The following is a 244,814-nucleotide window of genomic DNA, read 5'->3' as shown; positions in this document are numbered from 1 at the left end:
TCGTCGTCGGCAGCCGTCCGTCTCGAGAGACGATGGTGTAGCTTCTTAAGAGTCTATCTGCCCCGCCGAGAATGGCTGTGCAGTCCGACTCGGGAGTGACACGGTATCTGTCTCCTCCCGTGTTGAATCGACATCTTGCGATGACGCTGAAGTGTCTTCTCCAGTGAAGCTGAAGCTACAGAGCCTGGGCAGGGTGATATGGAGGGTCTGCTGTTGCCCATGCAGCAGACCCCCCCCCTCTTCGCAGCTGAAGGATCCAAGGGAAAGACGGAGTCAATACAGCTTGGCTTCAGGTGCGCCGCAGGAGTTGCCGGTGATGACTACAACGTCAAACCGCCTTAGGGACTCCGGCTCCGGATTTTCTGTCGGGGTTTACTCCCTTAGCCTTTCCCCTGAAGAGGTATGCCGCAAGGCAGCGGAGGTTTTTTGGAGTCAGAGTTTTCCTTCTCTGACATGTATAAAATACATATGTGAATTATAACTATGTAAACTATATAGAAGGTCTGTCCAGAAAAAATCCAGCCATTGTTAATACAATGAGAATGGTTTGCGCAACATCGATGTAACCTGGCAGCCAAGGAGAGTGGGCTGGAATACGCATGTGTAAATAATGACGACTTCACTGTATTAGTCATTGGGGGCAGTAGGCACTGTTGAGTGAGCATGTGTACTGTGTGGCCATCACATTTAAAATGGCTGAGCCAGTAGAGCAACAATTTTGCATCAGATTTTGCATTAACCTTGAACATTCCTCCAAAGAAGCTTTAGAATGATTCAGAAGGCCCAGCTATGGGCAACTGGTGATTTTCAGCTTCATCATGACAGTGCACCTGTTTATGCATCATGTCTCATCACAACAGTGCACCTGTTTATGTTTGACGTCTCGTGCAGTTTTTTTACGAAACCAAATCACCCAGGTGACTCAGCTCCCCTACAGCCCAGATTTGGTGTCCTGTGACTTCCAGCTTTGAAAGGGAAGAGATTTCAGACCATCGATGAATTTCAGGAAAATACAATGGGGCAGCTGATGGCGATTGGGAGAACTGTCTGAGGTCCCAAGGTGCCTACTTTGAAGGGGACTTAGGCGTCATTGTCCTACGTACAATGTTTCCTGTATCTTCAATAAATGTCTCTATTTTTCATACTACGTGGTTGGATACTTTCTGAACAGAACTCATATATAATTTGAGAAAGAACCACAGACAAATTCTAGGACAAAAATAGAGTAACTAAAATTAGGAAGTTGATGGATAGGTTTACTGCAGATTAGACATAGCTAGAAAAAATGACTTGGGAGCTAGGTCAGAAGAAATTATCCAGAATAAAGCATAGAAAGTAAAAAATATTAAATTACAGAAGAAAGTATGAGACAAGATACTATAACGAGAAAGTTTGTAAATGTAATCCTGGCAGGAGTTAGAAATCTAATGGTGCAGAAGCAATTTTGAAGATTTTATACCAAGTAACTTTATAAAGTTGATGAGAAATCAAGCCACAGATTGCAAAAGCTCTGTGTGCCCTAAATAGATCAATGAAAATGCATGCTGACGTACATTATAGTAAAAGTGCTAAAAACTAAAGACAAAATCTTAAAAGCAGCCAGAGGGGAAGAAAGACCACTTTTAAATGAGCAACAACTTGACAGTTAATTTCTCAACAAAAACAATTGAAGACAATGGAATGGAAATTTCAAAGGACTGAAAGAAATTTACAGACCTAGAATTCCATACCCAGCATTAATCTACAGAAATGGTAGGGAAATAACATTTATAGTTTTAACTATACAGAGAATTAAAGTACACAATACGATGACATATAAGTCAGAGTTTTTAGTTAAAACATCTTAAGGTCTCTACATATTTAAAACAATAGACCGGTATATTAAAGATGTGCATTGAAACTTAAGGATAACCACTAAAAGAATAGTAAGAGTTTCAAGCTGAGACAGAAAGAATAGAATAACAAAAGATGAAAGTAAGCAGGAAGGAGAAGAATCTAATAGGACAAAGAAAATGCACATAGTAAGATGTAGAGTTAACCTCAGATATATTAATAATTACATTAAATATAAATAGACTACATGCTCTGATAAAAAAGAGCAAAGTTCATCAAATCAAAAGCCAACTACTATTAATAAGTCACATCTAAAAGATATGAATATATTACAAATAAAAGGATGGGAAAAATAAGCAAACACTAAAAGCTGGTATAGTTGTATTAATTTTTGACAGTATAACTTAAGGCAAAAATCACTATAGATAAAGAGAGGGCACTTCAAAATAGTAAAAGATGCAATTCATGAGAAAGATAGTTCTAAAAGTTAATGCACCTAATAATATAGCCTCAAAGTACATTGAAACAACAGCAACAGATGAACAGGCACTTCAAAAAGGAGGGTGGATATTCAGCACCATTAAATATTAGGGAAATAAAAATTTATAGAGATACCACTACACACCCATCAGAAGGGCTAAAAATAAATGATAGGTGTTGAGAATATGGTACAACTAAAACTCATAATTACTGGAAGGAGTGAACCAAAGCTAAACATGCCTATCTTAGAACCTATCAAATCCCACTAATTAATATATGCCCAAGAGAAATGAGTTCATAAGCACACCAAAAGTCATGTTTACAAGGATGCTTATAGCAAATTTTCCACAACAGCTCCCAAACTGAACATAATTCAACTGCTGTCAATAGAATGGATAAATTGAACTATACTTTTACAATGCAATTTTAAATAGCAGTCAAAAGAATGAACTGCTCTGTGTAAGAATGTGAATAGACATAATGTAAACCAAAGAAGCCAGACACAAAGGAGTATATATATATACTGTGTGATTGCGTTTACATGCTTTTCAGGAACAGGCTATCAACCTTCGGATAGTGGTAATGGAAAGAGAGGTGGCATATTGACTCAGAAGGACATGAGGAAGCCCAAGGAGCTGGAAATGTTCTATACCTTGATTTGGATTATGTGGGTACACATACGTAAAAATGCAGTGGACTGTATATGTAAGATTTACGTACTTTATTAATGTTATACCTTAATAAAATAACATGGAGCAAAAATGGATAGAACCTCTTACAAGGAGAAATACACAAATCCACAATTATAACAAGGTATTTTAACTCAGTAAACTGATAGAACAAGTAATCAGTAAGGATAGAGAGTAGATCATTTGAATGACATGATCAGCGAACTTGACCTAAATGGACACACGTGGATCACTGCCCCTAACAACTAAAGAACATGTGTTCTCTTCAATTCTCATTGCACATTTACAAATCTGGTTGTGTGTTGGTCCATAGAGTAAGTCTCAACAAATTTCAAAGGATTAAAATCATTTAGAGCATGTTTGTAAGGCAATTAAGGTAAAGGTCAGTTAAAAGTGATAATTAGAACATTGTGTATGTTTGGAAATTAAGAAATACATTTAAGATTAACCACAGGTCAAAGAAGAAATCACATAGATGGGAATTAGAAAAATGTTTTTAAAGGAGTGATGATAAAAATATACGCATGGAAATGTGAGATATAGCTAATGCCAAGCTTAGAGGGAAATTTATACCCTTAAATGCATATATTAGAAAAGAAAAAAGGTGAACATCAGTGAGCTGAATAATATCACAAGAAGATAGAAAGTGAATTTAATTACTTTAATCTTTATCACTTCTGTACCTTTTCAATGCACATGTCTTAGTGTATTATAATAACCAGTTTACTTGCCCTCGCTGGAAACAGTCATCTGTGAGTTCTTTGGCTTCTGGGATCATGTTTATTTCTTTATAGTCCTAGTGCCTATTAAAGTACCTTGCACATGGTTGATACCTGTTTGCACTGAATTCAGTTTAGTGCCTTAAGGTTGTTAGAAACTCAGGGTCTCAAACTCCAGTGTTTACAAAAGCCAGGCAGGTGATATGAGTGAGGCCAACCTCCGTCCAGGGAACATGGCAAACTGGAGAAGGCACATCTCTCTCTAAAGGGACGACTGTGTGGCTGCTTGTTCCCAGTTGATTTTTGTTATGGGACAATGCTTGCCTGGTTTGTCTAGATCTCCCCATTTGTTTATAAGAAGGCAGAAATTCGTATTTTGATATGAAATCTCCCTTTTTAAACTGTTGGAAACTAATTAATTTTTAAAAATACAGTGAGTGCCAAACCAAACTACATGGTTCTATGGCTGCCAGTTCACAACCTCTGTTTTATTTCACACCTTTAAGAGGTGGGAATGTGTTTCATGTCTAAACATCCCAGCCAGCAGACTCTTGAGCAGCCTCTTCCATGGAGCATATTTCTGCCTGAAGAAAAGGGTCGTGACTGCTTCCTAATTGGATTTCTGGGTCATATCTGTAAGAGGTTTGCAGGGTTTTTAAAAGCCTTCTTTGTAGTTGGCTGTTTACCCCAGCTGAATTAGACATGTGTTCCCAAAGATTTTTTCCCCCTCCTTTTGTTTTAATATTCTTAATGATGCATTCTGACTTTTTCACTCTGTTTTCTACACATTTGTCACCACTTCTGCTTTTGGATCTTCATGCTGGAAAATCTGAGGCTTACATGGAAGATTGATTTTTAATGCCCCTTGTGTTGTTTTTCAGCTGTAACATTTGCATGCAATTATGACATTTTAAAAATAGGAGACTACAGGGTTTGAAAAAAACAAAGAATCTTCTGGGCGGATGAGCAAATGGAAAGGCCAGGCTTTAATTTTGTTAACATCCCAATTACATCGTGGTAACCCTTGTGACGATTTCTGTCCCTTGTAATGCAACACCTGGTTTTTGTTCCAGGGACAGGAACCAAGCCTGGCTGACTCAACTCAACCCTTGCTTAATCATGAAAACGTTGGTTGGAAAACTCATGTTTTCCATGGGCCAGCAGAGGTCACTATTTCAAAGTTGTTAGAGGAGAATTTGTCTCCAGTCCACACCTCTTTTGTTTGGGGGCGGTTTTATTCATAGTACTGGTGGGAAACTTTTTTTTTGATTCGTACTTTTGGTATCTTCAGACGGTCTTTAAAAATTTATTGTTTTTATATAGTACGTTTACAAGTACTGATGGCTTGAGTGGGCTTCTGCAGATCGTTGCTTATGGGAGTGATAACAGCGACCATTTATTTATTGGGCACCTACTGGGTGCTAGACTTTGTGCTCCACACTCTACACACACTATTTTTAATAGCCACTTATCTTCCAGGGTTGTGGTGAGGATTACCTAAGTTTTCCAGAAGAGGAAACTGAGGGAGGAAAAGTGGGATGATTTGCCCAAGGACAAGGCTAGTGGAGATGGGATTCAGGTGCAGGGGAGATGTAGCTTCAAAGCCAGGCTCTTAATTTTCTTGGGAGCTCTGCTTTTTTTCCTCCCAAAGAAGAAATAGTTTAGCAGCATGAAACAATAGTCACCAAGAATGTATAAGAGGAATATATATTTTTAAAGCAAAATCTTAGAAATAGCATGCTGTTTTTCCTTTGCAAATTTCAGCCTGTTATTTTCTCTTTTTTAAAAATTTTACTGTTGTTCTATTACAGTTGTCCCAATTCCCCCCACACCCCCTCGCTCTCCCACTGTCAGTCTCCACCCTGCTGTTATACCTGTTCCTTGACAAGTCCCTTCCCCCTTTTCCCCCCATTATCCCCTTTTCCCCACCCCTCTGGTCACTGTCAGTCTGTTCTTTATTTCCATGCCTCTGGTTCTATTTTGCTTGTTTGTTTGTTTGGTTCATTAGGTTCCACTTATAGGTGAGATCATATCGTATTTCTCTTTTGCCGCCTGGCTTATTTTACTAAGCATAAAACTCTCCAGTTCCATCCACACTGTTGCAAAAGGTAGGAGTTTCTTCTTTCTTTTTGCTGTTTAGTATTCCATTGTGTAAATGGACCACAGTTTTTGATCCACTCATCTACAGATGGGCACTTAGGCTGTTTCCAGTTCTTGGCTATTATAAATAGCACTGCTATGAACATGGGGGTGCATAGGTTCTTTTGAATTGGTGTTTCAGGATTCTTCCAGTATAATCCCAGCAGTGGGATCACTGGATCAAAAGGCAGTTCCATTTTTAGTTTTCTGAGGAAATTCCATACTGTTTTCCATAGGGGCTGCACCAGTCTGCATTCCCACCCGCAGTGCACTAGGGCTCCCTTTTCTTCACATCCTTGCCACCACTTGTTGTTTGTTGATTTGTTGATGATGGCCATTCTGACTGGTGTGCGGTGGTATCTCATTGTGATTTTTATTTGCATTTCTCTGATGGCTAATGATGTTGAGCATCCTTTCATATGTCTATGGGCCATCAGTATGTCCTCCTTGAAGAAGTGTCTGTTCAGGTCCTTTGCCCATTTTTTAATAGGATTGTTTGTGTTCCCTGTGTTGAGTCATATGAGTTCTTTATATATTTTGGAGATCAAACCCTTGTCCGAGGTATCATTGCCAAATATGTTTTTCCATACTCTTGGTTCCCTTTTCATTTTGCTGATGTTTTCTTTAGCCATGTAGAAGCTTTTTAACTTGATGTAGTCGCCATTTGCTTATTCTTTCCTTTATATCCCTTGCCCTAAGGACGCATATTGGTGAAACTATTGCTGTGTGGGATATCTGAAATTTTACTGCCTATGTTTTCCTCTAGGACTTTTATGGTGTCACAACTTACATTTTAGTCTTTTATTTATCTTGAGTTTATTCTGGTGTATGGTGTAAGTTGGTGGTCTAGTTTCATTTTTTTTGCATGTACCATTCCAGATCTCCCAACACCATTTCTTGAATAGGCTATTTTTACTCCATTTTATGTTCTTGCCCCCTTTGTCAAATATTAATTGACCATAGAGACTTGGGTTTATTTCTGGACTTTCAGTTCTGTTCCATTGACCTATGTGTCTGTTCTTATGTAAGTACCAGACTGTTTTGATTACGGTGGCCTTGTAGTATAGTCTGATACCAGGTATTGTGATCCTTCCTGCTCTGTTTTTCTTTCTCAAAGTTGCTGAGGCTATTTGAGGTTGTTTATGGGTCTATATAAATTTTTGAAATATTTGTTCTGTATCTGTGAAATATGTCATTGGTATTTTAATTGGGATTGCATTGAATCTATAGATTGCTTTGGGTAGTATGGACATTTTAATGATGTTCATTCTTCCAATCCATGAACATGGTATGTGCTACCATTTATTTGTGTCTTCTGTAATTTCTTTCTTCAGTGTTCTGTAGTTTTTTGAGTACAGGTCTTTTACCCCCTTGGTTAAGTTTATTTCCAGGTACTTTATTTTTCTTGTTGCTATAGTAAATGGGATTTTTCCCCCTTGTTTCTATTTCTGATATTTCATTGTCAGCCTGTTATTTTCTTGAAGAAGCTAGACTTCTTAGTCTTCTTTGAAAAATGATGTTCTGTCAGGCTTTGCTCCTTCTCCACATGAAAACAAATATTAGTCATATATTGTCTCTAAAAATATCTCAAGCTGAAGACCTATTTAGGAGTAAAGTTTACTACAAAGATTTCTTTTTTTATTTTACAAGTTTAATAGAAAAAACTCCTAACTTTGAAAGAAATAGATTGTGAATGAAAAGATAAATCTGTTTTAGTGGGCTTTTATTTATTCATGTTTTAAAACATGAATAAATCACCAGAATTTTCCATAAAAGCTGGAGAGTTCTGAGAGGACAGCTGTGCTCATCACCAGATAATGAGTGGTCAATTTGACCCCCGTGTTCTCACTGAAGAGGTCATGTGAGAACAGCAAGAAAAGGCTTTGTATCTTTTGGGCAGCTATAAAAGGACATATGGTTCTGGAGGCAGTCTTGCGAATGGCCTGATGTACTGCTGTCTATTAATCTTATTTCTAATTTTTTAATGTTTTGTGGTTGCTATTAACTGTGGTTATTATTACTAGAACAGAAAACCATATTACTCTTTTAGATCTTCTTAGTTAATAAGACGGAGTTGGCATTTTTGTTGTTGTTGTTGTCAGCAAATATTTAACAAGCTTTTGCAGGGACAGCAGAGGAGCTCAGAGTAACAAAACTAGTGGGGGAGGTAGACAATGAATATAAACAAATGTGCTGTGGTGGTGAGTACTCTGAAGGACGTGTAGATAGTAGGATGGGATTCTATTTTAGATACGATGATAAAGCGATGTTTGGCCAGAGGCCTGAGTGAGATAAGAAAGCATAAGTAGATATCTGGGGGCAGAGTTCCCAAAAGCAGAAGGATTCCGAGACCAGAGTGTGCCTGACAAGTTCAAGGAACAGCAGTGAGGACAGGGTGGCTGGGCACAGTGGGTGAGGGGGAGCGTGTAGGAGGGGTCGGAGACATAGGAGGGGGCCAGATCGCGTCAGGCCTGGTAGGCTACAATAAGGACTTTGGTCTTACTCTGAGTCAGAGGCAGCCATTGGAACATTCTGAGCAAAGGAGTAACATGGGCCCACTTATGTTTTTTCTTTTTTTTAATTGAATTTATTGGTTACATTGGTTAATAAAATTACATAGGTTTAACGTGTACGATTCTATAGTATATCACCTGGCACACCTATGTTTTAAAAAATTAAGTCTGGCTCTTCTGTGGAAAATAGACTGGGGAGAGAAGGTGGCAGGTAGGAATGAAAGCAGGGAGACCAGTTAGGAGGCCACTGCTGTGCACAGGCGAGAGAGGGTAGTGACAGGGAGCAGAGTGATAGCAGTGAAAGCGATGAGAAGCAGACAGGTTTAGGTCTATCACAAAGAAAGTGGATGAGACAACCTATTTCTGGGTCTTCTTTTATGTGAAAAATAAATGTCTAATGTTATTTAAGCCGCTGTTACTTTGAGCTTTTCAGTTATATTCAGTCAAACTTAACTACCCCGTCTTCCTTACCCCTGGTAGACCCATTCCTCTCCTATCTCAGTAAATGGCTTTTCATTCTACGAGCTGTGCAGGCCAAAAACCTTGGAGTCAGTATTAATGACATGTTCTCTTTCACATTACACAACCATTCCACCAGCAATTCTCAGGAAGTTATCAGGGATCCAGGCTCATTCTATAGAAACTCTCTGTGTACCTGCCCCCAAGGCATGGTCCTCATTCTTATGGTCCCACCTTTCTGCCAGAACGAGTCATCATATCTGCATTCCAGGCAACAAGAAGAAAGAAGAGAAGGGAGAATGGTGGACCCCCTCCCTTTTTAAGTGACTTCCTCAAAGTTCGTATGCTTATCCTTGTATCTCATTGGCTGATGTGTACTCATATGGCTACATCTGTCTGCATAGGAGTCTAGTAAATGTGTTTTAGAGGTTGTGTGTGACCCCTAAGTAAAGTTGGAGTATTGTTACTGGGCCTCTGAATCAATATTAAGATAGGCTGCCAGTGTAGTGTCTACTTCAGAGTTTAGGGTTTGATTTTGGAAGAAATTAGTTTTAGTCTTGTCTCTGGCACTATTTAGCTGTATGACTTTGAACTAAGATTCCATCACTAAACCTCTAACTCAACTGCAAAATAAAAGAATTGGACTGAATGATTTTTAAGTTCCGTTCTAACTGTAACATTGCATGAGTCTTTGGATTTGTCATATAATAAGGTAAGTATAGTTTTTATAAAAGACAGTCTTGGAGAAAAGTCCATGCAAGAAGATGTCTGTTAAATGTCTTAAAACTGATATCTGTAATTGAAAGATTCATTTCAAACTTATTCATGAGTACAATATGATTCTTCTATCTTTCAGAATACTTTCTGTATATAGGTGAAGATGATTTTAACATATACTTGAAAAGAAACATGAATTATATAATACTAGTGTGTACTCAATAAACTTGATATTTTATAATAAAATTTTTAAATAAAAATTTGAATAAGCAACTATCCCATTTCTTTCTTTCTTTCTTTTCTTTTTTTTTAGAGATTTTATTTCTTTTTAGAGCGAGGGGAAAGGAGGGAGAAAGAAAAGGAAAGAATCATTGGTGTGCGAGAGAAACATCAAATGGTTGCCTCTCTATCGTACCCCACCTGGGGACCCAATCCACAACCTGCCTTGTCCTGGCTGCGTATCGAATTGGTGGCCTTTTACTTTGCAGAATGATGCCTAATCAACTGAGCCACACCGGTCAGCACAATTATCCTATTTCTTACTCCATATATACACTTGTTGTAGTATCATTTCTCAATTTGTGACCTGTTTTAAAAAATTAGTACGTGTATTCAAATATACACACCAGTGCTTATCTCCCATACACATTAAAGTCTGTGCCTTCATGGGGTCTGCAGTTTTTATTGGGAGTACAATAATACATATATAGGTATATAATAAGGCAGAAAATAAGTGCCTTGAGAGAGGCCTTGTGTGTTTGGTGTTTGGTTGGGAGGAGAAGCAGACTACATGGAAAAGAGGGCATCTGAGGTGAGCTTTGGAGACTTGGATGGTCCAAGTGGGAGTGGTCAGGCACAAAGGCATTCTAGATGAAAGAAAAGGAGAATCAGGTGACAGACACTGTTCCATGTTCCAGTTCAGTTGTAAATGAGGCATGGTGGCCCAAATGGAAAGATCACGGTATTTAGAGTCTAGTAGATCTATAACTGAACCCTGAATCTGCCACTTGCTAGCTGAGACCTTGGGTAAGTCACTTAACCGATCTTGGTCTCATTTTCCTCATCTGTCTTCTCATAGGAAGCAATACTACCCCCTTCATAGGGTTGTTGTCTATTGAATGTATCTATGTCGTGCCATCTGCAGTAATTTATATCAAAGAAACTGCCAGAGGACATGGTTCTCTGTGCTTCCATAAATAAAAGGACCCCTTCTCCTATTTGGATAACTGATAGGGTCCCTCATAACTTTTCAAGCTGTTAAATCTCGTCCTCATTGGCAGCATATGATGTGCATTTTATATAGTCTGATTCTTGTTTTCCCACAAATATAGTGATGTGCTGAAAACCAACTAACATTTTTATGGAAAAGCAGTTGCATAGTAATGAGATTGAGGAAGGGGTATAACTTCGTAGCCTGAAAATTGTGGCATTTATTTTGCTTCCAGAAACCACTATTAAGGATGAGGAATGCTTTGGGTTACACAGTGGAAGTGCCAGACTCGAAAATTGCTGTTATTCCAGACTCCCAATATCTTTTTTTCTCTTTATTTCCCTTCATTCCCATCACCCAAGCTTGTCAAGTTTACTTCCAAAATAAAGCTGTATTGCAGCCATTTCTCCCCATCTCCACCAAGCCCCGGCCCCCGTGTCCAGGATCCTCAGCACCTTTCCGTGAGAGTATTTTCAGAATGGATCTGATCATGTCAGTCTCCAACCTACAGTCTGTCATTGATTTTGGATCTAGCCCTTTGGCTTCCTGGTCTCATTGGGTGCCTTCTCTCCCCTTGCTGTGTGGCTCCAGTCCCCCCACCCTCCTTTTGCTGCCTGTAGGGGATCTTAGTTCCTCTTGTTTCAGGACTTTGGCGTGTGGTGCTGCTGCACTTGCTGGAATGCACTTCCTCAACTCTACAACCCCATCACTTCTTATCCTCTGTGATCTTAATCTTCACATCCTCCATCAAGCCTCTGACCCTCCTCCCCCTTCACCTCCTCTCATAGCATGGAACATTTCTCCTTCAGGGCCTTTAATTTGTAAGTATATGCTCATTGGTATGAATACTAAGTGTCCACCCCCAGATGAAAGAACCTTGAATCACTGGCACCTAAGACAGTGCCTGGGACATGGTAGGCCCTCAGTCAGCATTATTGAACCAGGATGAAAGCTGCTCTGGGATACAGACCTTGGTGCTTCCTCTTGTCGTTCTGATTTCTCTGAATGAGTTTCTGGAGGGCCTGCACACCTTTTAACAACTCCTTCACCCACTTTACTAATGTATGCATTTATCCAACCACCTTTTCACTTTGTGTGCACTGACGCCACTGTGCTTGGTAACAGGGCTACAGTGGCAAATAAAACGTAATACGCGCCCCCAAAGAGCCAGGGGCACTCAGAAGGCTTTAAACTAGAAGAGCAGCATGGTTGGATCAGTGATTTAGAACGATCACTCTAGCTGTAGAGAGGAGCATCAATTGGAGGGCTCAGGCTGGAGGAAGGGAGACCCAGGTGAAAAGCTGGTCCGGTGATTCAGACAAGAAATGATGAGGCCTGATGAGGGCCGCAGCTGTGGAGGTAGCGAGAAGGAGTACTTACAGAAGGATACATAGGCAGGAAGCTCAGGCCTGGGAGTCTGAATGTGGGTGAAGGGAGAGAAAGGGGACTAGGATAACCCCTAGGATTGCAGCTTGGTGGTGTCATCATTCATGCAAGAGAATGCACAGGATGAAGAGGGGAGAAAGGAAGGAGAGGCAGGGTGAGTTTAATAAACTTGGTTTCCCAAGTCATATAACAGTTTCTATTTCTAGAGTGATTAACCTGAAGCTTCATTCAGAAGAGACTCTAATGTTAAAAATAATCAACTTGACTCTCTTGTTTGTTACATTTACATACAGTAAAATCCACCGTGTGCAAATCTCTGACTTTTGAAAAATGCATAGAATCAAGATACAGAACAGTTTGGTCATGGCCCCTTCCTCCCCACTATTCCCTCAATTCCTTTGTAGTCAGTTCTTTTCTAATCCTTAACTTCTGGCAAACATTGATCTGTTCTCTGTTATAATTTTGCCTTTTCCAGAATATTGCATCAATAGAATTACACAGTTTGTAGTTTTTTGAGTCTGGCTTTTTTTATTTGCCATAATGTATTTGATTCACCCATGTTATTATGTATATTAATAGTTAAATTGATATTCTTGCTGAGTAGTATTCAGTTCGGTGGATTTACCACAGATTATCCATTCTGCACTTGAGGGACATTTGGTTTCCCATTTTTGAGGATTACAAATAAAGTTCTTTATGTATAGGTTTTTGTATAAACATAGATTTTCATTTCACTAGGGTAAGTACTGGGAGTGGGATTGCCAGTTTGTATGGGTTATATGCTAAGTATTATGTTTAACTTTATAAGAAAATATCAAACTGTTTTTCCAAAGTGGTTGTACCTTTTTGCATTTCTACCAGCAATGTCTGAGAGTTACAGTTGCTCCACATTCTTGCCAGCATTTGATAGTTTTTTATTTTTAAATTTTAACCACTCTAATAGGTGTGTAGTGGTATCTCAACGTGCTTTAAGTTTGCATTCCCTAGTGACTAATGCTGCTGCAAATTTTTTCATGCACTTATTTTTTATTTTCATGTTTTTTTGTAAAGTTTCTGTCCAAATATCTTGCCCATTTAAAAACTTTGGTTTTTTAAAAAAATTAAGTTGTAAAAATTCTTTATATAGTCTGAATACAAGTCACTTGTTGGATATATGATTTGCAATTGTTTTCTCTCAGTTTTTTCATTCCCTTAACAGTCAGTGTCCTTTAAAAATAAATTTATGTATTTATTTATTCTTAGGGAGAGGGGGAGGAAGGGAGAAAGAGAGGGAGAGAAACACTGATGTGTGAGAGAAACATCTATCAGTTGCCTCTTGCAACCCAGTCATGTGCTGTAACTGGGAATCAAACTGGCGACCTTTGGCTTTGTGGGATGTTGCCTAATCAGCTGAGCCACACTGGTCAGGGCAATAGTCAGCATCTTTTGCAGAGCAATAATTTTAAATTTTGATGAAGTCCAATTTAACAATTTTTTATAGATTGTGCTTTTGGTATCATATCTAATTTCTCCTCAACTGACCCAAAGTCACAAAGATGTTCTTTTAGGCTTTTTTCTAGAAGGTTTAGCTTTGCATTTTCAGCCATTTTGAGTTAATTTTTGTATAGCATGTGAATATAGGTCAAAGTTCTCTTTTTTCGCATATGTATATGCAGCTGTTCTAGTACCATTTGCTGATAGATGTAACTTAGACAAATGTGGGTTTCCATATATTATGGAACATTCTGTTCCATGATCTATGTTTATAGACTTTCATCATCATCACACTGTCTAGATTACTGTAGCTTTACAGTAAATTTTATTTTTATTTTATTTTTTTACCCTCACCCTAGGGCTTTTTTTTTTTTTTTTTTAATTGCTTTTAGAGAGGAAAGATGGGAGAGAGGGAAGGAGAGAGAGAAATATGGATTAGTTGCCTCTCATAAGTGCTCGGACCAGGAATTGTACACACCCTTATTGGGGATTGAACCCACAACCTTTTGGTCAAGGAACAACGTTCCAACCAACTGAGCCACACTGGCCAGAGTGCTTTATAGTGAGTTTTAAAATCAAGTAGTGAGTCCTTCAACTTTTTCTTTTTCAAAATTGTTTTTGCATGTTCTAGTTCCTTTGTCTTTCCAAATAAACATGAGAATCAGCTTCTTGGTCTCTATTGAAAAATCTGCTGGGATTTGATTGAAGTTGTGTTGCATTTATAGATTAATTTGGGAAGAGCTGACATCTTAATAATTTTCAACCTTTCAAACGACGAACATGATACTCTTCTTCATTTATTTAGGTCTTCTTTGATTTCTTTCATCAGAGCGTTGTTATTTTCAGCATATAGGTTCTGCACATATTTTTTAGATTAATATCTGTATGATTTTTAAATGCTGTTATAAATGGTAGTTAAAATTTAAATTTTTTTTTTGTGTGTGTGTGTGTGGTTGCCTCTCACGCGCCCCCAACTGCGGACCTGATGTGCAACCTATTAATGTGCCCTGACTGGGAATCGAACCAGCGACACTTGGCTCGCAGGCCGATGCTCAATCCACTGAGCCACAGCAGCCAGGGCAAAATTTAAAATTTTAATTGTTTATTCCTAGTGTATATAAGTGCAATGGGTTTTTAAGTATTAACCTTGTATCCTGCAATCTTGATAAATTCATTGATTAATTCTAGGAGCTTTTGGGTGGAAAGAATAGATCCCATGGGATTTTCCACATAAATAATCATGTTGCCTGTCAATATAGAGTTTTATTTCTTCCTTACCAACCTATATGTCTTTATTTTTCTGGATTTACTGCACATGCTAGGACTTCTGGTGTGATGTTAAAAAAGAATGTGAAAGCAGGTATCCTTACCTCATTCTTGATCTTAGGGGAAAAGCATACCATTTTCACCACTAAGTGTTGTTAGCTGGTTTTTGTTTTTGTAGATGCTCTTTATCTAGTTAAGAAAGTTCCTTTCTATTCCTAGTTTAAGTTGGTTCTTATTCTGTAATCATTTATGAAATTTTATCTCAAACTTCTTTACTGGCTTTTTGTGACTGTGTTTCCTGTTGGAATTCTTTGGGTTCTTGTTTATTTTGTTTTGTTTTTAAAAAGTGCATCTTTGAGGACTTCTGGCCAAGATGGAGGCGTAGACAGACATGCTGCATCTCCCTCCACAACTAAGAAGGAATACAACTACCTCAAAACTAGAAACAACCAAAAGTTCCAGAAAATCAAAGTGCATGGAAATCCAGCAAACAAAGATATAAAGAAGAAATACTCATCTAGACAGGTAGGAGGGGCGGAGCCAGGGCAGAGAGGACATGGTGTGGCAGCAGTGGCAACAGCAGCAGGCCAGCAGAAAGTGCAGTTACATGTTTTAAAGAGTCAGGAGGGACACCTGTAGAGCATTCCTAGCTCCTCACCAGACTGTGCAGCCCACTGTCCCAGCACTGGGGAAAATCAGGCCTCATTGCTTTTGACTGTGCAAACCGGTGGGGGTTGGGACGGAGGCAGAAACTGCCAGTCTCTCAGCAGAGTCCACTTGTTTAAAGGGCCCCTATGGACCAAGAACATCTGCAGACCCACCCACTCTGGGAACCACCGCCAGGGCAGCAGCTACAGGGGCACCAGTCCCTGGTGCAGAAGTGCCTGGAAAAGGGGCGACTGCTGGGCAAGTGGCATTGTTCCTTTTTGGACCCCTCCCCCACATACAGCACCACAACGTGGTGAAACAGGTCGCCCGTTACTGATGAATCCCTAAGGCTCCGCCCCTTACAACGTAGTAGGAGCAATAGCTCTGCCTGGAACATGGAAGCATACATAGGAGACTTCCGGCCAAGATGGAGGCCTAGACTGACATGCTCTGTCTCCCTCCACAACTAAGAAGGACTACAACTACCACAAAACCAGAAATAACCAGAAGTATCAGAAAATAAATGGAAGTCCAATGTATGAAGTTATAAAGAAGTGATGCTTATCTGGACAGGTAGAAGGGGTAAAGCTGGGGAAGACAGGTCAAGCTGTGCTGTCTGCTGCAGCAGCAGCGACAGAGGCAGGAGAGCAGTAAGAACAGACACCCGTATTTAAGGGGAGGCAAGAAGCTCCTGGGGAGCACCCCCAGCTGCAGACCAGACCCATCAGCTTGTGATTCCAAAGCCGGGGAAGGTGGACCCCCATTGCCTTGGACTGTGAGGGCTGGAGGGGGTGGGGATGGAGGAGGAAACTCCCGGTCTCTCAGCGGAGAGTGAATGGCAGGAATCCATCTTGGACCCCCACCCCCCACAGAAAACGCCACAGCATGGTGAGAAGGGTCACCCGGTTGTGACGAGTGCACAGGGCTCTGCCCCCTATAGCATAGGAGGTGTGACAGCCCTGTCCAGGAAGCAAAGGTAAACACAAAATGGTCAGGATGGGACAGATCATGATAGAGATCCCGGTGACGCAGCTGATTAGAGAGCAAATATCTAATCTAATGAAGTAGCAGATAGGAAATCTTTCTGAGGCTCAATTCAGAGCTTTGGTTATAAAAATGCTTACAGACCTAACAGCAGATCTTAAACAAGGCTGGGAAGGAATGAAGGCTAGTCCTGCTGAAATGAACAAAAACACATATGAAACTAATGGTGAGGGAAAGAAAACCAGGGATCAAATCAACAACTCGGAACATAGGGAAGGAACAAACAGTCAACCAGTGCAGAAAGAGGAAATGAGAAGTGAGGAAAATGAGAAAGGGCTCAGAAACTTATTGGACAGCTATGAGTGAGCCAACATCCGAATCATAGGGCTGCCAGAAGGTGAAGAAGAAGAACTAGAAATTGAAAAATTATGTGAAAAATAATGAAGCAGAACCTCTCTAACTTGGGGAAGGAAATAGACTTACAGGTCCAGGAAACACAGAGAGTTCCAAAACAACTGGACCCAGGGAGAACCACACCAAGACACATTATAATCAAAATGTCAAAAATTAAGGATAAAGAGATAATCTTAAAAGTAGCAAGAGAGAAGAAGAGAATTACATATAAAGGGTCCAAATAAGACTATCAGCTGATTTCTCAAAAGAAACTCTGCAGGCAAGAAGAGAGTGGCAAGAAATATTCAAAGTAATGAAAAGCAAAAACCTACAACCACGATTACTCTATCCAGCGAAGCTCTCATTCAGAATTGAAGGTCAGAGAAAGTACTTCCAGGACAAAGTAAAACTGAAGGAGTTTATCAGATCCAAACCACTGTTATGTGAAATGTTAAAGGGACTTGTTTAGGAGAAAGGGGATCAAAACTATGAACATTAAAATGAAAACTGTATCACAACAACCAACAACAGAAGCTAGGAAATTGAAACAAAGGCAGACTAAGTAGGCAATGAGAATTGGAAAAGAATTATAGGTATGGAGAACATTATGGGGGGAGGTAAGCAGGGCAGGGGAAGAGGAGAAAGAGGGGGAGATGGTACAGGAATTAAGAAGCATAGTAGGAGGGAGTGGAGTAGATAGGAAGATGTTGAGAAGAACTATATGCACAACCAATGGGCATGGACTAAGGGGAGGGGGGGTCACTGGGTGGAGGGGAACAAAGGGAAAAGTAATTGGGACAAGTGTAATAGCATAAACAATAAAGCATATTTAAAAAAGTGTATCTTTGAGTTATAAACTCTAGAAATGGTGGGAGAAGTTGGGTATTTCATTAGTCATCATCATCACCTCTTATTTTCTGGTTGATTTTTCCACCTTTTAATTGAGTCTCCACAAGTCTTGGTAGGTCAAGCACTATCATTTTTATTTGGCGGGTGAAGTACTGAGGAACCAGAGATGGTGACTTTTTTCTGTCCCTCAGCTTGATAATATCAAAGTCACAACCATTATAAAAGTCATTCTATGGACTTCCTTCACTGAAAGCCCTGATGTTCAGTGAATGAATCCCAGGCTTTGGATGCAGGTAGGCACTTTTTTTAAGTTTAATTAAATTAAAAAAAATTTAAGTATATTTTATTCATTATGTTATTACAGTAGTCCCATTTTTTTCCCTTTGAAAACTTTTTTTTATTGCAGTGAAATTCACATAACATAAAATTAACCATTTAAAAGTAAATGGCAATTCAGTGGCATTTAGTATACACAAAATGTTGTGCAACCACCATCTCTATCTAACTCCCCCCAAATTTACATTTTCTATAGGAAATCTATACCCATTAAATGGATACTCCCCATTGGTCCTTCCCCTAGTCTTTGGCAACCACCAGTCTGCTTTCTGTCTCTATTCCTTTACCTATTAATGAAAGTCCGTATAAGTGGAATCATACAATATGTGAGCTTTTGTGCCTAGCTTCTTTCACTTAGCATAATGTTTCTGAGGGTCATCCATGTTATAGCATGTATCAGAACTTCATTCCTTTTTATGACTGAAAAATACTCCATTGGATAATATATATATACCACAATCTGTTTATCCATTCATTCATTGGTGAACATGTGGACTGTTTCCATAGTAATGGAGAATTGCTGGGTCATGTGGTAATTCTAGGTTAATTTTTTGAGAAACCATCAAACTTTTCCACAGTGGCTGAACCTGTAACATATGAGGCTTCTAGTTTTTTTCACATTCTTGCCAACACTTGTTATTTTCTGTTTTTTTGTTTTTGTTTTTTCTTTTTAATTATAGCCATCCCAGTGGGTGTGAAGTTGTAGTTTTGGTTTACAGTTCCCTACTGAATAATAATGTTGAGCATCTTTTCATGTACTTGTGGCCATTTGTATATCTTCTTTGGAGAAGTGTCTATTTAAGCCCCTTGCTCATTTTTTTTTACTGGGTTGTCTTTTTGTTGTTGAGTTGTAGGAGTTCTATATACTCTGGATACCAGACCCTTATATGACCTGAACGATTCATAGGAAGGAGTATGAAGATAGATAAGACCCACTCATTTAAGTTCCATAGCATAAGAAACATCATATACAAAGCTATGAAGTATATTAGCCAGCATTGGAACTTTAGAAGTGGGGGGGGGGGTGGAAAACCTGGTGACATGTTGAAGGGGTTGGTAAGCTACTCTTGCTTCTTTCTACCCCTTCCCCTCCTGCCATAAAAGTAGGAACAATCCCTGGACAGAGGCAAGATCTTTCAGATGCCCTATGCAGGCAGGCCTTGGCACTTGGCTTTTGTATAATGGGTGGGGTTGGTTGATACCTTATACCTATTAGAGACATTGTGGCTGGTATAAGAGGAAGAGCACTGGACTGGGAGTCTGGAGGACTGGATTCCAGTGCCGACTGCCACACATACCGTACTTCTGGGCACCAGTCACATCCTCTATCCTATGCATGTGGGCTAGGTCTAACTCAATCTCCAAGGTCCTTCCAACCATTATTGCTCTCTAATGTAAGATTCTATATTTAATCAATTATAGGAAATCAGATTTTAGGATTCTGTGATTCTAAAATCCTGTTTTTTGAAGATTCTGGGGGTGCTGCTTAAAGTATATTACTCTGTGCAGAGTCCTATGTTGTGAGACCTGTCCATATACATTTTTCAATTTGAGACCAAGGCCAAACAAACCAGACCCCTCCCTTCAAAAAATGTGAAGCCATCGGGACACTTGGAGCCCTCCCAAGTCACCAGCAAAAAGTGCAGAGGAGGCATGCCAAGATGAAGTGCCGGGACCATCTCAGAGGCCTCGCTCCATCTGCCAGTAGCCTTGGCAGATATGCTGGGCCTGGGTGAACAATGCTTTTTTTGCACAGGAGGAAAGAGACTCAGAGAAGGGAACTGAGCCACTGCTTCCAGTTGCCCTGAAGTCTTGTTCTTTGTCCAGTGCTCTTTCTACAAATTGGGTAGGGCTCCCTGAGACACCGCTGTCTGTGAGGGGAACTCATAATGCAGGGGATCCAGGTTTCAGGCTCTGCAGGAATTTAAATGAGTGGGTCTCAATCTCCAGTGCTGTAAAGCTCTCCTAGGAGCTCGCTGAAATTCTAGGCACTGCGGCCCCACCCTGAGATAGATTCACAGACTCAGTTGGAATATTTTCTAGTTGGGATGCCGGATTCTGTTTTTGCTTGTTTGCCCTTTTTCCTTGGGGCTTGAGACCCTCTAGCCAGGGCTTTTTTTTCCCAGTGAGAAACACCCAAAACAAACAAATCAGAAACTTAAGACGTGATTTGAGAGCCCTGGGTTCAGATCCCAATTTTGCTTCTAATTCGCTGTGAAATCCGCGCGAGCTCTCAAGTGAGTGGGCTGAGTTCTTCAAGAGAACTTCTAAAGAGCTTTTACATCTATTAACCTCCCCCTTAGGTTTCACCCTTCCCATTTGAGAAGAAAACTGACCAGGGACAGGGGAAGGGTCCTGCCCCAGCCACTAGGAGAGACGGAGGCAGAGCCGGGTTGAGCCGGTTCTCCTGACGCCCAATTCTTTCCGCCGCCCAGGCCGGGCCAGTCCCAACGACAGAGCCTAGACTCTATCACCCGTGGCGCCGCCCCACGGGCCTGGCCCACTCTGGCGCAGGGCGGCGGGCAGGGCTGGGCTTTGGTTGCTACGGCCTGTCAAACGCTCAGCGGAGCCCCGCCCTGACCCCCCAGGCGAGGAGGCCCCGCCCTCGTGCCATGATTGGGCTCCACGAGGCAGCCTCAGAGAGTCAGTGGCTAGAATGGCTGTCAGGCAGACTTTGGCCCCGCCCTTATTCCCACCCCCGGGTGCCGCCAGGCAGGACGCAGCGCGGTTGCAGCGGCGGCTGCGGGGGTTGTGGCGCCAGTAGAGGCGCGGCCAGCCGTGATCCCCTCAAGCTGCTGCGGCCGGTGCTAGGTGAGAGGAGGCGCGGCCCTTGGCGCTCGGAGGGAGCAAGCGCATGGGTCAGATATCTGGGGCTGCTGTCCCAGCGATGCTCAAATCTAAAGAGCTTTGGGGTGGCACGGGTAGCACCAAGTGGGAAAGGAGAGTTTGGGGGTCTCCGGGCCCTCGGTCCAGGAGGCTCTGTGGAGGAGGACCCAGCGCACGTGTGTGTGGAGTGTGAGACAGTGCGGCTGCTAGTGTTGCTCAGTGTCTGAGAGGATGAATGAGAGAGTAGTTTGCGGGGTACGTTGTGTCCCCGAAAGGGCAGTTGTGAGGATGTGTGGTGTGCGTGGGAGTGTGCGTGCATGGGCGCTACTGACTGCGGGTTTGTGAGTGCGATGGGTTCAGTTTCTCGGCTGCGCGTAGAAGTGTGCGAGTCTTGGTGTACCTGTGATGGGTTTGCCTCGCGGGAGTAAGCGCCCATCTTCGGACACCCATTTAGACTCCCAATTTTGCGGCTTAGGTGGTGGTGGGTGAATCTTGGAGGGTCTGCGCCTGGGGCCCCTGGGTGCGCGATCCCTACGCACTGCCTGGTCCCGGAAGGTCCCGAGGCCAGAGCCCTGCCCCAGGAATCCTCCTTGCCGCCCACTCCCTGTCTCATCCAGTGCCGCACAGGCGCTCTCCCTTCTCCAGGCCTCAGTTTCCCTATTTGTCTAAGGAGGGCTGCTCTCAGTGGGGATGTATTTGGGTGTGAGGTGCGGGGGATTCGGGGAATAGGCTGTGGCGGCCGCCGGCTGGGACCCTCTACTCGCCAGGGAAGGAAGTGCGAGCCGCTCCTGTGTAGGATCAGGTGGGTTTGTCAGGTTGGGCTCAAGTGTGGTGGCGCTAGCCCATTTTACAAGGAGGAATAAACCGGGGGGTGGTGACCTGCCCAAACCTCAGCCCCAGGACGAGAAGGGAGGCCGCTCTCCTCATTCTAACGCTTTTGTACTGTCTCCTCTCCCCAGGAGCCCGGCGTGACCCCCATCCGTGCGCCCCGCTCCGGCGCCATGCACTGCGAGGTGGCCGAAGCGCACTCAGACAAGAGGCCGAAGGAGGCACCCGGTGCTCCCGGTCCCGGACGTGGGCCCGCAGGCCTCAGCGCGCACATGGCCTTCAGGGTCACCGTGAGCGGTGGTGACTGCGGGGACGGGGACCCTCGTGACCTGCTGCCCCGACCGACGGCACCGCCGCCCAGCGCCCACGACCTCCTCAGGCCCCGGAGCCCCCGAGACTATGGCCGGTCCAAGGCTGCCGCCGGGAAGGGTAAGTCTAGCCTTGCCAACGTGCGGGCCGCGAGTGTGAAGCTATTTGGGCTGCCTGGCGTCGCCACCGCACCCCTTTGTAGGAATCCACCCGGAAACTTGGTGGACCTTCCTCCGAGGTCATCAGTTTCTCTCCATTCGTTTGCTACTAGTTTGTCATTCTAAAGTGATGCCTGTTTAGGAAGCATCCAGTTTAAATTCAGTATGCCTATTTTGGGAAAATGTGTCTAGAAAGGTCAGATTACATAATTTTGCTTATGTATGTTTCTGATAAAAGTTGTGTGAAATTTGTCAAAATCTTATTATTGGGGTGAATAGCCACTGGAGTGTCTCTCTTTTTGAGCTGACTAAAGGCATATTTTGAAGTATTCCCATCTCCCTAAATAACAAAAACCAGAGGCCTTCAGCAAGACCCCTCCCCTCTTGGGATGTAAGTTTCCCTATCTGTCCAGAAAGGAATTAATTATACCCGATGATTTCTGAATTGCTGATGGAAAATTTTATGAATCTATGATATAGCTTGAGTCAAGTTCTGAGTTGAAAAATGGCTTTTCTGTACTTGATGCTTCAGAAGCATAGTCTTTGGTAAAAAGTTACTTTGCAATATTCTTCCTCTATTCAGTGAGGCTAGTGGGTTTAAGGTATAGGCCCCAGTGCGGTTTATGGGCTCAAAGTCAGTGATGATGCCAGGGTTCTCATGAACCTGTTCTCATCACAGTTAATTATTATTGAGCCATTATTTATAAGTTTCATGCTGACAGATAATTAACCAGAAATTCGGGAAATTGTTAAGGTATTGTGTTCTTACTTCTCTCCCACCCTTTTCTACCCCTTGGAGAAAAAAAAACCAAGGCTTTGGGCTTTCATTATTTTGGCGTTAGGGACCTCTTGGTTCTATTTCCAGATGCTTCTTAAGGAAGACAAAAAGTTTCTTTTATCACGTCTTTAGCATCAGCCCAGCAATTTAGAAAAGGCAGGGCAGCTTACTTTTAGAGATGAGAGCTCTTTCTGGGTGAAAAATACCCAACTTCCCAATTCGGGGACTGGCAAGATGAAATAAGTGTAAACAGTTTTTTTTCCCCCCTTTTAATAAAAACACCTGACTTTGTAGGAGGGAGCTATTTCTTATCGTTTTAAATGTCAGTCTTTTCCAAGAGACAGAGATCATATTTTAGAGGAAAGATACAGAAAAACCACCTTTAGAGTATTATTGCTGGATTACACATAACGAGGTTCTTTTGTACTAGAGAGAGAAAGACGTGCTAGGCAGCAAGATGTGAGTAATGTTTGCTGCCCTGAACTCCCTGGCTTGCCCCTCCATACACAATTCCCCCTTAAAAAGATATGCTCTTGCAATGTTTTGGATTTTAAAAAATCGTAGTTGTCATCTGAAGATGGAGTCTCCATAGACCTAGTGAATGTCTGTCAAACATAGCTTTTTTTCCAAGCTGTAGTTAGAGACCTTTCATCTAGATGCTTTGTGTATGATCTCTCACTTCCATTCCTCCAAGCCCCAATTATTTTTATCCATACACCTTCCCCCCAGTGTCTAAAATATATCTTCAAGTTAAGATTGTATTTGGAAAGGACAGAAGAGAATAAAGAGTTGGGAGGAAGAGCTACTTTCTTTGAACCGTAAGAGTAACTTTCTGGTAACGCTTTTTGTAGAGGCTTCTAAACTGTTTTCTTTACAGCCTCCTGCCAGGCTGGTGGGTAGGATTTATCACATCCATTTGAAAGATGAAGAAACTGAGGCCTGAGGGTGGGGAAGTGTCTCCTGTGTAAAAGGCTACCCAGCAGGTCTGGGTCGTGTTTTCTGGCCAACCAATTACTCATGGACCTGGGCTTGAAGAGGTTTCTAGAGGTTTCTTACCCGGCGTCTGTCCTGTCTATGTGAGCAATTTCTTCCTCACAAGTGGCCTGAGAGAAAACCAGAGCTTTGGTTCGAATGCCATAAGGAAGCAGCACCTTGTTATTGTCCTTATTCCCATCAAAATATTCCCTAGACCATGTAACCCTTTGAATGTTTGGCATTTAGCTTCAAGTCTGAGGCTTATTGGAAACAGACAGATAGAAATACCAATTGAAAAATATTTATTGACTATGCTGGAAATTGTTAGACCCTGGCATGGATGATCTGTGGGACCTTGGGGGAAGTTATTTCACTCTCTGAGCCTTAGTTTCCTCATTTATAAATCTACCGGGAGACTTACTCTGAAAGACTGAGAAGAGCATTAGTGTTACAATGTGAAAGGGCTGCCTCAGTGCCTGATTATTTGGGGGATTTACTCTTATAATGTATTAAATGTTCTCAACTTCTTAAAAAAAATTTTTTTTTTTACTTGTTGAATTTAGAGAGAGAGAAACATTGATTTGTTGTTTCACTTATTGATGTATTCATTGCTTGATTCTTATATGTGCCCTGACCGGGGATCAAACCCACAACCTGGGTGCGTTGGGTCAACTTTTGGTTTTTTATTTGCATTAGAGGTAATAATGCTTACCTCCCAGGGTAAATGAAACAATGCTTGTAAGAATGTTTTATGAAAAATGTAGAAGTATTTAAAAAAATTAATTCATGCTAAATTAATTAATACCATGCTAGAGTCAGTGACAGTTGAGATAAAGGGAATGGTGCAAAGAGAGAGAAAGGTTTGATTTTTAAAATGTTGAATGTGAAGAACACTAACTGGTGTGCTAGCCAGGGGAAGCTGAGAAGAGCCAAGCTTCAGGTCTTTTGTGGCCACTGCTGCCCAGTGACTAGAGAGAAGACCGTATTGCTTGCTCTGGAATCAGGTTTCAGATGATCTGTCTTCTGCCGTGGGCAGACCCTAAGCCGAGGCAGGGAGCGAGCTCTTGAATCCGGCAGCTTGTCCGTGAATGTTGAGGTCCTCTGTGTTTCCAGATCTGGAGTCAGGAGGCACTGGGGATGGTACCACGTCATGGACTAGCATTATCATCATTTACAATAAGAATCACGATCTGTTTATGGCAGAGTCCCGTTTATCCAGTTTCCAAACAGCTGGAAAGGCCAAATTACCAGATGCTGTGTTTTTCTTTTTTACTATTAAACACCCGACACTCTGCTTTTGGAAGTCTTGACAAGGAAAGAAGGTAAACATCTGGGCTTTATGGAGGCGGTCAGCTTCGTGGTGATGGCCTGATGACTCTTGTTTCCCGTGCACAGAGCTTTACAGTTTTCAGTGTGTGTTCCCACACACTGTCTCATCTGCCCTCATGTCAGCTGTGCTTTGCCTATCTTGTGGGCTCTTCCGGGAGAGCAGATTTGGAAGCGCTTCTTAGGCTGTAAGGTGCTGGGCAGACACTAGCTCTTATTACTACGATTCCTGTTTTATAGATGAAGACATTAAGGTTCAAGGATGTACTCAAAGCTACAGACAGCAAGTGGCAGTTTTCAAGGCTGCCTGTTCCAAATATTTGTTTCTGGTTCTACAACTTGTACCTTCTACATGTGTGTCTTGTCGGCCGAGAGCTGGTGTTTACCACGGCCTCCCAATTGTTCTCAGAGAATTTAAAATATTCTTGCTTTTGGTATTTTTTCTGTATTGAATCTTTGCAGATTGGTAGGTAGTATCTATGCCATCATTAGAAAATATCTTAGTTTACCAGATGATTCTGTTTGTCAGAGTTGCTGTTACAGACCGAACCAGAGAGTAAGTGCATTTTTTAATTCACAGAGACTCACTGGGCCCTTTTCACCATACATTGAGACAGGACACATCCTAGCAATGAAAAGGGACCTGATGATCATGACAAATGTGGACTCTGCCATTATTAAACAGCTGTCATTACATGGCTGTAAATACCAAAAAGGAGTCACCCTTGTAACTAAAAAAGAAAAAAAGCTAGAACACACACGCACACCTACGTTTTTGAAGAAAAACACAAAGGGAAAGCAATTGTAGGTTGTATACATAGACATTAGGGACTGCTGGTGGCGAGTAAACGTGATGGTTTGGTGACATTACCTGGTAGAACTTCTTCACCTCAATCAGAAGCCACTGTGATGTTCTGGGGAAGCTTTGGAGGGGCTAGCACATCCATAACAGAAAAGTATGAGTTATTTTGAAAGCATTTACCCCCTCTGGCTCTGGTGGGCAATTTGCTTGCATTTCATCCATTTTAAAGTGCTGGTCCTATGATCCGGAAATAATCAGATCCAAATTTTTTCGGTGCTTGAGATTTCAAATAAGGGGGAGAAAAACCTGCTGGCCAAATGTCAGGCTCAGTGAGACAAAGAGACACATGTATGTGTGTGTACACATATGAGATAGCAACATGTTGGGTCTACAGTCGTAAGAGTTACATCTCCCACAAATTTTTATAGGCATATAGTGGAAATATAATTCCCAAAGATTCCCTAAGAATCTTGTTTCGCTACAATTTCTCTCCTTGTTTTGTCTCCCCAGCTCTCTAGAAGCTAAGACTTGGCGGGCAAAATGGAAAAGGGACCATCATATGAGATTGTAATTTAATTTAGGCTTAATTGTTTCTGAGGCCTCAGGACCCTCTTAGCTGTGGAATCATATTGATAAGCTGTGTTGCTCTGTCTGTGATTAAAACACATACATTTCTTTATACTTTGTGGTTTTCCCTCGCACTTCTCCTGAAAAAAGCCCAAACCCACCCCATCTTTGAGTTATTCATCTCCCTGTGTTACATTTGTGTAAGAAGCTAAGTGAGCCAGCGTACTTATTTTTACAGTGTGTTAAAATCCAATTACAGGCATAAGTGCACAGCGAATCATTAAAAACAAAATAATATTCTTATGTTCTTCTGAATGTTGCATAATTATCATCATTTTCTTTGGTTTTATTTTGTGGAGTTTGTCCAGCATCAGAGAAAAGGGGAGAAACTAAAGTTTGAAATAGGGTTTGCCATCCCCTTTTGGGTAGGGTTAGGGAAAAAAACAACGAGCAAATAAATACCAACTTTATTTGTAAGTTGACCAGTGACTCTGGCTAACTGTGGCTTTTGTACAGAGAGGGTAATTCCCTTCTTTCTCTCCATTTTCTTGGAAGAGAATTCCTTGTATTGATGCCAATATGGTGGTATTTCAACCATCTCACCTTATATCTATCATTATATTCGAAGTTAAATTATAGTGTGTGGTTTGCTAATTATTTTTCATGGTCCAGATTTTATTTACCATTAGTTTGGACCTAAAGAGTTGTGTTGGTTCTTTTGGTGGGGGGTAGTTTATTTTTGCATTTAAAGAAACAAAGAAACTTAGTGCAAGGAGAAGAATAAATGAAACAAACTCTGCCATGGGCTTTGAAAAATTCAACTGCCTAATGCAGAGAGCACAGCTGTAGTACCAGGGCCAGGAAAACGAGCACACTCTGAAATATTTGTGCAGCTCGCCTTCACTGTGCTAATGATTCTAGCAGTTTAAAAACAGACTTCTTGTTTATCAACAGCGGCTGCCCAAATTAATAGTTTACAATGAGGGGGGAAAAACAAAAACAAAAACAAAAACACCATGCTTTCAACATTAGAAGCAAAGTCCGGGACTGATAACTGAGTTACTGAGTAAGAAAAGCAAAAGCAAAAAACAAAAACAAAAACAAAAAACCACCAAAAAAAACTCCTCCCCAACCCTCCCCCCTAAAAAAAACAAACAAACAAAAAAACAAACAAAAAAATGGGGTGGGGGGGATATTTTGTGATTTCATTGGTCTCCCAAAGCCTTATTTATAAGAAACTGAAAGAAAACAGAGGCTTGGGATGGGGTGAGGGTGGAGAAAATACAACCCTAACCCAATGGTCTTACAGTTTAAAGTCACTTAAAGCATCTGTTTTTTCTCCCTCTCCCTCCCACCTCCCCCTAAACTCCAAAGGGTTATTCCTTCAGAAGGTTTCTGGTGGGTCGAGGTGGATTGTGTTAGCATTATGAGCTATGTTTTTAAAGTCAGCGTTTGAGTCAGATGCACTGAGAGGAGACCTTCAGCCTGCTAACTGAATAATGCATTTCCTGTATGGCCTGAATTTATTTGGTGGTTATGGTTGAGTCTGGCTGGAGTGAACAAATTCACCATTGTATAGCCTCAGTGCATGTGGCCCATGCCCTTTGCTTTGAGCCTCGGTTTCTGCATCTGCAAAATGGGAAGCAGTTCAATGGGATGATCCAGAGTCCCCTCCTGCTCTGATATTCCAGGATTCCACAGGAACTGGGCTGGGAAAATCTGTAAGGACCTACGGCATGGACAGAGGCTACCTTTGTCTCAAGTCTTTGACCTCTCCTTGGAACTCTTGACTCCTGAAGCTGACCACAGAAGGAACAGAAAGAGAGAAGTCAACTAATCTTTATTGAGTACCTACTCTGTGCCAGTCCAGGTACTTTATAATTGTGACTACACTTAATAATAACAACCCCATGAGGACAGAAGGCCTTATTGTAATTTTACAAATGGGGGAACTGAGGCTTGGAAAGGTTAAATGATTTGCCCTAAAAATGAGCTACTATTTAACCCCTTGAATGCCAATGTCTCTGTGAGCAACACTGACAAATTTTCCCAAAAGTGCCAGTGTCACTGCCAGAAACTCTTTTTTTGATGGCTATATGTAAATAACAATGGAATAATTCATATTTTATGTTTTTTCTCTTTTTTTTTGTACCTCAGGTTATATATTGATACAATTTTTTCTCATGTTGATCCAAATTCCAAATTATGCATGGCACTCAAAGGGTTAATTCAGAGTGACTCACTATGCAAGCAGTAAATAGTAGAGCCTGGAATTTGAACCCAGCTCTCTCTGACAGCCAAGCCGGTACTTCTCCTTACAGCACAGTGCTGTTAAGGATAGCCTTTAAAATCCAAGCATTGGCAAGAAGTCCCTGTGACTGTAGAGTGTGCCCTGAATTGGGGGGAAAGGCAGCAGAAGGCCACAGGCTGGACCAAACGACCATTTCCTGGAGTAGCACTTCCTGAGTTTCAGCTAACAGGCTAAGACATGACTTCAGGGAGACGCTCTACTTCCATTAGGGCTCTTGCCACTGCCCTACTGCAGAAATGGGGAAAGGACAGTGGTCCCAGTTCTGACTTGGGGCTCTCAGGCAAGTACTCTCTGAGGCTATGGAGGGGCCCCCTAGAAGCATCCCTTTTCAGAAGCAGTGGCACCCCCCCCCCCCATCAGTTAAGGCGGGTTCTAGTCCCTATTTGAGTCTTTCATGCAGTTTGGAGAGGTTCCTGTCCCAGGCCCTGATTGCAGCCTTCCTTCCACTATTTCTGAGGACATCTGTTTGGAGAGAATTTCTCATGATCCCCAGCACACCTGGCGTGTAGAATGCATGCTTCGCTGGGCATGGTTGTTTGAAATCTATTAAATAATAATTTCATGTTAAACCCTTGTGGGATGAAGAAGGGCTTGGGAGGGAGAATAGGCCAGAGATCAGAGTGAACTTGAGAGTTTGTAGGAAATGGGTGTTTTGTGTCAAATGACGAACCAAGGACCTCCTTTGGAAGCAAAAGGCTTTCCTGCTGGTTTGTGTTTATGGCCTTGCATGAGGGCAAGTGCATAGGCGCGTATGTGTGGACATTCCCAAGGAATCACAAGTATTCTGAAAGTGAAATTGCAGGAGTCTTTATTGCCCCAGGCTTCTCTGCCTTTGGATGTGGAGGCTGGGTCTGAAAAAGAGAGTAGGAAGAAGTATCAGGGTGTCCCTGGTTGCCATGTGGCCCAGCCTCTTCCTATTTGTGTCTTTTTAGGAACAAAATTACTCTTTCAGATATTGTTACTTTTGTTTTTAAATAACAGGTTTGATGGAAAATAAGGCTTTAGCAAGAAACCAGGGAGTATTATAAACCTGACTTAAAAAAAAATACAGATCCCATTTGCTGTTTTAAGCTCTCCGGAGGGCTGGAGATTGGGTTTATTTTGGAACGTTGCTGGACTATATGAATTACTTCTCTGAGGCTTGGGTATTTAATACCTAGTAGACGTTTGTGTAAGAGCTGATGATGTATTTTGCCGACTTTCCAACCCTGTAAATAAATTACACGTGCCGGCAGAGGCTGCCAGGTTCCACTGTGTCAAATGAAGCTTAATTTTTATCCCAAACCACTTAATACTTTTGTCCTAGCGAGTCGAGTAGGGAATGTTACAGGGTTCTGCCCGGCAGCGGGCCTGTTCCAAGATGCAGACGGCTTCACACGCCCGTGAACAGGCCTCTGTGGATTCATCGATCTTGACACAGTTTTCAGTGGTTAAGTAGCTTCAGCGCTCTCAAGTCGAACCCTCCAGGCAGAGAATGATAATATAATTTTAAGTATATCGTAAAGATGAAACTCAATCGCTTCCACTCCCCAAACCTGTTTCACTCCCTTTCTCTCTGGAGATATCGGCCGTAATGGTGTTTTTAATCTCCAGATCGCCCGTGCATTTTATCTTATTTGCGTGCAAAGCCCAGGTAATAACATTGGCATTTCCAGTGTGAAACAAAATAGGGTTTCTAATTTGGAGAACACTATTAAATATTTCATGCTTCAACCAAACTCAATTCTTTTTTTTTTTTTCTATAATAAGTTTAAATATTAATTCTCTGGAATGTCAGATGCCTAAAGCTAGGCATTTAGTGATCTGTAGTTTCAAGTATCTCGAACGTTTATGAAACAGGATATTTCTCTGGGAGGGATGAGTAGTATGTTTCAGAGATATCTGAATTCAAGGCAGTGTCTTCTGATTTACTTTTTAAAGGGAAAAGGTCATAAAATAAGTTGCTTTATGTGCTGAAGGATTAAGTGGCTTAGGCTGAAATAACAGCAGAGACTTTACTATTTTCCCCTGTTATATTTTAACAATGCTTTTTGAGGGAGGGAGTGGGTCATTTTCCCGCCTGCTTGTCTCCTCCCCCATCACTCCCACCCACCCCTCAAGCCAGATGGCTTTAATTCTAACCAAATCCCACACTGAGGCCAAATGATTGATCAAACAGTCATTTGTACTTACGTAGCGCTCTTTGTGAGAATATCTCTGCATTGGAGCTTCTTGCTGGGGCAGGCTCATCTTTGGGCCTTCAGGTGGTTGATTTCCAGCAGATCCAGGGGCTTGGAGAGGGTGGGTGGAGAACAAATATCCCAGACCTTGAATCCTAGTAACTCCTTGCTTAAAACCTTTCTGTTACTTCCCATCCCTGACAGTAGGGGTATACAGGTTTTCTAAATGCAAGGACAAAAATATTCCCTTGTCCACATGATAGCAGTTACGTTTTTAGCATAATAAGGTTACTAGTTTAAGAGCTCTTTTAAATAGATTTACATTTTATCAACTGCTCACATTTGTAGAGACATGGGTTTGTTCTACAGACAGTTTTGGTGCATGCTTTAACGCTCTCCCCTGAACTACAACTTGGCTCATGGACTGGCAACCAGTTGGTCAATGGGAAAAATCTGAGCCTTTTTATCTGGCAGTCAAGGCTTTCCTGCTGGTCCAGCTAATGCCTGCTTGGCTTGTTCTCAAGCAGTATCAGACTTTTCCTTATGCAGCTCCAGACCTGGAATTTTCTCTTTACGTGTCTTTCTATCCTTATATTCTGTGACCCTTTTTAAAGTTATCTTTGTGCCTCCTTACGTCATTTTTAGAACAAGTTGGAAAATAGTGAATATTCATACATTCATGTTTGTACACTGGTTTCCAGTATCAGGTCTGGCACAAAGTACACACGTGAGAAGTATATAGGGTGTTTATTGAGGCTGTGGGTATGGAACCAAGCCACTAGTTTCAAATTCTGGCTCCAGGTAGTAACTTGGGAATCTTGGGCAAGTTATTGAGCTCTTTGGGTTTGATTATCCCTATCTGTAAAATGGGGGCTATATAATAGTAATGATCTCAAAAGGCTGTTATGAGGATGAAATGAGTTAACACATGTACATATAAGTGCTTAAATACAGACTTTGGCACATGATAAAATGCTCAATTAATGTCGGGGTTATTATTATTGTTATTGCTACCCTTTAAATGTTTGGTAAACAAAACCCTTGTAAGAGTCTTCTTTGCCTTCCTTTCCACCAGACTCCTACTTATTCTTTAAGACCCAGCTCAAGTGCCACCTCTTCCCAGAAGCCTTCCCTTTCTTCCTAGGCCAGGTTATGCCAGAGCTCTGGCACCCACAACCCATAGCCTTTCTTTTGCTATAGCAATGGTCACTCTGTGGTGATTTTCTGTTTACTTAAGTGTCCTTGAGGATAGGGGCAGGGTCTCATTCTCCCTGCGCTCCATGTGCCCAGTACAAGGCCTGGCTCAGAGTGGATGTCTGGGAAGGTTGGGAACCTGGTTCCTGCCCTTAAAGAACGTGTAGTCTGCAAAGGAGGAGCTGAGTTTTATGTTCTTTTTAAAACAAGGTTGAACACACAGTAAGTTCTCAGCACACATGAGACTCCAATAAATGTGCAGTGAGTTCTCACATGCAGACACAGTCATATTCTCTTTCTAGCATCATCTTGGGGCTCTTCATAAATGAGGTCTGAAGCTTGCTTGTGAGGTGACCTTGGACAAGCCTTCTCACCCATCTGGGCCTCCTTTCCCTTCCCTTCCTTCCCCCTCACTTCTGGGAAGAGTTGGCTTCAGTGATTATAGACCCTTCTTGGTTGCAAACCTTCGGAGCTGCCAGGCCAGGCCAGGTGGAGCTAGGGGCCTGATGGCTGTCCCAGTGTGATTGCACACCTGCCCTCCCTTCTAGGCAATGTCCCAGGCACTGTAAAATGTGTCTTGTCTTGTGGTTTAAAGAGCATATATTGGTGGTTGTAACACATCTGACCCAGATTTCTCTAAGATGAAGAACCTTGGGTCAAGTATTGGAACTGAGAGCCAGGACCAGCTCTCAGCAGCCCTCCTGGGGTGGAGATTGAGGTATACAAATCTGGATCCCCACTCCAGGACTGGCTTAGGCAGAGCCCCCAGGGAGATTGTGTTGGCTTCCTGGCTCCTCTCCAGGCACTGTTGTGGTTTGAGCTTTGTAAACTGAAAGCTCCACCCAAATCTTTATTGTTCATCCAATTTCCCTTTTAACAGATGGGAAGACTAAGGTTCAGAGAGGCCATGGTACTTGTGCAAAGGTGGCCACATAGCTTTTGGAGTCAGAATTGATTTCAGATCCCAGCTACACCACTTGTTAGACCTTGGGCAAGTTCTTTGAACTCTGATCCTCGTTTTCCTCATTGGAGGATATTCATAAAATGGAGATATTCCTGTCTCATAGAGTTGATCTGGGGAGCTCAGGGTCAAGCACGTAGTGGGTATGTAACAATGCTGAACTGTTATTATTGGTCTTACTGGATGCAGAGCTGGGACTAGGTCTCTAGCCCTGACTTCATCTGATGCTATTTCTCCTTTCCACTGCAGTACCCTATTCTCTTACTCTGATTCACCCCCCCCCCTTTTTTTTGGTATAATGAAAAGAATAAGTACTTTGGGGTCAGAGAGACTGAGGTTCTAATCCCAGTGCTGGAGGACACATCTGACTGGCTGGCATTTTGGCTTAGGGCCAGGGGAAGGTTAAGAGCGGTATCCTTTGCCGAGGTGGGTGTGGACTGCTTAGCACAGCTCTCTGACAGGTCCTGGCTGGAGTTCGTCCAAGGCACTCAGTTAGCCTGTGGTGGCTCTGGTGCCCAGTGGGAGGGGTTGTTTGTGGTACAGGCCTCCCCTCCATCTCTCGTTTATTGGGTTGGGAGTTGCCTTCCGACTTTACTATCCAGCTGAATTACCTTGATTGTCGTCGTAGTCGGCAGCCGTCCATCTCGAGAGACGATGGTGTAGCTTCTTAAGAGTCTATCTGCACCGCCGAGAATGGCTGTGCAGTCCGACTCGGGAGTGACACGGTATCTGTCTCCTCCCGTGTTGAATCGACATCTTGCGATGACGCTGGAGTGTCCTCTCCAGTGAAGCTGAAGCTACAGAGCCTGGGCAGGGTGATATGGAGGGTCTGCTGTTGCCCATGCAGCAGACCCCCCCCTCTCTTCGCAGCTGAAGGATCCAAGGGAAAGACGGAGTCAATACAGCTTGGCTTCAGGTGCGCCGCAGGAGTTGCCGGTGTTGACTACAACGTCAAACCGCCTTAGGGACTCCGGCTCCGGATTTTCTGTCGGGGTTTACTCCCTTAGCCTTTCCCCTGAAGAGGTATGCCGCAAGGCAGCGGAGGTTTTTTGGAGTCAGAGTTTTCCTTCTCTGATGTGCCCTGACTGGAAGATCGAACCAGCGACACTTAGCTCGCAGGCCGACGCTCAATCCACTGAGCCAAACCAGCCAGGGTTACCTTGATTGTACCTCCCAAGTATATCTTGGTGTTTCTGTTCAGCTTCCCACTTTCCCATGCTGGCGGCCTGCTGTAGTACCACAGTGACTTCCATTTGTTGAACCATGCTGTGAGTAGATACCTCGTCAAGCCATTTAATTCTTCCTATATTTACTCTCTCTGTGTGTAGGGATAAAGTACCATCAGCCTCATTTTGCAGATGAGAAAAACTGAAGCCTAGAGAAGCTAAATAACTTGCTCAAGGTTCTAGAGCTGATAGGTGGGAGCTGCTGGCCTGTCTGACTCCAGGATCCTACCCTTTCTCACCTCCTCTGTGGGCCTTCTCTCAGGTCCTCTGCACCTCTGCTGCATTGGGTCCAATCTTATCCATTCATCATAGTTGAGAAATTGCCTCCTCTGGCTAGAATTACCATTTCCCGCCTTCATCTTCTCACTGTTCTTTGTCACTTTTCTCTCATGGAACAGTCAGGTATTAGAGATGCTTGGCTCCATGTTTTTCTCCCCAACGAGACTGTGGGCTCTTTGGAGCAGGATTTATGATGAACAGAGATCTCTGACTGGCAGAGGGAGTGTGGACCAGAGAACAGAATGAATGCAGAGCCCCAGTCGAATCAGTCTGTCCCTCTCCAGTCAAGGTGCGCTTCCTGGGTAGTCCCCTAAGCAGATTTTCAGGACAGCAACCAAGAGTGGCTCTGTACTTCAGAGCCTCAGTTTCCCGTTTATAAAGTGGTGAGGATGATCCCTGCTCAGCCAACTGTCAGGAGCATATGGGATGAAGTGTGGGAAAATATCCCGAAAACAGCAATGGCTGCTCCTGTGTGGTTGTTGCTTGGCTCATTCATCAATATGTATGGAATGGCTGCTGTGTCTCAGGTATTGGGTTGGGCCCTGGGACACTGAGATGGGTTGACAGACAGTCCTGGTCTGCACAGAGTCTGGAGGGCAGGTGGATACTGGGAGAATGTTCCCAACCTGGTGGGTCCTCAGCCCTCCTCTGTGCAGCTTCACCACCTTATCTCCGGGCTCACTGTCCTAGCAGGCTCCTCGGCTCCAGCCAGTCGAAGCCTCGTGACCTCGGGCAATCTCACTGAACCTTGGTTTGCCGGCTTATAAAATGGAAATATTTGCTAGCTAGCTTCCCTTGCAAGGCTAGTGAGAGAACCAGTGTTGTCGGGGTGGGAAAGGGCTGACTGCTGGGCCTCTGGGGACAGTGTGCAGGGCAGCCCCCTCGGGACACTGGCCGTGGAGCCGCATGGGTTAGTCAGTTCTTTTTTTGCATGTGTTGCCAGCCAGTTCCTGCGTGCTTAAGTTTCCTCTTGGAGGGCATGCCCTCTCCCTCTTGTCTGTGGCAGTACAGGGCAAGAGCTTGCCTTTGGCAGAATCTTCCGAGTCTCTCCTGTTCCAGCCTCATGCTCCTCCCTTTCCTCTTTTTTCAAACTTTCATTCTCTCAATTACTCTGGCTGCTTATGCGCTCAGAATACCGCACAGCTATTTGCTAGGGATTCAGGAGACAAGTAAGTTTCCATTGTGTGATGCTGGCCTCCTCCTCTTCCTTCCCCGCCCACTCATTTTAGTGTCCTGCAGTAATCATCTATTGAGGCCTGCAAGACACTGGATTATTTCTTTTTTAAAAATTGATCATCTCTGTAATCCTATAACCACCCTGTGATCTGTGTGTTCTTATGGAAGAATTTATAGTTATTTAAATTTAAATTAATTACAGTTAATTAATTCACAATACAATTAATTAATTAAACATTCAGTCCCTCAGTCATACTAGCTTGTCACCCAGTGGCTACCATATTGGACAGAGAAAAATATAGAACATTTTCTTTACCACAGAAAGTTTGGTTGGACAGTACTAGTCTAGAATATCATTCCTTAATTTACTAATTTGTTCATTTCCTGGAGCCCTATCATATGCTAGGTTCTATGTATGCTAGTCTCTGGAGAAGTAAGTGTAACCCGGCCTGCCTTCTGCCTTGGGGAGCATCCAGTCGAGAGGACAGGCAGATGGACATACCAACTTGGAGTTGAGGCCAGCATGCTGGTTACCAGGCCTGGCTCCAGGGTCTATCCTGCTCTCAGACAGCTCACATTCCCGCAGTGATGAGAGAGAGCAGAGCGGGCTTCCTTGAGAGGTGACATTTGAGTGGCCTGGCCCTGGTGGGTGGATTCTGCTGGTTCCCGAGGGCAGCAGCCCAGGGAAGGCAGATGGTTCATGCAAGTACATCTCTGCAACTGGCATCGGGATCTGGGCTCCTGACGGCACCCTGCACAGCTGCTGAGACGGGATGGGTTCCTGACTTCCAACAAAGTTCTTGGTCTTACTCCTAATCCTTCTTTGCAAGGTGGCTGATCCTTTAAAGATAGTTTGATTTAATAATCTTTCTTTTTTCCACTTATGTGTTACATATTCTTTTAGAAAATTTGGGAACTATAGAAGCCTATAAAGATGGAAATAGTATTTGCTCATCATTTCACCCCCCAGTAATGACCACCATTTACATTTTGGTACATTTCATTTCAGTCTTTTTTTCTGTGCTTATCTGTACTATTTAATATATTTTTTATATCATTGAGATCATTCTGAATATAAAGTCTTGTGTACTTATTTTTAAACTTACATAATAAGCTTTTCAAAGTTATAAAAGTTATTTGTAACCATTCAAAAATATATTACGTTAATAAATTTGTTAAATTACTTTGAATAGGTGATACATTAAAATGGCTCAAAATTGAGAAGACCCTAAAAGTCTTCCTCTTCTCTTTTTCCCCCTGTCTCCGGTCCCATTGCTGGAGGCAACCACTAATGCTTGTGTTTTTGTCTGGCCTCTTAGAGACTGTTTATGCTCACACAAACAAATATATACATATAACCTGTATGTGCGTAATACTTAGGACTTTTCAGCTTTCCCCCTAGTATAGATAATGCGGCAGTGACTATCTTTATACAGTCATCTTTATTTGCACCTTTGATTATTCCTTAGGATAGATTCCCAGAAATGATAATTACTGGGCAAAAAGGTAGTAACATTTGACACATTACCAAATAGCTCTTTAGAAGGTTGTACAGATTTTCACAACTGCAGGTGGTCTTGGAGAATTTCCTTTCTGGCATCTTCACCAGTTTTTCCAAAATAATTTCCTAAACTGAAGGTGGAAATGATATCTGGTTATCATGCCATTTTACATTTATTTATTAGTGTAGTTGGATGTACACGAGCCCAGTGTTGTGTGTTGATTCAGAGTTCATAGCTTCTCTTTTGCAAGTTGCTGTTCATGTTGGGGTCTGAATAATTTACTTATAAAATTAAAAACTTACTGCTTTTAAAGTGCTCCTTTAAATAAAGAATATTAATGCTTTGTTCTTCATATTTGTTGCTAATATTTTTATGAGTCTACTGTTTAAACAAGTTTAATGATGATTTTGAAACAAAACTAAAAATTTTTTATACAGTCATTTTTCCAAGATTTTCCTTTGTCATTTCCTTTATTGCTTTCCTTTTGTTATTCACCAAGTTCTGTTTTTTTCCCTGTTAGTACTATTTCACGGAGCTTGTTTTATTAACATTCTAAAAGTAAATTTTTATTTTTAGCAAAATAATGCTAAACATAATTGTTAAGTCACTTATGCTATAATACTTTAAAGAGACTGGCTCCTTCATTGTCACACTGAAGGCAGCTACCTTCAACCAGGGAGGTCCAGCTCTGGGGGCGCAGCTGTGCACCCCCCTGTGCTGGACTTGTGCTGCAAGGGGCCCTGCCTTCACACCACTTAGTTGTCTTCTGTTGGTATCATTTTCCGTCTGTCTCAGTTACAAAACTAAAAACAGTAATGGCTAAACGTGGTGTTTACCATGGTCCAGTCATGCTCTAAGCACGTTATAAACGTAATTTCTTTAATCCTCCCAACTACTTTATGAATGAATTATTGTTATTCCTGATTTGCAGATGAAGAAACAGACCAGAGGAGGAAAGTGACTTGCTGGTGAGTGGTGAAGCCTTAACCACTAGGCTACATGGCCTCGTAGTAAGGCTTATAGTGCTGTTTCTGGACCAGTTTTACTGACTGTGTTCTGGCTTCGTGTTAGGATAGACTCCCCAAGCACCCCAGTTCTTATCTCACTGGCACTGCTCCTCCCCTCCTTCCTGCTCTGGTTGCTGCACAGGCCTTTGCTTAGGCCAGTGCACAGGCCAGACTGTGTAACAGGATGCCACTGTGGGGATTTGCTCTCTTGGCTGAGCCCCAAGACAATAGGTATTGACAGTAGGCTTTGGATGCTACCTTCTAAAGTGGGACCTCAGGTGCCTAAACTAAACTCCGGTTTTGAGATCTTTACCCAGCATACGCTTTGAGAGTGTAAGAGTGTTGAGGTGGAAGAGACCAAAGAAAGGACTGTGAGAAAGCTGGGGGTTCCCCGCACCAGCACTGCCTTCTCTTCACTCAGGTGAGAAAGGCTCTAAGAGGCCCACTCAGAGAGCTGGGCACAGCCCCTGACGCTGCAGGAGTGGCTGAAGGAGTCAGAGTGGAGAGCTGTGGCCGGAGCCCCTGCCCCATGGCAGAATGAAGAGAGGCAGCTGCACTGTTGCACTGTGATGGGGCAGAGAGTTGTGTCTGGCAGTTGTTTTCAGAGCTACCCACCCTGCCCAAGAGGACTTTATGCCAGGCAGAGGTGAGAGAGACTGGAGTTGTCCCATGGGATGCAGTGGGGTGGGGGGTGCCTGACAATGGGGTGATCTCTCCTGGGAACCCAGAGAAGTGGGTTCAACATCTGAGGCCTGAGAGCTGCCATGGTACCTGGCAAGTGAGCTTCTTCCTGCTACTCCAGGAGACAGAGTAAGGAGACTGGAGACATTGTCCTTCCACCCCGCCCAGAGTCCCCACCCTGACGTGGGCTGGAGCTGGGGGATGGGAAAGACTTGACTGCAAATGACGTTTGGAGTTGAGATTATTAATCTGGATGGGACATCTTAATTATTAAACTGAGACTGTTCTCGGGACTACAACTGTCTGGAAGATGTTTTATGATCTAAGAGTGAGCCAAAGAGTTAAAGGGACTGCCATAGACTTCACAGGGGAGCAAGTCTGCAGACTGGGCTTTAAAAGGGACAGAGGGGGTGGGATGGAACTGGGGTAATGATAAATTGTTTCTATAGCACCCTCTAGAGTCCGCTTTTTCAGCATAGTGATTACGTCTGGAACAAGATGTTGAATCAAGTCATGCACTGTGGGAACTTTAGAGGTACAACCTTTTGTTTTCCTGGGATTAAATATGACCCCTTTTAAAATTTGCATAATTTTATATTTATGTAGCTACTACCATTTTCTCCTAAATATTCTATCAGTTTGTCAAATGCCTGTCTTCATAATTTTCTAAATGCTCAGCTGCATCAGGTTATCTTAGTTCTGTGTCTCCTGCATCCCAAACAAGGAGGAGACGTTTCTACTGCACAGCCAAGCTCCAGAGATTTCTTTTTGATGCTGTGCTATGTAGGATTCCCCATTTCCTGGCTCATATGTGTATCACTTACTCTGGCTGATTTAAGCGGAAAAGAGATTTTATTACAAGGGTGTTGAATGGCTCTCAGAATTTCCTACTAAGAGAACCAGGATTGAAAGCCTAGAACTTCACCTCCAATCCTGCCACAGGGCTGTGCAGTGAAAATGCGCAGTGAACATGGTGCCAGACATTGGCAGCAGAGCCACCATCCCTGGTCACTGCCTGTCGTGGACTTCCCTGTTTTCACCTGTGCAGCTGGATTTGAACCCTTCCCCTAGAGTTATGTTCTGGGGTGGATGCTTCTGATAGGCAGAGCCAAGGCCATGTGCTTATGCCATGGTTGCTAGAGAAGCTGGAAAGCATATATTTTCTTTATTCAACAACTTTTTATTGAGCACCTGCTGTGAGCGAGGCGCCCTTCCAGAGGCTGAGAAAACATGCAAATAGGCAAAAATTTTTGTACTCACGAAGCTTATGTTCTAGAGGAGGAAGACACAGTTATCAAACAAATAAGTTAGTTTCCAAATGATGGTACATACTATGGAGAAAAGGCAGTGTTGGGGGAGTGCTGTTTTATAATGTGATCATGATAGGGTGATAAGAAGCAAAGACAAAAGTGTGAGGGATCTGACATATTTTCATTTTGGTGTGTATTTTCAGTGTGTGTGTGTGTGTGTGTGTGTGTGTGTGTGTGCGTTGGGATGGAAGGGGGTATATTGCCTTATAAGGTGAATACATTTTCCTATTTGAAAGAAGGTGTTCAGGTGCTGGGTGCTCGGAAAGAAAGGCACATGTCCTTTGCATTGTGTTTTCCTTTTTCTTGGTTTAACCCTATGATTTGCTGGAGCACATCCTCCAATGACTTTGTGAGAAAGTTAACTAGGGATGTTTATCTAAAAATTGTCTAACTCCTGATTAATAATTTGGCTGGGGAATTTTAATAACTAGAACTAATCTTTTAAGTGCTCATTACCACAGGTCAGACATCGTTCTAAGTGCTTCACATGGATTCCTGCCTCCTCACAACAATGCATTGCAATAGGTGGTAGAGACTATTACCACATCCATTTTGCAGATGAGTAAACTGAGACCCAGCGAGGTTAAGTAACTTGGCCAAGGTCACACAGCTAGTAATTGGCAGGGCAGGATTTGAACTCAGGTTGTCTGGCTTTGGAGCTGATCTTGTTAATAATTTTAAGAATAGTGTTCCATTGTCTTTGAGCTTCCCTCATTGCTCTTGAGAAGTTCAATACATGCTGATTCCTGATATTTTGCACAGATTCTTGGCCCACTTCCCTCTGTTTCCTAGAATAATCTGGATACTCTCTCCTTCCATGGTTTTCTGAAAATTCCCAGTGATGGGCCTAATGTGGATTTTTTCCCCCCATTAATTGGACTGGCTGCTTGGTGGCCCCTTTGTTTCTGGAGATTCATGATCTTCAGTTCTAGACAGTTTTGTGTATTAGTCCTTGGAAAAAATTTTTTTCCATACCATTTCTCTATTGTCTGTTTCTGGAAACTCCACTAGTTGCATGTTTTACTTCCTGTATTGATCTTCCAGTTTTCTTATTGTCTGTGTCTTTTGGTCTGTTATCTGAGAATTTCCTTGACTTAATCTCCTATTTTGTTTATTTATCAACTTCTTAAGTTATTTTTAGTTTGTAAAAGCACCTTCTTGGTCTCTAATGGCTCCTTTTCATGTGTTCTATCTCTTTACGGGTGCAAAACCTTATCGTACCTCTCTGAGGAGATTTTGGCTTTGGAACCATCTTTTGTCCTGTTTCCCATGTTCCTGTTTTCCACTTGCTGATTGTTGGATCTTGTTCTTTCAGGTTGAGGGCTTTCCTCACATGCCGGTAACGGTGATCTGTCCTTACAAAGGACATCACACCTACAAATCCTGCTGATTTTTGCTGCCCATCGCTGCTCATGTCCTCCCTGCTTTTCTTACCCAGCTTAGAGTCCATCATCATGATCACGCCTTTCCATACAGCCGCTCTTCTTCCTGCCAGGCCCCAGCCGTGATGAAGACCCACGCGCCCGTGCCTGCCTGGTGATGGTGCTGAAGGAGACACAGCTTGCTGAACAGGCCAGGTCTGATCGCTCAGCTCAGAGCTCCGGAGGGCCTCCCCTGCTCACTGTGCTCCCAGTGCCCTGCCTTCCTCAAAGGCCAAACCATCCTTATTATCCTGCTCTCTTCCCTTGTTTTCAAAGACCTTACCTCTGCCCTTACCAATCTCCGCCTCTCTAGGAGACATTCCCAGCAGCATCCATGTATGCCCCAGAACCTACGAGTCAGCATCTCCTCCTTGAGCTCACATTCCCTCCTGGCCCTGCTCCATTTCTCTGCTTCTGCTGAGGGTGACACTTCTTTAAGGAGTTGCCTCAGTTTCAGTCTGTGTCCTCCCCTGTCCATAGACTGCCCTTGTCAAGGTTGCCTTGGCCTCTGTGTGGCCAGATCTCGCCATCATGTCCGTCTTCCTGTCAGTGTCCCCACAGTGGTGTTTGGCACAGTGACTGCTCCTGGCCTGCCGGGGCTGCCTGTCTGTGGTGGCTGACGTGATGTTGGTCCTCAGCCTCTACATCCCTCTCTGTCTCCCTTACTGTGCTTTGGCCATGCTGACCTTTGTGTCCTGTGAGCATGATAAGATTGTCCTCTCGTTAGGACCTCTGTGTGGCCCGGTGGGCTTTTCCAGCTCACCTTTGCATCCTTTGCATAGCAGACCCAGGTGGCTGCTCAAGTGTCACCTCTCTGCGAGGCATTCCCTGACCACCCAACTCATCCGTGTCATTTTACTCCATTGAATTTTCATCTGAGCACTTGTAATTACGTAGCTTTTTATGTTCACAGTCATCCTTCCCTCTTAAGAATGAAAACTCCATGAGAAGCAGGGATCTCGCCAGGGCCTAGAACAGTGCGTACAAAGAGTAGGCCCTGACGCCAGGAGGGTGGAGTGCCCTCCCACTGGTCCTGTCCAGCTCAGCAGTGGTCATGCTGAGTTTTCTCTCCCCCCAGGGAAGCTTCATCCAACTCAGTGCCCATCTCTGCACAGAGCCCGGCACAGTGTGAGTAGAGGCTCGGTTACTTCTTCTAGGAACAACATGCATTTCTTGTTAATCTTGTGCGGACCTTAGTTTTGGTGCTGCCTGCAGCTAGTGTGGTAGAAAGAGTGGGAGTGGGCAAGGTGGACCTGATTATCTATACTGTCTTGAACATTGTGCTGCCACCTAAAATCTCTGTTTTCTCTTCTGTGAAATGAGGTGACAACTATACCCAGGTTCCTGTAAGGCTGTGGGGACATAATGGGTAGGAAAGGACTCTAAAAAAAACTAATAAAGATGTATTTGTGTCACCCATCGGGCAGTTCAAATGCAGTGACCCTTTATGAAGCACCCACTGTGTGCTGGAACAGGGTGCTGTTCTCATGATTACATAACTCATTTAATCTTTTCAACACTCTTGGGAGGCTCCTGGTGGTTTTGCACCCAAGGGAGCTGAGACTTGGAGGAGATGAACGGCTTGCTGGTAATCTGTGGCGCTCGGGATGCCTGTGTTCTTAAGCTCAGCTCCTTGTCTTTAGACCATGCCCTGCCCCCAGCCAATCCATATTGATGTTTCCAGTTTCTTTGTTACCTTGCTTCATTTAGTAACTTTATGGGGGAGGGAGAGGGAAGTCGGGAAATGGGTTTAGGACTTGCTGTCCAGCTGCATACCTTGAAACAGGGGTGGAAATGGCAGGCATAGCATGAAGAGGCTGAGGCTCCGAGGACCAGGGGGACATTTTGTGGGGAGGCTGTCATCCACCCTGTGGATGGATGCCTTTCAGGATGTGTTAGCTGCTATCTGGGGCTGTCCTGTCCCCCTTTTTCCTCTCCCATCGGCTCTTTCCTTCTCCCTCACCCTCTAGCATGTGCTCTGTCTCTCTCTCTATACCTGCTCACTCCTTTCTGTTGCTGTCTCTTTCTTTCCCTCCCTTTGGTGTCTCTTGTTCTGTTGTCTGTTTCTCGTTTTCTCTCTTTTTCCTTCTGGAACTTTCCATGTCTTTCTATCTCAGCTTCTCTCTGCCTCATTTTCCCCCTTTGTGTTTTTTGTCTTTCTTCTCTCTGTTTCTGCCTTTCTAGGTCCATATTCACCTTTAGGCCTCTGCTACCCACTATTTCTGGCAAGTGCCACTTTTGAGGTTGTGTTGAAGAAAAATCTGTGTGGTAGCCCATGGCCCTGGTGGCTCTTTCCTGCCCCTGAACTGTCTACAAGCAGAGCCTTGGTAGAACCAGATGAAGCCTTGTGTGGCCAAGTTCTGGGGGCAAAGCGGGGAGGAAGGCGGGCTTCTGTGGGCCATCCTGGCTGCCGGTCTCTGGGGACAAGTCTGAGAACGATCCCAGAACCTGTGACCTTATTCAGTTAGGGGACGCTCACTGCCCCTCACTCTGTGCAGGTTCTGTGCCTCAGGGGCTCTCGCCAGGGACATGGACTTGGAAACTGCTTGTTGTGAGCAGCGCTGGGCAGGAGGGTTTCCAGTTGCACATGCAGGAGACCTGCAGGGGCTTTATGAACCCTGCTGCAGTGCTGACTTCTCAGCAGAGGGCTTGGCTGAGCCAGACTTTGAAGGATGAGGTCCTTACTACTGAACAGGGAGAAGGCATTCTAGGCCCTCAGTATTCAAAGTGTGGACATCTCCCGGGGGCCTGTTAGATGCACAAAATCTCAGCCCCACCCAGACCTATTGTGTCAGACTCTGCTTTTTAACAAGATTGCCAGGTGATTCATGTGCACACCACAGCCAGAGAAGCACTGATTTAGACAAAGACAAAACCAGACTGTGGGGAGGAATTTGGTGTTGCAGGAGCAGTGATGTGGCTGAAAGTGGCTGGAATAAGGCTCGAAAGGAAGATGGAACACAAACTGTGGGGGACCTTGAATGATCCACTAAGGACAAGAATGGAGCTGGGGCCCTGCCTGCTTCTTCCTGGTACCTGCCAGACACACAGGCCCACAAGCCGCCTCGTCAGCAAAGACCTTTTGGGGTCATCCAGCCTTGTCTTTTCATGAGCTGAATGGGGAAACTGAAGCCCAGAGACCCTAAGTGACTTGCTTACAGTCACACAACAAATAGGAGAGATGAGACTAAAAACATGGCTCTCTGACTCTACAGCTGGTGCCCTTTGGAAATGTGTTTGTTCGTGATAAGGGTGATTGCTACTTACTAAGCTCTCACTACAGGCCATGCACGACACCAAGCACTTTCCACTGGGCTGATGAAATAGATAATTTCCCTGTTGCGGTGTGCATTTACCGGACAGAAAACTAAGGCTGAGAGGTAATGTCACTTGCCCAAGGACAGGTGACTTGAGAACAGAGTTGGGCTCAGAACATATGTATGGCTCACTCTAGGGCTGCTGTGCTCTGCCCACCTGGAGGACAGGCAGAGAAATGCCAGCTTTATGCTAGAGGCTCCTGTGGCTTTCAAGCAGGGGAAGGACCTGGTCATACCCTAGTGTTTAGACAGTTACCCTGTTGCAGTGATCACTAAGCTCTTTGAGTGGCCTTGGGTGAGCAGGTTCCTTTTTAGTTTTCTCACCTGCTGGGTTTCCATGGCAGCTCTAGTAGAGGGTCTTGGTCCATCCTCAGTCTAGCTTTGTGTATGTCATGCTGTGATGGCAGAGCTGCTGTTGGGTGGTGTGGCCCTGGCCCCCCCACAAGTATTTTCCTATTGGACTGAAAGAAGACATGGGTAGTTTCAGTCTTGAGTGGGAGGTAGGGGGTGTGTGGTCAGAGAAACATCGCTTAAAGAAGGCAGAAGGGGTGGCAGTTGTTTGGGGGAGGAGACTGACCAGCCCCCTCTAGCCCGGCCACCATGGCTGACTCCATCCCACATGTGATTCTGATTAGGGGGCCTGTGTCAAAGTTACCTAAACACGACTCTAATTACTCTGTTTAGGAACATTCCCATGCGTGGGAGGGTGCCTGGCACTGGCTTCCCACATGTGCTGGGGGTCTGCGGGAGGCAACACGTTTGCACGAGCGTGACCAGCCCCATGTTGGAGCTCCACAGCTCCCCAGGGACAGAGGGTCCTGCGGGACAGGGTCAGGGAGTTCTCCTCACAGGCCCGGCAGGCAGATGGGTGTAGGCACTTGCTTGTCAAGGGGAGCTGGTTGAGAACCTCTCACCCTCCCTGTGAAGTAGGTGGTCTTGTCCCCATGAGGAATGATGCCGAGCCTCGAAGAAAGGTGCCAGTAACAGAGCAGTGGTTTGGAGTCAGCTGAACTGGTCCTCTCACTCTGTGAACTTGGACAAGTGCTCTCACCTCTCTGAGCTCTCAGGCTTGTTATGAAGATCAAACAAGAAAGCACCGTATGCGAGGCCTCAAGGGTTGTGTGACGGGGGCTGCCGTGTGCACAGCTCCACTCGCAGCGTCAGTGCACAGGCGCTGCAGCTGCACACAGCTCCTGCGTGTGAAATGTAAAAGGCTGTGGGCTGTTTATTTCATGGACAGTCTAGCCCTTGGGCTCTGGAGATGGAGAGGGATGGCATTTGGGAGGCTTGGCTGAGCACAGCGCAGCTTCCAGGACTCTGGAGCTTCAGGAAGGAGCCCTAGTCTGAGCTGGCTGGGCAGACCCAACGGGGACTTGTAACTCATGGGCTGTCGGTGTCTCCCCACTCCATTAGGCTTAGATGAAGGGGTAGGTATGCCATCCTTAGGAAAACTATGATGTAGATAAATTTCTCTTGTGCCTCATGCTTCCCCGCCCAGCCCTCCTGTTCTTCTGTCCAAGGACTTCCCTCCCATTCTCTGTATCTCTGTGGGTACTCTTGTGTACCTCTGTGTCTGGCCACACCCTGTCCCCCCCACAATGACAAAGCTTTCACCCATCCAGATGTACACTCTCCTTTAGCCCATCCAGCCCACACCCATCTTCATGCCTGTTTGAATGAACACCCATCAGTGTTTTTATCCATCCACCCAGTCACCCATCAGCCAACACTTGCCAGGCCCCCTGATGCTGCCTGCTCTTGCTCAGCACTCGATGACATTGGGATGAGTCAGAGCTGCCTGTGTGTGTGGGGTCATTGGAGGTGGGTGTGGCATTCTGTCTTTAACATCAAAGAGGATCATAAATGCTGACTTTCTTTAAAGATGAATCAGATCAGAGAGTAAATCTGAATTAGTCTTTCCTTTCCCTTCTATTTACTTGTAAGTCTACCCATTCACCCATTTATCCATTCATTTGTCTGTCCATCTAACTGTCTATCCACCCATCGACCTACCTACCCACCCATCCATATAACGAACCATGAAGCCATATGACTACCAAGAACCACCCAACTATCTATTTGGCTATGCAACTACTCATAAGCTTATTCACCTTCACACCATCAACAAATACTGTATATCACAATATGTATGTGGCATGTATTAGATTCCAGAATACTAGCAGTTGAGTTACTGGAACTTGATTTTAAAGCTTGGATATTCTGTAAAACGCAGAAACATAAGACAGGGATTCTACTCTCATTTCAACACTTTTCTAAACACTTGGGATACTGTGATGAACAAAACAGATAATCCTTGACCTTATGGAGTTTACATTCTGGTGGGGGAGACAGAAAGTAACTAGTGAACAAATAGAGATTATAGTATGTCTCTGTGAGCCAGATGTTGGCTAGGCTCCCTCAGGGAGTTTCCAGTCTAGTTGGAGGTGAGACAGGCAAAGATAACACTCCTAGGCTCTCTCTGTATGTGGTGTGTTCCAAACTGGAGTGCACTTACGCAGCAAGGACTACAGGTGGTCAGAGGGTAGCTGCAGATTGCTTACCGGGGAAGGGAAGCTGGAGTTCAGCCTAGGAGGTCACAGTCCAGGCAACATGCTGAAACATGCAAAGTGCCTCCTGACCCCAAGTGCCATCCCAATGCTTGGGATCCAGTGTTGGCCTTGCTCCCAACTTGCTGGGTGAAGCCAGTCCCTTGCACACCCTGAGCCCCTGTCCCAGAACCACAAAATAGAGGAGTTGGATTAGGTGAGCTGTAAAGTCTCCTGGATCATGAGTCTAAGATCTATAAATTTAATGAAAAGGGGAGACATATTTATATCATATTTTATAGTGGTATTCTTGAATATACCATTTTGAGTAACAGCTCTGAGAGGGAGGAGGTGCTACCCCCATTTTGCAGATGAGAAAACTGAGTCTTCCCATTCTATAAAGCTGCTTGAATTAAGTCTTTGTTTTCTTCCCAAAGATCCAGGGAAAGCTTCTCTGGAGGTGGATGGAGCCCTGAGCAGAGTACAGATTAAGGGTATAAGAATCCCCATCTTTGTCTACCTAAGATGACAAATATTTATTTTTATTTCTTTTTGAGGAGAAAACTCAAAAAAGAATAAATAGTTTTCATGTATCTAATAGCAGGAACACTGGAACAGAACATATTGTACTTAACTGTTCTCCCTTTGAATGAGGGTCAGACAAGACCCTGGAAGCAACCACCTGGTCCTAAACAGCAGAGCTGGGACTTGAACCCAAGGCTCTCTGACTCCTCAGACATCCTTATCCTCTTTCCCTGCCTCTGTTTCAGGGCTCTCTAAACAGCCTGGGAGAGTATCAGGGAAGAAGGGGACTTAAAGGGAAGCGGGAAGGCTTTTATCATACATTCTTCTCCTGCATCCTCCATATAAGGAAAATGGGGGGAAATGCTTCCTCTTTTAAAAAATTAAGCTTCTTGGGCTTGCTGAGTCTTTTTTGCTGTGGAAAGAGCCCATTTTTGGTCCCGTTAGGCATGCTTTGTGATTTAACAGGTGCTGCAGAGGCAGACTCCTTTGTTGAAGGGCTCTGCATGCACTTGCATTATGCAAACAGGACCAGCTCCAGCCTCCCTATTAATTATGAACATTTAGAAATGTTCCTGACTCTACCCAGCGTTCCCGCTTGTGAAACTCCCCAGGTCAGAGGCCACACATGTTTTGATTTTCTTATTTGAGGTATTATGTGTTCAAGGTAGATTTATGCTACAACCTTTGTTTATTGACTTGTACTTTTCCCTGTGAACCTAATGGAACATGACAGACGATATTTACAAGGCACGTGTTTCCGATTAAATCATGTGAGACATTAAAGCTCGATAAATGAAAGGCCCTTTGAAAGGCCAGGTTCAGAGAGAAGGAGGCAATCCCTGGTGGGGCCTCGACGGTGGAGTAGCCCCTAGCTGGCTGCAGGAAATGCGGAAGGTGGCAGGCCATTCCTTTGGTTGCATGGGGCCTGTTGGTCACTGGACCTAGGCTGCATAGAAGTCTGAAAAAATGGACATGAAGAACCCTTCTCACTCCCAACTGCCTCGGAAAGAGGGAACGGGAAGAACACTCCTTTTTAGAGCACCTACTGTATGCCAGGCTCTGTCATATAAGTGCTTTCCTACAGAAACAATCTGAGGTTGTTACCTTCTTGAAGGGGAGTCAGAGCGGTATAGGGTTAGAAACGTTGACTTAATCTTAATCCACAGGAAGACTTTCAGGTCCTGGTTGGCTCTGCCACTCACTGTCTGTGACTCTGGGCAAGTTACTTAACCTCACTAAGTCTTGGTCCCTTCACCTGTAAAATGGGGATAATAATTATATTTATTAGTGTCTGTGCTCCATAGTGCATTAGCCAACGTTATTATCATTATGAAATGGAGGCACAAAAGGGCCGGGTAACTTGCTAAGGTCACTGCCTGTGGTGGGTTACAACCAGAACTCAGGGCTTCAGCTTCCAAATCCTTTCCTGATGCTCTCAGGCTGCTCCCGTGTGGCAGTGCTGGGCAGCAGATGGCCAGTGCGGGCGGCCTGCTGACTCCTGCACCAGGACGAGGGGTATTCCCTAGGCCTTCCTCAGACTTCCCAGGAGCATTAATGGGAAAGCTCGGTGGGCAGGATTAGCTTAATCGGGAGTCTTTCCATGGAGGTCAATTAAAGGATTTGGGTAAATATAAAAAGTGGAAACAGCTTGAGATGGAAGGCTTCCCCCTCCCCTCCCCTCTACCCCACCCCTACTTTTGCCCCCTGTTGTCTCAGAAGGCATCTGGGGGTACTGTTGACCCATGGGACTGAGCATAACCAGAAGACCCACCGTTTTTCCTTTTTTTTTGGACACCTGGTGGCAGAGGACCTGAGAACTAATGAGAACAAATTGAATTTTTTTTATGTTTAAAGTTTCTCTTTAGGAATTCTAACTAGCTTAGCAGCATTATAGGAGCAGAGGCTGACAAAGAAGGGGAGAGATGCCCCCCCCCCCTCCCTTGAATGGAAAAGCTTGCTTTTGGAAACATTGACTTCCTCTGTGTGTAAAAGCCTTTATTGACCATCATCGGCCATTTCCCTGGAGAGGAGATATCTGATTTTCATCGGGTGGCAGGGGTAAGGCATAATTCTGTGGGGTTGTGGGGAAGCTGGCTTAGGAGTCAGCCAGCCTGGACTCACTCCCTGGCTCTACCACTTGCCAGTTGGGTACCTTGGGCAGGTCGCTGTCCCTTTGGGCCTCAGTGTCCTCATATGATAAAGCGTTGCTGTGGGAGACAGATGCTGTAGTAGATGTGAAAGTTCTGGACTAGGGTCTACACGAGCTAGAATCTGCCAGATTTTCCCAGGAGGCCGCACAGGGCCTAGGAAAAGCCGTAAGGACCAAAAGGCCTCCTTCATTCCTTGCCTGGTGTCCTGTCAGGTGCATGTTGGAAGTGGGTGTGAGTTCTCCCTGCCTTTTTCCCCTTTCCCTGGCTTTCCTTTAACTCATCTGTAAGATGGGGAAGAGACTCCCTTTTCTGCCTCCCGTGAGGTAATGCATGTGAAAGCACCCAGGACACTGCAGACCATGCAGGTCACGGAATTAGAGCAATAATCATGCTTCACGTGGAAAGTTACAAAGAGCATTGCCGCCTTTAACCTCACAGCACTCCTCTGGGGTGGCTGTCATCTTTCTTACTCTGAGGCAGTGCTGAGTGGGGAGGTGACCTGCTCCAGATTTGGGGGCTACCCGGTCCCACAGAGCCAGGGTTTAAACTGAGGTCTTTCCCACTGCAGGTCAGGCCTGCTCCATCTCTGCCCTGGTGCACTACCCTCTGAGAGACCCTTGACACCTGGAGTCAGACGGCTTATGAAGCAGGAGGCTCGACTAGCTCTCTCTGTCTTCAGTGAATGCTCTCCCTGCCTCTTCCCTCTTCACCCTTCCTTCCCCCCACCCCCTTCTTCACTACAGTTTAACTACTCGCTGGGGCTTCAGGTGCTCTGGATGAGTGGTGCAAGATGGAGAGTTCACTGAGTTAAAACCTCTGTGAATGAACAAGTGAGTGACCCTGCCACTAACTCTGTGTCTTTGGGCAAGTTACTTTCCCTCTCTGTGCCTGATTTCTCCAACAATAAGACAGGATTGATGATACTTGCTTTATCCCTGCCACAAATTTGTTACAAGGGATTAAAAGTAGTTTTGACAGTTAGCAGCTGGGACTCACTTGAAAGTGCTGCCAGGCAAGGTGCTATTATGAGTGTGTGGTTCTGGGAGAAGGCCTCGTGTTCTGCAGCCTCAGCTGTGAGCAAACGTTTCTTCTAAGCGGGGAGAGAATTATTTCTAAAGGCCACATATAGTCTTAAAAGCACAAGTGGGACTGAGGGAGAGGGTTTTGTTTCTTTAGTAGGTAATGCTGATTCTCAGAACAAGCTAAACAAACCCCCCCCCCCTTATTGAAGAATGTTGCTTGGGGCTAGGCTTGATTAAAATCGGAAAATCTAAGAGGCTTAAATGTGTGCGGTTAGGGCTGTGGGGGGATCTGGAGCGCTTTGCTCTGCCCTCCATCTCCCGGGCCGTGGTTATAGAATTGTGAGGCCGCAGAGGCTCTGTGGCAGCGACTGGCCCATCCAGCACCTCGTTTTACCAGTGTAGAGCCGGAAAGCCTTCCCGCCCTGGGCAGGCAGAGTCCAGAGCACCTCCCCTGGCTCCAACAGCCTCGGGTTGGGAGGTTTGTGTTAAGGGCTGCGTGGGGATCAGTTCGTTCCTGGGATTCTTTGGGGCAAAGTCTGTCCTGTTACTCTTAGAGCCGCTAAGCCCTGCTCCCATCTACTCAGGGGATGGGGGACTCATGCTTTTCGGCATTTGTGGGTGCCAGAGGCTGGGCCAGGCACCCTGCATAGATGTCTCCTCTATACCTCTTTGTCCTGTTCCCTCCTCTGTAACATGGGGATGATGGCAGTGCCTGCTTCCCAGGGCAGTGATGACAGGAAAGTGGGAGAAGTACACACACAGCAAGAACCTAGGACAGGGCCAGGCACAGGGTGGTGCTCAGTAAATGTCACCCCCATGAGGACCCTGCCAGGAAGGGGTGGAATTACTTTTCACAGTGAACATGACTGAGGCTTACAGGTAAAGTCACTTGTGAGTGGCAGACCAGGGTTTCAAGTCTGGGTCCAGCTGAGTTTAAAGCCAGAGAAGGTCTGTTAAAAGATCAGAGCCTCGATGCCACAGTACCCTTCAGGCAGCAGGCGCACCCCCTCAAGGGGACAAGCCGTAGCGGTCTCCAAGGCCCCTCTCTGCCATCAGCCTTGTGGACAAGCTGGGCTTCTGAGCTCAGGATCCTGAGGCCTGTGGTGGGTTTAGCAGACTGGCCTGGGGTGGCTCTCGCATTAGGATCGTATGGCCATGCCGAGAACCTGGCCAGAATCTTCTGTGGCTGAAGTCGCTTGCTGGCACAGTTGTTTCTTGTTAATTGGTCTGTGTTGAGTATCGGGGCAGACTGCCTAGTGGTAGTCACCCCTGCCCCCGAGAGCAGGCCTCACTCCTGAACCCCTGCCCACTGGGGTTGCCGGCATGGGTGCCCTGGACCTGGACTGTGAGTGGGACTCGGGAGGGTGAGAAGAAAGCTCCGGCCCGCAGCTGGGTGGCTCAGAGTCAGCCGTCTCTCTCCCTTGTTCCTGCCACCGCCAGGAAGCCCTGCTGCCCCATGCCACAGATCTGTGCTTCCCCATGTTTTGGCCAAGGGGAAGGCTCCTTATGGGAGCTGATGTTTACTCTACACTTATCCTGCACCTGGCACTCCTCTAAGCGCTTCCTTTCTAGTAACTCGCTTAATCTTCACCTTAACCCTGTGAAGTGGGTACTATTATTATCCCCATTTTACAGCTGAGGAAAGAGCTTCAGCCCCAGCCCCACTGGGACCCTGTAGTGCCCAGCTGCCCTTGATGGAATGGGGTAGAAAGGGATTTGAGGTAGAAGTCACCTAAGTGAGCAAATGCAGGGAGAGAGAAATATGTGAAGCCTGCCTGCCTCCTGTAAACACTCATTAAATACTTACTGTTTGCTGGGCTTTGTGCCAGGGGGTGGGGCACTCGGCTGATGGGGGAGGAAGCTGGGATTGCTGGCAGCAGTAATAGCTAATGGTGGTGCAGTCCTTTAGTTTTCAGACAAAGTGTGTTCCCATGATTATCTTTTTCGACTTAGGAAACAGAAGATTCTCGTGGCTAAGAGCCAGGATCTGGAAGAAGACTCCACGGTTTGAACCCTGATTTCACCACTTACCAGCGTGGGGGAAGTCACTTCTTTCTGTGCCTCAGTTTCTGCACTCATAAAATGGGGATAATAATAGGGCTCAGAGCAGCACCTACTATATGACGAGTACCCTCGGTCAGTGTTCCTTTTGACGGGAGAGGAGGGTGTGGGACAGGAGGGACAGGAGGTGGGACCCACTGTAGACTATAGGCTCTGAATCCCAAAGTTCTTGTTTATGAGAGAAGAAGGATATCGCTGAGTAGGGAGATCAAAATGTAGTTTATCAGTACAGTGGATTATTATTCAGCCATAAAAGGAGTAGAATATTAATATATGTTATAACATGGATGAACCTTAAAGAAGTTATGTTAAGTGAAAGAAGCCCAACACAAAAGGCCACATATTACATGAATTCCATTTAAATGAAATGCTCAGAATAGCCAACTCTATAGAGACAGACAGAAAGTAGGTTAGTGGTTTCCAGGGCCTGGTGGGGAGGGGGAAATAGTGCTAATACGTATGAAGTTTATTTTGAGGCTGATGAAAATGTTCTGTAATTAGGTAGCGGTGATGGGTTTAAAGCTCTGTGAATATACTAAAAATCACTAAATAGTACACTTTAAAAGAGCGAGTCTTTTTGTATTGGAATTATATCTCAGTTTAAAGAATTAAGAGCCCTGGCCGGGCGGCTCAGGTGGTTGGAGCATTGTCCCATACACCAAAGGGTTGTGGGTTCGATCCCTAGTCAGGGCACACACCTAGGTTGGGGGTTGTGTGTATGGGAGGCAACTGATCAATGTGTCTCTCCCACATCAATGTTTTACTCTTTCTCACTCTCCCTTCCTCTTTCTCTAAAATGAATAAAAAATATATTCTTGGATAAGGATTAAAAAAAATTTAAGAAAGACAAAAGCCCTGCCTGCTCTGACCCCTCCACTGCCTCTAGGGATGTGCACCCCCCTCTGTGCTTCAGGTGGTGACACCAGGTGCAGCCAAGCCTCTGCTCATGTGCTTCTCTATCCTGTTCTTCCCAGGCAGCTGTCTGGGGCCAAGAATCCACACTTTGTAGGTGATATCTCAGGAAGAAACCTGGAGCTCTGCAGCCACTGAGCCCTGCATTCTTCCATTCTGCTCCTTCCTCTGAGTTTCAGTTTTTATTCCTGAAAACATGGTGTAGGACTGTTGTGAGGGCAAATGAGGGCAGGCAAGGGCCTGGGATGGGTATTAAGAGCAGAAGCATCCAATTTCTCTAGGCTGAGTGCCTTTCACACTATAGGTGTTCAAGATGTTTGGGGTAGTGGGGCACAGGACTGGTTGAACATGTAGCTGGGCTCTGCCATTACCTGGTAGAGGTACCCCAGTTCAGAGTCCTGGCTATGAGTTGGGGGGGCCTCGATTTGAACCCCAGCTTTTCTCCTTCTAGCTTAGTCACCTCTGCAGATCACTCAACCTCTCTGCTTCAAAGTCATATTTAGTAGGCACAGGTTGTGGTAGGCATGCTATGGACTGAATTGTGGCCCTCCATTCATATGTTGAAGCCCTGCTCTCAGTGTGATGGCATTTAGTTGGCAATGGGGCCTTTGGGACCTAATTAGGTTTAGATGAGGTCATAAGTGTGGGACCCTCATGATGAGATTAGTGCCCTTACTAGAAGAGACACCAGAAAGCTTTCTCTCTGCCATATGGGGACACATTGAGAAAGTGGCCATCTATAAGTCAGGAAGGAAGCCCTTGCCAGAAACTGACCATATGTCACCTGATCTCAGATGTCCAGCCTCCAGAATTGAGAAATAAATGTCTGCTGTTTAAGCCCCTCAGTCTACAGCAGCTTATTGTAGCAGTCCACGCTAAGACAAGGCATTAAAAACAATAATGGATGTCAAGCTCAGAGCACAGTACTTGACATGTGATAAACACACCTAATATTACAGTACTATCAGGTGGCTCCTTTTATGACTGTGATGGTCATTAGGAGTAGTGGGACCTTGGGTGAATCACTTTGCCCTCTGAGCTGCTGCGTCCTCTGTAGAATGAGGTCAAGATGCTGCCCACATGGGACTGTACCAAGGGTCAGATGAGATAATCTAGGTCGAGGGGCTTGTAAACTGACATGGCGTGCCTGTGGAAGGGGCTGGTGTTTATGGAGTGGTAGTGATGGGTTGCCCTGCAGAGAAACATGGATGAAGTGTAAGCAGCACTGTGGTGATGACAGCAGGTTTGGAGGACACTCCTGGCTGGGAAGTTCTCCATGTGGCCCTTTCAAGAAGTTAGTGACAGCAGCACCTGTTCACCTGTATCCAGGTGGCAGTGGATGAACACAGGTCCCTGGGCTTGACCCCATGGGTTGGTGTTCAAGGCTTGCAAGTGTCTCATCACTGAGTGGAGAGCCAGGCAGAGAGGAACAGGAAGCAGGGCCAGTGCCCACAGGCAGCCGAGTGCGCCCAGACGTGGGAGGGGGAGGACAACCTGCAGACAGCTCCTGACCTTGCCTTTCAGCGATGGAGGACCCTAAGTGAGGGAGAACGTTTGGTAGCAGAGAAACCTCACTGGCTCTGGCCAATAGCTGCCCCTGGGGAAATGAGGAGACCTAGAAGCATGAGCCCAGTCAGCTCCTATTCCTGCTCCGTGACGTCAGGGACTCGGAAGTGTCCGATGGAAAATCACCGTCTGGAACTCTTTTGCATCATTCTCTGGTGTGTGTCCTGAAGGGCTGTTGCCTGTTGCATTTGTCTTCAGAGCTGTGGGCTGAGGCTGTCCTCACCCAGCTCAGACATCTTGCTCTGGAGTAGAGGGAGGGGCATGTTCCGGGAGAGTTTATGGGATTTTCTGGTTGGTTCTTTAATTGTGTTGTGTTTGTTTCTGTCTGGTCTGGGGTGGTGGGGTGAGGAGTCCTCAGAATGTTGGCCTAAGCAGCACAGAAGGCCTCTCTGGGGCAGAGGAGGGCAGACGTCAGAAAATGGACATGGAGACAGAGAGGTTTTCAAATGTAAAGAGTACGGGATTTGGTTGTTGGAATAACTGTGGTCTAACCCCACCCCATAGGCCTGTGTGTTTCAGAGAGGTGTGTTGGCTGTTGTGGTTAGAACCACTGGATCTGAGCCCAGTTCCACTTCTGATGGGCTCTGTGACCTTAGTCAGTTTCTTAACCTCTCTGTGTTTCCATTACCTCATCTGTGAGATAATAATAATAGCACCTACCTCACAGGTTAGGGTTAGGATGAAGTGAGGTGATAACATGAGAAAACAATTAGAACAGTGTCCAGCACAGAATAAGTGCTAAATAAATGTTAGCAAGAGGCACAGAGGACAGGTAGGGCCTTGCAGCAGAGCTGTTTCTCTTCTAGCTCCACTGACGCTCGCTGAGCCCTTTGTATAGGCAGGCCCTCTGCCTGGAATGGGCCCAGTTGTCCGAGCCTATCCCAGGAGTGCTCACAGCCCGGGCAAGGGAGTTCTCAAGAACAGACAGTGGCCGTCTAGGGGTGGGAGGTGGGGGACAAAAAGGCAAAAAGGCAGCACTGGACTGTGTTTTGAAGGATAAATAGGAGTTCCTTAGGTGGAGTGGTCGGGAGCAATTGCATGTGTAAGGCAACTAGAGTGGGAAGTGGAGAATGGGGTAACAAGACTGATGGCCAGCTCACAAAGGGCCTTGAATGCGAAGCTAAGGGAGTCCAAACTGCCCAGTAAACAGGGGGAGCAATTGAAATATTTCAGGTGTTGCCCCGCCCCCCGCCCTGTTTTCTTACAGAACCTGTCATTACATCATTCTCAGGGTTGTATGAAATGTGACTATCTTCCCCACTACCTGGTTAATGTCCAGGAGGTTTGCATTCTGCTTCCCTTTCCCAGTCTTGAGGGAAGCAGGCCCAGGAGTTCTTGAGTTCATTTACGAGTTTACCTAACAATCTGGATGCACCCTCTATAAAACCCTGGGTACCATGAGAGGTATAGCGGAGGAGTGTACAAAGAAGAGTTGTGTGGCAATACCATGTGGGAAGTATTGTTTCTAGTCTAAGGTGGCCCTCCCAAGGGGCTATCACCCAAGGTTGGAAGGCTGTCACTCATGAGACTGTTCTGTGAGTGGGCAACCTGTTTCAGTAGGGGAGCCAGGCCAGGCCAGTGGAGGAGGTGGGCCTGGAGCATGGGTGGGAAGGGGGTTCCAGGCAGCACCGTCAATGTGGGCAAAGGCCCAGAGGTGGGAAAGCAGAGGGCACGTGTGAGGAGCAGCACTGTGTTCTGCTTGGCAGGAGCAGAGGGTGGGCGGAGGCAATGGAGAGAGAAGGCAGGAGGGTCTTGAGAGCCAGGCCAGGACGGGCAGGGGCAGGGAGGTTCTGTTTGTTTCCCTGTCTGCTTTCGCTGTGTTGTTGGTGCCCTTGATTTTTACACACTGTGGTTCTTTGGAGAAGGGGCACAGAGTGAATTTATCAGTCTTTAAGATGGGGGTGGGTCATGGATCTTGTGTTTGCAGAAAGGTAACTTATTATGAAGCCATTATAAGAATCCTCAGAGATTTCTGCCTTAATGAAGGAGGCAATTTTTCTCCTGTAGATTCTTTAAAACTTGGGTTTCAAGCGGGGAATAGCAACATAATTTATTTCTCCTGGTGCTTGATCTGAGATCCCTTGGGAAAGAACAGGAAAGAATTAGTGAGCTCTATATTACAATTTAATTGCTTGAAGGAAAAATATTATTTTTTATTGTTAGCCATTAGCTGCTTCTAGTTTTATTAAACTCAACCTTCTGCCGAGCACAGCATTAGCCACTCGGAGCTCGCCAGCAACCCGAGGGGAGGAAAATCCTCAGAATACTCCCACCTTGTAAAGCATGGTTACAAGGTGGAATCTGAGTGGCCCTTGGGGATACTTGCATTTCAGACATCCTTATACTTGATGGTGGGTTCAGCTCCCATTCTATCCCCCCGACCCTGAGGGAAGGACACTGTACCTGGGTCAAGCCTGAGTCTTCTAAGGTGGGTGAGCTTGGCTGCATTGTTTAATCTCCTGTTCTACAGATTGGGAGTTTTCATTTCTAAGGGTAGTTGCTAGGGCTAAATGAGACACTGCATGTAAACTGAATACCAGGGTGCTTGATAAATGACAATTAATGGGTCCTGGTATCCGCCTTTGTTCTGGGTCCAGGCTCCAAACTCTTGCCTATTAGGACCCTGCTCAAAGGGCCAGCCCCACCCCACTCTCGGTGCCCCCGGCCAGAGAGGAGAGGCCCCACTCAGCCTGACCCTTCTACAGTGCTGGGCTCTTCTTGTCTCTGGTTCTGTGTCTTCTATGTGTTGGCACTGAAAGCCTTGTGCCTTAGGCCCCTGCCCTCGGGGAGCTCCCAGAGAGATGGATGAAGACAGATAAGTGAACTGCGATGGTGAGGAGCAGCTGGGATGGGCATCTTGTCCACCTGGGGGACTGGGGAAGGCTGCTGATGCGGGTGCTGGGGGCAGTTCTGAGGGATTAGGAGGAATGAGCTCACTAGGGAAAACTGCCTGTGTTCACTCTTGCTGGCTGGAAGGTCTCAGCTCCCCCAGCCCTGCAGTGATTCTTCTGGACCTTCACTTCCTCCCTCACTCCACTCCTTCCCCTTCACCTCCAGCTTGTGTTTTACATATATGTTAACCAGGACCTTGGAGGCTTATCACCTTCTCTTATAGGTGGGACGTCACCTAGCTGGGGATCTGGGCTAATGTCCAGCAGAGAGCAGCAGACCCTGCTGCTGCAGACCACAGGGAGAGCATCTTAAACAGATGGGGGCCTACTGTGGTTATCACATTTTCATTGGCTCGCCTTTGACTTTTTAGGAGCCACTTGCTGCCTCGTCCTGGTCCCTTGAGTGATCAGGGGAGGTAGTGAGCCAGCCTTTTTTTTTTTCCAGAATGGCCCTGAGCAGCCTTGTGCTGAGGCTGCCCTCTCCCACTCCCCACCCTGATGACTTTGGCCACCCTCTGCACCAGCACTGTTGCCTGTACAACATGTCACGCTTATTGAATGACCCTGTGACCAGGATTTTTGGAGATAGCTTCAATTTACTATGATAGCAAGAACTTAGCGCCCGCTGTTGACCACTTAACGGTATGTGCAGGTCTGTGCCGAGTGCCTTGTGTACCTTGTCTATAGTAACTTCTTTTATCTCAAGTCCAGGCTCAGCCCTGGAGCAACTGCCCAACGTCACACAGAGGTGACATTAAGAGGTGGAACCGTAGGCAACATCTGTCCAGCCTGGGCTTTTTTCCTGGGTGGCACTCCTGCCTCATGGATTTCCCCTCAATCCGCCCCTGGTTTGGAGCCCAGACGATCAGGTCAGCGGGCCTCTCCTGGAACTCTGGGTCCAGCCCATGGCGAAGAGAAGGCAGAAAGGGTCCAGACTAGGGTCAGCCCGCTTGCAGAAAGGGAGCATGGGGTCGTAAGCTCAGACCTGAGTCTGTGGGGGTGTGTGGGGTTGGGAAGAGAACGACCACGTTCTGTGCACCTGCTGTATGCCACGTGCTACGTCTTCTCTCCCCGTTACCCCTTCCCCAGCACCCAGCTACACTTAGCCATGTAAGGACCACCTACCACCTGTGCCCACTCTTCCCTATGCCCTTGCACCCGTCTTTATTTGGCTAACTTCTATTGATCTTTTAGGACTCATTTTGAGGCCAGCCCTGGAAGGCCCGCCCTGTCTCCTTCCCTCTGCACTGCACTGACCACGCACCTGTGTGGTGATCTCCTGCTCTCTGTTCATCTCTCCCACCAGGCAGTAGATCATGGGGGCCAGGGCTGTGTTTTTATTCCTCTGTGTTCCCAGTGCCTCCCATCAGGCCTGACATTCTCAGGGAAAGCTTTCCCAATTTGATTAGTAATGATAGAGGCTCCTTATGTTTGAACCATATTGTCTGTTTCCCAAAGCATGTTTACATCCATTGTCATTCCAAGCTGCATGATAGTTGGAGAGTTAGGGAAGGCAGCAGTGGTAAGGTGAGGAAACTGAGGCTCAGGAAGCTGCCCAGCATGATGGCGGTAGAGCCTGGCCTTCAAGTCCAAGGCTTACCATGCTATCTGCCCCTACTGCCTGTGTGATGCTGCAGATGGTGCCTGCTTATGGTGCCCACACCCTTGGTGACCCTGAGGCCAGGACTGCTTGTAATCAGATGGCCTTCCTCCCCATTGAGCTCATGCTGCTGAGGGAATGGAAATTTGGATCAGTGGGCGGGGGTGAGAAGCTGGGTTCGGGAGGCAGCTCAGGTGGGGATGCTGGAGGACCCGAATTGGGTGGCGGGGTTGGGCAAACATATTAGAACCATACTTAGTGATTTTGGGCTCTGGCCCTGGGGGCTGCCAAAACCATCCGGAGTGGTTGACCAGACACCTGACCCACGCATCTGGGTTTTCAGAAGGTTGTGAGTTGTCAACAGCAGCAAGGAAGATGGATCTGACTACTCTGGTCTATTGAGGTTAAATTGGCCATGGTGGTGGCTCCAGAGACTGACTTCCCCCAGGGAGACCTGGGTTCAAATCCTGCCTGGTCACTAATGCCACTGATTTGACATGGGGCCATGCAAGTCACATCTTTGTGCCTCAGTTTTCTCATCTGTAAAAGAAGGATAATAATAGCCTCCAAGGGGAGTTAGGGAGGATTAAATCATTCAATAGTGCCTGTAGCAGAGCAACACCACAATTATTTCTGTCTCTGTGCAGTGGGGTGGTACCCTACCATGCTCATCTCCTTGGGTTTATGGTAGGTCTAGATGCAGTAGTCTGCATATTGTCAAGTGTTGTGTACCTCTCTTTTCTCTGAAAGAAGGGAGGTGGATGTAGAGGATAAAGCTTGACTCTTGAGCTGCTTCCTGGGGAGGATAAGCCCCCAGAAGCCAACCCAGGTCCAGGCTGACAAATGGGCTGGTCCAGGTAGTGAAGCCTGAGCATCTCTAACTAGAGCAGGTGAGTAGTTGGAGGAGCCCAGAAAGACCTGTGGGGTTTTCTGAGGGTGATTGTGCTGGTCCAGAGAATCAGGCCTGCACGGGGCCCAGGCCAACGTGTGGTTCCAGACCAGCAGGGAGAAAGAAGGCCGAAGGTCGGGGGGTAGGGGGGGGATGCTGAAGTTCTCTAACTTCTCAGCTCTGTACCTCACCACAGCCCCAGGGACAGTCATAGTACCCAACTGGCAGGTTGTGATGAGAGTTAATATAACCCTGTGTGATAATGTAAGTAATATGTAAAAATACATAATAAGTGCTTAATCATTGTTAGATGGTTTTTTATTGTTATTGTTATGTTCTTCACATTATTACTACATTCTTTCCCCATACTTCTCAAGTCCATTGGATACCCCTTGCTGTTTTATGGTTGTGCTGAACACTTTTATCCTTCAGGCAATGGGGAGCCATGGAGGGCTTTTGAGTAAGGGCATGGCATAGAGCTGGGCTCTGGGATGATTAATCTGGCAATAGGTTCCAGCCTCATTAGGAGGTATGGTTAGCTCAGAAAGAGATTTATTATTTATGGGATTTAAAAAAATGAATTTTCAGTTCTTTTCCTCCTTAGTTGGAGGGAAAAGACGGGTTGGATGACAAGGAAGAGAAAGCTTATGATAAGAAAGAAGGAGGCATTTGGAGGAGTAAGGTATTAACAGAGATAGGAAGAACTGCTGAGTAGGCTGCAGACCAGATCTGGGGTTACCAGTGTCCCTAGGTCAGGTTGAGGGTGTGGAAATACCCTCACCGCATCACCGCCACCATGTCAGATTTGAGAATAATCATGCTATTGATTATCTCTGTGCCTTCAGAGAGGCCGACCTCCAGGGTGGGGCTGGTTTGAATGTGGAACCTGGTAATGCTGATGGGTGTGACTTTGGATTGGGGTCAGGGGTGGGGAGGGGAGAAGTGAGGTTGGGATTGACCATAAGAGGACAGACGCCATTTAGAGAAATTGGAAGTTCGATAAGGTGGAGCTGTGTGGAGATGAAGAACTCTTTTTTAGCAAATCCGGAGTTCAGCCAGTATATGATTTGATGCTGGCTGAGCAGCTCCAGGGAGTGGCCACTGGAAAAGCTAGAGGGGAGGCTGGGAGGTGAGGGGTGGGGTAGAGGAAGTGGGGAGGGAGGAGAAGCTGGGGAAGGAGGCAAGTTCAGGGAGCTGGGGTGTATGGATGAGTAGGGCACTCAGCTTCTCTGAATGTATGTGCATTTGGGATCCTGGGCCCAGGGGTCTTCCCAGGCTTTATCCCCGGTGATTCTGACTCAAGGAGTCCAGGGTGAACCCAGAAATCTGCATTTTAATTCATAAGAGTCCATGGATGGAAGGCAAAGAAGCAGGCTCTGAGAACACTGATTTAGGTCCACCTCCAGCTGCCACGGTGGGTAGAAGGGATGATGCAATAGGCAGCAGGTGGTAAGAGGGCTGGGCCTAGCATGGGGGGATGCAGCTGGCGGAGGAAGAAGGAGAGGAGGTGGGTTCTAGCCTAGGCAGAGGTCGGGGAGCCTGGCCTGGCCAGAGGTGGAAGTGAGTTTTTGGAGAGCCTTGTTTAGGAAGAAGCTGGTCCTGATTGATGGTAACATTGAGGGCATGTGGGGATCCACGAGCTGAGTGGGGACTGGACAGGGTGTCAGTCCTGGAAATCAGACTGAGGGGTCAGAAGTTGGGGTCCACAGCTAGGGAGACAAAGGAGGGCCAGAGCAAGTCTGTGGATGGTGTGGATGGTGAGGGTACAGTGGATCCTGCCCAGAGAGATAGGGCTGAGGTCAGCGCAGGACCAGTAGCCTCCCCGAGAGCCTTACTTTGGGTTCATTGAAACCCTCGCAGATCTTCCAGCTGGCAACCGGTGAGGCCCCAGAGCCTGGCTGGGGATGAGCACGCTGTGCTGTGAAGGGGTGAGTGGTCCCAGCACTGGGGAGGGCTGCAGACCAGGGAGCTAGTATTACAGGTGGGGAGAGATGCCCAGACTCTCCATTCATTCATCCCCTGTTTGCTCATCAAATATGAATTAAGGACCAGGCGCTGAATAGGCAGCTTTCACTCCCTTCCTTTTTGAGAGGTAGTGTTGCCTGGTGGGTAAGAAAGAATGGGGCCCCAGAGCCTGGATTTGCATCTCCCTGGTCCTTCACCTGCTTGCTGGGCAGCCTTGGGAAAGGTACTTAATCTTTGTGTTTCATCTGTGGAAAGGGGGGAATAATTGCACCCACCTCAAGGGGTTGTCATGACGATTAAATGTCTAAATACAGGCAAAGTGGTTAGAGTGGCACCTGGAGTTTATTATCCTCACTCCACACCCTTGAACGGTCCATGCCACACACTGTCACCAGCGTTTGTTCCTCCTGACGTCGTTTCCTCTGTCGGAATGCCCTTTCTTCCCATCTTTGCCTGTTAAGTCCCAATTCAGGCCTGCTGCCTTCTGACTCTCATTTTCTGAGCTGTGAAAGAGGTTAATCATTTCTGCCCTGCCTGCCTCACTGAGTGACAAAAGGAAAAAGAGACAGTATTGGCATCCTGAACAACAGTGTACATTGTAAGCTTCTCTGCATGCAGTCTTGTTTTTTGTTGCATCCATTTCAAGATGTAGAGGTTGAAGCTGAGAGGTACTTCCTGTGTTAAAGAGTCTTTCCTCTATCCAGGGTCTAGCCAGTTAGTTCAGGCAGAGGCCACCTGATGTTTGGCTCTGGGAGGAGACTCTGCCATGTCCCTCGTGAGATTGGTTGCAGCTATCCCAGCTGTCTTGCATCACAGGCCTTCACAGGGTCTTGGTGATCAGCTCCCTCCCCATCATGGGGGCTGGAGCAGGGGTGTGTTTATGGGAAGTGACAGATAGCTCATCTCTGCCTGTGGCCCTGAAGATGTTCCACCGTAGTATTGAGTGGGTGCTGAGGGGTGAGGCTCACCTACCTGATGCCTTCATTATAGCACATGGTTCAGGCTTGGGCTGGACCAGCTGCTGTTTGATTCCTGTTTTCTGCTCCTTTTGGCCAGGGCTGGATGTGGGAACACAGAGATAAAACAGGTCCAGGCCTGTCTCCAGGAGCTCACAGCTGAGGGGTCAGGCAGCTGGGTATGAGATAGTGACCACATAGAATGACTCAGGGTTGGGGAGCCCAGAGTGAGCTTTATTCCCGAAGAGGTGTGCTGCCTGGACAGCCAGCAACCCTCCTTCTGCCCTCCCCACCTGCCCACATCTGCCTGGTCTGCCTCTGCAGGATGCACCCCCCCCCCCCCCCGTCCCCTTATGGCAAGGACTGGGCCTGTCATACAGCGCCACTGCCCTCTGCCATGTCTGTCTCGCTTCCTTAACTCCAGCCACACCGAATCATGAGCTCTTTCCTCCCAGCACTGTGCTTCACCTTTGCTATTCCCTCTGCCTTGGCTGCCCCTCTTTATGTTTGTGTGTATTTCCTACTGGCTTTTGAAAATTCAGTTCAGATGTCACTTCCGTGAAGCCTTCCCTGGGTCCGCCTTCCCTGTGGCTGCTCTGTGCTCCCAGCACCGCCTCTCCTTTCTCTGTGTCTGTATTTCCATTTCACCCTGTTGAGTGAATGATTAAATCAATGGACAGACAGCAACTTTGAGCTGGTCTGTTAACCTCCACCATCTCACAAGGGTGGTGTCTGTGGAGATAATCAAATAATCTGAGAGAAAGTGCTTGGTTATCTACAAAGGGCAATTACAAGTGAAGGCAGTGCTACCATTTCTAAAATTACCATCGCTGTGTTTTATCCACCCCCCATTCCCAGTCAATGCCTAGCATAGAGTCAGCCTCTGACCTGGCGGGATGTGGCTGGTGCCAGATCTGTCCAACTCCTGAGCCTTGGAAGACTCTACCAGCAGGTGCCCCTCTAGAGTTCTCAAAAGGCTCACTCAATGAATTCTCCACCATTCAGTAAAACTCGAAAATTGTCAAAGTGAGAACTTTTATTTACTGACTTACTCATTTAGCAGATTTTTCTTTAGCACCTACTATGGTACATGACACTTTATGGGTACTATGGGCCTGCTCTTGGGGAGCTTATGGTTTAGTGGGGAAAGCAAGTGTTACACAAGGGAGGAAGCAAACCAGGAAATACGTCCTGGAGGAGGGGGCCTTTGCCCTGGACATTAAAGAATGGGAAGGGTTTTAGAGGTGGAGATGGGAGGGAGAGCAGAGAGGGTGGTGGGAAAGGCAGGCACAAAGGTGTGGAGGAGGACTACTGCCTGCTCACTTGCTTCAGCAGGAGCTTGCACATCTGCCCCAGGAAGGAAAGAGATCCTTCTCCCCTCCAACCCTCCTGCCCTCCCATTTCCCCACCTCTTTCACCCTCCCCACCTTTCTTTTGCTCATTTCTCAGAGCACATGTTGTAGGGAGTAGTTGAAATATAGACACAGATGGACCTATCCCCTGTGAGCCCATGGCCACATTCCTGAGCACACAGGGGTGTGGCCCTTGGAGATGTTCACAGAGAAAACAGAGCCTAATGAGAGTCTAATGAGGTGCTTGCCATGAACCAGGGGCTGAGCAGGCCTCACCTGCCGCACACATGGGTGCAGGAAACACTGCTTATCCAGTGGGGTGGACCCCAGGTCCTCAGCCTCAACAATGGTCCTGATGGCATGAGGAAGGGTGGGGGTTCCACACACTTGTGGGTGGTGGGGCTGTGTGGCTGCTAGTGGCGTAGTTTACCTTTGTTACTGTTCTGTGACCTGCAACAGACGGATGCCACTTGCCTTCTGAGCTGGAGTGAGAGGTAGATACAGGGAGGTAATCAGCTGGCCCAGAGCCTGCTCCTGGGAACCTTCACATATGGGGGCAGTTGTCCCTATCACTTGGTGACATGGGGCTGCCATTAGGGCCTGAGGCTGATAATCCCAGTTAACTGGAACCCCTGTAATCCAGAATTCCTGCCTCATTGTCCTCCTAGTGCAGAGGAGATGGCCTGATGCTATAGGAAAGGCTCCTGGAATGGGTAACAGGAGGCAGAACTTTGGTCTAGTACTGTTACTTCCTAGCTGGGTGGACCCATCACTTGTTGAGCAAATCTTACAAACTGAGGAATAAAATAAACAAATACAGTCTCCAGCTGGGTGACCTTTAGGAAGGAAAGGGTAACAGGATATAGTAGTATCTCCCATGAGGCATCGTTGTGAGGATTAAATTATACAAGGCCTGGCACAGGAGCTTCGTGCTTTGAATTTTGGTAAAAGCAGGGCTGGATGGTTGGACCAGGTGGTCAAAGTTGCCTCATGGTCTTGAAATTCCTGGGAATAAATGAGTAGTAAAGAACTCCATAGGAATCCCTCAGGAAACCTTTACTTTCTGTGTTCCTGCCTGCTATCCCTCACCCAAGAGAGTATCTGAGGGCCACAGGCAGGTGGCAGCTTGAAGGATGAAAAAGGTGTTGTGAGCTGGGACCCACTTACCTCCCATGATTGCAGAAGAGGCGAGTGGCCCCCTACCAAGTCCATCTTTCCTGCCTGGCTCTGGTTCTGGCTCCCACTACCTTTTGCTCATCTGTCTCCTCCCTGTGAAAATCTTCTCTTAACTCAAGAAATGCTGGGCTCCAGCCCAGGCTCTGCTTCTCAGAGGCTGTGTGATCTCGGTGAAATCACTTGGCCACTCTGAGTCTGTATGCTCCCAGGAAAAACCCTGGCATTGGAATAGCTCTCTGGAGCCTCCTACAGACGGCGCTGGAATCCTTTGCATATCAAAGCCAGAGGAAATGCTCAAACTGTCAGGAAGTTCAGTTAAGTGACAGACACAGTGATCCTGTAGGACCTGGTCTGACCTCCCTAGCAAGTGGACAAGGTTCTTTATGATCTGGCCCCAGCAAACCTATGGCTTCTCTCCTGCTTCCATTTTGGCCACCCTGACCTTTATTCATCCTCTGAACACATATGTGCTCTTATGCTTCTGTGCCTTTATACAGTCACTCTTTTTTTTTTTTTTTTTTTTTTTTGACTGGAGAGCTCCTACTGATCTCTCACAACATGGCTCAGACGTTCCTTCTCTGAATCCTTCCCATCTCTTTCAAGTCGAGTCAGTTACCCTGAGTGGTACCGGCATTCTTACCCTGTGCTCTAGATTATCTCCTCCCCACTCTGAGCTTCCCAGGGCTTCATCTGTCCCTCAGTGCCCAGCTCAGGGTCTGGCACAGACCAAGCCTGGGTCATTTTCTGTGCTTGAATTTTGCTCCATTTCCCACCTTCTCTTCTTTTCCACGTTGGAGGGAAAAGACAGTACTGTGGGTGAGAATAAAGCAGTGTCCTCTGCTGGAGAGGCCAAGGAGCTGGTGGAAGGTGGAATGGGTCTGAGCCAGGGGAGACCTGACCCTGTAGTGTGCTGCCTCCAAAATGGGCTGCAAGGGAATTTTTGTTTTTTTCGTCTGTGTGTCCATCCATTCTTTGTATAGTGAGAACCCAGATTCACATCAAATATTGCTCTAGTCCTCAAGCAAACAGTGGAGAATAAGAGTGAGACCCTGCCTGAAAGGGCTTGCGGTCCGGTGGGAGAGAGAGAGGAAACTGACAGTGGGTGGAGTGACTAAGGTGATGGAGGGAAGCCCCAGGGCCCAAGAGCTGCGGGGTCTGAATGCCCAGCAGCGTGGTGGGAATGAGTCTGAGGAGTGGGCATGTTTCTGACAGAACCTGTAGATGAGAGTTGGCATGTCTGTGGTGGGGTGAGGGGTCATAGGTCAGGCTGGAGGGGTCAGCAGTCCCCTGGCCAGATGGTTGGGGACAGCTTTTGCTCTGATCAGATCTGGCTGCGGTGTGGCAGCATGGAGAGGAGGGGTGGATCAGGGCCTGCTATGTGAGACTTGGCGACTGACTGGATGTGAAAGATGAGGGTCAGGGAAACAGTCACGGACAAGTGGGGAAGTGACAGTTGTCTCAGGAAATAACTCGTTGGAAGGGAGGAGAAAAACACAAAGAACTCAGCAGGGATCTCTGCAACTCAGGGTAATTTTGGCTTTGGAGAGCCAGCCCTGCTAATCAGATTGTAAAAATCAGGTACTGGGGTTTTTGCAGAAAATGAAGCAGATCAAAGACAGGGTCGATTAGGCTCTGATTAAACATTGCCGAGGAGGGTCAGACTCATTACCCAGGAATGTACACAGGCCGGCAGCACTGACGGGGGATAATAACAGATCGCACCCGGCAGCGCAGACACTACGGCGCTCTGGGGACGCGGTGCTCTGCAGCAGGGCAGCCACAAGGAATGGTATGTCCACGGGCTTTGATGGGAATCAAGGTGGCAGGGGGCGTGTGTAGAAGTCTAGTCCCCTCTTTGTGGACTCTGTTTCCTTCTCCAGAACCCCCCTTGGACAGGACTGCTCCGGAGAGCTGGCATTGGCTGAGGTCACTGTTTTCCACCTTTGTATGCTTGCTCATGCCCTTCCTACTGTGTTTAATGCCTCCCTCACCCTCTTCTATCTTGTTTCCCTCCAGGACACTGCTTACACCTCCTCCAGAAAGCCTTCCCTGACCCCCAGGCTGGGTCAGGTAGGTGTATCTTCTAAGTCCCCGTAGGGGCTGTCATGGTCTATTTTGGTGTGTGTCCCCTGACCCCCTCCTGACTATGTGTCTCTTGCTGGCAGTGTGCCTCTCCATGTCCTATGTGTCCAGCTCAGGTCCAGTCACAGAGCAGATGTCACTGATCTGGGCAGAGCCAAGGCCCTGAAGCCACAAGGCTGAAAAGAGCAAAGCAGGGTTGGGCTCTGCTTGCCTGCCCTGGGAACAACCCCAGGACTTCAACTGAGAGGAGCTGCTGGGTTAGGGTGCAGGTGGGGTGCTGGTAGTCTGCCAGCCAGGGTAAGGAGTCTCTGGGTATCTCACCTTCTGCCCAGCTGGGGAGAGGCAGTTGGCTTCACCAGGCTGGAGTGCCTGGAGGAGATTTGTTGAAAGGGAAGATAGGAATGAGTACCAAGCTGAAGAGTATAGACTTGACCCTCTGGGCACTGGGGAGCCACTGAAGGTTCTTGATTTGGGGGCACTGTGAGAATAGCATCTCTCTGGATAACCAGCTGCCCTGGTGGATCTGACCTGGATTAGCTGCTTCACCTATAGTGGTCCCCAGAGGGCCCAGGCTGGTCCTCACCTTGGAGGGGCCACATCAGCCCAGTAGTGAGAGGGAGCAGGGTTGGGCTAGTCTGAAATCAGGCTGCGCTTGGTTTACATACTCCACAAACATACACCTACTGTGTGCCAGCTCTGTGCTGAGCCCTGGTTATGCTCTGGGGTTCTGGCAGCCTGGCTTTCACTGGAGACAGGAGGAGGAGCTGGGCTACAGAGGTCTGGGAGGGGAGGGCGCCCATCGAGGGAGACATGGATGCCTCCAGGCTGGCTGGGAACATTTGGGGTTTAGAGGGAAGGAACACAAAAGCCCTTAACCTCCCAGCTGGAATGTGGACACTTCATCCAGCCTACTCTCTGACCCTCCTCCAGCCCCATAAATGTCCAGTTTGGGAAAGGATTCAGCTTTAAGCTCTAGCAGAATAAGGTTGATTAAGAAACTGAGCTCCATAAAATTGTCTGCACTCTGGCAAGCTGGTGGGTTGGGAAAGTCACTTAACTTTAGGCCTGGAAAGGACTATACAAAGCCCTCATCCTTCTAATCCAAGCCCTCCCTTCTGCAGCATCTCCAGCAAGTGACCACCTTGTGCATGCTTGAGTATCTCCGGGGCACGTGCTCACTGCCTCTCCCATGTACCCACATCAGGGCTGTAATACTCATTGCCTGATGTGCATTTACTGGGCACCTGGGTTGTTTCTTCATTCCACATACCTGCTGTCTGCCAGGTCTTCCACCAGTGCTGGAAACATGGGTTTGCTAAGGCAAGTACTGGCTTCCATCTTTTGTGCTCACTGCCAGCCAGGGGCTGACTCATTTGTACCATCTGATTGCACTTAATTTATGCAGAGACTCTTCATGGTAGGTGGTACCATCATATTCCTGTTTCACAGATGGGGCCCACGGAGGTAGAACAACTCACCCAGGGTCACGCAGGAAATAAGAAGCAGAGCTGGGACTTGAACCCAGGACTCCTACCCATAGTCTCTGCTCTCAGTAACTGTGTTCCATGGCTTATTGGGAAGGGGCTTTTGGAGAGGCACTCAGGCTCTGGAGACTGCCTGCTTGGGTTTATAGTCACACCCATGGGATGTGAGGACTGTCATAACAGAGTTAATGGCTGTAAGTGCTCAGAGGAGCATTTGATAAATGCTCAGGGATTGTTAGCAGTGTATACTAGCAGTGGAGGTGGGGGAGTGAGGAAATGGGACCGCAGACTCCACATGCCAGGACTGAGCCTCACCTGGTGTCCCAGGCTTAGGGAAGGATGCCCTCGGAATTATTCTTGATGGCAGCTCTGACTTCCTACTTGCAGTCGCTCTGCAAGCCTTGTCATTTTGACCTTCTGGATCTCACTTGAGTGTGTGCACTTCTTTCCATCCACTGTCACCACCCCAGTCCAAGCCAGGCCAACTGCACTGACCTCCCAGTTTTCTCTCTAGGCTGTTTCCTACACCGTAGTTAGGGTGACCTTTTTATAACACCGATCTGATCCTGTCACATCCCCTTACCCTGCTTAGGACTCTACTAGTTTGCTGCTGTTTTCAAAATGGCACTCACATTTTATACCTTGGCCCACTTTCTGCATGATCTGGCCCCTGACTCCCCTTTGGCTGTCCATTCTCTGTACTCTAGTGACACCAGCTTTCTTTCCTTCCCCTCCAAAGCAATTACCTCTGTCTTGGGGCCTTTGCACAGGGTGTTTCCTTGATCTGGAATGCTCTTCCTTCCTCTGCTCACTTAATATTTACTCATAATTCATGTCTCAGTTTAAATGCCTCTTCTGCAGGGAAGCCTTCCCCGACTTCTCTCCTCTGTTCTCATAGCTCCCTCTACACTTCCCTCATGCCACTAACAGAGTTTATTATGCATTTACTTAGCACCCTCACTAGGTGCTAAGCTCAAGGCAGGGACATCTGTTTAGCTCATATTATGCCCACAGTGCCCAGCACATAGTAGGCCCACAACAAATCCTTGTTGAATGAAAGTTCAAAGGAAAGAAAGGCAAGGTACTTGGGGGCTTTGGGAGGAGAGGAAGAGACTTAAGTAGACCTGGCCTGGGTGTCAAGGTGGTCAGCATTTCCAGGGACCCTCCCTGCAAAGATGCCTCTTCATTGTGACACTTGGCTGGGAAGCTCACCAATTATGGATTTCTTTGGCTTGGCTGACATCCTCCTTCAACCTCTAGGACATCTCTCTGAGAGGCAAGGGCAATCTGGACTAAGAAAGCCAGTCTTTCTGCTGGATACCACACCTGGCTTCCTATCCAGGTCTTGTTCCTGCCTCTCTGTGAGGCCTGGGGCCGTCCCTTTTCTTCTCTGTATCCCCATCTGTAAAAGGGCAGAGTTGTCTGAGGAGATCTTGAGGTCCCTTTCCACTCTCTGATCATGTGATTTAATGTATTACGGTGGCCCTGTTTTTTTGTTGTTAAAAGACAGGTCCTCGTAGACTGACTGATGGTAAAAGGACCTCTCCTAATTCTTTTCCTCCTTGCCTGCCCTCTCTGGCTCTGAAATTATTGCTCACAAAGAATCATTTTGGACAGGAGTGTGGGTGGATGCCAAATCCACGCTTGTGAAAACGTACCAGCCTTTTGCACCAATACTTAGGTCCCCAGCCAGGGTCCTTGGCATTTGTTTGTGCCCCTGCATTCTTATGGGGACCTGTGTTGAAAGGTAACCTACAGAGGAAAGCCCCGTTTTGATTACATTCATTTTATGTCAGTTACATCTCCAGGGTGAGAGGTAAATGCTCCTTGGTCTCACCAGCCTGTGAGTTCCTTGCTCAGGGACACAGGGACTGTGCCTGATTGACCTCCCATCCTCCGACCTAACCCAGGGCCTGCCGCCAGGTGTCAGCTCAGTCGGTGACTGCTGAACCGCTGAGGGAGGGAATGAATGGTTGCGGAGTGAGTCCCAGGCTAGGGGTTGTTGAAGGGGCTGTGGAGAGGGAGAGAGGCTCCTCACCTTTACAACAGGAAGCATCTGTGCAGGGCTGGTGCTGAATCCGCTCGGAATGGCCTGGCCGGCCAGATGCCAAGAGTTTATTGCATGCAGCACAGCAATTTCAAATTTCCTTTATTCTCCAAGAACCGATGAATTAGTTGAAAGATTAAGAACATTTGCAAAGTAGCTGACAAAGTGGTTTAAGTTAGTGTAGTATAAACTCAGCACAGGAGTGTGAGTGGGGGAGCGGGGGGAGCAAGGAGGGTCCCTGAGAGGAGGAACACATAGCTCACCAGGTGCTGTGGCTCCACAGAAGGAGCTGAAGGGAGACCTGAAAACGGGCTTGAGCCCCGGCTCCCCCACCTGCCAGCCGTGGGGCCCATAGCACATTGTTTAGCCTCTGAGCCATTTGGGAGATGGTGAGTTGTTCATTGTAAGCTCCCTGAGGCCAGGGGATGTGGCTAGGTTCTCTCTGTGTCCCGGGCACCCATGGTGTATGTGGGATGGGCGGTCCCTGGTGGGCTCAGGCCCTTTCACCTGCCCCTCCGTGGTAGCCCTTGAGTAGCCGGCACCATCCTGGAGCTGTAGAGGTTTCAGGAAGTCTAATCCTTGGCTTTGTCAGCACAGAGAGAATGTAAATGTTCTCCTCCGGGGCCACTTTTGGTTAGACACGCTTGCCCAGCCTGTCAGTGTCCATTTCTCTCATTTTGCTCACTGTTTTATATGAAGTTTCCCAAGTCTTTCTGCTGCATCCAGGCCCCTCTCCTGCCTCTGACCAGTATGTTCCACCCCACTTGGCGTTGTCCTGGGAGCAGTGAGATAGCAGTCTTGACAAGAGGCTATGAGGCCCTGAAGCCCTGCCTTGATGGTCTTTGCCCACCATGGGCTGTGTTCCTGGCTCTGATGAAGAGTGTGCCAGGTGCCTACCACCCAGTCCATTTACTGAGACCTGGGTTACACATCTTCATGCAGCCACAAACTCGGGAGAGAGCCCTGCTCTTCTGGTGCAAGTGTAGATCCCAGGGCAGCCAGAAGAGTGCTTTAGTTTTTCTCTTTGACTTAATTTTGAAGACTTGGAGGCTTGTATGGGCCCAGGGCTGGGAAAGAAGGGCCTCCCTCTGACCCCAGCAGATGGTATCAGCGTAGCTAGGTGCAAGGCCCAGGAAGCATTTACCCAGCTGTGTCCAGGGCTGAGATTATCTGGCCAGTGTCTGCCGCAGAGTGGAGTGTCAGATTGTGGCAGATGCATGTGTCATCATCTTTTGGAGACGGTCTCCTTGGGTATGATAAGAAGTAAAGCTGTCTCCCATGGCCAATTCCAAGTCTTCAGATATGGCTCACCCTCCTCATTTACAGCAGTGGAATTGGATCTGCTATTTTATTCCTATTGCTTATTTATTAGGGCAAATTAGTCCTAGCATACATTCAAATGGTCTGAACAGCTTTGGTTTTGGAACGTCCTTTGTTCATTTACTCAGCATCTTACCAGGAACATGATTCACATTTGCCTATACCTAACTCCCCCCACCCCACAGTAGGATTGATCTGTTTTCTGACCATGTGAGTTTAGTTAAAACCTTCTTTGGTCATAACAGGATGATAAGCACTCATATTTCCATGTTGTTTACAATTCACAGACACGTTTTCTTACATTATTTCATTTAATGTTCATGAGGTAATGGAATTTTATCTCTGTTTTATAAGAAAAGGAAATGGAGGCTCAGAGAGGTTAAGTATCTTGCCCAAGGTGACACAGCTCTGTCAATAACAGAGGTCTGTGGCTGTCTCTTCTCCCTGCAGTGCTGAAATCTGGTACTAGTGCCATGGGTAGCAGGCCCCATACTCATAACATGGATAGCATCCACCTTCTGCCAAAGAACAGGAATTTATAGAAAGAGAAGTAAGTTTCCTTAATCTGTTTGAGTCTCATAGTATTCCTACCTATGAAATCGATGAAGTGGAAATGTCTCTCCTTGTCTTTCCTTATGAGGACATTAAGGACAACTGCTGTATTTGATATGAAGAGATTTTAATACTATTGGTAGCTGAGACATGATGGGCAGTTTGTGCCATTAGACCCTTCCTGGAGTTAGCGGAGGTCCTTCCGTCCCTCCTTCCCTGCCCTCTCCCTCCTTCGCTCAATAGATATCTGGGAGCCTCCTTCATTCTGTAGATATCTGTGTCCAGCTTTGGATTGGGCACTGTGGGCTCAGAGACTCTGACCTGGCACCTGACCTTGAGGAGTTTGCAGAACTTGGTGGTGGCCCTCTCTAGGCCAGGCTGCTCAGGGGGGCAGTTTGGGTGTCACTCTTTGCTAGAAAAGACTGACAAGCTATGGGGAGAAGCAGAGAAGTGGGTCTGGCATTGCCCTCATGGAGCCCCCCTGTGGCCAGTTCTGTGCCAGGGGCTTTCCAGACCCACTGGTCGCTCATCACAGTAGTACAGACGGCAGCTGTGTGCTTTCCTGGTTTTACTGCTAAGGAAATAGGCTCTGAGCAGCACAGTGACTTGTCCCGGCTTGCACAGCGGGCATTGCATTTTCATCTCTGTGACTTTGACTGCTTTCTGGGACACCTTGCTCCTGAGTTGCCCTCCCGAGGTTCTGGATAAATGGGGGAAGCAGACAAATGGAGGCAGAATGCAGGCCTTCTGGGCCCTGTCCCAAAGAGGCTGGTGAAGAGTGTGCCCTGTGCCCATCACCCAGTCCGCTTCCTCAGAGCTGGGTACATGTCCCATGTGGTTTGGGGCAGGGGTCTGGGTCTCTGGGTCTTCATTTCTGGACAGCCCTTCCCCCCATGCACGCCAGGGCTCCTCCTGGAGCAGCAGATGCTGCAGGTCAGATGTTCAGCCTCACATCTGGTCTCCCTCCTCCTTTCATCTGAAACCTAACTCGGATTGTCTCAGTAAACAAACAGTAAATTCAACAATACAATCTTCTTGAAATTCCTTGTAGTTATTTTAAGGCTGTTTGGGGGTTTATTTTAATTGCAGCCCCAGCTCCCACAGTCATCCAGCTGCTGCTAGGGGCATTTGTGGCTGCTGCCTCCCCGTCCCCGCTTGTGGACCCTGTCTCCCACCAGAGGCCCAGGGTGGCCAGGATTGTGAGGGAGGTAGAATGAGGTGTAAGGCCACAACCTCCCAAGTCTGGCCACTGTGTCTAGAAACCTGAGGGCTGCAGTGGCCAAGAAGCCAGCTTCAGTGGGCCTGGTGAGAGGGAGATACAGAGGTGGGGGCATCACCTCTCAGGCTGAGGAGGGGTACTAGGAAAGGAGCAGTGGGGCCTGGCTGTAGATTCATATCGGTTACCAGGACCACAGGCACACCCTATACTATATGGCTAAAATGGGCTGCAAAGTTGGACCCAAATACGTCAGATTTTCTGGCTAGGAAAATGACCTTGGGGGTCATCTTGTCCAGTGAGTTCCTTTTACAACTAAGGAGACAGGTCCAGAAAGGGAGGGGGCTCACTGCCCGTGCTCACTCTCCTAGACCCTGAGGCTTCATTCTTGCTCTGCTCCCAGCTAATCCTGGCTAATAGTTGTTTCAGAGACAACTCTGTCGTGAGGCTCTTGTTGACAGGCTCCCTGAGGAGTGTGATGTGCTGCTACATGGTACGGACCTCCAGGAAGGGGTGGCAGGGTATTTCCAGGGACTGATATGGTAGGGAGCGTGGTTGGAATGATGGGGACCCTCGCTGCCTCAGGAGTGTGGGGAGACCAAGCTCGGCGGGGCTCCAGGCCATGCACAGACTTTGTGTTCCCCTAGGAGTCCATGGTGCTGCGGCATAGTGGGGGAGTCCCACCTTTGCAGCAGGCACTATGGTCAAGACTTCAGGTATTTTTATTCTCACAACAGCTCTGGCAGGAAGACACCGTCATCCGCATTTTACACAGAGAGAGACTGAGGATCAGAGGGAAAACCTACTGGCCTGAGCCCGAGGCCTCACAGCAGGGAGGGATCTCGCTGAGACCCTGCTTCTCCCTGGCTGGGAAGGACTGGAGGAACCCCTGCAGAAGGGCAGTTCTTGAGGTGATGTCAGAGAAGGGGAGAGGAGGTGAGGAGGCACGCAGATCCCAGAGATGGCGTGAGCCAAGTGAGGGTGCCTCTCGTGGCGGCGCCCGGGGCCAGATCCGATCGGAGCAGGGCCCAGGGCCTGGGAGAGGTCTGGTCTGGGCCTGGCCAAGGCCCCTCTATTTATTTGTACATCACAAGAAGTAAACCAATTTGTTTAGCGAGAAAAAGCACATTTTTATTGCCTTCCAAATTGTTCCTCCACTGACTGTTGTGTGTTGAGCAGCCAGGCCCAGGAGCAGAACGTCGGGAACATGCTGAAGGGTTGGTACAGCAAGGCCCGACGGTTGGAGGAGAACTGGGTGCCTTGCTTGTTTCTACCTGACTTTCCTTAAGGAACATCTCTGTGACAGACTCAGTGGGTAGGTGATGTCTGACTGAGGACCTGCTGTGGCTATGGGCAGAGGGCAGGCGGAAGGATCATTGGGGAAGACCAGCACAGACTGAGGGGAAGTGGCTGGAACCCTCAGGCTTGGAGGTGCCAGGGTGTGGGGGGAGGGGTGATACTGGAGGCTGATCCAGCATAGCCAGCTCTAGGAAGAGATAGGAGCTGGGCAAGGAGGGATGCTTCTCCATTCAGGCCTGGGCCCACTGCTCTCAGAGCTCTAAGGAGAACCAGGACTCCTGACTGAATGGTCTTTTCTCGTTCCCTGTCCCTCAAAGGGAGCCACTGAGACCAGTGCCTTTGGGGCCTGCGGAATGAGGTTCCCCAATTGTTGCTTCCCACAGACTTGCCCAAAACCTCAAACCCCAAACCAGAGCAAATGGTGTTAATTTGCTGAATCCCAAACCAAACCCAAGAATTATTATTTTTTTGAACTGTGAACCAAGTCTGCAATTTCTTCCTCAAAATAAAAGGTTCTGTTGGAGAAATTTTAAATATTAATGGTACCTCTTTTTTCCCTTCTGCTTTTGCCTGGGGATTCTTGGACAAGGTCCTGGTGGCTGCTGGCTCTGGGCTGGACTCTCTGGACCAGGCAGAGAGAAGAGGTGGCGTGGAGTGGGGGTGACGAGGGCCACTGTTCCAGGTGTGGTTTTGAGAGGAGGTTTGGTGAGTGAGGTAGCAAGACAGTAAGATGGAAGGGGCCCTGGCCCAGGAGCCCAAAGACCTGTGTCCAAGTCCAGGCTTTCCTGCTGTATACCTCTGTGATAGCTACATGTCTCTATACCTCTGGTAAAATGAGGAAAACAATCCCCTTGCCAATGGGGCTGTGAGGAGACAGTCTCTGAAAGTGTCTGTGTCTTGCAGCCAGCAGTGAGCAGTGACCAGTGACCAGACAGACACCACAGTTTGCACATTTCCTTGTTGCCATATTCTTGTTAGATTTCTTCAGACAAGCCTAGGAGATACATATTTTCCCAGCTGGCTGTGGGAATCTGGGCTCACTCAGAGTGAACCTCACCTGGGAACTCATTTGGGGCTCAGCCAGACACAAACCCAACCCTCTAATTCAGGGAAGCAGCAAGGGCATGGGCAGAGAATGAGCTTCTGTGTCAGCTCACCCTATTCTGCCTCTCTTGAGCTGTGTGACCATAGACAGCCCACATAAACTCTCTGAGCCTCACCTCTAAAAGCAGAATAATACTTCTATATGAACAATTTCCTGGTCTTTGCTGGGATTAAAGCCATGTGTGCAGAGCCTGACACATAGGAGATGATCAGAGAATAATTGTCAAATGAGTAAATGAATGAGTGGGAATTTAAGAGTCAGGGTTGGGGAAAGAAGCTATTTTGAGGAATTCCAGGTTGCTGGGGTATCCAGAACCCTACCGTTAACCCCAGTCTAGCTCAAGAGAACCAACCATTGCCAGGTGAGACCTTGCACGTCAGCCCATGTGAGGCTCCTGGCCAGGAGTGAGTTGAGGGTACTGAGTTGGTCCCTACTGTGTGCAGGGAGCCTGTCCTCACTGCTCTTGGGCTGAGATGTGTGAGGTGTCCTACAGTGGGCATTCCTGCTTGAAATCTGCTTCAAATCTCCCTAGAAGCCAGTATCCCAGACTTGGCTCACCCACACTGGCTGGGAGACCTCAGACCAGGCTTGTTCCTCTGGCCTCAGTTTCCCCCTATGGAAAATGAAGTTTCCAGGTTCTTGTAGGTTTCTAGTATCTCTTATGGGGACAGCTTTAGCTCAGTTCGAAGGGCCTCTGGGTGAGCCATGCAGTTTCGCTCACCTGACCCCAGCTATACCATTGAGCACATCGTTATACCCCTCTCAGATGTAACATGCCTTTGTCCTGTGCCTGAGCTGTGTCTGCTGTGTCTGTGTCCCTCCCGGTGCCTTATGGGTGCTGGCCTCATGATGCAAGCACTTAGTCAAAACAGCATGCCTATGACTCTCCTGAGTACATCTATGTGTGTTGTCATCAGTTTGTCCAGATAGAAATAGGGGTACAGAAAACATAAGGAACTTAGACCTATGATCAAAACCAGTGTCACTCAAACTTTTCTATGCAGGAAAGTCACCAGACAGGCTTGTTAAAATTCAGATTCCTGGACCCTATACCCAGAGAATCTGTTTCAATAGATCTGGGGTAGGACCTAGGAATTTGCATTTTTGGCAAGTACCCAAGTTGTGCTGGAGCTGCTAGACTGTGGCCCATACTCTCGAAGCCTCAATCCAACCACCCTCATACAGGTATCTGCAATGTTTTCACCCCCATCTCAGCTGATCCTTGCCCAGCCCTGAGGAGCCATGCCACACAGGCTTCTGTTTATTATTACCTTCATTTGATCATTAGCGTCTACCTCACACCAGGCATTGTGCTTGGTACCTAGATGCAGACCTAATTCTTGTTCTAAAGATGAAAAATAGGCCCAGAGAGTTAAACGTTGTATTTTTTTGCTTTTATATTCATCTAACCATCTGTTCGTCCAACAAATGCCCACTGGCGCTCCTCTGTTCCAGCTCTGAGCTGGGTGTCCCTGACTGGGAAGAAATCCCAGTATAGTAAGGGATGCATGGGGAGCTCAGGCGTAGTGGTTACCCACAGATAGGGGCCAATGAGGGGAATCAGGGAAGGCTTCCAGGAGGAGGTGACCTGCCCAAGACCACATGGCTGATAAAGGTAGAATAAGGGCTTAAAGCCAGGTCTCCCCTGCACTGTGTTTCCTCTCCATGCTGGCTCACTTTCTCAACATGGTCTAACTGGAGGCATGGGTTTATTTTGTTTTTGCTGTGTATCTGGGGCTGGGTTTTTCCTGGGCAAGTGGCCCTAATGTTAATCCAGGCCCTTTTAGAGTCATTTTATCACCACTATCTCTCTAAACCACTTGAATGTTCCACTAATAAAAAAAAAAAAATTCTGTGGGGACAGTATGGACAGGAAGTTAAAGACATAACACTTATGGTTGAAAAATTGAATGTGGGCTCTGGGAGATGGAGGGGACCTCATGGGGCTGCAGACTGGAACGAGGCTTCCATGACCACTGGCGCCACTCTGGCCTTTATAGGCACGGGATTGTGGGGAACATGACGTGCTTGCCAGCTCAGGGAATAGTGCACCAGACACTGGAGTGACCTGGCTGGGCAGAGACCCGGGACAGGCTGCCTGGGCTGAGCCTGGGGGAAGGCCTGCACTTCTTCCACCTGGTGGGTGGGATAAGGAGCAGGGGAGGGCCAGACAGCTAGTCCTAGCAGAGAGTAGGATGGGACTGCGGTAGCTCCGGGGCACTCTCGCTGCTGTGGACAGATAGATTTGGGGAGGCATGGTCCCGTTAGGTGGCTAGCCCTGAGCTGGGTAGTGTGTGGCATAGGAAGGAGAGAGAAAACAGGGGCTCATGTGGAAAAGGTGGGTGACAGGGAGTGGTGGGGTGAGAGGGGCAGGTGGAAAACATGCTCTCAGAGACTGCGGGTAGACTTCACAGAGATTTGCAAGTGCAAGACCTTAAAGGCTGCACTGGTTTTGAATTGGCAGAGAGACCTTGATATCAATCTGGCTCATCAGTCTGTGCAGCACATGGCAACTGCTCCAAGGCCCATAGTCAAATAAATAGTCCGAGGATCGGGGATATTCTGAATACTAGGGAAGCACAGAGTGACTCACTCTGGGCCCAGGAATAGCAGGTGATCAGAGAAGGCTTTACAGAGTAGTTGACGTTGGGGCTTGGCCTTGAACCATGTAAAGGAATTCACAAACAGGATGGTGAGAGGGCATTGCAGGCAGAACCCCCTGCAGCCCTGAGGTGGGCCAGGAGGGTAGAATGGTTCCATTCTGCACAGAGGAAAAGCAGGGCTTGGGAAGGTGGAGTGTCTTGTCCAAGGTGATAGGGGACAGACCTTCTGATTCCTCAATGTGGGGCAGTGGGCAGTGCTCAGCCCACACTGCTTGGGATGTTCCCTGGGGTACTGTTCCATTTTATCACCTGGGCTAGTGGGAATGGCAGGGCAAGGTGGATGTCAGAGCTGCCTGAAGGCAGGGCTTGACTCCTTTAACTTTGGCCCTCCTACCCTCCAGATGGGCCTCCACCAGCTTGGCCAGGTCTGATGTTTTCTCCAGGCCACAGCTCATTGACAGAGAGGTTGAGAATTTCCTCATCCTACAGTAAGGGGAAGTCTGAATGAGGATTCAGAGTCTCTTCTTGCTAATGAATGCAATATTTAAGAAGTTAAAAGTTGGGAGTGAGGGGAAGGAACTTTGGAGCTTACAGATCTGGGTTTGAATTCCAGCTCTGCCTTGGCTGGCTTTGAAAACTTGAGCAAACCATTTCACCTTCCTAAGCCTTAGTTTACTCATCTGTGAAAATCTGTGAAGATTCAGTGAAATAACATATATTTAAAATACATTCCAATATATATAGGTGCTCAATAAATGTTTAATTTTCCATAGCATATATGAAATTTCATCTGCCTGACTCCCTAAAATATTCTTGATGGAAGGGCTCCAGTCTGTCTCTGAATATTAGTGATAGGGAGCTCTCTACTATCAAGACAGTTTTTGTACCGAACAAGTTGATAGTTGTTGGATGGGGGCGGGGTTGGGGGGCTGGGTAAAAAAGGTGAAGGGATTAAGAAGTACAGATTGAGTAAATGTACCACAACTATTTTTATCCACTCGTCTACTGATGAAAACTTCCAAATCTGGGCTATTGTGAATAACACTGCACAGAGGAAAAGCAGGGCTTGGGAAGGAGGAGTGGCTTGTCCAAGTGATAGAGGCCAGACCTTCTGAACACAGGGGTGCATATATTCTTTCAAATTAGTGTTTCACAATGGAATACTACTCGGCTATAAAAAAGAAGGAAATCTTACCTTTTGTGACAGCGTGGATGAACCTGGGGAACATTACACTAAGTGAAGTAAGCCAGTCAGAAGTACAAGTACTATATGATTTCACGCATATGTGGAATCTAATAAACAAAATAAACTAACAAACAAAACAGAAACAAGACTCATAGATAAAGAACGGACTGACCGCTTCCAGAGGGAGGGGGTTGGAGGCTGGGTGAGAAAGGTGTTGGGATTCGGCCAAAAGAAAACCTCCTAGACGCAGGCCACAGGATGGGGATTGCCAGAGGGAAAGGGGGGTGGGGGAGGTAGAAGAGGGCAGAGGGGGTAAATGTTGATGGAAGGAGACTTGATTTGAGTTGGTGAACCCACAAAATAATATAAGCTGATGTATTATAGAATTGTACACTTGAAACTGATACTATTTTATTAACCAATGTAACCCCAATTAACTTAATAAAAAAGAAGTACAGATGGGCAGTTACAAAGTAGTCACGAGGGTGTAAAGTACAGCATAGGGAATATAGTTAATGTTATTGAAATAACTATGTATGGTGCCAGGTGGGTACTAGACTTATGGGAGGATCACTTGGTAAGTTATATGAATGTCTAATCACTGTGTTGTATACCTGAAACTAATAAAATATCGTATATCGTATGTTAACTGTAATTGAAAAATACACACACACACACACACACACACACACCCCACATAAATCTTATACTGAGTGAATTCTGACCCTTGTAGCTTTTCCCATTGATCCTGGTGAGGCCTCAGGCACTAGAGGCCAGTGAACCGTCTCACATCCCTGGGATCTTCTCAGAAAGTAGGAACCCAAGCTCCTTCTAGAATTTGGTGCCAGGAGCTGAGCCTAGTGCCCCAGGTGACCCGGCTGGGCCCAGCGGAAAGGAGAGTTTTTACACCTAAACCTTTCCAGCCAGTGCAGCTTCAGGTCTCCTCAGCTGGTTGACTCAGGGCATACAAACATCCCACCCTTTAAAACCCTCTGTCCTCTACGACACCCTTTGCTCTTAAGACAAGTTTCCACCTTCCACTTTTTCTGCAAATTATTTTAAAACAATTCTTCACTGATAACACAATAGCAATAACTAATTCAAAATGAGATGCATTTTCACAAACTCACCCCCACCAAAAATCACCAGTTTCCTCCGCCCCTTGATCCTTTCTGACCTCTGTCCACACCACACGGTTTAAAAAGTTTGAATCATGGCATCAGTGATACTTCTATATTCTAATTAAAGTATTTTTTTCATGAGCTACATCTCTCAAAATAACAGCCATGTAGTGTTTCATTACCCGGACATGACCTGATATATGGAATAATTCCCTCTGGTGCTGGACATTTAGGTCATTTCCTGCTGTTCACTCACTATCGTCAATAATACAATAATAATGTGATGAACATCTTCATTTATAAAAGAACCACTAAGCTCTTCCTGTGGACCAGGTGATGTGCTGGGTGCTGGGGAGCAAACATGAACAAGGCACCTGAAGGAGCAGAAAAGGTAGATAGATGTGTGAACAGATGCAAATCTGGTTGGTTCTCTGCTGGGACTGTTCACAGAGGCTAGGTCTCTGCATGGAGGTCTCAGAGGCTCAGCACGGAGTGGTTGAACCTCATCATGGCACTTAATGTTTATCCCTTTGGGATTTCATCTGGCTGGTGTCTGAGGGGTTGGATGGGAGGTGTCTTCTGTTTAGAGAATTGCTGAGATGTGGAAACCATAAGTTTTTATTAAGCACTTCTGTGTATGAGGGCCTGGAACAGAAGAGAAATGAGTGAGACTCACCCCTGTCTTTGTAACAGTCTTATTGGTAAAACAAGGTAGTTATCTAAGATGACCCATTAAGAAGTCAGAGGCTTAGAAAAGGGAGGCATTGGATTGGGCTTGGGGAAGGAGACTTACTTTTGGGGGTATTTATGTCTAAAGCAGTGATTTTCAACCTTTCTCATCTCATGGCACACATCAACGAATTACTAAAATTCTGTGGCACACCAAAAATTATATTTTTTACCAATCTAACAAAAAAATAGGTATAATTTTGATTCATTTATACCAGACAGCTATTGTTGTGCTGGCTGTTGTCATTTTTAAATTTGATGATCTAAGGGAAAACAGGTCAGTGCTCCTGACTAAATAGTCAGGTATTGCATGTTTTAAAAGTTCTTGTGGCACACCGGTTGAAAAATCGCTGGTCTAAAGGGTTGTTGCCTCATTTGAAAAAACCTCACGTTGCCCAAGTTATTCTGTCTGTCTCTGGCCAGGGGCTATGTGAAGTGGGAAGCCATCTCCCTTTGCTGGCGATGTGGGCTTGGGCTGGGAGAGCTCTCAGTTCCTGTCAGCTGTACCCTTCTTGGCCAGAGCTGGTTGAGTATTGAATCCAGAAAGAGATCCAGTCCAGAAACAGGATTCCCACCTGAGCTGTGGCTGAGGAGCCACTTTTTGTTTTACGCTCTGGGTCACTTAGAGAAAGCAGACTTCAAGTGTCTGTTGGTCTGACAGACAGTGCTGGGCTGCTAGCTGCCCGGTTGGGAAGTCCTCTCTAAGGCACGCCGAATAGCCCTACCCCAAGCCTTGGCTGCACAGCTTGTTCCGTTCTACCAGTAAGTGGTCCACTCAGAGCCAGATCTGTGCTAGGTGCTGGGTGTTGGGACACAGGGAGGAGTTAGGTGGACCTCTGTTTTTAGGGAGCTCTCATTCTACGTGGGACAGCTGCTGTGACTGTGGTAGGAGGGGCTGGGACCAAGGAAAGCAGGGGACTGTGAAGCCCAGGCATCCTGGCAGCCTGTATGATCCACAGAGGCTGGGCTGTGTCTGGCCCATTTGCTACAGTACATCCAGCACCTAGCATGCCTCCTGGGACAGAGCAGATGCTCAGTAAGTATTTGTGAAGTGAATGACTAGGTAAGTGTCTGACCCAGCTTGGGTATGCAGGTAGAGAGGGAATCAGTTATCACCCAGTCTTGCTGGGTAGGAAAAAATCTTTCTTCCTTCCTTTTGTCTTTTCCTTTCTCCAGCCTATGTCTTCCTATGCACTTGCTGGGATCCGGGCCCCATGCTCATATCTGGTTATACAGAGCAGGGCTCATGGGCCCCAGGGAGGAGGACATGGACCTCTGTTCACACGCCACACCTTTTCTGGGGGTCCTCTATCATGGCCCCCATGACACTTCAGTGCACATCTGTGTGTCCATGCCTCTCACCTAGAGCTCCTCCAGGAAGGGAGGGGCCCTAGCTCAGGGCCAGGCACAGAGGACATGTTCAAGGACCATTGTAAACATGTAAGAGGAGGACCAGATAAACAGCTACTGAAGCACTGAGCAAAGGATCAGTGTTAACTGAAGACTGACTGAAAGAATACACCTAGTCCTGGTTCTTTCCCTGACCAGCTGTGTGACCTTGGACAGGTCACCTCCCTCATGTACAATGTGGGGTATCTCAAAGGGGTTTGGGGAGGACCAAGGGCGACAATGTGTATGGAAGCACCTTGTAAGATATAGTGTGCCTTTTGGAAGTGAGGGGTATAGAGGGACCCAGACTTGATCCTAGCTTTCATCATATGTATATGTGTGTGTGGGGGGGGAGAGCACCCATCTTCCCCATCTAGCCAGATGAGAAGATGAGAGGAATGTCTAGGCTGGGCTCGGCCCAGGGGTCCCACTCTGCACACATACACGTACACGTATGGTGAGTCTTGGTTCTGCTTACATTCTGCAATGCACAGGAAAAACTCCACAACAAAGAATTCTCTGGCCCCAAATATCAGTAGTCTGAGGCTGAGAAATCCAGATGTAACTGAGAAAAGTTTAATCGGTGGAATGGATTATTGTTTCTCTGTGCAACACCATGGAGAAGACACTGGTGAGAAGCAGGGATAGTAGGGAGGGGGTGGGGCTTGAGGGAGATGAGGCTACAGAACTTGGTGGGGCCAGAAGTGCCATGGTGATGAGTTAGATTTTTACCCAAGGGCCATAGAGAACCGCCGAAGGAGGCATGGGAGTCTGGAAAAGATGGGTAAGAAGGTGTTTTGAAGCCTCAGTCAGGGATCATGGGGCCAGAACAGCAGAACCAGGGGCCAGGCCAGAGATGTCGGGACCTGAACCACAGTAGAGCTCCCCTGCTGACTGGCTCAGAGACTCTGACGATGCAGCACCTTGATCTGGGGCCTCAGTTTCTTCAACGGCAACACGGGAGTAATGAGGCATATCTCTAGAGTTGTGGAAGTGGTATATAAACTGTAATGGCCTCAGAGAAGCGAGGGACCGACGTGGTTTGGATGGGATCCTGGCCATCAGGGAGCTTATGTTTAGGGTGCGCTGTGAGTTGATAAGTGTCATTGTGGTTGGGCAGGTCCCACTGACTCATGCGTAGGCTCAAGGTAGCATACATAGGTGCAGAGTGTTTATAGTTCCCCAAGTGCTTTTAGCCTTTTAGTCTCCTTTATCCTCATTACATTACAGTGCTAAGAAGTACACATTAGTCATCACCTTCATTTTCCCAGTGAGAAACTGGGCCCCAGACTGGACACCAAGGGAGGGGGCTTCTTGTAGGGTATGAGTGGTGGAAGCATGCAGGGGTGAGCAGCACAGTGTTCACCAGGTGCAGGAAAGGAGGTGGTGTGCTCCAAGGGCAGAGACAAAGCTAAGCCACATCGTGGGAGAGAGCTGGTCCCTGGCTCTGGCACAGGCTGAGGCTGTAGAGAGAGGCAGGATTGGTAGGATGGAGGCATCGGAGCCCCTGCCCTGGGGCTCACCAGCCTGGCCGAAGATCAGCAGCGGGGAAGTGGTTTGATAAAGTGCTGCAGTGGACGTGGAGGTGTGTGTGGTTATTCCACTGTCCAGGGGTGTGCCTGGCCTCATGCCTCTCTGTGCTGGGCTTTAAGTCTGCCAGGCAGGGGCTGGGATGCCCAGGAATGACTGGGAGGTGGGGCAGAAGATGAGGCTGGAGAGGAGGCAGGCCAGATCTCGAAGAGACCCGAGACTGAGCTGCCCATGGTGCTTGGGCTCTTTGTCAACCAGTGCGATTTGGGGGCCTCAAGTCAGGGCAGTTGGCTTTGTCCTTGCCTGGCATTGGTCCAATCCAGTGGGGCCCAAGATGCCATCTGGAAAGCTATCAATTACGGGCACAGGCACTGGAGTCAGCCTGACCTGGGTTCAAACACTGGTTCCCCCTCTTGCTAACTCTGAGTCCAGGTTTCCCATTGCAAGGTAGGGAAATAAGAAGGGACCTACAGCTGGTGGAGGGGAGATGCAATGTTGTCAGGTGGTGTTTGTGAAGAGCTAACCCTGGCATACAGCAGGGGCTCAAAAAATGGGGCTATATGTGCATAGAGTAAGGGACAGCAGAGCAGAGCGGTTGAGACTGGGAACCCTAGGGCCAGCCTGCTCTGGTTCAAAGCCAAGCTTCACCCACTTGATGGCTGAGTGGCCTTGGACCCTCTGGTTAGTCTTCTCTGTCTCTTTTGTTTTGTTGTTTTTAATTTGTAACCATGAGAAAAGTCATACTGACCTCACAGGATTGGCTTGACTATTAATACCCGCTTTCTCTTTTCCTGTTCTCCCTTAAATCTACTTCACTTAGACTGTCAGCCCATCACGGAGGTCAACCAGATCAGGGTCATCAGTGAGTGCCCTCTGAGTTGCTGGATGCAGGGGTCGGCTCCTGGGCCTCATTGTCTTTGACCTTCCAGCAGTTTCTGATGCAGTTGCTCACTCCCTCCTCCTTGAAACCCTTTCTGCATTTGCTTTGAGGACACATCCTGGTTCTTACCTCCCTGGCAGCTGCTTCTCACTGGCCTTGGCTGGTTCCTGCTCCTCCCGATGTCTAGATGTTCGTGTGCCCCAGGGTTCTAGTCTTCGTTTGCACTCACTCTCTCGGTGCTCTCCTCCACGCCCATGGCTTTGACTATCACCTGATAAGGTCCACATTTATACTTCCAGCTGGGACCTTGCCTCTGAGCTCTAGTTTTCAACTGGATGCCCAATAGCTATCTCAAACTCAGCACATCCAGAACTGAACTCCTGGTAACACCCCACGACCGTAGCCCCAGGCTCCCCCATTGTCCTCCAGGTTGTTCAGGCCTGACTTTTTGGAGTCCCATTCTCTTCCCTCTCTCCCAAGTCCTACATCGAATCCATGTCTGGATCTCGTTGGTTCTCTCTTCACTGCATAGGAGAATCTGACCCCTTTCATTCTCTCCCTGCGGCTGTCCTGGCCCACATCTCCCTCATTCTCATTTGGATGTTGGAGCTGCCTCCTATCTGGCTCCCTGCTTCCACTTGGCCTGCCTTTGGTTGGGTTCCATTCTGACATAAGCCCAATGATGTCGCTGCTCTGCTCAGAGCCCTCCAGTGGCTGCACAGCAGAGTCTCTGGTGGGGTGGGGCTCTCCCCTGGAATGGGTACTGGGCAGACCCCTTCAGGGTTATTGCAACTCTCGGGCTGGCCAGGGCTTGACAAGATGAAGAGCACATTCTGGGTTGCCCTTCTTTTCCTGAGTTGGGTTCCCTGCTCCTTTCCCAATTATTGGACAAGAGAAGGCAAACAGGCAGTAAGTGAGAAGGAAAGCCGGCCTGTGACTCACTGATAGTCACTCCTCAGGCTGCCCCCACCACCCTGCCAGGAAGGGATGGCTTGCCACACAGGACACATGAGGAAATAGGCACAGAGCAGTGAAGGGCAGTGAGGGGGACACAGAAGTCAGCCTCCTCTCTCATCTTAAATCATGCCCATCACTCACCTGTGGTCTAGAGGAGAAATCTCCTGCTGGCGGAGAGGGAGGAGCCTTGATCTGTCAAGTGGTACGATTGTACCTGGAGAGGTCCTTGTGTGAATGAAATGTGATAACGCGTGGAAAGTGCTCAGCCCAGGAGACATCCGTGAGCTGCCTGCTGTCCCCTCAACAGCCTCAGCAGCCCCCAGGCCTCCTGAGGGGTTTGGCTTGGTTCTGTGTACTCCGTGCTCAGTGATGCCTGCCTGCTTTGGGCCCAGCCCTATGCCAGAATTTAGAAGCTTAGAAAAGAGCTGGACAGGTCTAAGCACTGGTGTTACTGACTGTGGGTGTGGCAGACAGGTGGTCATATAGGCTGAGAGGAGAGGTGCTGGCGGCCTGGACTAGGGTGGTGGCAGTGGTCGTGGGCAGAGTGGAGAGATGTAAGGGATATTTATGAGGTGTAAGAGGCAATTTGTTGGCTGTAAATTGCCCAGGTTCAAACCCTGACTCTAGTATTTACCAGCTGTGTGACCTCAGTCAGGTTACTTACCCTTTCTGTGCTTCAGTTTCCTCATCTATAAAATGGGAGTGTTAACAGTATTTGTTGTTGTTGTGGGCTAGGGGAGAGAGCCATGGAAAGGGCTTAGAGCAGCCTCAGCACACATGTAGTGCTCAGTAAACATTAGTTGTCATTGTTACCATTACTGGTGACTGACCAGATGGCAGACTGGGGCAAACGGAGGTGTCTAGGATGATGACGTGGGTGTCTGGAGGTGGGAAAGGAGGAGCAGGTGCAGGGGTGGTGAGGGTGGGGGCTTGGCTGAGTTTCGGGTGCGTGTGGGACATCCCCTGGAGATGAGGAGGCCCTTCTAGGAGGCCAGAAACTGCCTCCCGGCCGCCTCCAAACCAGGGGGCTGATGGCGCCCCACAGGTGACAGGTCTGCCTTCAGGATCTACGGGTTGATTATTTTTGGCCCCTTGGGGTCCCTGAGGCAGGAGATGGGAGAACAGTGATCATCATCACCATCATCATCATCATGATAATAGCAATGATAACAACTACCATTTGTGTGAGGATTTACTTTTTACAAAGTGCTTTCTCATCCATTACCTCATTGGGAACACATGGTTCCAATAGAAGGCAAAGGATGCATTTCTCTGGGGTCCTGTGGGGCCCTCTCCTCTGAAAGTCTGTTTCAAATGATGATAATGCTGCACATTTTTATAGTGCTTTGTACTTTTCAAAGTGCCCTCATGTCCGTGCTTGCGTTCGGCCCTCACTGTGGCTCCTCAAAGGGCACATCCAGGAATGAACATCCCCTTGGACCAGAAAATCTGAGATCCCAAGAATTCCAGTGACTTGCTTGAAGTGTCCACTTGTGAGGCTGGGACTTAAGTGGTAGAATGGGGGGCTTATGGCATCTTTGTTTTCAGTTTAGTCTTCCATACAGGGCAGGCCTTGCTTCTGTAGCAGCAGCTCAGCCACTTGATTACATACCTCCAGGAATGGGAAGCTCACTACCTGCTTGAGCAGAGGTCTGTCCCCCATTGGATGGTTCTCCATCCCTCCCACTGGTCCTAGCTGTGTGGTCTGGCAATGCACAGCCTGGCTGAAACCTCAGGGCCGGAGGCTTTCTCCTGTGCTCTGCAGCACTGTGCGGAATGGCCTTCCCCTCCCCAGCTTAGTTTTCATCTTTGTGTTGTGTCTGTCCCACTGTCTCTGCTCTCTTGCCCCTCATTGGGGCACATCCCCTCACTGGGGCTTCCTCAGAGAGGGGACAGAACAAAGACCATGTGGGGAGTGGTAGGGAGAAGTAGCCTTGGGCTGGGCATCCAGGGGTCTGGACTCAGTTTGGTCCTGACAGCTCAGCACCTTCCTAGGCCTCATTGAATCAGAAGGTCTTTAAAGTCCATCAGCAGCCCTCCCAGACTCCTAGAAACTCAGTCCTGCCCTTCCCAGCTCCTTGCCTTTAAGGTCCTTCTGACTGTGTGGGCCTGTGTACAGTAGTCTAGGGGAGCTTGGAGGACTATGCATTTTGGGGGTTTTTCGATGTTGGAGGATTGTTTTTGATGAAAGCAAATTAGGGTTTCGGGGAATTTTGTTCCAGGACAAAGGCCAAATGCATAGCTGATCAAACAAGCCTTCCATGGTGGGCCTGGCCTGCCTCTTCAACCCATCCTTTGCCCCTCTGCCTCGAATGTGCTGCCCTCAGTCTCCCCACCCCCCAACCTCTTGTCCAGCTCAATACACCTTCCTCCAGAAAGCCTTCTCTGACTTTCTTGACTGGATGAAGGAGAGCCCTTTCCTGGGCTCCTACAGCCCTCAGGCATCTCTATCAACCATTTGCTTTCCTGTCTTCCCAACATGCATGGACCCCAGCCTTGTCTCTGATCCCCAAGAAGTTAGCATGCCTCACTTTGTACCTCTCCTGATTGTGTTCTATAAGCCAGACAGTGCTACAATATACACGTATGTACACATATGTATGTATCTCCTTGCTTTATCTTACAACCCTGTGCCAAGGCCGCTCAGTAGACTGTAGAGCCGCAATTCAAACATGATTCTGCCAACACACATTTCACCCAATGGGGCCGCCCCCTACCCCCCACCCTGCCCAGCTGGGAAAGCGGGCTTGCTGGTGGACTGTGCTTTGATTTGCAGTGACCCACTGCTCTCTTTGTAGTTGCTCCTCCCCACTGAGCCCTGGGGGACACATTCCTGTAAACCTGAGCTCAGCAGAGAACCCCCACCTCCCCCATCTAGCCAGATGAGAGAAATGTCTAGGCTGGGCTCGGCCCAGGGGTCCCACTCTGCACACAGCCCCTGGCCCGTGCTTTTTCTCTCTCCCTGCCCCACTCCAGAACCACCCAGCTTCTCCCCTTTTCCCCACTCCAGGCCAGAGGTCAGGGAGACTGTGCTCCAAGCTCTCTCCCTCCTCCACCCACACCCAGCTGAATGCTTCTGGAAGGCACCAGAGGGTGGAGTATGTATTTGAGCTCCACTCCCTTTTTTGCCACGTACCAGGGAGAACAGGACCAATTACTTCCCCTCTCTTAAGCTGGCTTCCTTGGGCACAAATGGGGCATGCTATCCTCAACCCTGAGTTGCCATGACAATTGGGTGAAATTACATAGGTGAAGGGCCTGGTGCCCTACCTGGCACATAGAACATGCTGAATACATATTAGCTCTCTTTACTCTGTTGATGAAACCAGCTGCTTCTTTGCTGAGAAGGGGGAATGACTGGGGGCAAGAGAGACATTGAGAGTGGAGAGGCTGTGCAGTGAGCCTTCCATCTGGAAGATAGAAATGAGGCCGCAGATCCCTGGCCTCCTAAGGAAGGCCCTAATGCCTTTCGGATGTTCAGGTGTCTGGAAAAGGGTGAGGCTTCTTACGTGCTAATTAGATGGCTCCCCAACTTGGAGAATACCTAGGAAAACCTAAAGTAGATGTGAAGGACTTTTGAGCTGCCAGGACCTTTGCAACCACTCTGGATGAGGCAAAAGGACTGAGAGTAGAAATGCCTTCCTAAGGCCACCCAGCCAGAGGGGAGTAGAGCTGCGTTCCTTCTGTTCCAGTGCTTCAAACAGTTAAAAAGAAAAAGTTAACTCACATTTATTGAGCACTTGAAACATTCTGGGCCTGTTCTGAGCACATTTCAGTTTGTTAATCCTCACATAAACCCTTTGAGGTGGGACCTGTTATTTCCATTTTACAGACAAGCAAACTGAGGCTTGAAGTAGCTGAACAACTTTCCCAGGGTGGCACAACCTTCTCAGTGCTGCAGAGCCTTGGAGTTAGGACTTGGCACCAGTGGGAGGGGGCCTGGGGGATCTGGGGATGGAGTTTCCCTAGAGGCCTGCTCGTAAATGCCATTGGCTCTGAGTCAGCTGAGGAGAGCCTGTGCTGGGTGGTGGTGTCTTGACTGGGAGTAGGGAGACCAGGGTGCAAGTCTTCTCTGTCATCAACTTACAATGTCTCCTTGAGCAAGTCCTTTTGCTTCTATGGACGTCAGTTTTACCCATGTGCAAAATGAGGAAGATTGAAAGACCCTCCAGCCCTGATGTACTTGATTTAAGAGGTTACCCAGTTGCTGAATACCTTGTGACGAGCGGATCACTACCTGTCTTGTCAGCCCATCCCATGCTGGACAGTTCTCTTCCACATGGAGCCAGGCTGAGTGCTCAAGAGTTTCTCTGTCATGTATTTTCCTGGGTCCCCTGCTCCAGTGCTCTGTCCCTGAGTGTGGCAGCCAAGCCCAGGCCTGCCTTTGGCTGCTGGTTTGGAAATGTTTTCTTCCTTTTCCTGGGCCCTTCTGGAGACCTTCTCCAGGGTCAGAGAACCAGGAGGCCTTCAGGGTCTGGGAACGTTCCTCTGAGGCCCAGACTCCTAAACGTCACCAGGCGTCAGTACTCTGTGCCAGGCACTTACCTCACTGGCTCTGCCACCATCCCTGTTCACAGGGGAGGCTGTGGGGTGGCACAGTCAGGACAGTGGAGCGATCAGTGCCCCATGGCTGCTAGGTTTATTCTTCGGGCCTCTCTGCGCTTCCTCCTGCTCATAATGCCTCCTTAACCTCCACCTCATTCATTTCGTCAGCCAGCCTCTGGGTGAGGCCCTGCGCAGATCCCTGTCTCTCAGAGGGAGGAGAGCCAGAATCTAGTTATGATGCCAAGCTGATCTCTTGTCTCTCAGCCCCTTGGCTGGGCACTGTGGATGCAGCAGTGAGTGGGGAGCAGGAAACCTGAGCAGCCCCTGTGATGCTTCCAGGCAAGCGCAGCTCATGGGAGGGTGGGCACAGCCTCAGCCCAGAGGACTCTCTTGGAGAGCTCCTGGAGGAGGAGACTTGGACACCAGCATGGCTCTCCTCCTCCAGGAAGTCCTCTCTGACAACCCAGGCCCCCCTGGCTTCTCCCTTCTCTGACCTTGGTTCTATATCACTGCGGTGCTGCTTGTTGGAATTCAACTTTTCATGTTTTTCTCTTCTATATATGGCTTGCTGCCAGGACCTGCACTGAACTTCCTACATCATGCATTTGTTATTTTATTAGCTTATTCAATGAAACTATTGGATTCCGTGCCAGGTACCATGTTAGTACTGGGCAGACAAAAACCCAAGAGCTTCTGTCCTCTCAGGGTGCTTTCCTACCTAGTGTAGAATGACAATACAGGATAGTAAGGAATAAAAAAGCCCAGAGGGAAGCACCAACAAATGCCCTGGGCACTGAAGGCTGAATAGGAGTTTGTGAAGCAGACAATAGGGACCAGGGCATTAGGCAGAGGGAACAGCCTATACAACAGCACAGGGGGCCTTTTCAGGAGTGTGCTCCATCTTGGGAATGGTGAGCATAGGGGTGGGCCAGGTGACTGGAGAGGTGGTCAAGCCCCTCCCTACAGGGCTTTGAGGTTGAGTGTGATTAGAGCCTCAGCTTAGCAAGGTTACTGGTGGCCAGGGATAGTGTGGCTAGTAGTAGACCAGATGGGAAGCTGGAACCAGGCCAGAGTGGTCCTCCAGGCTGAGGTGATGAGGCTGAGAGGGAGGGAACAGTGAGGATGGGGAGGACGGGGGCAGGAGTGGACAATCCAGATAATAACTACTCTGAAACTGAGCAGCTTAATTCACTAAATATTTCACTGTGTCTCACAATTTTGTGGGTCAGGAATTTGGAGCAGGGCTCTTCTGAGTGATCCCTCTGCTCCATGGGACATCAGCGTGGGTCACTTTGGTGATATTCAGTTGGTAGCAGGTCTGATTGGAGAGGCTAGCCCAGATTGATGTTATGCTAGTTCATGGGTAGGGTGGCTGGAAGGCGGAGCTCAGCTGAGTCCTTCTCCCTCCCGATGTCATCTCCATGGGGTGTCTCCAGCAGGGTAGTCAGACTTCCTTATTTTTTTTAAGAAGTTTTTTTAGTTTATTGATTTTTAGAGGGTAAGAGAGAGAGAGAAACATTGATTTGTGGTTCCACTTAGTCAGACTTCTTATGTGGCAGCTCAGAGCAACAGGAAACCAAGAAGGAAGCTGCTTGTCTTGAGAAAGGCAGGCTTATGAACAGGCACAGCCTCCCTTTCACCTGCTCCATTTGTCAGGGCAGCCACAACCTGCTCAGACGAGAGGGGCACAGACTCACCTTTTCATAGGAGGACTGTCAAAGAATTTGTTGCCATCTTTAATCCACGTGCAACCCTGGTCCCATCTGCCTCGGAAAGATCTGAGTCCCTCCGAGGAATGGGAGGTGGAATCTTCCAGATGGTGGGTAACAGCCATGTGCTAAAGAAACTTAGATTTGTAGCTCAGGTTTGAATCTCTGAACTGTTAGCACACACCTCAACTGCTGACCCACTACATACATCCGAGCCACTAGCTTACAGCATAATTGAGATCATTAAGAGTTTAATGCACACTGCCGGTGCTCCAGCCCCCAACATGAGGCCCTCCTGGTGCATGAGCCCAGGGCTGGCAAACAGGTTTCTGCTCTTAGCCCAGCTTTGGCTACTTACTAGTGCTGCCTGGAGAATTGTGTTGAGGAGGATTTTGAGCTTAGCAGGAAAGATTTGGTGTAATTAGTGATGTCTGTTTTGTCCAAGGTATGGGAGGAAGTGTTGTCACTCTCCCTCAGCTCACTGGTTCTGTTGTCCATTTTCCCCTTAGCACCTCCAGGACCACTGCCATTCTAAGGATCCCTCCACAGCTCTGGTCTAGCCATGTATACCCAGAGGGTCAGCAGATTTGCATATACTTATCCCTTCAGAAACCTGTCAGCGTGCCTCTGCTCCCAGCCCATGGCCACAAGCTGGACATCCAACCCAAAGGCACGTGCCTGGGTTTCAGATGCACAGCACACCCGGACCCTCCCCTGCCAGCCAGTACCTGAACCACAGACACCCAGCTCTAGGTGCTAACACCAGCCGTTATCAGCCTCACACCACATTCCTTAACTTCACCATCTCCCATCTCCCGTTAGCCCCCTCCGACCCCTTTCTCAACCACGGAAGGTTTAATTGTTGCAAATGGAATCCGTGTTCTACAGAAGTCCAATAAATCTGCAGTCTGTCTTCCTGGTAATCAATCACAGATTGCAAATCGCACGAGGAGAAGTCTATAAGATATGTTCTTCATGTCTAGTATGTTGGGTTATTTTCATGTCTTGTGGTTTGAATTTGGCCACTGTCATTTTAGAGGAATTTCCTGCCATCTGCGTTCAATTGAATTTTCTCACAGATTTGTGCTTGCTTGTAAATACTAGGGGCTGGCAGAAAGGGGAGCTTTGTTCTTGGTGACATTTCAGAAATCCGTTAATGTAGCCTTGCCGGCTGATCTGCAGCTTGGCTGGGAGGGAGGCGTGAGGTGAAGGGAAGGCAGATTCCCAAATGGCAGTGATGCTTCTCTGGCTCAGGCTTGGCTCAGCTCTGGGGTTGGGGTGGAGTAGGGTGGGTCTCTGACCCTCCTGCCTTTCCTGTGTATACCCAGGCTTTGTTTTCCTCTGTGCTTCTGCTAATTATGACATGTTGTGCATTTGCCCAGCTAGTCCTTCCTCTTCTGCTGGGGGCAGGAGAACAATCAGGCTGAGAGGCAGTCCCTGACCCTCAAGCAGCCAGATCCCAGCAGTATAACCTGCCTGCACCCTTGGTGATAGGGAGAGGCCATTAGCCATGAGACTAGGCACCCAACTTCCCTGCTGTGGGCCCCAGCTCTGCTGTAATTTGCTCTATGACCTTAGACAAATCATGTTACCTTTCAGAGCCCCAATCTCTCTGTCTGTAAAATGGAATATTGATCCCACCTCAGTGGTTGTTGCAAGGATTGACTGATGTGCGGCTCACAGTTGGGCCTCAACAAGTGGTGTTTATTTCAGCAATGTTTTTTTTGACCCCTGCTATGTGCCAGACCCTTGGCTGGGCAATGGAAATAAAGGATGAATAAGAAATACATGGTCTTTGCCTTTGAGGACCTCACTGGGTGGACCAGCAATTGCTAATATGGGGCAACAAGACCATCTATGGGATGACGAGAAATATTAGGACATGGTTTACATTTATGGCTTACCTCATTTTAGGTGTGATGGTAATGATGATGATCTTATGTGTCAGGCATTGTTCTGAGCACTGCATGTGTATTTCATTCATGTGGTCTTCACAACAACCCCATGAGGCAGGTGCTCTTATTATCTCCCATTTTATGAATGGGAAAACTGAGGCAGAGTGTTTACTTGGGCAACTTGCCCAAGGTCACATACCTAGCATGTGGTAGAGTGTTTTCTGACATTATATGCCTCTCTCTGTCTAGATAGTATCCAGCCATGTACTGTGAAAAATACATTTATTGAAGAAGATACAAAATAGAAGAAATATTGTACACAAGACAATGACACCTCTGTCCCCTTCAAAGTGGGCACCTTGGGACCTCACACAGTTCTCCCAGCATCGTTAGCAACTGCAACATGTTTTTTCTGCTTTGATAGCAGAAGGCACCAAACGAATTTTGCCATAACACATTTCATACCAAGATCTTGAATCAAAATCTCGGACAAAGTAGTTCTTGGCTGTCAGTCACCCATCTTTGTTGATTGCAGCCCATACATATTCAACATTCTCAGGTGTTTTGCTTGTTGCAGGTCTTCCAGAACGTGGATCACTTTCAACAGATTCTTGACCATCTTTGAAGCATTTGGGCCACACTTTTATTTGCTGCACTCATTGCGTCATCCCTGAAAGCTTTCTGAATCATCCAAATAGTTTTTGTGGAAGAACGTTCAAGCTTAATACAAAATTTAATGCAGATTCGTTGCTCTACTTGCTCAGTCATTTTGTATGTGATGGCCACACAGTACACATGTTCACTCAGTGGTATCTACCTCCCTCACTGAGCAGTACAGTGAAGTCTTCATTGTTCACGCATGCACACTCCAGTCCATTCTCCTTGGCTGCCAGGTTACACAAACCACTCTTGTTATATTAACAATGGCTGGACTTTTTCCGGACAGATCTTGTATATAAGAACAGTAGTTTATGTCTGTGATTTATAAATGAATATGTTTTCTCTTGAGAGGGATATAAGATAAAACAAGTTTGGAGATGACTGATTAGAGTAATGATTGTCAAACTTTAATATGCATGAGAAAAGTTTAAGGAGCAGGCTAAAATGCAGATTCCTGCTCTGCCTTAAGGGGTATAAGACGGTTTTAAGCAGGTGTTAGGTAGCAGAGGGAACTCTGGGTGACTATTCTGGAGGTGCATGTTAACGTTTTCAGACTCAGCACTCTTATGTGAAAAATGAACACAGGTCCACAGGCCCAGAAGCCTTTGTGGTGTGTGGGTGTCTAAGGAACCAGACACCAGATTCTGCTTACCTGCTCAAGGGCATGGCCCCAGCCGTCTGCCTGCTCCTGCGGCATCAGCGCTTCCTTTCTGCTGAGTCACTCCCAACCCTACATGAGCAAGCTGTTATTTCTACCACATTACAAAACAAAGCAAACCTCTCGACCCACTTCCCTCTTCAGATACCACCTCGTTCTTTCCTTCCTTTAGAGCAAAGCTCCTTGGAAGAGTGGCTGTACTTTTATGTCTTGTTTTTCTTCTGAGCCCACGCTAGGCTTTCATGTCCACAACTGCTCTGACGCTGCTCCTATAAAGGTCCAGTGTCCTCTGTGTCACCCAAGTCACCACCGTCATCTCTCAAGCCTCTGCCCACTCCCCTCCTCCCTGACAGCACACTTTCTCCATCTCCCCACCTCTTTGCTCCTCCCGCCCCTTCCTTGGGTCCACCTCATCTCACTGACCTTCTCACTCTCTCAGTGATCTCATTCTGCCTGTGGCTTTGAAGAACATCCATTTGTTGATGACTCCCAGACCTTCCCCTGGGGCTCAGATGTGTACAAGTTGCTGACTTCCTTGGACATCCCCACGTGGATGTCCAGGCGGCACCCCAGACTTAATGTGGTCAAAACCGAGCTGGGGATCCTCTGGTTCCAGACCCGCACCTTTCACAGCAATGGCAGCCCCATCATTGCCGCCCTGTATATTCTGATTATGTACATTCCTTATTGTCCACTTTCCTCACTAGAATATCAGCTCCACGTGGGCAGGGGATTTTGTCCATCTTATTTCTGTTCTGTCCCAGGACCTAGAACTGTGCCTGGCACAGGGGAATGCTCAGTAAGTATCTGTTAAATGGATGGCTGTGCTGTCAGGACCTTGGAAATTGAAAAGTGCTGGTGCTTACATGTGCATTGCTGTTGTGCTGAGGTGCTTGCCTGTCTTGGTCTCAGTCCCAAGCCAGGTGGAATTTGGTATTGTCCCACACAGAGAGAGCCCTCTGCTTCTGCCCCATGGCCAGGGCGGCAGTACTTTGGCTGGGAGTTCCTTAGGGAAAATGAAGTCTAGAGGTCCCATAGCACCTGTTCATTAGGGTCTGGTGTAGGTGGAGACCTCTCCCTTGGGTGCCCTTTTTCTTTTTCACCCACTGCTGGCACCCAGGAGGGCTGGGCCAAGGGAGATACAGGGATGGGGAGAAGGTGTGATGCACTGGTGGGGGGTACCTGGCAGGGACACCCAGACCTGGCTTACAGCTGGGCGTTGGGCCATGCCCCCTTTTAACAGGGGGATCTCTCACCCCATCTTCCCTCACTGTTTACAAACAGGGTCTCTCTGGATGCAGCATCTGCAGGCACACCTATGCCTGGGGGAAGCAAGGCTTTCACAGGGGAATTGGGAAGACAGGCAGGCAATGGGGCCAGGGGAAGGAGAAAGGAAAAGAGAGGGAAAGAAGGGCCAAAAAGAGGCAGAGACACCGGGAGACAAGGAGAAGGATACCCACCTATAGAGAAAAACACAATGAGACAGAGAAAGTCAGAGACCCAGAGAAAGAGACCAGAAGACAGAAGAGAGAGACCTCCAGGAAGAGGCAGACTGAGACAGAGAGGGAGGACAGAGACTCCAGTAGGGGTGCCTTCAGCATAATGAACGCTGTTTACAAACACACGTGTGTGTGTGTGTGTGTGTGTGTGTGTGTGTGTGTGTGTGGCACAGCATACCCCCTCATGGGAGAAGGAGGAACCAAAAACTAGGTTTGAATCTATTCTTTCATTCCTTCGTTCCCCATTGCCTGTCTATCAATCCAGTATTTACTAAGCTCCCATTCGTGCCAGGCACTGTGTGTCCTTTTCTTTCCCCTCCTCCCCTTAAGACCCTGTCACTCACCTCCAGTCGGACCTCTAGCCTGGGCTCTTCCCTGTGGGCCCAGGGCCTTGTCCTCAGTAGGTGAACCATCAAAATCTGCTGAGAGACAGAGACCGAGACAGCAGACAGGGAAATGGTGAGCAGCTCTTGTGGTTCCCTTCTGTTCTGTCATTTGATCCTCTCCGCAGCCCTGGGAGGCAGGATTGCTGTGTCATTACCCCGCTTATAGATGAGGAAGTGGAAGCTCATTGACGTCCCCTCCTCCTTTTTGGTGGCATAGCCTGTCCTCGTGTCATCCTGGCCCAGAGGTCCCCTTCCTCTGTGCCTCCCTGGATCTCAGTTTTATGAGGAGAGACGTGGGAGGCCTCTATTACACAGATATCAAGGCTTCTGCCCAGGATGACCTTCCTCCTGAACCACAGGAAACGTTTGGAAGATGTTGTCTAGGACTTACTTGTTTACCAATAACCGTCAGTGAGTTTTGGTCTGTTCCCAGACTGGCTGGGCACTGTGGACTCAGAGATGAGTCAGACACTATCCCCGCTGTCAGGCGGCTGTCAGCCACAGGGCTTGAGAGACACAGATGTATAAACTATCTGTTCCAGAATGGTGTGTGGATCCCAGAGTTCAAGGCCCTGCTACCTTGGCCTGCCCTCCTCAGCTGTTCCTGCCACCTCCTTTGCTGATCAGCACTGGTCTGAGTGGCTAGCAGCTAAGGACTCCCTGTTCAGGAGGGGCACATGTGGGTCTCACCCCTGAGCCTCAGATCCAACCTCCTCTGCCCTGAGCTCCCACTGCATGCTGCACTTCTGCTCACTGGGAGCAGAGGCCGACTCTGGTCTCTGCATCCTCAGTACAGGGCTGGCATAGAAGTGGGCAAAGGGGCCCAGCATCAGATGACCTCCTGCTATGTGCCAAGCATGTGCTGGTTTCTTAAAAGCAGGGACATATCATATTCACAGAACAGCCCCAATTTATAGATGAAGACACTGAAACTATCAAGCTACAAAGTTGGCACATCTGAGTTTTAAAGGCATGTGTATTGGACTTTCAGTCCTGCAATGCTTTCCTTTCACTAGCTGCCCCACAAACGGGTACCCTGTCAGTACTGGCTGATCATGTTTCTCAGGAAGGCGGTGGGGACTTGCCTTTGTCTCATTCACCCTGATTCTCTCTCACCCTCCACGCTCAGGTGGAGCCCAGGGCCTAGCACACCCCACGTGTCAACTGATTGTTGAACAAAGAGAGAACAACACTCCACTCACCAGCCTCTCAGCACCAGGAAGCAACTGCCTCACCCAAACCCACCAGGAGACAGTGTTCCGGCGACTTGGGTCTCAGTTTTGGTTGAATCTGCATGCTCCTCTTGGTCACGTGTTTCTGAAAAACAACACTGAGGAAACACTCTTGGAAATTATGTGGTTAATTTTGTGTTTTTGTTTAGAGAGGGCTGGGAGTGGGAGCCCTTATTAGTATCAGTTTGGAAAAAATAGTGAGGCATTCACAGCCAACTGCTTAATAGTTTTCATTGAATTAATTTAAAAATGAGAACTTTGTTTCCTTTATTTAATAGTAGAAAACGACTTCCACATTCTGCCCAGTAATAGCCTCGGCTACAGGCCCTCCACAATGTGCACATTAAAGGCATCGCTCTGTCCATATGTGGAAAGAATAATTTTGTGCAAACTATTTATTATAGCACACGATGCACTTAAACTTTTTTTAAAAAAATTTTGTTTTTTACTGTTGTGGTGACAGATCCAGCCCAGAACCGGACTGTTAAAAAAGTCTCCAGGTCTTTCAGGCTGTGAAAAAGTGGACTCACATTTGAGAAACGCCATAGGGCTGAAAGGAAATTGTTAACTCATTTGGCCCAACATTCACGGCTCCCTGGGCCAGTCAGTGTGTGATGCTGGAGAGAGGGTGGTGAAGGGGTTTTACTAGAAGCTGCACTAATTAGGCCAGTGCCAGCCAAAAAGAAATGTAAGCTTGGGGAGACGGTGATGGTGGCTGGGTGGGGTGAGACAGTGTTGAGGGGCATGTCCTGTTTCACCTATTCATTTATCCATTTTCTGTTTTTTTTCTAGTTTTATTGAGATATATGAGTGACATAAAATTTTATTTGTTTTAGGTGTACAACATAAAGATTTGATGTAAGCGTATATTATGAAATGATTACCAAATTTAGTTAACATCCAACACGTAGTTACAATTTTTTTTTCTCGTAATGAGAACTTCTAAGATCTCATTTCTTAGCAACTTTCAAATATACAATATGGTATTGTTAATTATAGTCACCATGTGTACGTTACACCCTAGGGCTCATTAATCTTATAACTGGAAATACCATCTCTTTACTCAGTAATTATTAATTGGAGATCTGCCTTGTTCTAGATGCTGAATAAAAATCAAGAAAATATTTCTTTTGTTCTCGCTTTGACAGGGCACTATATCACTTGTCTCATGGCTCTGTGAAGTGGTAGTGGTGTTCTGATTCCAATGATTTCTTCCTGGAGTATGGTCCTTTTTATGTGCTTATGTTTTTAATAATGCATAGAATTGGATTAAGCACAATTATTAGTTCGTGTTCACTGTCTTCTTTGGTCCATTATTGTGCCCACCTCTCCCTCTCCCTCCACCTTCCCTTCATTTGAACACTAGTAAGAAAATACATTTTCCTATGCACTCTCCCTTACCTGGTCTCCTGCCTCCAGTCCGGAGGTAATCACTTTACCAACTTTTATTCCTCTTATGCTATTTTAATTATGCTTTTTCATTTAAGTAAATCTTATATACAGAAAGTGCATAACATGAACATAATTGTAAGGCTGATACTTAGATTAAGAAATAGAATATTACCGTCACCCAAACAGCTCCGCTCATATCTCCTCCTAGTGTCTGCTCCCTGCCTCCTTCCCCAGGGTAACCTCAGGCCTGCCTTTGAGCACTGTAGAGTGGTTTTACTTATTTCTGAATCTTATATAGCTAGGGTCATATTATACATATTCTGTGTGTTTAGCTTCTTTTACCCAACATTATGTTTCTGAGATCTGTTCATGTCATATAGCTATGGCTAATTCATTTTCATTGATGTATAGTATTATAGTTTATGGGTCTTTTCCTCTGAAGATGAACGTTTGGGTTGTTTCCAGTTTTTGACCATTATGATTAACATTCCTATGCATACATCTCTCCCTGCACTTCTGTAGGGTGTCTGTGTGGGAATGGAATTGCTGAGCTCTACAGTATGGATCTATTCATTTGGAGGTGTAATGCCGTGTGGTTTTCCAAAGTGGCAGCGCTGTCGTAGCACTCCCACCAGCAGAGGGGCAGAGTTCTGTTGCTTATCATCCTTGCTCACACTTGATGTTGCTTGTCTTTTAGATTTTAGCCACTCTGGTGTGGTGTGGTAGGGTGATGCTACTGCTGTGGTTTTGGCTTGTGTTTTTCTGATGGATGATTATATGGCACACTATTTCATGTTTTTTGACCATTGAATAGTCTCTTTTGTGAAATGCCTCTTCACGCCCTTAAAAAATTTTTTTTTGGATTTGCCTCTTACTGTGTAGATCTTTATTCTAGATCTAAGGCCTCTGTTAGTCATGTGTGCTACAAATACCTATCCCCACTCTGTGGCTTGTCCTTTTCTTCTCTTCATGGTGCCTTCTGATGAGTAGAAGCTTTCAGTTTTGAAACAGTGTGCTTTATTAATTCTTATTTTTATGGTTAGTGCTTTTTGTATCCTATTTAAGAGATCTTTGCCTCCCTCAAATTGTGAAAATAGTCACCTGTATTTTCCTCTTGAAGCTTGCTTGTTTTACACTTTGTGTTTAGGTCTATAATCCATCTGGATTTGATTTTTGTGTATGGTGTGTGGTAAGGGTCAAGTGTCTCTCTCTTTTTTTTTTTTTAATATATAGGAATCTGATTTAGCCAGCAGCTTTTATTGAACACGCTGTCCTTTCTCCACTCTCCCTTGTCCATAAATCAGTTTGGTGAGTGGGTCTATTTCTGAATTCTCTATTCTGTTTATAGGTCTACTTATTTATCTTTGTGCCAACTTCACAGTCTTAATTATGGCAGTTTTACAATAAGTCCTGATATTTAGTAGTAAAAGCTTTTCAACTTTGTTCTTCTTCAGGATTACCCTGGTTATCCTTGGCTGTTTGGAATTTAATATACGGTAAATTTTAGAATTAGTTTGGTAGCCCTGGCTGGTGTGGCTCAGGGGATTGAGTGCTGGCCTGTGAATCAAAGGGTCTTTGGTTTGATTCCCAGTCAGGGCACATGCCTGGGTTGTGGGTCAGGTCCCCAGTTGGGGATGTTCGAGAGGCAACCATACATTGATATTTCTTTTCCTCTCTCTCTCCTGCCCTTCCCTTCTTTCTTAAAAAAATAAATAAATAAATAAAAATAGAAGAATTAGTTTGGTAAGTTCCATACACAAAAAAAGCCTGCTGGGATTTTGATTTAGATTGCTTTGAATCTCTACATACTTTTGGGAAAATAAATTTGGAATTTCCTAATTCACTTTGGAATCTTTTGACCCATGAATATGTATATCCCTTGATTCATTTAGGTCTTCATGATGTTTTGAAATTTTCTAGGTAGAGATCTTGCACATCTTATGGTAGATTTATCCTTGGGTATTTGATGTTTTTTGATATGATCATAAATATCTTAAAATTTTCCTTTTCTGTTTACTATAGATAGACTTGCAATTGATTTTTGAGTATTCACCCTATGAATACTCACCTTGTCAAATCTGCTTATCAATGTTAATTTGTTTCCAGATTCTTTTGATTTGTTTGTCACTTGTGAATAATAACAGCTTTCTGTCTTTGTTTTCAATTCTTATATGTTTTATTTCTTTCATCCTTACCTACCCATAGAGGTAATTTTATATTTGTCCTTACCTACCCATAGAGATAATTTATAAAGAAATATTCTATTTCTTTAAAGTAGTTTTTTTTAATCAAAAACAATTTTTTCACATGTGTATGTGTGCTTAAACACATATAGTTTTAGTTGATTTTTTGACTTTATATTCTGGGACTCACTTTTTAAATTCAGCATTATGTTACTGGTCATTGCAAGTGCCTCTAATCGATTCATTTTTCACTGCTGTGTAATATTCCACTTATGAATGACTATCCCATACTTATTGTTATCTGCTCCTACTGGGTATTGGTTTGGTTCCAGTTTTGTTTTTCTTTTTGCTGTTACCAGTGGTGCTGCTGTGTAGACTCTTGTACACATTTCCTGGTGCATGTATGCAAAGGTTTCTCCAGGGCAGTGGTGCTCAAGCTTTTTGGCCTGAGGACCCCTTTATACTGCTAAAAATTATTGAGGACTCTCAAAGACCCTTTGCTTATGTGGGTTATGTGCTAATAAATATTTAACAATAGACTCTCTGAGGGGGGAAAAAAAGCTGTGATTGTAGCATTTGCTGATTTCTGTGGCCTGCAGATCGCACTTCGGTAACCCTTGCTCTTAAAAGTCACCAGGCTGTGGAACCTGTGGGCTGAAGAGCATATGAATTCTTTTTTTAAAGATAATGCCCAGTGGGTTTCCAAAGTAATGGACCAGTAATATCCCCACAGCACTGCATGAGAGATCCTGTTGCCCATAGCTTCTCCTGTGATTGGTACTGTCAGACTCACTAGTTTTCGCCTATCAAGTGGGCACAAAATGGAACCTCTCTGTGGTCTTGATAGGCATATCTCTGTGGTCCTAGCTTTCTACTGCATCTCATGAGGAAAGCTGGATATGCTCTGATTCCTACCCCCTGTTTCAGACTCCTCTTAAAGGTCTCTGTCCAGACCAAACCACTTACCTCCAGGCCTTTGCACATGTTGTTCCCTCCATGAAATCCCCCTTTCCACTTCGGCCCCTGGCCCCCTTGTTCACTGCTGTATTCCTCAGGACCAAACACAGGGTCAGCCATGGCATGGCAGGTCAGAAAGCTTTGATCAACTAAGGACTGGAAGGAATCAAAGAGGCTTGAGTTCAAATTCAAAACTTGCCACTCCTAAATTCTAGCTTCTCTGTGCTTCAGGTGTTCCTCTTGAGTAAAATGGAGATGATAATACTTAGTTTATGTGACTACCATGAGATAACTTGCTGTGAAACAACTTACCACAGATAACATGGCCCTTCCTTCTGCTCTGGCCTCTCCTTCTTGGGCTGTGGTTTACAGAGGGTCTTGTTGGTCATGGAGTCCTTGACTGCCCCTGTTGCCCTGGTCTACTACCCTGCTCTCTGAGGCTTGACCAAAGAGCCAACAGGAGGAAGCGCACTCATTAATCTAGCAAGCATTTTATGGGTTCCTGCTATGTGTTACCAACTGTCCTAGATACTGGAGATTAATCAGTGAATAAAACAGAAAAAAATCTCTGTCTCTCAATAGCCCATTTTATAGTGGATGGAGACACATAATAAGAATGGAAAATATAGAATATGTCATTTGGTAACAAGTGCAACAGAGAAAAATTGAGCAGGGAAGAGAGACAGAAGTATTGGAGAGGGACATTTGATCCACTTCTCTTAAATAACACTTACAGTAAAGATCCACACTGTGGGGATACCTAGAGGAAGAGCATTCTGGGCAGCATGCACAGTAAGTGCAAAGGCCCTGAGGCCAGAGTGTGCTCAGCATGGATGAGGAATAGCCGAGGCCAGTGTGATTGAATGCATGTTTGTTTGTTTAGTTAGTCATTTCACAGAAATTTTCTGAACATCTATATGTGCCAAGCCTTGTTTTAGGTTCTGAGAAGATAAATAGTGATTGACACAGATCAGGTGCTGCCTTCATATTTTTGTGGAGCAGATAAACAATAAACCAGCAAACAAGCAAGACAGTCTGATCCTAAAACAACAATCTGAATGATCCTCTTATACTGAGTCAGATCTGCCACTCTTCTGCCATTAATACTTACCATTGTGAAATGACTCCCCAATTCACTCAGAGCAGTAGCCCGAGACCCCTCTGACCACAGCATTGTTTACTTCTCTCCTTACTTCCTGTACTCCACTGAGCACACACCCTCTTCAGGGCCCTTGCCCTGTCTGTGCCCTCTGCCTGGAATGCCCCTCTCTCACGTGTCTGCTGGACCAACTCCTGCCCTTATTATCTATGGTGCCCACCTCAACACCTTATTTTAAAATGCTGTCCCTGCCCAACCCTGGCATACCTAATCCTGTTACACTGCTCAACTTTTTCAAATAATTTTCACATTCTTCCATGCTATATATTTCATATATTTATCATGATTATTATCTATAATTTATCTCCCCTTCTGGTATGTAAGCTCCAGGAAGACAGGGTTTTTTGTCTGTGTTATCCACTATCATTTCCCAAACATCTACAGCAGTTTCTGGTATATAATAGCTGCTCAATAAATATTTGTTTAATGAAGGAAAATTTTGCTGTTGTGTCTGGTAGTGTGATATATGGTAATTTTTAAAAAAACAGGTGAGAGGCTGGAGACTGAGGGGTGGGGCGCTACTTTAGCTGCATGGGGAGGGCTTTCTGGGGTGGTGGCCCTCCGGGTGGAGTGAGGGAGGATGTGCAGGCAGCCTGGTTGCTGTGGGAGCTGCTCATTGGGGTGGGTGGACAGGGAAGAAATAGAGGCAAGCCAACTGACCCTAAATGGTGTCTTTTAGGCACATTTTCCAATATATGTGAGTGGATTCTCACCCCTATCCCTCCACTTTGCCCCCCTTCTTTTTAAAACAGGTTGGTCTAGAGCATTTTCTGTCAGGGAAGGAACACTGGGCTTGGATTGGAAGTTCAGGGTCAGGCTTCCAGCTCACTGGCGTCTCTCTAAGCCTCTCCCGCCTCATCTCTAAGGTGGATGTAGCACTGTGTACCTCCTAGATTGTCTGAAGGATGAATTTGGACAATGGATCTGGAAGGGCCTTGTCTCTACTTGCCAGTGTGTAACGGCTGAGGGTGGTGGGAGAAGACCCACAAGAGCAAAGTGGAGAAGGCTCACCATCATGTGCCAAGCGCTGCTCTTCCCCCTTCTCCAACATGAATCCCTCAGAGCGCATAGCAGCTCTGAGAGGTAGATGCCATCCTGATACAGTTCTCCACATTTGAGATGTGCAAAGTGAGGCAGCGAGAGCTTCACTAACTTGCTCAAGGCATGTAGCTAGTGAGACTCGAGTCCATAGCTGCTGGGTTATGCTGCTTCCTTGAACATAAGCCCTAGATCTGGCCTGAACACCTCCTTACCTGTGGTCATGGCAAAGATGGGGAGACTGAGGCCCAGATGGGGGAGTAGCTCATCAAAGCCACACCCATGTGCGTGTCAGAGTCCGTACTTGAACCCAAGTCTCCAGATCCCATCCATTGCACCTTGTTCAGGTGACTTGACTTACAGGGTTACCCAGAGGACAGGCGCATCCGTGAGCCCCCTTCTCCTCCCCCAGTTATCACCCCCAGTTAAATGAGCGATTTCCTGTTGCTCTGAAGGTTTGTTCCCAAGGCTTGCTGGGGCAAAGGTAAAAGTTTATAGAGCTTCTAGAAAGAAGGAACCTGAGTGTAAATCAGGTTTATGGCCTGGATAATAAAGTGACTGTTCCAACTGATACTTCATTCCTTAGTGCTCTTGATTCCTTCCATATGAAGCCCTCTGCGTTTGCATCTTGGCAGTTTTTTGTCATTTCACTTATTTAGTTACTAGAAGCTGGTTCTTCTTGTCAGTCTGAGAAGACAGAACACTGAGGACCCAGACCACAGTCTGTGGGTCTTGGATTGGCCTGCCCCATGGCTGTTTGATAGTGACTGAACACATTTCTTTAGCACACATTCTCTGAGCACCCACTGGTGCCAGGCCTGTGCTGGGCACCAGGGACAGAGAGCTTCCAGGTTTGGATGAAGCACAAACATGCAAACTGACAACTGGAGTCCAGGGACAAGTGCACGGAGTTGGGGAGGTGTGGTCAGGGCAGCGCCCAAGACAGGGAGATGGCAGATCAGGGAAGGCTTCCCAGAGGAGATGACATCTACTTTGGGATGAGAAAGGTGAGTTGGAATTAAAGCTGCAAGGGAAGGCAAAGGGGATGGCATGTGCAAAGACACGAGAAAAGATGAAGCTTAGCTTCTGTGAGGCTGGACAGACAAGCCTGATGGCAGGAAGTGGGAATGCTTTACTATGTGGGATGCTCAGAAAGCTTCCTGGAGGAATGGCATTTGAGCAGGGTGCTACAGGATGAATAAGACTTCGTTAGCCATGGAATAACTTCTGCAAAAGGCCTGGAAATGTGAAATGGCATGGCAAGTATGGGTAGCAATGAGTAGTCTCAGTGGGGTGTTACAGCGGTGGGGGCTGGAGAGATTGGAAGGTGCCCATTGGAGGCAGGCCATGCAGCAACCTGACCCTCCTAATGGAGTGCTGGGAAGTCGGTGCAGAGGACCCTAGCTCCTTCTGTCTGTGATGTCCAGAACAATCTAAATTGAGCTCCTCTGCTGCTTGCCCCCATCAAAGCAAGGCACTCCCCTTATCCCAGATTGCTGAGCTGCTGATGTTTATTATTACAGCATCCCACCATCAGAATCTTTGTTCATCAGACTTCATAAGGCTGATTTATTTGACGGGCACTGGTCCTCACTCATAATAGGGAACAGAAGTGGGCAATGTGCTGCCTGGGGATTCACCAAGGTGTGTGGGGCCTGGCTCAAGGGGCTCTTGGGCCTGCTGGGCTGCTGAGATGTCCTGACTCTGGTTAGCTGGCCCCAGGAGCAGCCTGTGAGACCCCATGCCTGACATCTTTGAGCCCAGCTTAGAGTGGCAGGCACAGAAAAGTACAAGCTCTGGGGTGAGGCCCTAGGTATGAGACTTGGGCCAAGCACTTTACTCCGTGGCTTCAGTGGCTTCCTCAGTAAAGGGAGGTATTAGGCCATCACCCCTTCATAGGGCTGGGGGATTAACTGAGGTGCTAGCTGTGGCAATGCCCAGCACAGATGGTCAGACAGACTGCCCCTTCTCGAGAAGCTTGAGAAGTGGTGAATAAGTGTCAGGAAGACAGGTTAGGACTATCACCCTCACTCCACCACCAGGATTGCCTGTCCCCCATCATCATCACTACTCCTCATTGTCATTATTTATTTAAAGTTTCATAACTTGCAAAGTATTTCCATACACTCAATCTCTTCTTGTATGTGTAACAACCCCACAGGGCAGAATTTGTTACCCACGTTTTTTCAGGTGAGGAGCCCAAGTCCTAGCGAGGAAGTGAGTTCCCCAAGGTCACACAGTTGGCAAGTTATGGAGTCAGGACTTGCACCCAGGACTCTTCCCAGAATGCTCGGCTCCTCTGGCCCTCCCTGCCTTTCTCTTTCACCAGACACTGCTGGAGCTCCTACTGTGAGCATTGGGATGTGGCAATAGGAAAGCCGTTCCTGCTCTAGAGGTGCTCGTCCATGGGCGTCAACAGATGGGCAGAGTCATTCTGCACTGTGCCACGCAGGGCACAAGAGAGGACAGCACGGGAGCACGGAAGAGGGGCCAGGGAGTACATCCTGGAGGAGGTGAGCACTGGACCAAACCTCCTCTTATGAGTTCTCCAAAGGGAAGGGCTTTCCAGGAAGAGAGAACAGCATGTGCAAAAGCCAAGAGGCTTGCCTTTGCTGAAGGATGGCAGCCCTATTCCTTTGTGGTAGCACACCTGACACTTCCAGCACACTCTGGTTTTGTTGCTCAAAGATCTCCTTTGGGTAATGGCTCAGGAAAGCAAGTGGGGCTCTGTCCAGATGGATGGGCTGGACCAGGGAAAAGCGGGTGGGGTTCACAGTCGGGTCTGGATTTAGATCCTGCTAACTCTAGGACCGGTGTGTGTCTTAGGGCAAGTCCCTTTGCCCCTCTTGACCTCTATGTGAGACATCAGTGAGGATGTTGTTAGTGGTCTGAGCTGCCATTGTGTGAGGCCCCTGGATTTTCCTAGACCTGGGTTTCTGGGATTCTTCAGCCTTTGGGTTTAAGTTTCTCCAAGTACAAAGTGGGAGTAGGGACATTTGTTTCTGATCTGCTCCAAAGAGAAGCTATTGGCCAACTGCTCCAAGTCCAGGCAAGTAGGGGCAGGGGATTATCAGGGCTTCAGTTGGGAGGCATTCCTGACTTCGTTGGGAGAAGAACAGGGAACAGAGCAGTTCCACTGGCTGAGTGGGGAGGGAGCACTGGGAATGTGTGCGTGTGTGTATGTGTGTGTGATGAAGTAAATAACTAACCCTGGAAAGATGTTCATTCTCAGAGCCTCAGGGATGTTGGATCAGGCAGTTTGCTGCTTCTCTCAGAAAACTTACCATCTAGGAGTTTTGTGTTTGAACCTGCTGTGGCTCCCTACTGCCTCAGATAAGCCACAATCACTTTCAGAGGGAGGCAGCAAAATGACAAAATGATAAGCACTGGTGTCAGATAGACCTGGATTTGACTCCTGGTCTGGCCTCTTTTCATGGAAAGAGCATTGCACGGATCTGACTCTAGGTGTTCATTTTGAGCATCCCAGTGCCCCAGTGCCTGTTTGTCTATTTGTCTGTCCAGAGCTCACACAGCCGGGCGACCCTCTGGAGCCAGGAGGCCTGGATGCCACTGGTTGTCGAGTCCCAGCTGGGCCTCTGATTGTTCAGAAGAGCTGGGGCTCTTTCAAAGGAAACTGCAGTCAATTAGTGGAGAGTGGAATTTGAAAGGCCCAAATCCCTTTTTTCCCCCAAACTTCAAATCTGGTTTTTGTCAGTGGCTTTGAAAACAAATACCAAAAGAACCCTTTTTTTTTTTTTTTATTATTTCTTTCCTTCTCCCCTTTTCTCTTCCCTCCCTTGTGCACTCTTGTTTCCTGGGCTTTTATCTCTTCTCTGAGTCAGCTCTGGCAGCCCGGCCTACCTGGCCTGGCCACGCTGTTGTGACTGAGCAGGTGGCCAGTGCGAGTCACAAGCCCACCCTTCTGGTGGTGGTGGTGGATGGGAAGCCCAATGGAATACTATTATCTGCAATTTACAGCCCATCTGAGTCCCTCTGGTTAATTTCCACGTTCCCTGTGCCCAGCCCAGAGAAGGTGTCAGTAAGGTGTTCCTAAGGAGAAGTGTAAGAAAGATGGGTGAGTAAAATGCTGTCGGGGAGTGAAGAGAGCTTCACAGTGGGGAAGGGAGCCAGGTCTTCAGGGAGGTGCATTGGCCACCTGTCCCTGCTTCATCCATCTTCTGAGTTACTGACTCATTCATGCCGTAAATGTCCACTGAACACTTGCTGTGGGCCAGACCCTATGCTGGGGACCACAAGTGAACAGACATGACATACACCCTGAAAGAGCCTGGTCTAGTGGGGGAGAGTGTGTAACAGCAGTATCACCCCAGGGTGAGCAGGACTGGGATGGAGAGAGGCCGAGAGTGGCCAGAGCCAGAAGAGGCACTGACATAGCCTGTAGCAGTCAGAAAAGGCTTCCTGGAGGAGGTGGCTGTTGAGCTTAGTTCTGAAGGATGAGTAGGAGTTTGCCAAGGAAAGGGGAAAGGAAGGATCTTCCTAGCAGAGAGGGCTTAGAGAGCAAAAGCCCAAGGTCAGCAAAGAGCCAGATCGCTGTGTAGGTGGTTGGGTGTGATGACCCCGAGAGCAGGTCATGGTGAGAGGTGGGCAGAGGTCAGACTATAGAAGGCCCTGAGGGCCAGGCTGAGACCTATGCTGTCCGCATCTTGTAATTCTCCATTGGCTGTCCTAAGGCTGGGGAGGCAGTGTCAGGTTCACCTCTGAAACCGACTCAGCTGGTGTTTAATCACTAGGACAACCCTAGGACAAACTCTGGGTGCTGTTTCAGCATAGGCATGAGTGAGTGTGTGTGTCTGTGTCTGTGTGTGTGTAGGGCGACAGGGTAGGGGTAGGGGCAGCTGAGTGGCCCAGGGGCCAGACTGCCTGGGTTTCGAATCTAGCCTTTACCTCTCTGATGACTTGGGGCCAGGTCCTTAACTTTTCTGTAAGATCTCCTCTGAGCAGTGGGCACAGTGATGGTGCTTCCTGCTTCACAGGGCTGTGGAGGGGAGTGAGCAACAGTCCGAGTAAGTGCTCAGCATGGTGCCTACACCAGTAAGTGCTCAGCAACGCTGTGGTTGCTGGATTTCACACACCCATCCGACAGGCAGGTTCATACCAGGCCACGGAGAAGGGCAGAGCGCTGGAGACCTCAGTAATCCTGCCATCCGATGAAAAACTGAAACCAAGGGAAGGGCAGGTCAGAATTTTAGCCAAAAAGAAAAAAAAAAAAGAAAAAAAATGTGTGGAGTAACTGGTCTGTTTTTAAACCAGACTCATGGCCTTTTTTATATTCTTCCTATTTGGTTACAATGAAAAGTAGTCAAATTGCTAGCTTGTTCTGGATGCAAACTCAAATATTTTTCCTTCTTTTTGGACATTCCTCATAAAGGAGGTTTGCGGGACCTTGGAAAGGTGAGTCAGTGTTTGCCCTGTCTGAAGCCTGGCTGCCCAGGGAACCAGCTGAGTGGTGCTGGGCACAGCATCTCGACTCTGACCTTGGTGTGTCACATCCCTGCTTCACGGGGCAGAGCCCAGTACACAGGCACTCCCACTGTGGTGCATTTTTCTTTTCCTCAACCTGACTGGCTGCTCTGGTGCCCTCTGTGTTGGGGGAAGGCCGGTCCATCCAGTAGACCATGGAGAAAGCTGAGAATGATCATGGACTCTGGAATCAGGTGTCTGAACTCTGACTGCGCAGTGACCTTGTCGTCGGACTAGCTGTGCCCCTTCTCTGAGCACTCATATTTTAGCACTAATGGTGGCGATTTATCAAATCTCTAAAATGTGCTGGGGTCTTGTATAAGCCATTCATGTATTTTATTTTAACTTAAACCTCCATTATGGTTTGTTAAGTATTGTATATGATCTCTGTTTACCAAACAAAAGTATAATGGAGGCTCAGTGAGGTGTCAGACCTGGGATTTGAACCTAGGACCATCATCAACAAAGCTGCAGCTTTTAACCACATGCACACTCTCCTGGTTTCCTCAGGCAGGGCTTCGGGGGTGGCTGCGAGGAAAATGGAGTCCTGTGGGAGGAGGCATTTGCAGGCTGGGAAGCCCACAGCATTGCTGGCTGTCTTTGTGACTGGCTTCCCCAAGCCCAGGGGCCTATAAATATGCACTGAGTAAACCTGGGTTTACTGTCGGCCCAGGATAGAGGGCTGGAAAAAAACCCCACCCTGTCTCCGAGGTAAGACAGGAAAGAAAATATTATCGTCACCCTCTGGTGGATCCAGGCCCAGCCCTGTCAAATTGTGAATCACCTGAGAGGGTCTGGTTTCACAGCAACCGCAGAAAAGGACCAGGGTTCCAACCCAAACAACTTGTGCATGTCTGCTTGGAATTTATTGATTGATTTATAGGGCGGTCCTGCCAGCCATGAGGAGATGGACAGGCCTCAGAGCTGTCACCCTGAGGGCCAAGGGGGGTGGGGAAAAAGAGCAGCTCTTGGGGGCCACGGAGAACGCCTCTGAATGAAGGGGGGAGCCGGCTGCAGCCTGAGAGGTTTCCCCAGCAGCCTGGCATGAGGGCAGCAGACTTGGTTCAGCTGGGAGAGGCTGCCAGGCCTGGTGGAGCCCACTGGCCACACCCTCCCCCCGGCCTCCCCAGCTTCCTCCACGTAGTGCTGGACAGTGCGGTCATCGTCATGCGGCTGCTCTGTGCCACCTGGTGAAGTTTAATCTCTAGAACAACCTTAAGGAGATGCCGTTGTTATCCACATTTTATAGATGAGGAAACTGAGGCGAAGAGACAGTACGGATTTGCATAAAGCCACACCGTTCCTAGCGAGCGGCAGGTCCTGGTTTTCATCCTTGCACGTTGAGGTTTGTCCTGTCAGTGCGAAGCTGAAAGGCCTTGGGAGCATGTAGTCCAACTCTCTCCCTCGCCTCCACTCCCTGCCCCCAATTTTTGGATGAGGAAGTTCACGCACTGAGAGGGTTCGTGACTTGTCTGAGGCCTCCCCTGGGTCAAGACAAACCTGGGACCCCAGTGGTCTTACTGTTTTCTAGCCCTCTGGTCAGGCCCACCTCTTTCAGTGGCCTCCCTGACCTCTCCTTTCCAGGGTCACTCCCAGTGTTAGGTCCATTGGCTCCTTCTGTCCTCCTCCTTTGTCCTCTGGGTGTGTGAAATTTGGGCTAAGAAAGGGGCTTATTGGCAGCTGTCTGGTCTGAGGCAGCAGCAAGGTGAGCTGTGCAGGTGGGACATGGATACAGGGCTCGGTGGCCCTTTGGGGTGGGAGGGAAGCTGGGCTGGTGAAAGGGGGAGGACAGCCCAGGTTCAGGCAGTCGGGGCCACTTCTAGACTCTGACTCTGCAGTGGCCCCTGGTTAATGCTGTGCTGGTCTAGTCCTCATCTGTCAGCTGAGGGAGTGACCTGGACTCCTGCAGCTCTGGGCCTGGGCTGACCTGGATGCAGCCCTTCCTTTGAGCCAATAGCTGTTATGTTCCGTCTTCCCTTCCTGCAGCCAACACTGGTCACAGTGGCTGAGATGGTAATGAGCCAGTGGCACCCTTGCCTTTTTACATTTTTGATGTCCAGCACCAAGGAGGCCTATGGTTATTATCTGTCAAAATGAAAATAAACATGTAAACCCCGTTTCCCCAGAGATGCCCTGCTTGGTCCCCCTCTCTCAGGTCAGGGTCCCCTTGAACAGCATGGCAGTCAACAACACGGTTATGGATATGTTTCACACCCAACCAGAGTGATCTCTCTGAACACACATTGGCCCCGGGTCTCTTCTGCTCTCTGGATAGTGTCTGTGCTCTGGGGTCTGTCGTAGGGGCCGACTTTTCCCAAACACATCCAGTGTCCTGGCATTGGACCCGGCAGCCAGGCCCCCTGAAATGCCACCAGGTTCTTTCATGCCCATCCCCTCTGCTCACGTGTTTCCTGTTTCAGGATCATCCTTCTCTCCCCTGTCTGTTTGGCACATGTCTGTCCATTGTTGTTTGGCACATGGTGAGTGTACAGCAGTTCTGGTAGTAATGGTGGGGGGCTCACAAGGAGGATGGTGACATTCCCTCCTAGTGATGGAGTCACTGAAGGCCTGTGTCAGGAGTGCTCTACATGATGCTATGAGCCAAGGCCGGCGGGACCCTTGCAGAGTAGAGGTGGGTGTATTTTTCAGCTAGGTGTCCAGCCTTTGCCCTCGGGCGTGGAAATGGTTACTTTGGATCCTAGTGAAAAATAACCAGGTGAAAGTGGACAGCAAATGAACTTCAGTTGTGCCTTTTCCCCCTAAGCCTGGAATAGTTTAATTTTGCCATTCTCAGGATATAGTCTAGAGAACCGAGGGGTCCAGTGTGGGCTTCAGGGTATGTGTTCATGCATTTTTCTGTGGTCGGGGAGGGTCCACAGTTTCACACATTATGGGAGCTCTCTCTTCTGGTCTCATTTCTCCCTGATGACTCTCACAGTGCTCTACCCTCAGGGATCCACCTTAGCTCCCCAGCCCCAGACATCCTGCCACCACCACCCTCTTTCAGACACTAACACCCACTTGTTGTCTAGAGCTCAGTTGAGAAGGCCCTCCTCCTGGAAGCCTCTCCTGATCTTACAGACTGGGTCAGGCACCTTCTTGCCCCCACTACCTTGGTTGGCCATTGTCAACCTGCCAGGGAGGGAGGGACAGGGTCTCCCTGTGCCCCTTTGTGTTCCCCGTGCACCCCAGCATAGAGCCAGTACAGAGCTGCTCAGTACAGAGGAGCAGGAGTGGTCTCTTAAGGAAGAAAGGAAGACGCTGCTAGATGGTGGTGAAGCAGGAAGGCCCTGCCTTGGAGACAGGGTCCTGCTGCCTCCATCACGCTCTGCTGACTCACTCCTCAGCCAGCAAGCGCTCGCTTCGCCCTGGTGCACCTGAGGGGCATGGCACGGGGAAGTAGCCCTTGTCCTGCCCACAGGAACTGAAGGAGCTGAGGGTGGGACAGGGCAGCTCACAGAGCAATACCAGAGTGGTCCCTACCCCAGAATGCAGTCTGTGAGGAAGGGAAGTCAGAAACATGCCACAGGTACAGTGCAGTGTGAGGCAGAGAATGTCTGGTTCCCAGAAGGCCCAGCAGGCATTTGCTGAGTGGCTGAGTGAGGGCGAGGATTGCAGGCAAGTTAAGCTTGGGTTGGAATCGGAGGTGGCAGTGCTCCCTATGGCCTAGAATCAGAGAAAACTGGGTGTGGATGTCAGCTCTATTCATACCTCCTTAATCTATTTATTGTCTTCCATGCTGGCTAGGGCCTCCAGAATATAATATACAGTATTATTGCATAGAATATAATAAAAGTGGAGGATGGAGGGCAACCGTGTCTTGCTTCTAGTATCAAAAGGAAATCATTCAATATTTTACCACTAATTGTGATATTTATTGTTGGCTTTTTGTAGATACTCTTTATCCCATTAAGGAAGTTCCTTTCTTCTTCAGATTGGCTCACAGTTTTCTTTTAAAATCATGAATGGATGTTGAATGATATCAAATGTTTTTGCTGTAATTATAAACATGTTCACATTATTTTCTCTCTAAATCTAATATGGTGATAACATTAAATGATTTTCTAATGTTAAATCAACTTTGAATTCATTGGATATATGCAACCTGGTCATGATGTATTTTTCCCATTTACATACTGTTGGATTCAAGTTGTTCATATATATATTATGTTTTTTAATAATGTTTTCTTTTTTTTAAGTATTTGTTTGTTTATTTATTTTATTTTTAGAGAGAGGAGAGAGGAGAAAGAGAGGGAGAGAAACATCACTGTGTGGTTGCCTCTCACTTGCACCCCCAACTGGGGACCTGATGTGCAACCTGTTCATGTGCCCTGACTGGGAATCGAACCAGCGACACTTGGCTCGCAGGCCGACGCTCAATCTACTGAGCCACAGCAGCCACGGCTGTTCATATATTTTTAAAGAATTTTTGCATCTGTGTTCATGAATGAAATTAACTTGTAATCTCCCTTTCTCATACTGTCCTTTTTGAAGTTTAATATTGGGGTTTTACTAGCCTTATACAACAAATTGAGGCATATTCCTGCTTCTTCTAGTCTCTGGAAGAGTGAGTGTAAGATTAGACTTACTTCTTTCAATTTTGGGTAGAAATCACTGGAAAAACCATGTGGGCTTGGAGTTTTCTTTGTAGGAATATTTTAGACCATTTATTTATATACTTTAATGCCTATAGGACTACTCTGGTTTTCTACTTCTTCTTTAATCAGATTTGGTAAATTGTGTTTTCCTTGGAATGTGTCCATTTCGACTCCATTTCAAAATTACTGACATAAAGATATTATTCATCATATTCTCTAAACATTTTTTATTGCCTATAGCACCTTATTTTTATTCCTGATTTTAGTTATTTGTTCTTCCTCCTTCCTTGTCACCTGTTCCATCAGTTTTTTGTCCATCTTATTTATCTTTCCAAATAACCAGTTTAAGACTAATTTATCAATCTTTTCTATTGTGTGTGTACTTTTTGTATTATTTATTTCTGTCCATATCTTTATAGTTTCTCTTTTTGTTTTATTTTGCTCTTCTTTTTTTAATACCTTGAACTGAATGTTTAACTCATTAAGTCTGAACACTTCTTTTCTAACAAAGGCATTGAAGACATTAAACACTACAAACTTTTCTTAAATACTGATTTAGCAACATCGCACAAGCTTTGCTATATAGAATTTTCATTATCAATCAGTACAAAATATCTTCTAAATTTCATGATGTTTTTGACTTACGGTTATGGGACATGTTTCTTAATTTCCAAACATATAAGGTTTCTAATTATCTTCTACACTGTGTTTGAAGAACATGTTCTGTTCACTTCAGTTCTTTGGAATGTATTGAGACTTGTTTTGTGGCCCAGCACATGGTCAGTTTTGTAAATAGGCCCATGGACCCTCCTCTCACTTAAACAAGGACACCACTGTTCCAGCAATCTCACTTCTCTATCCTGTATCAATTTTTGCCTCCCTCCTGGACCATTCCCATCAGCATATATACAAGCCTGCGATTATTTCTATCTTCTCAAGACAAAACAAACAAACAAACAAAAAAAAACACAAACCAAAACCCAAAACCTCTCTTGACTCCATACCTACATCCAACTTTCTTCTCATGTCTCTCCTTGCCATTTGTCTTATCCTGGGTCCCCTGAAAGCAGAGATTTTCATGCTATGCTGCAGGTAGTTTCCTTGGGAGGTGATCCCAGGGAGCGAGAGATGGGGGTTGAAACAGGGCAGGGGGAGGGAGAGCCCATCAAGGGTGTATTACTGAGCTGTTATGCCTTTTGAGAGGATGACTTTTAAAATGCATCTCAGAGCACTGCCAAAGGGGAAGCATCATTCATGGGTGCCCATACCCCTGGGTCAGGGGTGCTCCAGAAGCATTAACTCCCATCCACCTCAGGGTTGGGTGTGTGGGGTTGTGTCATGTGCTTGCTTTGTAGGAAGTGCCGTCAGGCTACCCCTGCCTGAAGCAGGGAAGCCTGCCTGCAGTGTCTGCTGCAGCAGTGACAGCAATATGAGGCCAGCCAAGAGGATAGCAGAAGAGCTCGGGAGGAGTCTGAGAACCCATTATAGTAAACAAAAGAGCTGCCATTTTTAAATGTCTCAAGTTCCTCTCCTCCCATCCCTCATGAATGAACTCCATCCTCACCCCCAGAACGTGCTGTTAAGGTTTGTAGTGACTTCCGTGTTGCCAAGTCCAGTGGATAACTCTCAGTCCTCATTTTAGTTGTCCTGTCAACAGCCTTGGACACAGTTGATTACTCTACTTGTAACACTTCCTTCTCACAGCTTCATGCCTGCTTTTCCTTCTACTTTTCTGGCCCCTCCTCTTCAACTCCTTGACCTTTAAACTGAGTCCTTGGATGGTTTTTGTCTCTGTTTATATTCCTCCCTTGGTGGTCTCATCCTAAATCATTGCATTTCAAATACCATCAATGCTATTGCTCCAAAGTTATATTTCTGGTCCTGATCTTGCCCCTCAACTGTAAGTCCAGTGGCTATTCAGCATCTCCATTTACGTGTCTAAAAAGTGTCTCACATGTACATGGCTGACCACAACTGAGCTCCTTATAGTCTCTCCAACACCTGGTAACCTGTGGTTACCATCTCAGTAAATGGCAACTCCATCCTAATAGATTCTCAGGATGAAAACCTTGCTGTCATCCTTGATTCCTTCTCTCACTCCCTAGAGCTGATTTGTCAAGAAATCTAAGAGGCCTTCACTCTCACAGCATATCTACAATCCAACCACTTCTCACCACCCTGGCTGAAGCCATGGTTATCTCTCACTGACTGACTGCAGTAGCTTCTTAGCTGGTTTCTCTGTCTCTGCCTTTGCCCCCATCACCACAGTGGCCAGAGTTATCCTGTTGAAACAGTGGTTTTCAGCTGGGGGCCATTGTGTTCCCCTTCAGAGAACATATGACAATGCCTGGAGACATTTTTAATTATTATAACTCTACATGTGTGCACACATGAACTATTGCTGCTAAACATCCCGCAATACACAAGACAAACCCCAGAACAAAGAATTATCCATTCCCAACAATGTCAGTGGTGCTGGGGTCAGACAAACCCTGTATTAAAACATAAATAATGTTGCTCTTCTGCTTAAAACTCACCAGAACTCCTCATCTCATCCAGATGTGGAGGTAAAGAAAGATCTGTACAAAGGCCTATGAGGCCCTGCATGAAACACACACACACACACACACACACACACACACACACACACACACACCTACCTCCCTTATTTTTCTCATCTTAGCTCATTTGTGCTCTCAGGCTCAGTCCACTCCAGCCACACTAGCTCTTTATTTTTTTTTAAATTCTCACCTGAGGATATTTTTTATTACTGATTTTAGAGAGAGAGAGAGAGAGAGAGAGAGAGACAGGGGTGAGAGAGAAACATTGATCAGTTGTCTCTTGTATACTTTCTGCCTAGATATCAAACTCACAACCTAGGTATGTGCCCTGACCCAATATTGAAACCACAGCTTTTTGGTGTACGGGATGACACTCCAACCAACTGAGCCACTTGGCCAGGGCCACACTGGCGTCTTGCAGCTCCTAGAATATGTTAGTTCTCCTGGTGCCTCAGGGCCTTGGAATTGGCTGTTCCCTATGGCTGGAATGTCTTCCCCTGAAAGCCCAGACATCCATGTGGTTCAATCCCTCACCTGCTTCAGGTCTTCACCCAAACATTTCTCAGTGAGACCTCCTCTGAACATCTCATGTAGATGTATTTTCTTCCCACAAATACTTCCTATCCCCCTTCGTGCTTTATTTTTTCCTTATCACTAACATTCTGTATAATTTATTTATTTATTTTGTTTATTTCACAACCCTCATTAAAAGGGGTGCCCCATGAGAGCAAAGATTATTATCTGTTTTATTCACTGCTGTATTCCTAGCAGTTAGACTAATCCCTAGTGTGCATAGCAGGGGCTCAACCGAAATGTGATGAATGAATGATGAATGAATAATGTCTTATAAAGTATAAGTACATACATGTGATACTTGTGATTATTATTACACTATGATGCTACTAAGGGAGATGGTAGAAAACCTGCCATAAGGGTCTTGAAAAAAATAACACAGATGGGGACAATTGGTTAACTATTGGGGGAAAAAATAAAGTTAAATCCTCACCTACATTATCCTGCAAAATACATTCCAGATGGATTAAGGAGTTAAGGGTGAAAAATGAAGCCACAAAAAAAAAAAAAAAAAAAAAAAAAATTAGAAGGCATAATAGGGAAATATTTATCTGGCGTCTGGTTGGAAAAGGACTAGCTTTACATAAAATCAATGGAAGTGATCTCAACTAAAGACTGTTAGATACAACTATGTGGAATTTTAGAACACTTTTACATGTAAAAATTTATAAACATTGATAAAAGGCAGTGAACAAACGGAAGTGTTTGCTACAGAGAGCGAGACTGGTATCTTTAATATATTAAAAAGCAACCCCAAAATGATAAGAAAAATGGAGAAATACAGTTGACAGAAGAGATACAGATAATCAAAAATATTTTCAAGTATGTGCCCCTATCGGTAATTAAATCCAAATAAAAATTAAGTACCAGTTCAGTCTTACCAATCTGTAAAGATGAAGGAAAGCCGATTCCTTGTTGCTGCAATGTGCAGTGAGGTTGGCCCTCTCGCCAGTCACTGGGGGGAGTGTAAATTGGGACAGTCTTTCTGGAGGGCAGACTGGCCATGTGTTCCATGATCCTGGAAAATATTCAATCCCTTTGACCCAGGAATTCCTCTTCTTGGAAGTTATCCTGAGGAAACATTTGGAGTTGCAGACAGTGATTTATGTTCAAGGGTGCTCACCACAGTGTTATTTATAATAGCAAAAAATGGGAAACAACCTAAATGTCTAACAACAGGGAATAGCTAAATAAATTATGGTGCAATCCTATGACAGAATACTATGCAGCCATTCAAAAGGGGGTTTTTGAAAAATTCTTGGTGACAAGGGAAAAATGCTGGTGATTTGATATTGAGTGTAACAAGTACTAAACAAATATTGTTATGTAGTAAGATGTCAAATATTTGTATATGTATATGTGTGTATGTACATATATACATACTGATGTAATCACACATAGGTGTAGTGAAAAAATGAACATATCAAAATCTAAGCAATCTGAGAGATGGAATTAGGGAATTAAAAACATTTCTTTTGAAGGTTTTTTTTTTTCCTAAAATTCTCTACAAGTGAACATGTATAGTCAGCCATATGCAGGGGTTGGCAAAATGGGTTTACAGTTATTCATATGGAAAAAGACATGCAGGTTATGATTATTACAATAGCTTTAACTCTGTTTTGCTTGCTCACAACTGTAAACCTACTTTTGCCTACCCCTGTATATATCTCAGAAAGGAAAACTAACTCAAGGCTCACGTATTGAATGATCTAAGATGGCTTTCTCAAGGCCTGTGTGTGTGTGCAGGAATGATCAAGTTCATCTGACTTAGCAATTAGCTATTGAGTCCAAAGAGACTACTGCCCTCATGGAGCTTATGTTCAAGTGTTGCAGACAGACCATAAATAAACAGAATGCTGTGTAGGTAATGGTAGGTGCTAAGAAGAAAAATGAAGCAGATGAGGGAATGGTGAGTGAAGAGGGCAGGGGAGGGCAGGGGAGGCCTCTCACAGGAAGTGAGATCTGAATGACCAGAAGCAGCCATCCTGATGAACTGTCCCGGGCAAAGCACATCGGGCAGAGGAAACAGCTAGTGCAGAGGCCCAGCAGGAGAAGCAAGCTCCCGGAGTGGGTCAAGGCCAGTGTGGCTGCAACGTGGTGGCGAGAGGGAAGCAAGGAGCCCAATGAGGCCTCCCCTTCCCCTCTTCATCTTTGGGTCAAGGTCTGTTTTCTGAGACCATCACATGCCTCATTTGTTTCTAGGGTACCATTCTGAGCCAGGTGCTGGGCCAGGAAGTCAGGCTAGGGGGAGGACTAGAGAGAGGCCCTGAGGAGGGACGACAGCTGGGGTTCAGTGGGGGCTTATTCCTGGGGCTGTGAAGTATAGAGGAGAACGGGGAGGTCTTCAGGGAGGAAACATTTGAGCTGGGCCTTGAAGGATAAGTAGGAATGAGTTCACCAAGTTGAAGTTGGTAGAAAGTTATTTCAGGAGAGAGAACAGCATAAAGCATGGGGGGGGAGGGTTTGCACATTCATACATATTGGACCAATGGTATATAGCTGTCCGGCCTGGACTATTGACTGTATGGTCTGTGTGTGTGTGTGTATGCATGCATGCAGCTCCAGCAGATCAGACCAGAGAAGTGTATGGTGTGTGTGTGTGTGTGTGTGTGTGTACGCATGCATGCAGCTCCAGCAGATCAGACCAGAGAAGTGTATGGTGTGTGTGTGTGTGTGTGGTGTGTGTGTGTGTATGCATGCATGCAGCTCCAGCACATCAGACCAGAGAAGTGGTGGTTTGGAACCAGGCTGTCAAGGGCATTGAATATGCCACTGCCAGGCCAAAGAGGTGATATTTCCTCTTGAAGTTTGGTGGTGGCCAAACAATATGTAGGGCTGGCACCAGGCAGGCCTCAGCAGAATACTATTGGGCACTCATAAAATTAAGCTTCCCAGCTCATCTCCCCTGAGATTCTGACTAATATATCTAGGGCAGGGTCCAGATATATTTTTCAAAATTTCCCTAGGTGATTCTGATGTGTTAGAAAGTTCAGGACCCGCTGCTGTGGACGAAGAATCATTGAGAATTTCAAACAGGACTCTGTTTTTTGCTTTGGAGCTTTGGAGCCTTCCCCGAAGGTCACCCCTTCTGGCCTCTCAGGAGATTATTTTCTGCCCCTGTATTTGAGCCTTTGGTCATTAAACCATTCTGTACCCATCCTGCATTTTGCACCACTGGCTGCCTGATGCTCTGCCACACAGTAGGTGCACCTAGACCTGCTGAGTTGGTGAGCAGGGCAGGGCTGTGATGCTGCAGGGAGGGCCTGTGGCAGAGGAGCAGCATTGCAGTGGGTGGTCTGCGTGTGTATCTCACTGGATCGTGGCCTAGTCGCTTCACCTTCTGAAACTCAGTTTCCTTGTCTGGTAGGTGGCAGTAGCTGTTCTTCCCCATAGGGTTGATAAGGTTAAATTAGTATTTTAGGAAGTGCCTGGTACTCGGGCATAAGCTCTGTGTGGGCACTATGTCTGGTTCACAGTTCTCTCTATGGTGCTGGTACAGAGTGGGCACTCAAAACACGTGAGTTGAATGAATCAGTGAGGTACTCTGTAAATATTAGCTTCCTTCCCTGACCTTTCCCCTGCCCTTGGTAGATATGATGATGCTGGTGTTCGGGGTACTGAGACAACAGAGAATTCATTTGACAGTACTGAGCATTTTCTGTGTGCCCATGGGAGGATATGGGAATGGATAAGGTCATATTTATTTGAGGCAATTTGGGGATAACGAAGACAAAAACAAACATGCTGTAATTCAGGGCACATCTTGAAGGCAGAGACCCAGGCAAGAGCATGAGCTCAGAAAATGACCACTGAAGGCACCCAGAGAGAGGGCAAGGCTAAAGGACCAGGGGTGGAGAAGTGCACAGGTGGGTGCAAGAGCTCACGCCCTCCCTGTCTGCCTGACTGTCTCTCTCAGGTCCTCTGTGCTCTCAGGTTGGGCTGCCTCTTTTCCTACATTTCTTGGTGGAAAGAGAAGAGCGTTAAAGTCCAGGAACTATATAGCCTGGAACAAATTTTCTTATAGCATCTTAGAGTCCTCATCCTTAAAATGGGGATAGTATTGTCTTCTTCACATGGTTGGCATTATGGCTTAGGCAAAACAAATTATGCCAAGCTCAGTACCTGGCACACAGCAGGAACATAACTGATGCTAGTTCTTATGTCCCTCCTCCCATCCTGTCCCAGCTCCTCTCTAGCTGATAATCAGCCTTAGGAAGTCCCCAGCGGATTTCCCAGCCAGGCGCTGTGGCCCTGCATTCTCCTATCTCTTTGAGATAATAAATACGAACAAAACTGAAATCCATTATTAGCTTCTTCTAGACTGTCTGCATGATTTATGGCTTCAAAGTGTCTCTAGTTAATCTGTCGAAAGGGATTTTAAATTTCATCCGTCTTCCTTGCTGGCAGCCTCCTCTACCTTGAATTCAGCTGTTTGACATGTCTAGTACCGGGGTCCCATTTTAAAAACATTTACAGTGGGCCGGCAGGGAAAAAAGTCAGAGATGGAGCGGCAAGCAGGAGGCTCAATTTGGCACATCTGCTTTTAATTCTACGCATCTCCAAAAGTGCAAATAACTTGAAAGTTTGCCCAGGGAAGAGGTCCACTGTGCCCACGAGAGCTGCCTTAGGTGACTTTAAAGGAGAGAGGGATAATTACTGAAAATGAATTGTCACTGAAATAGAACCCTCCCCATCGAAGGGCTGACCATCTGCTGCTCACATGTTCCGGCAGCTCTCCACAACCCCCCTCCTAGGGCTGGGGGCACTCAGCTCTGTGGTTTTTTTAACCTCTGCCTCTGGTCTGCTCAGGTAATGAATGAGTGGTTCAAGACTCACGCCAACTGTGGCTGCACAGTTCCAACGTGTGGCTGTGGTTGTGGGAATTCAGTCTAGCAGACTTGTGGTAAGGCCCTGTGACTGTCAGGCTCTGGGGAGAGAGACAGAGAGAGTGCGTGTGTGTAGCACTCTACAGTTTATGAAGCCCTTCCACATTTAATGCAGGTGGGGAAACTGAACTGCATTCATTTATTTATTCAGTGTGAAAATGTATTCAGCCCCTGTGGCAGGCCAGTGCCTGTTATGAGCTTGTTGTGGAGATGATTTAGCCATGGCCTTGCCCTCAGGCACCAGGGGGAGAGAAAGAAGAAGAGAAGGGATGGTGAGGTCTGCACCTCTGAAGGAGCAGAGCAAGGGTATTCAGGAAGGTCTCACTGAGGATGTGTCCTTTGAATGTGGCCTTAAGGATTCGTGCATGGGACAAATATTTGTTGAATTCCTATTATAAGCTAGGCAGTGTTCTTGGATCCGGGTGATGTTCAAAACAGACCAATACCATGGCCCTATTAGAGAACAGAAAATAAAGATGTGAACAAACAAACAAGATGTTTTTAAATAATGCTGAGTGCTATGAACATGTCCAGACAGGATGGCATGATGGTGAGATTCTCTGAGTGTCAGGGAAGGCCTCCCAGATGAGGCAGCATTTGCCCCAAGAATTGAATGGTGACAAGGAGCTGCGCAGACCTGGGAGAAGAGAGGCTGGAGACTAGAAGAAACAAAGCTTCTGAGGAGTGTTTGAGGTTGAGGCAGGGGTCTTAGCCTGTTCAGGCTGCTATAACACAAATACCACAAACATTCACTTCCACAGTTATGGTGGCTGGAAATCCCCAAGGTCAAGGCACCAGCAGACTCAGTGTCTGCTCCCTGGTTTATAGCCATCTTCTCACTGTGTTCTCATATTGGGCAGAGAAGGGAGAAGCAAGCTGTCATGACTCTCATAAGGATACTAATCCCATTTATGAGGGCTCTACCCTGATGACCTCATCAAAGGCCCCGCCTTCGAACGCCATCACATTGGGGGTAGTTTCGACAAATGAATTTTGGAGGGGACACAAACATTCAGTCCATAACAGTGGGTGTGGTAGAGGCAGAGCAATGCGGGGCTGATAAGGAGGCAGAGAACTCAGCTCAGTCAGTTCAGGGATCCCCTGGATGTAGGTGGGGGCCATCAGGCCTGGGGAATGGGGGCCACTAAGGAGTGTTTGGAGCAGAGATGGGGGTCCCTTGGGTGAGGTGGCACTGTGCAGAGCCTGTGGTTGCCAGGCTATGGAGGATAGACTTGGCAGGAGTTCCAAAGAGGGGTATAGGGAGACTGCCTCCTGGGGAAGTTATGGGTTGTATCTGCTGTTTGTTTATTTGACTTGCCTCTAACTGGATTAATGACCCTAGTAGTTGCAGTAATGGGAACTTTACTATTTCGCCAGGGTCTGGTTATGCCAAAGAAAGGTATAGCTTTGAAGGGGAAGGGCTGGGCCTTGGCAAGGGCCGTTCCCAAGAGCATCCCCACTCTGGGCCTGGTTCTACCAGGAGGCATGACAGAGCATCTATTGTCATGAGCCCTAGAGAAGGGAGTCAGTGAGACCAAGAACAAGGTCACTCAGCCTGGGCACCTGGGGGCCTGCCTGGACCACTGTGAGGGAAGGTGGCTCCACTTCTAATGGGAGAGACAGTCACAGGCAGGCGGGTATGAGCTCCTCAAGGGCAGCATTGTGACCACCTGTGTCCCCAACCTGCGCCCCCATGTGGGTCACAGGGCCTGGCCCACAGCCTACACTTGTGCATTGCTTCTGCAGAAATGGATGAGATCTGAACAGGGGGTCGGGAGTCAGATAGGCCTCGGCTCGAATCAGCTTCTTCTCTGAGCCTCTCATTTCTTCATCTGCAAAATGCTGAAAACATGAGGATTAAATAAGAGAATCTGTGATAGAGGATAAAGTCCAGGGTTATTAATGTGGCCCACCAGGCCTCACCTGCCCTAGCTCCTGCCCATCTTTCTGGGATTCCTGGTCCCAGGTCTGAAATACTCCAAGCTCCCAAATACTTCCTGCCATTGCATGTCTCTGGCTGGGTGCTGGTCCTTGAACTTTTGATGTTCTTTTTGCCCTGTCTTCCTGGCAAATAATCTCTCAGGATTTAGTTCATGTGTCATCTCCTCTTGGAGTTTTTTTTTTCCGACTTCTTCCTGCTCAGAAATGAGAAAAGGAGGTCCACTGAAGCCAGGTGTGTAATTGAGACCCGGAGCTGCTGGAAGCAGGACTTGTATTTTCTCTTCAGAATAGACCAGCAGGAAGACAGGCCTCCATGCCAGCAACACTCATCAGCCCTTAAGTGGGTGTTCAGTTGCTCATATCTCAGAAACTAGTGTTGCATTGTCTTCCTGATAACTAAGAGGTAGAGCGTTTTTGCATTTTCTCATGGGCATAACGGTGTGTACGTATTTTCTTTTGAGAATATCTATTCAAATCTTTTGCCCATTTTTCATTTGGGTGGTTTATCTTTTTATTATTAAGTTGTAAGGGTGCTTTATATATTCTGGATACAAGTCTTGTTAGATATATGTGAGGGTATTTTCTCTCATTCTCTGCCTTGCCTTTGCATTGTCTAAATGGTGTTTTTCAGAGAACAGAGATTTTAAATTTTGAAGCAGTCCAATTTTAACAACTTTTTCTTTGCTGTTCCCTGATTTTTTGTGTTCTAAGAAAACTTTGCCTGTCCTAAGGTGTGCTCTCTGTTAGACATTTTATGGTTTTAGCTTTAAGTTTAGGTTGATGATGCTTTGTGAATTGATTTTTGTATGTGATTAAGGGTCAAGGTTCATCTTTTCCATACAGTTACCTAGTGTTCTAGCCAACATTTGTTGAAAGGACTTCTTTCCCTCATTGTTTTGTCTTTGCATCTTTGTAAAAAATGAGAATTGACCATATTAGTATGGGTTTATTTGTAGACCTTGCATTTGTCCCATTGATCTATATGCCTGTTCTTATGCCAACACTACACTATCTTGATTACTGTGGTTTTATAGAAAATTATGAAACCAGATAGTGTGAGTCTTCCAACTTTGTTATTCATTTTCATTATTGTTTTAATTTTTCTGAGTACTTTATATTTTCATATATATTTTAGAGTCAACCTGTCAAGTTTTACCAAAAAGCCTGCTGGAACTTTGGTTGGGATGGCATTAAATTTATAGATCAATTTGGATAGAACTAACATCTTAACAGTATTGAATCATCCATTCATGAGCATAGCATCTCTCCCGATTCTTTTAGGTTTTCTTGACCTTCTCTCAGCAGTGTTTAGTAGTTTTCATTGTAAAGGTCTTACACAACTTTTGTTAACTTTGTTCCTAAGCGTTTTATGTTTTTTGGTGTTTTTGCATACGATATTGCTCTTTGAATTCCTTTTTCCCATTACTTCCTCCAGTGTATAGAATTACAATTGATTAAAAAATATATTTTTAGAATTTATTTTTAGAGAAGGGGAAGGGAGGGAGAAAGAGAAGGAGAGGAATATTGATGTGCAAGAGAAACATAGGTTGGTTGCCTCTTGTATGCCCCCTACCGGGGACCTGGTCTGCAACCCAGGCATGTACCCCAATGGGTAATCAAAATTACAACCTTTTGGTTTGCAGGGTGGCACCCAATCTGTAACAGAACGCCTCGGCTGCTCCGATTGAAACAGAACCCACGGGCCGATTGCCCGCTGCCAGAATCATAACTCTGAATACCAGAGTTTGGTGAAAAGGAAAAGAATTGTTTATTTACACAAAGTCCTGCCTCCCCCTCCCAGACCTGGCCAGTCTTACGGAAGTCAGAAACACCGTTTCCCTACTTCCTAGGCACAGTTCAGCTTTACCAGTAGCTGCCAATCACTCGGTTCTGATTGGGGAGGTCCTTTCTGTGCTGTGGTGCCCTCCAGCTCTCAATGCAGGACTGCCTTGGTTCTCAGCCTCCTTGTAAACTGCCTTCTTCCTGCAAACCACATGGATCTCCTCTCCTTCTCAAAGCAGCCTGGCAAGAGCCTCTTCTTAAAGCAGCCTGGAGATCCCTTCTCCAAGCCACATGGAGGGAGCACACAAGAGCCAGAGAGTGAGGGCGTGAGGGCCAGAGAGAGCGTGAGAGAGAGAGCCTCCTAGAGCCAGAGCCAGCCCAAAATGTCTCCAGCTCCTTCTTCTCTTCGTCCCTGCCTCCTCTCTCCCCCTGCATCCTCTCACGCAGTGGGTGTTGCAAACAGTTCTGACCATTCACAGAACCCTATGATGGCTCTGTCTGCTTCTTCCGTACCAGCCCACAGTCCAAGATCCCTCCCACCTTCCTGAGTCTTGGAAGTAAAGCGGATCTTTGCAACAATGTATCCAGCCACTAGCTCCAGGCATGCAAGGGCATCCCGAAAGCTGCTTCCTGCCCCCTATCTCCCAGCCGCAAACTCTGGGGTTTGTTTTTGGACTCCCCTGTTTCTGTAACAAATCCACTGAGCCACACCAACGAGGGCTACAATTAATTTTTTTGTTGACTTTATGTCCTGCCACATTGTTAAATTAATTTATTCTCTTCATATTTCTGATTTTGGAGATTCCTTAGGACTTTTTATGTAAACAGTCATGTCATCTGAGAATAAAGAGTTACTCTTCTTTTTCCTATTTTCATGCCTTTTTCTTTCTTTGTTTAAGTGTACTAGCTGGGATCTCTACTGTAATACTGAATAGAGTGGTGAGTGTGGACATCCTTACTTTGTTTCCAATCTTAGGGAGAAGCATTCACTTTTTACCATTAAGCATGATATTAACTACAGTTTATTATTGATGTGCATTAGTTTACTAAGAACATTATTTTTATTCCTGGTATGCTGAGAATTTTTGTTATAAATAGGTATTGATTTTTTTGCATCTGTTGAACTGATCAAATGGCTCCTCTCCTTTATTCTTTTGATTTAGTGAATTTTATCACTAGATCTAGAACTTTTCATTCTGAGGGTAAACCTCACTTTGTCATGATGAATTATCCTTTTTATACATTGCTACACTTTATTTTATTTTTTAAGTATATTTTATTGATTATGTTGTTACAGTAGTTCCAATTTTTTTCCCCTTTACGCCCCTCTGCCCAGTACCCCTTCCCCTCCAGCAAACCCACCCCCCTTAGTTCATGTCCATGGGTCGTGCATATAAGTTCTTGGGCTTCACCCTTCCCTATATTATTCTTAACATCCCCTGTCTATTTTGTATCAACTGATTATGCTTCTTAGTCCCTGCATCATTTCCCCATTTCTCCCCCTCCCCTCTCCCAGCTGATAACCCTCCAAATAATCCCCATACCTATGATTCTGTTCCTATTCTGGTTTGCTTAGTAGGATTTTGTTTTTACTTTTTAGATTCAGTTGTTGATAGTTGTGAGTTTGTTGTCATTTTAGTGTTCATAGTTTTGATTTTCTTTTTCTTTTGACATTTCATATAATAATGGCTTGGTAATGATGAACTCCTTTAGCTTCACCTTGTCTGGGAAGCACTTCATCTGCCCTTCCATTCCAAATGATAGCTTTGCTGGATAGAGTAATCTTGGTTGTAGGTTGCTTTTCATCACATTGAATACTGCTTGCCAGTCCCTTCCTGCCTGCAAAGTGTCCTCTGAGAAATCAGCTGATAGTCCTATAGGCGCCCCCCTGTAGGCAACTCTTCGCCTCTCTCTTGCTGACCCCAGGACTCTTGTCTTTATCTTTCACCTTTGGCATCTCAGTCATGATGCATCTTGGTGTGGTCCCCTCTGGGTCCAGCTCACCCGGGACCCTCCATGCTTCCTGGACCTGTATGTCCATCTCCTTCGCATAATTTGGGACGTTTTCCTCATTTTTTTCAATTCTTGCTTCCTCATTCTGCACTGGTTGACTGTTTTCTTCTTCCTTATGTTCTACATCATTGATTTGAACCCCGATTTCCTTCCCTTCAACATTGGTTTTGTGTGGATTTTCCTTCATTTCACTTAGCATAGCCTTCACTTCTTCTCTTATGCATTTGCCATACTCAAACATATCTGTCAAGCCTGTGAGCATTTTTATCACCAGTGTTTTGAATTCTGCATCTGTTAGGTTGTCTATCTCCTCATCTTTTAGGTTGGCTATCTCCTCGTCGCTTAGTTCTCCCTCTGGAACCTTGATCCATTTCCCCTTTTGTGCCATACTTCTCTGTCTCCTCATTCTGACAGACTCCTGTGTTTATTTGCCTCCGTGTCCCAGGTAAAGCTGTCGCTCCTGTTATGGTGTAAGGGGCGGAGCCTTAGGCATTCGTCAGTATAGGGCGACCTGTTTCACCACGTTGTGGCACTGTATGTGGGGGAGGGGTCCAAAGGGAACAATGTTGCCTGCCCAGCACTCAACCCTTTTCCAGGCACCTCTCCCACTTCTGCACCAGACTGGTGCCCCTCTAGCTGCTGCCCTGGCTGTCGTTCCCAGAATGGATGGGACTTCAGACGTTCTAGGACCGTGGGGGCCCTTTAAACAAGCGGACTCTGCTGAGACCGGCAGTTTCTGCCTCCACCCCAATCCCCACTGGTCTGCACAGTCAGAGGCAATGAAGCTTGATTTTCCCAGGTGCTGGGATCGTGGGCTGTGAGGTCCGGTGAGGAGCTGGGAACATTCCCCAGGTGTCCCTTCTGACTTTTTAAAACGTGTGACTTCGCTTTTCGCTGGCCTGCCGCTGCCACCGCTGCTGCCGCCACCACAACACGTCCTTTCTGCCCTGGCTCTGCCCCTCCTACCTGTCTGGATGAGTATTTCTTCTTTATATCCTTGTTTGCTGGACTTCCATGCAGTTTGATTTTATGGAACTTCTGGTTGTTTCTAGTTTTGAGGTAGTTGTATTCCTTCTTAGTTGTGGAGGGAGATGCAGCATGTCTGTTTACGCCTCCATCTTGGCTGGAAGTCCCTCTACATTGCTACATTTTATTAACTATTAAAAGTTACAAATGTCCAGTTATAAAATAAATAAGTCATGGGAATCTAATGTACAGCATAGGAAATATAAGCAATACTATCATAATAACTTTGTATGGATACTAGACTTAACGATGGTGGTCATATCGTAAGGTATAAAAATGTTAAACCACTATGTTGTACACCTGAAACTAATATAATATTGTATGTCAACTACATTTTTAAAAGACTAGTTATAAAATTTGATATACTTTAACCATAAGTATGAAATCGTAAAAAAAGAATAAAAAGAGATGGCTGTAAACCATAAAAAGTCCAAAATGATGGATAAAGTAATATGTAAACTAAGAAGTAGCTAAGCAGCCAAATTACAGTTGTGTGTTAATTGCTAAAAATAAACAAGCTGAAGTTAATAAGATTTTTGAGAAATTAGCAAAAGAGTCTTTAAAAAAATATAAGGTAAGAATTGGCAAAACAGCAAAGGATATAAAACAATCATTCAAAAATGTATACCAGTTTCCTAAGGCTGATGTTATAAATGACCACAAACTTGGTGGCTTAAAAACAACAGACGTTTACTCTCTCCCAATTCTAGAAGTCTGGCATCAAGGTGCTGACTTTGGAGGCTTGAGGGAAGAACCCATTCTTTGCCCCTTCTCGTGTCTGGTGGTTCCATTGGCATTCTGGGACTTGGGGCCACATTGCTCTATTCTCTGCCTCTGTGGTCATGTTGTCTCCTCCGTTCTGTCTGTGTCTCTCTCATAAGGACACTTCTCATTGGATTGAGGGCCCATCAGGATAATCCAGGAAGATCTCATTTCAAGATTCTTAACTTCATTACTTCTGCAAAGACACTTTTCCCAAATTCACTAAAACTAGAACCATCTCCTGCAACACAAATTGTTGTCATCGTTATAAATGGTTCAAATAAACAAGCTTTGGGTAACTGTTTGGCTAATTTGGGAATGTAGCCATTTGGCGAGGTAATCTGTGGCTAATTGGCTTTTGATGAATTGGTCATTTGACACATTGATTTTTAGCCAACTGGCTCTTGGAGACTTGATGTTTGTCAAGTTGGACTGCCTCCCACATGGGCCTCGGGCTTGATGTCTGGGGCCAGGCTGAGGCACATGGGCGCCTGGCAGGCCGAGCTATTGGTCCAGGACTCAAAGATCATCTTAAACCAGGAAGGGAGAATCCCAGAAGACCTGGCCATTGCCCAGCCTTGGCTACCGGCTTCATCCTGAGAGCCTGCTCCTCCAGGAGAGGCTGTGTGAGATTTTGGGTATACAAATACTAACAGAATGAGAGTGACTTTTATTGACTGTGTGCTGGGCACCGAGCAAAGCCCCTCTGGGCATTATCTCAACTGACCTTCACAAAACTCTGTGCAATAAATACAATCGGTTTGCATTTTACAGATAAGGGAAGGGAGGCTCAAAGAGATTGGGTTACCTGGCCAAGGGTACACCAGAAGGTGAATGGCAAAGTTCAGATTCCAGACCAGGTAGGGGTCTCTCTCTGAAGTCTGTGCCATTAACTGCTGGGCCTAAATGGATCAGATATAATCCTTATACTCAGGCAGCTGCTGGTGCCATTGGCTCATTCGTTGCTGCTTGACAGTGGAGTCCTTCCTGTTTCTCCAGATGAGGAAACTGAGACCCGGGCTAGGTGTGAGATTTGTGGAAGGTCATATGGGATCCGTGTCAGAGCTAGGACTGGAACCAGGAGGGGCCTTATTCCTTCTCCCTCCACTTCCAGCCTGGCTTCTGGGTTTCTTCCTCTGTGTTCTTGTCTCCAAAAGTGGGACAGACCCCAGTGGCCTCCCTGCCTTCCATCCCCCAGCTCTCCATGTTTATGTCCCTGTTAATGGGCCTTTGCAAACCGGCCCAGCTGCCGAGCGCGAGCCAGCGAGCCACCTGGAGCTGCGTCTGCCACAGAATGTTTACGGTGCGCGGAGCTGAAACGAAACAACATCCATCTTGTTGACTGGTCCCAAACACTGGACTCATTCATGGCCAGACCGCTGACAGGGTCCCCGTGCTTGGCAGTGAGCTGCCACAGCTCACCCGGCAAAATCTGGCAGCGAGAAGAACGTAGGCAGACTTTGGGGAAATCACGCCCTGAGCCCAGGCGGCCCGCTGGCCCATTTTCTAATCACCCTAGTCTCTAAGCAGATGCATCCATTAAGGTGGTACATTGTGACATCAGGGTTGGTCTGAAGAAAAGATGCTAGGCACTGGACTGGCATCAGAAGCACAGATCAGGGCTGCATGAAGGCCTTGGTGAGGACTGATGAGGTAGATCATCTATGTACATGTAAAGTATCTTGAAGTTTGGCAGCCCATCACGGAGAGAGTCCAGTCTTTACCCCAGACAGATTGGCTTCAGTCCTGGCATGGCCCCATCATCCCTCAGACTCAGTTTCCTCATCCCTTCAGCTGGGTTAGTGATGGCCTCTGCCTTGCAGAGCTGATAGGAGAACCTTTGAGAAACTCTCATAAACCAAGTTGTCCCTATAAGTGTCCCATCTCTTCCAGAATGCCAAGGAGTGTTACAGAGAGGGCACTGCCTTTAAGAGGCATTAGGAAGGTGCTGGGGAATGAATGCCTACTGGGGATCAGGACACCTGTGTCTGGTCCTGACTTGGCAACTGGCTGTGTGACCTTGAACAAGCCTCTTGCTCTCTGTGGGCCTCAGTCTCCTTTTTCTGTAAAATAGGAGGCTGAGATTAGATTATCTTTTAGGGCCATTGTAGTCCTGACATCTTACAATAGAATGACTGAGGGATGCTCCTCAGGAAGTGTGTTGTTCCCCTAGGAACCTGGACCTTTGGTCAGCCCTGTGGGTGAGGCATGGGATGATCACTGTAACCCCGGCCAAGGACTACAGTCTGGAATGACTGGCCCTGGGATTGAATGCCAGGTCTTCTTCCTATGTGTGTTAATCAGAAGAAGTCATTTAATCTTCTTGGGCCTCAGTTTTCTCATCTGTAAAATGGGCTACTTGATCATCTAGAAAGACTGTTAAGAGGCTTAGATGAAACATATTGCACAGTGTTCTGCCGTCCAAGGTACAGACACAGCACTTACATTATATGGGAAGGGCTATGGGGGAGGGGTTCCAGCATGCATGGGATTGGCCAACCACAAGAGGAGAAGGTGGCAGGGTCAGGGAAGGCTTCACGGAGACAGTGACCACTGGAAGAAGGATAAGGAAAGGAAGGTATGCTCTCTTGTCCTCAAGGGAGGGGGAATTTGAGACCTGGCACTGATTGATCCTGGCATCCTTTTCTGTTTATGGGCTTTTGAGAATGGCATCAACACCTGTCTCATCTCTGTGTCCCAAACCCAGCCCAGGCACACAGTAGGAGCTTGGGGGTGTGGGGTGGGTAGATAGGTGTGTCTTCAGCTGTTGCAGAGAAAGCATTGGGTCCCTGTGGGAAGTAGCAGGCTTATCAGGTAGTGAGGCATTCCAAATGTTGGGGCCCAGGGAGGGAGAGGTCTAGGTCCTGTCTAATACCTGCCCCTCGGGATCATGAGGCTTTTTGACAGGGGATTCATGATGGCTCTCTGGGGCTAGAAGAGAATGCAAACATTTAGCCACACCTCCAGTCCACTTTCTCTGTTGTACAGCAACGGAAACTGAGTCCCAAAGGCTTGAGGCTTAATAACCAAGACATGTAGTGAGCCTTCGGGGAAGCCTAGAGCTCTGGGCTCTGCTTCCCCACCCAGGAGGCCTTTCCTGGGACTCTCACACCGAAGTTGGAAGGGAGGTTGGGACTGAATGAGGGGGCTGCTGGACTAATACACACGAGTGTTGATTCATTTATTTTGGTGAGAACCAGACTCCTTCCCCATGGATGTGAAATGTGACCTGTGGCCAGGCTTTCTCTGCAGCTGCCCAGCCATGAGTGTCCCTGAATGGGGCGCCTCATCAGCTGTATTTGCCTAGAAACCCTTGCATGCAGCCTCGGAAGTAAGGGCAGTGTGGTCCTACCTGGGCCAGTGCAGCCCAGAGCAGCGCCTAGGCTGGGCTGGGCTAAGTCTGCAGTCTTCCGGCCTTCCAGAGGCTCCTGTTTGGGAGGAAAATGCTGCTAGATGCTGCTTGATGTTCCCTCAAACACATTTCTGGAAGTTCATTATGTTTCCAACCCCCACCTCTCCCAGGAAATTGATGAGTTTCAGCCAATAAAGCTGTAATGGCTGGAGTGGGGTCTGCGGCCTGGTGGACCCACCCAGGGGCTGCATCTTAGAGAAGAGGCTTCTGTCTTCCTAGATCCATCCTCCCTGGCAGCAGAGGTTCAAGTGTCATTCAAGGCCTCGCTCAGCTCTCACCTGGTGTATTCATTTGTCTTCAAACTGGTATTTGACACATTTACATGTGAGCCACACTACACTGTGCAAGCGGAGCTCTGATGGGGGACACACACAGGGCTGGGGTCACACAGAGGAGGAAGTGAGGGCATGCTTGGTGGAGGGGGATAGCAAGGGCATGGGGGTGTAGGGGAAGAACAGGGCAGGCCTGGGGGGCTGTGAGCAGCTGGGCACAGCCGTAGGGTGGGGAATGTTGGGGACCAGCAGGAAAGGGACTGAACGGTGGGAACAAACTGAGGGTGCAGGGTCTTGTTTGCCTGGTTTAGGCATTCAGAGGGTATCTCGTGGGTAGTGGGAGCCATGGTGGGTGAGGAGCAGGATAAGATGGGTGAGATTCTTAGGCTTTGGAAAGACCACCCTGGCTGTGGTGGAATGGATGGTTGCATTAAGGGAGGAGAAGAAGCTATTGTTCAGGATTATTGGTGGTTTGAACTGAGGCAAACACAGTGGGGATGGGGAGGAGGGATGGACTGAGAGCTGGTGAGGGGGGAAATGGGTGCTGAAGGCAAGGAAGGAGCTGAGACCAGGAGCACAGAAGGAAAAGGAGGTTTGGGTCGGGGAGGAAGGGAGTGGGGAGGGGAGCCCCATCTCAAGGTCTCAGCACCCAGCCTCTGCTGATCAGCTGGTGCCAGGAAACTATCTGTTCGAGACCCCTTCTTGGGCCCGCCCCTCTAGGGCTTTCCACAGTCAGCTTGGCACACCCCTACCTTGTGCCTCCAGTACATAGTCAGGCCTGGGAGCCCGCACAGGGATCATGTGTCTGCCTTCTCATGGATCCTTCTGGGCTCAGGACCGTCTTTGTGTTGCTGAATCCAGAAACAGACCCTGGGATTCAAAGACATCAAGGCAGAGCCAGTCCACATGGATACTGTACTTATAGGGGGAATCACTTCATAAGTTATATAAATGTCTAACTACCATGCTGTACAACTGAATGCCAAATGTCACTTAAACATTTTTTAAAATGAAAACTAAATAAATAAAGACATGATTCTGTCCTTGGAGTGTCTCAGTGCTATCGAGTCAGACGCACTTAGCCAAATCCTGGCTCTCCTGGTGTGACTTTGGAGGACACCTCACTTTTCCCAACTGAAGAACAAGGAGTTGGCCTCCACCACTGGTTCTCAGAGCGTTTCCTTTTTCTACTTTTTCTAACAGGGCCTCCTTTACCGTCCTGAAATAAAACTCATAGATAATGTAACCTGCCTACAACAAAATTCTTAAAAATTCCATATAATGTTTCATTGCATTATGAAGAAGAAATGCAAGGGAAATCACTCATAGGTAATGTGTATTTCCATATAAGTGCTCGGGCTTGACTGGGCCAGAAGGCGCAGCGTTCTCAAGCCTGACAGCTACAGACACACAAACGTCACAAGCAAAGTGACCAAAGGTGATGTGATTTTCTGAAACGGTGAACACCTCCTGTTTAAGTTCCAAACAAAACACAGCACAGTCTCTCCTCAATTTACATGGTAGTTCCATTCCTGGAAAATTCAGTATATTTTAAAACCATGAAAAAAGTACTTTGTGTTTATGTGTAAAATGGAGCTGTGTTCAGGCTTAGATGACCAGATTACTTGTTTGTAGTTATTTTGAATACCTGGCAAGATATTCAAAAGTTAGTGTGGGGCTCACCCACCCTTGGCCATGAGTTGTCCGTCTCTGGCTCCTCCCCACTAAATAAGTGGTTCCTAGTAGTTGAGACTACCAGAATTTCCTCCCTCCCCCAATGATTTTCAGCATGTCCCCTGGAGAATCCCTGCTGCATTATGCCTCTTGTGCCCCAGCAAGTAAGGGTGCAGACTGGAACACTAGCTATATGTCCTTAGGGAGGGCAGAGAAAGAGAACAAAAAACTCTTTGGAACAGGGTTGGACATGGAAGGCTTCCTAGAGAAGGGGCCCTGGGAACTGGGTGTTTTTAGAGCTGAGGCCTAGGGAAGGGGGATTTTTCAGAAACCAAAGCAACTTCTATGACTTCTCTAGTAGGCTTTGTCTTTCTGTCCATACTGTGGAACAAATCATCTTTTCCACAGTGTCTAGAAACTCTGAGTCTCTTGAGGGATAAGGAGCGTTCCTGCTGCTTATTCTGTGTTGTATTTCTGGTGGTGCCCTTTTCTGGAGGTCAAGCTGTCTTTCCGAAGAATGGCAGTATTTTCTCAGTCAGAACAACTGATCCTTCCCAGAGAGACCCAAGAAGAAGGGAGGGGATTTTAAGATGTTGGCATCTCATGCCCCTCCCCCTGCCCAGCTGCCTAGAGCTGTGCCTTTTCCCCTTTGCCCTCATGTATTCCTTCTTATTTTAGATATTTTTTAGCAGTTGGGAGGTGGGGATGGGATGGGAAACATAGACTTGGAGTTAACTAATTAGCTTGATTTAAGTGGAAGATGTTAAAAAGGGGTGGTGGTGCCCAAACATGAAATAATAAATATATGCCTGACATAAACATTTATGGTTCTGTGTTTACTGAAAAAACACAGATGGAAATGTTTGTCTTTGAGAAGTTTTTATAGATTTCAACAGCCATTTCCTCTGAATTTCTTGTCATCCCATTACTCTCCTGGCTGTTGTGGGCTTGAACAAAAACAAAGGGTTTTGGGTGATAATCATTGTTGCTCCCTGATAATCTGGGCCAGGCAGGGGCTCCTTTGGGGCTCAGGGCACCCTAGGAAGTGATGAGCCTTTGATCAGTGAGGTCTGGGATTTTACAACCTCAGAATCAGAGAATCTTTTTATGTCTGATGCATGACATCAGAAAACCTTAGAACGATAGTAATATAAATGCTTATTAGCTTTATAAAATTGCATCATTTCAGAATGCAAGAATCATAGAATCCAAGATTCATGGAAATTTCTAATCTTAAATTTTGGAATCATGATGGCTCAGTATGATGAAATGTAGAATCTGAAAATTTTAAGGGATATTAGAGTTTCTTATTAGGCCACCCTTCTTCACCCCTGGGATATAATTAGCTAAATACGAGCAGTACTTTCTTCTGCCAGACCTTGGGTTCTTGCTTGTGCTGTTCCCTCCTTGTTTCAACCTAGAATTTTGGTCCCCCGTTGGAGCACACTAGTAGTCATTTACACTTGGTGTGGGAGCAGTCTTTCTAGGAAAGGAACTGGGGAAGGGGAAGAGGTGCAGTAGGCTGTAGTAGGAGGGGGAAGAGGGCAGAGGCTCTCTCAGACCTACCCTAAGGAGAGGGAGCCCTGGGTCCTGAGATACACTGGATAGAGCATCCCTCCTGTCAGTAGCCTTATCTCATGTGAATGTGCCTGTCTCCTTTAGGGAAGTGGTGACCCCTGGGTACCCTTCCTCTTAATAGCTTACTGAATAAAAGGTTAATGAACAGGAAAATAGGTTAGTAGACAATGTCTAGACTGAAGCATAAAAGCTTAAAAAGGATGAAAAATTAAGAAAAGAGCATAAGAGATATATAGAACATGGTGTAAAGGTCTAACGTACATTATTGCTCAAGAAAGATAGAGAAAAGATAATGGGGAGATATAATGTCTGAAGTGATAATGGCCAGTAATTTCTTCAAACTGACAGAGGACATCAAGCCACTTATTTAAGAAGCCCTATGAACCTCAAGCAGAATAAAGGCAAAGAAAATCACACCTAGGCACAGCATAGTCATAGTCAATCTACTGCAAACTAAACACAAGGAAATCTTAAAAATAGTCAGGAGTAAGGGGAGTGATACAGTATTTTGGAAAGACTTGCAGATAACTTTCTGATAACAATGATGAAATCCAGAAGACAGTGGAAGAAATCTGTAATATACTGAAAGAAGATGACTGCCAACTTAGAATTCTATATCTAGTGAATATATCCTTCATAAATAAAGGTGAAAGGATAACATTGTCAAACAAAAGTTGAGAGAATCCCTTGCCAGTAGACTCAAAGTTTTTAAAAAAACTTCATGAAGAAGGAAGATGACTCTATATGGAAGCAGGGGGAAGGGAAATATTTAAATAAATATTGACTCTACAAAACAATGATAATATGTGGTGAGTTTTAAAAATATACAGAATTAAAATATGCAACAATAATAATCTGCGGGGTGGGGCGGGGTGAGGGACAGGGGGGAATAGAGTTAAAGAGTCCGAAATTCTTCTACTTTTCAGGAAGTAGTAAGTCTACTATTCTATATTAGCCTGTAATAGTAAGTCAAGGACAGATGCTATAATTGCTAGGATAACTAATAATAATAAAAAGAATGGGTATTTAGCAAATTAATAGAGAGAGAAAATAGAATAATAAAAATATACTTGATTAATCTGAAAGAAGGCAGAAAAAGAGAGAAAAAGCATATGGAATAAGTGGGATAAATAAAAAGCAGATAGTAAAGTTGTAGATTTCAACCCAAATATAAGTTAGTTACATTGAAGGTAAATGGTATAAATTGACTAAATATGCAAATTAAAAACAAAGGTTGTCAGAGTGGATAGAACTTATTTTATGGAAGAATATTTAATCAGTAAGGATGCTTTTGGTTGTGAGTGGCAGAAAATACATCTGAGACAAGGTTATTGCACTATAGGAATTTTACTATTCACACAAGGGGTTCTTGGTGCAACCAGTGCTTTGACTTTAGTTTCTATGCTGTCCTGGTTGAGATGCCTTAATTTATTGACATTGCCCTCCAATTGACTTCCAAGGTGGCTTCTAGCTGCCAGGGTGACATGCTTGCTCATTCACAACTAGAGGAGAAGAGACTGTTCTTACCCAAGTCATCAAACAGAAGTCCCGGGCCTCGGTCTAATTAAACTTACTTGTGTTGCGTGCCTGTCTCGGAGCCAGTCACTGTGGCACTGTGGTTGGGGAAATGAGATCATGCTGATGAGTTCAGGCTGCTGAAGCCACCTGGAGTGGGATTAATAAGAACAACCATGAGAGCCAGCATTTACATAGTGCTTATTACTATGTGCCAGATGTACTGTGCAAGGTACTTTATATATGGTATATGAATCCACTTCAAAAAACTGTGCTATGGAGAAGCTTAAACAAGGTCACAGCTAATAGAATGCAAAACCAGAATTCAAACCTTATAGATTGGACCCCAGAATCTGCACTCTTATCTATTGTGAGATACTATCTCTTCATCTCAAGCCCAATAGGTAGATGTGGAAATATGGAACCCTATTGTGGGGGAAGGAAGGGAATGAATACTAGGTGTTTTGGACTGGATGTTTGTGGTTTATGCCCCACCCTGCCCACCCAATTCTTATGTTGAAGCTTTAACCTCCAGTGTGGCTTTATTTGGAGATAGGATCTATAAGGAAATAAGGTTAAATGAGGTTAAGGTAGTGGGGCCTGCTCCTCTAATAGGATTAGTGTCCTTATAAAAAGAGATACCAGAGCACATTGCATGCTCACTCTTGCTCTCTGCATGCATGCTTGAGGAAAGGCTGTATGAGGAACATAGTGAGAAGGTGGCAACCTACAAGCCAGGAAGAGAGCTCTCACCAGAAACTCAGTCAGCAGGAACCTTCATCTTAGACTTCTAGCTTCCAGAAATGTGAGAAAATAAATATGTTGTTTAAGCCACCTAGTCTTGGGTATTTTGTGATGTCAGCCCAAGCTGACCAATACATCAGGAAAGTAATCAGCTTCATTGACTCTGAGTTGCTTAATGATGTGGAACAATGTAAGGGCCAGCATTGCTCTCTAAGTTCGAGAGAGCTGGGCCTGCACCATGTACCAGCTTCATGACCTCAGATAAGTCACTCTTCCTCTGGAAAATGGCATTAGCAATACTGGCATGGAAAAAGCCTCACACTGAGCCTGGCATGTAGCAGGCACTCTATGAACTTTGGTGCTCATGATACATTACATTAAAAAAAAAAAAATGTAGAGAAAGCCCTGGCTGGTGTGGCTTAGTGGATTGAGTGCTGGCCTGCAAACCAGAGGATCGCCAGTTCAATTCCCAGTCAGGGCATATGCCTGGGTTACAGGCCAGGTCCCCAGTTGGGGGCGGCACACAAGAGGCAACCACACATTGATGTTTCTCTCCCTCTTTCTCTCTCCCTTCCCCTCTTTTTAAAAATAAATAAATAAAATCTTAAAAAAGAAAAAGCAGGGTATAAGAAAATAAGTATATCTGGTAGGTTTTTATTTTTATTTATTTATTTTGGTAAAAAATATATAGAAATGCATATGGAAATACCACAGATGTTTATGTGTCATTATGTATGCTGTGGCTTTCTCTGGTTGTTGACCTTATAGGTGTCATTTATTTTCTAATAGTTGCCTAGGTATATTTTCTAATTTTTTCATCCAACAAGTATATGCTAATTTGGTGGCAGTAAGAGAGTCCAAGAAAAGCTTGACCAGAGTATGCGTTTATATGCATAGATGCCGGCACCTACTTGTGAAACCAGCCCTGGGCTCTCGCTCCCTGGCCCTGGACTGGGACTGAGCAGAGGGCTCTCTCTCGCTCAGGTTTCTTTGCGGCGCCATCCTGAGGTGAGCCTGCTCAGGTTTTACTGGCCTGAGTCCCTGTAAATCTAGCTTAGCTTTAAAGGAGAATTTATGGAGGTTTTGTGATGTGGGATAAAAGATGACAGGTGGCCATAAACCTGACATAAGGCCTTGAACATCGGGCTTCGTAGCTCTGAAGGCCCTGCCAAGCTTATAGCCCACCCTTGCCCAGTGACAGTGAACCCCCAGACTGTGGTTACCAGGTCTTTGGGTTTGGTGGGGAGGCGAGAGAGGGGATGAACGAAAAGGCAGCGTGGTGAGGCAGAAGGGGCTTAGAGTACAGATGCAGCCTCTGCTCAGCCTCTGCTGTGTGTACTTAGAGAGCCGCTTACTCCCCCTGGGCCTGAGAAGCGGAGCCCTGTGTCTCCTGCTCTTGGGGGTCTCTAGGGCCCCTCCTGCCCTGCCTGGAGCTCTCATAAAAGCTGAGGAGGCTCAGAGAGGGCCTGCAGAGCCAGAGCTCAGACTCAAGACCCCATTGGCCTGAGGCTGCTTTCTATGGCCCCTGGTGCTCACTGCCTGGGGAAGCAGGTCTTCATTCCTGGAGACACAGATCACCGAACGGTGTCTGTGACCCTGTCTCTACTGCCTGTCAAGAAGGTAAAAGGAGGGGTCTTTACTAAAGTGCTGACTCTGCCAGTCACCACACCTCTACATTTAATCCTCACTGCCACCCCTTGGAGCTGGGTTTCTCATTCCCCTTTTACAGATGAAGAAACTAAGGTTCAGAATGACCCTCATTTAGGGTCAAATAGCCAGAAAGTTAATGGTGGAGCCAGGGCTTCAACCTAGGTATGTGTGACAAAAGCTTGGTCTGTTTTCCTGAATGGCAGCATCTGGCATATAGTGGCATGAAAGTTAACTCTGGATGGTTCTTTCAGCCACCCACCTTCCCAGTGTCTCCAAGCACCTCCTCCTGGTCCGAGCATGTGCTAGGAGGGAGGGCAGTGTCCCCAGTGGGGCCCAGGTGGGTAGAGAATCTACTTGCTGAGCAACTAGGACAAGCTTCTTCCCCATCTGGGCCCCCTATTTTTCGTATGTGAAGTAAATTGGACAACATCATGTCTCTGGATGCTCTGACATTCAGCAGCTCTGGGGTCCCAAGACCCTTGTTCTGAAGGACTGACTTCACAGACTCATGGGGGAGGCAGGAATTTAATTGCACTTAAAAGCATCCATGTGCCAGCACAGAGTGTTACAGTCCCAACTTTGTGGTGATGTCGTGGAGAGTTAGAGCTCAAGCGTGTGGCGTGTTTGGCATATGCTGGGTGTGTGGAAAGAAGGTATTCGCCAGGCAGCTATTCACACGGACTGCTGTGAGCTGAGGTGCAGGAGCTCTGGGAGGGCAGGAGAGACCAGGGGACATTCCGAAACAGGAAGCACTTCTGTTGAGCTCCGAGGGCTCAGAGGGTTTGGGAGGTGTCAGGCCACCCTGACTGGTTGGGTGAGGACGTGTGCAGCACAGCAGCAAAGCGTCATGGGAGTATGAGGTAACGCCCAGGTGGGAGAGTGAGCTCAGGCTGTGGGGGCCCCGGAGACAGGTCCAGGCACTTTCATTTATTGAATGCTCACCAGAGGCCAGCCCTGCATTCAGTATTTGACAGTGATTTTCATACCATCAACTTCACCCCATAAAATTCTCCCCATTTTACAGATGCAGGAAAATCTTTCTAACTGCAAAGCCCAGCAGCACTAGCTCAGGGGTTGGAAAATTATAGTCCAAGAGCCAGTGAACTGTTTGTTTCTTTAAATAAAGTTTTATTGGAACACAGCCCTACTCATTTGTTTATATATTGTCTGTGGCTGCTTTTTATGGTCCAAGTTGAATAGTCGTGACAGTGGACTGTATGTCCCGCAAAGCCTATAATATTTACTGTCTTGCTCTTTACAGAAAATGTTTGCTGACAAGACGGCTGAATCAGGAGATCCAGTGTTAAGTTCCAGCCCTACATTTTGCAGGGTGATTTGGGCAAATTGTTTGTCCTTCCGCCTCCCCACTCTCCCCACCCAAGTCTGCCCAACCCTATTCCTGAGCATTGTAGTGAAGCTTGTAGGTGATGGCTGCACAGTGTTTTGTAGACTGTGCAGGACCCTGTCACCCGTCTGGAGCCTGGTGGGCACTTAGAAGTCTGCTCTGCTTGTCCATGAATGAGGAGCTGTCGTGTAGGCTGTCCTAGACCTGGCTGCTGACTTCTGCTGGGATTGCAAGGAGGCAGCATCTGGGCCTGAGATGCTGAATGCATCATTGTCCCCTTCATGCCGACTTGGCAGGTTTCAGAGTACATTAAAATTCCTGTGGGGAGTCACCTTATATGTGGTACTGCTTTATAGCCAAGTCATTACGGTAATTTGCAAAGCTCTGTGGTGTGTAACTGGAGACATTTGCTTCAGATTTGCTGGCTGTGACTTCATTTGTGCTGCCAGGTCCTCATTTGGTGACCTCTGGGCCTTGAGGGCTTGTCCTTTTGAGTTTGACCTCAGGGTCGTCTAGACTTGACCTTCCTGGGGATAGAATACTTCTTGTACAGGGCCCTGTATCCTGGCCCCACCCTAAGCTCAAGGATAAATGGAAGAGAGATAATTATCATTATCATCACTATTATTTTTCAAGTGCTTACTGTGAGCCAGGCATTATGCCAAATGCATTGTGTTCATAATCTGTTAATTATCAACAGAACCTTGTGAAGTAGGTGTTAGCACCATTTTACAGATAAGAAAACTGAGACTTGAAGCGGAAACTAAACCAAACTCCTACCTAGCCCTGGAGGTACCAGTCCATGCTGTAACGGATTTGCTATGTGACCAAGAGGTCCATTCCCTCTCTGGGCCTCAGTTTCTTCATCTGTTGGTGAAATAGATGGTCAGTCAGTTTCAGTCCTGACGTGCTAGGTTTCCTCACCAACTTGTAAAAATGAACATGGGACCCCCTCAGCCTCTTATCCTTCCCCAAAGCTTTATTGACATGGAGAGAGCCAGGTCCAGGGTCTGGCCCCTGGGGCACAGTGGGAGACATAGCTGCTGGGTGCAGCCCTTTCCCAGGGTATCCCCACCTTCCTCAGGCCAGCAGGGCAAATGTGGCCCTCTCATTCCCCTGCTTCTCTTGAGAAAGACTTCACCCTTGCTTCCTGGAGATGGACAGTGAGCAGGGGTGGGCCCTGTGATACACTAGGCGACAGAGAGGCGAGATGCCAATAGGCAAGACAGCAGTGGGTGGTCTCCTGGCTGGTTTGGGCTTGGGATGGGCAACAGCGACAGTACCCACATCTTCCCAGTGGTGGCAGCATCTCTGGGAAACATATTACAGTCTTTGGTTTAATTTTCAGCTTTTGAGAAAACAGGTGGCTTGGGGTAGGGTCTGGCATAGGCCTTGGGATACCTGGGTTCGAGCCCTGGCTATGCCAGCAATTGGCATGTGGTCTTGGGCAGCTACTTGCCAGCTCTGGTGCGAATGTCCCCACAGGTGGGGAGGCCCACGCTTTCATCCAGTGTCTGTGAGGGTTACATAAGACAACGTTTGAATGAGCGTGGAGCCTTGAGCAGGGCCGGACTGTGACCCAAGGGGCTCCTTCCTTACTGCCTCCCAGAGCTGGATTGCTTATTTATTATAGGAAAATCTCTTAATGTATCCAGCAGAGAAGAAGCCAACAGGCCTGAATCATTAGAGTAATGACCATCTCTTCCCACATCTCAACTTGGCCCCTGACTGTCTGTGTGACTTCGGATGAACCATTGAACTTCCCTGAGCCTTTGTGTGCTTGTCTGTAGATGGAGTGATCCTATGCCCTGGCAGAGTTTAGGAGTCATTGTAATGGTGGTACTTTGACTTCCCCAAAGGCCCTCCAACATGATCTTCATTGGAGTCACAGGTGGGGATGCTTGTTGATGCTTGTTCGGCCCCCCCCCCCCCCCAGTGGTTCATCAGTTGGCTGAGAGACAGCAGCAGAACTGAACTTGGGCTTTGAAGTAGGAGAGATCCGGGTGGGGCCACAAGTCAAACCTAGACCATTGGGTCCAGTTAAAAGCCCTAGTCTCTCCAGACCTCAGTTTTTATAATCTGGAAAATGGTTGCAATGAGCCTGTCTCACAGGGATGTACACTGGGAAGTACTGAATGTGCCTGATGCCTGGGAAGTGCTGGATGAGTAAGGGCTTGAGAAATAAATGCTGGGCTTCCCAGCATCTTTCTGGGGACCCACTGTCCATTGTTCCACACATCCTCCTAAGTGAAGGAGAGTAAATGACAAAAAGATCCCCAGTGGGCCTGGTGGGTCCTTGAAAGAAGCTCAGAATGCCTCCCCAACCCAAAGACTCTGGGATAAAGACCCTGCTGAACAGCCCTGTGTGATGATTAAGCTCTCTCTGCTCCAAATGCTATTAATGGTCATAAAAATCATCCAGTTTTCTGAGGCCCAGCCCCACAGTTTGCCTCAATGGGGTAATAAAATCGCATGCAGAAACGATGTGGAAAAGGCAAAGACCGCCAAGCAGAGACAGAGTTAAATGAGCAGCAGCCTGCTCTCATTAGCTTGGGCCATTCACATTTGTTACCAGGGATTTCTTTTTAATTAAAAAACAAGCAAGTTATTAAAAAATAAGCTTGCGAGGGGCTGGCTGAGCAGCAGCCAAAGCCAGAGGGAGCGAGTGTTCCTCACAGCAGGACACGGGCTCTGCCTGGGAAGGTGACACTGAGGGCAGCTTCTGAGCAAATGTTCATGAAAGCCCTCTGGAGCAGGCTGGGCTGTGCCTGGGAGCCTGGAAATTTGACCCCCTTACCTGCCCTGGGACCTCGAGAGCATTGCATTCTGGTCTGCAAACTGTGAAGTGCTCAGCAGGTGAATGCCTGCCTGATGCCTGTCCAGAGTCACGGGCCATGGCAAATTAGCTCAGAGTGTCTGGCCTTGGGCATGGGCTAGAATTAGGGTAGGGCTGGATCTGGCTAAGAGGCCACTTTTCATTCATAGTGATTACGATGTGGGGTTTGGGTTTGGCAGACCTGAGCCACAGATTCAGCCCAGACTCTTACTAGCTGTATGATGTTGGGCGAATAATTTAACTTCCTGAGCCTCTATTTTCTCTTCTGTACAATGGGGATAGTGATACCCATGCCTTCCTCAGAGGCCAGTGGGGAGGCCCCGCTGAAACATGGACCTGCACCCAGGGCTGCACACACTGCTGGGCAAACGGCACTCTATCGTTCTCCTAGTCCTTACATCAGGGGTGTTCTGGTGTCAGTTCCTTTCTCAATATATACTTGGGTCTGTTAATAATGTTTTGTTGCCTTTCTAGAGTACTTTATGCTTTTCAAAGTGCTACTTAACAATAAGAACAATTTCTTCTCCTGGCACCTAGGTGCCAGGACTGTGCTAGGGGCTCTGCACCTCGGTGCTCAAAACCTCACAGCATCTCTGGGGAACTGGCATGACCCTCTCCATCTTACACCAGGGAGCTGAGGTTCAGCCTCGGCGAGGGGCAACCTCGGGACGGGGCGTAGCCCAGGGGAGGGACTTGTTCGAGTCACAGGTTAGGTTGGGGGTGTAGGGGCTCACACCAAGGTCCACAGGGCCCCCAAAGCCATGTATGTCCCTTCTTCCTTGCATAAGCTGGCCAGGTGACAGGGCAGAAAGCCTAAGGAAGAAGTAGAGTTTCCAGATTAACCCTTCTCACACTATAGATAAGAAAACCAAGGCCCAGTGAATGGAATTTAACAACCATGCCTAATATTTTTGTTACATGTGATGTAGTTTTTCAAGGACTCTCAATCTGCTGCCTCAGTTAGTCTTCATAGAAACCCAGTAGCTGGGCTGGGCAGATAGTTAGGCTGTAAAAGAACCATGGAGGATACCAAGGTGTGAATAACCATATACTGTATTTCTATGGTATAATTTGGAAAACAATGAAGATTGAACTTTGGTGGTAACAAGAAGAGGTGCTGTTCAGTAAGCACCTGCTCCTTGACATATACTGTCATCCAGCCTGCTGGTCAGCTGAGCTCTAGATCACCAGCTCCAGCACATGGCCACGTACCTTGTCGAATGAGCATTAGGTGATCAATATGAGGATCATAGATTCTGAACCTCCTGGGGACTGATGCTTGTCTATCTAGTTCCCAGGTGTTTCCTACACCTGGAGTAGTGTGTGGTGCTATTACTGATTCTACAGGTGGTTATGGGAATTAAACGAGGTATCCCTGTGCCTCAGATGTAGCAGGGGTTCTGTTAGTGTTGGCTCAAGGGTGCTCTCTTTCATGATGTCCCCAATGACTGCCCCCTCCCTGCACCCCACTGCCAGGCTGTCCCTATTTACTTTGTCTCCTCTTCCTGTCTTTCTTTGCCTAGTGAACGGGAGCTACGGCCACTGCACCCCAGGCTCGGAGAAGAGCCTGCTGGACCTGGACCTTGCCGAAGGCCTTGGCTCCACCTGCCGCCAGGGCCTGTTTCTCCCGGCAGGAACCCCACCACCCCGGGGCCATCCCCCAGCCTGTGAGAGGCTGCTTCATTTCCCCCACCCCAGCAGGTATGTGCTCCATCTTCACCATCAGCTGCCCTCTGTGGACACTCCCTGGAAACCAAGGACCGAGGGCCTCCTGACCTCACCTAGTCTGCCTGGCTTGTGGGATACACAGGGAAACTGAGGCACAGAATTGCCAGGGACCAGCCAGAGCCCAGTAGCACAATGATGGCTGCCAGGTGTAGGCCCCGCACCTCCTGCATTGCAGTTCCTCCTGAGAGACAAGGGTGGTTTTATTGAGGTGTGACTTTTCACAGAGAATCACTCATTTTAGAAGAGGAAGATTTGGAGTGCTTTGGGGAAGGAAAACTAGTTTAAGGTCACAATGTCAAACCCTGGACTACTCAGAGAGCAGAGAGGGGTTCCTCCACCTGGGCCATCTCCTGCCTCAAGAAGCCATCACCCCACAGAACTCTGCCAAGTAACTATCACATTTAGTGCTTGCATGTTTCCAGTGATGTGCATCTCTGCAAAATGTTTTATTAGATGGCACATTGGGTTGAAATAAGCCCCTGTGGCCTCTCCCTGAGCCCCACCCATGCCTCTGTGCCCTCTGGTTTGCTGACAGGCGTAGATCAACCACAGGCAGGCCTGTGTATCCACCCCCTTGGCCCGAGATCCCTCACCCCACTGCTTGGGGCTGCTCACCTGAGGCCTCTTCACAGATCAGAGATGCTAAAAACTGGCCCAGATGCCTGTTCACAATGTATCCCTTTAGCAACCACTTATCAAGTGCCTCCTGTGAGCCGGGCGTTGTGGGGTGCTGGGGTGGCATGGTGAAGGAGGCAGAGGTCTCCCTGATGGGGTTTGCTTTCCAGTGGGAGCTCCACAGGGGGAGATATTACTAAATAGCTTTTTTCCCCATGGGGAACCATTTTTCTTTGAGAATTTAGGTTCCCTCCGGTCTTCCTTGTTGTTAATGAGATCTCTGATTTCTAGGAGTGTATTAGTCTGTTTGGCTACCATGACAAAAGGCCACAGATTGGGTGGCTCCAACAATAGCCACTTATTTTCTCCCACTTCTCTGGGCTGGAAGTTCAAGATCAAGATGTCAGAAGGTTTTGTTTCTCCTGAGGCCTCTCTTGGCTTGCAGACAGCCTCCTTCTCACTGTGTCCTCATGTGGCCTTTTCTCTGTGTGCAATCCCTGGTTTCTCTCCCTCTTACAAGAACACCTGTCCTTTTGCATTAGGGCCCCACCCTATGACCTTATTTAACCTTAATCACCTCCCTAAAGCCTTTGTCTCCAAATACAGTCACAAGGAGGGTACAGGCTTCGACATATAAATTTAGGGGACCATCACCCACTGGATTGCCTTGTATTTGGGGAACCTCCTCTCTGTTCTTGCTGTTCCCTCCTGATCTCTGGCACCTTGATCCACGGCCTGGGTTCCTGTGGCAGCTGTGCCAGCCACCTCCTTGTCTCCAGAACAGCTTTCTAATGCCTGTGAACAGCTCCCACTTTCTGAGGGAACGCTGCCTGTGCAGCGTTCTCTCACTGAATCCCCACAGTCCCAGGAGGCCCTGGTCCTACTGCTAAATAAGCCACCATCCTGGAGTACTTACTGTTTGCCACACCCCAGGCCAAGCACTTTATATAGGTTATTCATTCAATCTACAAGTGCCTTAAAGTGGGGAAACTGAGGCCAGAGGGACTATAAAACTAGCTGGAGGTCACCCAGTAAGTGGTGAGGAGTTTTAAAACTTCAGCAATGTCCTGATTTTGTCATTTCTATGCTTAAAATGATTGCCCACCACCATCATGGTCAGCAGCATGTATTGTTAATTGCAGCTCAAGTCCTAGATGCATCACTAGCTCTCTGGGCAAGATGCTGACGTTCTCCAAGCCTCATTTCCTTACCTGTAAGATGAAGGTGGAAACAGAGTGTGCAGGCCCCCAGCAGTGTTGCGGGGTGCCTGTGACTGGGCTCCTGCCTGCCCACCACCAGCTTCCTGGTCTTGCTCTGGCACATAGTTTTCTGTCTTCACATCTTGGCCTCCAGAGCCTCTGGGCTCTCTTCTGTTTGCCACAACTCAACCCATGCCTCAGCAGAGTTTAAGCATTCCCTCACAGGACTGGTCCTCAGTTTCCCCATTAGAAAGGGAGATTCTCAAGGGCAGGAAGTCCCCACTGGCTGACTAGGCAGAACAAGAAGCCTGCCTATGTGCCTAAACTCTTGACTAGGACACCCCGTGTGTCCTTAGACCTCGCCCCATATGAGCCTCTGTTACCTTGCCTGTGAAGTGAGAACCAACCCTCTCTAACTGTCTTGAGTCCCCAGCATCACCCAGCATAGTGTGAAGAACCTGTAGAGTGAGCTCATTAACCCTCAGCCCAGGCTGCAGTCCTTGACCCATCAGGTGTGTTGACCCCATGAGGTCCGACATCACCTTCTTCTTCCCTTGAGTCTCTGCTGGGGAAACACTGATTTTCCCAATTTTGACAACTCCCTTCCAGAGTCTAGGATGATAGGAGCACATTGAGTCCTTGAGACTCAGAACTTTGAGGCTGCCGAGTAATAGTTTTTTAAATTAGGTAATTTTACAGATAAGGAAGTAGGGGCCCAGGGCATTAGAGTATATTGTGAGAAAATCCCAGGCTCTTATTTAAACAGATCCAGGTTCAAATTCCTGCTCTATCACTGACTGCCTTTGACAGCGTGGGCAAGTTGCTTCAGTTTTCCTAAGTGTAAAACAGATGGTGGTCTCTCCCTTGGAGAGTTTGGTCACGCACGAGACGGCCTGGGAAAGCACCGGGAGCATGGGCCTTCTGTGCAGTTGTTTGCTCTGTCTGGGGACTCACACTCACAATTTGTAGAGGTGAGGTGGGAGTTGCCTGGCGTGCACAGGGCTCAGTGGCAGAGCAGGGCCTGAACTGCTGCCTGGCCGCACAGGGCAGCGTGGGCAAGCGGAGGCCGCCTCAGAGGGCATTTGGAGCTGTGGGACACCAGGTTCAGAGCTGCCTGCTCCCCACCTTGATGTCGTTTGAGATTTTGCTATTGATTATTCATTCCACTATTTGGGTGACTCAGTCACAGAGAGCTACAGCTGTTCTCTCCTCCTAGTGGGGGTTGCTTTAACCTGGCCCTGCTTTTTAAAGGGTTTGCTTGAAACAAAGGCTTGCCCGGCTGCCCTTCCCTGCCCATGCCCACCTCTCTCCGGCCCAGGATTGAGACCATGCGGGGAACAGCTAGCTGTACTTTTATTTAATTTTTTTAATCTCCACAGTCACAACTTGGATATCAGATCCTTAAGGTACTTGGAGCTTTCTGCTGGCAATGGTGGACCCATCATCCCGAGCCCTGGAGAGGAGTTATGTGTTTGCTGTCTACTTCAGAATGCAAACTCTTTTTGATTCCACTGACCGGGCAGCAGAGTTCCTGGGTGGGAAGAGAGGTCTCTGGTGAGCTAGCCTGAGAATTGTTCAAGTGCCGTTGAGAAGTAAATAAGAGAGTCCCTCCCCCAAACTTTTACCCAGGCCAGTGCTATGCAGGAGAAAACGCACACAGACAGAAGGGAAGCCTGGGTTCTGGCCCCAGCCCTGTCACTGCTTGCTGCTCGTGCCTGTGCCCTCTTGGCCCCTTTCCTGACCCTGTAGTGATAGGGTTGGAGGCGATGCTCTTGGAGGGCTCTGGGCTCTGACCTTCCTTCTCCTCTGTCCCTTCCCCTCCCCTCCCCCTGTGATTAAAGCTGGGGATGCCACAGCTGCACAGCCAGAGAGGGGTGGGCTGGAGCTGCAGGAAATGGCACTGGGAAACAGAGGGGGAGACAGTGACCCCACGGGCAGACAGTGACCCCACAGCCCCATGGGCCTCACTTCAGAGAGCCCCAGGACAGCAGTGGTGATAATGGCACTACTAAGGCAGTAATGATGGCACCATTCACTTTGCCATCCTCTTTCCAGATGGCTGTCTCGGCATCTGTCCTCTCACTTGATCCTGGCAGCCACCCTTTGAAGTCAAGAGGGTGGGTCCTCATTTCACAGGCAAGGTAACTAAGGCTCAGTGAGGGTGAGGCCTGAGGACGCTAGGGTGTCCTAATCAGAGTTTAGGCACATAGCAGGCATCCTGTTCTGTCTAGCCAGCCAGTGGAGGCTTCTCTGACCCAAGGCCCAGCATCACCTTGCTAGTCTCTCCCCTTCTCAGAGTCCTCAGGTGACCAACAGGCCCTGGTGTCTCTACCTGCCCTTACTTGCTCACATTGGGGAGATGCATATACCTCTAGAAATGCATGTACCATGTGCATGATGAAGTTACCACCTCAGCCAGCCCAGCCCTGCCCATCACACCATCCTCATGCAAAGAAGTAGAACCGTTCTGATGTTGGGATGAGGAGAAAGGCCCAGAGCACCTTGTTCAGGTGTGCACAGCTGGAAGTGGCTGAGCCTGGCCTTGAACACAAGTCCCTTGCCTCCCGTGTGCTCCTTTGCCTGGCTCGCCTGCCCATGGCTTCTCCCCAAAGTTTTGTTTTGTGCAGTCACCGCGGCTAGGCTTGAAATTCTGAGACATCCCCACTCAAGAAGCTTTTTCTGTTATTCCTAGGTTGTGCCCTCACCATGACATGTTTCAAAAACCCCACGCACTGATGTTCACAGTGTAAAAGACAGATTGCTTGGGGCAAAATTTCACATAATAAACATTCTTAGAAATTATCAAAGATTACAAAAATTAATAAAGATTTAAAGGACATGTAAGCAGAATTTAAAAAAATGACCTAGGTGTCCCTCAAAATGTCAGCCTCGGCCTGCCTTCTCCCTCCTGCGCTCACTAGAAGGTCAGAGGGAGGAGGTCAGGGCAGACCCTAGGGAGGCCACAGAGGCAGGGTGGGGTGGCATCCGGGGCTGGGGGTGCGCTGGGCTTGGTAAAAGGATAATGGTGCCTTTTCTGGCATTCTCCTCTTCAGACCTCTGCCTCTTCTGAACCTCTCCCCAGCCCACTTTTCTCTCTCTCTCACTCCCCCATTTCCTCCACATTCTTCCTTGTTGACCAGGCAATATTTGCCCCCCCCTCCCCCGCCTTCTATCCCTCATCCTTTCTCTCCTGCTCCGGGCTTCCCCAGCCTTCAGGTTCCGCTATCCCTGCCCACTTTCATGGCCTCTCTGGCCCCTGTCTTCCAGGTCACCCAGACCCCAAGCCACATATATGAATGGTAGCCTCCCGGCTACACAGCACATCAAGCAGGAGTCCCTGCCTGTCTATCGGGCCATGATGGAAGCTCGAGCACCCCTGTCTGCCCACTGCCGGGCCCCACCAGCCACCGGCCTGCACACAGACCTGGACCTTTCGGGCCGAGGCCTCGCCAACCCAGCACCTTCCTGCTACCTTCTAGGCAGTGAACCCAGCTCTGGCCTGGGCCCCCAACCTGAGGCCCACCAGCCCGAGGGCAGCTTGAAGCGCTGCTGCCTCCTGGGCCTGGCCCCCACATCCTCAGCCTCCTCCTCAGCCTGTGCCTCCTCTGACATCACCTCCATCATCCGCTCCTCCCAGACTGCTCTGGTCACCTGCATAAATGGACTCCGGAGCCCCCCTCTACCGGGAGAGCTGGGGGCCCACCCCAAGCGGGCCCAGCCGGGCCCTGCAACCACTGAAAGTCATGAGGGCAGTTTGCAACTTGAATCCTGCCGGAAGGCGGGCTTCCTGAAGCAGGAGCCTGCAGACGAGTTCTCAGAGCTCTTTGGGCCTCACCAGCCGGGCTTGCCGCCTCCCTACCCTTTGCCTCATTTGCCATCAGGCCCTAGTCTTGGAGGCTTGGGGCTGGGCCTGTCAGGGGGGGTGGCTGGGCAGCAGGCATGTCGTTGGGTGGACTGCTGTGCAGCCTACGAGCAGCAGGAGGAGCTGGTGCGGCACATCGAGAAAAGCCACATAGACCAGCGCAAGGGCGAGGACTTCACCTGCTTCTGGGCGGGCTGCGTGCGCCGCTACAAGCCCTTCAACGCCCGCTACAAGCTGCTCATCCACATGAGGGTGCACTCAGGCGAGAAGCCCAACAAGTGCATGGTGAGTTCTCACGGCTACCAGGCCATGTCCCTGGCAGAGCAGCACCCATGTCACTCGCTGAGAGGCATACCTGGGCCTCCTTACTGAGGGGCTCGCTGAGATCCCTGTGCTTGTTGAGGGAAGGAAGAATGCTATGGATGTGGCCACTGGTCAAGATTGTGAGTGCCCCTGTCACTGGAAACCTTGGCAGAGGGGCCTTCATACTTGCCATGTGCCCCATCTCTCATCCCAAGGCATATTGCATGGCCTGGTGTTGCACACACAAGGTTAGGAGGTGACACAGGTGCTCTGAGGTCAAAGCAGGCTTGGCCAGCCTTCTCTCTTGCATGCGTGTGCTCAGTGTCCCACTTACTGATGGCGCAGTGAGTTGTGGGGAATAGGCTCTCCTACTGGGTCTTTACCTTCCCAGGGAGGCTCCCTGGGCCTCCTAGAGAAGCCCACAGGCTAGGCTGGCTTCCTGTACCGGGCACTGGGTCTTCACGGGCATCCAGCTTGAGAGCTGTGGGTCCCCGGGGCAGGCTTTGGGGCATGACTAAGGCTTAACAGATAAAGCCCTGGATAGTGTCTGCAGTGTTTTAGGCATCTGAGCCTCTGGCCGTTCTGACTGATCATTTCTGTGTTTGCATTCACTGTGGTAGAAATACGTGTCAGAGGAACGTAGGCTTAGTCCCTGGTATGCTCATCTGAGCCACCATGCCTACCACCAAAGCTCAGCCAGCCCTCCAGGAGAGGCGCCTGCCTGTAGTAGTAGAAGGGCTGGTGGGGACACCAATGCCCACCCACTGGGACATCGATGAGGCAGAGGAAGAAAGCAGTGTGTCTGGTCTATAGGCGAGTGTCATGGCCAAGGTTGAGTTTCTCCACACTCATGTGCTGTCACTGTCCCTGGGCCCTGCCTCATGGAGTGCTCAGTCTGGGAAGGGGTGCAGTGGCAACAGTGGCACACACCTATCCCTGCTCAAAGCCCAGGGCAGCATCTGTAGGACCAGGGAAGAGGCAGGAAGCATTGGCAACTGGCAGCACAAACTATCCTGCTGGGACCAGGTATTTGCCCTTTCGTCCCCATCTGCTTGTGTTGCTGTGAGCTGGACATCCACTGACCCAGCCTATTCAGCTTCAAGGAGGCTGGGTCTTAGGTATGAGAAGGAATTCACTTTTATAGACAAGTGAGGGACAATGAACAATCTGGTTGTCATATTGGTGGTGTGGGGAGAGGCTAGAGTGCGTGTTTATCACATGCCTTTGGCCCAGGAATATACTATAGGGAGAGCTGGTGGCCAGGCCACTCTCTGGGGATGCCCCAGTTCACTTGGGGTGTTGTGACACATGGCTTGCTGAAAGGCATGTCCCTGCTTGGAAGGAGATGACCAATAGACGTTACAGGCCAGCGCTGATGGAGGACAGAGGGGCCCTGTCTGTCTCTGAAACCCTGGAGCTGCCAGCTGCTAGGCTACAGTTCTTCTTCATGTCTCCTTCCCTGTGGGGGGTCCCGCTGCCGTCGGTGGGGGACTGCGTTGTGGTTACGTAGCCTGATCCCTGGCGTGGTGTGGTCAGTGCCCTTCTCATGCTAGGGCTTCCCATGTGGAATCACAGCATCCAGGAGAATCCGTGCTGCACACGACGCCCGTGGCAGCAACTGAGGCTCTCACTGCCCATTTTCCAGTTTGGTAAATAGAGGACCAGCAAGTGGGTCAGAGAAACCCAGGTTTCTCAGTGTGGCCTCAGGATCTCTCCCCAGGGTACCTTCTTCTGTGCTAGCTTGCTAGGATCTCGTTTGATTCAGCGGACTCCACAGAACACACTGACTTACACCTGACCCATGCCTGACTCTGGGTACCCAGACCCAGACCTGCCAAGGTCCTTGCCCTGGGGGCATTCATGGTCAGGGATGGGGGTGGAATCAGTGATGAGTTCTGGGGTGGAGTTTGCATAGGCTCAAGGAGGGGAGGCCCAGAAGGGCTTCAAGGAGGAGGTGATGTTAAAGCTGTGTCTATACTCACCCTTTTAATCTTCACAAGAATCCTGTAAAACTAACAGTTTTTATAGGTGAAGAAACAAAGGTTCAATGGGTTCCAGCTGGCCTTCCACTTGCTACTGTAAGAACACTTCATCTTGCCTCTTTGGGGATTTGGGATTATGGCGATAATACTGGCAGGCAGCTTCTGAGTGTAACCATGTGCAGGGACTAGTCTAATCAATAACTGTGTGGTCCTCACAACTGCCCTATGGGGTAGTTACTATTAGAACTCCCATTTTATAGATAAGGAAACTGAGGCTCAGAGAGATTGCATAATTTGACCCAGGTCACAGAGATGGACAATAACAACAACAATAATAGAGGCTAGTGATCATGCTAGTAATAACAGTAACAACAATAAATAAATATAACTTGCCCGAGGTTATACAGTTAGTAACCATTGGAGTGGACTCACATCTTTCTAAACTGTGATGCTCTTTTTCTGTGTAGATAGATTTTCTTCTGTTCTACTGATTATTCTCTGGGGTCATAGGGCCATCCCTGCTGGGTCCTGCCATTTGGAAATGGTAGCAGAGGTCTCTCCTGAGCTCCTGCTTGCCCACTGTGGGACTGCTCCCCCCTCCTGAGATGCTGGCACAGCAGGCAGCCACTGGGAAGGGGCGGACTCCAGCCCGCACCCAGATAAATAAAATCACCCTTCCCTGTAAAATTATTAATTTCTCATGACAGGCCTCTGCTACCATGTGCTGTAATAGACAAAGGAATTTTGGACCCGGAGCCTCTGGAGAACAGGAAATAGATGAGACACTTTGATTGAAGAGTAAATGGCCCACTAAAATAGCAGTTAATCCTTTTATTATCTTTCCAGCAGCCGTTTCCACGGTTCTTTCATGAGGTAAGCCTTCCCCACCCCATCCAACTGTAACACTCTGGTCCTTGCAGCTGGTTTACATTTAACCTAAGTGTGAAGCCTCTGCTCCTGCACCAGGCGGGCCTCGAGGTGTCTGGAGGAGCCCCGCTCCCCTCTGCCCAAGCCTCCTAGATTTCAGGCCAGGCCTGGGACCAGGTCCCACCTCGCTGGCCCCCAGGGTAGACCACACCATTCATCCCCCACCCTGCCCTCTCCCTGGCTGTCCACGCCATCCAGAGGAAGCCCCCTAATCTCTTTGCAATATCCTGTTATGTTTCTTAAGTTGTCCGAGTTGTCTTAGCCTTATTAAATTTGGAGTTTCATCTGTGTTACGATAGCAAGGTTACGTCCAACCCAAATACTGCCGCGACGCCTCGAAGACGTTAACTTTGAGAAGATTAATTTCTTGCTTTCTTAGGTTGGCTCTCCCAGACAGTTGGAATTCTGATTGTCTGAGACTGCAGAAATTAGCAGACTGAGTAGTTTGCTTTTCTCCACATCAAGAAAAGGAAAGGCAGTATGCAAAGGAAAACTTCTCATAGCTTTGGATTTTATAAGGAATGATAATGACAATAGTCCCTTGACTTTTGTGAAGAGTTGTTACCAAAGCTATGGATCCGCCATGGAAACTGTGTGCAGAGAGGTGAAAAGCTCAGGTCTGGAGTCATAAAACCTAGGATCCTGCCTGGCCCTGCCACTTACCAGTTGTATGACCTAAGGCAGGGGACTTGGCCTTTCTGAACTGAAGCACATTGGTTATAAAACGGGGCAATAACAGTACCTGCCTTTCAGGATTATAAGAGATGACCTAGGGAAGAGCTTAGCTAATTCTCTCCTTCCCACATTACACTGCTCATCTCAGGAAATTCGTACAGTAGCCCTAGGAGTTAGGACAGGATCATTTATGGCTCTTTTACAAATGAGGAAACTGAGGCTCAGTAGGCAGTCAGTGGTGGAGCCTGTATGTGAGGTCAGCTACTTCCAGCAGCTTCTGCAGTTGGTGAGGTGAGCAGGGCTGTCACCCGTGCCATTGGCCATGTGTCAGGTGTCTGCCAGTGATGCAGAGCACCTGCTCTGTGCCAGTGTGTCTGTCCAGGGTGGCTGGAATAGAAGGGGGTTCTGGGGCAGGGTGACAGGGAGGAGGTTCTAGTCTTTGGCCTTTCAGTCCCAATGCGCAGCTAGAGCCTCCAGGCTGGATTTCCATCCTGCCCGGATTCCTCTGGAAGCTGCAGCCACACTGCTCAGTGGTCCCCTTCGCTCTCTGTGATTTGCGACTCTGTCTCTGGTGCCATTGGACCTGGGGCCAGGGAAATGTATCCGACCAAAAGCTGAGCATTATTGATTAGCCTTAACCAGCCAAGATACTTTGAACACCAGCCACTGACTGGACCTCCTGGAAGGGCCTTGCTCATCTCCGAGAGGGTCCAGCCAAACTTACTTTCATCTCCCACAATCCTGGAGCTTCTGGCTTCCTTTTTTTGCTCTGCTCCAGCACCCCCTCCCCAAGAAACAAAACCCTGGGTGCTGGGTGGGGGTGGAGCAGGTAGAGGGGGCTTCTGTTTTAAGATTCAGAGACTTTTATATTCTGGCTTCGTGTTGTGTATTCTAAATTTCATCTTCAGAACAGTACTGGTCAAAATTCTGAGGCTCTGAGAGGCTAAGTCATTTCCCAAGGTCACATAGTACTGATCATATATGCCCAGCCAGGCTGTGAGCTGAAAGTCAGAGAGAGATTTGATTGGTGGTCTGGGATCATATGTCATGGGAAGTCCTGTGAGAGGAGAGGACTAATACATCTGAGACACGCTGTGCCCATCCGTGAGTTATCATGCCCATTCTACGGAAGAGACGAAATGTTCTGTTCTGTATCCCCTGGCTCAGCTGCCTGGACCAGTCCACAGGCCATAGTGCCTTCCACCTACCCACCTTTGCCCAGCCTCTTCCTTTCAAAGAGTAGAGTCCTCTGTACTTTTCTAATCACAGTGGGCGAGTCCCTGGGCATCTGCCCCTTCCCTGCCCCTCAAGGCCTGGGACCAGCCTTGTGGGTTGGGCATGTTTCAAGGCCAGCAGCCATCTCTGACTCACCTCAACATCTTAGGCTCAATCCTAGGAATTATTTGGGAGCCTGAAATATCTGAGTGGGCAGGTCTACCAGGATAGACAGGCCCTGAGAGGCCTGAGGGGCCCTGAGGGGCCGGGAATGCACAGCAAATGGGCTTCAGTAGGCATGGAGTTTCCTGAAAGGGCTGGTTGGTATCCAGCAGTTGTTTGTAGGGTATACTGGAAAAGTGACCCATAAATGGAGGAGGAATCCTGAAACACTTGCTTCACTCGAGGGTCAGGCTGCCCTGTGTGCGGGGCTTGTGCTGCGAGCTGGGGGTCCAGAGACAAGAGGATGTGATGCGAGACTTTTGGCACTGTGGGAAGGACACTGCCCTCGAATCTTGTGATGTTATTGCTGGACGAGGGAGGGAGGGAGGGGAGCCAGGAGCTGAGGATTTGAGGCCTGGCTGCATAACCTTGTCCAAGTCGGTCAAGGGGGACGGGAACATTGTTGAAACACTGAAACACTCGGTGGGTGTTTTTTAGTTTATATAGGGCTTGCTCTCAGAACATTCATGAAGACTAGAATTATTACCTCCATTTTACAGATGGGGAAAGGGATGTCCATTTCATGCTCAAATTCAGGCCCAAGTATATCGTGGGTCAGATTTGAGCCCAGGTCTCAGCCTGACTCCAGAGACTATGTGCCCACCAAGACCTCAAGCCACTTTGCAGGCAGAGAATCATCAATCTGTTTACAAATAGTGAGAGAATATCTAGATCTGAGACTCAGTGAGCAAGTTGTCACCAAGCACCTCCTCTGAGCCAGGCCCTGTGGCTTCTGGCTTCCTCTTGCTGCTTTGCCTTAGCGCCTACCCCTCCTGAGAAACAAAGCCCTGGGTGCTGAGAGGGGTGGGCAAGGAGAGGGAGTTGGGGTCAAAGAAGGGAATCAAAGCCAGTCTGGCCTTGGGGAGTCCTGGTGGAACAGGGACACTGAGACATTTGCATTTAACTAGTGTTTTCCCAAACCAGTGCTCCCCTCACCTTGACGACTGTTGTAGGTCCCCTGTCCTGCTGACATGACAGGTCTTTGTTTTGTCTTGGAGGAGGAAGTGCTCATAGGATAAGAAGTAAGACATTTCATCTTAAAAATAAATAAGTCACCTGAAAACAAGCTTTCTTTGTGGAGGCAGGGGTTTCTGGAGAGATTAGAAAAACCACAAAGTGGAACATGGTTTAAAACCCCCAGAGAAGCCTGCTGTAAATGAGCCTAGAGAGGCCAACCTAGCCCAGCCATTCAGGTTGCTTTGTCAGGTCCACCATTTTAGAAGTAGGGGTCTGAGTCTCGCCTCGTTCCAGGGAGGAAGGGTCTGGGTAGGAAAACCTTCTTGGGCAAAGTCAGCCTTCAAGTTGGCATCCAGATGTGCCTTGTTAACAGCCCCTCTGGGGTCCCTCCTGGGCTCACGTCAGTTCTCATGTCTACTCATTATTAGATGGGCAAGCTGAAGCCCTGAGAGGCGGCGTCAGTGGCCCCGTCACCCAGGGAGTTAACCGTAGTCCTGGAATGCCTGCTTTATTTCTCCCTGCTCCAGGTTTCCTCTCCCCAGCCTCCTAGAGAGTCTTTGCACACTCAAGCTTCTTTCGCTCCTTCGCTCCTCTGGGCCTTGGCTTTTGCTGGTGCCTTTGCCTGGAACGCCCTTCCCGGAACAGGACATTTTTAACTATCCTTCACAACCCAGTCCAGTGTCACGCCCTTAGCTCTCCCTTTCTCTGTGTCTCCTGCTCTTTCAGAATATGTTGCCCCATGTATAGAAGTGTTTCCTGGTGTGGTCGAGTGTCTTGGGGACCACATGCTCTTAGACACCTGGCCTGGCCTTGGAGGCAGTGGACCTGAACCTGCTCCCTAGTACAGAGGCGCTGGTGGCGATCCAACCCCTCTGCTCCAAGGCTGTGTAAGGTTGCCTGGATGCTATCCTCCGGAGCAGTTTCCTGTGAAGTCACACGATTACAGGGACCTTAAAGATGGTGGTGTCCATTCCCTAATCTGGTGCTTGAAGTTTTTCTACAGAAAAGCCTTCCTTTGAATCCTGGCTTTGCTATATCAGCCTGTGATTGTGTGCAAATAACTTCACTTGTGCAAGCTTCTGTCTTCTTACCTATAAGGTGGGGGGATGGAACAGTGGTCAGGCTTCCACGAGATACTATGCATGAGGTGTGTATGCAGTGCCTGGAGTACAGTAAGAGCACAACAGATGGATCTGTCTGTTCTGAGCAGTTTGCATTAGGAAAGGAGAAAAAGGAGAGTCTAAAATGGATAGTGGCCCCGTGGTTGCCAATTTCCTCAAAGGAACAGAAAAGGCTGTTGTAAGTCCCAGCTCTGCCACAGACAGGCTGTGTGACTTGGAGGGGACTTGGCTGTTCCGAGCCTCAGTTTCCTGAGCTGTGAAATGGGATAATGCCGAGCACTCTGAGTTGGGATGCCTTCCTCTCACCTCTCATTTTTAAAAATCAGACTCAGGCTTTTTGAAGCTCCAGCCTTATGATCAGGTCAGAGCCCTGAGAGTCTCCTCTTGTCAGTGTACAGAGTGGGAAACTGAGTACCTAGATGGAAATAAAGTGCCTGGGGCAGGGCAGAGGAACTGGAGGCAGGTGGAGCTGAAAACTCATCCCAGCTCTACTGCCCACTAGCTATGCAACCTTGTACAAGTCACTTCACTCCCGAGTCTCAGTGTGTGCATCTAGAAGATGGGGCTTGTGCTGCTGACTCCAGAGGAGTTTCTCTGTAAGGGATGGAGGAGCTGTGATCTGGAAACTGTACACTGCTCCATAGAGGTGGTCAAGTTGAGTTCCCAACTCCCAGTGCAGTGCTCCTGCCTCAGAGTACACAGTCACTTTCACAGGCGTGTTCCTGCCAGATGGGCTCCCCATCAGGCATGTAACCTGTTAGCCTTAGGCTCCCCCAAATGCAGTTTCTGGTCTGTAAGCCTCTGCCTGCTGCTCTCCTGACCTTTCCTCCTTCCCTGCCCCACAGCCTGCCCCTACCTCCTCCCCTAACCCCTCACTTACGCCTCTATCCTCCACCACACCTTATTCGCATTCACCTCCTGATCCCTACTCCTACTTCATCTCCCTTCCCCTCTTATTTAAATTATGAACCAGGGTGGATCAATAGCCAAGCGCATAGGATAATGGCTGCATTTCAAATCTCTGATCTGCTCCTTAACCAGCTGTGAGATCCAAGTAAGTCACAAGTCCTCTCTGAGCCTCAGTGTCTTGTCTGTGTAAAGGGGGTTGCCATGAGAATTAAACGAGATCATGTATATGGAGCACTTACCTTATGCCTGGCAAATACTTCATGCCTGAAAACGGGAGCCCTTATTCTATTTTTTTTTTTTTTTTTTTTTTTTTTTTTTGGTGAGTCATCAAACCCAAGCTCTCGCAGAGATGAGAATTCCTGGGAGCGCACGCTTAGGGAGCACGAGCCAAGTTTTGTGAACGCTGCTTTATGGAATATTAAAAATTAAGGATAAAAACATAAAAATCTCTGAATTGAATTTAAAATAATAAAAAGGGGGGGGAAAGCTTTTGAATTAAATGTAAATGGAATTGAAATGATTCTCTTACTGGAATGAGAAAGTCAGATAAAATCAATAGTTACTCTAAGAAAGCATCCAGACCATGTTTTCTAAGAGGGACATCCTGAAAATGGTAAACTTCATGATTGGGAATTAATAGGCTCTGTCTCTGCTCATGGCAGATGGGTTAGCTGAGCCGACTTTATGTGCCTCACATGGACTGCTGCAACGACAGGCCTCAGTGTCCTAGCCTCATCTGTTAAGTGGGTGACGTGTCTAATGACCCCTATGTCCTTGGTCACCTCAGACACTCCATGATCCAGAAGGTTTGTCCCTCTTCCCCCCAGGAGACAGCCTTGGGCTCATCTGTACTGTTTCCTCCTCCCTCCTGCTGACTTTTCAACACAGGCTTTATTGACACACACTGTGTCAGGTTTGACGCTAGAAGCAGGGGGTGGGTGCAGCATCAAATGAGGAAGGATCTGGTGGCAAGGGCATTAACCCAATGATGCAGAGGCACAGAGGAGGGGACAGACTTTCCCTCGGACATCATCAGAGCTGGGCTTTGAGGGGAGGGTGGGAGCTTTTTAGGTACAAACCACAAGGAAAGACATTTCAAAGAAAGGGAACAACATATGTAAAAGTTTTGAGATGTGACAGTGTTGACCCGTGGAGGGGGAGCCACAGACCTCTTCGCGTGCTTGGAGTGAGTGTATTACATGCATGGGAGCTGGGAGCAGAAATGACAGGTGGAATTGGACTTTAAAGGATCTCAAAGTCCCTGCAGTATGTGGAGCCTGGACTCTCCTCTGTGGCCAGTAGTGAGCATGGTGGAAGGGTCCTGAACAGGAGAGTGACACAGTCAGTGTTAACATTTAGAATGTTGGTCAACTTCCGGCCAAGATGGAGGCTTAGATGGACACGCTAGGTCTCCCTCTACAACTATAGAGGAATACAACTACTTCAAAACAAAGGATAACTAGAAATTCCAGAAAATAAAACTACACGGAAGTCCAACATATGAAGTTATAAACCAGCGGTACCATTTGGGCAGGTAAGAGTTAAAGAGGGCAGTGCTGTTTGCGGTTGCACCCGGGCGAGGAATCCCGGCTGCGCAAGCCCCTGGCGGTGCGCGACCCCGGCGAGGAATCCCGGCGGCCAAGCCCCTGGCGTGCGCGACTCCGGCGCTGGGGAGAGCGGCCGCCGCATCGCCTTGAACAGTGAGGCCCAGGGGGGCGGGAGGACGGATCCCGATCTCCTAGCTGAATAACTGTGTGAATCCATCTTGGACCCCCGCCCCCAAAGAAAGCACCACAGGGCTGCGAAATAGGTCGCGGACAGGCAGGCGCCGGCCGGTCGCTGAATTGTGACGCGTACACAGGCACTGCCCCCGACAGCCAGCCCAAGAAAACAAAACGCATCTGTCAAAATGAGGCAGGCAACTTTAGAAATACCGGTAACACAACTCACCAGGCAGCAGATAGAGAACCTGACAGATGAACAGATAAGAAACCTGTCAGAGGCTCAGTTCTGGGCCATTGTTATCAGGTGGCTTACAGAATTCACAAAAGAGCAGGAAAAAGATATGAAAGAAGCGAAAAACTTTCATAACGAAAGGAACAAAACCACATATGAGACAGAAGGAAAGGAAATAAAATCCAGAGTTCATTTCAACAAATTGGAATATGGAGAAGGAACAAGCAGTCAACCAATGCAGCGAGAGGAAATGGGAAGCAACAATGAAAGGATCAGAAACCTCTGGGACAGCTATAAAAGGCCCAACATAAGAATCATTGGTTTGCCAGAGAATGAGGAAGATGAACTAGAACTTGAAAAATTGAGTGAAAATATAATAAAGGAGAACTTCCCAGACTTGGGGAAGGGAATAGACCTGCAGGTCCAGGAAGCAAGGAGAGTTCCCAAGAGACTGGACCCAGGGAGAACCACTCCAAGACACATTATAATCAAAATGTCAAAAATTAAAGATAAAGAGAGAATCTTAAAAGCAGCAAGAGAGAAGAAAAGAATTATGTACAAAGGGGTCCCAATTAGACTATCAGCTGACTTCTCAAGGGAAACCCTACAGGCAAGAAGAGACTGGCAAGAAATATTCAAAGTAATGAAAATCCAAAACCTACAACCACGAATACTCTATCCAGCGAAATTGTCATTCAGAATAGAAGGACAGAGAAAGTGTTTCCAGGACAAAATAAAACTGAAAGAGTTCATTAGATCCAAGCCACTGTTATATGAGATGTTAAAGGGACTGGTTTAAAAAAAAAACAGAAGCTAGGGAGATGAAACAAAGGCAAACTAAATAGGCAACGAGAGTGGAAGAGGAACTGTGGGTACGGGAGGCATATTGGGGGGAGGTCAACAGGGAGGGGGAATGGGGAAAGGGAGGGAGATGATATAGGAATTGGGGATCAAGGTAGGAGGGAATGGAATAGATGGAGAGAGGTTGGGAGGAACTGTATGCACAACTAATGGACATAATCTAAAAGGGGGGGACAACTGGAGGGAGGGGGGCCACCGGGTGGAGGGGAGCAGAGGGAAGGGAAATTGGCACAAATGTAATAATTTAATCAATGAAACACATTAAATCTGAAAAAAAAAAAAAAAAAAAAAAGAATGTTGGTCATGTGGCAGATCTGTTGGCGAGGGAATGACAGTAAGCAGATGAGGATGCGGAGGCCCAGGAAGGAGCCTTCTTCCCCACGTTCACCAGAGCATCCCAGGTTGGCTGTGCCCCCAGACAGCAGGGCCTGGCTGTCAGTCAGGGCCTGGGCACCACGGTCCAGGCCAGCTCAGCCCAGCACGCCATGCCGAGGTGCAGTGTCTGCACCCAGTTGGATAACGGAGCCCAATTCCCTTTGGAAACAGTGCCCAGCACACTTACCAATGGGAAACGGAAAGGTATTTCCCATAATGTAGCTCTGTAAAGTTTGCACAACTGTTCTTTGTTTTCCACCCATCCCCACAATAAATCTTCCTCCACTGCCAGGACTGGGGCCAGCACGGTCTGTAAGTGATTACGGCACCGACTCGTGCAGTGCAGCCTCCTCACCACGCATTCTTCTGGTGTGGCAAATGATAAAATGAGAGTCCATCACTGGGACTCTGACCTTGCAAGTGGCTGTTCTAAAGGACTGGGAGGTGGCTGCCTGAAGAAGCACGACCTGCCCTTTCCCCCTCCACATACCCCTACCCCGCCCTCCCTTGATAAGTCTGTGTGTTGGGGCATAAGCCTCAGAAGGCAGATGGCACAGTGGTGCTGGACTGTGCATTTCTTGCAGATGGGATGACGGGACTGGAGGTCTCTGCAAGACTGCATTTCTGGGGGCAAGACTGGGAGGTGTCTGCTGCACATGGAACAAAGCAAGCACCTAGTGAGTGTAGGTTCAATTGATGAACCATCCAGCAACCTCTTTTTGTTTTACCAGAGCCAAAATGCATAGGTTTTTGAGCTGAAAGTAACATTGGCCCTTAACCAGGTTTGGTCAGGCCTTGGGCAGGGCCCAGGTGCAGTTTTGATGGGTAGTTCCTGTGCTCCGGGAATGCACAGGGCAGTGGCAGGATTTCTGTTTTACAGTGGGGTCACTTAAATCCATGGATCAGACACTACCTGTCCAGGTGTCACACCTGGGACTTCAGTTCATGTCCCTGGCTCCCTGCTCTGCGATTATCCTACTGCCCACAGTTGCCTTCTGTACCCCCATTTAACCATGAATCTGTGCTTTCCAGAATCTGATGAACCCCAAGTTTTGGGAGTCAGTGTTGCCTCTGGGGTCATTTCTGACCTAGTATAGTTGCCAACAAACAGTAATTGGAAGTCAAGAGAGTTTGGCCACAGGGAAAAAAACCAGTCTGCTGTGCCTCAGATACTTCCTCAAGATCCCCTCCCCCTCCCTCTCCACCACCAGCTCCCATCCCTTCTCGCCAGGTGTCCAGGACTGGATGATGTGGCTCATGGAGGCCACAAGTCTAAATGCCTCGTTTGCACTTTTGCCTTTTGCCAGTGTAGAAACGGAGACCTGTCGAGAGGACCTGGCTTGTGGAAAATTACGGAGCAAAAGGGATCTAAAGAACTGAGCTCAGCCCCTTGTTTCCTAGCCCAGTACCCTTCCCACCAGCAGAGCAACTGTCTGTTGACCAGTGACTGTATGCTAGACACCGTCTGTACCATCACTGTCTCCCTCATTCTGACGAGTCCTGGCTGATGCTGGGTTTGCCTTGAGGAAGAACCTTTCAGGGAATCTCATCTGATGCTGCTCCCAAACCCTGCAGCACCCTTTTGACAGATGGGCACCCGAGGCCCCTGGGCAGAGTGATGACTCACTGGAGGTCATGTGGCAGGAGATGGCTGGGAGGCTGGGGTTCTGATATGGACACAGCACCCAGCAGAGTCCAGGGAGACTTTAACCTGTGGCACGTCAAACCTCACACCTCCTTACGTGCACGAGAAAAGCATGATGGTGGATTTCTGAGCAAAAGCCCACAAAGGCGTGCACCGACCCGAGTCTTTACTTCCCCTGCCCATCCCAGCCCCTTACTATCTTCCTGCACCCAGAGCCACCTGGACATGTGGCTCCTGTTTCTTCATGTGTGTGATGAGGACTTTGAGTCTCATGACCCTGATTCAGTCAGTCTTGATAAAGAGCATCGGCCAGGAGTTCAGAGCTCGGTTTCCACCCCAGCTCTGCACTCAAACTGCGTTGTAGTTCTAGGAAAGTCATCAGATCCCTCTGGGCCCTCAGTTTCCTCATCTGTACAAAGTGGAAGGACTCCAGGATGCCTAAGAGCCTTTGAATTCAAGGCATTCAGACATCTATACTTACCTTTCTGCATCCCTAGCATGGCCCAGGGGAGGAGGAAGGAAATGGAGATAGGAAGGGGCAGGTGTGGGGCGCATGCTGAGCTCCCTGACCTCGGTTCCTTCCACATTGTCCTCTCTTGCTCCAGCCTCAATGGATCCAGGCTGTTCCTCAAGCATACTAAGTTTGTTCCCACCTCAGGCTCTTTGTGTGACTGTTCCCTCTGCTTAGAATGCTCTTGCCCCAGCCCCACCTGCATTGACTCAGGCTCATAGAGATTTTCATGGAAGTTCATGTCACCTCCTCCAGGAGGCCTTTCCTGACCACCTGTCTAAAGTAGCATTTCTGCCCCTTGTACTACCTGACATGTGTTTGTCTGTGATCTGTTTCCTCCCCTCAAATGTAATCTCTATGAAGACTAAATCTTGAGGTCTTGTTCCCTGCTGTGTCTTCAGTGTCTGGAAGTAATATGGTCAACAACTGTTTGCTAAATGATTGAATGAAAAAGGGGAGAGAGAGTCTGGCTCAGTGGGGGCAGAAGTGATGGAGTGCACTGGGAGGGTTTTTGCCACAAACTCACAGGGCTGTGGTGAAGATTGCACAGGCTGCTGTCCATGAGACACTTCTTGTGCCTAGAGAGCTTGAACGGCGCCTGGCGCACAGTAGGTGCTCAGCACATTGTTCCCTGAGCCCACCCCATCCCTCACGCTGTTTTCCCTTCCTTCTTAATCTGCAGTATCAGGGTAAAGGAGAAGCCTCAGCCCATGTCCACCAGCTCATGGAACGTCAAACCCAGACAAGAACTTAGAAACCATTTGGCTTAATCAATTTATGGGTTTGGAAACTGAGGACCAGAAAGAAGGAGTTCTCATCCAGGTTCCCACACTATTTCTGGGGCTTGGAAAGAAATTTATAGACAAGTTCTCCTCTTAGATGTTCAGTAATTAGCTGCCGTCTCTGCAGCTGTTTATCATTAATTCTGTCTCCACAGACCCTGTTTTTATGACTATGGCCCAAAGATAGAGCAGGAGTACAATTTTGCATTGAGTGACAACAAAAGGACTATTATAGCCAAGAAGGCAGCAGGGAGAAATGATTCAACTACCCCAAGCAGCTACTTTAAAGTGTGGGGAAGGAAAGAAAGTGGCGTTTGTCTCTTTGGTCCAAGTTGTCTCAGTGAATCTTGTGATGTTGGCATTACTCTCCCATTTGATGGATGAGGAGACTGAGGCTCAGAGAAGTTAAGTGCTGGATTCAGAACCCTGGCCTCCCACTGCTTCAGGATACCCTGTATCAGTGCGCATTTCTGTAATCAAGCAGGTGCTGATTACTCATTTTCATTGAGCTCATCCCAGTGGACCCCTGACAAAGCATCTTTGTTAGTTACTATGACTCCTCAGAGCAATCAGATGTAATCTCAGTTTTTTAGAAGCCTGTTCGTCCACTTAACCCACACCAGGTGGGAGTTGCTGAACCAAGACTCTGCACCCTAAGCCCCAGGTGTCCTCATGCCTCACTTCCCTGGCTTCTGTGTGCAGAAAGTACCTCACCTCACAGGTTGGGGAAGGAAGAGGAAGGGTGGGATTCCAGGACAGCTGCTGCCTAGGGCTCTAGCCCTGAGAAAGGGTGAGGGAGCCAGGCCAGGATAGAGGGGCTCTGTGGCTTGTGTCTGCATACAAAGGGCAAAAGACAGACTGAGGGGAGGTTCCACAGCCAGTAAGAGCTGGGTCAGGACTTGGAACCAAGTAACCTGAGGCGAAACCAGTGCTCAGGAGGTCCTGGACCCTGGGCTTCTGGATCCAGGTCTGTGTCCAAGGCCTGGCCTGATTCCCTATTCACCAGGACCTTGGTTTGTCTCAGTTTATCTGTTCAGTGGGAATTATAATCCTGCCTCATCTGCCTGGAGTTGTTTACTGCCCTTTACCCCATATCATCCTCATGACAACCTCATGTCTTTGGGACCATTGCTCCATCTTCCCAGTGAGGACTCTGGGGCCTGGAGTGGTAGGGTAGCCAGCAGAGGGTCAAATAAAGGGTCAGCAGGGATGCCCAGGGTCACTCAGGGTCAGCAGTGATGCCCGGGGTCACTTGGGGTCAGCAGTGATGCCTGGGGTCACTCAGGGTCAGCAGTGATGCCCAGGGTCACTTGGGGTCAGCAGTGATGCCCTGGGTCACTCAGGATCAGCAGTGATGCCCAGGGCAGGCCATTTCCCTGCTGCACCTCTCCTCTGAGTTCTGTTGCCACTTGTTCCCGGGTGGGATGGTGTTTCTCAAGCCAGTTCTGCTCCTACCCTGCCCCAACAGTGAGCCCAGTGAGGGTTGGGGAAGATGAAGTGTGGTCTTCAGGCGTGAGGAACAGAGGAGGGTCTGCTGCCCGCAGTCAACACCTCTGTCAGGGAGTTCTCGGCTCGTGCCTTCAAAACGCCAGCTCTCTAATCGTCTCCACATTGTGAGCCCAGGAAGGTTTGTCCTGACAACTGGTTGGCGAAATCAGCGAGGGGATCCCCTCCCACAGCCGGGCCGTGGTTTCAGCCTTTCAAGAGCTGTCTGAGGTGGTTACTGCAGGGTATAAATTAGATTCACCTGGCAAGGCCCCACTTCCCCCTGGAATGTTTGTGGAAACACTGCCTTTGGATCCTGTCAGGGAGGAAAGCGCAGAGTGGGCCGGGGCCCCCAGGAAGCTGGCAGGTGGGAAGTAGGAGCTTCCGGTACTCACTGGTGAGATGGGGAACATGAGCAGGGCCTCATTAGGACATTCTTTGTCTGGATATCAAATCCTTATGAGAGTGTCCTGAAGCAGTGGGAGGCCGGGGTTTGGAATCCCGGCATTTCTCTGAGCTTCAGTCTCCTCATTCACAAAATGGGTAATAATGCCAGCATCAAAAGATTCACTGAGAAAATACAAACAAAGGACTGAAGGTGGAATCTGGAGGACAGCATACTTCTAACAGATGCAGCGAGGGCAGTGCAGGGTTATGATTTTGGTTGTCCTTTCCCAGCGGACCCACTGGGTCGCATAGTAGGGATGGTTAGGGTTGTTCACTCCCCCTGGGCCTTCTTGAACTCTCAGCCATCTCCTACGGACTGTGCCTGCCCTTGTCTCCAAGAAAAGGCAGCAGGCCAGTGGACTGAGCCCGGACAAAGCCCTCCTGTGCAGCGGCTGCTGTGCCACCCCCAGGGTGCTCTGCCAGTGCGGGGGCCTTCTGTGTGTGCGCGCGCACCTGTGTGCATGTGCCCGGTCACTGCCGCGTACCTGCTCTGCGCCTCCCTGGTGCTGAGCGCTGGCCACGTGGCAAGCAGTCCTGCCCTGGAAATGCTCATGGTTTAGAGCAGGGAATGCTGATGATGAATCCTCTGAAGGAAAATAAATGGGGACCCAGAGGAGAGGAAATAGCAGAAGAACAGGCTTGGAGGTGAGAGCTGTGAGTGGCTCAGAATGTCGAGTGATGGAGAGAGTGGTGGAGAGGTGAGCAGGACTGGTCACCTCTTCATCCTGTGTCAGAGGGAGGAGCTCGGGCTTTGTCTGCAGGGGCTACTGACATCTGAGGTTGGGCTGAAGTGGGATGGGGGGTGCTTCCTGTGCCTCATGGGGCCCGTGTGCACACACTCATGCCAAGGGATTACTTAAAATCTCTGCCCCCCTCTTGTTAACTAACAGGTAATTATTTGATTCTAGAGGCTTTTTCCAAGAACATAGTTAGTGTCTTTGGTTGCAGTTTCCCAGGGTTTAATAACCCCTTCCCTCCAGATTTATATAGGTTGCTGGAGAGCACTGTGCTTGCATGCAGTTTTCCAACTTGGCCCAGGAATCCTCTGTGCTGGGCCAGGGTGTCCAATGAGAGCCGCTGATACAATATCAGGTCGTGGACAGGGCCGCCTGCTCTGTCTTGAGGTGATTGCACTGTTTTTTGAGAGGGTAGGGAGCCCAAGGTTTGGGCAGGGTGGGTGTCTCCCCTCCAGCAGGCTTGTGGTCAAACTCTGGCTGAACTCAGCCCTGCTCAGCTTCACTATATTTACATCTAGACCCCACAGCTGGGCAAGGATCACAGTGCCCCTCGTTAATGGTATAGCCAGAACCATGAATGTGGCTTGGACATAAGGGCAAAGCAGGGCTGCTTCCTTTACCCGTATTAGAGACCAGCAGACATCAGCACCTCACCAGCATCCCCAGAAGAGCTCCCTCGCCAGAACTAACCCCCAAGAGCAAGCTGTGCTGTGTGACTTTGGGAAAGTTACCTTTCTGAAGCTTCTGTTTCCTCATCTGTGAAATGGTGTTTTGGTGGGTGTCCCAGAAGCAGACCCTGAGAGGAGGATTTTTGTAAAGGTGGTCTCCCCAGGGAGACCGGAAAGAAGGGTCTGCTGCAAGTGTCTTCCAGGGTGGGGAGAATGTTCATTCATTCTACCAACAGTTCTTTATTGAGTCCCTGGAATATGCCCAATAATGTATGAAATGCTAGGGACAGAGGTGAATGGGACCTGGGAAGAAGGCAGGGTGGTGGGCAAGTTGCAGAGAAAGTTAACCAAAGGTCCAGTGACATCTCAGGAAACTGAGGCTCGGAGCTGCACTTGACCAGGGCCTCTTGGAGAATAACCTCGACGGAACTCAGAGCAAGGACTGCAGAAGTGGAGGTCAGAAGTGCAGACGGTCTGGGGTGGGTGAGGTCTGTCTCAGATCACAGCATCCTGCTGCTGGGTGCTTGGGGCAGGCTACAGAGTGGCGTAGGGGGTAGTGAGGTCTCTGCACAAGCAAACTGGCCTACAACAATTGCTGCTCTAATTGTCATGGTCTTGCAATTTGTGAGGTAATTTGTATGGCATGGGTGGAACAGAGATTATGCCTTGAATGTCTGCTTATTCCATTTCTAAAAATGCCCCTCAGATGTCAGGCTTGCTGAGCGACTAAAGGGAGACCTGTGATCTCCAGCATTAGCCTGAGCTGTCCCCAAGGAATGTGTTCAGGGTAAGTTAAGTCCATTTCTAGGAAAGCACAGAGCCCCACTCTCCTAAGAAGCTCTGACTCTGGCTCCCAGGCTCCTGAAGTTCCCATGTGCCTGTGAAGGCCTGTGTTTGTATGCGTTTGCCTGTCTACATGTGCTTATATGTCTAACTATACATATTTGTGGGGTATGTGTGTGGGGGTGTGTTTGTGTGGAGGGGGGTGTACACATGTGAATGTATGTATGTCAGCATGCTAGTATCTGTGGGCACTTTTGTGTGGTTGAATGTGTCTTCCAGAGCCAAGGTGTCATGTGTGTTGCTGTGAATGTTGGTTTGTGACTGTGTGACTATGTGTCTGCACAACTCTGTGGGTCTGTACAGCATGTGTCTGTGAACGGGGCTTCTACAAGCCTGAGGAAGCCAGGGTGGCCAGGGGAATCACCGCTGAAAAGGGTGGGCTGGATTCGGGGCCTGGAAAGTGGGTACAAATGGGAGTGGCGGTGGCGGGGCCGGGGGGGGGGGGGGCTTCTCCCTTCCACTCTCCTTCCTCTATTCTCGAAAATTCAGAGGGAGGAAGCTGTCAGGAAGCCAGGTCAGCTCAGTGCCAGGAAGAACTTTCTGACAGGCAGAACCTTCCCTCCCCAGTGAAGGAAATGGATAAGGTCTCATCCCACAGTGTGGCTGTCCCTGGGCAATTTTATTCAGCAAACAATCCCTAAAACTTCTTATTTTATATCAAACCTTGCCCTGGGACACAGACATAATTCGTGTTGAGTTCCAGGACCTATAAATTAATGATGCTAACTCTTGAGACTGGGTCCCCAAGGGAATAATAATAGCTAGAAGGGACAGAGCTCATATTGTGGTAGGCACTGATCTAAGTTCACTAATGCAGTTGAGCCATTTTACAAATGGGAGATCAAAGCAGCTTGCCTGGGGTCCCTAAAGCAAGCAGAGGCAAGGCTGGAAGTCAAACCCCATCCCTGAGTCAGGAGGACTTGACCTGCCCTCCTCCCTCTCTTGCCTCAGCTCCAGGCGGGGGTGCTGGACAGGGCCTGGAAGAGACTCATTTCTTCTCAGAGCCCATGTGTATCCATCCAAGAGGTACTTGTGCCATTCGGCCTGTTCGCTGCCAGCCATCCTCCTAGAGCTCTTAGCAATAGGCCAGGTTATTAATCACCAAGGTCCAGAGGCCACTGCAGTGCCCTCAGAGGATTTTATGCCTCCAGGAATGTAAACATCTCCTCACTGCATGGGGGCTGTTGACCGTGATGCTGCCTCATGCACTTGCTCCTCTGACAAAGCTGGAAAGAGTCACCCTGCTTCTGCCCACCTGGGGGCATCAGATAGAAAGGGCAGCATAGAAGAAACACCAGAATGAGAGGTGGGGGTCCCTGCCCTGACACTATGTTTATCATCAGTAGTGTGGTAATAATGAAAACAGCAAACATTTACTTAGTGCTTAATACATGCCAGACACTGTGCTAAGTTAGGATTGACTCCCAACACCCCAGGAGGGAGGTGTCACTATCCCCATTTTATAGACAAAAGGAAGCTTAGGAAAGGGAAGAGACTTGCCAAGGTCACACACTGGGAAGTAAAGACACCAGGGATTTGAACTAGTGCTGTTTAGACCCAGAGCCTTTATGTTTTATGTTTACATTTTTCAAAGTACATCATATTTGATACATTCAAAAGAATACATGCAAATATGTGTAAGTAATGAAGCGTAGCAAAATGAACATTCATGAATTTCTGGACCCACTGCTCATTTTCCGTTTAGCATTCTCTGTTTAACATGGTTTCACCACACATATATATCCATAAACAATGTATTGTTTATAGTATCTTACCGTATGTGGTCTTTGTAATTTTTTCACTTAATGTTATGTTTTGAAGATTTTATATATATTATTGTGTGTAGCTATTCATTCATTTTTACTACTGTGTAATATTCTATAGTATGAATAATCTAAACTTTAATAATTTTCTTGTTGGTGGACATTTGGGTTGTTTGAGTTTTTTGCTAGCTCACAATGCTGCTATGAAGAGTCTTCATGTATCTTTTTGGACCAGTGGAAGAGTTTCACCAGAAGGTGTGCCTAGAAATGGAATTGCTGGCTCAGAGAATGTAAAATAGTGCTAATTTTTTTTTCAAAAGTGGCTGTACCAATTTATACCCCCCACCCACAGAATATAGACATTCTGTTGTTCTACATCCTCAAAAATGTTACATAGCTTTTTTGGTATGGTGGGTGTGAAATGGTATCTGGTGGTGGTCTTAATTTTCCTTTAGCTAATCACTAGTGAGCTTGAGCACCTTTTCAGTTTGAAGGCCACTCCTATTTCCTCTTCTGTGAAATTACACAAGGGAACAATTTTTAACATAATTCCTGTTGAGTTCGATTTTTTCACCTGTTTTAGATTTAATTAGGCATCCTTATTTCAAAACTGCAGTTAGTTTTCTTCTGTCACATCAAGTTTTTTCTGTACAGCTTATCTTAATGTGACCACTCTAGGCTGGACAGAGCCTGGATCCCTGGATGGAGGGAAGCACTGGGGCTCTCCTATTGGCTGAGAGCAAACCTCCCTCAAGTGGGGAGGGGTGGGGGACGACCTTGGAGACCAGCGACAGGTTCATACTTGTCTAGGCCATTCAGTTACACATGAGACAGTGTGGTGAGAGGTTGTGTGCCACTCTATATAGTGAATCGTATTCCGAAGTATAGTCCGAGTTCTTGTCTGTATACAAGGTGTTAGCAGAATTTATTTTTTTATTTACATACGTACTTATTTCCTTTCCTTCAGATCATGTCTGTCTCTGCTATTTCTTGTCGTAAGTGCCTAAACAACCCTGATTCGTTTAGTTGTAGCTGTGGCAGTTTCACCATTCCCAGTCAAAGGACAAACATCAGCGCATTTGTCAGGCAACCCTATTTTGCATATTTTTTAAAGTAAAACTTGGTGATTAAGATAAGTCTTGGGCCCCTCACAAGGCGTGCAAGCAGTGTGTCAAGAGTTTATGGATGTGGACGAAGGGAACACGTGATAAATTGCCATTTGGTATACCTATGGTTTGTCGAGAGCCCAGAGATCATTCAAGTGACTGTTACTTTTGTATAGTGAAAATGTCAGGATATAACAAGAAAAATAAATGTAAAATAGATTATCCTAGTCTACCATCAGCTATATGCCCAGTGCCTCAATCAGCTGAAATCCCAGTGTCAGTTTTCATTGAACTACCCTCTTTCAAAAAACAGGAGTATGGTGAAGAACTAAGTGACAGCAACGATGAAGATTTTGAAATTGAAAATGACTCAGTTCGTAAGGGATTTGATCAGCATGAGTTGAATGATTTGGCACGAGCTCTGGGACTATCCAAAAAGACTTCAGAACTCCTAGCATCAAGACTGCATGATAAAAACTTGCTTGAAAAAGGAGTGAAGGCATCCTACTTTTGATCAAGAGAAAGTGAATTTCTGCAGTACTTTCGAAGTGACAGTGGCTTTGTATTGCCATGACATACATGGTTTAATGGAGGAATTGGGAATTCCAATCTATAACGCAACTGAATGGCGACTATTCATCAATAGCTCAAAGCGGAGCTTGAAGTGTGTCCTCCTCCACAATGGCAATTTATTTGGTGCAGTCCCAAATGGCCATTCAGTTTGTTTTCATGAATAATATGAAGCATAAAGAGAGTCATCGATCTGTTACAATATCACAAGCACAATTGTATCATTTGTGTTGACCTTAAAATGATCTGCTTCCTTCTTGGTCAGCAACGCAGATACACCAAGTATCCCTGTTTTCTGTGTATGTGGGACAGCAGAGCTTGTGAGAAGCATTGGGTGGAGTCAAATTGGCCTCCAAGATCTGACTTCAAACCTGGTGACCCAAACATTCTACATGAGCCACTTGTTGACAGAAAGAACATTCTATTCCTACCTCTGCACATAAAACTGGGTCTCATGAAGCAATTTGTTAAAACTTTGCCAACTGAAGGAGACTGTTTCAAGTATCTCATTTTGGCATTTTCTAGCCTGTCATTTGAAAAGATAAAATACCTTAATATGTATGCTTGGTAGCAGAACTTTACTACTTGTACACAATTTGACTTACAGTAACAATATATAGCCTTTGTATGAATAAAATGACTCTAAATAAACAGTATATTCAGGTAATTTTTTTTCTTCATCTTCCTTTGTATGTACATTTTGTATGACTTTTGGGACAAAGGGAGGGTATCCTGTACCTTAAAAAGTTGACATGATAGAGAAAAACTGGGGTCATTTTTGGATTCAGATGCCAAAAGTTAGTCAAAAACAAATGTCAGATCTAATTCAACAAAAATTGTGTTCCCCAGTGTAATGTGCCTTTAATGTCCTTTGCCAATTTTTCTATCAGTTGTTTGTCTTTTTCTTATTGATGTATAGGGATTCTTGATATTTTCTGCCAGTTTGTGATTTATATTTTCTTTATAATGCTTTTATGGAACAGATCTTAATTTTTTTTTACATTTAATATTATTTTGCATTAGTTTCAGGTGTACAGCATAGTGGTTAGACAATCATACTTTACAAAGTACCGTATTTCTCGCACTATGAGACGCACCTTACCATAAGACGCAAATAGGTTTAGAGAAGGAAAACAAAAAAAAATTCTGAACCAAATGGTGTACTAAAATATTTAATAAAATATAACAGAATAATATTTCAACCATGTAAAGTGAACAGCAGTCAACAGTGGTATTAAGAACCATCATCACTGTCATTAACAAATGAGGAGAGACTTGAAGGTTCAAGTACTCTTTTAGTTCTTTGGGAACCCCAAGAACTCATCATTGCTAGTGTCAGACTATATGGGGGACTTTAATAACAGGCATTGAGGGAGTTAAGAGGTATCACTAGTTGTAACAGTCACTGAAGAGTATCACTATCCTAGTACAGGTTCTGGCGGACTACCCCCAGTGCCTGTTACAGCTAGTGATACCACTTAATCCCCTCAGTGCCTGTGTTACTACTAGAATAGTGACCCCACCGTAACTCCCTTTATATACTACAAACTTCAGCATTTATGGCTGCTCACCCAGTTACTGCTGGCCTCCTCACAGAAATCTGGTGTGCACTGGAAACAGCATGGCGGTAGACGAAACAGCTGTAGCATCTAATGGAGCCACTAGCCAGCCGAGAACATGTTACTTCAGCTCCACCCATCTGCCTCTTGTGATTGGCAGAGCTTAAGACACAGTGATTGGTCATTGGAGGCAGTTCTAGTGACACAGACCCCACCCAATGTCAAAGACAATTGGCAATTGGCACTGTGCCTCATACCTGTTATTAGCCTCAGCTGATTTGACAGGTCAGTGGTTGCAGGTGGGAGTGTCAGGCAGCTCTCTGCACTCTCCCAGGTCCTGGGTGATGACCAGAGGCAGATGGCAACTGACCAGACACCTTGAGATTCAGCAGTAAAGTGGGACATTTAAGTGTCCCCAGGGGTTTCACATGGGCCTATCGCTTCCTCTTCTAACAGCTATCACCACCGCTGACAGGTCAGGTAATACACATCATGGTCTGTGACACAATATTTGCTCCATAAGATGCACAGACATTTCCCTTCATTTTTAGGGGGAGAAAAGTGCATCTTATGGAGCAAAAAATATGGTATTTTCCTGATATTTCCAGTATCCATCTGGCACTATACAGCCATTACAATATTATTGACTATATTCCCTATGCTATACCTTATGTCCCTGTGGCTATTTTATAACTACCAATTTGTACTTTTTATTTTTTAAAGCCAACTTTAAAAGAATAATTATTTATTTATTTGTTTGCTTGTTTATTTATTTATTTTTAGAGAGAGGGGAAAGGAGAAAGAGAGGGAGAGAAACATCACTGTGTGGTTGCCTCTCACTTGTGCCCCCAACTGGGGACCTGAGGTACAACCTAGTCATGTGCCCTGACTGGGAATCAAACCAGTGACACTTGGTTCGCAGGCTGATGCTCAATCCACTGAGCCACAGCAGCCAGGGCCAATTTGTACTTCTTAATCTTTCACCTTTTTAACCCAAACCCCTAACCACCCTCCCCTCTGGCAACTACTAGTCTGTTTTTTGTATCTATGAGTCTGTTCTAATTTTTTTTTGTTAGTTTGTTTTGTTCTTTAGATTTCACACATAAGTGAAATCATATGGTATTTGTCTTTCTATGATTGACTTATTTTACTTAGCTTCATACCCTCTAGGTCCACCCATGCTATTGCTAATGGTAAGATTTTCTTCTTTTTACTGCTCAGTAGTATTCCACTGTGTAAATGTACCACAGCTTTTTAATCCACTCATCTAATGATGGACACTTGGGCTACTTCCCGATTTTGACTATTGTAAATAATGCTACAATGAACACGGGGTGCATATATTCTTTTGAATTAGTTTTGGGTTTCTTCAGCAATATACCCAAAAGTGGAATCATTGGTCATCAGTCAGTTCCATTTTTAATTTTTTGAGGACCCTCCATACTGTTTTCCACAGTGGCTGCACCAATCTGCATTTCCACCAACAGTGTATAGGGTTCCCTTTTCTCCATCTAGGTCTTAATTTTAGTGAGTTGAATTTATCAATTTATTCTCTACTTGTTTATATCTTTTGTATCTGTTGTAAGAAATCCTTCTCTAATTTGACATCACAAATAAATCCTTTTGTGTCATAATGGGAGAATTTTAAGATTTTTAAAGTTTTACTGTCATTTAAGATTTTAATCCATTGGAATTAGAGTGTATGGTGTGAGGTAGGAATCCACTTTAATTTTTTCCATCTGGATTACTATTCATCTAATTGCCCATCCTTTCTTCAGTGATCTGCAATGCCACCCTCTCATACCACTTTCTATATATCTGTGAGTTTCCTTCTGTTTCATTAGTCAATTTTCCTATCTCTGTGTCGGTATCACACTATCTTAATTACCATAGTTTTAAAAGAAGTTTTTGCTAATATCTAATAAGAAAGGCTATTTTCCTATTCCCATTCCAATCTTCTTTCGATGTTTGTTGGCTCTTCTTGGGACTTTACTTTTCCATGTATATCTTAGAGTCAACTTTAAAATTTCCAATAAAAACACTTGAGATTTTGGTTAGAAATTCACTTTCTCTATAGATCAGTTAGGGGAAATGGGCCCCTTTATGATATTAATTCTTCCTGTCTATAAACATGGTCTTTGTTAGTGATTTTCTACAAGATTTTATGTTTCTTCATACGTGTATTGCATACATTTCTTTTAAATACTTATTTATAGGTTTATTTTGTTTTTGTTGCTGAAATGTATCTTTTTTTTAATTACTTTTTTGTTTTTTCCTGGTGAATAGAAATACAATTGCTTTTTGTATATTTATCTTAAAACCAGTCGTCTTGAGAAGTTCTCTTATCATTTCTATTACTTTTATATGGAGACTCTTGAGATTTCTATAGTCTCTCATATATGTGAATAATGATGGTTTTATTTCTTTCTTTACAATTCTTATACTTTTTCTTTTATCTCTTTGGAAAAAAGATGTGATAGTATACATCCTTGTCTTGCTGATGATTTTAAATGCTTCTAACATTTTACCATTAAATATAATGCTTCCTGTAGGTTTTCTGTAGATACTGTCTATCAGTTCAAAGGCATTCCTTTAAAACGAAAGATTTTATTTTTAGAGCAGTTTTAGGTTTTCAGAAAAATTGAGTGGAAAGTACAGAGTTCCCATATATCCTCTGCCCCTAAACACACAGCCTCCCCATCAACAACCTGGACTAAAGGAGTACATTTGTTACAATCAGTGAACCTACAGTGACACGTCATTATCATTCAAAGTCCAAAGTTTACATTAGGACTTACTCTTGGTGTAGTACATCTATGAGTTTAACAAATGTATAATGACATATATCCACATGCATCATACAGAATAGTTTCACTGCCCCCAAAATTCTCTGTGCTCTGCCCATTCATCCACCTTCCCCCCAACCCCAGGAAACCAGTGATCTCTATAGTTTTCCCTTTTCCAGAATGTCATACAATTAGAATCATACAATAAGTAGCCTTTCCATATTGGCTTCTTCACGTAGTATACGCATTTAGTTTCTTCATGTCTTTTCGTGGTTTGGTGGCTCATTTCTTTTTGAAACTGAATAATATTCCATTGTCTGGTTGTGCCAGGGTAAGTTTTATTTACTCATTAACGGACATCTTGGTTGCTTTCAAGTTTGGGCAATTAAGAATAAAGTTTCTGTAAACATCTACATGCAGGTTTTGTGTGGACATAAGTTGTCAACTCACTTGGGTAAGTACCGAAAAGCACAATTTCTGAATCAAATGGTAAGAGGATGTTGAGTTTCGTAAGAAACTACCAAACTGTCTTTTATAGTGACTACCATTTGGCATTCTCATCAGCAATAAATGCAAGTTCCTGTTGCTCCACATCCTCTGCAGTCTTTGGTGTTTGTCAGTGTTTTGGATTTTAGCCATTTTAACAGATATGTAGTGGTATGTCATTATTGCTGTAGTTTGCAATTCCCTGATGACATAGGATGTGAAACTTCTTTCCATATGCATATTTGCAATCTGGTGAGGTGTCTGTTCAGAGCTTTTGCCCATTTTTAAATCAGGTTGTTCATTTTGTTATTGTTGAGTTTAAGAGCTCTTTGTATATTTTGGATAATGGCCCTTTGTTAAATATGTCATTTGCAAATATTTTCTCCCAGTCTGTGGCTTGTCTTCTCATTCTCTTGACAGTATCTTTTGCAGAGCAGAAGTTTTTACATTTTAAGTCCAGCTTATCAATTATTTCTTTTGTGGATCATGCTTTGGTGTTGTATCTAAGGTATCATTGCCAAATCCAAAGTAATCAAAATTTTCTCCTCTGTTATATCCTAGGAGTTCTATAGTTTTGCATTTTATATTTTAGGTGTATAATCTATTTGGGTTAATTTTTGTGAGGAGTGTAAGGTCTGTTTCTAGATTTCTTTTTTTGCATGTGGATATCCAGTTTTTGAAGACTCTTTTTACCATTGCATTAACTTTTCTCCTTTGTCAATAATCAGTTGATCATATTTGTGGGGTCTACTTCTGGGCTTTCTATTCTGTTCCATTGATCTATTTGTTGTTTTGTCAATACCACACTGACTTAATTACTGTATCTTTATAGTAAGTGTCAGTCCTTCAACTTTGTTCTTCTGCTTCAATATTGTGTTGGTTATTCTGGGTATTTTGCCTCTCCATATAAACTTTCATGTTGGTTTATTATATCCACAAAGTAAATTCCTGGCATTTGGATTGTGGTTGTATTGAATGTATAGATTAAGTTGGGATGAACTGGCTTCTTGGCAATATTGATTTTTTCTATCCATAAACATGGAATATCTCTCCATTTATTTAGTTCTTCTTTAATTCCTTTCATCACAATTTTATAGTTTTCCTCATATACATCTTGTGCATATTTTGTTAGAATTATACCTGAGTAGTTTATTTGGGGAGAGTGTTAATGTAAATGGTGTTGTGTTTTTAATTTCAATTTCATTGTTCATTGTTGACATATAGGAAAGTAATTGACTTTTATATATTAACCTTTGTATCCTGGAACCTTGCATTAATTGCTTATTAGTCTCAGTGGTTTTTTTTTTTGTTGTTGTTGTTGTTGTTGTTTGTTTGTTTTTGTCAATCCTTTTGGATTTTCTACATAGACAGTCATGTCACCTGTGGCAAGAAAAGAAACTTTTATTTCTTCCTTTTTAATCTGTATTGCTTTTATTTCCTTTTCTTGTCTTACTGCATTGGCTAGGAATTCTAGTTCGATGTTGAAAAGGAGTGGTGAAAGGGGATATTGTTACCTTGCTCAAAGGATTCCTTTTTATTTCTAATTTGCCAAGAATTTTAGAATATATGAGCAATGGATTTTATCAAATGGTCTTTCTGAACCTATGGAGGTTATAATATATATAGTTTAATTCAATTTGTAAATAAGATGAGTTAAATTTATAGGCTTTCCTGATGTTAGTCATTCTTACATTCTTAAAATCTACCCAATTTGGTTTATATCACTAAATTCAGGATTTTTACATCTTTATTCATTAGTGATATTTGCTTATAGTTCTCCTTTAACATTCTTGCTCGTTTGATTTTGGTATCAGGGTCTTATTGGCCTCATAGATTGAGTTGGGGATTATTCCTCTTTTTTCTGTTCTTTGAAGAGTTTGTATAACATTGGAATGACATGTTCTTTAAAACTGTCTGAGTCTGGTATTATCCTTGGGAAAAAAATTTAAACTACTGTTCAGTTACCTTAATTGGCATAGAATTATTAAGGCTTTTTACTCCTTCTGAGTTCATATACCCTTACCCTAGGAATTTTTCCATTTTGTATGTTTTCAAATGTATTGGCATAAAATTAATCATAGTGGTTTTTTAATTATTAAATCTTTGTTGGATCTGTAGTTGCATCTTCCTTTCTATTCCTAATATTACACTTCCTTTGTGCTTTCTCTCAATTTTTTTAAAACTCATTTCACCAGAAGGTTTGTCTTTATTAGTCTTCCCAAGAACTAATTTCTGGCTTTGTTGTTTCTCTCTATTGTACTTTTGTTTTATACTGCATTAACTTCTACTTTTATATTTATTATTCTGTTCCTTTTATATTTTATTTTTCTGCCCCTTTTCTAATTTCTGAAATGAGTCGCCTAGCACATTAAGTTTCAGACTTTCTCTTTTTCTAGTATAATCATTTGCAAAATAAATTTCTCTCTTAATGCTACTTTTACTGCCTCAGAATTTTTATGTGTAGTGTTGACATTATTGTTCAGTTCTAAGTAAGTATTTTAAATACCCATTATGAGGCTTTGATTGACTCAGTGAGTCTAATTTACAAACATAGGGAAATATTTTTCCCTTTTGTTACTGACTTCTAATTTAATTTCACTGTAGTTGGAAAACATTTATTTATATAATATCAGTCATTATGACTGTATAAAGCAGTTTTTTGTAAATGTTCCATATATGCTTGAGAAAAATGTGTACACTTTATTTTTATTCAATAGATCAAAACTCTTGTATTATTCAAAGTTTCTTTAGCTTTACTAATTTTTTCTTTGTTTGACCTATTAATAATTGAGAGAAAGTTGTTGAAATCTCCCACCAAGATAGGAGGCTGTGTATTTCTATCTATAGTTGCAACATCATTAGGTTCCTAGAAGTTTTAAACTTCTTTCATTAGGTAAGTCTATCCCTAATCATTTTTTGTTTAAATTTTCCTCTCTCTAATATTAACATAGTTATGCCAACTTGTTTTGGTACAGGATTTTCATTGCATATCTTATTCTACTCTTTAACTTTCAGCATTTTCATGTCCTTATGTTTTAGATGTGTTTATTATAACTAGCAAATAGTAGGAGGTGTGGTTTGTTTTGTTACTGTAGTTCATTCTGACAAGCTCTCTTTTAATTAAAATTAAGTCCATTTCCAATTACTGTGATTACAGTGTGATTGGATGTGTTTCTGATAACTTACACTTTGCTTTCTCCTTTTGCTTTTTTATGCTTCCCTTTCTGTTTGTTTGTTTATTTTGGCTTAGTATCATTGTTTATTTTGTTTTGCTCTTATGATCAATTAAGAGGAAGTTTTTTCCCCTTCCTTATAACTTTTTCCCTTCTGAGGGTTTGGAAGTTGTGCACTCTTAATTCTTTTTTTTTAGTAATTATCGTGTGTGTGTGTGCGTGTGTGTGTGTGTTAGAGCACTTTTAGGTTCAAAGCAAAATTGAGAAGAAGGTTTAGAGGTTTTCATATACCCTCTGCCCATACACATAGCCTGACCCCATTATCAATATCCCTCACCAGAGTGGTACATTTGTTACAGTTTTTATCATGCATTATTAATCTAAAGTAGCCTAAAGTTAATACCTTAACCCCTTCCTCAGCAATACAAGGACCTTAGAATACTTTCTCTAATTCTTCCTTCCAAACTCATATCTTACTGTTGTGCAGCATTTTAGGTCTATCCTTCTTTCAACCATGTTAGAGAGGTTTATTATTTAATAAGACAATGTTTGTTTAGCTCTACCTACATATTTACAAATATCTTTGCCCATCATTAGCTCTTGCACATTTTAGACTTTCCTTCTGGGATTTTTCTTCTTCCTGAAGTTCATTCTTCCGAAATTTCTTCTCTCTCTCTCTCTCTCTCTCTCTCTCTCTCTCTCTCTCTCTCTCTCTCCTTCTCTCTCTGTATCTGAAAATATCTTTTTTTATCTTTATTTTGAAAGATAGTTTTTAGAATACCCAGCTCTAGGTTGACAGTTAATTTTTTGTCAGTACTTTGAAAATATTATCCCATTGCCTCTGGCTTTTATTTTGCTGTAGAGAAGCCTGTTGATATAATTGTCATTCTTTTGTGGATTATCTATGTTTTGTCTCTATTTCTTTTATGCTGTTCTGCTTTGGTGTTCTGAATTTTCACAGCTCTGTGAGTAAGTTTGAATTTCTTTCTTTTTTTTTTTTTTTTCTTCTCCTTGCAGCTCTGGAAAATTATCAACCACTATCTCTTTAAATATTACTTCTTTTCCATTCTTTTTTTGTTGTTGTTGCTTTTGAGGCTTCGATTAAAGGTATAGTATGCCTTCTTATTCTGGACTGTTTATCTCTTATTTCCTGGCTGCTTGTCTCTCTGATCTTAATTCTGTGCTTTTTAAAAAAATTAGTTTATATTCTAAGTCTGATAGTTTTAAAATTTGAACTCCTTGAAGGGGGGCATCTAATTTTGTGTTTTGTTGTTTCTTCAGGTTCCTTCTCTGCTTGTCTCCTTGTGTGCTAGGTAATTTCAAGTGTGAGACCATATGTTTGATCTTTGTCTCTGGGCATGTGGGAGCATAGAGGATTAGCGTTGACTTGCCAGAAACCAGGGAGCACTCAGAACCAGCTCACCCCAAACCCTGGCCAGGTCCCCAAGCTCAATCTAGGAACTGAAGGCCCAGCCCTCACACCTTGATGCAGTCCTAATGTCAACATCAGCTCCAGGGGAACCCCTCTGCCCCCTTACTAGTCTAGTTTTAGCCCATGGCTTCCTCCTTTTGTTTCTCCCCTAGCCTCTGAGATGTTCCTTACCTTTCAGAATACAAGCCGTTCAACAAAAACTATGTTTTATGTATGATCTAGTCATTTTGCAGCAGAAGGGCCCAGAAACAAAACCTCAATTTCCTCATCTGTAAAATGGTCACCAATAATAACAACAGTAATAACAACTACCCCACAAGTTGTCGTAAGAATCCTAGGAAATTATATATGGCAGAGCATCATCAGAGTGTTATTTGAAGATCTGGTTCTATCATTCCCTCCATTTTACAAATTAGGAAATTGATGCTTTAAGTGGCAAAGGTTCATCTACATCACGGTTCTTACAATCATTATTGCCATGTTGTTGTTGGAGGAGGTGGATATGAGAATACCTGTGGGTATACCTGTGTTAAGGGAGTGGAGTGGGGGGCCTGCCCACTGGTTGAGGAGCGGTGTGGTGCAGTGGGGAGGGGTGGGCAGGTGCTCAGGAGTAAGGGTAGGGCTGTGACTCTGACAGGTTCTTGCTGGGTGATCTTGAGCCAGCTCAGCTCATGGTCTGGGGTGCTAGCTACAGGAATTGCAATCTGTTTGTCTCTCAGGAGCAGAGGAGTGAGCTGTCGGTGCAGGAGTGTGTTTCTATACATCATGAGTCACTACAGAAGTGTGGTCCCAAATGTTTTCCTGGTAGGTTACTTTCTCTGATGTCCCCAGGGTCCTCTGGGTCTCATTTCTGTGAGCAGTGGCATCTTAGTGACCGTTTTCTGTTCACCACTTAGCTCCGTGAAGGCACGCGCTTTACTATTCTTGGCTTTTTGTCATCTGGTAAGGGTCGGCACACCACAGGTGTTCAATAGATGATGAATACAGGACTAAGCAATGGGTCTTCTTCACCACATCATGCAGGATCCCCACCACCAGCATCTCCGTTAGCTTCTGCTTGTTCATCTGGGAAGCTCAGTCCTTCGCCAGCATTGTGTTCTGGCTTTATCCCACAGTCAGTGCTCTGTCATGTTGCCCTCATAGCCACATTGTCATTCCTGGTGGACAGGTTTTTGGTTAGGCAGATGTGATTTCTGTAACCCATCCTCTCTTCATGTGTAACGTGGAGAAAGCCTTTGGAACTAGCAGCCCTAGAATCGAACTGACTTCTCTGCTTGCTGTCTCCGTGGATGAATGGCATAACCTTTGAGAGCCTCAGTCTCCCTATTTCTAAAACAGGGATAGTGAAGCCAGCCTCCCAGGAGTGTGGAGAGATTTGCATGCTGTAAGTAGGCTCATGGTGGGGGTGAGTTACTTCTAGTTTCCCTGGCTGGCCTCTGGACTTGCTCTGTTTGCCGGTATGTTACACGTCACCAGACTCTCTGGCTCCCACGGGCCTGAGCTCCTTTGGCTCCGCACCTTAGGGTGACAACTCCATGGATTTCTGGGTGCCCAAGCTCTCTTCGGCCCCTGCCAAGCCCAGCATTTACTTAGGCTTCCCCAGTGCGGGCCAGCGCCACCCTCCGCCCCAGGTTCATTGCTCTAGTTGTTGGCTGGCTGGGAGGCAGCTGCCAGCCCACTGTTTACCTTGGGAGCATGGTCTCCTCTCCGGCAGCTTTTGCCAGCCATGGAGCGAGGGCAGATTTATGAACTCGGTCACACAGAAACTATTTAAGGCCCTGGTTGACCAACAGTAATGTAAAGACATACAGTGCCTGTTTGAAAAAAGATTGCATTTAGGTGCCTACACTTTGGTCTGATTTACAGTGTAACCGAGGATCCAATTAGTGTTCACAGCCGTCTTTTAGCTGAAACCCAGCGCCTTCCAGGATTATGCAGACTTTCCAGGGTCTGGGCTATGATGAAATTATAGCTGGAGGCTTGTAAAGTCGTTCACTGTTTATTAATGCAGTATATTCTTAACTGCCCTGATGCTCCACTTACCTGCAAGACCTGGAGCCCCTGTGGCCCAACTCTTCATTAAAGTGACCCTAGGAAATTATTGGAAAGAAAGGCCTGGTTTCAATCCTGGCTCTCTACTGGTTGCTGTGTGATCTTGGGCAAATGGTTTAGCCTCTCTGAGCCTAAATTTCTTCATTTATAACTTGACTAGTGTAGCAGAATGTGACTTGGGAAGAGTAGTAGGCACTGCTTTGTGGGAACCAAACTGGAGAATGGCTATAGATACCCATCACAGGGCCTGGTACACGGTAGATATTCAGTCATGCCATGCACGTTGGAGTTTGTGAAAGAAACAAAAATCCAGTTGGGGACTGGCTTCTTTGCTGGTACCCTGCCTGGCTGCCTGTCAGGGGCAGAAGCAGGGGCGAGCAGTAGAATGCAGTATATTGCCTGTGGTCCTTTGGGCAGCAGGGCCTGGAATGGGTGCTGGGTGGCCTGGGTGAGTGCTCCATCCTGAATCGGACCACAGACTCATCACTACTACTCTGGGCTACTTCTGAGAAGTCTACTGAACAGGCCATGTATTTGAGGCCTTCTTAAAGCACCTTCTGTGTGCACAGCTGCCCCAGGGCCCAGCACAGTGCTAGACTCACAAAAATGCTCTGCCGTCCTGGTAAAGCCAATTACACTCATGTGCCCTGAGGCCAACCCAGGCAAACCCAGATCCTGTCTCCAGTCTTCCCTGTGTCCCCTCCTGTCCTCACTGCAGCTTCTGCCCCCAGGGGGTGGGGGGGAGGGTTAACTGGTGGGTGTTCGAGGGAAGCTGATGACAAGTCAGCGGTTCGACAGGTTTCTGATGGTCAGAACTGTTCACCAATGGAAACTGTCCCACAAGCAGGGAGTGAGCTGTCACTGAGGTGGGGAACAGGCTGGGTGCTGCAAGGGGATTCATGGCCCAGGATAGAGGAGTAAAGAAATGCACACTAAGGCTGTCTTGCACAATCAGGGTACTGAATGGACCATGGTAACTAAATGGTTGCCCAAGGGGAAGGTGGCCATTCATTCACTCACTCACTCAACTTTTACCAAGAGCTCCTCTGGGCCAGGCTCCGGGCTGGTGCTGGGCACCACTTAATGAATAGAAGACCCTTTGACTCGCCACCCATCCACGTGCTGTGGCACTTCCTGAACCCAGACTCCCATCACATTGTTCACTTATCGTGTGCATTTGCCAGTGTGCCCTCCTAGCCTGACAGGCAGTGTCTATGCAGGACCTGGTACTGCCAGCCCCCACTGGCCCCATCCCTCATTGTCCAGAGCCCCTGTCCCCATCTCATTTTTGTCTCCATTCTGCTTTGATTTGAGGCTCTCCTAAGGATATTTGATTGGCAGTAACTGGAGTACTGTAAGCCATAAGCTCATGCGAAAGGGAAGATTATTTATGTGTTTTCCGCTGTTCTGTTAACAAAGACTTCAGAGGGGCATATGGAACAGATAAGGGATTATTTAGAAATCAGAAATTTTGCAAGAGACTGGAAAGAACTTGATAAAAACCATTTAGGTACTATAAAGTGCTTCATTTAACAAAAGTTATATATATTTACCTAGTCTGTCTGATTCTACAGGAAGTGAATTAGGGAAGGTATTAAGAAATGGAATTGGAGTGACAAGATATTTCATGGTAGTTGCTTGACGCTACCCTATGCCCATGTGATCGGCTCTTGTCTGTTTCAAGGTGCACCTGATGGGGCCAACGGTCCATCCTTCCCCAACCAGCCTCAGCCACAGGGCGGGGTTGCTCTGCATCTGGGTACTGGCTGCCGCCCCGATCCCATTCCTCCAGAACCCTAAGAGCTTTGCAAACTCTGCCTCATTTGCTTACATCTAGTTGGTCACCAAGCACCAATGACCTGGACTCCTAATTCTGTCTCTCGAGCCAGGCTGCTTGAGTCAAATCCCGACTGCTACTTCTGCTTTGTAGCTGAGCGACATGGCAGTTACACAATGCTCTGTGCTTCAGTTTCTTCATCTGTGAAATGGGGGTCCTGATGATAACGCCCACCGCTGGGGCTGTCCTGGGGATGTTGATGGCAGAATGCACAGAGTGTCCAGGGTATCTAGCAAACAAGGTACAAGTGTGGCTGAATGGATTCACTTGGTTCCCGTCCCAGTCCTGGCCCACAGGATCACCTCGGCATTTAGGGAGGTGAGCAGGGTTGTGGGGCTGTCCTGTGCTGTGCACACACCACGCTGAACTCCAGGCTGCTGTCTCAGAGGGTGGTCACTGTGGCTGTGGATGCTGGGTGAACATGGTCTTCAGCTTAGCCCTCTCCTCCCCAACATGGAGGTAAATGCTCCTCATTGGGATGGAGTGCTGCTTCCCATTGGGCCTGGTTCTAGAGTTGAGTGTGAGCAGCCCAGCACAATGGAGGGCTTCTATTTCCTGAGCATCTCCTGAAACCCAGCAACATAGCCACATTCCCACAGCCCACTGCACACACACGCCCACAATACACCTGCACATACACAGTGCACCTGCACGCCTTCTTCTGGTGCCTTTTAGTCCCTGCTCTGTGCTGCGGTCAAGGTGTCAGTGCCCTGTCTCTTTCTGCAGCCTTTAGAACCACAACCAAGGCCTGAGGTAGACGACATGCAGAATCAGAGTGGCCCAGGAGACTACCTCATTGCAACGCACTCCTTTGTAGGGGAGGGAGTGACCTAGTCACCTGAGAGGGGAGAAGGGACGGTCAGTTTCTGGATCTAAGAGTCCCTATGGAGCTCTCTGGAACATGCCAGCCCTGTGGGTCGCTGAGCCTAGAGAAGCCACCAGTGGGCAGCACTCAAATCTGCCCAGAGAGATAGCATCAGGGGCCTGGGAGCTGCCAGTCCCTCTCCGATCCCCAAGTCCCCTGTCTTATTTTCCATTCGGCACCCCAGAGAATGTCACCTTCAAGTCTCACAGGCACTGATGGAGGCTGGGAGGATGGCAGAGTGTCCTCCAGTGGTGGCCTCAGCAGGATCAGCAGGGTGGGGAGCTTTCCTAAGCCCCCCAAGGCAGTGACTCTCTGAAAAGTGTTCCCAGCTTCTCAAAGCTGGCCTCCTGGGGCTCGACGACAGGTCAGGATTGGTGGGGCCTATGTCACTACTTCCCTGATGTGACCCATCCCCACCTACACCCACACCTTTCACCCAGCGTCGTTGTCACTAACAGGCTCAAACCTGAGTGCAAATTGGCCTCAGAAGACGAAACTTTCCTGAACTAATGAGCTGCCTGATTAGTCCTCTGGTGTCAGGCTTGAGTCAATCCTGGCTCCTCCTCAGATTTGCTGTGTGACCTAGTGCAGTTCACCTACCCCTGTCTGAGCTTTGGTTGCCCACTTTTCCAAGCTGTGTAGATAGCCTGGACCCTACTGCCTGCCAGGACCTCAGTTATCCAAATGTTACCCCACAAGGGTTGGTGAGGTCCTCTGGACACGCCAAAGAAAGGGCTTCAGTTCAAGACCCAGTCATCATGTGATTGTCCCACCTCCTCATGGCTCAGTTTCCTCGCTGATAAAAGGAAGTTGTTATCCTTGAGATCTCAGCTCCAGTGCCCCTCCTGAAGCAAGTTTTTCCTTGGCCACACCTTCCCCACCACAGTGCTCCTGCCACGTCGCAAGGTCGAGTGCTTTCTCCCATAGCACTCACATGGTCAGACATTTTCTTATTCATTTGCTTTCTTGGTTGATATCTATGCCACCCCAGCATGTGTGTCTCATTCACCACTGTGTCCCCAGCAGCTGGTCGCCCGGCATCTTGTAGGCACTTCACATCGGAGGGATGATGGATGGGTGAGTGTGTGGATGGTTAGGTCGCAGTTGGATGGACAGGTGGTGGAGGGATGGGAAAAGGCCGCCTCAGGGGGCGGCACCATCTCAGCAGGTGTGCAAGCTGAGGGGGGTGATCCCTGGCTGGGGGCCATGGACTGGATTCCTATCCTGTGGGAGGGTAACCCCTGCAAGTCCCACCAGACCTAGCTGTGCTTCCCTGGTGCACCTAGGGCTGAAGCACCACCTGTGCTCCCTGGTGGGGTTGGCTTCCTGTGCCTGACCAGCCAGAGTGGACCGGCTGGCCCGGGTGAAGCGAACAGAGAAAAAAGGCAGAGGAGGCCACTAGTCTTCCGGCTCAGGCTGTGGAATCAGCTCCAATACCAGCCTGGCGTTGGCTTGGCTGGGACTTGCCATAAGTTAAAGACTTGAGCAAGTTGCTTATTACCTCTAAGTTCAGCTTCCTTGTATGAAAAATGGAGATAATGCTAGTACCTGCCCGCCAGGGTTGTTAACTGTTTTAAATGGCTTATTAAATGGGAGTCTCCTTTTCTGTCATTGTGGTAGTTTGTCTCTGCCTGGTCTACTCCCTCCTCGAGGATTGATTGTAAAAATAAAAATAGAAAAACTCTCCTAGAGATAGTCTCATGTGAGGCTGTGGCCATTGTCCAGCCAGATCCTCCTTCTGCCCCTTGGCCTGCGGGCGGGATGGAGGGCGGCCTGCGGAGCCGCGCCTGGGAGTGAGCCGAGGGGCTGAGAGGATGGAGGGTGGAGGGGGAAATGTTCCTATTAGGCCACGGGAATGTTTGCTTTTCTTCTCCAAGAATTGGTTGTGGTCATGTAAATCACCCTGGAGGAAAATCAGAGGGTCCCCAAATGCATCTGTTGGTTTTTATTTTAAAAAAGAAAGAAAGAAAAAAAGACAACAATCTTTGTGGTTGGCTTAAAAGTATTTTAATCACCAATGAACAAGGAAAGAATAAACCCCTGGAGCAGGCAGGAATGTGGCCAGGGGACTTGAGGAGGAAGGCCTGGTGGGGGCTGCCCATCTGCCTGCCTGTCACCTGGGCCCCTACCCCTGTGCAGAGCCAGCCCATACACATGGCTCGTGTACAGATCACTGGGATATGCCCAGTCCCACTCCAATGGGGACATACTCTCCACCCATAAACTTTAAGGCTGGAGCATGCAGTGAGGCCTGGGGAGCCGGTGGAGGAGTGTTCAGGGGGATGGATTCATCTTTGGGCACAGGAAGGGGCTCAGTGAATGTGTGCACGTGCACATGCGTGTGTAGTTGACTACACCTGGGTGCGTGTTAAGCATTGGAGGGATGAGGAGAGAATGGGTATGTGTGTTTGTGCAATTAGCTCTGTGAGGGTGTGTGTGGGAGCTGTTTGCAGTGTGATTAGAGTGTGTACAGTTGCAGGGTACATGTTTGGGGTTGTGATTGGGGTATGTGTGGGGTTTGGTGTGAGACGGGGGAGTTTATGCAATTAGTATGTATGTATTGGGGATGTGGTTGGGGGAGTATATGATGGAGATAAACATATGCTCATTGCTTATCCCATGAACGACTGTACACATCAATACCCAAAGCACACCCAGACATCCCAACACCACACCCAGACACACATTCAGCACCTAGTGAACACCCCCACACCCAGTATATACTCCCTTGACACACACTCAGGTGCACCTTCCTGATATGCATATGTGTGTGTGATTGGTTGAGTGTGTATGTGAATATGTTGGGAATTGAGTTTGAAGGGGCACATGATATGTGCCTCTATGTGGGAATGGTAGTCTGAGAGTGTGGTTGGGTGTGTGTTGTATGTGTAGTGTGTGTGTTGGGTGTATGGTGTCGCATTGGGTGTTATATGTATGTTGGGTGTGTGTGTGGTGAAGGCATGCATGTGTTTGGAGGAGTATTTTGGAAAATCTGTTCTGTATGTACATGTGTATTGGGTATGGGAATGCATGTTGGCCTTGGGTTTGTGTGTGTGTGTGTTTAGGTGTGGGGTGGGATGCTAGATGTATGTGTGTGCTGGATGTAGGGGTGTTAGAGCAGAGCTCACACTGGCTGGAGGAGATGAGTCTTTCTGCGGGCACTCCCAGGCTCTGATTTGAACCCAGGAGCCTATAGCCCCCACTCCCTTCTCCACAAGCCAAGGGGCCATCTGGGAATGTTCCTGGGAAGGAGTGAGAGTAAGCAGGGCCTGGAGGGGTGAGGAGAGCACTGGCGTCAAAGGACATTCTAGGCAGAGGGGCCAGGAGGCAGGAGACCCTGGGAAAGCAGTGGCATGGAGAGCAAAGGACAGGGGAAGGCGATCAGAAGGACTTGGGGCTCGGGCCATGACATGAGACTGAATGTCACACCAAGGAGCAGGGCTGATTCTGCGGGCGAGGGAGGAAGAGCTGGAACAGGCCAGACTGCAGAGCTCACAAATGGAAGAGGCCATAGGGAGGGCAGTATCTCCTATGCGGCTCTGTGAAGCACTCACAGGATCCTGGGGCAAGGCAGCTCCTTCCTGAGGCTTCGTTGGTCCCCCAGGCTCTGAGCTGCCTGCAGAGAGTGACCCTTTGATCTGGCATTCTCCCAGCACTCAGGGAGGCCAGAGGGCAGGGATTGTTACCCCATTCGACAGATGATAAGCTGGACGGTTGAGGGAGGAAGCAGCCTGAGGCTTGGGCCTCAGTGGAGGGACTCCTCCTCCTCAACCTGAGTGTCTCCTACCATCTGGGAGAAGCCTCCATTTTGCTCATGGGGTGCTGAGTGCAGGTGGACCCCCATAGTTGCCAAAGTGCTGCCTCATAATGTCCCCAGGCTTCACTGTCACCCTGAATGGCGGGTGTTTTGAATTTCTTTGTATAAGTGGGCATGTACTAGAAATTTTGCAAAACCAAAAAGAGCAGATGACTAACCCACCAGGGAGGAAAGTTTACTTTGGGCCACTTCCTGCCCTGTGTGACATAATGCTCAGAACGGTATCTGGCGCATAATAAACGCTCAGCCAGGGATGACTTCCAACTCATTGACAGGAATTCAGAGTAAGAAAGCTGTGAATCCTGGTCCAGCCCTCATCTCGGGTGAGATGTTCACGTCTGTGTACTTCCAGTTCCCAATGGGGTTGTAGAGAGAACTACTGACAATAACTAGTATTGATAAATTTAGCAATAATTCTAAGAAATTTCCAGAGATTGTAACCATCGTTTTTCATAACAGTATTATAGTCCATCATGCAGATTGAGGTACAGTGTACTCAGCTGTGCTCACGCTGTTGGATGTTTAGGTTGTTCTGAACTTCTACTACTCCTTGTTCATAACAAAAATAATTCCTTAGCTGTCTTCTTGCATAAAGCTTCTCTGATCTTCAGCCTGGTGGTCGCGCAGAACTGAGGTGTCAAATGACAATTGGAACCTGGCTCTGTGTGAGCCCATGTTTGCTCTACATAGAGTCACATCTAACCCTCCAACCCCTGGCGCAAGACTTTCTCCCATCCGGGCCTGATGTTCCCCCAGCATTGCCCTCTGCTTCCTGGCCCAGGCTGACTGCAGAGAAAGGCCAAGGATACTCACTTGCTAATGTGTGAATGGGCGGGGCTCCCTCTGGTGCTGGCGGCTGAAAACATCCCCCTCTGCGATTTGCAGTGGGTCGGTTCCTGAGCCAGTCTGGAATCTCCTGGGAGATAATTACCTTTTCACCCACTTTGAGCATGTGCGGCTGTACAGGAACTGAATCCTTCCTGAATAAGTAGAACCCAGATCCCCTGAGACTGGCAAAGGAGACAGAAAACCTTGTGAGATGGGCCCAACCTGGTGGCCCTGGCTCCTGTTGGGTCCCCTTTGAGGGGTTTCTTGCTGCTCTGCCCCCTGTCAGCCCCATGAGGCACCATGGCATTCTCTTAATGCCCCAGAGCTTCTACTTTGCCTTTTCCTAGCTGGGTAACCTGAGCAGGGTACTGCTCTGTGACTCTGTTTAGTTATCTGTAATGTAGGGATGATAAAGACAATTAACAACAACAATTGGAATACTTACCTTGCAGACAGAATTGCTGTGGGGATTAAAACACTTATTATATGTAAAGCACTTGAAACAGGGCGCAACATATGTAAGTAAGTACTCAATAAATGTTCACTGTTATTTTTAGCTCAAAATGGCTTTACTTTTGCAATCACATTTCTGATAACAGACTTGTATCCACAAAACTTTAAGAACTCTTGTATTTTAATAATAAAAGGGAACTAATCCAATTTCTTAAAAGGGCAAAGGACATGAATAGACATTTCTCCAATGAAAAAACATGGCCAAAAGCACAGAAAAAGATGTTCCATATCATTAGCTCTCAGGGAAATGCAAATCAGAACCCTAATGAGATACTACTTTATGCCCACTAGGATAGCTATTGTATAATCAAAAAGATGGGTAGCAAGTATTGACAAGGACATGGAAAAATTGCAACGCTCATATACTGATGATAGGAATGTAAAATGGTGCAGTTGCTTTGCAAAATAGTCTGGCAGTTCTGCAAACAAATATAGACTTATCATATGATCTAGCAATTCCCAAAACAAATGAAAACTTAACAGCTACACAAGATTTTGCACACAAATGTTTATTGCAGCACTATCCATAATAGGCAAAAAGTGAACACAAACTAAATGCCCATCAACTGATGAATGGATAAATAAAATGCGTCATATCCATACGATGGAATACTACTCAGCCATAAAAAAGAATGAAGTACAGATACATGTTACAACATGGGTGAATCTTGAAATCGTTATGCTAAGTAAAAGAAGTCAGTCACCCTAGGTGTGCCATGCCAGAGCCAGAAGGGACCTGTGGGATCACCTTTAGTCCTCTCCCATTTACTTTATAGGTGGGGAAACTGAGGCCTAAAGAAATATAGGGGAAAAGAGGAGATACATTGGAATCAGACAGATTTGCATTCAGGTTCCAATAAGCTAGGATTCCTGCGGTGGCCTTGGGCAAGAGCTGTCTTTAAAGTGTGGAGTCGTTGAGAAGGCAAAGTACTCAGGCCCAGGACCCAGTTAGAGTTTGGCAGCTGGAGAGGAGAGAGTCGGTCTGTGTTCAGCAGAAACCTCCCCTGTGCAAAGAAGCAGGCCAGCAGGGAGGAGTCAGAAAAGCAGGAAGAGTCTGTTCTTGAGTCTTTAAAAAATAAATATTTGTAGAAGTTGTATATGCTTATTGCAGTAAACATGGAAAACACAATAAGCATAGACTTAGAATAAAACAAAAATTGTTCCTACTGCCTCCTCACAAAGAGAGCCTCTAGTTGAACCTCTTAGGGCTGCTTCTAGCTCCTTGAGTAAAATAGAAATGGACTTTATGAAGCATATTTATAATGAGAAATTATTGTCATCCTGCTCTGGCAATCCCTGGCAGCCCAGGTTTGGCTCAGCACAAAGGGAGAGGCAGGGAAATAGAATCTGTCAAACCTGGTCGGAGCCCAGTTCACCAAGTTTGTGTTCCAGAAACTAGAGTCATTCCAAAGATGATGAAAACCCATTGTGGTGCTTGCAGTTAGCAAAGTGTTTTTAAAGCTAAGCCCTGTGCTTCCAGGTTTGAGTGGGCCTGCAGGGCCCACCAGAGAGCTGTGGCTATTGGTGAAGTTCTGGGAGGCTCGGTATATTGGGGGGATTTTGTCTGGGTCAAGGCCTGAGAAATAGGACCTCACAGAGATAATAATACCTCCCGTTCATTAAAGGCAGTAACGGGCGGTGAATAATCGAAAAGCCCAGGACCCAGCTCTCAAGAGCTACTTTTGTGAGGATGCAGGAGCAGGTGCCTCTACTGTTCTTCCTCTGGATATGAGGAGGAGACTGCACCCAAGGCCACACGTCAGGGAGCACTGGATGGGTGAGTGGGTGGGCGTGTCTGGAGACCTGACTCCCTGTCTTGGCATCCCCAGTGACTTAATGGGTAGGCTTGAGCCAGTCTCTTCTCCTTCCCCAGCCAGTCTCCCCATCTGTAAAGTGAGCAGGCTTCCCAAACACTCCTTCCAGTTTAGACCTTCTTTGATTTTAGAGGAAAAGAGTCTTTCCCCCCACCCAAGGGGGAAATGGGACAGGGGTGGCTGACCCTGTTTGAGCAGATTGCTCTAGTCAGCAAATGTGTCCTGAGTCCCTACTGTGTCTCCTGTTTATTGCTGGGCCCTAGAGTGAGAGGCCAGTTGGTGGGACTTGTACCATCCCGTGTCTGACTCATACCCCTAGTGGGTGAGAGAAAAGGACACAGATGCTGACACTTAGAATTCTAAGACCTAGGGACCGTGATGAAGGAAGGACAGGGCTGTGGGACCCCAGAGGCACCTAGCTCTAATAGTAGGGAAATAAAGGAAGGCCCCCTGGAAGAGGTGGTGTAAGAGCTAAAGTTTGGAAGATGAGCAGGATTTTTCCAGGTGAAGTGCTGGAGAAGGGCACTGAGACAGAGAGTGATGGGAGCAGAGGTGCAGTGGTGTCAGCTGCGTGGAGTGTGACACCCATCACTGGCATGTTGCATTGCTGGATGCAGCCCTGTCCCAACCCCAGAGGTGGTGGGCCCTGCCATCTCTTATCTCATTTGGCCATTCTAATAAACCTACAAAGAAGAAGTGTTAACTGTTTTCCAGAAGACAACATTGGACCAGAAAGGCTCTGTAACATGCTAAGGACACAGCCAAGAAGCAACAAAGCTGGGACTTGAACCAGGTCTGCCTCATCCGAAGCCCATACCTCATCCAACTGGTTCAGAGATGTATCCCCAGACATTTGGCTGAGGCTGCAGAGATGGGTATTAAAGGAGCTGTTGCTCCTTCCTGGCACTCTGTGCTTGTGGCTGCTGCTGGGGCGTAAAATGCAGCCTTGCCCTCCCCTGCCCATGCTTGTGGCTCAGACTTGCCTGTATGTCCTCTGCCCTAGGAAGGAGGCCATCCATCACCACTATTTAATTAAACCAGCCACTCTTGTCTCCTGAGACTCCTCAGTCATCGCTGGTCACCACGTGTGGATCACCTCATCATACTACCCTGTGAGGAGTTGTTTGTGTCCCTCAGTGCATCCAGTGGGGTGGGCCTCGGGTTTCCTGATGCAGGTACACAGCTGTCATCATCATGGGCTTCGTCTCCAGACGTTTTTGAAAGTTGGTCACCATCCACGTCTTTTTTGATCTTCAGATTCCCTGGGGAGGTCATTATATTGTCCCCATGTATTTATGCAGAAGCTGAGTTCAGAGGGGAGTCCTTTATTTATGTCACATAGAATGGGAGCAAGCGTGTCCAGACCTGACTCAGATCTCTCTGATTCCACATGGAGGGTGGGAGCGTTCCCCCATCCTGTTACATAGGGCAGTTCACCCAAAGTCACATGCTCAACTAAGAAGGAAATCTAGTTCTGCAACCTATATCTGGCTAGGAAGTATTATACTGCCATCTGTGACTTTTTAAAAAAACTTCAGCAAAACAGAGGAGTACAAAATATAAAGCAATAACTATAATACATCAAGAAGTAGAAAGTAGTGAGCACAGTATATGAAGAAAGAAGCTACCCTTAGCTACACCACTCAGAATGACCACTGTTGAACATTTTAGAGTATTTTCCCCAGACTTTTCTCTGTGTATATGATAATTACACTCTTTACAAGAATGGAATCACAGCACATTGACTGTTCGGTAACTTGCTTTGTTTACTAACAGTGTATTGTGGACATCTAGCAATGTGCACTTAGCCGAGTGAATGAGTGAGTGAGGAAATGAATGAACGGCTAGGGAATGACTGAATGAACTGCAGTCTGCTCTCGTGTCCCGCTGGGCAAGTCAGGCTTTTTGAACCGCCCAGACTGCACTCCCTGAACCAGGAACCTCTGCCTCTCTCCTGTCACTGACTCCCTGTCCTCTGTAGCCTTGGCCGTGTTTCTCCGTCTGCACAGGGGGATGTGGGTACCGATGCTGACTCCCCATGGCCCTGGGAGGGCTGACACTACATTCCTTACTGTCCTCATAACACCAGTGAATTCACTGACTCCCAGAGAGGTTAAGTGGTTTCTGCCAGTTCCAGAGTTGGAGGGAGTTGGAATTTGAATTCAGGCCTGGGTGACTCTGTAACACTCTGTATGCTGCATGCAAGAGCAGAAAGCCAAAGTTGGAGGGACAGGAGAAACCTTAATCAGTCCTGCCCTCTCCGGGCTGCCTCGATGTCCCCTCCTGTAATGCAAGGGCCTCTGAGAGCCAGCCAGTCCTGACATTGTGTGAGTCTCGGGTTCCCATGGAGCCTGGCCCAACCACCCTGCTTTTAGCTCAAGGCCAGAATAGATTCAGAGAGGAGTCTATCCCCATATCTACCCCAAAACCGAGAGGCTTAGCAGAGGAGTCACTATTGCAGCTGAACCCTGACACCTGAGGGAATTCCAGGCTGAGGGAACAGCATATGCCAAAGCACAAAAAGTACAGGAAGTTCTGAACCCAAGTAGTCAGTGTGTAACTGGAGCCTAGAGAGGGAAAAGGAGCCTGGGGAGCCAGCCACAGCTGGAAGGCCCACAGATTCAGATAGTGGGAGGGTAGCAACACCGGCTGGGGGCCTAGGGTTGTATCCTGAGGGCAATAGGGAGCCATCGATGGGTTTTGAGCAGTGATGAGGACAGGTTTGCAACTTAGGAAATCTCTCTAGCTGCAGGGTAGATGGTTTGTGGGCAATGGCCAGAGTGGAAACAGGGAGGCCAATGAGGAGAGGGGCAGGATGGGCATATAACTGGCAAAGTCATGGGCAGTGAGCAGTCAAAAGGCCCAGGGCCCTGGGCTCCCAGCCATACCCAGGCTCCCAATTTGCTTCCCCCAGGACGGAGCTGCAGGCTTATTCTCAGTCCTCAGCCTCTGCTGGCAACCGAGGGCCCTGGCTGGGCCAGTGCAAAGCAGCGATTTATTTTCTGTAAATTATTGGTGCCCAAGTCATAGTTGAGTGGCTCAGCACAATGGCATCCTTCTCTTTTTGTCCTCCTTAATTTTAGAAGCCAAAGCTAAATGTTTTAATTTTACATTATTCCTGACATATGCTAATGGGTTCCAGGTATCCCCTTGAGTTGGCAGTGCAGTGTGGCCAGGCCAGACATCTGGGCAGGGCCTGCTCCCCAGAATGCCCTCCTGCCACCTCTTGGTTCTCAGAGAAGTGCCTTACAGCATGTTTTTCCTTAAGGACCCCTTCCTGCTTCATAATTTTTCTAGCTATAATTTTTCTTTCATTTTACATGGTTTTTCTCTTGTGTGGTGACCACAGGGCATTTCTTCGTTGCCCAAGAGATGGAAGGCTCCCATGAGGGCCAGAGGGCCTGTCTGTCCCAGCAGATGGCACAGCTTCCCTTCTGACTCCGGGGAATCCTGAGCACAGGTGAGGGCTGGGATACCTCCTCTAGACCCTTCCTGAGTTTTCTAACCTGCATTGAGCTGAACAGCTGGAGAATTTAGGTCTTGAGGGAAATACGCTTGCAGGGAATCTGTAAACAGTGTAGTGGCAGTTATAGCTCGTGTGATTATTTTCCAGTGATGTGAACCATTTAATTCTTTGTTTCTAGTCATTTCTTTCCCATGGCCTAATGTTTCATCAATCTGTAGCCCCCTCTGCTTCTTGTTGCTGTGATGTAAGAACAGGGGCGAGGGCTTTGGCATCAGACAGCCCTGGTCTCCGTCCAGGTGCTGCCCTTCCTCCTTGGGGGCCCCAAGCCTGGACTCTGTGGGGGCCTCTGTTCCCTCTGTGGGAAAGAGGGTGATACAGCACCTTCTGTCCAGGGTTCCCTGAGAGTCAGTGAGGCAGTGCACAGAGGGGTGCTGCACAAGCTGACTCAGAGGTTTCAGTGGCAATTCCCCTCCCTTCGCCCTTTTCCGTGGCCCTATGAGCAGGGCAGACAGCAATGTCTGTTTATTTATGTCCTGTCTGAACCTGATGTCCACAAACTCAGGTGAGAGAGAAATGAAAAGTAGCTAACATTTTCCTTGATTTCCTTCCTATTCTGAGCACGCAAATGCTGGGTAGCAGGTCACAGACCATTGTCCATCTTTTCTCTAAGTTACATCTAAGTTCTGAGGTGTGGGAGGCTTACACCGAGCCCAGGGGTCCCCAGAGTTCACCTGTCTCCTGTGCACCTGAAGGCTGCTTGGGGGCCAGGAGTGACTCACCATTTCTCCCATTGTACTGACCATGGGACCTCCTGAGACATCCAGAGCCCTGCCTGCAAGGGGCCTGGGCCCTACCTGGGAGGAGCCCTGCTTCAAGGCCCCAGGGGCAGAAGGGCAGGGCTCAGAACCTCCCCATTTTTAGCAACCCCGCCATCTACGCATGTCTTCCTCCCCCTCGGTGTCCTTCTCTGAACTGGAGCATCATTCAAGGGGCAGGAGCCCAGGAAGCTTTGCCTCTCCTCCCCACAAGCCCTCTCCTGGCCTCCACTAATTTGAGGGGCTCCCTACCCTGCCCCACACTTCCCTCAAGCTTTGTTTGTTTGTTGCTTGGTTCTTTCATTCACTAACAGGTATTCACAAAAGTCTACTCTGTGCCAGGCCCAGTGTCGGGCATTCTCAGATGGGTTTATGGCAGAGAAATGGTTTGAAATATTAACTGTGTGTGACTCATTTCTGTCTCCAGAGTTCTTTCCATTTGGCCTCAGGACCTGGGAGTTTGAAACCCAAAAACCAGGAACTCATTCACTCCTATCTGCTCAACTTTCTGCTCAGTTATCTCTTTCCTCAGGCACTTGGGTAGAGGCACAATGCTAGTCCATACACACCCATTGGACAGGTGAGGACTGAGGCCCAGCAAGGGAAGGGACTTCCCCAGGATTCCTGGGCCAGGGTCTCCTTCGTGGCTGCATCAGCCAGTACCCGCTTGTAGCTGGATGTCATTTGCACAGTGGGGCAGCTGGTGGCAAAGAGGCATTGGTAGCAGGTTCCAGCTGGGCCTCTGTGGGCCAGTCCTGGCTCTCTTGGGGCTGCTGTGGCACTGGTGGGACTGGGAAGAGGGGTGCTCCGCACACGGAGGCACTTGCTCCTGGAGAGGTTTGCCTGTCTCTTCCCAGCTTCTCGTCTTCTCCGTGGGTTGGATTTCATTTGGCCTTTCTGTTTGTGTAATTGGTTCCTAATTGCCGTCGACCTGCCTCCACTAGGTCGAGTGCGAGAGCCGGGCTGTCACCGTTCCTGCCATTCACCATTCCTAAGCACCTGCCATGAATCCAGTCCCTGGCCCAGCGCCAGCCCACGCTGAGGCCCCTTAGTCTACCTGTGGTCGGGGGTGGGGGAGAGTGGTTGTGGTGCCGAAGCAGGTCACTCTGGCCTGCTTATCCCACTGGGCCCCGATTTAGAACCGTTGCATGTCCCTAAAGGTAACTGAGAAACCGTCTTTCACCCTCCAAGCTGCCCTGATGAACATGTAGTCACGTAGCTTTGTACCTGAGCACCTAGGAACAGGTAACTCACCGCCTCTCCCCACGGTGTGCCTCTGGCCCCCACCGTGACCTCCACAGTCCCCTGCCGCCCTGGAGCTGCTCGCCCTGGAGCTGCTCACACTGGTGGTCTGGCCCTGCCCCTCACAGGCTTGGTTCTGAACCCTGCCCCCTTACCAGGTGGGGGCCCTGAGCCTCCAGGGACATCCTGATGGGATCTGAGCTCCAGGTGCAAAGTGGGCAGGTTGCTCCCTCCCACTCATGACCTCCGACGGGAACTTTGCATGTTGTACATCTGTGATGATTTTGAGTGGTCCAATGTGAGGTTTTCTTTCAGATGATGAGTGGAATTTCTTGGATCTATTTCCTCCTATGGAAGCACCAGGGCACTGTGGGTCATGCAGGGCTGGGCATTAACACAACTGCCTGTTCGACCCTGGTGCATATTCACCCCATTACCCACCCACCCCGATTCTGGGCAGGTGGCCCTGAGATAATGAAGCCCAGGAAAGGCAGGTGACTGGTTTAAAGTTACATAGCAACCTGTGACAGAGCCAGGGCTGGAATCAGGTCTCCCAACACTGATGTTCAGCATGCCATGGACTTGTCCCCTGCTGTTCCTTCTTGGAATTCGGGAGCAAGGCTGAAAAGGGGGCTAACTGCCTGGTGCCTAGTACCCAGGCCACACCCTGATATCCATAACAGGAGTTTGAGGCCAGGTGTATCCCTCCGTTTTGCAGTGAGAACAGTGAGGTTCACAGGTGCCAGGAAGAGGAAGAGTTGGACCTGAGCCCAGGCTGCGCTGCTGTGGGGAGACGTCCTGCCCAGCTGTGTGTGGAGGGACTCTTATTTGGGGGAGGGTTGTGGTTGGAGGCTAGAGGGGACCCTTTTGTTCCTCACGGTCCCTGTCCTCCTCCTCCTGAAACAGTGCTCACCACCTCGCCCTCAGCTTTTAGGGTTGATAGTGTACCATCTAGAGAAGTGTCTCCTCAGCAAATAAGACCAGGTGGTAGTTCTCGGTTGGCTGTGGAGACGGAATAGCTGCAGAGATAGAGGAGCTGCCATGTGGCTCTCCCACCTGTGCCTATCTTCCCTCCTGGGGGTGAGCTCCTGGAGGCTTGGCCAGGCCCCAGACAAGGCCCCAGGGAGTGGGCAGAGACTACACGCAGGGTGAGCAGTAAGAGACAGGTAGTCTGGCCTTAGCACCAGGGTGGGGTTCAGGCAGAACCAGAAGGCCTGCTGTGGGAAACTGAGGCTTGAGCTAAGCCTAGAAAGAAAGAGGATTGGACAGGTGAATAGAGGGGCTTTGTAAGCAGAGGATGCAGCCTGGGCAAAGGCGTGGGGGCGAGAAGGTGTGGCCTGTGGCAGGAGCATGGGGAGAGGGAGTGGGAGTTGGGCTAGAGGTCAGTGGGTCCAAAGAGTGACCTGCAGCCATCTTGGTGTTCTCTCAGGCCCTGTGTGCCCTCCCTAAAGCCAAGCCAGTCTGGGCAAGTCAGGAGGTACAATGGGCCCGGCCCTCTGGGCTGAAGCCTCAGTGTCTCCCCCTAGGGCCACTTGGAGCTGTGGAGAGGTATGTGGGAGCATGACTGTCCACAGGTCTGTCTGTATTGGGTGTCAAGGTGTTGGTGTGAGGCCACGTCTTTATCCACTGACCTCTTGGAAGCCTTTTCTGGATGTTATCTCCGGGTGAACGCCTTCTCCCGTGCACACCCACGCCACTCCGTGCTGTGCTGTGTCTCAGGCTGTGTGTCAGTGTGTCTAGGGTCTGGGAAGTTTGTGTGTTGGTGACTCTGGGGAAGCCTGGGCTTGAGTGTCCTTGGGTATGTGTTGAGCATGTGTGTGCTGGCCTGTGTGTCTCTGCGACATAAGTCTGTGTGTGTGTGTGTGTGTGTGTGTGTCTGTGTGTCTGTGTGTCTGTGAATCAGTGTTGAGTATTGGAATCCTGGAATTATGCCTTTCACGTGTAGCCTGGCCGGGAGGGGAGGTATCAGAGTATGTATGTGTCTGCATTTCCGGGTCTGTGGCTGGTGGCTTGGTGTGTGTATGCATTAGCCATTTTGTGTCGTCTGCTTTCTGCTGGGCCCTGGCTGCTGGCCGAGTCCCTTTCCACATCGCAGATAATGTCTAGCCACCACTCAGGCTCAGGAGCTTCCCTGAATTCCAACTGTCTATTTGATGAGCAAACTCAGCCCCCACTTGCACCTCCTACTTGGGGGGGCTCCAACACACCCCTGGAAGGGTGGCCTAGCCCTCTTGGGCCTTGCTGGCTGAGAACAGGAACCCATTTCTTGCCTGGACAGAACCAGCCCAGAGCCTTCAGAATAGTCCTGGTGAGGAAGGGGCAAGAGGTCTGCAGCCCCCACCCCACTAGTCTTGGAAACCTCTTCCAAGGTCAGGCACACCCTGACCAGCTCTGGGAGGGGGGCATGTCTGTGTCCTTGCCTCTGCCCCCTTCTCTCTTTGCCTCTTGTGTGTCCCCACGGCGCCCCTTTGCCTCCAGCTTCTCTAGATAGCATGAAGGCTAGAGTTGAGCAGATGGGAAGAGCTCTCCATGCCAGCCTTGCATCTCACGGTACCCCCTTGGTCGTGGCTCCTGAGGATGCTAGTGTGGCCCAGGGCACAGAGCTTGGGTGCTAGAGGCAGACCCAGGCTCCATCCCTCCTGAGCTCTGGGACTCTCACACATGAACTCCGTGGGCCTTAGTTTCTGCCTCTGTAACCAAGGAGGTTGTTGTGCTGGCCTCATGGGACTGAGAAGATGGTGTTTAGGGAGAGTTTGGCCCAGTCTCGGGTACACAGTAAATGTGATAGCTGCTGTTACAGGCCTTGTCTGTCTCTGGCACACAAGCTAGACCAGACCTTGAAGGCCCCCACAGAGCAGCTTCTCGGCCGCTGCCCTCCAGCCTCACCTCCTAGAACTCTCTCTGCATTTGTCCTTCCGCTTCCTGCCTCAATCTCCCTCTGAGGACTGGTGAAGCACAAGGTTCTGAGGAGACGCCCATGGAAACCCCATGGGAGCCCACTGGACAATAACCTCCCAGGGTGTGGGGTGAGGAATGGACCTCAGCTCCCGGCTGGCTGGCCTTTCAAGCTGGCCAAACATAGAATTTTTTGACATCTTGGAGAAGGATCTGGCACCACACAGTTCTGCCATCCAAATCATTGTTGCAAAGTAAGTTAAAAGTTTGTACAAAAATGAGAAGCTGATCCCTGAATGGCCTGCCAGACTGTTGTAACCCAATATATTTTACCCTTAAACCAGAAATGTGTTTGTTTAGAAGCAAGTCACTGGCAAATGCCAAAACTGGAGGCATTTCCTCCCCTGCCCCCGCCCATGCCCTGTTCCCCCAGACCCCCTCCTTGCCCTTTGTGTCAAGATCCTTAGCCAGAGCATGAGAAACTGGGGCCTTCCTACTCTTCGGGCCATGTCAGCTGCAGGAAAGAAACTTGACATTCGTTAGGCACCCGCTGTGTGCCAGTTTCTATGCCGGGCATATTCTTTTATTTACTTCTAACAGCCATTTGTGGTGGCCCCCATTTTCAAGAGAAGAAAAATGAGAACAGAGATGGGAGGTGACTTACCTGAGTCTGTGGCTGTTGGTGGAGCCCCAGCCCAAACCTCAGCGTGACCTCGCGGCCTTCGCTTACAGCAGTGTCACACACCTCACACGTGAAGCAGGGCCCTCAATCCTTTCCAGGGTGCAAAGGCAGAGCACGGTCACACCTAGCACCAGCTGGCACCGAGCTGGGGCTTCCCTGAATGATCTTGCTTACCCCTTCTACCCATGAGGGGAAGGCTCAGAGAGCGCAGCTTGCTGAGGAGGTGAGCCCAGCCCTGCAGATTCTGACCTCTGACCCAGTGCTGCCTCCTCCCCCAGCCAGAGTTTGAAGGGTCCTCGGGCTTGGCCTGGAGGCAAAGAGGGTGCCCACTCCCCGGCTCCAGATGGCTCCTCTCTGTCTTTCATCTCCTGCCCTTGGTTCTTCTATGAGCTGCATGCAGCAGTAATGGATTGCAGTGGACTTTTTTCAATTAGGTTCTGATTTCCCCCTGCCTGTTACTATAAAACTCCAGATGGTCTAGGGCTTCACGGTTCCCAGGGTATTTTCCCCCCGTTATTTTAATCTTCTTTGGTAACATGCCCCACATGTGGGAACTGGGCCTTTCAAGCCTCTCTGCTCTGTGCGTTAGCATTTCTTCTCTGCTGTGCTGCCTTGGATTTCCTTTCGGGGTGGTGGCCTCATCGCTCTTGGTGGGGCCAGGCAGAAGAAGAGTGTCCTGCATCCGATGGGGCAGTAAGAGCTCCTGAACACAGCCCCATTTTTGGTGCTTTACATAGGGGTCCCTGAGGCAGTTGGCCAGAGCGGATACAGACACATATAGACAGCCGTGAACATCAGTCAGACCTGCTGCCAGATCCCAGCGTTGTCACTCACTGGCTATGTGACCTGGAGCCCAGCGCTTCCACTCACTGGCTGTGTGACCTGGAGTCAGTGACAGCACCTCTCTGAGCCTCACCTCCCTAACCTACAGAATGTGGCTGGGAAAGGGCCTCATCAGCGGGGCGTGTTGACATGATTAAGTGCAGCACACGCAGCCCCCCACCCCACACTGACTGGTGTTGAGACTGTGGCACCCAGTCACTGTACCACTCTGAATTCATCCCAGTTTCATCTTAGGATATATTTTAATGTTTATGTATTTTAAGGAAAATATAAAAACCTGACACCCGTTCTCACATTTTTTTCTAGACCATTAGATGTCCTCTGTTTCTTTTCCCCTGTGCACCCCCTCCCCACAGTAGCCACCCTCTCTGTTACCTATGCTATGTGAGCCGTGGCTTCTAGCCAGATAAGTCTGTTGTGTGTTTGGCTCTTGGAGCCAGTGCATTTCAAATTCACCCTGAATAAGAGGTGCCAAGTGGTTTTGTGGGTGGACACAGATGGCATTAGGCCCGTGGGCCACAGGATGCTGTATGCGGCCTGTGGTTCAGAGAGCACCCGCCCCCACACACACACCTGGCCCAGGTGTGCCCTTTATAGATGAGGAATCTGGGCTCTGACAAGGGAGATGAACTTGCCCACCGTCACCCAGTTGGGACGTGTGGAGGCCAGATTTGTGTGCAGACCCCTCTGAAGCTGAAACACAGCAGTGTGGGAGTTGGAGGGGACAGGTCACACCAGCCAGAGCAGTGCTTGGACAGACCTGTAGGCTTAAGACGTAGGTCTGGGTACCAGATTGCATGTGGGAATGAATTGGAAGGGCCGGGCAGGACAGCGGCTGATACAGTGCTTCGGGAGTGGATCAGGACGGTGGGTTGGATAAGAAGAGAAGGGGGCAGACATGAAAGATGTTTACCAGGCGGCATTTCCCTGGCTTGGTAGCTGGTTGGATGCAGAGACCTGGGAGGGGGAAATAGACTCCTAGCTCCAGTGGAAGGCTGGGGGCAGAGGAGTCCAGCACTTGAGTCCCCCAAGTAAAAACCTCAAGTCACCCCACTTGCTGGGCCACATCAGTGAGTGTACAGGTCAGTTTTGGTGGAGTCTTTTGGAATCACCACCCATGGGCTCGAATGGAGGGAGCCCCCAGAACTCCCATTTCTACTTCCACCTCTCCTTTCCCTGCTTCCCCCCATTCTGGCTTAGCAGATCCTTAGCTATCTCCAGAACATGCACTACCCCTCCCTGTCCCCCTGTGCCTTCCACCCTGTTGGTCTAAACCCTGCTGAGGCTTCAAGGCCCAGCCTCTCCAGAAAGGTTTCAGCAACCCCCTGGTCTTCCCCAGCTGGGATCCCCTGTGATCAGCCCCTTCTTAGGGCTTAATATTCTCTCATTTTGTGGTCTTCATTGCCCTAAAGTCTCATCCCCCAACATGCCGCCAGGCACACACAGGGGCAGCTGGGTGAGGCCAGGGGATATGCATCAGTGAGCAAAAAGATGAGGGACTGAATGAGCGAATCAAAGAAGTGGGCGGCGGAGGAGTGGAGGGCTGCATGACGGGAGTGGTGAGAGTGTGTGCTGAGGCTGGCAGTGGGTGGACGAGTCACTTCTTTCTAGAAGAGATGGCAGTCTGACTGTGGCTTAGTCCAGACTTCATGCCCTCTGGCATGGTGGGAGCAGTTTCCCCTCCCTGCCCCTTCTGTACAGATACCCAACCCTTGCAATTGGTGGGGGGCATCCCAGGAGGTCTGCTCCATATGGTCGTACCCCTGGACACCGACAGCAGGGAGGAAGGGATCTATCCAGGGCAAAGTCTGCCCTAGAACCTTAGGGGACTTGGGGATAGGAGAAGAATGTCAGGAAGGCCTGCCCACTGGCATGAGAGCCCACAGAAGCATCATGACACCGTTGGGTCATAGTAGCATTGCCTGAGGGACCCATCCTCCACTCTCACAGGGAAACTGAGGCCCAAAGCCAGGGATGTGTCTATTGGCCCCATTTTTACTCTAACATTTCCTTTCCTCCAGCACCTGTACCCCCACGATACAACAGTGGTAGGGCCCCTCTCCCTCGTGCCCTCCCAGCCTCCACACAGCTTTTGGACAGGGCCCCTTCAAACCATTCTTACCCCAAAAGGCTGCTCCTGGCACCCAAAGGGTGCCCCATGGGCTTGGCATAGCAAAGGCGTTAGGGCTAGACCAATCAATGACAAACATATCAACCAGGACCTCTGTTGTTTAACTCTGGGGTCAGTGAAAGCTGACCCACATTGGTGTCCTCCCTGAGGGCAAGACAGGAACAACCACCCCCACAGTCACAGTGATGATGTTGAGGATGCATTGTGTGCCATGCAATATGTATATTGTCCCTCACGACACTCTGTGAGTGGTCACCATCATCTTCATTTTTCAGAGAAAGAAACAAAGGCACAGAGAGTGGCACTGATTCCCCAAGACCACAGTGCTCTCTGCTCTCCAAGTTTGGACCTTTCACCCAGGCTCTGACACCCCCCAACCATGGAGGGCCTCAAATGCCAGGCTGAGGGGTTGAGCGGTTATCAGCAGGTGCAGTGAACACAGGGGTCCTGAGTGGGGCTGACCTGGCTAGATTTATAGTGTAGAAATAGACTCCAAAGCCTGCTCATCAGAGGTGGAGCTAGGACAGCCCAGGGCTAACTGGGGAAGGAGAGGGGTGCTTAAGGAGTAAGACATGGAAACAGGACATGGTACCCAGTGGGACATCACACTCACATGCGCCCTCCAGCTCTGCAGAGGGGCAGCAGGCTCGGGACGTGCCACCCTGGGCACAATGCTAATCCACTACTTGGTTGCTCTGTGACCTTAAATGATAGTTATAATGACGACATGGGCAGGAACCTGCTGTCAAGATAAGCACTTAATGTGCATTAGTGCATTCAATCCTCACAACCACTGTCTTTAATAGAACTCACCCAATTTTATGCATGAGGAACCAAGAGTTGAAGGGACTTACTCTGGATTGTTCATAAGTGGAGCAGCCAAGACACAAGCCCAGGTCATCCCTCACCAGAGTCCATGTCTGTAACTGCCGTGCTCATCGCTCTTTGTCCCCCAGCCTCAGCCCCTGACAGTGGGGGAGGAATATTTGTCACATAAGAGAGGATGGAGATCACACTAGTGACAGCATCAGGCCTAGCAGAGTGAGCACACACAGGTGCTGAGCCCATGAGTGTTCCTGTCCTCATCTCTCTGCCTCTGTTAGCCCATCTGTGTGGTTGTTGAATGGGGACAACTGCAGAGACCCTGGCAGGTAGTTGTAGGCAGAGCCTACACATCCTCATGGTCCCTGGCAGGACTGGGATACTGGCCCTGATGATGGTATTGTTCTGTCAGAGTTCCCTGCAGCATCCTCATCCCAGACCAGTCCTGATGGGCAGCACCCCTTCTCCACCTGCTGCTACCTCTGGTTCTACCCAGAGAGACAGCCCCCCAAATCAGGACAACCTGTTTGTTGTACTCCAGGCTGCAAGGCAGCTCTGGAAAGTTTTGAGGGACAGAACAAGGCTGGGTGTGGCATGGACACAGGGCACGTTTACAGGTACGTGGTACCTTGATGAACACTGGAGGGGGGGAGTGATCTCACAAGGGCACATGCACCCCCAGGCCCCAGAACCCCTCTTCTTACCCTCTTTGGATCACATTTCTAAGCCACCCTTTGCCCTCTGATTAAAGATGCCGGCCCTGCCCTCCAGGAATCCTGAGCCTGGAGGAATGGAGAGAGACCACAGTGGGTGTGCAGTGAAAACCTAACCCACATGCTCAGCATGTGACCATGGAGGGGCCGAGGAGGTTGGGGAGGGCTTGTTGCACGGGTCGTAGATGTCTGCTAAATGAAGGAAGGACAGGCTGTCCAGGCTGAGGGAACAGCTCCAGCAAAGGCCTGGGGGCGTGACAGCTCAGGCCAGGCTCAGTCAGTCACTCCCCGAGGCTCCAGTATGACACACGGGGTGCATGCCGATGGGAGAGGCATTGAGACCATGTTGGAAGAGTGTGAACACAAGATGCAGATCCAGGACTTTTGAAAAATGTATGTTAAATAGTCAGTGAGCTGGAAGGGAAGGTGTCCTAGCAGGGGCACAGCCTTGGGGTCTGGGAGCACTGGCACTGAGACAGGGTTGGCCAGACAGGCTCCCAGATCCTCATGGGGAGGAGATGATATACCGACCTTTAGAGTCCAGTGGACCCTCCCAAGCTCAGGAAAATCACACAGCATGTGAGGAGCTATTGCCCTTCAGCTTCAGAGGTCTACGCTCCTGGCTTGGGCTGGAGAGGAACAAAGGGACCAGCCGGGTGCTGAGAGGCAACCCACTGTCCAGCCGAGGCTCCTCCTCTCACTTCGGGGTGAACTTGGCGCAAGGCCATTGCAGGAGTGCAAGGGGAGCAGCTTGTGGCCTGTTTACTTCCCCAAAAGGATTTCCTTCTGGTTTTGATGCATGGAAAAAGTATAACATCTGGAAGTAGGAAGTAGAACAGCCTCTAAAATCCAGCTGTGGGCTGCTTGCCTTGGACCGGCCCCAGCAGAGCTCGGCCCACAGTTGTGGCCCGGCCTTTAAGGGCGAGGTGCGAAGGGAGCTCACCCCAGACTGGTCGTTGTCTCTGAGTGCTGTCCTCACATCTGGCTGGGGACTTCTGGCCTGGCTTCCGCCCCATCCCACTGCCTCTGCCTTGGGCCCAGGCCCAGTGACCCTCGTCTATGACACTACACCTGCCTTCTCCTCCGCAGCCCCCTGGTCTTCTCTCCCAGCCCGAGCTGTCACCAGCAGCCCAGGTCAGGGAGGGGTTATCTTCCTCAAGTGCATATCTGACCCTTACCCTCCCTTCTTAAGGCCTTTTTATGGTCCCCCTGTCTCCAGGGTAGGGTCCAGACTCCAGCCTGCAATATGAGCCCCCACTCTCTGGCCTCTGATCTCCCTGGAGGTTCCTCACCCACTAGAGCCCATTCCACATCCCACACTCAGCCACAGAGGAGCCTCCACAGGGCCTCTGTGCCCCACCCGCACTGCGGTGCCCCCAGGCCTGCCTCCCCTTGGCCTTTGGTGTCCTGGCCATTGCTCAGGGCTCAGCTCGGCCAGGGACTGAATGAAATGATGTCTCTCCAGGCTTATCCAGTCCCCCACTCTGTGACACCTCCAGGGTGGGTTGGGTGCCGCCTCTGTGCTGCTGCACCCTCTGTTTCCCTTTGGGGCAGCTCTGGTCACTGTTTTGTTCTGAGGGTGTATGTGCGTCCCTGTGGGCTCTGCGCTCCTGGAGAGTAGGACCCAAGTCTGGGTTCTCTCTCTTGTCTCCGCCTCTCCCAGGACAGGGCTGGAGTCAATCTGCCCAACTGAACAGCCCGTACTAAAAATTAACCACATGTGCTGAACTGCCCTGGATGGGGACAATGGCCTCTCAGGACTAAGAAAATAAGCTAGGTGGACCACTGGGTCTGAATCAGCCCACAGTCCCCTCCAGACTCCCACCCATGAATTTGCTAATGGATAAGGTATCTTTAAAGTTGGGAGGTGGGGACAAAAGGAACCCAGTGCTCAGATCAGAAAAAAGTCCCATCTTCTAAGAATAGACACAGGCAGGGCTGTTAGCTCCTTCGTCCCCCTATAGATAAGCCCAGAGAAGTGTGGGAGCATGAGCCCTGGGGGACACAACTGGCCTGGCTCAGAGATGTGGGGCTCGTGGGTCCTGATCTGGTTGGCAGTTCAACCCTCACCTGAGGAATGAAACCAGTGGCTCCAAAGAGGAAACTGGCCTCCTCTGGTCTCATTCTCCTCAAGGGTCACCTCCCCCTGCCCACCTGCCCCAGGAAGGCAGCTGGTAGCAGAGCCACCTGTGTGTCCTGTCTTGGCCTTGTCACTGCCCTGTGAGTGCCACAGGAAGCCTCCATTTCTGAGGCGGGGACAGGGAGCCCACACACTTCATAAGTTATTCTGTGGCTAAACACCCAGCACCAGGTCTGGACAGAGCAAACAGTTGCTGGTCAGTGCTGGGTCTTTCCTCGCCCACGGCACACCGCAGGGAATATAGCCAGACAGTGGGGAAAGGCAGGAAGGAGCAGCCAGTCCCACCAGGGGACCAGGGATGGATGGGTTATTATGAGAGAGAGGACAGTCCTTGCTGAGCAACTTGTGTGAACAAAGGCTTGAAATTGCCTGGTGGGCTCCTGTTGTTTCCAGACTATGAGGTGGGAGTCAGGAAGGGCAGGAAGGTGTGTGTGTGTGTGTGGTGGGGCTGGGGGTGTTCTAATGCCAGGCCTAAAGGGCTTTAAGCAGAGAACAGCTGGGGTGTGTTTCTACATCAGAGACTTCCTCTGGGCAGCAGTGTGGAGAACAGGGAGGGAGGGGCAGAAGTCTGGGGGTTCGAGGGAGAGAGGTTGGAGCTGGGCAGAGGCTGCCGAGATCAGGGCAGCCTGGGGCCACAGCAGGAGGGCGCTGTGTTTGGTGCTGTCTGTCTGCCCCACCCCCATCTCTGACCAGAGGCGTCATGTGTTTGTGCTGTGTGCACTGCCCAGCATGGGGCCTGGTACAAGGTGAGCCCTGGATGGCTGCTAAATGGCCAAACGATTCATCAAAGACACTGGTTTGCAAATGTAGTCATTGTCCAGACAGCAATCAGCACTGATGCTGCGCTCCAGATGGACAGAGGCCTTTGACAGTCAGTGTCCTACCCCTTGGGGCCCTCGATATCAGTCCTGAGTGGTGGCCACACAGTCTCAAGTTTATAGGCAAGGAAGTAAGACTCAGGCAGGTCAAAGGCTGTCAAACCCAGGAGTATCTGCGCCACAAGGTACACCTGCCATCCATCATTCTGGGCTGGGCTGCTCTCAGAGCAGCCATTGTGTCCAGGTGTCATTGGAGAAGCAATACTTCCAGATCCACAGGTGGAAAGACCACTGTCTTCTCCAGCCCTAGTGGCCATTTCTGAGCCAGGGGTGCGTTTTTTCTGGACCTACCAGGGCTTCCCAGATAGAGTCTGTGTGCTGAGTACTTCATGGGGCGCTCAGAGACCTTGGGCTGGATGGAGTGTGGGGGTGGGGAGAGCAGAGAATGTTGGAGGCCATGTCCAGGCTGGGTGGTGGTCCCTCCGGGGGCTGCAGAGCGCCCCTCACTAGCCTCTCCCGCAGTTTGAAGGCTGCAGCAAGGCCTTCTCGCGGCTGGAGAACCTGAAGATCCACTTGCGGAGCCACACGGGCGAGAAGCCGTATTTGTGCCAGCACCCAGGCTGCCAGAAGGCCTTCAGCAACTCCAGCGACCGCGCCAAGCACCAGCGCACCCACCTTGACACGGTAGGCCCGGGGGTGGGGGCCATGGGAGAAGGGGGTGGAGCACATGTATACTCCCCCCTTGTCTAATGCAGGGTGGGAGCCAGGGTCCTCGCAGAAACCCTGCCTTCGTCCTGGGGTCTATGGACATTTTCGGCAGGATGATTGTTGGGATAGAGAGGGAAGTCCTGTCATTAGAGGATGTTTAGCGGATCCCGGCCTCTATGCCCTAGATGGTGATTTCCCATCTCCCATGTGACAACCCAGAATTTCTCTGAACGTTGCCAAATGTCCTGGGGAGGAGATAGTCAAGTCTCCCCCAGTGGAGAACCACTGCTTTAGCCCGTGGGGGCCACCAGGGCTCCAGTGTGCTTGTGTCTCCCCACAGAGAGGGTGGGCTCGCCATCCCGAGTCCTCTCCCCAGGCCTGAGTAGTCAGTCAGCCCTAGAACAGGCCCTCCCTGCTCTTCCCACCCCAGCCCCTCCATGCAGACAGGCCAGAGGCTCTCCAGGCCATTCTTTACCCCTTGAGCCCAATGGGTGAGAAGTTGAGGTGAGCAGGGCCTAAGACTCCAGGCCCCTGGAATAGGGTACCCGGCCCCAGGTGCCTGTATGTCACCTCCTTTCCCTCGTTTGTGCCAGGCAGTGAGGTAACCCGCAGCTTTCCACAGGGTCGGTCCCAGCATCCTCTGTGCACACAGACCTCAGCGGTTAACAGAGCACATGCTATGGTCTCCCATGACCTCACACTAACTCTGCCAGTCGAGGGGTTGCTAACTCATTTGACAGATGAGGAAAGCAGGCCTCTGGGAGTTTCAATGCCTGCTCAGCTGTTAAGTGGCAGAGCTGACTCAGGTGGGCCTCACACCAATCTCACGGGGCCTGTGTGAGAGGTGCACTTGGCTTGGGAGCACCCCAACCCCTGCGTGCCACAGAAGATGGGTCTGTAGCCAGAGTCCACGTATAGGCCCTCAGCCTGCCTGTGTCTCTGCTCTTCCTGTAGATGTTTGGGGAGCTCTACAGGCGGGGTCTGGGAGACCTGAGTGGATGGTATAAAATAACAGGGAGGTCATATTTGGGTCCAGGTGGGGCCCTGGGCAGAATGTTCTACACATCCCCCCCCCCCCCACTGCAACTCTCATATCACACAAACCCTCCCCCAGTTTAATCCTGGTGATAACCCACAAGGCAGGGGCCATTATCCCCATTTTGCAAACAAAGAAACTAAGACTCAGGAAGTCATTGACTGTCACCCAGCTGGTAGGTGGCAGAGCTGGGATACAAACCCGGGTCTGTGTGACTCCAAGTCCAGTGCTGGGAAAGCAGGTGTGACAGCCACTCTGGAGAGGTGGAGCTGAGCAGAGGGAATGAGGGTAAGAAGAGGCCTGTCCCCAACCTGAACTGGACCCTGCTACCATGTCCCCTCTCTCAGGCTGCGCTAACACAGGCCATGTTAGGGCCGTGAACTGAGGTGCTGTGCTAACAAATCCCCCACTTCCATTAGCTTCTCATACACCCAGTCCTTGCCCCAGGGGCACAGCACCCTGGTCACGTCTCCCAGAGGCCACAGGCAGTACCAACAGCACCGGGCCTTTCTGCACCTCCTCCCTGCAGGCCTCTCAGTGTCACCCACCCTGACTTACTCCCTTTTCTCCCTCCCTCTCTACTGCATTTCCTGGACCCAGCCCCAAAGCAACAGGCCTCTCGCCCCTGCTTGGTGCGTGAACAGAGCTCTGGGGTCAAGTCAGGTCAGGCCCAGAATGAGCCTGCAGGGTTATCTCAGGCCTTCATTGCCCCAGAAGGTCCCAGTGAAGCCCTGGAGGTACAGCCGCCAAGCCCAGCCCCTGCTTGCGCCCATCCGCACATAAACATCACTGGCAGCTCTGAGTGGCTAGGTTGCTTTCCCAGCCCCAAGGTTCAGAGGCCCAAAGGGTGATAGCCCCATGTACTCTGGGTCTTGTTTTCTGGAGGGAACCCGTTCATATCTCCAGCTCCCCTCCGGCACCAGAGAACATGGGATTCTCTCCATGGGCAGGAAAGTGGTGGAACAGACCGGAGAGGACCAACCTAACCCTGGCCCTGCCCTTGGTCCCAGAGATCCAAGGAATGCCACCTAGCCTCTCTGGGCCTCAGTTTCCTCAAATGCCTGCCTGCCTTACAAGAGAGAGATGGGAATAAACTGCAAAGACGGATGTTGAAGCCTGACACCTGGTCTGCACAGCAAATATGAACCCCTCCTTTTCTCTCTTATGACTTGCTGACAGAATGCTGACCAAACCTGGCCATGTCTCCGGCACTCTGTAGGGTTCAAGTCTTGACTGCACAGACTCCCTAAATAAGCCGCTGTCCTGCTCTGGTCTCAGTTTTCCCCTTGGCAAGATGGGGCTGATCATCTCTCTTTTGCTTGCTTCACTGGACCATTTAGGGGTGGGCATTCTCTCTTTGAAATCTTGGGCAAAGCACCCACCTTGATTTCCTCATTGGCAAAGTGGAGATGCTTCTCACGGGGTGGGTGTGAGAGGACGACCTGGGGTGGCAGGCACTCTGCACAGGGCCTGCGTGTAGGATGCGCAGTACGCGAGGGCCCTTGCTAGTGACAAGGCTCTGGAGCCGGTGCAGCGACTCCAGGCCTGGGACTTGGCTGCTTCTGGGACACCCCCAGGGTTTCCTGAGGGCTCCTGGGGGAGCTGGGCCAGAGGAATATTCCACACACGTCAGGTCAGGCCGTGAAAAAACAAACACAGAGATGGGCCTTGTGCCCTCTCTCCAGGCAAGTGTGCCTGCACACTCGGGGCTCTGTTTGTTTGCTTTTTGACAAAAGCATATGGATTTGTATCAGCGTCCCCAAGGGACAGGGCCCAGGGCATGGCAGAGCCACAGAGAGAGAGCTGGGATGAGGGGAGAGAGGAGTTGTGTGTGTGTGTGTGTATCTGTGCATATGTTGGGGTGGGGGGGTCAAGCCTATGGGAGAGGGGCCCTGTGTGTACGTCTGTCTGTCTGCATGCATGTCTGTCTGTATCTCTGTGTGGCTGGGTGGGGGCAGGTCTGAGGAGTACTGCGTACCCTCCACACCTTCCTTTCAGCAAGGCAAGCCTCTCACTGCTCTGTCTCTCTCTTTTTGCTCTCCGTTTCTTAACCTGACAACTCTCCGTGGCAGCACCAAGGTATGGTTGTCTCTTTCTGCTTCCCACTCCCCATGAGGTCCCTGAGTCAGGTGGATCAATCTCACCTCAGTCCGTGGGCAGTGTTATCTTGTGGTTTGGGGGGCTGGGGGGACAGTTCCACTTGAGTATGTCTGACAGGGACACAGCAATCCCTAGTAACCTGAGAGGTGCCACCTCCTCCAAACAATCCCCTGACCCCTACAGTCACTGGAGGCCAGAGGCCCCTGAGAAGTTGTAATCAGTAGATGTGTTCAAAGGGGACGTGAGGAGGATTTCAAGCCCCAGTCGCAACTGGAGTCCCCAGGCAGGGTGCTGTGAAAACCCATGTGGGAGAGCTCAGAACCCAGTTGTACCCTCGGAGCCTCTGCCCTGGGTCAGTCCCTGGGACCTGAGAGGAACCATGGGACCCTCCCCAGAGGAAGACTCACCACCTGGGGGACAGGGACACCGGACAGACCCAGCAGTGCAGGGTGGGCAGTGCTGCGGATGGGAAGCTGAGCAGGTGGAGGTGGGAAGAGGATTGGAGGAGGGCTTGGAGAGGAGGTGACAGAGCTTGAGGTGGGCAAGGGCAGGGTGGCAACTGGAGCAAGGCCCCAGTCACACAGGGCCTTTGTTGGCCAGGGATGAGCTGTGTCCCAAGGCACCAGGAAGTCATGGAGGTTTGGAAGAGGGCAGCCAGCTCTGGGAGAAAGGCCCTCTGGCTGAGAGCATGAGGGGAGGTGGGAGGCACAGAGAGAGCAGGGCGGGGCCCAGGCAGGAACCAAGGGAGGCAGTGGGCCTGGGTTTGCTCTGGAAGAGCAACGGGGGACCTGATGGTAAGGGACACACAGGGCACAGATGCCCAGTCTCCCAGGTCTGTGCCTGAGACCCGGTTCCCTACTGGCGTCCCATGATTGTCAGGGCAAGGGCCAGAGAGCCGTCTGGGGACTCTGGTACCACTGCCAGGTGTGGTCAGCTGCTCCTAGCCAGGGTCCCGCCATACTCCAGCCTGACCCATGTTCATGCCCCGTTGCCCCATGCTGTCCCTCTCTGTTCCCCTTTCCTCCTCCTCCTCCCCTCCAAGTCAGCCACCTCATTTCACTCCTTGTCCACTTGCTGCTTCTCTGCAGCTCTGGGCTACAAAGGGTTAACTTTCTCAGAGATAGTGTCAGAGCTGGGAGAATCCTCAGTGGGCCCCATTTTGCAGAGGAGAAAGATGAGACCTGGAGTAGACAAGCAAGTTACTTGAGGTTCCAGCGTGAGGGTGGAATAGAGACAGACCCCCTCCTTCCTTACCAGGCCAAGCACCTTCCCCAAATCCTTGAGCAGGGCTGGCTGAGTCAGACCCCTCCTGGCTGGGACATGGTGGGAGGGACAGGGCATGCGCCTGCAGCCTGCCCCTTGCCCAGTCACCCTCCCCACCACAGGTCACACAGCTGGACCTTGGGCCTGGCAGGTGGCCTCTCACTCACCCCGCCTCTACCCCTCTGATGTTGCAGAAGCCGTATGCCTGTCAGATCCCTGGCTGCTCCAAGCGCTACACGGACCCCAGCTCCCTCCGTAAGCACGTGAAGGCCCATTCGGCCAAAGAGCAGCAGGTGCGTAAGAAGGTAAGATGACCTCTATTCCAGGACACCCCTCCCCCCAGCCTCCCAGCCCCATGTCCGGCATCAAGCCAGGTACCTACATTCCTTGCGTGCATTCACCTGTCCACATCCTGAGGATGCTGCTGTCCATCATCCACCCTCTACCTCCCACCCATCCCCTGAATGTACTTCCTCATGCCAGCCCACCAGGGACCATCCCACTCCTCTCTCACCCATCAGCCCACTCACTGCGACTCACTAATTAAACATTTGAGTTCAGGCACTGGGTAGGCCTGAAGATACAAAAACGGAAAACCTTCCACGTGGACCTGCCAGTGAGAGACAGACACAAGCAGCTAACTCAGTGTAATATAAAAGAGACTGCAATAGAGGTGTGCAGAGAACAGTCAGGGGCGCAGTCAGGGCCTTAGCCCGTCAGGGGTGGGAACAGGAGGGGCATGGGAGGAAGGACACCAGGAACAGGTGAGCACAGTGGTGTGCACTCTGGGGCCTGCCTGCTGGGCTCACCACCACTGCCCTGTGGCCTTGGGCACGCTTCTTAGCGCCTTAGTTCTTCATATCCCTCAACGGTCCAGTGGGGAATCGAAGACTTGCTTTAAAGGGCTGTCATGAGGATTCAGTGAGTAAATACATATTCCCTCACTTATCGCGGGTATTACATTCCAGACCCCCCCGTGAAGTAGGAACCTTATACTTATTCGACACTCTTAAACCTACGTAACTTTAACAACATACGTATACAGCACTGCAAAATCCCGCTATACAGTGAGGCTGTGATAAGTGAACCACGATACAGTGAGGGACTACTGTATATGTTAAGGATTTAGAACAACACTTGGCCCAAAGGTAAAAGTCAGAACAGAAGGTGGTGCATTTTGTCGTTAAGTCTTGAAGAAGGAGAAAGCACCGGGCAGGTGAAGACAGAAGAGTGTACCCAGAGAGACTGAAGCTTGAAACACTGTGCATGAGGACCAGTGCATCAGGGGCAGAGGCAGGTGCTGCCAAGGAGTTGGGGCTGTCCTCAGGACAGTGGGTGCCATCAAGGGGTCTTATGCAGAGAAGGGACATGTCCCATTGAAAGATGGCTCTGGGGGCTGCTTGGGGAATGAGCTGGGGGTGGTTGGAGGGAATTTTGAGGCAGGGAACCCACGGCTAAAGAGCAGGAGAGATGGTGGGGTCTGACCTGGAGCAGAGCGGGAGGGGCGGGCAGGAACTGGGCATGGTGACCACTGGGCTGGGTGGGGGAGTGGCAGAGGAGCACCAGCGTCAGACTTGGAGGGGCTGGGTGGATGGTGGTCCCCCTCTCCAGGACAGAATTTAAGAAAGCAGCAGATTTGCAGGAGAAAGCCGGTTCTGTTTGGGACAAGGAATGTGTGCTCTGCTAAGGGACCCAGTGCGATGGGAGGGATAGACTGCAGCTCGGGGCAGAGTCTGCCTGGCTGGGTTTAACCCATCTCCAGAGGATCACTGGGACCCTGGGACTGGGCATACTTACGTGCCAGGGAGGGTATGCGGGTGAAGAGAAACATCAGGGCTCGATTCAGGGGCATCAGCGTGACAGAGGAGGACAGGAGGGGGAAGAGCCCATTAATTTGGTCAGCAAGATTTATTGCGAACCTCCTGCCTTCCAAGCACTGTTCTAACAACTGTGGATAGAGCCATGAATAAAGCAGAGAAAGGCCTAGGGGCTGGAGAAAGCAGACCACTTGAGTCTCATGGGATGGGGCATGCAGAGATGGGGTGCCAGGCCAGGCAGGCTTCTAGGGGAAAGACAATGGCGGGGAGACAGTCAGGCTCGAGACACTAGTCTTCATCCTCCAGGCAGCAGGGTACCTTGGGAGCAGTGGAGCAGAGGGACATGGTCAAAGCAAGCTTGCCGGTAAAAACACTACATCCCTGAGGATGGAGGGCTGAGCCTTAAACTCAGCCCTGTGTCTGGCGCTTCACTGGCTGTATCTTATTTAATCCTCACTATAGCCCTAGAAAGTGGGCACTATATTTTCCCCATTTTAGTGAAGTAGAAACTGAGGCTTGGAGAGTTCACATATCTGCCCAGAGTGGTACAGTGCGGAGGTGACAGAGCCAGGTCCCGTCCCAGACCCAGCTGTCTCTAGGGCCTGAGCTCTCTCCACCACTCTCAGGTTGAGGGGCCTGAGCAGGGACAGGGAGGGAATAGCCCAGGCTCCATGCCAGGGATGCTTCTGTCCCCAGCGGACTGGTGCCCGAGGACCAGAATCCTGCCCTGGTTTTCCCAGGCCCCATGCTTGGCTCACACTGAACCCCAGGGACCTGGAGCCGCAGATCTGCAAACTTCCCAACAATAAGCATCCATTAGGAGCCATCGGGGATGATGTATCTTTCTGGGTAAAGCGACCCTTGTATTATGACAGCTCCTTGGCAGCCCTGCTGCGTTTCAGAGAGAATTAGAAATGCTTTTCTTCCTTAATTCTCCTCTCCTGCTGCTCCTAATCCGATCGACATTGCGGTCTGCAAGGCATGCCTTGGCCCTCTTTTGCCAGAAACTTAATTTACATGGAAAACAGCTGCTGGGTCAGGGAGCTGAAGGCCCATTGGGAGGCTGGGCATGCCTTCCCCAAAACTGGGTGCTGGTCCTTTGGGCCCGAGAGGGTGGAAAAACCCTCAGGGCTTACTCTCAGCTGCCGTGTGACATGAGACAAGGCTCTCGCCGCCTTTGGGTAGGTTTTGTCCCGGGTGAAATGAGGATTTGAACCAGTCTACCTTCAGGGCTCTAGTAGTCCAGCTTTGGGATTTCCCTGGGAGAAGGGGCCCTTTCCCTCTAGGTACATGACCCCTCATCACCCAATGTCCCTAGGGCCCCAATCAGCCCCTCTCTGTCCTCATCTGGTCCCATTTAGAGAGGTAAAGACATTCTGAGCTGCCAGGCTTTAATCTGTCTCTAAGGAACAACTGAAGTTTATTGGCCAAAGATTTGCCAGCCCAGCATTGCTTTTAGCCAACGACCTCAGGTCCATGTATTGATTGAGTATGCCCATTGTCCTGGGACCTTGTGAGACTTGGCCAGCTGGTATCAGCTAACCCTTCACACAGCACATTCAGTGAGCATGTTCACATCCATCATTGGTTACTCCTCTCAGCAGCCTGGGGTGAGGGGATTATTGTTACTACAGGCAGGGGAGGGGAGAGCCAGAGAGGTTAAGTTATTTGTCCAATGTCACACAGGAAATAAGAGGAGATGGAGTGGGATTTGAACTCAGGTCTTCTGCCTCAGTCCTGCACCTATTTCCACTGTACCTATGCTTGGAAGAAAGACAGTAGGAGCCAGTGGAGGAAGGAGGGAATGACTGTGTACCTACTGCCTTTTCCTCATCCATCCACCTCCGTGGCAGCCATGAGAACATGCCTCACAGACCTCCAGCTGCTGCACTGTGGCACCCATCTTAGTGTCTGTGCTGAGGCCATGCCTCCTGCAGCTACTTGAGCCAGTGACTGAGGGTGGCAGGCCCTGCAGGGATGTTAAGGCCAGACCCCTTCCCGGGAGACATAGGGCACCCCCACCACTGACTTCCCACCAACCTCCTTTCCCCCTCTGCTTCCCTTGGGGTCAGACCTGGAACATGGTCTGATGGCTCTCAGCCTGCTGAGCTCTCTCACATAAACATTCCCCATTAAATTCCTTGCATGTTCAATTTCATCTTAGCATCTGCTTCTTGCACCTGAACTAACACAACCTTCACAAGGTACACAATTAGCTCCATTTACAAATGAGGAACCTGAGGAGTGAGGTGAAAGGTCCTGTCCTGGGGCCACTGCCCTTCCTGCCCAGTCCCCTAAAGCCAGGGTTATTGGAGGGCAGGTGGTCTCATGCTAACACCCTCTCTCTCCCTGTGCTTGCTCCCCAGCTGCATGCGGGCCCTGATACTGAGGCCGACGTCCTGACCGAGTGTCTGGCCCTGCAACAGCTTCATGCGTCTACACAGCTGACTGACAGCGACGGGAAGGGTGGCCGAGCCTTGGGCCAGGAGCTGCTCCCAGGTATGCGTGCCCGGAGTCAGGGCCAGGCCTACAGCCTGGAGGGCCCTTTTACTGCCACCTCGCCCTGCGGGAAGTCAGGGATGCTCTGTGGGCCACCAGGGGTCATAGCAGCAAGACTTGCTGAAGGATACTCTCCTTCACATTCTTCTGTGGCTCCCCGTTGCCTGTGGGCTGAAGTCCAGGCTCCTCGCAGCCTGGCCTCCGGGGCTGTGGGGCTTAGGCACCCCTGGCGGCCTCCTGGCCCACCCTGTGTACCTTGGACCCAGTTCCCCCTTACACTCTGCTGCCTCTTTCCTCCAAGACACTGTTCACACCTTGCCAGCCCCCTCTGTCCTCCTCTTCACTAAGGCAGCTCCTTCACTTCCTTCAGGGCCTGCCTTGGGGTTCAGGGCTGGGCCTCAGCTTGAAGCCCCATGGACTCCCCACCATCATTCCTCGTCTCAGAGGAGAAAACCTAGGCTCTGAGAGGGTGAGCAACTTGGCCATAACCATTTCCAGCTAATTGCTAAACTCTGTGGCCCAGAGACGCCCACCCTCCCAAACCCCTGGGTCCCTGAAGGCCCATCCAGCCAGACACTCTGAGCCTTTGGTCCAGCCGAGGCAGCCCGTATGTCCCTGCCATAACCACAAGCCATGGGGCAGGTCTCAGGCCCGATTCTTGGCTGCTTGGCCTAGGAATCCAGCCTGGATCAGGGCAGTGTGGCCTGTGGCTTCCAGCTGACAAAGTTGTACTCTCCCCCCGAAGAAACTGCAGTATCAGAGCAGAAAGCTCTTCCCTCTGGGATTTCTTGAATTACTCCAACTATTTTAAACATTTTTTACTTTCCAATTTTTTATTCTTTCCTTTTAGCATTGAAGTAGCAGCAGATTTAAAGCTGTCAAAGCACTTATCAAAACAGCCTTGGGAGGAAAAGGTGTTTACCCTTTCTCTGTGTCACCTTCACAGGGCTGTGTGCGCAGACAGGCTCGCCAGGGCGAGGACACCTCAGGAAGATGGGTTCACACCCTCCTCCCTCCAGCCAGGGGTGGCTTCTCATGGGGTCGGAGTTGCTAAAATAGCAGGGCAAGAAGGTACCTAGAGATGACCCAGCTCAGTGAAGAAGGTTTACCACGTGGCACTCTGTGTTGAGCAGGATTCTGAGGCTCAACAGGAAAGATGGCTGTGACTGATAGCTGTGAGCAATAGCTGCCCTGAAGCAGAGGTCCTACAGGCCCATCCTTTTTACCCTGGGAGGACTCAGGCCTGGGCTAGAAAAGGACTGACCCAAGATCATCAGAAGTCCTTAGCAGATCCATGTTGGAAGCTTCTTCTCCAAGATACCAGCCCAGAGCTTGTCTCAAGGAGAGGGGCCAGGGCCAGCGATAGCCATCTCTTGAGCACTGGGTTGGGCCGGTCACTTTACCCATCATCTCATTCAGTCCCTAGTGAGCCCCTGCTGCAGAGGAGAAGCAGAGTCACTGAGGCAGCAGCACAGGTGAGGGAGCACTGGGGAGTAGCCCTCCTGGCCAGGCCTGCTCTGCCAGTGAGTGAGCAGTGTCTTCCCTGCCTTGAGCTTCAGACCTTCTGTGATGACAGACAAGACTGTGGATGTGATCATTTATATAAGCCCAGTGTGACTGATAATTTTATCATTATTCTTATTGTGGCTCATGGTGAATACGAAGAGTAACTGTTTACTTATCCATCTCAGAGTAATGCCATAGCCAACGCTTACTGAGTCTGGGCAGGAACTGTTCTAGATACTAGACAGGCATGCAGCAAATAACATAATCCTCAAAAAGTACATGCTAGTGTGCTCTTTCCTTTCCAGATGAGGAGACTGAGTTCCTGAGAGGTCAGGCCACTTTTTGCTGAGGTTCCACAGCCAGTAAAATGGCAGAGGCCCAAAATGGACCCAGGCCATCTGGTTGCTGGCTGCGCCCTTAACCAAATAGTCAGCTGCCTCCTTGTTGTTAAGGCTACACTTTGCCAAACTGAGCACCTACTGTGTACCAGACCCTGTGCTGGTCCCTGACCTTGAGCAGTTTCTCTCACAGCAGAGAGAAAGGACCAACCGGCAAACCCAGGAGTGCTGGGTCTCCTAAGCTTCGGCCGCCAGATTCTGCCAGGCATGTGCCTGAGGCACAGTGGGGAACAGATGTTAGGGCCAGAGGTTAAGCGCTCATGGCTGATGATTGATGATGCTGATTTACAGCCTGAAGTGGTACGTTTGGGGGAGAGGCCGGGCAGGCCCCATGGCATCCCCACTCCCACTGCCCCTCACGATGCAGTGATTCCCTCATTTCCACCCACTGTCTGTTCACATGTTCAACAAGCCTCATTCACACACTCAGATGCCCACCATGTGTTCATCCTCAGGGGACAGGATGGACAGGGACCTGGACCAGGGCAGAGCAAAGGCTGGGGAGAGCAGGGGATAGATTCAAGCAGTGTTGGGATAGAAGGGTCCTGAACCGAGGGGTGATGGCGAGGGAGGAGCTGGTGACGGTGACGTTGAATTTGTCTGACTCTAGGAAGCTCTTACAAGTGTGTGTCCCATCAGGAAGGACCTGCCATCTGCACAGGAAGCCCTCAGCAGCTTCTCTGGCAGGCCGCCTCCAGCCAGCCCGGGGCAGTGAGGACGTGAGAAGCATGCGGTCAGCATGGCTAAGGGAGGAGGAACAGGATTCATCGGGATTCTAGGCCTTCCAAGCTGTCAGGCCCCCAAATTGGTTCAAGGTGGCAGGTGAGGTAGTGCTAGCAAGAGTGGTGAGTGAAGCAAGCCATGAGCAGTGCCAAGCCAGCTCCATCCACAGAGATCCCCTCCAGGGCCTTCCTGCCCGAGCTGGGGAAGGATGTGTGCCTGACGGAGCAGTGGACGGGTGGATGTGCAGTGCTGCCATGTGAGCAGAGGTCCCTCAGACAGGCAGGGGTAAGGGCTGGGGCCAAGAAGCAGAGGGCCCTCAGGAACCCATTCGGAGACCTGGGGTCTCCCAGCCAACCCACATGAACCCTGAACCAGAGGCCTCTAGCCAGAGATCTGGGCCATAACCTGATCTGGAGCCCAGGCCATTTCTTGGAGCTGGCTTTAAATGGACTTCCTTTTGGTGTTACTTGGGAGACCTGATTAGCTGCTCACTGTGTAATTTTCAACAAATCATTGAAGTTCTTAAGACTTAGTTTCCTCCTCTTAAAATGGGATCATATTATCTCCTTCTATTGACAGTTGTTGAGAAGGTTAAACTAGTGTGGGAAAAATAGCTTACACATAGAGTATTCTTAATTAACAGTAACTGTTATTAATTATACACATTTATTGTACGTGTAGAATTTCAGCTAGTGTAATCCATCCATAGTATGTCTGCTGCTCCAGCTCCAGGTCTGGGGTTGTAAACTGTTCTCCTAGGCAGAGTATTTTATTTTTGTTTTGTTTTTAATAGTTTCAATGTAAAGGCCTTAAGGGACACATTCTCTCACTTTGCCACAGTCCCCACTGCTCCCTATTGTCACCTCCACAGTTTCACTTATTTGTTCCCTGCCATGCCACCTAAGGCACTGAGCTTGCAATCCCAGTAACAGCCCTGCTCAATTCTTTGTAGTAGCTCCCTGAATCTCAGGCCTGGGACATCAGGGCCAGCCCAGGATGGACTAACCTTGGAACCCTAAACATCTGAGGAGGTAAAAGTCCCTCCTTTACCCCATTCATGAAAGAGTGTGACATGTTCTCAGATGGTCCTTATGAAGTGATGAAAAGCACTGCCTCTAGATCCATTGTGACCCAAAAGATACTTAAAACATAACAGCGGGCCCAGGTGAGCTCTGACCAATTGGAGCGGACACATCAACACAGCTCTGGGCATGGCCCGCAGGTCCACAGAGTCCTCCCAGAACATCAACTTGATGAATTGATTTCTGCGAAAATGATGTCAATTTCTATTGAAAGTCAAATAAACATGGCCAGATTAAAAAGGGAATGCAAAATTGGCCCCATTTTTTCAGATAAAGTAGGATGTGAAAAATTCGCAACCCTTTCTCTGTCCCTCTCTGACTCTAGTCCAGAGGGGTTCATTCTCCTTTTTAAGTGGGATTCCTTGGTGAATCAGTGTCCTCAGTAACTATACTCAGACCTCAGTTGGGCTGCTGGAGCAACATCTGACTGGCCTAGTCCCCACTTATCCTCCCAACAAAGGTAAGACTGTTGGGAGTTAAAGGTGGTATCAACCTGCGGGTGTTTTAGACTCTGAGACGAGGGCATGGCTGACCCCTGTCCTCAGCTGAGACGCTCGTGCCACGTACCACCTGTGGCACCCTTCTCAGAGGCCCCCCAGGCCGGCCTGCTGTCAGCTAGCACAGGCTTGCTCTCCTTGGGACGCCTCCCAGTGGACATCCAGGTTCTGCTGCGCATCTCTGGGATGATGGGTAGTTCATTTTTCCCAAAGGTAGCCCATTACCCTACAGCAGCGTGGCCTGTTAGAGAGTACAGCCAGTCTGCTTCTCTCCATTCCAGGATCCCTGTCTGCTTCTGGGCCTACACAGTTACATAAAGCAAGCCTCCTCTTTCCCAGAACAGCCCCAGAGACCTGAGGTAGCCTTCTTCATGTAGTCCCCTGTCTCAATAAAGACATGCACGCGCACACGCACAGCCTGACCACCCCATGCCTCTGGCAGCCCCTAGTCTGACCTCTGCTATCAGGGTAGACTTCAGCTCTGCACACAGCCCTTCAGGCAAGGCATGAACAAAGCGAAGTAGAACCATCATCTCCCTTGTTTGGGCCCCTAACCTGCTGGTTCCGTCATCTTTCTCGTAAGCAGGAACAGAGCCCCTGGGTCGTCCACAGCCATCTCTAGGGAGTGGCCAAAGCCCAGCCATATTTGTTTGCTTCCCTGCAGGTGTGTATCCTGGCTCCGTCACCCCCCATAATGGGCTTGCGTCAGGCATTCTGCCCCCCACGCATGATGTCCCTTCCAGGCACCACCCACTGGACGCCACCACAAGTTCCCACCATCTGTCCCCTCTGCCCGTGGCTGAGAGCACCAGGGATGGGTATGTACAGCAAGCCAGCCCTCCTCCAGGGTAGGAAGCGGGTAGCTGCATGGGAAGCAGATGCAGGCAGGTGTCCCTCACACTAAATGGTTGTTACTGATCAGGAAAACTGTCAGCGTGTAGGCAACACTTAATTTGTACTGCATCTGTACCAAACTCTTCCTGTGCCCCACAGTAACCCTACCTGGCAGATGGTATTGGCACCTGGACTTCTGGGTGCCTCACCTTGAGCACCCTCCCCTCCCCTGTGGAGGTGGCCCTGGGAAAGCTGTGTCATCACCCACCCCCTGCATTCTGGTTGACACACCCAGGCCTCCTCAGGAGCCTCACCTGGCTCCTCTTTGGCTCACGCCATGCATTTGGTGAGCAGATTGCCCACTGCCCACTCCAGAGCTGCCCACCTGGGCCTCACCCCCCAACAGCAGCCACTGCAGCTGTGACCCATTGCCGGGCCTGCGGAGCTGTCCAGGAGCCCCCACTGCGGGATCACTGCAGGGAGGCGTGGCCTCTTCCTGCATGCAATGTGGTTCCCATTGTGGCCACTTAATTGGCTAGAAATTGTGAATGTGCTAATTGCTGGTCTCTAATGCTGCCATAATCTGTTTCCTTGCCCTGCCTCCTGCCCTCCCTGCCACCTTCACTTTCCGCCTGCAGGATTTGATCAAATTTGTCCCTCAAGATCTATCTCCAGAGACTTCCTCCTCCCCTAGCCCTCCTCCCCAAGCAAAGCCTTGGCTGTCCTGGCTTTATCACCAAGTTTGTCATCCAGGGCCCCTAACTCTGCTCCTCCTTTATTCCAAGTTCAGTTAAGCCTCTGTTGTGGGCTGGCCCTGTGCCATGGACAACCCCGGCCTTGGAGAAGCTCCCTGTGAGGAGGGGAGAGGGACAAACCTGCAAGGGTTGACTACACAGACTCGCTCTGAGGGGAGGGAGCAGATGAAACTGGAAGCCCAGAGGAGACCCCAGTGGGGTGGGGGAGGGTGGCAGGGAAGTCTTCCTGGAGGGGGATGATAAGCCACGCCTCCAAGGTTAAGTAGGAACTGCCTGAGTGGAGAGGCTGGGAGGAAGGGGCAGCAAGAGTGAAAGCGGGCGTGGTGAGAGCCAGGTGTGTTCTGGGAAACTAGAGTCTTTGTGTGGGATGACAAACTCTGGAGAGAGGTCACCTGGGCCAGATCAGGAGGCCTGTGACAGAACTCCCTCTGAGTAGTCACGTGGTCAGAACTGGGGATGAGAAAGCGAGGCCTGTGGCGAGCCTAAGTCACCAGGGGTAGCATCGAATGTAGGATGGATGACAGCCCGACCCAGGGCTGGCGGGTGGGCAGGAGGAACCTCCAGAAGGCATTAGTGACATAGAACAAGAAGGGTTTAGGGAAACTGGCTGGCAACAAGAGGAAGGGCCACCGGGGGGAGCCCCTGGGTGGGCAGAAGTGCCGTTCATGGAGCAGGGGCAGGCTGTGCTGCCACAGAGAGGCAGCCTGACGGGGTGCAAAGGGGAACCCAGGAAACCAAGCCTGAGCTCTTCCTCTGTGAATGGAGCATCACAGTACCCCTGTGTCACCTGGTACAGCCTTCATGGACACCAGCTCCCACCCACCCACTCAGGCCACCTGCTCGCCCACCAGCCAGCCCCAAACATCTCCAACCAAAGAAAAATAAACCACAGAGGCCTTTCCCCTCTCGGGCCCGTGCACTCTGCTCTGCCTCATTCATCACCTGCCTGCTGCCTGCGTAAGTGCCCGTCAAAAATTCCTGCAACGAGAGGCAGAGTGATGACAATATCGAGACAGACCCCCAGCTCGCCCGCCCACCCATGCCTGCAGGAGCCGGGGCTCGAGTCATCCCAACCACCAGGCGCCCAGGTTCCTCTGGGCTGCAGGACAGAGGGGCCCTCATGCTTGACACCAGGCCCAGCTTGAATGGGTTTCTTTTTTCAGCCCCTGAGAAGAGGTGGGGGAAAGGCCTTCAACCTCCCCTTCCAGCCAAAGTCAACAGGGAAGGCCACTCGCAGCTCCCTGGTGGTTTGCTGGGACGTTTAAATAGCTTGACAGAATTATCTGATTCACTCAAAAATATGCTAAGAGGGCCTGACTTCATGACCAAATTTATTTACTCTGGCTCAGAAAAGATGCCGAATAGGGTGGTATTTTACCCCGGCTCCGTACGAGGTATGAAGTCCTAAGTCTGCCAGGCCAGTGAGGTTTTATATTAATTTTTATAGGTTCCAATTGGAGCAAAAATATTTGATTTAGGAGTCATTTGCATGACTCAGAAGTGGAGCTCCAGATGATCTTTTTTCCCTTTAAAGGGTTCAGGTACAGCAGCATAAGCTCAGTCTTCACGTCTGCTGCAGAGAGCCGTGTTCTGTTTAATTTCACTGGCTGTGAAGGTGGCAAATGTGAGTTTATGGCAGGCTTGAGACAGGAAAAACAAACTTTGGAAATGCATGTTTTTTCCCCTTCAGATCTGGTTCTCCTTAATTCTGCAATGCTGTTAATCTCTGGGTTTCGTAGCTGAACAATTCAGAAACTGGTTTGTTAGTATTTATCAGCTCTTTGCTGTGTGCCAGGCCCGGGGCTGAGCATCATGTGACAGAGGACTGAGACCTGGCCCTCCCCGCAGGAGGGGGCCACCAGGAAATCAAGGAAGAGCGGAGGAGTGTGTTTGCCAGGCTGGGATGCTCATAAGGCAGGTGGGCACCACCCAGCAGGCCCGGATGAGGATCTACCCTCCTGGCCACGCCTCGGCCCAACCTCAGCCAGGAGAACTGGTTATGAGGGCACATGGCTTGTGCACAGCCCTCCACAGTTTACAGAGCACAGTGGAAGACTGGCCCAACTGATGGTCCTGTGAGACAGGCCTAAAAATATTAATGTAGGCAATAATGATAATTCATTCTTGGTGCCTTGATGAGGATTCAGCTCATTAACCTCAGGAGGCTGAAGCGTACCTACAGGGAGTTAGATGCTGGGCTAGGGCCCCAGGATGCAGTGCGGAGTCCCGCCTTCTGCTGCCTTCAGAGCACTCACAGTGCTGGGGTCCAAACGTATGGATGGTGACCACGCAGTGGAGGGGCAGAGGCAGCAGTATGCCCAGGCTGGAGGGAATAGATGGGGACCCAGCCGAGCTACAGACATGGAGCCCACTGACCTCTCCCCCATCCCTGTTCCCCATTTCAAGATAGTCCTGCTCTCTCAGAGAGACACTGATCTGTCCCGTTAACACCTCGTGTCTTGGAGGGTGGGCCAGGGGAAAGCGCCTAGCCTACAAAAGGTCACCCGGAGCTATAACATTGAATTTGCAGTGTATTTTAATGTGATGGTCCAACAAATCCACAAATGCAAACAAGAAAATGGAGACCGAACTGTTGCACTCTCCCTCCTTCTGCAATGCACACAAGTGCTATGTAGACAGGGAGCCTTCAGCCTGGTCCCAAGAGACCCAGAGTCCAGCTGAGCTCATTTTGGCTCCTGGTCTACACGGAAGTGCAGTCCAGTTAGGTGGCCCACTTGGTGGGAGGTGATGAAGGCCCCATCACAGGATGGATTCAAGTGGAGGAGAGATGACCAAAGACAGAGACAGAGGTCACTAAAGTGCACTGTGCAGGGGAATCACGGCCACCTTGGACATCAGACCTACCTGCTAGTTTTCCTTCCCTTCATCTTGATAATGATGATCATTCACAGAGTGGCTAAGAGTGTACCTGACATCATCCTGGTGCTTTGTGTACATTGCTTTATTTTACCCTCATTGTAATTGTGTGTGTCAGTGCTGTGTGGCCAAACTAACTCAGGCAACCTCTCTGAACCTTGGTTTTCTGATCTGTGAGGAGGACACAAGAACCTCTCTCACAGGTGGAGGTGGAGGGGGAGGCTCCATGAATGGTGGCTGCTGGTGCCATGGGATGTTCTCCTGCCTGGGAACTGCCGAGGCTTTCAGTGCGGCTGCCCCAGGGCTCAGCCCCCAGATGGCCAGAGCAGCACGCGCAGTTAGTGTCAGGCCCAGCAGGGGTGGCTGGTAGCTAGCCCTGGGTAATAGGAGTTGCAGTGTGTCAGGCAGAGATCACAGCAACCCGGCAAGGAAACCCAGGCTCAGAGACATTTAGTATCTTGCCCAAAGTCACGTGGCTAGGGAGAGCCAATGGGGTCTTAAACACAGTTCTGTCAACCCCAGAGGTCATGCTTATAACCAGTGTTTTTGCTATCAGTCCTAGACACCAGATAGAAGTTTTTCTTTACAGATTCCTTTGGGGCTCTAATACTTACAAGATTAAAAAAATGTAATTCCAGTTTGAACATAGAAATAAAATCTTCCTCTTTTAACTGCACAGTTGCAAGTTAGAGCAGGCCAGCTAGTGAGACCCCCATTGCTGGAGGGAAGCAAGCAGTGGCAGCCATGCCTCTGGCCCTCACCTCCCCCAGAGCCCATCCTGCTTACAGCTGTCTCTGTTCTCTCCAGGTTGGGACCCGGCCTCCTCTCGTCCATGGTCAGCCCGCTGAAGGGGCTTGGGCCACCGCCACTGCCACCATCCTCCCAGAGTCATTCTCCAGGGGGCCAGTCCTTCCCCACGCTCCCCAGCAAGCCGCCCTACCCGCCCTTCCAGAGCCCTCCACCCCCGCCTCTGCCCAGCCCACAAGGTAAGCTCTGTCTGGGAGCCTCTCCTGCTAGGGTGCACAAGATCAATGGGATGCTGACCTGGGGGAGGCAGATGGGTAACAGTGACAGCAGGCACAGAGGGCCACACTGGGAGAAGCTGAAGTCAGGTGACCCAACACGCCTAGTTAAAGGCACTTCCTGGAGGAAATTCTCCCTGAGGGGTGAAAAAAAGTTTGTTCCATCAATAAGGTGTCAAAGGGCTCTTCCAGCAGAGGGAACAGCATCGGAGGTGGCAGGAAACAGCCTGCTGCTTAGAGGAGCAGTCAGTGATTGGGTATCTCAGCAGGGGTGAAGGTGGAAGGCCAATTGCCCCTTCCCTCAGAGCACTGTCATCGCCACAAATGACTTGAGACAGGTGCAGCCACCTGAAACTGTCACCCACTCCCTCTGCTGCAGGGCAGGAGGGGAGAGGGGCCAAGGACCCCTGACACCTTCTCCACCCCAGGGCTCTCTTCTCTGTCACACCCATCAGGCCTGGACAGGACACTGTGGGGGCCCTGGGCCCTTTTCCTTGGTTAACGCAGCCCCTGCTGCATCCCTCCGCAGGGTACCAGGGCAGTTTCCACTCCATCCAGAATTGCTTCCCCTATGGTGACTGCTACCGGGTAACCGAGCCAGCAGCCAGCGGGGACGGACTGGCTGGGGAGGCCCATGGTTTCAATCCGCTGCGGCCCAATGGGTACCACAGCCTCAGTGCACCTTTACCTGCCACAGGTAAGCCCCACCTGTATGACGTTCTTCCCCGAATGCCCACGAAGGCCCAACCTTGTGCTGGGTGCTCTATGCCCATTGTCCTGCAGGCCTAGGACAGCCCCATGAAACAGGGTCATTCCACTTTACAGAGGGGAAATAAAAGGCCCAGAGAGCTCCCGGAACCCCACAGAATGGGGACCTGCACCCTGCCTGTCTCCACAACCTCACACGGCTTCCACGTGTCTGGATTCTGGCAGGTTTCTGAAGACACAGCGAAGAATCAGACTGGAGCTCACAGTCTAGTTGATGTTCCCTTTCAATATTTACTACACACCTATTATGTGCAGGCACGGTTGTAGACCCTGAGGATCCAGCAGGGAATGAACCGAATACTGATCTCCATTTAACAGATGAGGAAACTGAAGCTCAGAAGGGCCACATTATTAGGAAGGGACAGAGCCTGGCGGTCATGCTTGCTCTTGTACTGCTTCCATGTCCCCTGCAGGGCCCTGGGCCTCCCCTTGGCTGGGGCAGAAAAGCCCAGTTAGAGGGGAGGGCTGTGCGAGGCCCAAGGCAGAGTTAGGCTCAGACCAGCAGGGCCAGTCCTGGTCAGAGCCAGGCACAGACTGGTGGGGCGGGCCCTCCCCTCCCCCTCCCCCTCCCTGAATTCTCCAAGCCAAGCCCCACTCTACATAAGCCCCAGGGCCCAGGGCCCAGGGCCAGCTGGAAGCTACCAGGTCTGGGCAGAATGGGGACCCAAGACAGAGGGAAGCCTGAGACCCTGTCCCAGAGGCCCCTGGGGCAGCTCTGGGCGTGTGCAGCTGGAGGTGGGGGCATGAGGACATAGGAACAAGCTCTGAGGCCACAGAGGAACACACAAAACTGTGGGTCCATGTTTCCTGTTCACACACATGTCCTATGTCTGTGTTGTCTTCTTTCTTCATGTGTTTGTGGAGAATGTCAGTGTGCATGTGCATGTGGGGCCGGCATGGGTGGATTCCAGGCAGTGGGAGCCCCTTGAGTGTGTAAGGATCTTGCAGGGCACACGTGCTTATGTCTGCACACATGTGCTCTCCTCGTGCTTACACTGATGTTCATGCCCCGTCCATGTGCACATACCTGTGTCCCCATCTTGTGACCCCATCCATGTGCACACACGTGTTCTCCATCCCGTAACCCCATCTGTATGTACAGACTGTGTTCAAATATAGTGTAAGTATGTCTGTGGGTGGACATGTCACATGCATGCACCATAGGCAGATATGTACCCAATCACGGGGTGGGCGTGTTCCTGTTTGCATGCACATGGATCGGTGTCTGATTAGGCACTGGCCACTGTCCCCAGCACTGCCAGCTCTCACAGAGCTGTCCTCCACCCAGCCACCAGCCCCCAGCCAACCCAAAGTGGGATTTCTTGGTTTAGCAGCAAGGCCTGAAATAAATAGTTCTGAGGGGTCAAGAGACAGCTTCCTTGCCCTCACATAAGGTCACAGATTCTTTTGGCCTCTCCTGACCCCTGCTATGTGGTGGCAGCCCAGCATCCAGCACCCATTCCAGGCCCTGCTCAGCTGCCCATATCTCCTCTGCCCAACTGAGAATGGGAACAAAGGCTTTAATAAGGTGGGGCCATGGGGCCTCAGGAATAGTTCAGCCTGATCCCATTGCACAGATGGGAAGACGGAGGCCCAACTGCCTTAGGCTACGAAAGTTCATGACAACAGTTCAGGCACAGAGGACTGGGTAAGGCAGCCTCTCCAGGCCCCTGCCAGGTTGAGAGCCTCTGAGCAGTAACCCCACCTGGACACAGCATGTCCAATAGAAGAGTCAGGTGTCATGGAACTGAATGGACCTGGATTCAAAGTCTACCTCTCCCACTGAACTTGGGCAAGTGTATTGCCCTCGCTGAGCCATCTTTTCAGCTCTACGATGGGATAATGAATCCCATCTCCCAGGATTGTTGTGAAACTTAAGTGAGATAAGGCTTCACCAAGCCCGTAGTAAGTGCCCAGTGAGTACTGGCCCCTCTCTGAGTGTCTTGTGTCTGGTCGGGTGGAGGAACCTGAAATGCTGGGTGGGACCAGCCCCTGCAGGCAAGAGCTGTGATAACCTACCCTCACACTTTCTGCCCCCCAAATCCTGCCCCACAGCTCAGTGCTGGGTGATGAATTCCCCCCCCCCCCCCCACAAGCTGCCCTGGGCCCACTGGGAATGCAAGGCCTACGGCACCTCCTGCCAAGCCCCTCCCCGCCCTACCTGGAAGGGCTGAGGGCTCAGAGCAGGTTCCACTGAGGGGACATTAGGCAGGAGGGCGGTGTCTGGGGATTGGAAAAAGTTACAAGGCATAACCCCTGAGTTCTCCAGCCTGGACCCTCTGCCCCACACAGGCTACGAGGCTCTGGCTGAGGCCCCGTGCCCCACAGCGCTGCCACCTCAGCCATCTGAAGACATCGTGTCCAGTGGCCCTGAGGACTGCAGCTTCTTCCCCAATGGGGCCTTTGACCACTGCCTGAGTCACATCCCCTCCATCTACACGGACACCTGAAGAAAGGCCCGGCCCACACCTGTCGGCCCTCCACCACAGATGCTACCTTGCCCACCCACTGTGTGTTCCCACCCTCTGTGCACCCAGCCTGAGCAGTCAGATCAAAGCTCTCCGCACACTGAGGGCGCTGGGTCTGTGGCCCGGCGCTGGCCGGGAGCAGTCGTCTGAGCCCCAGCTGTGTGCTCAGAGGTGCCCAGCAGGATCCGTGACCTGTGACGTACCCCTGACTGTGTCTTCCTTTCCTCTTCCCGGTGGTTTTAAAAATCACAGACCTCATGTATATAAAGTGTACAGAATTTGTTTTTCATTCCCCTTCCAGTTTTATACTTTTGGTTTTACAAGAAAAGCATTAAAAACTGGAAATGAGACTTGGGGGCCTGGTTCTGTTTTAGTGACTGAGCCCAGAGTCTGAGATCAGGAGAACGTGGAGGAGTGTGTAGCGACTGGGGGCATTCAGAAGGCCATGGGGAGACCAGCTAGGGCCCTGCCCCCCACACCATGTGGGGTGCCCAAGTCACATGGCCCCGCCAGCATGCCGTGAGCCTTACAGACACTGCCACTAGTCTCAGGACCTCAGTGAAAAGCAGGCTTATCCCAAATGGCAGGCAAGACGACCAAGGCTGGGACTGGAATTGGAACCCAGATCCACCTGGCCCAGACCTTTGCTGTCTGCACCAACTTCTCAGTGGGTGGAAAATGCACTGCAGTTCTGGCGTGGCTTTGGGTAAACCAGGCAGACCATGGGAGGGCAGGGCAGACCTTCCAGCAACAGAGCCCAAACAGCCTCCTGAAGGTGAGGGACGGAAGCAGGGCCCCTGCAGGCGGGCCAGGGAGCAGAGAGCATCCTTTGGGCACAGAGCACCACCCTACCCTGAATGGCTAGGGACGGAGGAGAGAGGAGGCTGGTTTTGAGGGCACAGGGCACTGAGGCTCCTAGGGGGCTGCTGCCCTCCCCCCAGCTGTCTCTCCCCATCGTCCAGCACTAGGAACAGGCCCACCATCCAGGCCTGAGCAGAAACCCTGGACATTGTCCTGTGCCTCACCATGTCACCCCGAAAGTCACCTGGTAAAAACAAATTTCTCAAGAGAAATTTCTGCCTCGTAACTGCTGAAGTGAAGCAAGGCAAGGGAGAGCACATTACTGAGCACCTACTGTGTGCTCACGTCCCCTGTGCCCCTGACAGCCCTGTGGAAGGTCTTTTCATCCCTGCTCTCTGACACGTGGCTGGGTTAGGCACGCAAAGTGAGATGGGAAGATATAGTCAACCCCTTCTTTATAGAGAGGGATCCAAGTTCAGAAAGGCCACCCAGCCGTTCGGTGACAGAAGCAGATGATCTGTGCCTGGTCCCTCCCCCATGACTCAGGAGGCCGTGACTGTGCTAACCATGCGCGTGCAGCTCTGTGCCAGTCCTGCTGTGCTGCCTGGGACTTAGCTATCTGATGCCCATGCACCCCCCCCCCCCCCAGGTACATGGTCTGCCCGCCTCTGTGTCCAGGCCCCCTTGTGGGGACTGTGTCTGGGGCTCCCTGCCCTCTGGCTCCTGGCTGGCTGCAGCCTGTGAGGAGCTTAGCACGGGATGGATGGGGAGAGGGACAGTTCCCCAGGCGGGCTGTGTCCTTCACTGAAGGTCAAGAGGCCCTCTCCACACAGCACACACTCTTAGGAAAGCAGGACACTGCACTGTCCCTCATTTGCCTGATACCACATTGTGGTACATAGTTCCGTCATTTCACCATCTTCAGCTGCCCCAGTAAGGGCCGTCTGTTTCCTGCTGGAGCCTGAAAGTCACCCCATTTTGCAGATGCAGAGAGTGAGAGAGGGTGAAGTTAAGGCACAGCCAACAAGTATAGAGCTGACATGCAAACCCTGGTCTCTGGCTCCAGAGCTCACGTTCTCAGCCACAGCACTACCTAGCCCTTCAAAACTCCGAGTGACCTGGCTCCCACCTCCTCTCCCAGCCCCAGCCTCCCAGAGCAGGCCCTGTGCAAGCCCCCCCCCCCATGGGCGGGACTAACCCAATGTCACTCAGAACATCAGGGTCTGGGATGAGGACCCAGGGCTCCTGACTCCCACCCAGGCTCCCCTCCCCCTTCACCCCCTTCCCCACTGGTTTTATGGAACTAATTAGGTCGTGGCAAAGTTCCTTTAACAGGGATGCTCAGGAATCAATACTGCATGTCATTGTGAGCCCTTAATCCACTCCAGATAAGCAGAATTAAGCTGTACAATGAGGACACATTTCTATTAATAATGAAAAGGGCTGAGCCATGAGCAGAACACACAAGGAGCCAGCAGTTGGATCCCATTTAATTTCAGAGTGACAGAGAAAGGAAGAAAAGGAGACAAAGGCAAAGGGAAACAAAGAGAGAAGACAGACAAGTGAACTGGAGGTGAAGGCAGGCGCCTAGCCTGGAGTCCAGTACAGGGTAGGGCTCAATAAGCCTTTGCTTTCATCATGGCCCTGAGCTGTAAGTGTGATGGTGCCCCCTCCCACTGGGGTTTCCTGAGCCTCCTCTCCTCCTCTTGGCGTACTCTGGACCCTCCCGCCCAGATGCTCTGTTGCCTACTGGGTCTAAGGTAAGCTCATCAGTGGGCAGGGCCCCTGGGGTAGGGCCTGCTGGAAGAGCGGGCCTGAGCTCCTTTCCCAGCCAGTGCTCTGGAAACACCGCAGCCCTGCCTGCACTCTGAACATTGCCCGTGACATTGCAGCAGGAGTCCCTGCCATCACAGGGGGCGTGTAGTTACTGCTCCTCGTTGGCAGGAGGTGTGACTGTCTGCCCTCACACAGAGAGGGCCGAGGGTCAAGTGGAGGAGTTTTTCACCTGGAGCGCTCCTGGAAGCTGGCCAAGGCTGAGGGGTCCTGGGGTACCTGTAGGGCAGTGGAGCTGAGTGAGTCTGCCCAGGGTCCCCATGAGGACTCAAGTGCAAGGACAGTGCCCAGGCATCCCAGGGGACCGTGTTGCCCTTCCAAGCCAGCAGCTCCAGCTGGCCCCGCAGCCCCAGCCTTTGTCCTGTCCAGGCTGAGATTGGCCCATCTCCCTGTAACAGTGGAAAATTATAACGGTGGGAAATTTAACCCACCCCACTGTTCTTTCGACATTGCTCCTGTAAGTGCTGACTGAATAATATGTAGCTTGTAGATAAACAGCATGTTTGAATAAGAATCCTAGAAACTAATTTCAAAAGATACAGATTTCAACATTCAAGCATCCCAGTTCCGGGAGATTTGCTGACCTTCATCCACGGAGCCAGGATGACAAGAAGCCGGGATGACGTGAGTCCAGGATGACTGAACGAGGATGATGCACACCAGACCGTCAGTTGACTTACGGGAATGGACTGTGCTCGTCTGCACATGGAGAACTTTTCAGTCCCCACCCTTGATCTCTCTGTTCTGTTCCCCCTCTTCCTCCTTATAAAAGCCTCTGCCTCCACGTGGAGATGGGCTTTGTGACATGGGTCCCCATGTTCCAGATGGCCATCATCTAATTAAGCACTTTCCTTTCCATCAGCGCCTGCCTCTCGAGTATTGGCTTTCGTCACAGCAGGCAGTCAGGCCTGCGCTTGGTTACATCCGGGCTGCCTTGTGTCTCCCTGCTTCTCTGTCTTCCGTCTCCCAGTCCAGCTTCCGTCTCCTGGGCCCTCCCTGCCTTTCTTTACTGCTCCCCTCGTTCTCCCTCAGCTCTCTCCGTCTCTCCACCCTCCCTGTCTCTGTCTCAGCATTTCTCTCCTTCCTCCCTCTCTCCAACCCTCCCATTTCATTCCCTTTGCCTCTCTTTTTCTTCCATTTTCTCTTTCTCTTGTCTTCATTAAACTGCAAGGTCTGATCCAAGATAAGGACATTTTTCTTCTCTCTCCCCTTACTCTCCTGTCTTTGCTTCCTCCTTGTTCAGTCTCCCTGATTCTCTGTGGCCCAGAGGCAGACAGTGCCTTGCTCCAGACAACACAGAGCATTGGTGGCGGGGGCAGCAGAGGGCTGGGAAGGGGAATCCTAGAAGATTGCCAATGAGAGAGGCCTTAGGGCAGGGCGACCCCTCCTCACCCTGAATTCCACCTACCACAGGACCTCTGTTTCTACCCTGTCTGGCCAGGCCCAAGGTCCCCTTGATGCAGGGCATACCTGGATCTGCCCTTCAGGGACTCCCTCCACCTCCCAATTCTTTTTGCCTCCGGCCCTTGGGTTTCCCCACCCCTACCCTGACCCAGACCGTCAGGGCTGAAAGGGCCCACAGAGGCCACCAATTCCACCCCTCTCATGTCATAGATGAGGAAACCCTTGGAGACTGGGGTGCCAAGCAAGTAGGAATGGTGTGGCAGAGTTATACCTGAGGAAGGTCCCCTCCTGCCCACTGCTGTGGAGGGCATGGATTGGGGAAGCTCCCATTAGAACGTACACCAATGGGGGCAAGTCCTGATCTGTTCTCACTGCTGCGACTGCCCAGCTCCTGGAACACAGGGGGCCCTCAATACCAGTTGGTTAAATACCTCAACAGAGCTGGAGAGACAGCAGCAGGGAAACAAGGACCTGTCTGCACAGAAGCTCATGCACAGATATTTGTGGGCTGATCACCCTGTCCAACCCCTCATTTTCCAAATGAGACAGGCCCACAGTTACAGAGCAGGTCGGTGACCAGCAGTGGACAGCCCAGGCATCCTGGTCCCCAGCCACATTCTGTCCATCCTGTCAGTCTCCTGAAGAACTACTGTATCCCATGCTTACGACTCCTGCAGATGTAGGTGACGTTGTTACAACATCCACAAGGTCAGTGTGATGGCCCCATTTCACAGAGAAAACAACTGAGGCTCAGAGAGGTGACTTGCCAGAAACCACTAAGAGAGTCAGGGCAGAGCCAGAATTCCAGGGCACGGGTGCCCACCACCCACCCCTGCGGATCTGTATCATGTGACCAAAACGGGTCCGCCGGAGTTCTGGCACACACCCCTCTCCCCAACCGTCCAGAGGGGACCATTATGCTTTTACAAGTCCTGATTTATATACTCGCCTGGCCCATCAGCTCTGCCAGGGATTTATGGGTTTCTAAGTGATCGTGTCTCTGGGGGAAAATGCAAGTGGAACGTGAACCGGGAAGCAATTGCCAACCCTGTCAGCCCTGCGGCTATAGCCAAAGCTCTTCGATTTATTCCCAGGGGCCCAGTGGTGCAAGGGGACCCTGCAGAAGGGCCATCAAGACAGAGGCCAGCAAGGAAACAGGCCTCTGAGCTGGGCTTTGCCACCAAGATGTGTTCTATCTGTGCGGGAGGGTGGGGCTGCCTGAGCCACCGCAGGGCCAGGAAGTGTGAGGCCTGGTATCGGACCTGGGTCCAGTGGGCGATTTCTAGGGCAGAGCAAAGAACTGGAGCAGCCAGCCAGGCTTGAACTTAATTTGGAGCGGGTAGGGGAGCAGAGAGGATGGAAGCTATACCTCAAGTTGAAAGTGCTGAAACTGGAGGATGGGTCCATTATACGTACTCTTCTCTGGGAGTTGTTATACTATTCTCTGTACTTTTGTGTATGTTTGAAATTTTCCAGAAAAGAACTGATGTGGTCCCAGAGGGGCTGGGCTGGGACTTTCTTGCTGGCCAGGCAGCCTGGATGAGCACAGGAGGCTCAGCTCAGCAAGTCTGGGGCCCGAGTTCACCTTTACTGTGACTGCCTTGTCACAGCAGGGACCATGTTGTTGGCCCAATGTCCCCAGTGTCCCCAGCACAGGGCCTAGTACACAACTGGGCTCTAATCAATGCTTCTTTGTAAGGGTTAATTTGTCAGCAACAAATAAGACTGTACAGAATAAGCGACAGGTCAGGGGGAGGTCTGCTGAGGGGGTTGCCAGTGCTGGAGGTGTGCCTGGGAGCACAGGGGACTCGGGGGACCTTGACCTGAACCCCAAAGCTCAGCAGGGTGCCCTACAGAGAGAGAGCTGACTATACTGGGAGACCCCCACCCCCACAAGCAGGCTGGGACTAAATCTCACATTTCTAAAAGGCAGAGTCTTCTAAAGCAGAAGAGACTCCTTTGGAATGAAGTGAGTGCCACTCCTGTACAGCAGGAGTGGGCAGGAAGCTATGAAGCCGCTCTGGCCCCAGGTTAGGGCTGGACTGCATAACCTCTGAAGGCCTCTCTGGCCCAGCATGACTGTGACCGCAGAGGATGTCTCACACCCACACAGGTTGCAGGGGGCCAGCCACCCCAGAGTCATTTCTGGAGAAGGATATAGGGGAAAGCATGTCCAGGTGATTAATGGAACATTTACAGGGAAAGCAGGTGCTGAAGCTTGAGTTACTGCCTAAATATTTCCTCAGAGTTTCCATGCTGGCGGACCTCATGCCCAGAGAGCCCAGGACAGCAGGAAGGGGTGGCCAGGATGGGGTCTCTGCTGTCCGCTGCCTCACGTTGCCCTGCCCAGAGCCCGTGCCTGGTCTGAGGATGCAAGGCAAGAGCCGCCTGGACCCTGGGGACACAGGCTGGAGTGCACGAGCTTCTGTCGGCTTATGAACTTTGGATGCGCCCAGGCCACCCATGGGGAAGCCTCTCACCAATGCCCTCACTTTACAAACTGGGAAACTGAGACTCCGAGGCCAGACTAACCCTGACAGGGCCACCATCTCTATTCCCTGAGGCAGAAGTGTGAGGGGTGGTTATTATTTACAAGAGGAGCGATTCAGTCCCAGAGAAGGAAAGGCTGTGCCCAAGATGGCACACCAGTCCCCGGCAGCGAGGCCAGAGCTCCCACCTGGCCTGCTCACCTGGCGGCACCCTCAGGAACGAGCTAACGAGGACAGCAGAGTCTTGGAGGAGCAGGAACAGGAGCCCAGAGGACCCACAGGTTACTTTGTCCTCAAAGACTCTGTTTACCCATCTGCACGATGAGCAGTTTGATACAGAGCAGTCCCTTCTGTTGACTGCATATCATAATCGTCAGGCAATTTCCACAGGTTCACACACAGACCCCATCTCTGAGCAATGGAACCCCCCTCTCGAGGGCAGGCAGGCTTGCGTGTGTGAC

General features: G+C 48.4%; 1 protein-coding gene and 1 long non-coding RNA gene across 3 annotated transcripts; one reads left to right on the top strand and one right to left on the bottom strand.

The window, feature by feature from the left end:
• The first annotated feature begins 21,662 nt into the window (after positions 1–21,662).
• On the top strand, positions 21,663–238,142 carry GLIS1 (GLIS family zinc finger 1). Its single transcript, XM_090271629.1, has 11 exons — positions 21,663–21,722; positions 21,880–22,177; positions 149,804–149,981; positions 155,090–155,969; positions 215,996–216,157; positions 220,775–220,885; positions 224,764–224,896; positions 229,767–229,920; positions 234,376–234,554; positions 235,120–235,287; positions 237,651–238,142. The coding sequence occupies exons 2-11, from the start codon at positions 21,922–21,924 to the stop codon at positions 237,806–237,808; spliced, it is 2,379 nt and encodes a 792-aa protein (XP_090127755.1). The 5' UTR covers positions 21,663–21,722; positions 21,880–21,921; the 3' UTR covers positions 237,809–238,142.
• LOC150014928 (uncharacterized) lies at positions 96,910–99,988 on the bottom strand. Of its 2 annotated transcripts, none has more exons than XR_016509949.1 (3): positions 99,629–99,988; positions 97,780–97,857; positions 96,910–97,415 (listed from the first exon to the last, which is right to left on the bottom strand). It is a non-coding gene; the product is annotated as an uncharacterized LOC150014928 (long non-coding RNA). The 2 variants fall into 2 exon arrangements; XR_016509948.1 differs by having other exon boundaries at positions 96,910–97,353; positions 99,629–99,984.
• Positions 238,143–244,814: the final 6,672 nt, after the last annotated feature.

This window comes from Furipterus horrens, unplaced genomic scaffold (genome assembly GCF_987537825.1).
Source record: "Furipterus horrens unplaced genomic scaffold, mFurHor1.1.pri manual_scaffold_3, whole genome shotgun sequence".
NCBI lineage: Eukaryota > Metazoa > Chordata > Mammalia > Chiroptera > Furipteridae > Furipterus > Furipterus horrens.
The sequence above is the reverse complement of the archived record's forward strand: the minus strand, read 5'-3'. Positions and strand labels throughout refer to the sequence as shown.

Excerpts from the sequence above, each read along its gene's own strand:
- GLIS1 (XM_090271629.1), top strand. The coding sequence starts at position 21,922 with ATGCACTGCGAGGTGGCCGAAGCGCACTCAGACAAGAGGCCGAAGGAG. Across the intron at positions 155,970-215,995 it reads AGAAGCCCAACAAGTGCATG|TTTGAAGGCTGCAGCAAGGC; the intron begins GTGAGTTCTCAC and ends CCTCTCCCGCAG. Across the intron at positions 235,288-237,650 it reads TGCACCTTTACCTGCCACAG|GCTACGAGGCTCTGGCTGAG; the intron begins GTAAGCCCCACC and ends TGCCCCACACAG.